Below are 288,358 nucleotides of genomic sequence, written 5' to 3'. Positions count from 1 at the left end.
GATGAAGAGGTACGAGTTTCTATGTGACACTCTGTCTCCTTTCTGATGGGAAGGGCTGGTGGTGATGGGTACTAGAACAATTTCCAAGCTTCGTGCAGCATTTTGATTGTTCAAGAGGCTGTACCAAGGGCACGTGTCAAGCTGGATACAACTGTGAGCAGGTCCTATAGATCCCACTTCCTAGATATCTTTCAAATCCATCCATTCTACCTTCATGACTTGATTCAGGCTATCATGGTCTGTCACTAGGATTACGACCTCCCAGTTGGCATCTGGCCTTCAATGCTGCCTCTGGTCAATCTGTCACTACATGGCAGGTGGAATAGCCCTTCCAAGGTGACATCCTGTTTACACTGGCTGCCTTGCTCTGATGGCTCCCTGTTGCTCTTGGTTAAAGACCAAAAGCCTTCATCTGGCCTCTAAGACCTGCCTGTTCTGGTCCAGCTTACCTCTTCAGTCTCCTCTCTCAGCAGCCTCCACCTGGTGCCCTTTCCTTCTGATGCTCTAGGGGCTCAGCCCTTTGAAGATGTTTTTCCTTCCGTCCGGATATCTGTTTCCCCTTTCCCCACCAACTCCCACTTAATAAGAATGCTTAGCTTATGCTAATAATAACCATCTTATTAATAGCTCATCTATACAGAGCACTTATTTGTATGCCAGATGCCATGCTACATGCTTCACAGGGAGTATTTCCTTTTATCCTTTAAATAATCCTTGCAAGTAGATGCTATGATTATCATTAACATTTTACAGATTTTACAGATCAGGAAGTTGGGGTTTGGGGAAAATAGCTGGATATAGAACCAGTAGGAGGTGGAGCCAGGATTTGAACCTGGGGAAGCAGAAACAGAGCCTGTGCCCTTAACTCTGTGCTGCGTGGCTCTGGTGAGCACTTCCTCCAGGCAGCCTTTGCCTGCCCTGACCCTCTAAGTCTGCCCAGGTGCCTCTTCTTGGTGCTTGCACAGCACAGAACTTTCTCTAGCATAGTCCTCAAAACCCTGTACTGAAATGGTTTTCTTTCCTCCTGGAGGGTAAGACCCATGAGTTTAGTGTCTATTTCATTCTTTCGTTTTAGTCAAGTAGGCATAGTTCTTGTCACATGGCAGGTGCTCAATAAAATGTTGGTTGAGTGGATGATTAAAAAGAAGATGTTGGTATTTAGGTCTTGATAAATTGTTAAATGCCTCTCCCACCCTGCCTTTCTGCCTTGTTCCTCAGATTACTCTCCACTACCATTTGTCTAGGAACTATTTCACCTAACATGTAACCATTTTGTATGTTGTTTGCTCTTTAAAATTTTCTTGACCTTCATTTGTTCATTTAGACCTGACTTCATACGTGTGTGTGTGTGTGTGTGTGTGTTTGTGTAAGTTTGTGAGTGTTTGGAGGGTGTAGGGAGAGGGGAGAGGAGAGAGGAAAGGGAGTGAGCATTCTGAGGTTAAAATCTAGTTGGCCCTGGTCCAGACCCTCCCTGGTGATAGTCCTGAGTTGGTCACTCTTCTTCAGCTGTCTCTGCATTAATTAGAAACCATTCCATCCTTACGACTCTGGCTGGTCAAGTCTGCATGCTACCAGTACTCACTCCTCCCCAGTCTAGGTTATCAGGGTCCCGGTGGCAGACATTGATGATCCATCTCTGCCCTCTTTTCCTTGGAACTGGAGAGTGTCTCACAAGTTGGTTTCAATACAGTCTTCCCTTCAACCTTTACTGGTGAATTAAAGTTGGCTCGGTCTGCACTGATTGGCTCTGGTCTCCCCTGGTAGAGTGTTTCCCCCTTAGGGCCAGACACTTGTGCCTTGTGTCGTGCTGGGGAGCCAGCGTGCACCCAGGAAATATGGTGGCCACTGAAGATGCAAGAGGATCCCACAGATGCACTTCAATGACGTTCGTCATCTGTACCAGCTCCTGTGTGCTTTGTAACTCTGTCCTTTTGGGATGTTCTTTCCAGAATCAAACAAAAGAAGTCAGGGAATTGGAGTTGGATGAATTAGTCTGAAAGTCATGTGAGCAAGAGTGATTTGAAAAATGTAACATACTAGTGGTAAAAGGAGCGCAGGAGCCAGAGATGATTTGGGTCCAAAGTCCAGATTATGCCATTTCCCTTGGGCAAATGCATGGAGCTATCTATTTTTCTAATTTTCCTGAATCATAAAAATGGGGATGAGAACAATGATTAGCTTCCAGACCATTAATGTGTGAACTCATGGTTGGAGGAACATGGCATTATAACTGGATTTATTTGGGTTTAAGCACTGCTTTCCTCTTCTACATGAACAAATCCCAGAAAAATGATCTTTCTCTCTGAATTCTCCTTTCTTGTCTATTAATTTGTACTAATAACAACTTCCACTTCAGAGCAGGCTATGAGTATTAAATGAGGAAACTTAGATAAATGTGCTATGATGATTACGCATTTATTATTATCACTAAGAATGGCGGTAATGACTTTCTTCAAAGTCCCACCTGGAAACTGTTCATACCTCTTTCCAGTTTAGGGTGTGTGTGTGACATGAATCAGCTTTTCTAATCATTTGTGATAGTTTCCTGGGTTTTTTGGATGCGGTATTATTAGCAGTAAAGGAATCGCAGTCTCAGGGAGATGACACCTTGCCCCATGGGCCAGTGGGCTCAATAACATTGCTAGCTCCACTCTGACTTACACTTGCTAAGCTTTGAGTGTAGGGGTAGTTACACAGCAGAGACCATGCTTAGAGACGTGATAGACTATGATGTGCTTGGTGTCCCCTGGAATGGTGCCGCACACACTTGCACAACTGGATGTGGTGGCTCTGGTACCTACCTGTCCATCTATAGACCTCTAGATTTTCTCCCACTGGAGTAGGAAGTAAACAAGAGATCCAGCTCTTCTGTTGGGGTTTTTGTACTGCTAGAAGCTATATTGGAGTGCTTTCTTCATCTGAGTCATCAGGAGACCCCCAAACCAAGGGAGCATGCAGAGGAAAGAGCCATACAAGAGGCTGAAATTTAGAAGCCAGCAGGTGAAACCAAGTATTTTCCTAAATGCAGGGGCCTGAAGCAGCCATCAAAGTTGAAAGGGGAAATAGGAAGTCCCAGAACAAGGAAAAGAACAAGTTCAAGTTAATAGAGTGCATAAAGAGGATTGAGCCAGTGCTCCTGAGTAGGCAATGTTGATCTCAGATTTGCTTTAATGTATAGGCTGAGGTATAACAGACCATGAACCTGCCAAGTTCAAGGGCCAGGGATTTGGTTTGGCTCTTTATAACAGAAACCATCAAGCAACAATTTATTTTAAAGATTTTATCTTCTCATATAAAAGAAGACCAAAGTAGGCATGATAAGGCTGGTATGGTGCCTTTATAGAATCACCTGAGAGCCAGCCTTCTTCTGTCTTTCTGCTCCAAGACTTCTATCTCACCTCATGGCCCAAGATGGCTGCTGGAGCACCGGCTATTACTAAGAGAGAGGATGGGAGGAAGGGCAAAAGAGACAACCTTCCTTGCTGAGTCAGCTCCTTTTTAGGCAAACTTCCTGGAAGTTTTGTTTAAAAAGCCCCCTGCACTTCTTCTAACTACCTTGGGCCAAAGTTAATCTTATGGCTACATCTAGCTGGAAAGGATGTCAGGAAATCTGGAATTTCAGCTGGGTACATTTTTTTGCCCAAAGTTGGGGTGTTGTTTCTAATGAGGAAGGGAAAATGGTTAAAGACAAATGACAGCCTCTGCCACAGGGCCCTTTTGCATATCTCTTCATGTGACTGTTTTTGTTGGAATTACCCTTCTTAAAAAGCAACAAGCAGGTGCATGTGATTGTATTATACATATAGTTACTGCTCAGTAAATGCCAACTGGGTTATTGAATTAGAAAGCTTGTTAAGCCATTACACTGATTGAAGGGCAGGGGAAAATATGAACTCCTCTTTTTGAAAACTTGGTGGCCACGGCCAGAACAAACATTCCCTGTAATGTCGACCTGGCTTGCAGAAAGCGCAAGTGTTCCAAAAACTCAGCGTGGGTCAGAACTTGATCTTTCCTTTGTTGCTGTTTCAAATGACAGTTCTTCATTAGTACATTGTGTAAAGTGGCTACTGGTGCCATAAGAAAGAGGTTTGTGACTCATGAAATTTACTTCTTAGCCAGAAACATATTAAGCTAAAGTAATGAGGCAATGACCTTTTTTTTTTCACCTATATTCCAAGGCATTACTCAAGGAAATTTGGCCTTGACATAGCAGACCAGCGTATATTGAATACTGCAAACATTTTAGGGTCACCCGACTAATGGAAAAGCCAGACCATCTGTGTTAGATCATTAGAAGTTCAGCTTTGTTGAGTTACGCTTTGAAGTGTCAATCATTACAGTAAAAAATTATTGAGCATACACTGTGCTATAATTTTGGGGAGAGGCAGCTACAAAGAGAAATGATCCTTGTTTCTTTTGTTGTTTTGCTTTCAGAGACCTTACCATTTAGTGTAGGAGATGAGATGTGGACGCGGAGGTAACAAGGTAGAATGTGAGGAGGGCTCTGATAGAGAAGCAGAGGGGCTCAGGTTGGGACGGGGCAGTGGCGGGAGGAGGGCGCTCCAGGGAAGGAGGAGGAGAGCTGCATCTCGAAGGATGAGGGTTTTGGACACATGGAGAGGATGGGTTAGACAATGGCAGAGCGACGGCTGTGAAGGGAACAGCGGAATAAAGTCAGGGAAAGAAGACAGCCCGGGGCATCTTCAGAGGCTGCAGAGGGATGACGCTCAGCAGATGTAAATGCATATGCTGGGAAAAGGGTCTCCTTGCACAGAAGCCTAGGGAAATGCTGGAGATTTTAATTCACTGTTAGCATATTGAAGGCTCTGTAGAGGCCCTTTCTTTAAAGGCAAATGTTCATATTTAACTTTGTTAAACAAGTAAACAAATTTACCCAAGTAGAAAGAACCTTTTTTACCCAGATGCAGTGTTGGAACTGTGGTTTAGCAGTGTTTCCAGGAAGAAGTGGGTTTGCTGGGTATCTAGCCAGTCTCTGCTTATACACATAGTGCTCAGACTGACATACTACTGGCCCAAGAGCAGGACGAGATTCTGAGATTCTGAGGTTCTGAGGCCAGAGTTCTCTCTTCTTCACCACTCTTCCACTGCTCATCTAAGAAGAAAGTAAAAAGTAATGGTCCTAAAAGTTTTTTTTTTTTGGCTCCTTTTTGCCCTAAAAGTATTTTGAATTATGTCCTCTCTTACATATTTCTCAAGTTATAAGTTTTTTAACTCAAATTTAAATAATTGCAAAGGATAAAATTTCTGTAATATTATAAATATTGAAAATTTTAATATCAAACAATATGTTACTCTTAAATTAATTCAAGGCATATAGATTCCATAATCATTTGATACCCGCTATTTTCTGATTAAAAAAACCACATGAATGGGCTTTTCCTTAAGAGCATGCATGAATTTCTATATATTACATCTTTTCACCTTAAGAAGCACATTTCCATTCTTCTTCCATCTCAGAATTTTCTCTTATTGTAACATAGTGTCATATTTGGAAGCCTTTTACTGATCAATCTATAAAACTTTTCTGCAACAAAAATATGTTTAAACATTTTAACAAAAAAATTATTTCCTCTGACTCTAAGACTCCAAGTTTCAAAACAAATTTCTTTTGGACTGAGTTATCATTCTAATTATTTTTAGTTCATAACTGATCAAAATAACATATGTGTGCATACTGTACATTTTAATAACTACTAGTCTTCAGAGTAAAATATTATTGGAGATGCTTCTCTTACTGATAAATATGGGGAGGTAACTATATTTCCCTTTTCATGGAGGCTCTGCAGACATCAGAATTTTCAGTTAGTCCTTTGTTGGGCACCTTCGGTTTGTTGCATCCTTTGTATGGCTGAAAAGTGAGTGTTTTTTATTTTGTTTGTTTTTCGGAATAGAAAGGAGGCTGGGAAAAGAGAACTGGCTTGCTGCTTCAGGATGCTTTCAACATGGATCAATTTTATAAAAAAAAATACACATTTGAAAATTGTGAATCTGGAAATTGTTTACCCTAAAACGATTTTATCTGTGCCCATGTAGGCCTTGGGAGGTCTTCATTCAAATATAGCCCAGTTTGAATGTATATATGCATGACTGGGATGTTGTGCTTGTACACCAGAAATTGACACATTGTAACTGATGGTACTTCAATTAAAAAAAAAAGCCCAGTTTGAAGACCACTGGTGTATGGGTAAGGAAAATGACCCCAATATCAGCATCCCTCATTTTGCTTCGAACTGGCTATATTCCCCTGAAGAAGTTAGCTATCCTCGAGAGACTCAGTTTCTCCTTGTTTCAAGGAACTCCGAGGCCCTTCCAGCACCCATATTCTGATTCCCAGGCGTTCTTCTGGGGGCGGACGTGATTGAATAACCGAGTATTCAATAAATATATCCATCATTGATTATATCCATCAGATCGTCTTTTCCAAGCAATTCGATTCTGTAGCAATCTCATCTAGACATATCAAATAGATTTATGAAATTAATCTCTGATCTTTGCAATGACCAGAAAGGAGCACAGAAGAAGGGAATAGAGCTTTTGGGCATTTCTTTTCTTTTCTGTTTTTGACTTGATTAGATATTTGGTTTCCACGGCTTGCATGACTAATTCCGTGCTTCAATGACTCCCTTATAACCTTAGCATGTAAAGATGGAAAAATTCCCCTGACATTTTCAGGAAACATTTATTACAGACTATTTTATATGTCTGGTCAGCACGGGCTAACTGATTTTTCACAAGAGCAGAATTTGGCAGAAAGCCTGGCCTCCTTTAGTCCCACTCTTGCCAAAAATCACTCTGGAGTCAGCCCTTCGGCCTTGTGATGTCCCATATAAGGTCAGATTGAGAAATGGCTTGGGTGGGAGTAATCCTTCACCTACAATGAGAAACACGATCCATGGAGAGATAGCGGACCTCTCCCCACCTGTGTTTCTGGGGATTGCAGGGTAAAGCCCGGGGGCTTTATCTTCCTGGAAAGGGAATGATGACAACTCACATATGGAAGATTAGGAAAAGCACAGAGAAGCCAGGCCACGGTCCATCCTATTAACTAGGAGGAAGGGCGATGTAGGAAGATGGTTACCCATTCTTCTCCTTCAAATCTCCCCAGATTCCATGGTTTACCTGGCCCAGTGGGGTACCTATCCCCTGCATTACCTCTGTCCCCCTCCAGTATGGTCATTTGATCTCCATCCTACTCAGCCCTATTCTGGCTCCCAGGGCAAATCCTGACAAGAGGCAGGATGTCCTTAAGTCACAGGAGGGGTTCAAACAGGGTGTGTCAGGATCAGATTTCAGTTTCAGATTTACTGCTCTGGCTGCAGCTGCGCGGAGGACGGTCAGCTTACGCTGTGGTGATAAAATTGTCATCCTGCTGGAGAAACCCGATGAGTTTTACATGTGTGTTGTCTGTTTCATGCAGTGAGCGGTGACAGCACCTCTGGCTGTTTGCAGAAGACTGTTGTCGTCATCTTTACTGGAGATGAGCAAACCAGTCCGAGTTCCCGAAAATGGATATTTTTAAGAGGGTCTCTTCTGAGTCGGCTTGGTGGGCCTTGAGCTGTGAACTCAGGGAGTCCAGGGTCTGATTGCTCACACCTCTGCTTGCTGTGTGACCTTGGGCAAGTTACTAAACTTCTCTTCGCTTAGTCCTTATCTGTAAAGTGGAGAGGATAATTGTGTCTACTACAGAGGACTCTCATGATGATTATGTTCCTGGCCCGTATAAATATTATGCTATCTCTTTTCTTTCCTGAACGAGTGCTGAGGAAAGGCAGCGAAAACTGTGGTTAGAAGGAGAGAAATTTGGCAAGTTCACATCTTGAAGCCCCAAACTCCAGTATCTCAGGGTATGCCTGTATTTGAAAATAGGGCTTCAGAGATGTGATTAAATTAAAAGGAGGCCAGGAGAGTGAGCTCTAATCCAATATGACTGGTGTCCTCATAAGAGAAAAAGTTTCAACACACAGAGAAACACCAAGGATGTACGCGCACAGAGAAAGGCCAGGTGAGGACACAGAGAGAAGGTGGCTGTCTGCAAGCCAAGGAGAGAGGTGCCAGAAACCAGTCTGCTGGCACCTTCATCTTGGATTTCCAGCTTCCAGAACTATGAGAAAAGGCATTTCTGTTGTTTAAACCCCTCTTCTGTGGTATTTTGTTGTGGCAGCCCAAGCAGACGGATCCACCTCTGGGGTTTGGTTTTCTCATCCGTTGAATAAAGAGCTGTTGTGGGTCTTTAAGAATCTTTCCAGTTCTAAGAGCCTTTGAGTCTAAGAAAGACACAGACTCCTTCTGAGAGCTGCCTGCACTCGGTAGCCTTCCTTTAGTTCCTTAGTCAGAGGATGACAGATCAGTCCTGGGGAAGAGCGGAGCCCTGGGGAGGGATTTGGAATCAGACGTAGGCATCCCATCAATGTTAAAGAATTGCCTTCTCTCACACGAAGGGGACTTGAAACTCCAGATGGAGCCCCGCGGGATCACAGTGGCATGCTTGTCTCCCTCGAGGACTGGCGGAATTCTGGGCCAGGATGTCCAGAAGGGAGATGGAACGTCAAGAATTTTCCCCTTGAAAAGAGTTCACTTGAGACTGGGGCTCCATCGAGGACGTTCAGCTCCCTCGGTGCTGGCCGCAGGCACCCTTCCAGGCGTGGCAGGATCACTGCCTTCTGTGTGACAGAGCTTCTTTAGCTGTTCTTGTTCTTGGCTTTTCTCTGGTCTCTGAGGGGAAGGTTGGAGGATGTGACTGGCTGCAGGACGCAGGACCAAGGTGGTTGAAGCTTCTGCAAAATTCACGGGTGCCCTGCTTGCCAGAAGAATCTGACCTAGCAGGCAGCTTCGCTGTCCTCTAAACAGGAGCCCTTGAAGGATGATGGTTACTATTTGAGCAGTTACTTTTGTTTCTCACTTCTTCCTTACAAATTGAGATCCATCAGAACATATTGAAGGGGCAAACTGTGCCTTGCTGGCCAGCCTTTCATAGTTAACCATCTGCCCAAATACTATGAATTCAACAAATATTTCCTAAGCAATTCACATTGCTTACAATTTGGGGGGGGGTGGAATATGAGGATGGGAATAAGACACAGACATTAATCCAACATTTGACTTGTGTGTGTGTGTGTGTGTGTGAGCACACGCACAGGTGTGTATGTGTGAAGTGTTTGAATAAAGTGGTTGTAAGGAATAGTTTCTCATTAATTGGGTGGTAATTGAATAGATGAATGAATGATGAGAGAGAAAACAATGAATGAATTGGACCTTTTATCCTTTAAGTTCCATTTCTGTCTCTGCATCTCTTTACTGGTGTATAGTCTTACTAGAACGTAACTCCCTCTGCCCATCCCTGCCATGTCAGTTTTCTGACAGCAGGTATTTTTGTTTGTATTAATCATGGGGCATCCCCAACCCCCAGAACCATACCTAGCGCACAGTAGGCACCCAACTAATATATATATGGAATGAACAGATGCACAACCTTAAGAGAATACATGGAGACCTCTGAGTCTCCTACATTTCTTCGGCACACATGTACTTGGTCTGTGTTGGGTTCTGAGGGTGCAGAGAGGATCAGGTTCAAGTCCCTGCCCCCCAGGAGCAGTTGACTGAGGGAGACACAAACAAGCATTCGATTCAATACGTTTTGATGACTTCTTTGATGGAGGAGAGCGAAGCGGGTACTGGAGCACAGAGAAGCCAGGACTGTAGCTTACCCAGAAGTGAGCTGAGCAGGAAGTAGCATGAGAGAAGACACCAAGCACAGAGATGTGAGAAGCCTGGGCTGCAGTGCGTTGGGCAAGGCTGGATGATGGGCTCTTTTATGGAGGGAGTGACAGGAGACGGGGCTGAAGCGGTAAATAGGAACAAGATCATGAAAGGTGGTCAGTGCCATGCTCAGAGGTGTGGACTGTAACTTGAGCGTAGCGAGGAGCCATGTAGGTGGGGAAGTGTCAAGGTGAGACATATTTTAGAAAGACCCTCTGTTGTCAGAGTGTGGAACGGCTTGCAGGGGGGTTGAAACAAGCAAGGAGACCACTGAGGGTGTTACTCCAGTAATCTAGGTGACAGATGGTCATCTCGGGCAAGCAGAGATATTCAAGAGGCAAAAAGACAGCCCATGGTAACTGATCAGTGAGGGAGGTTAAGAAAAGAAAGTCTAGCGGGGGAATCTCTGAGGATCTGCATCTGGGCGACTGGGATGCCAATAACGCAGACAGGGCAGAGGTGGGGAAGAGCACTGGCCAGTTGCAAACTGACATCCAGCTCAAGAGGGAAATCAGTATGACTGATGTGGGTTTGAAATTGTTAACATGAGGTGCTGGTTGAAACCTGAGGAAGACGAGCAGAGCCCTGAAGATACAACGTTGGGGGAAATTACACCATCTCACTGGGGAGGAACACTGGACACTGAGGGTGATCAGAGGGATGCGAGGAAAACGAGGAGAAAATGAGACCTCCTAAAATCAGACAGTGTCACCTCGTTACTCTGTAGCCAGCCTGGCCCTGCAGGATAAAACCGCGCCATTAGCATACCTGCAGCATGTTGGAAGCTTCCAGCTGAGAATTCATCTGTTTGTATTTCTTCCTTCCTAACAGAATCCTGATTTGCTTAGTGATCTACCGTCTTCTCATGGACTCAAGGGAGCTGCCCTGATTCTAGCTCCAGGGATGGATCCAAACTAGTGTTGCCTATCTGGCACATGACAGTCCCTGGTGACGGTCACTGATCCAGGGACCTATCATGCCCACTTGAAATGGTGGTTTCAGGCCCCAGACAAGAACCCCTATTCCATACTAAAGGGGAATAAGGAAGAATGTTATAATTCTATTAGCAGCCTCGGGATAAAGCTGACACTGTGGATGGCCGGGCAGCGAGGCAGAGGGAATTGAGATTTTTGATGATGCTGATAGATTGTACTATTATTATTATCGGCCCTATTTCCATTTAATAGTTTTTCATTGCCACCCTACCCAAGCCATACTGACCCACACTGCTAACTTTGGCGTTCGCCTGGTGACATGCTTGCACCAATGGCTGTGAGCGGATATGCCATTTGCCCTTGAAGTGTGACTGTGTAGGGTGGCTGGAGCTCTCTGGCCTCTACTCTCCAGCATGAATGAGAGAGGTGTGGTCCAGACAGTGGCAACTCCTACGGCCTGGGCTCCAGAATCAGACATGAAGTCTGAAGGGAGCTGGGAGTAACCGACCTGGGTCAAGCCCAGTTGACCATATTGTGGGAGTGAAATGAACATGTAAGTCACTGAAATTCTAAAGTTGCTTTATTGTACAGCAAATCCTAGTGAGAGCTTGTGGAAACAAGAGGCTGCTACGTGGCTGAATTCATCAACTCAGGGAGCATGTAATTCCAGAAAACTGGGTAAGGCTTCCTTATCATTGAAACCATTGTGACGCAGAATTTTCTGTTACTTGCAGCCAAAATCATCTGCCCCACATATTGAGCTATTCATGACTAACTTTCCCCAGTCCTCTCTCCCTAAGCATTTTAGGCTTTTGTTAGCATCATTTCCTCTCCCTGCAGACCATCTGCTTTACCTGACAAGCTTCTAGTCATTCTTTACAGTTTACATCAGTGCTGTCTCCCGTGTGAAATCTTCTTTAACGCTACTGGGAAAGGTTAGTTATTCCCGGAGCACTTCAGTCTTTCTTACTGTGACCTTCATCACATCACATTGTACCTGTTTACAAGTCTCTCCCCCACTAGACCATAAGCATAGCCTGTGGGTCTTATGCATTTCTGCATCTGTTGTGTCTAGCACAAGCCTGGCATGTAGTGCATGCTCAGGAAAACCGTGCTGAATAGGTGAGTAGTATTTCGAATGCATTCCTGTAAAGCATTAGTGGGAGGAGATCAAGTATTTGTCTTCTGTGTTTCCCTTGAGATGCAGGTCACTAATAGAGTTAGACCACACTGAGCAGTGTGATACAGAAGCATCAGTCCTCTAGATTTGAATGGAAAAGGGTAGAAATACTGAGAATCCAACACTATCTATTAATCTGACCAAGGCATTCCAGCAAGTCAACAGGCTCTGGGATATGGCAGCAATGTTATCTATTCAGTGACTCAAAGAATTTACCAATCCTCTGAGAGTGATTTTTGCAAAGACTATGAGACTTCTGGTTCATCTTGTCGGATACATTTGGCCACAAATGGCCTGAAAAATCCTGCATTAATATGTGCCATGTAAGTCTGATTTTTGTCATCTAGCCGCACAGTATAAACTCATATTTTTTGGCCCCTATATGTCCAGATGATGTGCTGGACATTTCAAATAAGAATCTCTCATAACACCAGATACCCATTTTACAGATAAGAAAACCAAGGCTAAGAAAGGGCAGATAACAAGCTTAAGGTCATACAACTTGTATGACACATTTGAGATTTGACCTGAGATTCTCTGACTCCAAGTCCCACTTTTTGCTTGTTTTCTGGCCTGTAAAATAGAGCTAATGCATCTGCCTTGATCACCTTCCAGGGTTGTGGTAAGGATTATATGAGATTGCATAAGTGAAAGTTCTTATTTAGATAGTATTAAAATCAGTGATACTTAGCTGGAGTTTGTTTTTAATGCCTTCACCTGAAGTATGGAGAAACAAGGACCTGTCTGGCATCCTAGGATGCTGGTGGGGAAATATATTTGGTGGGGAATGTAGGGCTGCCCACCCCCCTCTCACAGTCACAGTGAGGAAGGTGTTTAACCCGCCAAGGTCCATGCACTACCAGTGTCTTCACTGCTACGAATCTGCTGGAAATAATGGCTACAATTTAGTAAATGCCTGTGGGCCTGCTGCTTTTCCCACGTTATTTTTAATCCTGCAGTAAGATAGGTTTTGTCATTTTCTTTTAACAAGAAAAGACAGTGAAGTTCAGAGAGGTTAAGTAATTTTCCCAAGGTTACACAGGTGATGAGAGACAGAGTCAGCTCTGAAACACAGGTGTGTTGATTTTAAAGAACAAGTTCACCCTTCCTGGTCATTGTTCTTTATTCTGATAGTTCATGGATGTGGTTCTGGGTAATTCTTTTCCTCTGACATATTATTATGACTTAGCATCTTTAAAAAAAAAATCAGTGTCCTTCCTTAGGCGAAAATTCTGTGGTTTGCCAATCATTTTATAGACATTTAAAAACACAGTTTCAGCTGGTATGGATCAGAAGCTGAATTTAATTCTATGTGTGTCGGCTCTTTGTACTTATAGTCTGAGCACAGGTTGAACAAAAGCATTTAACGATTTGGAAATTAAATTGATGATAAGTCATTGCATCTTATTCTCCTCTGCCTCCATCCAATAAGGCTCAGTAATCAGAGATGTCACGGTGAAAAAGGCAGATGGACCTCGGGAGAGTGGCTAAGGAGGAGTCGGTTTACTATGGCCTTTGTATGGCCCACAAGAGCTAAAATGGTTTTTATATTTTCAAATGGTTGGGAAAAAATTCTGGAAACGTATTTTCCTCTTGTTATGTGCATACCCCTATAATATCTTGATTTTGCTTATGGGCCCATAAAACCTAAAATGTTCACCTTCTGTCCGCCTGCAGTAAAAGTTTGCTGACTCTTGACATAGCCCTTCTCCCCTCTGGGGTGAGGAAGGCCGGGCGAGCATCTCCTTAATTTCTGGAGTTTCTCTGTTCTTTTTCTTTCAGTTCATTGTCGCGGACCTTCCTGAGGGGGCTTTGTGCAGACACTGGGCGCTGGGGAGGTGGAAGTGAGTAAGGCCAGGCTCTTGCGGGCCCTGGGACCCTGTGCCTTTGCCTCTTTCTAGAGGAAGAGGGTTTTGTTCTGGAAGGAAAAGAGAATGTTTCGGGCGAACCATTCTGCAGTGATCAGAGTGGACCATTTGTGAGGACCTGGCTTCTAATTACAGGCCCATCGTGAGCCGTGTCTGAGCAGGGCTCCACGGTCGCACAAACTGAAGAAAGTTTCGTTTTTGTTGGGAAAAGAAAGCTTCCTCTTTTTTCCGGGGCAGAGAAATTACTGGGGGAAAGTCTGAGAGAAGCTCTTCTTTCTACATCAAGAATAAAAGGGAGTTTTTGTTTGAACAGGCTTCAAGCGGGACTCAGCGCTAACTCGGCACTTGGCTGGACAGCTGGGCTTCGTGGCTTCTGGCTCTGTTAAAACTTTCCCAGCGAACTCCTCCTGGCAGTCTGTCTTCTTCTCAAGGCCCAGACGTTTGACACTGGACAGAGGATGAGAGCTCAAAGGGAACATGCCCAGAGCATGCACTCCTCAGATCTGTGCTTCCGGCCGGAGTCAGACACCTCATTACCATCCAGCTGCGCGGTGCCCGCTTCCTTTAGCAGGTGGGTGGGCGGACCCCCTGCGCTCTGTGGCGCTGGTATCCACGACCCCCATAGGCTATCTGCTCCCTTGTCATTATTAGAGCTGCAAGGTCAAACTTCTTCACAGTAGTTTTGGAAAACCAAGTGCAGCCAGGCTGTTGCCTTTCACGTCTTACCTGGTGAAAAGGTTCCAAGTTCCCTTCCCGTGGGACCCCATTCCTGCGCCAGGGTTTCCTCCCTGGTCCTGCTGTGTCTTTGTGCCCTGGTGGTCCTCTGTGTGACTTCCTCTGCCGCTGCGATGAGCCCTGGGCACTTGGTCCCACCCGCTAAAGATTCCAGGCAATGTTGGGGAGGTTGTGGGGCGGGTTCTTTTGTTTCTCTTTACTTCCCAGGTTTGGAATTTCACAGGACAACAAATTTGCTCCCGGCAATGCACTTTTAACACATCTAAGAGTAAAGAACTGTCAACTGGGTGTCCCTGGCTTCTCTGAACTGAGGGTACAGAAACCAAGTCACTGTAACAGCAGGGACAGTATCATTTTCTGCTCTGACTCCCTTGGCCAGGAGGAGCCTCCAGGTCCCTGGAGAATTGACTCAGCTCTCTAGGAAGCTGGTGGTGGCTCCTGTGTGGTTAGAAGTTCAGGACTTCTGCCACGATGGCCATGCCACCGGCCCTCTTCCTGGTCTCCTGCTCTGGTCTGGGCCCTGGAGTCCTGCCGTGATGTCCCTAGCCTAGGTCTCAGAAGCTGAGTCCCTTCACCCCTGAGGCCACTGCTGGCTGGCCCTCAGCCCCTCAGCCTGCCGAGCCTCTAGGGCTAAAGCCGGGGTGCAGAAGCCTTGCCGTGGTCCCAGTGGTGTGGGGAGACTTCCTCTTCTCCACCCTTGGGTTGCTCCCCCTCACTTCTGTGTCAATGGAGAGCAGCCTTGTGTTGTGACTCAGTGAGATTAATAGTGGAAATGGCCATGTATGTCTCATGGCCCGGCTCCCTAAAGTCAGGGTCAAGTTCCTGGGGGTCTAGGTGGGAGCCCAACGCAGAGAAGGCTCCCGAGAAGCCTCAGAATCTCCTCCGGTGCTGGGGGGGCACTGATGTTGGACCAAGTTGCATGCCTGGCTCTCTTGCTGTAGATGGTGGGTCTCTTTTCAGGTTTCTCTGTCCCTCATGAAATAGACTCATGGCTGTCCTGTCCCCCACCCTCCCATCCACCATCCTGCAGGCATATCCAGACCTATGAGACAAGATCTTAGGCTCAACCTCGGGCCCTTGCCTCACACACAGCTCTGCCTTTTTACTTCCTATGGCAAACGACTGCCAGACCCCCTCTGCCGGTTCCTGGAGTGATGATGGTCCCATAACCAGGAAGCTAAGTTCATTCTGCTGAATGAGGCCACATGACGCACTTTTCAGTGATTACCAGTGTGTCTCCAAGACCAGTGTATTAATCAGATGAGGAGATGGAGGCCTAGAGAAATTAGATAGGTTCCCTTGTATTATATAGCTAATGCGTAGCAGAGCCAGGACTGGAATGCTTCTTTTTTTAATTTGAAGGCCCAAGCCCTCGGGTCACACATACAGTTCATGAGTCAGTAAAAGCACACACAATTTAGGATTTGATACAGCTCATTAAGTCACACTGTCGAGATACACCAAATTGTAATTTTCCTTGTATCTGTCTCTTATTCTCTAGGTTATCAGCAAGGACTGGGTCTTACTAATTTTTAAATCCTCAGAGGGAGGCAGTACAGAGGAGTTTGCTCAGAAAACTGTTGTTGAATGAGTGTTACCAAGGGTCCTTTGTGAGCCAGATGCATTCTGAATCTAATTAGGAGAAAGTGGGAAACCAGCTCCAGGAGGGAGGTTTGGGGGTCCAGGTGGAAGCTGTCAGACTCAAGGCAGCGCAGAGGATGAGGTGAGGAGCAGGCTGGAGGACTGGGGCTGCCCCGTGGTGAGCTTTGATATTCAATAATCCCGGCTTTGATTTCCATGTGTGAGGTTCAATTGCTGCCTTTGTGTACAGATTCGCCAGAAGGAGGGGAAGTTTTTTCCAGTGGGTTTTCTAGTGAAATCTGCACGGTGGGGACAGAAGTTAAGCCTACGGTTCCGGCTCCCTTTCCTGGACAAATTTCAGAGGAGATGTGTGCAGGAGTCAGGCGTTGCCGAAGCGGAAACGGGCCCGTGATTACTAGTGCCGGTCTGGGAGCAGGGAGGATTTGTGCTGGCAAGTACCAGGGGTCTGGGGCGGGGAGGGCTCGTTCCTTTGATTTCTTTCCAGATCTTGCAAGGTAGTCCGTGGACGTGAGCCCAGTGACAGCAGGTGGGGTGGGGAGGAAAATACACTCACTTTCCTGCTAGAAAGGCACCTGTGACTCGGTAATGCGGCAGAGCTGTCAAAAGGAAATTGGGAAATTAAGCCATTGCTTCTACTGTTCGGTGACAACATGAAGTTGTAAATTGTCTTCAACGCAGAAATGAAAAGAAAGACAAATTATGAGCACCACAGTACGGAGACAGATGCCACGTATCCAAGAAACCAGGGTTGCCTGTCCCTTACCCCTCTCCCCTGCGCCCGCCCGAGTCATCTTAGCAGTAATTGCAAGGATTTAGAGGGAGGTTGTTGCCTTGATATTTACTGAAGAAGTTTGCCTTCTGTTCATGTATGTCTTCTGTGCATTTATTATGTGGATCCACAGAATTGAGGATCATCAGATCCTTAGCCCTGCATATTTGGCTACTATGAGGTTAATTTATCATTGCACGTAACCGAGGCAGATCTCTTTGGGAGCTTAATTTATTCAGTGTCGCTTACCACGCTGATCAACTGCAGAGAACACTGGCAGGAACACTTGAAGGAGATTTAAGTCATACATGTGTTATTAATTAGCTGTGTGACTTTGAATACTTATCTCTCTATATCAAAAATGAGAGTCTTGGGGAAGTGCATGGAGGGGAAAGGTGAAAGGGTGATGAACATCTGACTTTTTTCTAAATTATGCTCATCTCCTGAATCTTAGTTACATCCAGAAACTGAGACTATAACCCTATTCCTAAAGTGGCTCCGTTAAAGATGGTGATCATCCAAAGAGGTGTTTGTTGTCTCAGAAAATGAACGTGAGAAGTCTCAGTTCTGAAGATTTTAAGTTATGGCCAGATCACTTCACAAAGCGAGTGTCTGAGGAACGTGTCTGCCTTGTAGATTGGATGCACAGTCATCCATGAGGCTGAGACAGGCGCATGTACAGCTGGAGGTCATTCCAAGGTTGAGGCCGGACGTCATCAGAGGAGAGTGCATGCAAATTGGCATCCTCGTGCATTCCCAGGGTGGGTGGAACTTGGTAAGATCCTGGTGAAAAGCAATCTGGCATCAGCTATAGAGAGCCATCAAAGTGCTCAGACCCATTGGCTCACTCTCACTTCTGGGAGTCTATCCCAAGATAATAATCAAAAAGAAGAAAAATTATTCCTGAAGGTATCATGGGAGTATTGTTTTCAAATGGTGAAGAACTGAAACTGTGTAGACCAGAAGTTGGTGAGCTTTTTCTGTAAAGAGATGGATGGTGGATGGTAATTTTCGTGAGTCTGTTTGTGTGTGAGTCAGGCAGTATATGCCTCTAACACTCAGCTTGGCTATTGTAGTGCAAAAGAAGCCTTGGACAATATATGAATAAATAGGTGTGGTTGGGTTCCAACAAAATTTTATTTATAGAAACTTGAATTCAAATTTCATATAATTTCTACATGTCATGAAATATTATTCTTTTAATTTCCTTTGTAACCATTTTAAAATGTAAAAAACATTTTAAACTTGTGGGCCTTATAAAAAGAGGGATGGATGAGATTTGACTCATGGGCTGTAGTTTGCTGACCTTTGGTCTAAACCTCGGAGACTAGTTTACTAAATTGCTATGTAGCCATGTAGAGAATGTTATATAGCCAGTAAAATGTAATTGAGAGAATGATATAATTATGTTATGTTTATAATATGTGAAAAGTGTAGGGCATAAAATGATAGATACACCCTAGACTATAAGAAATAAAAGTAGTGGTGGTTAGGAAGAAAAGAATAGAAATGCGTTTTTCTCTTTATCTAATTTTCTTTAAGATTTTTATGTGGTCTTTATTTTCTCCTTCTGGAACTCTGATTTAGATATTTGTTGGACGTTTTCATTCTGTTCTCCATGTTTCTTAACCTGTAGTTCCTCTTCCCCAATTCCGTCTCTTCCTGATCTGCATTCTAAGTAACGTCCTCACGTATGTCTTTTCAGTCGACTAACTTTTCATTGCATTTTCTTTATTGAGGGGAAACTCACATAGCATAAATGTAACCATTTTAAGGTGAAAAATGCAGTGGTATTTAATACATTCTTAATGTTGTGCATTCATTACCTCTATCTAGTTCCAAAACATTTCCATCATCCAAGAGAAACCCTATAACCATTATGCAGTTGCTCCCCATTTCTTCCCTCCCCAGACTGCTGGCAACCACCAGTCTATATTTTCCCTCTATAGATTTATCTAGTCTAGGTTTGTTTCATATAAATGGAGTCATCCAATATATCACCTTCTGTGTCTGACTTCTTTCACTTAGCATAATGTTTTCGAGGTTCATCCATGTTGTAGCATGTATCAGTGCATCATTTCTTTTTATGGCCAAATAATATTCCATTGGATGCATATAAACCACATTTTGCTTATCCATTCATCCAGTGATGGCCTAGTCATTGAATTGTAACTTCAATTATTTTAATTTCTAAGTGTTATTTGTAACTCTTAAATCTGCCTGTCAATTTTGATATATTCTTTACCATTTATGTATTCCATATATCAGTATTGAGAACCTATTACAGGCCAGTAATTTCCAGTCACTGAAAGATTACAACAGTATGCAAAGTAAATACAATAATATACAAAGACATACAAAATTTCTTGACCTCAAGGAGTCCCCCTTTTCATACAGAATTGATATTTATTTATTTTATATCCTATGAATAGTAATTCCATTATGTGAAGTCCTTGAGGGTGGGTGGGTCTAATTCTGCATGCTGCTAATATTGTTGATTCTGTCTCATGTGACTTTTTCTTCTCATGTTTTTATTTTTATTTCTATCTTTTATAATGAGATCGTGTATCATGGGACTTGTTCTATGGGGCCTGTGCTTACAGCGAATGTATCTTGAGATATTGTAGGCAACCAGGGATGGGCAGACGCCCTCAGAGCAAATCCCAGTTTTGGTGTTTATCTCTTGTAATTGTGTTTTCTTACTGTTTTTGACTTCTGATTTACTCCCGATGTTACCACCTATAAAACCACACTTCTAAAAGAGGATGCTTTCAAATAGTTTTCTAGAACTTTAAGGTGTTCTGTTTGGGGAGGAATATTTCTGTATGTCTAGTCTACAATATCCCTGAAAAACAAAAGTCCCATTGTCTTTCTGTTTTAAAATAAAGTTCATAGGGGGCATATTCCTTAACTTCAAGACTAGGTGCAGAGGTGCTTTGGCTGGATGGCTGGAGAGTGGCCTTTCCACACTGAACTCAGGTCTTAGAGCCCTGGGGAGGCCAGGATAAGATGCTGGGGGTAGACTCTCCTGGATCCATCCAGGGCCTGAGCGGCTGCTGACCAGATGGGAAGGAGCAGACATTCTCAGGCTATTAGAGAACTTGGTCAACACTGAAGAAGAAAATTGGGTTTTGGTTTTCATTTTCTTTTACTGTTTCAAACCCAGGGGCTTTTCATAAAATAGATTTGTTCTGAAAATGTGGTTGACATAACATTCAACATGATTGAAAGGCTTACCCTGTGAAAAGGGCTTTACATTCATGATCTCACTTACTTTTTACAATAATTCAAAAAATAAGGTTCAGAGAGATTTGCTCAAGATCTGTAGCTTATAAGTGGTAGATCATGGACTCACTGCTTAGGGTCCCAAGCTACTGTAATGATCCTCTAAGTTGATGAGCTGAAGTCTTTGATGGATAAAGGAGGTTCTGAGTTAATATCTCTCCAACTCAAGGCCATAGGCCAGTGATAGTTCTTGGTGGTCCTTTCCAGCTCTCTTGTAATTTTATGCATTTTATGCATTTAACCATTCATCAAATGATCATTTAATAAGTGCCAACACAGTAAGGCTTATGACCTAGTTCTTGTTTTATATGTAAAACTTTATCAAAAGTATTTATTTATGTAAATAAATATCACATTAAGAGTTAAATTTAATAACAGAGTTAGGCATTAGTCATGGAGTGGCAACAGGTTGAGTGTTCAAGGAAAACCTATGAAAGATGAAGAGACCCAGGAGCTGGAAGGGCATTTTAAGCAGCAGGAACAGTATGTGCGAAGGTGTAGAAATGTGAAACAGTCCTGTTCATTTGGTGAACCCAAGGAATTTTCCATAGCTGGAGCACAGGTGCCTATAAATAGTGTTGGGCAAGGAGGATAGAGAGATGTGTAGGGTTAGAATAAAGGTCTTGCATACTTTGCTAAGGTTGGATATGATACTTTAAGGTCAATTACTGTTGCCACAAATATGCTGTGTGACAATCACCATGCAACTTCAGCAGCATTCAACACGGACTGCTCGCATGTTTGGGATTGTTGGCTACGTGGCTGCTGTTGATAGTGAATGGACTCATTCTCATGTCTGGATATTGGCTGGATGTCGGCTAGTCTAGGATGACCTCAGCTGGGATGACTGGAGGGACTCAGCTCTGCTCCACATCTTCCGTCCCCTGGCAGGCTAGCCCAAGCATGGTCTCATGGAGATGCTAAAGCATGGGAGGGAGAAAGCCAGATCACTCAAGTGCTTTCTCAGCCTCCGCTTATACCACGTTTGTTAATATACTATTGGCCCAAGCTAGTTACAAGGCTCGCTGGAATTCACAGAGAGGGAAAGTAAACTGTACCTCTTCCATGGGAGGAACTACAATGTTATATGGCTAAGGATGTAACTGTAGGGAGGGGCAAAGAATTGGGGCCTTTGGTACCATCAGTTTACCGCAGACCACCTTCCTTAGAACTTCATGGGTGACAGTCAATAATACAGATACCTGAGACCAATACTGTTTGGCCCAAGTTAAAAAAAAATATATGCAGGTGCTAAATCAGAATGAGAGGGGTCTTGCCTGGGCACCTGCATTTTTTACAAGCTTGCAGATTGATTCTTTAGAAAGAATGAGGACTGCTACTGTAGACTTTTAAACACAGGAGAGACATAATTGGATTTGCCTTTAGGAAAGTTACTCTAGCTCCAGTGCAGATAATACACTGGGGTTGGATTTGGGGAGGCAAGTTGGAACATAAGAGGCCAGATATGAGCCAATATCATATTTTAGGCAGCTGAGGATTGTGTTCAGGTGATTGGTAAGGTGAGCCCGGGTATGAATTCTAGTCCAATTATTGGCAAGCTCTGTGGCCTTGGGAAGCTCTGGAAGCTCTGAGGTTCAGGCTCCTCAACTCTGTGAAGGGAATCATAGTAATCATCTTAACCAACTTGGTGCCCAGGGCTTCCTCCACCAGCAGCAGCAAGGGATCAGGTGAGGAGCATAGGGTGTCAAGGGAGTACATGGTAACCCCTACTTAGTGAGGCGGCCCCCCAGGCTCTCGAACCGCCCATATGATACAAGGCACAACAGATGCCATTTCACAATAGTTTATAATCAAAAAATCTATCTGATACCTTCCTTAAAAAAAAAGGAAGAAAATGGGGGCCAGCACTTCCTTTCAGGGTCGTCTCCGAGTCCCCAGCCAAACACCTAACCAAACCCGGGTCTTCTGCCTAAGTGTTCTCTCTTCTTCCTCAATCACTGATTTCCTGGTTACCAGGTTTTCTTGGAGTTTTTGATGGGGTCTGTTTTGGTGGGAGATGGGCGGGGGCTAGACAGGAGAACTGCTTGACCCAGGCCTTGCAGTTATGTGACCAAGGGCTTTAGTTTAGACTTTTCATAGTCCTTCCAAATTTACTAACGCGAGCAGCCCCACTGACAGGAATGAAAGAAGGCCTCCTCTGTAACTTTAACTCCACCACCTGGCTTCAGCCATTCTTCATTTTTCAATATCCTGGGATCTTACAGATGTGGCAATATCTGGGGCCTCTTTTGGTTTCCACTAGGGCCTGGGTTTGGAAGGTTATGCCTTGGCACCTTTTAGGTATCATTCATCTAGCTTGAATCTATGGCTAATGGGGCCTGGCCACTTGGGGGGCAAATCTGTGCCTAATCCCAGGCCATAGATCTTTAAATGAAATTGCCCATCATACTTGCTTGGCTAGGCCTTGAACTGAAACATTCATTATCCAGCAGAACAAAGAGGAGCCCTGGGGATATATGGGGCGGAGGAGGGTCCCCCTCAGAACCCCAGAGCTGTGTTGGGAGGAGGCTTCTGGAAGTAACCAGCCAGGCACTGCTGACAACAGAGGTGGTGGCAGCTGGAGGAGGGAGAGACTCCCTGGGCGGTTGCTGTGCCATCTGTTGGGAACAGTGCACTTCTTATGACCCAAGTCCTGGAAGTGTTGCAAGCAGGCAGGCTGATTAATTGTTTCCCTGGGGTCTCCCTAGCAGGGGATAGAAACTGATGCTCGGTGGGCGTGAAAGAAAGGCCAAAACTTTCAACTAGTAGGGAATTGGTTTCCTGGCCTAACTGCAGCCACATGTGAAGGTATAGAAAACATATGTGCCTCTGATAAAAGATCACATTTAAAAGGGAAGACTAGGATGAAACCAGCACAACAGCGTCCTGTTTCTCATCAAAAACCAAGCTCCACGTTTGCAAGTGCTCTGTGCTACTCAAGGGTGTTTAGAAGCGTTTCCAGTAGGGCTGGGCTGCGTTTCTATTTGCAGCTTTGGTGTGTTTCTATTACCTACTGTCCCTCTGTAGTGAAACCAGGCATTTATCACGGTGGTTCCCAAGCCTGGCAGCCTCGTTGGTCCAGAGGCTGGACCTTTTAATAAGCTCCTTTAGCTGATTCCTATGCAATGGGCATTGAACCTCTCTGGGAACTGAGAGATGGACAGCTACAGATTTGGAGTGAAGATGCATGAATTAGGGACTGTGCTGAGTTGCTGTAGCTGAGAGAATGTCACATGAATTTTTTTTTTCTTATAGACAAGCAAGGAAAGGTATAGGGAAGTAAAGAGATGATGGCAGGGAGCAATAAGAGATAGGTGTTTATAAGAGCTGAGGGTCGTTACAGAAGCAATAAACACACCAAGATCAGTAAGTCTTTGAAATAATAAACTACCAGTGGACACCCATCTCCATTAATGGACTCATCATCTGTGTAATCTCCCCAGCTGTTCACCTTGGGGATACCTACAACCCCTCCTTTGCTGCTTTTTTCTCTTTCCATTCCAAGTGAGCACCAGCTCTTGTTCATGGATTGCATTAGTCAAGACTGATTGCTTAGCTCACAGCCAGTTCTTCTTCCTCCCTTGTTGACACTCAGGGGTTTGCCTGGGGATGAGGAAGCTAGGGACTCAGTTGGACGATTGCAGTAGTTTCTTCAGTGCTCTTTGGCCAACACAGCCTCTCCTTTCATCTATCTTCTACCATGCCTTGGGAGTGATTGTCCTCAAAAAAATCTCATGAACTTATTTTTCTGCCTAGGAATATCCCCCTCTTTTTTTTTTTTCTTTTGTGAACAGGGCAAAATACAAACTCCTAAGAGTGGTTCTCAGTTTGGCTCTGAATTTTCTCTTCCAAAACAATCTCTGTGGTGAAATTAAAGATGGCGGCAAATTCTTTTGATGCTTCTTCCATAGTGAGATGGAGTCCGTGCGCCTTCCCTTTGTTTCTGGGTGGGCTTTGTGACGATTTGTACTGGTATAATATGGCGGAGGTGACACTTTGCCTGTTTCTGGCCCAGGGCTTAAGAAACTGTCTGCTTCCATTTCCTTTCTCGTAGAATGACTCCCGCTACCCCAACCCTTCAGGGAGCGCTGAGACACTCTGTAAGTAGTCCAGCTACCCTAGGTGTAGATGCTCTGTTGATGGTCTCAGCTGTGCTCAGCCTTTTTATCCACCCTTGCCAAAATGCCAGACATGTGAATGAAGTCATTTGGATTCTACAGACCAAACCATCCGCCAGCTGAATTTCAATGAGTGACCACATTTGGTGCCTTCTGGAGCATAGGAATCCCTAGCTGAGCCCCGCCCAAATTTCTGATCCACAAAATGGTCTAAATTTGGGGGGTAATCTGTTATGCAGCTGTAGATAATTAGAACAATTTCCTATCCATCTTCCCAAGTAACCTATACCCCAGTTACAAGGAATGATCGATCATCGGTGTCCTAAATACATTAAACTCTCATACCAGGAGTGTTCTTCTTTACCTTCCTTACTTGGCAAACTCCTACTCATCCTTCAGGTTGAGCTCAGATGTTGGCTCCCCTCTGAAGTCACTGTTAAACAAATGAATGGAAGAAATCCTTTCTGCTCCATCCTACATCTCCGTGGATTCTTGGCTACTACCTCTTTTAACGCAATGTGGCATCGTGATTATTTGAGTATTTATATTCTTTAATAATCTGATCATTCCTGGAGGGTAGGTGTTGTTAATCTTGGCTTATCCAGTGCTGAGCACAGTGTCTGGTACATACGTAGTGGGTACACAGTAAATGTTTGTTGAATGAAGGGAGGACTCAGTGAACAAATATAAAGATGAAAAGCATTTTCGTCTCCACATTCTTTGAAGGTTCAATCATGCCTTACTGGTTTCTTCACACATGAAACAGAAAAATAAACTCTTCGCTCTTCTTGTCTTTCGTGAAACCCGTGAGCTTTTGACAGCCTGGAGCATTAGATTGATCCGTCAGTATGTTGGAAAATAGTATCTCAACTCCCTAGAAGATGGAGGTGCTCCTGGTACACAGGACTGGTGGATGGAAGTTGATGTATTGACTTTCTCTGAGGTTTAAAGAGGCAACAGGATGTAATAAAAAGGGTTTTGGCTTGGGAGGAGGGATCGTTGCCAGGCATGGCCTCGGCTCTGTCACTGAGGGATTTGGCCAAGTTGCTTTATCTCTTTGGACCTCCGTTTTGTCTTGTGAAATGGGGGCCTCAGGCCAGATGACGTGTCAGTTACTGCTCAGGCCTGACATTCTGTAAATCAGGCACTAACTTGGACTGTTTCGCTCGTGTTATCTAGGGGAGAGCTGAATCCCTAATCTCTGCCTCCTCCTCCCTATCCCTTCGCTGACTCCTGACCCCTTGGTCCTTTGGTGGCAGTCACGGGGAGTTGTCTGCGTTAGAGGGTCTTTCTAGGGTAGAAGGCTCTGTGTGGGTGCAGGTCGGCTTTGTGGACCAGGGCTGCCCCTAGTTACTGACTGACTTCCCTACAAGTTGGTTTGAAGTGCTCTAGAAAGATCTTCCTTTGACTCCCCTCAACCCCTCCCAAGACATACCTCCACACTGGCTTGCCAAGGGTCTGAAATGCTAGTCTGAAATTTCCCCTGAAGGCACCGAAGGCCCTCAGTTCAACACAAACATAATTAAACCATTAGCAGCCATTAAACCCTCATTTGAATGAGCTCATTACATCAGATTCCTAACTGATTTCTCTAGAGCTTTCACGTCTATTATCCCATCTAAAGCTGCACAAAAATCCCCTTTAACTATATGGAAATTGAATAGCAGGAGGGAAAATCCAGTTTTCTGACCTTCCAGAATATCACACTGGTCTTTCAAGCAGGGTCCTGAGTAAATGATATTAAGGACAGGTAAGTTTTGATAGAACAAAGAAAAGAAATAGGAAGAATTTCCCCCTCCCCAAACTAACAAACTCCAGACCCTGGGCAACGGTTTAGAATAGCCGTGAATGGGGGACCAACATGAAGACACTCTCTGCCTACCCTGGGGGGGTCAGAAAGGGGCTTTAGAAAAGGTTAATGGAGCTGGATTTGGCCCATGTTTCTTGGGATGTGTTTGTGGAGCTTGCAGTCACTTTTCTGATCATTTTGTTTTTACTGGCTGTCCTGGAGTTGAGATGGTGTCCAGGAGCTCTCCTATCCAACCGGGCTGACTCGCTCGGTGTCCCGACAGAAAATTTAGGAACTGAGGTCGTCTCTCGTCTCATAATTGAACTTGTCCCGGGTTCTGGCACAGAAAGTGTGTATTTAAGTTTAGTCCCTACGTGTGGCAACGTAAAAGCTTGAACTCTTACAGCTCCTACACCAAATGAACTTAACAGAGGTGCCCTCAAATTTCATCACAATACTGAAATTTATGTAACATGAATTACCAGTATCGAATCATGAGGCTGAAAGGAACTTTTAAAAACTGTTAACAAAAATACAATTTTCAAGCAGTATGCTAGATGAAGACTGAATTATCTTTCTATTCCCTGTATAGATAATATAAAATAGAAGTGATCAGAGCTAAAAAAATCTAGAAAGAAACTATCATAGATGCATGCCAGGCAATTAATGAATAAAAGGCAGTGTGCTTTCTTTTTGGTGGATTTTGTGAAGTTTGTCATATTAGCTTTTTCAAACTTCTACTTTGTTGTAATTTCTCTCTTCACACTAATTAAATTTGTACTTCTTATTTGATTTTGTATAATAATCTTGCATTCTTTTTCTTAAGTGGGCTCCCCAAATTCTCTAAGCTGCAACTCCATGAAGCCTGATCTGCCCCTCCTGCCCGCCCCTCCCCAAACTGAGAGCTGTTTCTTTTCCCTGTGTAGGGATTAGGCAGGTGTGTGGCTGCCCTGTAGAAGCTGATTAGTGAAGGGTGAGGAGGAAGGTTGGGGGAACCAGGAACACTTACTGCAAGTCTTAAAAACATAGGCTGAAGACTTCTGTTTTTCAGTGGATGTGAAATTCACATAACACAAAAATAGTCATTTTAAAGTTACAATCCAGTGGCATTTAGTACATTCACAATGTTCTGCAGCCACCGCCACCACCATCTAGTTCCAAAACATTGTCATCGCTCCAAAGGAGACCTGTACCTATCAGGCAGGGATTCCTTATTCCTCAGCCCTATCTCAGCCCCTGGCAACCAAGCTAAATTTTGTTCCTACGGACTTACCTATTCTGGATATTCCATTTCAGTGGAAGCATCCAATGTGCGACCTTTTGTGTTTGGCTTCTTTCACTTAGCGTGTTTTTAAGCTTCAACCACATTGTAACATTATCAGTACCAAATTTGTTTTAAATGATACATTGGAGCATGTGCTCGTGTGTGCGCCTGCACATGTGTGCACACATTGGTGTATTTCAATAGAGCTCATTTGGAAACCATTTTCCAGTTCAGCTTAGTTTAAAACATTTGTTGAGTTCCTATCATGTGCCAGGTACCGAGCTAGTCACTGTTCTGTTTTCTTTATAACCATAGTTCTTGGATGAGAAAGAATGAACCCAAGGGCTCTTGCTTACATTCAGAAGCCTGTGCCAAACCCCGTGAACCCTAACACCATGGGCTCAGCCTCACAACCCACTCTAGCTCTCTGTGTGATTTTGCCCCAGTAACTTTTGCCGTCCTTTTACCAGTAACTGGGGGAAGTGCAGGGGGAGGATTTGGCTGGTGGAGGATGTAAAATTTACATCAGGATAACCACCCAGGGCTGAATTGACAGAGGGAAAGAAGGCAATAAAACATGGATTTCATGAATGCATCTGGAATTCCCTCTGACTCTCTGCTAGGATATCTCCCTGTGGGAGGGGTGGAGAATGGGCTCTGGTGGGCAGAGCGCTGCAGGGCCCCGTGCTAGTGTCCTCTCCTTGTGTTAACCTTTATGACCTTTGCAAATGAGCTTGGGATTTTTTTTAAGACAGCGAATAAATACATTAACATATGGTTATCATGGACTGAATGAATTTGTATGTTGAAGCCCTAATGCCCCCAGAGTGACTGTATTAGGAGAGGGGCTTTGGGAGATAAGTAATTGTGCTTAGATGAGGTCACAAAAGTGGAGCCCCCATCATAGAATTAGTTCCTTATAAGAAGAGAAAGAGACACCAGAGTTTCCTCTCTGCCAGGTGACATACAGCAAGAAGGCAGCCATCTGCAAGCCAGGAAGAGGGCGTTTGTCCAGAAGGGAAAGTGTGGCACCTAGCCTCTAGAACTGTGAGAGATAAATGTCAATTGTCTAAGCCCCCCAGGCTAGGGACTTTTGTTACCGCAGCCTCAGCTAACTAAGACATCTAGTAAGCAACAAGTGGTATCTGCTGATTGACAGCACTTTCATTTTCTCTTGGACTTCCTGCCCGTTGGCTTTCCCTTGAGCACCATCGGGGGGGAGGGGAGTAGCTGTGAAGACCAGTGGGCCAGTGGGAGTCAGAATCCATTGGGAACCGGGTTCGTCTTGCATCTGCCTTTGTCAGTTGTTTTTCCCATGGCAGAGAAGTGGCCAGTCCACTGAACCGTGAGCCCCTGTGTGTTGAGCTCTCTTGGTGAGCCGAGTCCTGTGCTTGGCACCAGCACTGCTTTGCTTAAGCCTCACAAGTACTCCGAGAGGATGCATTATTACCATCTTCGTTAAAGACGAGGAAATCAAGACTCAGGCAAGTGAAATGAGTTTCTAAGAGCACACAATTAGTAAGCAACAGAGCTGAAATTCAAACGCAAAGGCAGCCTTCCTCCAAGTGTGATGTTCTTGATTTATACCCCAGCAGGGGAATACAGTCTGCCCCTGGAACTGTCAGAGGTTAAAAGAAAATGTTCTTTTAATTTTGGAACATCTCAGAGCCACAGTTGTTACTGCATGCCGTGTGGGAGGGATTTCTGAACTTTTTCTTTTAAATTTAAGAGGCGTCTCCCTCTACAAGAAACAATAAAGTTTGGATTTAAAAGTCAATTAATGCACTGAGACAAGAAACCCCAACATCCAGCTGGAGAATAGAAAAGCTTGCCAGGCGATGCATTCATCTTGGAAGTAATCGCGTATTTTCCTTGGCTTTGGCTTTCTGGAAGGAGATCTTTGAAAAAAGGGCCTTTAATTTTACATCACTTTCAATCCGGTGGTGTGGACCAGGCCTTTGTGTGAGCCATGTGGGGGGACATTTATCTCAATAGAGAACGGAGAGTTGATGAGCCATAAATCCCCCCACTCAGCACCCCGTGTTGGGTTTTTCTTTCTTGTAGCTCTTATGGGAACATCCTCTTCCTTTTAACGAGTCCCTCAGACAGGCTGCAGCCAGCAGGGGCCTGGAGAGGCTCCTGGAGACCCGGAACCAGGCTGGGGAGGCAGCACCAGCCCTTCCTGCTGGGAAAATGTCCTGTTCTTTCTGGTCTTTCAGATCCTACCCTCTGTTCTGCAAATTACGCAAAGGGGACATTTGCTGGGTCCCCCACACTCCTAGCGCAGATCTTTGAAGCTGTGATGGGCATTCTGGCTCTTCTTAAATTGTATACACATTCTGGATCCCATGTCTTTCCCCTAGAGCTGGGGACTGGCCCTCTGTAAACTTGTACGATCATCAAAACTGGCTCCCAGTAGAAACTTCTCAGAGTTTATATCCTCTCTCCTAGCATATTTCCTTCCCTCCGTGCCTTCAAGTATCCTGTCCAGCCTCCTTTTGCTTGCTCTCCTTCTGTTTTTGGGAAGTAGGGAGAGGAAATTAGGTTTATTTATTTATTATTATTATTATTTGTTTTAATGGAGGCAGTGGGGATTGAACCCAGGACCTTGTCCATGCTAAGCACATGCTCTACCACTGAGCTATACCCTCTGTCCCTCTTATATTTGCTCTCATGCTTATACTTGCTCTCCCCTTACCAAGAGATCCTCTGCCAGGAAATTCTTCGTTCAAATTGAAATACATGAAGTTCAAACCACGTTTGCCAAAAAATTCCGTAATCTGGACCCTGCTTAACCCTTCAGCCTTGGCCTTGGTGCAATATCCATGTCATCCTCTGGACAGCTGGAATTGAACGCTGAGTGAGTCATTCTCCTCACCCTGTCACCTCAAGGCCTTTGCACATGTTGTTCCCTCTACCTAAGACCGTTTCTCCAGCCCTCCTTTGCTTGTGCCTGGCTGGCACTACTCAGCTCTCAGTGTCAGCAGGGATGGCCCTTCCTCAGGGAAAGCTTGTCTTGACCTCCCAAGATGAGGTTGGGTACTCACTGGCCTCTGCTCCTTGCACTCAACATTTTCTGCTTTCTTGTAAGTCTCTCTCACTACCTGTGAGCTCCTCAGAGAGAGGAATTTTACCACTGACCTAGTGTAGTGACCCATTAAATATTTCTGAATAAATGAACAATGCATGATGTGCAAGCGAGCACTATTTTTGTTTCTTTTACAAATCTGTGCTTCAACAGGCTTAATGCTTAGGTGACTTTTTAAAATAAAGGAAATCTAATTTTCTCTAGTTTGCATTCAGCTCTTCTCTATGTGTCTCACTTCTCCATCTCCATCTCCTTGTCCATCTCCTCCATCTCCTTCCATTTCCATCCCCTTACCATCCTCCATCTCCGTCTCCTTCTCTATCTTCTTCTCCATCTCCATCTATCTCTGTCTCTGTCTCTGTCTCCATCTCTATCTCTCTATCTCTGTCTCTATTTTTAGTCTCTGGGTAAAATAGAGAATGCACAGAAGGATTAGACAGCGTACATACCACAACCAGCATGTGGTTCCTTGCTAGGCCATTGAGAGCCACTCCTTCTGAAGACAAGAGACAAACTCTTGCTTTGAATCTGTTGCTTTCCACTCAAATAAGGAACTCTTCCTGCTTCACCAGCTTCTTCCTATAATAGGCGTGATTAACAATGGTTTGATGACTGACGGAATAAATACATTTGATTGAATAATGAACACTTACGTGATTAATCTCCTTCCAAGGCCTTCCCTTCAGATGCTACACCATCGCCTCACCTCAGCACTGCTTGCTGCAACACATCTGAAACTCATCTTTTGAAGTCACTTCAAACAGCCTGTTGGCTGGATCTAACAGTTTCTGGGGTGTCAGATGTCTTTCCTTGCCTGGTCCATTTTAATCTGAGGGTCAGCCAGAAGTCATGAGGTGACAATTAGGTGAAACCAAGAGTTGCAGTGCAGCCTGAATATTTTTACTTGCTAGACATTGTAAGGTGGTGAGTAAGATACTCAAATTTTATGCTGTTCAAAATTATTGCTAACACGAATAAAGCTATTGATGGGCTGGGGTCAATCAGCCAAGAGGTAACATATTTTTGAGGGCATTTTCCAGGAATAAGCCCTGTTCACTGAGGTTCTGCCTTTACCCTGGGGTCCTTATCATGGGCCTATTCACTGAACTTTTCAGTAGCAGCAATTAAGGAGTCATCAACCTAGGTCAACCTTGGCCAAGTTCTGTTGTCATATTGCTTATTTCTTAAGCACAGACTGCTGTACATGTGCCTGTTTCTAGAATTCAGCTGGGTCCTTGATCTTCTTCCTCTTTCCTTTATTGGAGCTTTGCCATATCAAGCCCTGATGTTGTTCCTTGGAGATTTAGTCAAAATTGATCCAAACCTCACCCAATGGTGAGTGGCCGTCTGGCGTTTTCATAATTTCTGTGATTTTCTTACTTCTTTTTGTCTTCAATGTCCTGCTTTTGTCTGGATGGGTTTTTTTTTGCCCCCTGTCATGCTTGATGTTGGTAGAAAATACTGCCTATCAACATTTTCCACAAAGAATACACACACATCAAGCCTTTTACAATGTATTTTGTGGGGGTGGGAGGATAGATTTTGTCTAAATATTTGGATAAAAGATATGTGTGGATTGCATGTGTTTATCATGGAGGGAGATTCACTGACCTTGGCCATGTGAATCCCTCTGTCTCTCTCTGTCTCCCTGTCACACCCTCTCTTTCTGCTCTTTCACATACTGCTGGTCCTTCATCTTTACGACACTATCTATTCCACAGCCTTTTGGGGATATTAGAGAAGATAAACTAGCAGCAGTAAACCCTAAATTTATAATGGCTCAAAGATGACAGAAAGTGACTTTCTGCTGATCTCAGGTCCAAGATTTGTGTTTCTGATCAAGGAGTGCCTTCTTCTCTTGTTCAATTTCTGATTCAGCATCTTATATTTCTTCCATCTCTTGGCTCAGCCATTTTCAACATAATGTTTCCAAGGTCACCATGTCTGTATGCATCTGCAGGTGGAAGGAGAAAGGAGTCTGGAAATGGTAAACATCACTCTGCTCATCTTCTACAGGTGAGAACTCAAGTCGGACAGTCACCACCGGGGAACTGGGAAGAGTTGTCTGGCTGGCTTTGTAGGAACAGAGTGTGGTAGGCAGACTCTAAGACAGTTCCAAGAGATCCTTGCCTTCGATTATCCATGCCCTGTGTAGTTCCCACCCTCAAGTCCCTCAAGCACTGGTGGACCTGGTGATTCACATATAATGAATATAATACAGTTAAGGTGATGGAATGTTACTTCCATGAGTAGGTTACAAAAGACCATGACTTCTGTTTTGCCAGCAGATTGGCTCTTGCTGGCTTTAATGAAGCAGTCTGCCATGCTGGGGAGGCTGACCTGATAAGAAACTGAGAGCAGCCTCTGGCCAACAGCCAGCAAGGAGCTGAGACCCTCGGTCCAGCAGCCTCTGAGGAACTGAATCCTGCCAACAATCACTGAATGAGCTTGGAAAACAAATCTTTTTTGGTTGAAACTTGAGATGCCTGCACCCAGCTGACAACTTCATTGCAGCCTTGTGAGAGACCCTGAAGTAGACAACCAGCTAAGCTGGGCCTGGACACCTGACCCACAGAAACTGTGATAATAAATGTGCATTGTTTTAAGCTGCTATGCTTTGGGGTCATTTGTTATGCAGCAGTAGGTAACTAATACAGAGAGAAACCTGGGTTATGAAGAGCTTGCTGGTCCCTCTCTAAAAACTTTTCTCACGAGGATAGACCCCACTCAGGCTGCCTTGCTCCTTTGGTGCAGGGTGAATATAGACACAATATGGCTTGGCCCCCCAGCTCAAGGTTTTCTCTTACCAACTGTATTAGTTTCGTATTGCTGCTATAACACGTTACCACACATGCAGTGACTTAAAACAACATGGATTCATTCTCTTACAGTTCTAGAGGTCAGAAGTCCAAAATAAGTCATATGGGGCTAAAGTTAAGGTACTGGTGAGGCAGGGTGCCTTCTAGAGGCTCTAGGCAGAATCTGTTTTCTTGTTTTTTCTAACTTCTAGAGGCACCTGTGTGTCTTGGCTTGTAGCCTCTTCCTCCATCTTCAACGCCAGCATCAGTGCATCCTCAAATCTTTCTCTGACTCTCCTGCCTCCTTCATTCACTTATCAGGACCCTTGTGATTACCTTGGGCCCACCCACTAATCCAGGATCATCCCCTTCTCTCAAGGTCCTTAATCACATCTGCAAATTCCCTTTTTGCCAGTGAGGTGACAGATTCACAGGTTCTGGGGATCAGGATGTAGACATCTTTGTGGGGGAGGGGTCATCATTGTGCCTACGATTTTCTGTCCCTTCCTGGTTTCCTACTACCTAATATACCACAGCAGTGATGAGCCAAGCACCGTCAGTTCCACGAGAGACCACGTGAGGACAGAGAAATTTCACTTCTTTTTCCTGAATCTGTTGGGTCTGTGTTCTTTGCCTTTGACTCAAACCTTTGATTTTACCTATTTTTCAGGTTAATCATCCTCTTCTTTTGGGGGAGCTCCATTCTTAAAGATGGTAAGAAGATGAACAAATTTTCTGGTGCTGGAAGCAAGACAGAGGGTGAGGATTTGACAAATGTAGCAAGTGAGGTGTCAGAAGACTGAACAACTTGTCCAACTAGGAGGTGGTTGAACTGAGCTCGAATTCTTCTTCTTGGCTCTGAAGCTCCTGGTTTTCCTTTTGCTCACCTGGAAGTTTACTTTTAAAGGCGGAAATAAGAATTACTATTTAAACAGAGACTAAAGGTCTACTCTGATATCAGGCTATTAAAAATGGTGAAGGTAGAAACAGGAAGACCTTTAAACAGACTAGTTAATAAAGAGCAAAACGTTTGAACCATCATTTCCCACTTAGAAGTCAAACAGATTTAATTGTGGAAAACTCATCAATATCAAACATATTTAACATAGGGTAATATTTGCCTCCTATACCAGTGTCTTTCAAATTTCAACTCCTCTTTTGATGAACACACACACGTCACAAGAACCCTGATGGAGGCCCTCTCTCTGCTTGAGAATCATGGCATCTTCTGTATGTTTCTGAGAAGCAAGAGGATATTGTCACACTTCACATTTTATATTCTGTACTTTGTATTATAGAAACACACTTCTTTTTCCAGCTGTAAAATTCTCTGTAAAATGCTATGACCAAACCAACTATAATTATTAGATACGCTTTTTTCAAACTACTTAGTAGAGAGTCCTTGCTCTTCCAGGGCTGACGTGTGTTTCTGCACAATTCAGCTGTGGTACAGTGTGGAGGTCCTGTGCTTGGCTCAAGGGTATATATTTTGAGGGTTGAGATAGTTTTGCTTTCAGGAAAATATAATTTACTGCTTCTGGAGTAAAAACAAAATTAATAAACGATATAGCACGCAAACCTATCTTGGCTTTGCACTGCTTAGCAGTGTTTTAGTGAGTTACATTCGAATGAATGAGAAACATATGGATGAAATGTCCCTTGTGGCTACTCCTGGATGCAGAGATGGAAGGGGGACGTGCAAATGCGCCGTATTTTTCTGAACACCGTACTTGAGAGCATAAGCCAGTGGGAGACTGGTTTTTCTCTTCTGTTCCTAAAAAGTGCATACTGACAAGGCTGGTGGCAGCTCTTGGGTGTCTGAATCTTTGGCAAGGAGGTGGGCACGCGAAGTAGGGATGGCAGTGGAATTCTCAAGGCACAATAGTAGTGAGTGTTGGGTTGGAATTGGGCCTTATTTTTTCCTTTGATATAGAATCATACTCAAGCTGTTCTGGGAAAGTAGATTTCCAATAAACCAGCAGGACAGAAGAATCGTCTCAGAATCAGGAGACAATAAGGGGAGAATCTGTAAGTGAGGGTTCTCATCAGGTGGAATGGTTGACCAGCTGATTCCACTACAGATTGGCAATCCAGGTGAAATCCAGTCTTACTGCCTTAGTGGTAGAGGAAGGCCCTGGGACTCTCTTCTTCAACCGAGGTAGATATGAAGGCTACCTTTCATTCAATTTTCTCTCCTTGCCACCTCACAACATGCCACTCAAGGCAGGTGCTCTTGCCTGACTGCAATAGATAAGGGAATTACAATTCAGAGGGTAAAAACCATCTACCCAGGGTTGCTTAGCTAGGCAATTTCACAGCAAGACCCTCGAAGTATTCCTTCTGGACCCCATTCCCACGATCTCTGCCCTACACCAGGCGAACTCACAGGTGACCCCGCTTCGCGCTCAAGATGCTATGACCAAACCAGCAGGAAACGCCCTTGTTTTCATCTCTGCGCTCCCTGAGCTCAGGGGGCAGGGCTGCCTCCTCCGTAGGTGGTCACACTGGTCTGTTTCTCCCTCTCCCCTCTCTTCACTGCGTGATGCGTCATCCAGTAATAGCAGTCGCAGTGAATAGGTCAGTGTTGAGACCCGCTTTAGTCCAGCAGGACAGATTTCAGGGCGAAAAGTCCGCGCACACAGGTGAACCGTAGGTACCTGGCTTAGACTAGGTCCCTCTTGGAATGATGGGAGCATCTGTCTGTCGTCTCTGTTTGGTTCCTACCTGTTTTGTCCCCAGCTGGTCACACTCACCTTCACAGACCCTGAAAGGTCCTTTTTGTGGGGTAAAAAATGTGACTTTCAGTTTCAGGTTGAAACAACCTGGTGGCACCTCACAGCTGGGAGCTTGCTTTTCAGACCGAGCGTCTGGTCAGAATCAGCAGACGCCGCCCCTGAGTTAGTGCCCTGGAGCTGAGGCTAGGCCCCGTGGTCTCCTTTGGTTCTGTGACATGTCTTCTACTCTCGGGTTTATCTTCTGTGACGCTTGCTGTTGCTTCTGTGGGACTTGTTAACGAACCTTCCCAGCTGGCATCACACCACCGGCTTCCCCTTAGTCACCTCTTCCGCGAGGTAGGCTTGGGGGTCTCAGTCTCTTCATCTGTAAGTGGGCATAGCCTACAGTGTTGTGGGAATAAGCAGAGCCAATATTTAAAATATCTGTCATCACTGGAATGATAAATAGACTCCCCCCCACCACCACTTTGCCACTCAAGAAAGCTGAAGTTAAAAAGTCGAGTCACTGGCACATGATGTGGTAGGTCCTGTGGTCCCCGCCCCTCCTGGGACACATCTGGCCACAGCTGTAGACATTTTTGGTTGTCACCACGGGGGGAAGGCACATCTGGTGGGGGGAGCCCAGGAACGCTGCTCCGCGTCCTACCGTGCACAGCACACAGCCCCTCCCAGCAAAGAATCGTTTAGTCCCCAATGTCAATAGTGCTGAAGCACAACCTTAGACATCGTTGGATTTCACCTCTCATGCTATTTATTATCTTCTCTCAATTCTCGGTGCAATTAGAAAGACGGTTGGGACAAAGTGGTCAGCAGGGGGCAGTCTAGGACTTCCCAGGAGCCTGTCACACTGTCCGGCTGAGGCACTATTTGGGAAATCAGGGTAATCTCACCCATGGTTGGTCAGTGCTGAATTCTGGCCTCTTCTACTGGTTTCCTCCTTGCCGAGGGCTGGGAGGGACTCTCCCACTGATGTGGGGGTGAGTCGGAGAGACCTGCGTTGCTGTGTTCAGTCTAATAAGAGGATGTTTCTACTGACAGCTACTGTCAAGGGTCAGAAAAAGTGAAGAAAGGATAGGAACAACTCGAGGTAGAAAAAGCCCGTGATCAGAGCCTCTCCTTTCTTTCCCTGGTAAGGGAGCTGGGTCTTCGAGGCGCCTGGTAGTGGAGCACATAGTGGTGGCAAACACTGCCCACAGTGGGCATTTTGGCTCATTCACAATAAGGAGATGGGGAGGTGGTGCAGAGAGGTCTTGAGGTCTTCCAATGCTTTCCTCCCAGGAGTCGTGACTCCTGAACAAGCCGTTCACGGGGAGGAAAATCTGGGCGAGTGTATTTTTGCAGGGGAGGACTTCCTGTGGCAAAAGGGGCCACACGTGCATCAGCGTCTTCTGTTCATTGTGCGAGGCCTCTGGCCATCTGGACCACCCAGGGGCCGTGTTTTCCTAAGGAGGGCAGGATGAAGGAGAGGGGATTGACCCCACAGCCCCAAGGTAATTACCAGATGGCAAAACGCTCTTTTCACTGGGTGATTCAGAACAACTGAGTCACTGCAGGAAAACGAATCTGATTCCGTCTTTAGCATCCAGCTTTTCCCCTTCTGAGAGGTGGGCAGCAGCGAAAGCTGCAGAGGGCTGCCTCTGAAGGGCTGAAAGAACTTGTTTCTGAGCCGCTGACCTGCTGACTGTGAGTGAGTCAGCACCCGCCCCCTCCTCTGTTGTGGTGGACAAGTCCGAGGTCCAGCGTGCACTCCCAGAGGGCCCGCAGCTCCGGGAGGTGCCGGGACCGGAGGAAGACAGGTCCTGGTGGAGGGAAGCTCGCCTGGGCCACCCACCAGCTGCGTGGCTGCGAACAAGTTACCCAGCTCTTCAGAACTTTGCAAAATGAGGATGCTAATTCCTACTTAGCGGGTTAAATAAAATTTCATAGGTGACGTGCCCAGGTCAACTTTCAATAGCTGTTAACTCCTCTTCCACTCTGACGCTCCGCTGGCCTGATCACAAACCATCCAACACCTCCCCGATGTGAAAGTTCACACAAGAGGGTATCAGAACAGGCGACTTCTAAAAATGAATGAACCCATTTGTATGCCAGAGTAAGTGTGTGCACGCGCGTGGGCCGCGATGCTCGCTCGGATGACCTCCAGCTCCTTGTCTGCCTTAAGTGAGGTCCACTGCCCTTCTGCCCACCCCGCTGCCCCGCCAGCCCAAACTGGGTTAAATGAAGGAAATAGGTAAGACAGTGCCTGGAATATCTCTTTGCTCCTAGGAACGTCTGAATAAAGGGTTGCTCACCTTCTTCTTTTTTTAAATGGAGGTACTGGGGATAGAGCCCAGGACCTTGTGCATGCTAAGCACGCGCTCTACCCCTAGGCTATTACCTCACCCTTCCTTCCCTCTTTAAATATTCTTTCCTTAAAGATTGTGTCTGGCTTGCAGGATCTAGGAATCCCTGCCATTCCTGCTCCTCTGTGTAAAAAAAAATAAGAAAGTAGGGCACGGAGCTAGGATTAGGGAGATTTGATTGCAAAGAGCAGATTGCAGCGCTAGTTCTCCTCCCCCGCCCCCACGCATCGCTCATTCCCAGCAGCGCAGCACGCGACCAGCAGAGGGCACCAAAGCACAAGACACCAGGGTCTCAGGGACGCGGCGCAGTCCCGCTCGGTGCTGTCCGTGGGGTCTGGCTGGTCCCTGATACCAGCTGCCTGGGGTTTAACCCTTTGCTTCGGCCTCCGAGTCCCTTCTTGCTGATACTGCACCTGATGGGTAAATCGTTTAGGTGTCAGAAGGAACATAGGCTTGAGAGCACGACAGAGGTTTGAATCCTGATGACCTTAGTTTCTCAATCTGTAAGCAGGAGGTAATGGTCAGTTGTGGAGTGCCTCTTACATGCGCGTCTCTGTTTTAAACTCTTCCTGGAGGAGAAGGTAACACTTGAGCTGAATCACAAAATGAACGAGAGTGAACTGATTCAGCCAATTACTCCTCAGAATGAATGGCGACATAAGGTTAGAGCTATTGCCTAAAGTCCATCAAACCCCCTCAATTATATTAAAAAAAATTGACATTATTAAACGAAGAAATTAAGCTCCCATAATTTCACTCCTCTGGTTTAAGCCTGTTGTTATTATTTTTGCATAGTATTATTGGCTGTCATGTATCTTCACACAAATTTCTATGTAATTGCAAGTGCAACACTCAGGGGATTTTGCGTTTTTAAAAAATTTAATCTTTCAGCATGTTAAATGCAGCATAGGTGAGGAAATTCATGGGCTCTGAGTCAGTCTGTCTTGACTCTGTCTCTTACAAGACCAGTGAACTGGACCGTGTTATATAACTTCTTTGTGCCTCAGTTTCCTCACCTACAGCTAATACAGCTAATTTTAATAACTACCTTATGGAGTTGTTGAATACAGCTGATAATATTAACTGACTTACAGAGCTGCTGTAAAATGTGAATAATACACGCAGAGCAGTGGCTTTCAACTGGGAGTGCTTTTGCCTCCCAGGGACATCCAGCAAGGTCAGGAGACATCTTTGGTTGTTACAGTGTGGGGTGGGAGGGTGCTACAGACACCCAGTGGTGGAGGCTGAGGCTGCTGCAAGGTTTCTTACAATGCACAGGACTGTCCCCCACAGCGAAGGATCATCTGGCCCAAAATGCCAGTAGCGCCAAGGCTGAGAAATCCTGCTGTCGACTTTGAGAACAGTGTCTGGCTCACAGGAAGAAATCACTAGATTCTAGTTCTCATTTCCTAACCTTCCGAAGTCTGTAAGCGGACATTCAAGGACAGGTGTGATTCTAGCCAGCCTTCCTGCCTGTCTCTCCCGTCCCTCCCCTACGCAAACCACAGACTCTAGCCGGATGGTCTACTCGCTGTCCCCTGACTGCGTTGCGCCCACCCGGAGCCTGGGTCTCTGTCCACCTGTCTGGGCTCCCTTTCTCCTCACTATGGCGATTCCCTTTGTTTCTTGCAGATCTGTCTTCTGGCCAAAGCCCCAGGGAGCTTCCTCATGCCTGGGAGCCTGTTCGGCCCTCTGTTGCAACCATTCCAGGGATGGTTTTTGCATTTCCTTCTGTGTGCAGGTGTTCCCCTGTGACGTCCTGGGCCACTTCGGACGGAGTTTACTCCAGGCCAGGTGCCGTGCACAGCCCTGAGCACACAGCACTTAACAGGGTCCAGTCCTATCTGTAAGGAGGGTTCACTGCGGCTTATGTGATCTAGTATACTGTCGGTGCTCATTAAGCACCTGATGGGGGCTGTCAGGTGCAATGGAATTAATTTCGGAATCCGGCCCACTTGGGAGGGGTTGAATCTAGACTCTGATCGCATTAGCCATGTGACTGTTCAAATGACTGATCATTAGATTCTCACCTTGATAACGGGTGTGATAAGAGATATTTCAGGGTGGAGTATGGGAACTGAAGACCCGGTCACGGCCTAGAATTGTTAACTCTTCTCCATCTTTCTTGATGGGTTTGGTTTACAACTGCCCATCTGTCTTCCTGTCCAAGGTCATTCCCTTGTCTGCCCCCTACCACCTCCGGGAGAGTCGCTCTCCAGGGTCCAGCCTCCTTCTAGTAAACATTCATTGCTGACTCAGGCTGCTGCCCAGCCCTTCTGTTGAGGTTGCTTGTCCCTGGTGTTGAGCCAGTGCTCCGGCTCGTAAGTGGAATTCCAGGAAAAGTGAAGCCCTCAGAGGAGCTACACTTGGCTGAGTCTGTGTGTTCCCTGCCCCTTCTCTTTTATGGATCCAGAGTACATTCTGCTTCTGAGGAGATTCCTTCTGGGTTGTTTCCACACAGTTGGGGGTGGAAAGAGCATCCCCGATTGGGGAGGTTCGTAATGTATAGAACAGATGACACGTGTTTTGACTTAGAGCATGTATCGTCTGCTTTGCTGAGTCAAAAAAAAAAAAAACAGGCAAATGTTTTTGGTTAAGCTTTTTACTAGGCTTTGCATTTGCAAGGCGTGGAGCCCAATGAGAGAGGACTGAAAGGGACAATACGGTGACAGCCAGAGGTGAGGATGCTTTTGTATCTGATTGTGGCGTGGTTTATTGGGTGGCTCCAGGCAAGTCACTCACCCTCTCTGGGTCTCTCAGAGGCAGTTTAGTATAGAAGTTGGAGTTAGGCTGACCTGTGTCTGCTGTGCGACTCTGGGCAAGTTACTTAACCTCTCTGAGTCTCAGTTCCCTCCTTTGTAAAATGGAGATGGCAGCAACATGAACAAAACAACAACAACAGAATTGTTTTGGGGATTAACTGAGATCAAGCTCAGAGAATTCTTAGCACAGCACAGTAGGCACTGGGAGGTCCCATCCATCCATTTCATCCTGCCTTGGAGATGCCTGCATGCTGACAGTTTCCTGTGTGTTTCTTCCTGAGAGTAATCTCTGTTGTTGGGAGGGTTCTCAGTTCATATGTGTGGTAGGCTGGCAGAGCCAAGGACTGAATGCCCCAGAAGTGATCCCAACCAGTGTGGGGCAGGGGTTGGTGGATAAGTATGCCAGCCTCCTCACCCCTCCATGGGATGATCCCAAGACGTCTCACTTTCTCATTCCCGTGCACTGTTTCCTGGGATCACATCCCAAATGACCTGAGCATCCATCAGACTCTGCTTCTGGGGAAACCATAAGCCAGGGATGCCTATGTTGTGTGCCTGCTGTTGGCGTTAAAATGTGAAAGCACTGTGAAAATGGCATAATCTCCACAGAAGTATTAATTCCATCTCTATAGTGGGAATATGCTTCTGTGATTGACAGATGCAGAGAAATTGCTATGTGATCTGCAACAGGCTGGCCGTGCAGGTGAGGCAGCTGTAGTGTGGGTCCCTTTATGATGGGCATTGCATGTGTGGAGGTCATGGCTGAGTTCCAAGCGTGCTTGGGATACGTGATTATTTTGACTTTTTTGATCAAAAAAATCCACGTACAATAGTCCATATAAATTTGGTTTTGCTATATGGAGGGCAAAATAGTCAGCAGCGGGTTATTTTCAGAACCTACGAAAGATGAGGGTGGGGACGAGGGCTGTTCCCATGGAATGTGGCTAATAATGAAGCCATAAGTTCTTCTCCCATTGAGAGCAGGTTCTATTCCTCCCCACATCCGCCCCAAGGCTTGGATCTGTGTTGGCCTTTCTGACTTGTAAGCAACAGAACGTGCAGAAGCAGTACTGTGTGACTTCAGGGGCCAGGTGAAGAGGAGGCACGCACCTTCTGAACAGGTCTTCTGGGATACCTGCCCTCGGTCGCTGCCTCTTGGGACCCTCAGAGTCCAGCCTCCAGGATGAGAAAAGCCACAGGCAGAGACCACATGGGGATGCTCTGGTGACAGTCCTAGCTGAGTTCTCAGCCTTCTGCCAGCGTCCACTGGCAGCCACAGGAGTGAGATATTTTGGGGCATCAGCCCTATTTAACTTTTATATGACTATAGCCCCAGTCACACTCTGACTGCAGTATAAAAGAGATGAGATCCCAGCCAGAAGCCCCAGAGGAGCTCTTCCTGGATTCTGGAGTCACGAGATCATAAACATGGTAAAGTGGTTGCTTTGAGCCCCTGAGTTTTGGGATAATTTGTCATGCAGCGTAGATAACCACATGGGGAAGAATGGATGTAAAGAGTGGAATAATAGCACAGGAACACTTGATTTATTTATTAAAGTAAAGCATATGTTTTTGACAATCCGACTGTGTGCGTGTGTGTGTGTGTGTGTGTGAGTGACAGAGAGAAAGAGGGGGAGAGAAATTTAAAGAGTACGAACGGTGGGGAGGGTATAGTGCAGTGGCAGAGCGCATGCTTGGCATGCAAAAGGTCCTGGGTTCAATCCTCAGCACCTCCATCAAAAATAAATAAACCTAATTGCCACCCTCCCCACCAAAATGAGTGTGAATAATTCCATTTTTCACTCTATCGATGCACGTGTGACATGAAGTGAGAGTGACATGGGTGGTAAGAGTCTTCTTTTTGGCGAGTTGGCCTCCCGTCTTCTCACGCTGGGGGTGATTCTGTCATTCAAAGGCGTGTGTTTTCACACATCGTGGTCCCTTACAGCAGCCTTTCATCTGGTGCTCAAAGAAGGACACAGTAATGGATTCTTAAATTAGAGGAAGCAGAGTGGCGTCATATTTCCTGGGACACAATATGGAGGATGTATGTCCTCTAGAGGGAACGAGGGAATTCCAGTATGGAATTTTAGCCTCCTGATCTGAGTTCGCAAGTAGCCCTTGGCTTAGATGGGGGCCGACTGGGTTCTATTTCTTTGTATCCACCACAGTATCAACACAGTGTCTTCACAGAGCACATGCTTGATAAATCTTGGTGGCAGATGACTTAAAAGGGCTCTAGGAAGGTCTCATTAAGCATATCCATGGTGACAGTGTTGGTTTGTTGCCAATATTCCCATGATTGTTAATTGCAATCGAGAATTTGAAGGTTCCTCCATTATAATGACTTTCCCTTGAACCAGGATCTTTCTATACTGGATAAAATTTTGACCACTGCCAGGAATGTCTACCAAAGATAGGGAAATGGTTTGGAAGGGTAGGACTGTGTAGAATTCAACTAAGATATTTACTGTCATCTTCTAAGTAAGGGCATGGATGCAGGCGTCATCTTGACTCCCATGGCGTGAGCCGTTTAGTTAGGCAGGCAGACAGTGAACAGGTGTTTTCAAATGTGTTGAGTCTTACCCAAAGTGTTGCAATGGGAATCCAGAGCAGGGGATTTGACTTGACCTAGGCAGTAAAGGAAAGCTGTCCTACAGCAGTAACCTGGAAGGATGAGATACTGGCTAGGTGACGGGAGACAGAGAAACGTGTTCCAGGCAGGGCACAGCACATGCACAGCCTACACCAAGAGATGACTGGTTTTTCTGCGAAGGCCCAGAGAGGAAGTTTTTTAAGTGTTTTAGGCCATATGGTCCCTGTTGTAACTATCCTGCCATTGTAGCATGAAAACAGTCATGGAAACCTTGAAAAAAAAAAAACGTGTGGCTGTGTGCCAATAAAACTTTATTTATAATGACAGGTGGTAGGCTAGTTTTGGTCTGAGGGCCATACTTAGTGAACGCCTGATGTAACCCTATGAAGCAAGTAATATCACTTCCATTTTACAGATGAGGCCTAAATGGCACAAAACTGGCGAGCAGCAGACCTGAATTTAAGTCCAGTTCACAAGGGCTCCAAAACCGCTGCTCTTTCAATCATGGTATGTGCCTCCTGTTTTTTTTTTTTTTTTTTTTTTTTGAGAGTCATGCTTTATTTGTTGGGAGGACTCGAGCCGGGATGACAGGTAGCTCTGAGGGGCTGCTCAGAAGAGGTAGGGGAGGAGCTAGGATATATAGGAACTTCACAACAAAGAACAGGTAGTTGGAACAACAAAAGATTACTTGTTATCTAAAGAAAACCAGGCATCTCAAGTTAAAGAATTTGGTGCTTTTCCATGTGTGGGAGGAAGCAAACATTTGGACTCATTGAATTCACTCCTTTGACAAGCACCTAGCTATCTAGGGGCAGTATCCTGTCCTTTATTCTTCTGAGTCCCCTCAGAGTTATGTGCCTCTGTTTCAAAGCATCTTTTCAAAGATTCTGTCAGAGCAGCAGAGCTGGGTCACTGTTGATCACCAAAATGCCTGGGACACTCTGCTCCCACGCTGACCATTGTGGCTTGGTTAGGAACGGCCAAATGGTCAGTGTCACGTACTCTTCAGGCTTTATACAGACTATTCAGTGTGTATTTACCTTGCAGACATATTATTTTCATTCACTGGTAGTGACTAATTTTAGTTCTCTTGTGGTTTGCTGCCTTATCAATAAATCACACAATCCAGCCATTATGCCTAGAGTTCTGAGAATCGAGTGTTTCCTCTGGCTGACACTGTTATGCAAACACTTTTGGAAGTCTTGGTATTTATGAGCATCTTGCTCCTTTGGTGGCTGCCTGGGGAAAGCCAGGATGTGCAGGGCTGCCACCGTGGGAATCCTTTGTTCCATGTTAATGGTCTCCTTTGGTGATGATCCCTGAGGATCCCTGAGAATGTAGGCATTCGGTCTCCTATGGCCAAGGTTAACTTGGTTTATAACATTTTAAAATTGATTTTTATTCATGTTTTGACAGTTTTCCTTAGGAGCACACAGCTTTTTGGATATTAAATTATAAATGTTTCAACATGCATCTCTAGGGTTGAGCGAGTGGGGAGCGTTCAGGTAGGGGTTCTCGGTGCTCTGCCAGGGCTTCCGGCTTCAGCTGGAGGGTGAACCTCATAACCACCAGTGTCACTCCGGCCCCAAATCCCTGGGGCCTGGACGGTGGTCCAGTCAGTTTTGAGGTGACCTAGGCACCCCTCTGTCTCTCTGAGTTCCTTCCTTTCTTCAACAAATATTTGTTTGACCCATGTATGTCTGGCACTGGGCAAGTTGATTGAACAAGAAGATAGATCCTTGTCCCTATGGAGTTTACAGTCTAGTAGGGGAGACTGATGCCAGATAATCATGCCAGTGGATACACATCTGCAAACTGAGATGAGCCCTTTGACATAAAGGAACATGGTGCTGGAAGGTAGCCTGTCTAGACTGGGCAGTCAGCGAAGGTTCCCTGGGGAGGAGATGCTTAGGCTGGGATCTGATGGATGAATAAGGGGAAAGAGTTAGATGGAGGTGGCATTCTTGAACATTCCAGAAAGAAGCAAGAGCATGAGCAACACCTAAAGGAGGCCTGTGGGCTCAACACACGTCTCCCTGCTTGCAGAGAGAGTCACCCCTCTCTGAGTGACCGCTGGAAGGTCTGTCTCCTTGCTCCTGCTCCTGGGCCTGAGCAAGGATGCTGCCAAAACGGATGAGGGTTTGCTGGCCCCTTCCATCCACTCATTATGTTATTGCTCAGACTCCCAGGCTGGATGGCATGACCCATGAGAAGTCTGTGGAACACTCTTCTGTCTGGTAAGGCCCTCTCCACTGATGAAGCGTTTCCTGAGAGCTTAGGTTGGGCATGGAGATGGGCTGAGGGGTATGGTACCCACAGGTCATTTCAGGGTGACCTCTGACAGACTGTTCGAGTCAACCCTTGGTTTGGAGGGGCTGGGAAGGATCTGGGGAAGACTGATAATTACACAGTTTTAAGGTGAGGGGTGGGAGGTCAGGATGGCTTAAACTCAATGAGCCAGAGAGGGTGACTGCACTGCACCCATGTTTTAGAGGGTGCTTTTGGTCCTTGGCAGGCGTTAGGGGAGGTGGGGAAATATTAAAGTCAGGTATGAAAGCTGGACTGTCGGAGCCTGCCGACAATCGATCAGGTCCAGAAAACCTGTGCTGCAGGACTGAGAAAGAAAGACAAGACTAAAAGGTGGGGTTGAGAGGGTCTCACTCTAGCCCGCAAGACGCTAGGTCAAGAGTGGACCACGAGTTTATTTCCAGCAGTAAATTTATATGATTTTAACCTATTAGCTCATACATTCCTGCATGTAGGCAAAGGTATTGTTTTAGGGTACATTAACAACGTGTACTAAAATCATTAACTTGTATATTGTTGCAGACTTTACTATTGTTTACAGTTCTCATAAAACTAAGATTAAAAGTTCCTGAAACCAAGATCATAAACTAGGGTATTGTTCCTCTAAGCTAACATCGTGACTCGTGTACTATTATCTCAGGTGATTGTTCTTCAGGCTAAGATCACTAACTTGCGTGCCGATTGTATCTCTCCTTCCAAAGGTCCTTAGTGACTTAATAGCTCAGGATGTTCCTTCAGGCCTTAATGCACCTGGCACATTCCTCAAAGGGGTGGCGGGACAGAGATTGTCCTTGAGAGATCAACCTCAGAGTCTGACGCCCTGCACTGTGGGAGTTTAGGCCCAACCTCTGTGCTCGGCAGTCCTCAGGTCATGAGTGGCCCCCCACACTGGACTTTAATTGTAGTCAGACGCTTCCTGGAAGAAAACATAGCTTCAGTAATCCACCTCTTCTTTTCAGTCCCTCTTGGCTCTATGCATCAGAGCTTATCAAAAATCTGTTCCCACCAAGGGTCCTGGAGCCACAATTCAGCTGCTCAGGCCCCACTAGCCGCCTCCTTGGGTGGAGTCGATGATCGCGTCATATGATTCTATGATGATTTTACCTGCAGCGGCCCCTTTTTCTGTGTTACATCTCTAAGGTGTCAAAGATGTGTGAATTCATATTTTCCATTCTTTCCCATCTGAATTACGGGTGTTGAGACATTGGATAGATTCTGCTCCTGTCTTTCTTTTCAGATGGGAGCTTTTCAACCTGTTGTTTTCTTTTTTAAAAAAAATACATGTGAAGCATCTTGCTCAATGCCTGGAGCATCGTCGGTGTTCAGTGAATTTCAATTTGCTTTACTCCTGGAGCTGGGCCAGCTCACATTCCTGTGTTTCACCAGTGGACCCTCTCCTGGGACGGTCATCACCTTCCCCACCCAGCTCACCTTCCCCACCCAGCTCACCCTCCCCAAGCATTGGCCCGTGCTCTCCACTGGACTCCTCACTAGACGAGTGGCCCACGTCACAAAGGCTACACCAGCATTAAAGCCTAGACATCTTTCAGACGGCAGGAACCTTAGACACCACACTGCTCAGCCTCCTTTATTTAGAGATAGGGAAACCGAGGCCTAAAGGAGACAAGGCGATGGCCCAGTGTGCACACACGGTGAGTGGCGGAGCCAGCCCACGTGTCCGTCTCTGTGCTGCTTCTGTTCCGTATGTAACCCTGTCCTGTCAGTTAGTCTGGCTGTTTGGTTTTCTCTTCAGTGGGTCGAGACGAGTCGGCTCTTCCTGCTGGTGACCCAGGTGTGTACATGAGCTGGTTTCATGGCCCACCCTCTCCCTTCTCCCCTTTCTTTCCCGTCCCTACTTCCCTCTCTCCTTCCTCCCTTTTCCTCCTCCTCCTCCTCCTTTTTTTTTTGTGCAGCAGTTTTTGGACATGACTCCAGAAGACACCACGCTTGTCACTGTGGCGAGGGGTAGGGAACGGACAGAGGAGAACACAATACAATCCCTGCCGCCCAGGAGCCTGAGGTTCCCCGCGGGGAGAAACAATCAGAGCAGCAGCACCATGAGTGACAGCAACAAAACAGGTCACAGCTGCTCCTGGAGACCCCGCGCTTCATGGTGTTGGTCTCTGAGCCAAGGGTGCTAGATGCTCACATTCATTTAAACTTGACCACAATCCTGCTGGGTGGGGTCTGTTTTCTCCCCACTTTACACATGAGGGATTTGAGATTAAGAAAAGTCAAAGAACTTTCTCAAGGTCAAGGTCACACAGAAAGGAAGTGGTGGCAAAAAGATACGTACAGGAGAGGATGAGGGAGGGAAGAGTGGGGTCTGTGTTGGGGCCACCCTGCAGGTGGGCAGGTGGACTCCCAGGCTCCAAGCCACTGCAGCCTCAGCTTAAAAAAAATAGAAAGAGAAGAAAAGTGAAGCTCCAGAGAGACTCCGTGGGGTTTGAGGAGAGCCTTCCTCTCCACCAGCCTTGTAGAGACGACTTAACGGTGATTCTTTGTCAGGCAGAATTGGGGATTTGTAGCGGTTTATAACGTCTGGTGACTGATTAAGGTGAATCGGAAGAAGGTTAATTAATCAGCGTAAGGAATTGGCCCGTGTGGGTTGGTGGCAGGTCCGTGGGAGGAGTGTGGACGCCTCCCAGGTCAGGGGCCACCATCCCCGTGACTCAGATCACCCCCTGGGGCGGGATGTAGGAGCCCCCCCTGGAGCTCCAGTCTCCTGGGGCAGACCCTGCCGCCATCAGGCAGACACAGCCATCAGCTTCCAGGATTCCTTCCGCTTCTCATGCCCTCCACTCCTCTTTCCTGTGGGACAGATCCCTGACCCTCCTCTGTGCTCTCCCTCTGGCCCAGCCAGCCAGGCCGTTCTGAGATGCTTGCTCTGGAAATGGAAGACACACAGCATCTTTTTCCAATAGAGTAAGGCTGTCTATACGTGAGCCAAAAAATGTGCATCTCGGGGCTTTACAGGATTAAATATGTTTTTGGCAAACACTCTAAATACAAGGAGAGGTTGGGATAAAGGCACGCTGACAAGCTTTCAGGTTTGCATCGTGCTCCCTTTCTGCGGAACGAGTGATCATTTCAAGATGGGTCATTTTGCTCAGTTCATCTTTAAGGAAACAAAGCTCACCATTTTTCATGAACAAGCAGGATGGGAAGCCACCATTACCGTCAAGGCACACTCACGCATGTTGGGAAGTGCCTTTCTCTCTTCCTTCCTTTGCTTTGCTCTGCGTGCTCACAGGCCATAAAGACGGCTGTTCCTGGTCTTCGTTCATTACATACAAGTAGGGTGAACACATTTTGGCATCCGTGCCCCGTTTCTGACCAAACATTCCTGTCCAGCCCTTTAATGCCACTGTGTGGTTTCTGCTGGGCTGCCTCTGGGTGGGGAAATCGGGAGATGTCGCGGGGGATGGGATGGATGGGGGTGGAAGGAGGGGCTGTTTTGTTTCCTTGGGTGGCGCTTCTCTTCGGGCAATTTGTCGGAAAGCCATTCTCTTCAAGTTCCCGTTGCAGGGTTTGACGTGATAAACAGGCCTCTCCTTCATGCAGAAGCAGCAAGATGTGACCAGGAAGCTCAGGGAAGTGAGTGGCCAGTGGCTGGGGTGGGGCTGTCCAGGCTGGGAGGTCATGGGCTACGTGGGTCAGCGCGCAGTCACCCTGCCCAGGGAACCCCACGGCGAGGTCCGGCCAAGTGCCCGAGACTGGTGGGGACTGAGCCCACGAGAGACGGTCCTGGGAGCAAAGAAGGCTTGGATAATTATCCTTGAAAAAACCAGAAACAAACTGATGATCATCCTTTCTTATGCACGTAGTACTTTTCCTCCTGGGTCTTTCTTGCTAGCATTTAAATACACACAGAATTCTCTCCCCTTTAAAAAAGTAAGCCTCCTTCCGTCCTCTGTTTTCCTCTGGTCCTGACTCTCTCTCTCCCTTCACAGTCAGACCTGTGGGAATGGTTCTCTAACTGGCTTTCGACAGTTTCCCACTCTCACTGCTGCTGCTGTACTCCAGTCGGCCTCTGCTCCTAACCATCAACCCTGGTTGGTCTGTCCAGGGTCATTTAGCCCAAGGGTTTTCCTCTGAGTTCTAAGCTACAGGACCCCTCAGCTCTATTACGTGCTGCTGCCCACACGTTCCTTTGGAAGCACTTCATCCTCTGCCATCCCTGTTGTCAAGCCCCCCTGCGTCCCCACCACCTTTGTGACAAATGCACAGTCTCCTTTCATGGCTCGTCTCGCAGTTACATCTTAAAGATGGGTGTTGTTTCAGCCTGCGCTTCGGTCCTTTTCCTTTTGTGCACACTTGCCTTGGCTGACCCCATCTCCTCTGATGGCTGCAGTGGCCAGCTCTCTGTTGCAGATTCACATTGCCCCTAACTCCTATTTCCCTGCTCAGACTCAGACCTGTATGTCTAACTTTCTTCTAGAAAACTTCATTGTCTCCAAAATGATGCTCGTGTTCTCACCCCAGCCATTCTGCTTTTCCCATATTATCTTTAGCAGTAAAAGCCATTCCTATTTTTCAGTTTCCCTAAGTAGAAATCTGAATCAATCTGTTGACTTCCCCCCTTCCACACACACACTCTCTCTTCAAGCCCTGTTACTTTTACTTTTTAGTGTCTCTAAAATCTAAACATTTCTCCTGACCTTTACTGCTCCTTCTCCAGGTGAGGCCATAATTATCTTCCTCTTGAACTAGGACTCCTGGTGGCTTACCTCTTCACAAGAAAATGATGGAAATCTTTCTAGATTGTAAGTCTGATAATGTTACCTACAGAATAAAGCTCAAGTTCCTTCTGATATTTCCAGTTTCACCCCTAACCACTCTGCCTTCCCCTGTACCGCTGAGTAGTTCTGAACATCCTTAATTTCCTTCCACAGGTTTCTGACTTCACTTTCAAAACTTCGAACATGCTGGTCCCAGGAATGTTTTGCCTTCCTCTCCCCTGGCTAATTCCTATCCATCCTTTGGTGTTACACTTGGGTGACTCTGCTTTACGGTCCTTTCCTCGGGGGAGCCTGGCCTGTACTCCCCAGGCTGGGCCAAGTTCCTCTCTTCTGGTCTCGTAGGGGACATCACTACCAGGATCTGGTCACATCTCCCTGAATCTGTGCCCTGAAGGGATGTCCTCTCACACTGGCTCTGCACTTGGTCACGCAACTTGCTTTGGCCAATGAGACAATAGCAAATGTCGTGCAAGTAGAGACTTGAAAAGTGCTTGCACTTTGGAGTTTGTTGTCTTGCTGTTCATACCACTGCTACACGATAGGTTTCACCAGTGTGTTGCATGATGTGAGAAACACAGCCCAGCCACCTCTGTCACCCCAGCTGACAGCTGTTTAACCATCTGTCCCGTGAGAGGCTATCTGAGGCCATGTTCTTTCTGCCTGGCACATTCTTTCCCCCACATTTCAGGTGAGGCGCTGCTCATCCCTCTGGGATCAGCCTAAATGTCACTTTCCTGGTGCCACCTTGCCTGATGCCCCATCCAAATCAGGTCCCCTGGCGTAAGCTCTCATCAGATGCTTTCCTTTCATCACACGTACTTCAACTTGCATTTATTGTATTTAATTGTGTGACTATTGGTTTAACCAGTGGTAAACTCCACAAGGGCAGCGAACATATCCTCAGCCCATAGCTCATTACAGACCCTCAGATGTTTGTTGAATGAATGAGTGAACGAGTAGTTAGTGCCCAGGGCAAGAGCCTTTGCTGTCGGAAGGTTGGAAAGGAGGTCGTGGGAGAGACAGTGAGCAATTCTGCACTTCACGCTGGAGTGGTTTCTGAAGTCACCCTGTTGTGTGTCTTGTCACTTGCCTGCATGTTTTCTGACTTTTACAGCCAGAGGTCACACCTAAGGTAAATGGTCACCAATTCTAGTTTTCATGATTTTCAGGACTCAGGGTCATCTGAGATGTAGGAAGACAGTCTAGTGTGGCAGAAAAGAGTGGGGGCAAAAGAATCAGGAGGCAGGGGTTGGGGTGTCCCATCTTGGACATCACCGACTGTGTGCCTCTGGGCAAATTTTCAACATCTCTGAACTACAGCTTCCTCATTTGTGAAATTATTGTTGCAGGGATTAAATGTAAACATGTAAACTGTGAAACCTAGTTCAGTAACGCATGCGTCTTGTCCATTGTCCTTCTCTCCCTTTGCTGTTTTTAGCTGATTTCTTCCTTTTTGGTTTTTCTTGGTAACCATAGGCTCATGATAAATTTTAGTGCTGTGATGGAATGAGGGCTCTGGAGGACTAATAATTTCCTGTTCCCCATCTTCTTCTCATTAATGGAAAGTTTAGTGTATAGCACGTAACCTGTGGGGAACAGATCTTGGTCTTCTTTGCTCTTTAATGTTTCTTAGCAGGAGTTCAGTCATTCAATTCTGACATGGATTTTCTACAGTCGGTGCATGTACTTGCTCCGTGCTAGCCCTATGGCATAAACTTACACGGTCCTGTTCTTGCTGGAGCTGACAAAGCCAAGGAGATTACATTCCATCTTTCCTGGCGGCAAACCTTTTAGTGCCAAAAGAGAATCAGAGAATGATACTTAAAATAAGAATTATGAGAAAAAAAAGTCAAATTTCAGAAAATTACCTGGCTCTTAGCCCGAGGCTTTTATGTTGGAATATAAATTGAATACTAAGTCCTATGTTTTTAAGTTTTCACTTCTCAGTGTCCTGTGTTCCTGAAACAACCACTTACCTGTCCAACAGTGACTTCAGTGGCCCCTGAATCCTGGGGCTGGAGCTATGAGCCGCCTTTGGGGAGATGGTGGTGATGAGTATTTAGTCCTGACGATTCTCTCCCAAGTTGTTTCTTGTTTGAATTAAACCTCTCCATGGGCAGGGAAGCCTTGGACAGTTAGCAAGCTGGATGGTGGAGACAGCATCAAGAGCTTGGGAAACCCATGGAGAAAGTAACTCTCTCTCTTCTCTGGACCTGGAAGTAGGTCAGGAAGGACATTTATGGCCGTGAGGGCATCCTCAGATCGTGGAGGGTGGGAGCCTTGAGACCTGCAAGACAGTGTGTCCTTTCCTGGTCTAGTGACTTTATGGTAAACGTTCCACTTATAGAACATTTTATCTGGAAGGTGCCGGTTAGATTCTGTGCACAGAAAGATGACGGCTATTTCTGCGATCACTTTGACTTCAGTATTCTTTCCACTCTTCGTACCTGTAATTGCTAGTATAAAGTTAGTCTTCCTGATTGATTTGAAGGCTCCCTGTGAGAGAGGAGGCCAGGCCTATTTGGTCCATAACTACACACCCAGCTTTTCGCACAGGGCAGGCAGAGGGGTGGTTGTCGAATTGCTGAGTGATTTAATGAATCTCCAGATTTTGCTGTGCACATCATCACCCTTACCGGGTGAGAATAATACTGAAATAAACATATAGAAGAAAGAAATAAAAGATGAAAAATAAATAAAAAATAAAGAATGATCCAATTATTTTTTTAAGGAAACAACTTTAGAACCTTTATTTAAATATGGTTATTTCCAGAGTTCATAGGAAAAGTAAAAAACAAAGCAGCAAAACACAAAAGTTAAACCCTTCTCAGATGAACCCCATGGAGACACATCCATATTAGTCCTTGGCTTTTTCTTCTCTGAGATAGCTTCTTCCTTCAAACCTTTAAGTCACAGATCTATACCCACCCTTTTAGGAGAAACCCATGTTCTACCACTGAGCTATACCCCACCCTAGAATCATCTTTTACATTTTTTTTTTCTCCACTAGGTAGGAAGCTCAGTGAGATGAGGGACACGCTTCTCTTGAACATCATTCTATCCCTAGTAGTTAGCTTGGCACATATTTGATACTCAAGAAATACTTAAGAAACTTTGTTGGTACAAAAGAAAGAGATTCATCCTTATCTTTCTGTCTTTGCAAAGTTGCCTTTGGAACTACGATCCTATGATTCTTTTCTGTCTAGCAAATTCTTCTCTCTTTTTGTGTTAGTCAAGACTCAGCACCTCCTTAGAGCTTTCTCTCATCATCCCAGAGACTTTAATTTTTCTAAAACTCTGTGCTATACTTCTTCTGCACCATTCATCCGTTATCTCACCTTGCCTTCAGAGTTGGTCCTGGGAAGGGATGCAATTTGCATATATCTTATCTCCCCTAGGAAAGACAATATAGTTCCTCACGGACAGGGAATGAGTTGTTTTGCTTTAGGCCCAGCACCATGCACAATGTTATTGCTCAAAAAATACTCGTTGAATGGTTTTATTCTAGACTTTGGTGAGTCAGTTCTTCAGGCACTGGTCTTGAGAATCTGTATTTTTTCATAAGCATCTCATCTGGTTATTGTGTCCCAATGAGTTCTGGAAACATCGGGCTAGAGATTTTGAGATCTGGGAATGTATTCCTGAGATGTAGGTGTGCAGATCACACCTACAAGGGAAAAATTGTGATCAGTTGCGTAGAGGAGGGGATATTCTGGGCAAGCAGAGAAGTCTCTTTGAGAATAGGGTCGGGGTCCATGGACTTTGGTTGGTGTTAGAAAAGAGGGCTTATTTTGGGCTTCCTACTGAGAAGTGACATGTTTTCCCATGATGGGCACTGAAGAAGCTTAGTCTGTATTCTTGTAGAACAGGGGAGCATATGAGGCTTTGGAGAACTAAACAAACACATTGAATATAATAATGGTAACATGAGGAAGAAACAGACAGTGTGATCAACCTGTTTGGGAAACTTCTAAAAGAATTACATCAAAGGAGAGTAATGGAAAGAGTGACAACATGGGGGAGAGAAGTGACGAAGACCGTAAAAAAGTGGCAGGAAGCTACCTATAAAGTAATGATGAGGTTCAGTCAGACCAATGGGGTCCCTCTGTGACATTAACAATGGGACAAGAGGAGGTGGTGAAGATCTTAGGGGGATGGTGGCAACGATGCAGACATGCCAAACAACAAGCGTCACAGAGTCTGCTTCTGGAAACCCCAGGAGCAGTTGCTGACATCACAAGGTGTAATGCTGATGTGCATAGATGAAGCCAGAGTCTTTTAAGTCTTTTAAGATCAGTGATAGTAGTTCTTCATTTATGGTAGTGCTAGTTTTCTTAGAAATTGATGTATTTCTAATACAATCATAAACAAATTAAAAATTTTAATTAAGTATTAGTACAGTTGGTTCACAGATATGAAACAATTATTGAGGTGGTAAAGAATATCTGAAATTTAGGGAATGCTGCACGATTTGCTAGGTAATCCACAAGCCCTTGATAACTTATCTGTTCTGTGTTCCATGATTGAAGACGGAGCCGCACACTTAATAGTAAAATTGTATTTGGCTCAGGTAAGGGGCTCAGTTTCTTTCTTTTTTTTTTAGAACCTTCATTGTGGTATAATTCCTGTATAGTAAACTATACATATTTCAGATGTACAATTTGATGAATTTTGATAGATGTGTACACCTGTGAAACCACCACCACAATCAAGACAGCTGACATTTCCATCACTCCTCAAGAGGCACAGATTTCATACTGCCGATTTATCCCTTCCCACCCTCTTTACCCCATGGTAACCATAAGTTTGTTCTCTATGTTTGTGAGTCTATTTCCATTTTGTGGTAAGTTCATTTGTGTCTTTTTTTTTTTTAGGTTCCACATATAAGTGATATCATATGATATTTATCTTTCTGGCTTACTTCACATAGAATGACAATCTCCAGGTCCATCCATGTTGCTGCAAATGGCATTATTTTATTCTTTTTTATGGCTGAGTAGTATTCCATTATATATATATATATATATATATATATATATATATATATATATATATATATCACAACTTCTTTATTCAGTCATCTGTCAATGGACATTTAGGTTGCTTCCATGTCTTGGCTATTGTAAACATTGCTGTGAACATTGGGGTGCAGGTGTCTTTGGAACTGGAGTTTTCTCTGGGTATATGCCCAGGATCCACACGTAATTCTTCATAGGGTCACATCATCCTACAGGGAAAATTGGCTCCTTTTCTGCTGGCTTTGGAGATTACTGAGACTTTTAAGGCTTTTCTAGACATGGAGAATTGTTGAGGGGTGATCGTTGTCTTCATGTGGTTTTTCTGTCTTTATGAAACCGAGATGGAGGAGAATAAGGATGGTGTGGCTTGTATGTGCTCGTACAGAGTAGGGGTAGGTTATTTTGACCTGTGTTGGTTCACTGAAGTTTTGGGTTTGTACTGCTGGATTTTGTAGTCTACTTTTTTTTCCTCAGCTCCCTAGCAGCCACACAATGGTGAATAGGCCATGATGTTTCATCTAAGTAAACTCAACTTCCTATAAAAGGCAACTAAATAGACACATTGCTGTCTGGTTTAACCTAAAAATAGTGATGCTAATAAAATTAATTTATGTATTTAAAAGGTGTCAGATGATCAAGTCATGTTTTAAAGAAATTCAAACACCTTGGGTGGAATGTTCTCCCTCCTTATTTTCCGTGTTATCAGTCTCAAGACTAAGCAAATATTTGCCCTGTTTTAGGTCTCTTGCAGGTTCCACGAATCTGAATTCTTCCTAGATTCCAAGTGACCTCAGGGACACAAATGCAGCCACACTTTGAGCTTGGAACTTGGGGCATCTGGGTGGTAGCAGCTTTTCTCATCCTTTTATTATGACTTTAAACATTCGTAGACAATTTCATAATGTAAATGGCATATTGGCATTCCCACGCCCCCACCTCTGCATTCTTACTTCCCCGTGACAAAGCCGAGTAGGAGGAGAGAAAGCTTTAGATGGGACTGTGTGCCTATTAGGCTTCGCTAGGAACTTCTGCGATTCCCTCCAAAGTTAGTGGTATTCCTGGTAAGTGGCATCTCAGTAGTTTTGAGTTTATAGCTTCCACCCTGATATTAAATTTGCAAAAAGTGCATCTCCTTAGTTATAACTGCAGTGGCTTTCAATCCCTTCCCTAACCGTCTTCTGATGATTTAAGTGGAGTCTATTCTTCTGCCTAGAACATTTAAAACATATTCAGATCTGAACTGGAAGGGCTTTACCACAGGACTTAAGTGATTCCTGCACAGTCCCCTGGGGATCCAGGTGGCTGGGAGGAGACAATCTTCTTACTGGCCCTGTTGGACATGGTGGAAGCCCAGCTGGGGAGCTGGTTTTGGGAATTCCCTGCAGAGAACTTAGAATTAGTGAAGCTAGCTTTAATTTTGAGTCTGTAAGAAGCAGACACCCCTTTCCTCTTCCCACTCATTGGCTGATTTCTGGAGGACAGATTCCTTTTCTTTCATGCTTCCCCCATTAGCCCGGAAACTGGTTCGAGAATCTTTACAGTGAAGGCAAGAGGGATTTTTTTTTTTTCCTTCTCACACAGAATAAATCACACAGATCTCTTACGTACAAAGTGGGAGAGGCAGGCATTCTTAGTGACAGAGTCCAAATCACCCATCACTCTTTTAAAAAAATATTTTTAATTACCTTTTATTAAAACATGTTTTGATTTACCCTGGATTTCATGATTAATCATTGGAGGAAGATATCTGCAATAATCTTTTTTTCCCCTAAGATTCTTGATTCCTGTATTTTATAGCTTTTGGTATAAAACAAATTCAGTACCATCCTTGTATAAAGAAATCAGGACTGGCTGGGAAGAGGAAACACATTTCTTACCCAGAAGCTCTGAGTAGCTCTGTGTTCTGACATGGGGTGAACAGAGATGCCCTGTTGGTCTCCAGGTTGAATACAGATTTTTGTGGGATTTCCAGAGGGCTTCCAAAAGCCAAGGTTGCCAACCATCACTCTTTGCTTTGGATTCCTAGAACAACTTTAAAAATATCATATTTTCTGATTAGAATTGAAAATATTTACTTCTTTTTTTACCCACTTGTTGAAAAAATTAAACAATAAAGATTTGTGGAGATAAATGGTGACGTCCTCCTCCCCTTTTCTGTCCCTTCCCCTTCAATGCCTCATCTTGTTATCCAGGACTACATCATCTTCATTGTGTACAGTATATTTTTTTCTACATTTGAGAAATGTTATCATCTCCATTCAAGTGGTTGTTGTGAACTTAGAGGTGGGAGATTCCTAGGCGGATGCTCTGCAAAAATGCCACTATCAAACTTTCCTTGGGGAAATTCATCAAACTAGAAACCAAATTTCTACTCCCTCAAGAGAGTTCTCACTCTAAAAAGAGGCCTTCAGATAGAGTCCTTTGTGGAAGCAAGTTTCTACTCCAATAGATGATTTTGTCTCTCCTGTGTTTTGCCAATCTTCCAATCTGGAAAGACCCTCCCTGGTAACATTTCTCAGCACTGAAAATTTCCCACTTCTTTAAGGCCCAGTGTATTAGTTACCCATTGCTGTGTAACAAATTACCCTAAAATGTAGCAGCCTAAACAGCAAGTATTTATTATCTCATAGTTTCTTTGGGTCGAGAATTTGGGAGTGGCTTAGCTGTGTTGTTCTGGCTCAGATTCTCTTATGAGGTTGTGGTCAAGATGCAGCAGGGGCTGCAATCATCTGAAGACTTGCCTGGGGCTGGAGAACTCCCTTCTGTGATGGTTCCCTCTCATGCTATTGGCAGGAGGCCTCAGTTCCTTGCCATGTGTCATCCCCAGAGGGCTGTTTGAATGTCCTTATGACATGGTAGTTGGCTTTCCCCAGAGTGAGTGAGCTAAGAGAAAGCAGCACAGAACCCTCCATGTCCTTTAGGACCAAGCCTTGGAAGTCACACTTCATCAAGTCATACATACAAGTCAGCCCTGCTCAAGGTGGGAGGGGGCTACAAAGGGCATAAAACCAGGAGGCAGGAATCATTGGTGGTCATCTTAGGGGCTGGTTACCATATCCAGCTCAGGTCCTATTTCTTCCATTCAACCTAATTATTAAATTCTCTTCTCTGGATTCCCTCTGTACTTTCTCTCTGAATTACTAACAGGGACCTATCAGATTCTGCCTTGAATTGTTCTTTGATTAGATGTTTTAGGCTCAAATGCTTTAGATTGTAATGTAGCTGGTGGGCAGAGCAGCTGCTTATGATTGCCTGGGGTGGAGAAAGTGGAGGGATGGAGACCGCGACCCTTTAGGTGTCCTGGGGTGAGTCCTTGCTCTACTGGCCGGCCCATGTGCTGAGCTGCATCCGCCTGGAGGAAGGGGTATGCTGTAGGGATTCACACAAAGGTGGGGTATGGGCTGGGAGAAAGCTCTAGCATGGGTCCTTAGCAAACATTTATAAGAGCAATATATAAATGAATGAAAAGTTTGTCCTGGCGGCTGGTAGAATTCTGTGAGGACTCAGTGGGATTCTGATACTACCTACTGGTTTTAGATTTCAGAGTAGCTCTTCTTCTGGAAATAATATCTAGTCTTGAAGCAAAAGAAGCTTCTGCTCACCTCTACCTGTGGGTGGATAAATGAGGTTGACTCTGGAGCTGGATTTTATTAATTTGGTGTCATTCCTGCCACGTTCTAAGGAGGTTCTGTGGGTTTTGAAGGTAGAAAGCTGCTCTGGGGAGGGGCTGCCCAGACTTGAGAAGAACAGAGGAAAAGTCATTTTCCTCCTAAGTACGGGTCTATGGAGGGAAGACAACCAGAGAGCAGACTCTTGGACAGAAGGGCACTTCTGTGGAAGTGCACTGCCAGAAACCTCAGGCTCCGTCCCTCCCTCTCCCTCTGAAGTCCAAGAGAGACAGCTGAAAAGGACACTTGGGGGAGGACCAGGCCGGGAAGGAGACTCCAGGGATGAGATTCCAGGGGCGCCTACAACAGCACGTGAGGCTTAATTGCTTGCAGGGCTGTTTTATTAATAAACAAGATGTGCACTGGCTACGTGTCAAATCACCTCAGTCTTGATTTGGCTTCAAGCTGAGCCTTTCTAGAATATATGTGTCCTGAGGGGATTGAAACTCTTAAACAATTGTGATTTTGGCGGTTTTAACTGAGCTGACACTGCAGTTCTTAAAACCCAGAGGCTGTCGCTCTCCGTGGTGAGCGGGTGCTGGCCAGCAGAGCCGCTCAAAGTAACCACAGGGAGCGGGAGGCGGGCAACAGAGGAGCTGCTGTGCTCAAGTACAGGAGGCTGTCAATCCTTGGGTGAATTGCTTCCTTCGTCCACCTCCCAGAGGTGAAATTTATCTATTAGCAATTCACTCCTTTCAATAAGCATCATAGTAGAAACCCCGGTGACATATTGGCTAAGAGCAGATGTCCTGGAGTCTGGGAGACCTAGGTTTGTGTTCTAGATCTACTGCTTTTCAGCCGTGTAGCTCAGGAGAAGTCTCTTATCTTCTTTAAGCCTTATTTTCCTCACCTGTAAAATGGGGCTAATAACTGCGCCCATATGTTTATGACCAGTTGGTGAGGGATATTTGTGGATACTGTGGTTTCTTATAAATTCTTTTCATGCATTGGTAGTAGGGATACGTTGTTTTTGTGAAATGAGTTTGGGAGTGTTCCCTCCTCTTGTATTTTCTGGAAGAGCGTGTATAAGTTTGGCTTTTTATTCTCCCTTTGTTAAATGTTTGATAGAATTTAGCAGCAGATGGATAGTGCAACCTTCCTTTCCTATTAAACAGCTGAGAAGTCAAGGAAAAGTGGGAAAGGAGATTGGATGGTGTCTCCTGATATCTGGGTCTGAGTCAGGAGTGCAGCAAAGGGATGACAAGACAGTAGAAGAGAGAAACTCCATGGAATTCCACCAGCGTGTAGAGAACCAAGATATAAGGGATGCTACCTACTGGCAGCGCCAGCCAAGGCAAGAGCAAATGAAAGCTGTTTCAGGTCCTGCTGGTTACTGGGTGTCAGTGGCACTGTCCTCGGCTCAGTCAGTGCACCCATGGGCTCACAAACAGGGATGCACAGCCCAGAAGAAAACCTGTATCTCCTCAGGGACAGCGTACCTAATTCATGTTAGAAACACTACAGGCACAGAGCAGGAGCAGGAGCCTTGACTTCCCAAATGAATGACTGATAGCACCTCCAGGTAGGAATGTTTCTCTTTTACTCACATGGCCGCAGCTTATTGAAAATACCCCCTACTCAGACTTCAAAGAGGACTGGGGGTCACCTCAGCTAGAATCAGGGACTGAACTTGAATTACAGATATGTGGGAAAATGGTTTCTTCCTGGGACTTGGAAGGCAGGAGATCTATGCCAGCCCAAAGGTGGAGGTTGGGAGCAGGTGAGGAGAGGAGGACTCCTTGCTTCCTGAAGCAAGTTGGTTATGCCAATAATTGATATTACAAAGAAATTAAGCTTGTAGACATTCTGGAAAAATAAAGGCGTGGACATTTTGAAAGAAAACCATGTGTCTGCAAAGTAATGAGGGCCCTGAATTAGGTAAAGGTGAGAGAGGGGGCTAAGGATAACCCCTGGGAATACATGCAAAGCAAAGAAAGGCAGTAGGAGAGTGAGGAGACTCCAGCAACAGGCGACGATGACAGATGACTCAGTCCAGATGCTCAGCAGAAGACGTGCACACTCAACTGCTTACAGACGCAGTCCCACTAGAAGTGCGACCAGAACCTGAAACTCAATTGCACGGTTAAGGAGTATTTACCCTTGACCTTCTCCGTTTCCTGTGGTTTCTGTCTTTATGAATGGTATTAGCATACTCTCGCGTAAGCCACAGATTTGGGTGTGACTGTCCATTTCTCCATTTCCCTCATCTTCTACATCCCAGTAGTCACCAAGTCCTGTTAATCCTAACATCTAAACGTTTTTATAATTCTACCCAGCTCTTCCAGCCTTCACTGAAATGATCTAGGTCAGGTTGCCATCAATTTATGCCTGGATTAGTTTTGCTCGCTTCGATCCATTCTCCACTTGATAGCTTTCTTGGGATTCCCTGAATATGTGTCTGATTGTGGCATTTCTCAGCTTAACACTCTTCAATGATTCCACATTGATTTAGGGGGTAAAGTCCAAACTCCTTAGAAAGGCTCACAAGTCCTTGATTATCTGTCTCATCTTCTCTCCCCAGCTTCATCTCTTTTACAATCTCTGTGGAAGTGTTTTGCTTGGAGGCCCAGATTCAAAACACCACCCCAGCTTGTAGCTTGCAATTCATGGAACAGGAAGGGAGGGTGTACAACAAAACCCAAGCTCCAATAAGCTTTACCCCCTCCCCCCAGGATCAGAGCATCTCAGAACTGGTGTTCAACAGACATCATTCCATCCAGTATGTGTCTCTCTCAGTTTGAGTCCTGATACCCAAAGGTCTCGGAGGCCTGGAGCCAGCCTGGAACTGGGCTGCTGGCTGGAGTCCAGTGACACCAGCAAGCCCTGGACAGAAGCCCAAACTACAACAGGCCAAAAGAAGGGAATGTATGAATGCGATACCCATCCCCTCCCTGTCTCCTCCCCGCTCTTCTGTCCACAGCGTCTGGCTCTCAGTATTCAGGCAGACCTGAACCGTTTGGTTACAGCTGCTCTTCTTCCATATGATTTCAACATTTCTGCCTTAAAGTTCCAAGAAGGAAATTCTAGGAGTAGGAAAAGGCATTTCAACTGGGTTTTATTATCTACCAAACACTCTTCACATACATTTCACTTCTGTGGTCCTTACAACACTCCTGTAGAGTCAGTTTTTTTGTTGTTGTTTTGTGGGTTTTTTTTAAAATTAAAATATAGTTGGTTTACATTGTTGTGTTAGTTTCTGGTGTACAGAATAGTGATCCAGTTGTATGTATATGTGTGTATATATATATATATACACACACACACACATATATATACATATACATATATATATATATATATTCCTTTTCAGATTCTTTTTCATGTAAAATTAATTCAGAATCTATGGAATATGGCTTGGGCTGCATTAATTTAAAACATTCCAGGTAATTCTGAGGCAGAGTGAGAGCTTTATTTTTTACTTATGGAGGCATCCCCAGGTTGTCTGCTGAGAGACCCCCTCATTAGTCACTTAGCCCTCCTAAATTCAGTTTTCTTTGGATGAAACTTTGTAGGGTGTTTATTGGACACATGTTAAAACTGCTTTGAAATCTCTACAGTAAAGTAAACATAATCACTCTCCATCCCCAAGTACACAGCCTGAGTATTGATCCTAAGCATTTCTCACCTGGACAAATGCCACCATTTGAATGCAAGATGCATGAAAGGATTTTTGTCTGCTTTGTTCTTTGTTGTAGCTCCAGTTCTTAGAACAGTGCCCCCTGTTCAGGACAAGCTCAGTATGTATTAATTGAATGGCTCAATGGCTACTGTCCTCTTAACCACCATCTTGAGTTTCCCTCCCACTTTTCTCAATAATGCCCTTGAAACAGGCATCCCCACCCCAACAGCTGAGAGAAATAAAAGTCCAAAGGAAGCTTCTCCCTCCATACAGTATCAGCATTGACCAGTGAGCTGAAGTTTCCTGCCTGTTGTCAGGGGAAGGAAGGAGGGGAATAGCTCCAGGAAGATGATCAAATGGAACTTTTACTAAATCACGAGCAACTAGAGGGATGTTTGGAGCCTTGTCTGGTTAACCCACCTCACTGAAAACAAAGTGCTGGAAAGTCAGTGAAAACCTAGGTACTGTTGAGACATCTCATAAAGACTGCGCCTGAGTCTGGTTGGAGAATTTCAGAGTTGCTAAAGCTCCATGAAATTCAAGTCTTAATTTCCAGTTTTCACTGGAAGCTGCTCTTAATCAATTAAGTATCTTTTTGGTGTAGTGTTCACAAACAGGTTTCACCCTGAGGGTCATTGATGGTGTGTCCTACTAGCTGCCTGGAGCCCTGTGCTGACAGGTTTAACATGGGCTCATCGAGAAAGTGTGCCATGATTGATTAATAATGTCTGGCACTGGTGAAGAAAGGGAGAGTGGTAGTGAGTGTCATGGGTACCTACAGGTACCTGTAGTGTTAGGTTGAGTGAATCATGAATCCACAGATGTAAGAATCCAGATAAGCCTGTAGCCTCTCTCCCCTGCTTCTTCCTTTGTCTTTCCAGAGTTTGGTAGTTCTATTATTATGCTTAATTAAAACATATTGGTTATCTTTTCAATTTTAAATGATATACTTACTGATGAACAGATGAGGATACTGAGACCAGAGTGACAAACAAGACCATTTGTTGGAGAAGAGATGGCCAGCCAGAGTGTCTGAGTCCAAAACCACTCTTCTTTCTATACTATCAAGCTGCCTCCTTGACACTCCTTGACTGGTTATCAAAGGCATTCATTCATTCATTCATTCATTCATTGTTCAAATACTGATTTGAGGAGCACTTTGTGCCGGGCACTGGGCTTCTCACCGGTTCTTTGGTGCGGGAGTAGACCTGTAGGAGGTGGCTCTTTCACTGCAGAGGAGGCATGGCATGCAGACAGTGACTGTTTCACGACCTTGGGAAATTTACTTCTCTCCAGACCTTTGCTTTTTCTTCTAGAAAATGAAGGTAATGATGAAACTCAAACCTACCAAACTTGTTGTAAGGCAGTTCATGGGTATTAGTGGTGAGCAGCTCTCCTAGTGTTGGTGGGTGAGAATGTTTTCATGGAACTTTCTGGACCACATGAAATCACCTATTCAGAAGTGCTAGTATTTCCCTTCAAGCACTGGTCACTATATTTATCTGTGTGCTAATTTGTTTAATGTCTGCTTCCCATTAGTCTGTGAACTCCATGGGAGCGGGAGCTGTGCTGTAGGGTTATTCATCATTATCTCCCCAGCACCTGCACTGTGCCTGGCACCTAGAGGGTGTTCAGGGAGTGACAGCTGGGTGGATCAATGCACTGTGACAAGCCTGATCCCGGAATCAGGTGGAATCTAGTGGATCTATGACCTCCTACTTACCTTGGTACATTAATTTCTTGACCTCTTTAAGGCCTGGGTTCTTCATCTGTGAAAGTGAATGAAATTGCTTCCTTAAGACAGTAAAAAGATCGCTGGTTGTCAGAGAGAAGGGAGGAGTGAAGAATAGGTGGAGCACAGGGGATTTTCAGGGCAGTAGAGCTGTTCTGTATGAGACTGTATGGGTGGATGCATGTCATCCAACGTTATTGTCAAAACTCAGAATGTACAACACAGAGACTGAAATCTATGGACTTGGGTTAAACATAATGTATCAATATTGGCTCATCAGTTGAAACAAATGTACTACACTAATGCAAGATGGGGGGATGAGGGTGGGCGATGGGAGGTAAACGGAAACCCTGGACCTTGTGCCCAATTTTTCCATAAGCTTAAAAATGCTAAAAGAAAGCTAAAGTCTATTAATTAAAAAAAAGAGTGCTTCCGTGGAGGATAGCTGTGAGTTTTAAATGCTTAGCGCAGAACCTATAAATTACACTGCAAACAAGAGCTCCCTCCCTGTAAGAATGTTTGTAGCTTTTAGGTAATATACAGTTATACAGTTTTTGTGGCTAATGCCAGAGTGTCTAAATTCTCTAAACCCACATGTCTAACCACTTCGAGGGGACTGCTAAGGGATCTTCACTGGAAAACAAAAATGACTTTTAGGTGTATTTCAAAATGAGCTGCAGAAAGTCTGACATTTATGGGAGTTCCCAACAGAAGTGTTTATTTCGTGTTTGTTGTGCGGTTGCTCCCAGGGCTTCACATGTCAAGGAAACCTCTCAGAATCTGAGTGACAGCCTGGCTCTACATCTCTGTGCCATGAAGATCACATGGGGCTTCAACTGACACAGTGGAAGCCAAACCAGCTCACAGCAGGAGACAGGCCAGTGCAGTCCTGGGTCTGCTTTGGGGTGTCTCTGAAGCCCAGGATCCTCTGAGAAGGTGTGTGATTGCTCTGCACGTCTTACTTGGAAGTGAGCCGGGAGCATATGTTTTCTTAGATTCTCTGTCCGTGCTACCCTACGACAGCTCTTTCTTGCCCCATTTTCCCACAAACCCACAGACCTCCCACTGGGAGTATTTTTATTTTTTTTTATTAAAAAATTTTTTTAAAGCTATAGGAAAGATAGATTGCTCATACTAAAGAAAAACCAGAAACCAAACCAACAAACAATAAAGGGACTAAATTAAGCCTAGAGAGTGGATTCAGTTTCCCCTGTGGTCATGAACTTTGTTTTCCAGTTTTTCTCAATCTGGTTTTAGGTTAAAATCATAGACTATTACAGCCAGAGAATCACCTTGTCCAATTCCCTGTTTCCAAAGCCAAGGTCTCAAAGCCCACAGAGTTGACACAAATTGTACAAGGCTACTCAGAGCTGGAACAGGAGGCACATTTCCTGCCCTTTGTCTTTTGAACTACCTGTTTCATAGCTAATCTTTTTCTAAAGTGAGCCTTTCCCTCTGATACCCTACGTTCCCCCTATAGACCTTAGGGAGGAACGAGAAAAGAATATGTGCCAGCAGACTATTAACCCCAGATGTATTCCTTAGATTTATCCTTCCAGTCCTCTCCTCTATTTTCCTCTGATTTATGGGGTAGTTTTGTTATAGTAAAGGGGCCTCTCTCTGGTCTATTTTAAGAGCAGTTTCTGCTGGAAACATTGGAGAATTGTGTGAATAAATTTAAGGTGGAAAGTGAGGAGTGGGCTGGTGATAATATTGGCCTTTGACTTTAGTGACAAGAGTGGGTCAAGGCAGTACACATTGGCTGTTAAGTGTGAGCCAAGGAGTCAGCCTGAGGGCTCCTCAGCTCAGCAAGAGCTGAGATCAGAGGGCAAACGGCAGGTGCTGGGGGCCCTTTTAAGATGCTTGGGGAATGAAGTTACTACAACAAGGGTTGGACCATTGAAAGACTGTCTACTGGACAGACTGGAAGTTGAGGGTGGGCTGCCTCAGCCGCTGGCTTCCTGAGGTCTCTGACACGTTCTAATATGGATCTGGCTCTCTCAGAACCACGCATTTCAACTTCACTGACGTCAGTGGTCTCCTCCTGCGGGATTAGCCTTAACTCACGCACAGACATTCCACTGGATGGTGGTCCGTCCTTCTCTTAGGATAGCTGACACCTGCCTCACATGCCCTTGGTATCTATGTCTCCTTGGCCTCCATGGGAGCCCTGAGTGCAGGGAGTGTGAAGGGAGAAGGGCTGGTTGGGATCCATGCCAAGAAAGACAGTGGTTCCTGAGTGACAGAATCTCCCAAGGGTCTCCAATCCTCTAACCTCTGAACTGCCTGCACGTGGTCAATACTCAGGGGGCGAGGGAAGGACAGGACTGGGATTGAGGAGGCTCCTGGGTGACCTCAGGTAGGTCTGTACATTCTGTAGGCAATGATTTTCTCATCTGTAACGAGGATAATGATGAAATGCCTTCCTATTTTCCTCGCGGTTCAGTAATTCAGGTTGTTGTGTTCAGATCTGATTCCAGGTCCCTCCTTTGTGCTTGTACAATGATCCCCTCTACCTGTTATATTCCTAAGGATGGACCCAACCCCGACAGTACCAGCCCTTCCATCTACTTCATTTCCATGAAGTAGTCAAGTAAAAGGATGTCTCCTGGTTGTTTTTCTTGTGAAGATGTGTCACTCTTCAGAGCCCTTACCTGCACAGCTGGCAGGTAGGTGGCCCATTAGAAAGCTCAGATTTGCCTTCATCAGGCCCCTTTGAAAAACCTTCCACAGATGCTTCACTGTTTATAATCTAGCATCTATGTTCCTTTGCTTGACATATATTGCCATCCCTGGTAAAATGCCTGATTACATCTCCAGCACCATCTCCCTCCATCTCAGCCTTGAAACTGATACTAATGCCTTATCATTGAACTTCCTCATTTTCTCACAGGTACCTTGAAGTTTCTCACTGTTTGCCTTTGCTTACACTGTGCTTCTAGCTGAAATGCTCTGCCTTTCTTTGATCTCCCATTCCTTCCTTCCAGGCAATACCCATTCAGAACACTAAGCCAAACACTAACCGTCTCATTACAAATGAGGGAGTGAATGGAACAAGCATCAGGTGTGGCACGGCAATGCTGCGATGTCTCCTCCAAACCTCTTAGAGCCCATGAATTCCGAGTGAGAAGGAGACTCAGAGTGGCTGTCCCGTCCTGAAGTAGCCTTGGTGGTGCCTAGCTACAGAGATTTGAATTCATGAGGTTGTGACCTCTTGTCTATTGCTTGTCTCATAGACATCATTGAGGTGTTCAGCCAGATTTAGCTTCATCTTTCATCTAATGGGTATGAGAAGACCTACAGCAAAGGGTAGCTGTGAGGATCAAAATAGATCCTGGGTGTGAAAATGCTATGCAAATGTTAATTGAGACCACTCTTTTGTGAGGTCAGCTAAGAATAAGAAAGTTTCTGGTGTATTGTAATCATGTGGGTAGTTAATAATTATTATATAAATCATTAATAAATGAATGAATGAATAAAGTAGGGCAGAACATGATAGAAAAATCTGGGACAGGGTACCACTCCATCACTACCACTACACTGACTGCTGCTATTAGCCAATGTTTATCAGGGGCTCTTTATGGACCAGGGAGTGTGCTGGGCACACAGATACATCACTAATATCTAAAAGAACCAATTTTGTAAATAGAACTATTCCTGCTTTACTGATTAAGGAACCAAAACAGAATATGTAACAGGTAGATTACATTATCCTCCCCAATTCTTCACCCTCCTGTAACTTTGTCATGTGACTTTTCACTTCCTCCCACCAAAGGAATAGGAGTATTTTGAAGCCTCTTAATTTTGGGTTTGCCTTTGCAACTGGCTCTGGTCAGTAGAATATGGCAGAGACAGAAGTGATGTTGTGCTGGTTGCCAAGCTCAGGCCTTGGAAGCCTTGTGTAAAGTTTTTGCTTGCCCTCTGGGGCTTTTAACGTTACCTTGAAAGCATGCCCAGGTGCTGGGAAATACAGTCTGCTTATCCAGGAGTAGAGTAGGAGACATGTGCAGCAAAGCCATCTCAGGGAAATCTCTCCTGGCCATCCTGGGAGTGTGCAAGCCATTGACACAGAAATCAGAAGGTCACCTGGTTTGAGCCCAGTTTAGAGGAGGCAACTCTTGGCTGATGCACAGACATTCAGGCAAAATCATTCCTTACTGTTGCGCCTCTGAGATTTTGCGGTCATTTCTCATGCAGCAAAAGCTAACAGATGCATTGTCCTACGACACAGAGTTAGGGGTTGACTAAGCCAGGATTTGAACCCAGATTTGTCTGAAATCAAAGCTTCATTATTAGGCCATGCTTGAAGCCCTTCGGGGGAGACCTGACCTGAGTGGTTGCTAAGAAAGGGTGAATGACAATCACTGCTACTTGTGGGACCCTGGCCATGTCAGCTTAGTGAGTTTTTGTAGCAAGCTGAAGTGGTAGGTGTTATCTCTGTGTTGTACACAAGGCTCGGAGAGGTTGTGTCATCTTCCTCGTGTTCACATGATATAAACTGGCAGAGCCAAGACGTGTATCCAGGTGTTTCCACCTCCAAAGCCAGTGCACCCTCTGCTCTTTGGGCAGGTCTGTTGGTGTACATGTGTACCTGTGTGTGTGTGTACGTGTGTCCGTACGTATGTTGGGAGGAACTTTGGGGGGTGGTATCCCCTACTCTGCTTTGTGTCTTTGCCTTATCTGACTGATTCAGCCACAAGGTGAGGATCCAGTTACCAAGACAGAGTATGCTCCATGGCCAAGAACACGGATGTGTTTGGAAATTTCTGCCAAGGGAGAAAGGAATGTTCCTTTTTTTTTTTTTTTTTTTTACTTTCACTACATTCATACTTTTATCAATGGCTATCATTGTTCGTGTTTTCAAAAGTCATCTCATTTTTCCTCTGTGACATTTTCTCCTTTTTCTTAACAAATTGGTAAGTGGGAAGGTACATTGCATCTTTGAAAAAGTTCTTTTCAAGAAGCATCAGCAACAATGCCCTCCCAGCTCATGTTGAAACTACTGTGAAAAAGTGGCACTCTGCCACCGGTGAGAATAGACCTTGTCGTTTACTCCAAAAGCTATTGTGGAACTTTGTCTCGTAGCTGCATCCCAAATCAGCAAGATTTACTTTCCTCTGTTTACTACGCAGTCACACCTCTTACTGCTTGGAGTTGTGTAGATGGTGAAAACCAGCTCTTAGTATTAGGGCAATGTAGGCGCATGACAAAGAGCCGTGAAGGAGGGTGGAAGAGCTCCATGGAAACAGGTCTCCACTGGGATCTGAATAATCTAAAGGCAATCGTGGCCCAAGCGGAAACCAGCATACGTGACAATCAGTGTCCACAATCGGGATCAGGAAAACAAGAGCCTCTGGGTCATTATGGGTGTGGTGGAGAGCACGCAGAATTTGGAGCTAAATTGGAACATAACTGCAGCTCTGCCATTTAGTGTACATGTGAACTTTTTCAAGTTGATTGGTTTCTTGACATCTCAGTTTCTTCATTTACAACAAGAAGAGCTAGTTTGGCATCTTTTAGCTTCAAGGGATAGATGGCAATGTGAACTAGCTTACAAAAAATGGAATCTGTCAGCTCACAGTACTGATGAATCTAGCTTTCATTCTGGCCACTTGCTAGTTTGGCTGGCTTCAGGTATGGCTGGATTCATGGGTTCAGACAGCATCTTCATAGTTCTTTTTATCTCCATTGTTCAGCTTTGCCTACCAATGCTTGTTCTCATTCTCAGATAGGCTTTTCCTGCAAGATGGCCCCCAGATTTTAAAATTCCTCAGAGCTCATGGAGTCGGAGGAACAGCAAGAGCCCTTCCCAGTGTGCCCAAGACCTATCTAGATGTGGGAATAGCTGCACTAGATGTCTTTTGTGTTTCCTTCTAGAGACACCCTTCAGAAGGAAGAGCCCTTCTCCACTCTGCTGTCTGCCTCGGGAGGTGGTTCTGCATGAACCATATCAAGGTCTTCCTTGTCTTCTGATTTCCAACTGGGTTTGGCCAATGTGGAGCCCTGGCAGAATACTGAAGAGAAGGAAGAGAGTGACTTTAGGGTATTTACTCCTCCTGCTCTCTTCCTGAGATGCTTCCATGGGCTGGCTGTGTCCCTCACTTAAAGGTTACACCTGCCGTCTAGTAGCTCTCTCACCTCCCTCTGTGCCCAGACTTTACTCTATGCCCCTTCAGGTCTAGGAGTGGTACCAGTCCTCATGGTGACTAGCCTTGGGGTACTGTTCCTTCTCATGTAGTTCCTCTACGTGCTTAATTTTGAAAATAGTCCTATTAAACCTAGAGGGTGCCTTCTGTTTTCTGTTGAAACTCTGATTGATACAGTGAGCAGTAAAAATGTGCAGAGACCACTGGTGGGAGTGAGGCATCCATGTCCAGATGCTTCTCTCCCTGGCACTTTCCCTAGCTTCGGGGTTCCTCTCTTTCCCTCTCCCTCTCACTCACTCTCACTCCTGTGGACAGCTTGCCTGTTTGTGTAAGGAGGTTAGTATTTCCGGCTTGGTGCCCACCTAGAGGCAGCAGTCGCAGTAATTGCAATCTTTTATATTTGTAACTTTGTTTTGAGATTAAGGAAGCACCTTTGCATGGAAGAACCCTGGAAGAACTCCTTGGCATAAGTGTTATAATTCATATGTTAGATACGTGAAAAGTATAATTCAAATAGATGAAGTGGATCACCTGGGTCACAGCTAATAGTGGTTGAACTAGACTCCAATCTTGGGTCTGTCTAATGTGCAGTGAATAAGGGGATATCATTTATTTTTAATTTTTAAGTTGAAGTATAGTCAATTTACAAGTGTAACATAGTTATATTAATTTCTGGTGTACAGCATAGTGATTCATTTATATATATACATATATATATCCCATCTTATACTCTTTTTCATTATGAGCTATTATAAGATATTGGATATAGTTCCCTGTGTTATACATTTGGACCTTGTTGTTTATCTATTTTTCATATAGTAGTTAGTATCTGCAAATCCCCAAGTATCAATTTATCCCTTCCCACCCCCTTTCCTCCCTGATAACCATAAGTTTGTTTTCTATGTCTGTGAGTCTGTTTCTGTTTTGTAAACATGTTCATTTGTGTCATTTTTTTTTTTAAGATTCCACATATAGGTGATATCATATGGTATTTTTCTTTCTCTTTCTGGCTTGCTTCACTTAGTATAACAATCTCCAAGGGGAGGTAATTAATTCATGGATTTGTGTGTCTTGATGAGGGGGGTGGGTTCTTGAGATAGATAAAAGAAAAAAAAATCATGATCATCTTTTACATGCAAAAAAAGCCAGACTTGGTGACAGGGTGTTGAGTGATGAGTGTGGAGAATCCTGGGTAGAACGAAATGGCTCTTCCTAAGAAAAGTGAGTGTTTAAGAAACCACGAGATGGGAAGGAGGCTGAAGGCTGTCTGTGGGGGAGATCAGGGCTGGAGGGAGAAGGGGAGAAATGGAGAGCTATACAGAGAAAGAGACAGAGACAGGGATGAACAGAGACAGAGGGAGACAAAAGGGCAGAAATTGAGATAGAATCTGAGAAAGAGAGCCACAGAGACAGACAGAAGAGACACAGAGAGACTCAGACAGAGAGAGGCAAGCCAAGCACACGGCGGCGGGGCGTCCGAGGGGAGATTTTGAGAAAAGAGACATGCCTCACAGGGATTTCTCCAAAGTGAATTATTGTCCTCTTGCCAACAAAATCTTTGGTAAAGTACCCATTTCTCACTCATGCCTCAAGGAATGGATTTTCTTTTAGGGACAAGGCAGAGCAGTGGTTGGAATGGGCGAGAAAGGATGTTGCCATCAGGGGACAGCTGCCTCTGGGCTATATTTGCAAATGCAAGCAGAAATGATTGTCATTGTCCCTGGAGTCTGAGGTTTGCTTCCAACAGCAGAGCGTCCCTGTGATGGGAACTCGAAGGGCTGGCCATTCATGAATAAACAGCCTGGATCAGAGCATCCATGTAAAGTCTTGAATGGAGGCTCGCCCAGGAAGGTGCTCACAGCTCCTCCTGCACCCTGCGCAGTGACAAGGCGTCTGCACTGAAGAAGGTGCTGTCTCAGGAGGTTTGTCCCCAGTGCCCCTGCAAAGCTGTTCCCTACAGCACACTTGCAGCATCCAAGACAGCTTTCCCTAAATGGATGAGGAGTGATTTATGTCCTCTGAGGCACTTGCAAAAGTGGTTTAGAGAATTCAGGGATTTTTTTTTTAAAAGTTTGCAATCTTTTTTCAATGGGGATATTACATTAAGTGGTAATAATAATAATATAAAAAAACAAAGCGAATGAACATCAGCTATAGCAGAAATGATGAATGGGAAATGGGAGGCTTCCAAGCTCACTTGTCTTATGACCAGGCAGGTGAGGAGTCCCTCTGGAGTCTCTCAGTGGAAGCTCCTAGGACTCCCCAAAGCACAGCTTTTAAAAATTTACCACCTGCATTCTTAGTTGATGCCTCTTGAGGAGATTCATAGAGTAAATTAACATAATCATGGGTTGGCTGTTTCTTTCAGCCAAAAACATCTTAAAATTGGTTGAACCAGTGTTTCTCTGCTTCTATTTATTTGAGCACTGTCTTAGCTCTGGTTGCTGTGAACAGAATACCTTAGACTGGGTGGCTTATATACAACAGAAATTTATTTCTCACCATTCCGTAGGCTGTGAAGTCCAAGATCAAGGTGCTGGCAGATGCAGTGAATGGTGAGAATCCTCTTCCTGGTTCATGGTCAGCTGTCTTTTCGCTGGGTCCTCACCTGGTGGAAGCCTTACTTCCTTTATAAAGGCACTAATCTCATTCGCGAGGGCTCCACTTTTGTGACCTAATCACCCCCCAAAGGCCCCACCTTCAAATACCTTCACTTTAAGGAATTAGACTTCAACATACGCATCTTTTTGGAGGGGTCGCAAACATTCAGTCTATAGCACTCACAGACCTGATTGTCTCTTCTGCCAGTGTTGTGTTTATTCACAAGTCAAGAGCAGTCTTCTGGGAGACCGGCTGGGGCAATGCTGGTCTGGATGACGCAGAGCTGCAGTGTCCAATATGGTGGCCGCCAGCCACGTGTGATAGTAGCACTTTCCTCCTCTCTATGGCGTCAGCGTGGCCTGCTGGTGGCACACCTCAGCCTGTGGAGACCAGGACTGAGGGGCTAAACCCACAGGGCCTGACACCCGGCCCTCTGCACCGTTCTGGGGAGGGTGCTCACCCGTGGGAACAGCATGACGGAGCTCTGGACTTATGCCAACCCGAGATCTCACTGCTGTGCCTCTGCTTCCCAGCTTCGAGGGGCCACAGGGTTATTTACATCTCTGAGCCTTTGTTTCCTCTTCTGTAAACAAGGACCAGTCACACTTATTTCCTTGGGGTCTTGTAAAGTTTAGAGGTGATGTGTGTGTGTGTGTGTGAAGTGTCTAGAACAGAGATTAAAAACAATCAGCCAAAACAAAACTTTTAGGAGAGCCTGACATTTCTTGTCAACCACAAAAAGCAGAAATAAGACCTGCATTCAGATTTGTGGGGACTTCAAACAAGGCCCGCCCACCCCATCGGAAGTTCTTCCAGAGACTCGCTGTAGCAACAGCCAAACAACCAGCAGTCCACTCACAAGAAGTCGTGCTCTGGGCCCTGTGGCAGGGCTCCTGCACAGAGGGCCTGTCTCCTGACGGCTGTGACAGTGGTACATGCTTTGAAAAGCACATCTCATCACCTTGTGGACACTCCTTTCCAAAGCTCACCCAGGGTAGACTGTTTTGTAATAAGACAACGAAATCCAAATTTGCTAGGTACTTTATTTGAGAGGTAGGGAGGGAAATGAAAGTTCTTCAATTAATTGTTCATCCTCGGCCATTTTATTGCCTCTAAACACTGCCTTTCCCTTAATAAAACCAGTACTGCAAGGAAGTGGCCGTGTGGATGCTGACAGGCTAAAAGTGAGTGCTGGCTGGAGTTCATGGTTAGGAAATAGGAGCTGTCGAGCTGGCTTTCCTGTGGGGAAGCTGATCCATCCCAGGAGCCGAGGATGGGCTGCTGTAGGCAGGCCTGATCTCACAAAACAGACATGGGGATTAGGAGGTGCCCCGAGGCTGTGGGTGCAGGAATGAGGTCAACCTGCTATCCTTTCAGCCCTCCTAGGAGGACGGGAGATACCCGGGGGACATGCACTGGGTGGCAGGCCAGACAGTGTCTGTTCTTACTGGTCAGGATGTCACTCTGGTCAGCAGCTCATGTTCTGAATACAGCCTCTACAAAGGGCACCTCTGAGTGGATATTGGGAAGAAATCCAATTCCTTCTATGTGGCTTTAGGGCGGCACTCTGAATATACTATTCAGCTGCACCCATCTGGCTAGTTTCCTTGAAATTTTCCTTGGAGGGAAGTAGCAAAAGTGGCTAGAGAGAAGAAAGCTTTGCCTGGGGACAATCATAAGAGTATTTTCATTTGGTAGGTCTGTGGTTCTCCAAGTTCAAAAAAAAAAAAAAAAGAAACATCATTTATTGAGGATGGCAGAGAATTTTACCTCCTAATATCTAATTTATCCTTTTCTTCCTCAGTAAAGAGCTTCTAAATTTCATCTTGGCTCATGACCACTTTGGAATAAGGAAACTCCCTTGCTGCTGTGTGGGATCAGCTAGGGTGCCAATGAGGAATACATGACACACTCAAATTGGATAACTGGCCAGAGCTTAATAAAGTGACTGTTTAAAAAGGGTGTGAGCAGGAGTCTTAGAAACCCAGAGAGAACTGTTTTCACCCCTAGGCCCAAGGGACAAGGGGAATTAGTGGTTAGCAAACATGGAGAGAGTCACTGGATGGAGGTGGTTGATTGACAGGAGCTGTGACCCTTGGGAGAGGCAGTGGCTGCTGGTGAGGAGAGGTAATGGGGGGCGTGGTCGGTCCCTGGCAGGAGGAGTGTTTATCACTGACATTGTTTAGAATTGCCTGTGCAAGGTGATAATAAAAAGTTGACTTGTAGTTGGTTTTATAATTACTTTTAAATTGTGTACAAACAACGTACCTTTTCTTGTTTGCAACCTGAAGTAGACACTCCCACTCATGCACGAGATAGAGAGAGAGGGCCAACCCCTGGTGACGTGGAAGGGAATAATCTGGGGAAGTAGATACCCCAGCCTCACCCTCCTCCACCTTGTCACCTCCTGAGTGTACCTCCATTGGCTGCACTCAGCAGAAGCCAGAGGCCAAGGGCGCCCACTGATGTCATCCGTTCAGATAAACCCGTCAAAACACTAACCAGTGTAGAAAAGTGGATGTGGTAGAGGAACCGACAGAAAATATCCAGCCCTGAGTAGAAGCTTTGAGTGGATTTGCAACTCTATGAGGTATCTTTATAAGCAGGAGGTGTGCCTGCTCCTCTCTTCTCCTTTTTCCTGCTGGTTTGAATTCAGATGTGATGGCTGGAACGGGAAAAGAAGCCTCAGAGCTCACAGTGAAAACACATGTTGCTGATAGCAGAACAATGAGACAGAAGGCACTCAGAAGGGCCTGACGCTCGTGGGGGCTCCACACAAGCCTGCATGCACAAGAGAAGGAAATACGCTTCTGTTTTGTTTAATCCACTGTCCTTTGGCCATTTGCTGCCAAACCTAATCCTACCTATTTGGATGAGTTCTTTCTATTGTAAAGAAGGTATTTGTTGACCCACCAAATAGTTATTTAAGATAAACTTCTGTCTGTTGAGTCTGGAGGAAATAGCATGAAGCCACTGCTGGCCCCTGATTTTGGTCTCTGATGGTAATATTTGCAGAACACAATGGTCTCATCTGTTATTTCCTCAAAGGAAAGATAAAGGATTTGAAGCCACTAACCTTTGAATTAGGAAGCCAGAGTCTGACCTGTGTGGGGCTTTGATACATTGCTATTTGACCACCTTACTTGCCTTTTAAGTTTTTTAAGATATTGGGATCTAAGGAAGAGGTAGCTATCATAGGAGCATTGAAATGATAGTAGAGTTTATAAAAATGAATTTCATAAATTTCTGCAAAACATAGACCCATAAAAGGTACTGATAAATACTACATGATAAATTGCTTTAACCTGTCACATAGAGGCAGGTTGCATCTGTAATCAACTGATTAAATTCTCCTTCCCTGAGCTCTGATGCCATCATGGTGATTTTCCAGTTTCCAGTGTTACTCTGTGTTTGGCTCACTGGTGTGGTTTGTTAGAGAGCACGTGGAGAGGGGCAGGGGAACCATAGGGAAAATGATCATCGTATAAGCCATAGAAACCCACGGTGAAGGATCTTAGGGGAATTATTTCCTTCTCCTCATCTGAGCATCTTTAAGGCTCCATTTCATAGCTGAGGAGAACGAGGCAAACATGAAATCTGAGTTCAGTAATGTTGCCTAGAACCAGGAACACCAACAGCCCATCTGTGTATTTCCCGCTATGACCAATCAGACTCCTGCGCATTCTAGAGACAGTCAGATGTGTATGGGCCATATGAGTATAGCCAGAAAAAAAACAAAACAAAACAAAACCCCAAAACCCACAAAAAAAAAAAAACCAACCCAAGAAAACCCTCAGTAAATTATTAAGAAAGAAATTATAGGTCTTTGGCTTTTCTCACTTGCCTCCACATTTTGGTGTCACTATCAGATAGCATACAGGCCTGAAATTGGTCAATTGTTCCTGCACCTCTTTTATTTCAGAAACATGAGAAATGTACTACTTTGAAAAACCACTATCAGGAGGCACGAAGCCATTTTCCTCAAGGTGGGATCTGTGCAACATTAGCAGTATCTTGCATTTTTGGGCTTGGGTATAAGGATGGGGCAGATCAGAATAAAAATGGGCCAACCCAGCAGGTTTGGGAGCTGTTTGCAAAATACCCCGTAAGATATTTTGGGTCTATAATAGATTTACATCATGAAGGAAGAGTAGGCAATCTACCTGATTAAGCTTTAGTCTCATCCATGGTTTTAATGATCAAACTAAGAAGAAACAGAGGGAAAAGCTAATTACAGGCCTTTGGGGGTTTGCTGACCCAGGCTGGAAAATACCCAAACCTCCCCCACTTCCTTAATTTAAACTGCATGTTCTCCTTATGTTACGAAGTTTAATGTAAAGTTTTCCAAAGTCAGGGAGGAGCCCAAATGAAGTTTAAATGAAGTTCATGTAAGCTTTAACCCTCTGCTGCTGTAACTGTCAGATCTCCACGGATGAGATCTGAGGTTTGTCCCACGTTGAAAAGGGGAGCTAGAGATGAATCCTGTCCGTATTTCCACCCCCTACAAAAATGGGGACTAGCGGCTTGTTTGTGAAGGCTTTTTTTTCATTTTAGAACTGGTTGAATACAGGTTAGTCTCAGCTGAATTTAAGCCTTACTTTTGTTTTTGAAAGCTTTAGCAGAATTCCATAGCACTTGGAGAGTCTTTGAAACAGTGAGATTCTATAAGAAATTAGTTGATAGATTGGGTCATTCATCCATCCTCTCATTCATTCATTAATTCACGGCACCAGGATATAGTGGTTAAAAGTATAACCTTTGTTCATCCATTGAATCACCTATTCAAATTTCAGACCCAAACTATGCTGAATACGGGTCTTTAAGGGTTAACAAAACTCTTTGAGCCTTTGTTTCTTTAGTGGTAAAATGGACATAATTATAATAATATCTACTTCTTTGTTTAGTTGATGGAGTAAAGTCCAAGCATAAAGTAAGGGCTCAATAAACAATAACTTAAAAGGTCACCCATCTATCCATTCATCCATCCATCTACCCATGCATCCTCAGATCTGTCAACTACTTCCTGAAAACCTATAAGGCTGGCTGTGATCTAGGCACTCGGGATACAGGGTGCTTGATGTCCATGTCTTACAGACTAGGTTTGTAGATAAGTAATTACAATACAGCGTGGTAAATGCTGTGACAAACATAAAGTAGAGAGAAAGTTTTTCTAACTCACTTGGGGAGTAGAGTGGGGACCTCGTCCCTCCTCCTAGAGGGACAATCTATTAACTATGTTCAGAGGATTACATAGAATTAGGGACAGAGACTTATTTTGGCTTAGCACGAGGGAGGTCTTTCTAGCAGAGATCTGGAACATGAAACAGGAGGCCACAGGAGGCACTGAATCCTGTCACAGGAAGAAGCATCAGGTAGAAGCCAGAAGATCAATTTGCAGAGATATTTACAGGGGGCCTCAAGCACTGAATAAGTGATCACACTAATGACTTTCAGTATCTTTCAGAATGCCGAGGATCTGTGATTCTTAAGTGAGCCGGAAGTGCTTAGATGAGCTTATCTGGGGTTGCTGAATCAGAATGAGACAGGATCATTCTGGGCAATGTAGCTCTGTTGGTAATGACCAGGATGGTGATATGTTCACTCTGTGAGATAACTACTTTGATTTTTATTTTCAGAAATAAAAATTGTTGTGGGCACTCAAATATATGCTGAGATTTCTCACTGAAGTCAGTATGGGTTGGGTACATTGGCATGTGGCCTTCTGTCAGGCAATGAAAGGTAATGCATTTCCCCTTTCCCTCTCTTCCCCCCCGCCCCATATATAAGCTGCTATCCAACTGAGAGAAAAACGTGATGGTCAAGAGTCACAATCAGCTACTTTCAAGCACTTGAAAACCTCTACATCCATTGCTTCCTTTACTGAATTCCTATTCGGTGTTTTTCCCTGGTTGTCAGATTCTGCAGCGTGCTCACTTTTACAAGTCGCTTCAAAAATTCTATAAGTAGAGTGAACTTTTTAAATACATAAATCAGAAGATGGGTATCCCCTGGCAGTTTCAGTCTATATTATTATTTATTTTTATCCCAGATCATCTCATGAAGGTGTCACATACTAGGAGGACAAATACTAGCAAAAATATAAAACAGAAATTGAAGATTACCCACTCCCCCAGCACCTTGTCAAGGGCATGGCAAGGTCACAAGTGTGTGTACTTCAAGGGATGTTGTAACCGAGATCATTGAACTTCAAATCCAGTTCTGTGCTTTCTGCAGCTAAGGTAAAAAGAGAAGCAAGATTATAAAATATTTTTTGTCTTCTCCCAGGGATTTCTGCCTTCTTCTTCTTTTTTTTTTTTTAAAAGATAACATTCTTTATTTTTTTAAATAGAGGTACTGGGTATTGAACACAGAACCTCATGCATACTAAGCATGCACTTTACCACTGAACTATACCCCCCACCCCCTCTCCCTGTTAAAAAGGCCAGCTCTTTTTGGCAAAACCAGGCTAAGGCCAGTAAACACTTAATTTCCTGGATATTGGCCACATACCCTCAACCAGATTTAAAGTTTTTTCAAGGGTAAGGGCCAGCCTTACCTTTTGAATCACAGGGTAGGTGACTAGCAAACGCACATTGAAGGATTAGTACGAAAAAGGCCCGATTCAGCGATGTCCCAGAAGTTAGAGTCAGGGTCTGACTTGAAACTAATTTAAAAGAAGATGAGTGAGGTTGGGGATGGGGTGGGGAGAAGGGCAGAGCAGTATGCTGGGCCTGAAACCCAGGGGTGTGTGACCCCAAAATGTGTATTTGTAACCACTTCTGAGCCGCGTGGTGTCCAGACAGTTTGGCTCATGTCAGTCAGGCAGGATGGAGAGGGTTTCAGAGCTTGGCTCTAGACCATGGCATTGTTTCCTTAATTTCAGTGCCAGTCTTTTTTTAGGACTTGGTGCCGAAAGTGTAAAATAAATCAAACCATCCACGGTCACTGTCCGTGAGGTTTATCTGACTACCTCGGTGTTTACTTCTTAATTTTTCTGAAGTCACAGCCATTTGAGAAGGCAGATGTTTCCTTCACAACGCCTTTCTTTTCTCTAAGCTTTCTTCTATGAAAGCGCCCATGTGGGCTCAACCAGCTTTTCTCCCTTGTGCCTTTGTTTGAATAGGCTTCTGGCTTTTGGGTGTGCCTGAAAGATTGAAGATTTTTTCCTTTTACATTAAACATGTATATACAACATAAAATGAAATAAAGATGGAGAATTAATATCCTGGTTTTGAGATGCAGTGACTAATTCATGTGACATCGACCTGCGGGGGGCTTCATGTAGCTAATCTTTAACAGGTGTGTTTGCTGCCAGACAACAACATCTTTCTCAGAAAGAGTCCAAAAAAAATGGTCCAGAACATCAGGGAAATAGACCTCAGGGGTCCAGCTGTCACCCAGTGGAGAAATGCTAGACCTTCACTGTCCAAGGTAGAAACCACTAGCTGCAGGTGGCTATTTAAATTTAAATGATAAAAATACAATTAAACAATTTCAGTTCCTCGGTGCCCCCAGCCACATTTTAAGCACTCAGTAGTCACAAGTGGCCTATTGGACAACATGAACCTAGAGCATTTCTGTCATTTGGAAAGCTCTGTTGGGTAGCTTGGACTGGATGGAAATATAAGGAATATGGTGGGAAGGAGACAGAATTAAGGTGGAATTCTAGCTCTGCCACTTTTTAGCTGGGTGGCCAGGACAAATGACTTAATCTCACTCTCTCTCAATACAGTTTTCTATAAAATGAAGAAACTTCTGCTTTGTGCATAGGATTTCAGTGAGCCATCTGCATGCTGCCCTTAGCACGCTGTCCCCTCTTTGGAGAGGTCTCCCCCAACCACCCTATCAAATGTGGCTGCCACCCCAAAATATACCACTTGGCTATCTTGATTATTTTGAGTTGTAGGCACTTGGAAAACAGCACATGCAGGGAGAGGCTTTCTCTGAGCTCTTCGGATCTGCCCAAAGACGGCACCTCCCCAAAGGAACTCACCTGCCATACATCTCCTCCCAGGAGGTTCATCAATCAGGGAAAGTTGACTAATCACAGGATAGCAGGCCAGAAGTTCACAACACGCCCAGAGAACCTTTGTCACAAACTATCACAACTCCCACCTGTTCTTCTAAGTTTCCACTCGTCTTTCCTGAGATCATTTACTCTCCCCCGAGAAGCCCTATTAAGATGGTAGTTAAGTCCGAATTCAGTCTCCCCGGGCAGTTACTCATTTTCCCTGGGTATCTCCCAGGCATACACGAGGAAGACATAGCTGTCTTTTATTTCAGGGGTTCTCCACTAGGAATTCAGAAGGTGAGAGGGAAGGTGATTTTTCCTCCCCAACACCATCCTATCATTTCCTTCACAGCTTTTATCTTTATCTGAAATGACTGTGTCCTCTCTCTCTTTTTCTCTACCATCTGTCTGTCGCTTTCTTTATTATCTTTTCTTACCATCCTCCAATATGCAAACACATTGTATGGTTTTTACCAAACACCAGCCAGTTCTCCAATTCTTTGACCCCCCAACTGGGTGTCCAACAATTTAATCCAGTTCTGATGCTAAGTACCTGGAGTTAGCACAGAGCCCACCAGTTAGGAGCTCAGTCCCACGAGCCTGCGTCCTTTCTGGATGCCAGCTTCAAATGGGGTGCCCAGGCTACCGACACTGCCTCCTGGCCAACTACGGATTTGAGAGTTCCTGTGACCCCCTCCTCAGGTTTGATAATTCATAAGAATGACTCACAGAACTCAGGAAAGTGCTTTACTGACAATTCCTGGCTTATGCTAACGGATACAAGTCAGGAACAGCCAAGTGGAAAAGATGCACAGGGCATGCCGGCCTGGCGATGTGTTCACCAAAACGGAAGCTCCCTTGGCTTCATTGTTTCAGAGTTTTCATTGAAGCTTAATTATGTAGGCGTGATTGCACTGCTGGCCTTTCGAGACTGAACTTAATCTCCAGCCCTGTGACCCTCCCCAGAGTCTGGGGGACTGGGGGACTAACCTTCTAATCACGTGCTTGGTTTTTATGTGACCAGCCCTGATCCCGAAGCTACTGAGATCCCCTGAAGTTATGAGTCACCTTAGCATGAACCCAGGTATGGTCAAAAGGGGCTCATTATGAATAAGAAAAGACACTTTGATCACTCTGGAAATTCCAAGGGTTTTAGGAACTCTGTGCCAGGTACCAGGGACAAAGACCAAACATATGTTTTTTTTTAATTGTAACAGGCACACAGACACGCATATATACACACCAGAATGTAAGTGTCATTAGGAGAGAGACCTTCTCTGCATTATGTATACAGTCCCTAGGACAGTCCCTAGGTGATCAATTAATTTGTGCTAAATTAATGAATAGCCAGCTCTCAATTATTTAATTGAGGGGTGATAAAGTGTAGTCATTAATGATCATGATGCTAATAATAATAATAATTTAGCAATAGCAGTCACCATTTACTGAGGATTTTCTACATGCCAGGCATTTACTAACTACTTCACATTATCACATTTAATCTTTACAGCAATCCTATGAAGCAAGTAATACTGTTCTTCTTCTCTGAGGAAATTATGCTTCAGAGACGTCTAAAAACTTGCGTAAGTAGTAGAGACATGATTCGAATCAACATCTAGACTTCTAATTATTTTATCTCATTGATTTATATTAGAAGAAAATATTTTTCTCTAATCAGGGATTTTTTTTTTCTTAAATGGAGTGGAACTTACAGCAGAATTCAGAAAACATTCTCTACCTTGGATTCAGTTCCCTCTAAGGTCCGAATTGTTAGGACTGCTGTTTTGACTTGCAATTAGGCTTGTGGGATTTAAAGCTAGGCTGCTGTTTGTATGTCTTGTTTTGCCTAAACAGGTCAGTGGATCAAGACATAATCAGCTTATAAATTAATTTTGTGACTCCCCAACTGTCTCTAGCTCTGTACTCTGGACATCTTCTAAATCTCTTTGTTTGTGAAATAAAGCTAAAGAGTCACATAAGCTGCAAATGGTGAACCCTCATGAGAAAGAGCAGTGGGTGTGCCAGCCTGCCAGTGATACAGGCAACGTCCCAGGAGATGCTAAGGAACTGGTCCAGAATGAGGGAGAAATCCGTGCCCTTCTAGTGCTGATAGGCTGGGCTGAGCTCCCTGTAAACCTCGTTTGGGAGCCACACCCTGGTCTGCACAAAGAACCGCAGACAAAATTGAAGACCATACATTGTGGCACCAGAGTTCGCTCAGAAGACTCTTGGAGAAGCACAGAAGGAGGAGCTGGGACTCATAATTGGCGGGCCGGCAAAGGCTGCTGCTAATTTCCTGTCAGTTGTGGCCTTGGAGTGCAGCTGGGGCCAGAGCAGGCAGGTCTGATGACTTCGGGGAGACAGGTCTTGGCAGAGACAGCGTGTTCTTTCTGAATCCCCTTGAGCTGTGCAGCCTCTGCTTGGAGAAGCACTGGAGTCTGGTGGGGAGGACTTTCCCTCCACGTTTCCTTGGACAGGTTGGGTAGGGAGCTGGAGAGGAGATGAGCATCTTCAGTGACAGAGAAAACCTTTTCATATGGAGTCAAGGCTATTCAAACCCATGTTGGTTGCCTTCTGTTCAATATCAAAGATAAAAATTACTTTTTTTCCCCAGAGAATTTTTACGGTTTAATTTTTCTCTTTAGAAATATAATAAAATGTCTTAGTTGGGGAATGCTATGTGCCAAGTACTATACAAAATGCTTTAAATATATTAATTAAATCTTCACAGGCCTATGAGGTAGTTACTATTATTCCCATTTCACAGATGAAAGAAGAGGCACAGAGAGGTTAAGTAACAATTCCCATTACTTTGAATGAGTAGCCACCTTTCAACAGAACATTTGCATTTATTTTCTAACTTGTTCATAAATAACCAAAGTAGGTAACAGTCTCTCTTGTTTTTCTTCTTTACTCTGCCTTGAATCCCAAATCAATCTGACTGACTTCTTCATAGAGATGATAAGATATTGGCATTTTGGGCTGGACTATTTTTCATTTCTTGGGATAGTCCACTGAAGGGTACCAGAAGATGTCACCGACTTGGTGTATGGATTACTTTGATCTAAAGGCCATTGAGAATGAGCAGATGCAGGGAAAAATTGTTTATCTCCCTCTAAGTGCCTAAATACAGAGCATGAATTTCCTCTTTTATAATGAAAATTTACAACTAGGGTCAACTAACTACTGTTGAAAGATAAACTAAGATATATCAAAAATTTTAAGTTGGAGCAATAATCAATTAGAATCAGTCAGTGACAAACTGGAAGCAGTGCTTCACTGACAGGAGCTGCAGGAAGGACTTAGAAAGGAGCTGGAAGCAAAGCAAGAGAGTTATTTAATTGGTTATATTTTAAGCAATTGCATTATTTGGCAATAGCCTAGCTGGCTGTTTGTAATTTGTTGTCCATAAATTTTGATTTCTTACCCTTAACAAATTTACAGGCTTAGATTTTGGTTTACTTTTGAGGGCTTCTAAGATAGTAGAACCACCTCTGTCTCATGGTCTCCTTGTTTAATTAATTTAACACTGCCATTATGCACAAGACACCTAGGGCTCACAAACAGGTCTTCACTTTTTTTTTAAATCAGAAGAAAGAAATGAACATAGTCCTACTGGGGTTATATTTATCTTTATAGCAATGTAGTCAGAAGATATAATTAATTTTCTTTTTGTGGAGGAAGGAGTCATGAATGGAGGAACTAAATCTTGGCTTTGTGAGCCACTGGACTGATGGCCACATAATCCCTAGATAGAATGTAGTACCATGAATATAACAGAAATATTCAGTTTGGTTGTATTCTGTCAAAACAGTCCAAATTCAGTGTGTTGGTTCAGAATTCAGTGCATGATGAGAGTTTCTTATAGTTTTTAAAAGTACTGCGCTACTTAAAAAATATAGTTATCTGTACTGGGAAAAAGTACCTTTATGATGCGGTTTGGAGGTCCTTAAGCCAAGTCCATCTTATTTGTTAAAACAGCACCTTCCAGCTAGTCATTAAAACAAAGTGCAAAAGCCAGCTGGTGTCTGAGACCATCTTCCAGGTGAGGGTCTCAGCCCCCTTCTCACCTCCTTTCTTCTCCCACCATTCATGCTCAGAACTACTAAATCCATTCCTTTGTTCCAAATTTTGACTCCATACCTACTTTTAACGTCCATTTCTGGTCTTTTACAGAATTTACATTCTTCCTAATTATATTTGATGATTGGACTTTGGAGACCATGTTTCATTTCTGGCTTAGCTCATCTCTCTGTCCTTGCAACTATCATGTCACAAATGAGTGCCTCCCATTCCAAGACTCTGGTTCTGTAACTGCACCCTGACCTTGGCTTTTGAATTGGAGTTTCCTCTTTTTGGACTATAGATCCTTAAAGGAGCCCCTTGGATGCTCCAAAGTTTTTCTAAATAGAGCTGGTACAGACTCTTGGTGCTTTTGGGTGCAGCCTGATGCATTGCCTTTGTTAAAGAGGATAGAGCCTGGTGGCTCATATCAGCATCCCACTAGGATTTGTGTGTGTGTGTCTGTGACAAGTGCTTTGACCAGAGTTTTATAAATTGTAGAAAAAAATTATAGCAGGATGATACATTTGCACATTGATTTCCTGAAAATAGATTCTTTTGATTTTATCATCCTTCTAGAAAACGTGTGTTTACATTGACATTTATGGTTACAGTCTTGAGACTCAGCCAAACCACAAGTCTAGATTTGGAGTAACAAGCACCGGGTTGCAGAGATGGGTCATCCTAATGGGAGTGTAAATCAAATACTGACACGGTGGCTGCTTGACTTGCACTCAATGAATGAGAAAAGTAACATGTTGTAGGTTGTTTTTCCTAAGGTTGATATTACCCCCTCTTTTCTTTCCCCTTAAATTTGATTCTTTTGGCTGGCAGCCCAGCTTAAACTGTTGTTAGGGACTCTCTGAGCCAGTGATTCTTAGCTCTGCACTCTGTTCTTCATCTGCAGGACATACTTATGCTTAAACTCTCCAGATTGTAGAATCATAAACGTGACCTGCACAGGAATTGGGGATTGTTCACAAGTGGGTGAGCAGGATTCTCATCTGAGTTTCATAGGTTCTTTCGGGGGAGACCATAGATTATCTTTGGAGAGCCTATAGAACTCTCATAACTCTATGAAAAATTAATATATATGTACTTTTGTCCTGTAGAGAAGCACATAACTTTCATCAGATTCTCAGCATGGCTTGCAGTGCCCCAAATCTTTGAAACAATTAGCATAAGATACAGAAGCAGGTGGTAGCAGCTCAGGGATTGAGGCCATAGACTGAAGCCACCTGGTCTCTCTGCCAGGCATCAAAGTCTGCAAATTTCTGCTCAACGGGGGCTTTCCTTACTTATTTTTGTCAACATCTACTTTCTAGCACAGTGGCTAGCCCTAGGACACAGTCACGGTAGGGTACATCAGTGAATGGATATATATCTTTGCAGAAGGAAAAAATTATACCCTGTGTGTAGTTAATGCAATGTCACTGCAATTTAAAAAGTATTAAAATGTGAAAAAATGTTGGTCTCAGAATTGTGAAAATATGAAAGCATAAGCTTAATTATTCCTTATCGAATAGATGAATGAATGGTAATTGGCATGAATAATCATAAACATAACTACCATTTATTAAATATTTATTAGGTGCCAGGCACTTCACCAAGCTCCCTAAATGCATTACCTCATTATTTTGGGATTTCAACACTGGGAAACAAGTGTTACTGTCTTAGTTTGATAAATGAGGAAATGGCGGCTTGGGAGAATTAAGAAATTTTAAAAGATTTTAGTACTAGTAAGAGGTGGAACAGATTTTAAACTCGGGTTTGTTTGAATATGTCTCATTATCTAAGGCTTTGGGAGGTAAAACCATATCAGCAATTTTATAAAGAGATCTCCATTCTCCTTTCTGCCTGAAGCTAGAATTTTTGATACTGGTTTTGGTGATGCCTTGGTTTCTTTCATATACTCCCTACTGCCCCCATTGGGTCAGTCATAGCATTGATTAGAACTTTACACTAAAAATGGCTACAGGTTTGGTAAGTACTAATTAAATGGAAGTGTAGTTGAAGGTGTTTTTCTAAGAGGAAAGGTGGTGGTTGCTTTGTAAAAAGATTAGAGAGAACCTCTATAAGGAATATGAATTAGCATTTATCACAAATTGTTACGAGTGAGTATATGTGTGTGAACATGTATGTGTCCATTTACTTCTTAGTATACAAGTGGGCATATTGGCAGTAGAAATAGATTGTCCTAAATATCTTGGATCTAGGGGAAAAAAAATCCTGGCACACAATGATTGCTAATACTTTTTTACCTTTTTTTTTTTTGATAACTGAAAGCAGAGTGATGGGCTTGTAATTTGAGGAAGAAACTGGGAAAAGAAATTTCATCATCATGGGCAAAAAAGCATTCCAGAAACAGCAGAAGTATTTTAAGATATAATTTAAGAGAGTGGAAAAAATCAAAGGATGGTCAGCATCCAGATACATGAGCGTTCATCACTCACTGGTATTTCCAGTAAGAGAGCAGGAGGTAAGTTCGGAGGTTCATAACCATTTGAGTTCACTCCAATTTTAGTGAGTTTCAGCCCCACACTTGATAAATATAAGCAGTTTCAGTGTCAGGACTCTTCAATCTTGCTTTGCCCTTACAGGAGCCTCTAATCTCAGTTGTGATGACAATGGCCAATAGAATTCCTTGGTGGATCCGTAGATTCTTCTGGTGTAATTCAGATTCTGTTCTCTTGAGTTATTATATTCACCCTGTTCAGACTGACACATTACTTGACTCTAATGTTCAGCATGTTTTTGGACCTTATGTTACTTCTTCCTGGGGAGTTGGCAAGAGGTCTGGTGAACATTAATTTTTAAATCCCGAAAAGAGATATTTAGTTTAATTGAAACCCCTTTGGAATGCCTTCAAATTGGAGCCATAATTTCTTAGGAACAATAGTGGTAGTCTGTCAAAATGCTTTTGGAAAAAGAGTGACCTCTCTTGGTTCATTTCAGAGGTTACCAAAAACTGCTGCTGACATTTTTAACATATGACAGTTCAGAAAGCATCTTTGGCTGTCCAAGGTAAAATAAAGAGGTTCTTTTGAATATTCTGCTTTTAGTGTGTATTTTGTGCTTTTATTATAAATATAGGAAACGGTTTTGTCTTTTCTTTGGATTCGCTCTTGATACTTTATTATAAAATAATGATAAAAAGGTGAGAAGGGACTAGTTCCAGAGGGTCAAGGGAAGAATATTCCAAAATGAGTACATAGTTACGTAAGGGATCTCAGAAGTACACAACCGTCGGCAGCCTTAAGTGAACAGGCCCTGGGCCCAGGCCAAAGTTCACAGTAGCGTGTACCTGCTAAGAGGCAAATGTACGCATGCGTTGGTGGTGGTACGGAAGCCTCGTGGACAAAGAAATGAACACTGCGCATGTGCGGGCAGAGTACCTAAAAGCAGGACAAGCGCGCCCCGCCCCGCGCGCCATCTTGTTGCGCTAGAAGGAAGTGCTGTTTAGATCCACGTCGGCTCCCGGCGCAGTTTGTTTTGCGGTTTGGCGGCTCCTCGCGCATTTTCCCGGTTCGGCAGCTCACCTCCTCGAATCCCTCTTCAGCCCCCGTCGGCTGACACATCTTTTAGGAACTGGAAGAAAACCTGCATGGCTGGAATACACAGAAGGAGGACAGGATGAGGTTAGAAAAGTAAGCACTGCAGAGCGTTGCGTGAATAGTACAAACACTGGTTTTATTCTCGTGTAACAGGACAGAGTAGTCTGGGGAGAAATGGTGGTTACTCGGACAAGGGAGGTGGCAGTGGAAATGAGGTAAATCAGTAGGTACAGGAAGTAGTTTGGGGGTAGAGTCCTTCATTTGGATTGTATTATTCATGGGGAGATCCCAAAGGGAATTCAGTAGGAGCGTAAACCTCCATTGAGTCCTGGCTTGCTCACTAATTATGGGTATCACCTGTGAAATAAAAGCCTTCACCCTCTCTGGTGTTCAGGTTTCCTCTCTGAGTTTAGTGTTGCGGGTAACTATGTTGTTAGTGAGAGAAGTGCAATAAGGGGGAATTAATTGGCTCATGGACTCCAAGTTGTGTGAAAAATACAATTTGAGAAGAATAGAGGCTTCATCAGAGCCTCAGAAACAATTAGATTCAGGAGCTCAGTGATGCCAGGTGGGATTCACTGACTTCCATTGTTTCTCTCTGGGTACTAGCTTTATATTCTGTTAAGGAAGCTCCCAAATTGTATACCTTAAAACTTCTGCCAGCAGGCAGAGACTTCTTTGAAGTCCTAAGTTCAAAATCCTAAGAAAAAGCTCCGTTTAAGGCCAAGCTTGGGATAAATCAAATGTGAGTAGACGTATGAGGTCACATAGGAATAGGGTAGCTTCCATGAAATAACTGGGAAGAAGAGGGGGGATTGGGACCTACGAGTCATTGTGAAGGAGTAACAGTGTTACAATTCTCATATTTAATCTGAGAGCATTCAGAAAATAATCACTGAGCATCTACTATGTGTCATGTGCTAAGTGCTTGAGATAGAAGATGTCTGCCGAAGTCTCTTCCAACAATGATGCTCTGCAAATCTGTGAGATTTTACAACAAAATGATAAAACAGCCAGTTGCTCTGGTATCTGTGAATTTTAAATAATTATCTTCAGGTTTACTGTCCTTTGTCAGTAGTGGAAATAAATGGTTTAAACTTTCTGGACAAAACAACGCTTTATGTTTCTAATTTATTATACCTTGCTTTTGTTTTTTTTTTTGGATCCATTTCCTACTGTGTTTTGAGTTTACTCAGTACTAACATTAACACTGCACGAAGGCTTTCTGTCTTGAGTATTTGAGGACGCGCACACATCAAAGTGTCTTGGCTTTCACCTTTCCCCGTGCCTGGAAAGTTCTTCTTCCTAAATGTTTTTTTCACGAAGTTTGCTTCCTTACAGCCTTTAGGCTTTTGCTTAAATGCCACTGTGGCAGTTAGAATAGTGGCCCTCAATGATGCTGTCCTATGGCTTGAACCTGGAATGTGTTAGTTTACGTGGCAAAGGGTAATTAAGGTTGCAGATGGGATTAAGGTTGTAATCAGCTCGCTTGTGTAGAGCAGGATTAGCCGGGGCTATCCAGGTGTAGTCAATGTAATTAGATACACTTAAAAGGAGGAAGACGGAAGCAGAAGAGGCTGAGTCAGAGGGAGAAGTGAGCGCAGGGTAACACTCAGAGGGATGTAGCTTTGCTGGTTTTGAAGCTGGAGAAAGGCAGCTATGGATTAAGGAATGTAATGGCTTCTAGAAACTGGAAAAGGTGAAGAAATGGATTCTCCTCCAGAGGCTCCAGAACGGTAAGATAATGCGTTTGTGTTGTATTTGTATTGTTTAAGCCAGTAAATTTGTGGTAGGATGTGGTCCCAGGTAGAATGGGGTCCCAGGTCAGGTACTCAGGGTTTTCAGGGTCACTCTTTTGTATATATGTGTTTTTATTGACGTATAGTCTGTTTACGATGTTCTGTCAGTTTCTGGTGCACAGCACAATGCTTCAGTCATACATGAACATACATGTATTTGTTTTCATATCCTTTCTCACCATCAGTGACTACAAGATATTGAATATAGTTCCCTATGCTATACAGTATAAACTTGTTTATTTTATATGTATTAGTTAGTATCTGCAAACCTCAAACTCCCAATTTATCCCTTCCTACCTGCTTCCCCCCCCCGGTAGCCCTAAGTTTGTTTTCCATGTCTGTGAGTCTGTTTCTGTTTTGTAAATAAGTTTCTTTTTTAAGATTCCACGTGTAAGTGATATCACATGGTATTCTTTCTCTTTCTGGCTTACTTCACTTAGAATGACAATTTACAGGTCCATTCACATTGCTGCAAATGACATTTTTTATGGCTAGATAGTATTCTGTTGTATAAATATACCACAACTTCTTTATCCAATCATCTGTCAATGGACATTTAGGTTGTTTCCATGTCTTGGCTATTGTATATAGTGCTGCTATGAACATTGGGGTGCATGTATCTTTTTGAATTAAAGTTCCCTCTGGATATATGCCCAGGAGTGGAATTGCTGAATCATATGATAAGTCTACTTTTAGTCTTTTGAGGGGTCTCCATACTGTTTTCCACAGTGGCTGCACCAAAGTACATTCCCACCAACAGTGTAGGAGGGTTCCCTTTTCTCTGCAGTCTCTCCAGCATTTGTCATTTGTGGACTTTAGAATGATGGGCCATTCTGACTGGTGTGAGGTGATACCTCATTGTAGTTTCGGTTTGCATTTCTCTGACAATTAGTGATATTGAGCATTTTTTCATGTGCCTATTGGCCATTCATAAGTCTTCACTGGATATTTGCTTGTTTAGGTCTTCTGCACATTTTTTGATTGGCTTTTTTTTTTCTTATTAAGTTGTATGAGCTGTTTATATATTCTGGAAATCAAGCCCTTGCCTGTCTCATCTTTTGCAAATGTTTTCTCCATTCTGTAGGTTGTCTTTTTTGCTTATGGTTTCCTTTGCTGTGCAAAAACTTATAATTTTAATTAGGTCCCATTTATTTTTGCTTTTATTTCTATTGCCTTGGTAGACTGCCCTAGGAGAACGTTGCTGAGATTTATGTCAGATAATGTTTTGCCTGTAAGAAGTTCATAATGTATTATCTTCTGTTTAAGTCTTAAGCCATTTTTAGTTTATTTTTGTGCATGGTGTGAGGGAGTAACTTTATTGAGTTATATACAGCTGCCCAGTTTTTCCAATACCATTTGCTGAAGAGATTGTCTTTACTCCATTGTATATTCTTGCCTCCTTTGTCAAAGATTAATTGACCAAAAGTTTGTGGGTTTATTTCTGGGCTCTCTGTTCTGTTCCATTGATCCATATGTCTGTTTTTGTACCAATATCATGCTGTTTTGATTACTGTAGCTCTATAGTATTATCTGAAATCTGAGAGGTTTGGGTTCACTCTTTATTGACGAATTTAAAACAGAAGAAAAATTAAAACTTGGGAAGGGGAAAGTAGGGTTATTCAAAAGATCAGCTATGCAGGTCTCCCAGGGCTTTCTAAAAAGGGGAACTTCATGGGCAGGGTGGCCTGGCTCTTATCTAGTTGGGTAGCTGACAATGTGTTTATTGAAGATGGATGTCTTTGAAGAGGATGTTTTGACAATCAAAAGCTGAACATCACACACTTACATTGCAATTGCAACTGACAAGCACTTTACAGGACACTTATCAATGTGTAGGGGGTTGCTGGTGCATAAGCAAATACTTGTGTGGAAATTACATACAAAGCTAAGTATGAAGCCACTTGAGACAATGGGAAGTGGCTGCACAAAGGGTTCGGAGACGGCTTCGGGTAAAGTCAGAGATCAATAGTGGATCAGGACGTTTACACAAAAGAAATTGCACTTCATATTTAGAGCTTCATCCTTGGCATGATTTTATTCAACTTTCTCTGCCTTCTCTAAGAATTACAAACTTTAGGAGGTCATAGGCCTGTATTGAAACAGTCTGAGAGAATCATGCAGTGAATTCAAGGTTAACCTCATATGCTAATCTTTTAAACCTACAGTGTCCTTCAGAATTTATAAAATGTTTTCACATACATCTCATTTAAGCATCATAAAGACTCTCTACAGAGTGTAGATCGGGTGTCTTTATCTTAATTTCATAAATAGTGAAACCATAAAGCCTAAATGATGAGAGCAGTGTAAATATTGGCACCATTCTCCAGTGTTTATGCCACACTTTCACACATTTTTGCCTTACTTCATCCTCTTCACAATTTTGAGGGATAGGTGGGGCAAGACTTGCCCTGAGTTTGCTGATGAAGAAATTAAGCCTGCGATTATTTGAAGTGACTATTTGGGAAGAAATGAAACTAGAATTCAAACTCAGATCGTCCTGTGTCACCTTCAGTCCCATGAGTTTATTTTCAACCTGTTGATTATCAAAAGCTGTGGGACATTCCTGAGAAGCCACTGGAGACAAAATTAAAAAGAGCTCAGGTTTTGGGAGCAGAATCCAACAGTCTTTGGTTCTTCCCCGTTCTGTGAGTCTCCAGGTCAGTCACTTAAACTCTCTAAGCCTTAGTTTCCTAGTATGCAAAATGGGAGTCATGTAGGGTTGTTGTAAAGATCATACAAAACAGTTGTATGTAGAACGTCCAGTGCAGCCACCGTCTGCTGTGCCTCCACCTGCTGCTCCCTGTCCCCCTGGGCCGGCAACCACTGATTTGCTTCCTGTCCCCATAGGTCAGACTGTATTTTCTAGAATTTTATATAAATGGAACTGTACAGTCAAACAAACAAACAACAACAAAACCACGTAGTGCAGTGCTTGATTCCCCAGTAGATGTTCAATGAAGAATTTCTACGATGCTGCTGATTAAATTCTAGTCTGCAGTTGAGTTTACAGAAATAGAGCTCAGGGGAGAGGTCTGGGCTGGATTTGGGTGACGTGGGGTCTAATATTTCTACTGAAAAAAGTTTAGTGAGCAGCCTGCTTGGTTAAGACCAGAAGCATTGAAGCCCCTAGCCTTTATATTGTCTCCTGGCTCCTTTGTTTCAGTCGATCATTTTGTTGGGCAGGAGGTTAAACCTGCCACCCAATGTTATCCAGGAGAGAGCAGTAAAATCAATGTGCTCTGGCATCAACAAGAAAAGGGAAGCTCTTTATTATATTTTGTGCATAGGGTGGTCTGAAGGAAGCTAAAAGCAGAACACAGTCAGGCCTCTGAAGAGTCCACTTTCCCGCCTCTGTTTTCTGCTGCTTTCTGTGCGCCTGCTGAGTTATTCTCTCCCCCTGAAGGCCCTGTTTCTCTTCTCCATTCCATGTGCTAGTTCCTCGGTCAACATCTTACTGTTCCAGGCCATCCATGGAAACTTGCTCCACACTCTCAGTTGAGAGTCTAAATTGCTGGGACATAAAACCTTGTTGTCTTGGCCTGGGTCAAGTGTCTTCCCCTGAGTGACTTCACTAAGCTACAGTCAAGAGGGAAGAGTTATACAGAAGAGATGTGACTGATGGAGGCCACTCCATGCATGGGATGGGGCCTAGAGGCTGGGCAGATACCCCAGAAGTTATTCACAAATTTCTTTCACACTATCTCTTGATTCTTAAGGCTCTAATCTAATCTGACCTCTTACAATGAAATAGATTATTAGGAGATTCTCTAATCTCAAGAGGACTGACTTTTTTCTGTTCATTTCTGGGTCTTGAGTGCATGATGTGTAGCAATAAGTATCATTTATTAAATGTTGTCAGGCCAGTGCTAAGCATTCAGTGCATCATCTTATTTAATCCTCATACAGCAGACCAGACGGCAGGTGTTATTTTCCGTTTTCTACATGAGACACAGAAGCACAGAAGTGTTACATACCTGAACCAGAGCCCACAGCTGCTAAGTGATAGACGTGGCATTCAGACCTAGTTCTGACTGGGCTCTCAAATGCCACATTGCTCCCTACCCTTTACTTTTAAGAGTGGCCCAATACACGCTTGTCAGCAGTTTGCTGTTGCCCTAAAATTTCAGACAACTCTAAGAACTGTCCAAATTATTGCTTTTGGAGAGAAATTTATTTACCTAAATACTATTTGAGAGGAATGAATCACTAACTTGCCTTTTAAAATATCTTCTGTGGCATCAAGAGGGTATTTATTGAAGTGATGGAGTGGTGCAGTCTAGACAAGGAAAGGTTGAAGGGTAGAATCTATTCATCTGCATATGAACCTCCCCCCCCTCCCCGTAATTCCTTAACATCAAGCATTAAACACACAGATACTCACAGTCCTGTACATCTAGGGCAAACCTCTGAAGTCCTTGGTTCCTTTTGTTCTGTCTGGGTTGATTAGAGGGAGCAGCCCTGGGGTCTTGGCACTTGGTGGGTGTGACTGTCAGACCCGGTGTTGGATGGCTTAGCTGACTTTTCCCTCTGAGGCAAGAATACACCATACAAAACACATCTGCAGATGTGTTATTTACTTAGTTTCTGGTTACAGCTGTCAGGAGAAGGCTCTGTAATGTGCTGCAGCTTCTACTATGATAGATGGGGTGGGATGAGGAGGAGGCAGGCAGCACCGAGCATTACTATGGCGTGGACTAAAATCCACTCATTGACTAATGTAACAAGCCAATAGCAATGTAATCAGAGAACTGGGATCTTAATGAGATGTCATTTTTGCCCAGAGTGTATGGATTTCTTCTTCTTCCTCCTCTTTTTTTTTTTTTTTTTTTTTGGTGAGGTTGGGTGAATTGTATGTTTAGTCAACCCACCTGAGTCTGTACTTTGCTCTTTTCATCCTGAGTCAAACTTGATGCTTTCTTTGACCTTTCTGATCTTGGCCATTAATGGAAAAGCTATTTTTTCTAAATTACAGCTGAGTATAAACGAGATACTGCAGACCTCCCTTAGTCGTGGTCTGTACTGGCAGGGACATGTGACTTACTGGTTTTCCCACATTCTTTGCCATCTTTGCTTAGTACAGAGTTCCAGTCGTTGATCAATATCGAGATGTGTGAGATACGGCCCATAGAGGGAGACAGAGGCTGTGTCAGTGATTCAGGAGACTGGAAAGATTCCGAAAACTGTTTTGTCCACTATTTTTTTGGTCAAGGCAGTTACTTTTCATGGTCAATATATCTGACAGCAAGTTCCACAGAGGCCAGCCATTCCTGATCACACAACCACGCGGGCATTTCACGATTTGATGGAGAAATTAAAATCGTTTCTCAGGACCTTTTGGCCTTCCGTTCTGTGAGTAGAAACCAAAGAAAACTGAGCAGCAGAACAATTCTTAGACCATAGCTGTTTTTCCTACAGGAAGACCAATTGTCTGTGGAATATAAAATTGTATTTCATTTTGAGGTTGGAGCTAGTCCTGTTCTACCATGTTCTGTGGATGCTCAGTTCCCTGGTCAATGATTTTCTTTGGATTCTAAGGATTTCACCCTTATTTCCTCTAAAGGACTCAGTATCTCTGAGAGGTGGAGAGAACCTGAAAGAGGATATAGGATAAAATCTTTCTGATAATCCACAGCCAGTTTTCTGGGTTCTAGTCTTTAACTAATTTAAAATGAATCAGCAACTCTAGGGATTGGATCATTGAATTTTCAAAGGAGGAAGCTCTACCTGGTATGAGAATGATCAGTTCTATTATCAGAACCAACACAGAGGTTTGACTCTCTTCTTCGCCCAGCCTGGTATAAATAGAGAGTACCCTGGGTACTCTGAAACACCCTTCCTATTCTGAGACAAGTAGGATGGAGTTCTTTGGGGAAAGAGAAGCCCCTTCTTCCAGCAGAAGGAGGATATGAGAACTAGTGATGTTTATTTTAGGCTTTTTGTGCCCTGGCAGTGAGTAGAGTTCCCGAGAGGAGGACAGGTGCTACTTCAAGATTTGCTGCTGGGTGCACCTCTGTGTATTTAGGAACCACTGAGCTGTAGGATCAGGGTATTAGAAGTGGGTAAGTGTTGCTGAAGGATTTGTGACTAAGCAATTCTAGTATCTCAAGACCTCAGAAGGAGCTGTGTTTGTCCTGGATAGATGGGAGGGTGCATAGGCTTGGAGACGATACCCAGACAAGCAGAAGGTAGCTGCTGGTACCAGCACAGCCTCATCTTCCTGGAATTTATTCCCTGTGGTGTGTTAGCAAATGTTGAACAATCGATTCTATTAAAAAAAAAAAGAGTTATTCTGGTTTCCCAATTTTTATAGTGTAAATAATCCCAATATTTATTCTGTGGCTGGTTTCGAGCTACCAACGAGACATCATTGATGGCAGAGTTGGAAAGAAATCTGCACACTCAACTCCTGTGAGCTGGTGCAGATAGGCTCCGGCCACCACTGCCCCTCACCCTCCTGCATCATTCTCCATGCTTATGTGCCCAGGGTCTGCTGGCACAAGGCATCTTGAACCCAGATAGTCATTCTTATTTCTGGACAACGGGTGCCTGACTTGAATCTTGTCCCTTTACTACTTCTGTGAGCTGAGTTAGAGAAATTTGGAAACCTTCAATTCCCTTCTTTGGGACAAACAGTAGTATGTTAGAGGCTGACAACAATATTTCTTCATAATGAGGAGTCATCTTCTTCTTGGGCCCAGTCTGGAAGACATTATTTCTACTTAAATGCCAGAGGCTATAAATTTGCCTCCCATCGTAGCAGAGACACACAGACAGGGCTTACTAGATATTGAAGCCGGAGAGACAGGGTTGAGCTTTAGTAGTGAATTAATAAAGCAGCCTATTCTGGAATTGTACATGACAGGTGCTAGACTTTTTGTAGAGCATATTGGAAGAAACCAAAACCTCATAAAAATACATTTGAGAACCACCCAATAGTTTTAATAAAGTATGGACTTTGAGTAATTGCAGTCTGAGAGGCTGATCGTTCTCTAAAAGTAACACCAAATTCTCTGATTTGAAGTGTAACCATCGCAACATAGGCTAGAAAGATGAAAACAAAGGAATTGGAGGGAGTCAGCTATGATTCTCCTAGAGCCTAGGAGATTTTGCTTCTAGTGCATCAGCTCTTTAGTGTGCATTACATATCACAGACAGAATTTGTTTAAAACATAGATTGACAGGTGCGGTAGACGCTGTCAGTGCACCGCATATATTCCCTGGGCAGCTCCTGTTCCTGTTCATCCCAGAGGCTCCATGCTACAAACACACACAACTCTCTCCCAGGACTGTCCCTCTGGTTGTAGAAACATACTCAGCCTGCTTGCATGGCAAGCTGGAAGTTCTGGAGAGTTAGCGCACCCTCAGTCAATCATGAATGGGGCTTGGAACATAAGTACCCCAGTTCCTTATCCTTCATATGATGCAACTTCGAGATATGTTCTGTACTAGTGGCTCTCAGAGTGTGTTCAGGGGACTTCTGGGGAACCCCCAAATTCTCTTAGGAGCTCTATGAGATCAGAACTACTTTTGAACTAATTCCAAGATATTATGCGCCTCTTTTCACTCAAGGGTGCAGTGAAGTTTCCTATAGGTGATCATGTCATTCCTCTGATAGCTAAGGGAATGTATGCTTGTGAATTCCTGTTTAAAAAATAGTTTTAACATCTAATATGGTAGGTATCAGTGGACAGAACTGAAAATCTCTTTGGAGTCCTCAGTGATTTTTTTTAAGGGTTCGAAGATGTTGTGAGACCAAAGTGTTTGAGAGCCATGGCTCTGCGTCATCTCCTATACCCACAGATTGAGCCCCACTTGTCCACAGCAGTGACCTGTTCACTAGCTTGTTTAGCGTGGGTTCCTTCCCGTCTCTGCCTGAATTTCCTTATGTTTCTGGTCTCGGGGTCTGCTGCAGGGGAGTCCAACCTAAGGCACTAGAGATTTTGGATGGTGCATCTTAATAAGCAACTTGGATGATCTGATTCAGATGGCACATGGACCTCACCTGGCTGAGGTTTTCACAAATTCCATAGAGACAGTGAGAAGGATATTGGACGCTTGCACTTGAACCACCGTAATGTATATAGTATACATAAATGCACAAACTTTCACACTCAGACATGATCACTTTAAGTGTTTAACTTTTAGTACCTGTACATTCAGATTTTAATTCTGTTTCATCTCCTGGCTCCCCACGGTTTTGTGAATCTCCATATCAATCTCTTTTTCTTTTAAATTCTTTAATTTATGGATAGTACAGTCAAGTACCTATATACTATATATTTGATATAGTTCTAGTTCTGTAGTGAGGATTGGGTCCATTTAAAATGTTTTGTTTTAATTGCTGGAGGTATGAAAATCTTAGTTAAGAGATGTCTCCAGTAGTGGAAAAGAGAGGTATTTGAATCAGGTAACCAGTGTCCAGACTGGCAGACGAGGTAAGCAGCATATGTTAGGGAAAGTTACCAGCGTTTCTAGTAATTTATGTCTGCATTGAAATGTTTATTTCCTTATATCAAGATTTAATATGCATCAAATGGAGCCACATGGGTAGTAAGTGATGCAGTGGGACATGGATTTGAGTCCCTAAACAGCTGTGTGACTAAGTCACTGGATTATAATGGAAATTACAAAAGAGAGCAATTGTAAAGCATAGCATAGTGAATCTCACAAAGTAAACGTTTCATAAATGTTGGCAATTATTACTACTACTACCCAGCTTTTAGAAGCCATGATTTTAGTCCTGAAGTATAAGTACTTACGGTATTATTAGAGAACAGCAGAAAAGAAGTCCATGTTTGAGACCAACGTAAGATAACACACAATTAGGGGCTCAAGGACAAGACACAGGCTCGGGGACTCATAAAAGCTCAGAAAAGAAGGGAATCGGAGAAACCTGTAGTGATGAGAAAAAATTCTACAGTGGCTGTGCGACTTGACGCGTTTGTCTCTGAAAACGAATGGTCCTCTGTTTCCAGACAAGCCTGTGTCAGCTCATACCTCACACAGCAGGCTGAACATGCTGTGTGTAAGACTGCCAAAGCTTTTGGGCCGCTTCCCAAGTCAGAATTAGGATGCTACGTGTCAGCTCACACTAAGGGCCTTTCCCCTCCTGTGACACAGTGATGCTTTTGGTTAGAAAACATCTTTTCTTTCAAAGGCATTTCATCACATTGACGTAGAAATCTTCCTGGGGAGAATTACAGTCACCACTCCTGTTCCTAGTTAGTGGTTGGTAAAATTGAGGTACCAAGTTTATCCATCCAATATGTCATTCCTTTCAACTTCCAAGAGGGCATCTTTATAGAAGAGCATTTCTCTCCATTCTTCATTTGTTTAAAAAAAAACCCCTAAAATGAATCCTATTATAAATTATATCTGTGTGTGTGTGTGTGTATATATGATATATTATATATGGCAATATATGTTAAGATTTTGTTTCCCCCTATTGTAGTAAATGGCTCCTTTGTGATAATTTATCATCAAATACATCCTATGATCATTATTAGTGACTGTTACTACTTTTCTATTACTTCATTTTATTGATTGATTGATTGTAAAATACCACTGTCTGTGTACCACGAAGAAGGAAGAGACAATGGTGCTAATTATACTGTGATGTAATGCTCTCCTAGCACTTTGTGTTGTGATTCATAGAGCTTTTTATGACTTAATTTAGATATAAGTTGTATCATATATCAATTTTTGTATACATTAGAAGGAAACCATAAAAATATCACTAAGGAATTCTTCAGTTGTCTTTACACTCCATATCCATGTCCTCTGAATCGTATTTAAAGCCATAATTGTTTTGTTTTGCCACTAGAATCCTCTGTACTAGCCAAGCTGCTCACACTTTCTCTTCAATTTTGATGTTGGCATTTTCCTATTTAATTGTTTTTTCCTTAGTTGAATTGCATGTTGGCAGTCAGATGTTTAACAGTTTCTGATCAAAGTCACTGTAACGTTTTGACAAGCTGATATATTTGGCAATATAATAGCAGCCCTGAGTGAAGCATAACTTGGTCCCACCAATACCTCATTGCTTTGACATTGCTTTAAACTATTTTGTGGAGTTTGGCAACTTTTCTTGGCTTACTTGGTCTGTGATAGGAAATCCTTTGGTATGTGTTACAGTAATCAAACATAACACAGCTCCATCTACTTGTGGGCATGCTATGCCAGAATATATGGAATTGTGGTTGTACCAGTCAGAGTGGGCTAGATTATGCCCCAATTTCCGTGGCTTAAAACCACAAGATTTATTTCTTGCTCATGCTATGTGTCCTTCTGGGTTGGCTGGGAGCTCTTCTTCACATGGTTCTTTCTCCAGAACTCATGCTGATGAAATAACCACTGTTGGGAACATTGCTGGTCATTGTGGCTGAAGGGGAAAAATAGAAATGATAAATTGTTCACTGCTCTTAAGGTTACCCGTACTACTGGTGCTCACATTTCTCTGGCCAGAGCATGTCATCTTGTCATACCCATCTTTGGGGGTTTGATGAAGTGTAATCACTAAAAAATATTTGGTAGACAGCAATAATGGCTACTGCCATTAAGCCTTCTGGGTACAAAATATTCTCTTGACTCTCTTTGCTACATGTGGAACATAACGCATTTCATCCTAAAAGGAATCAGCTCACAAGCTCAATTCATTTCCCTGCAGCCACTTGAAAGGCAGGATATCTGGGTCATGGAAGATGGTTTCTCCACTGGGGGAAGGTGTGCGGTGAGTTCTGTATCAGGTTTGAATGTGGGAAGGGTAGAACAGGAACACTATGACTGTCAGCACTTCTGTGCATAGAGAGGGAGAATGGGAGAGATGCAGTAGTCATTCTTCCAAAGCAATTTTGAAATCCCACTGGTTAGATATTGCAAAGGGCTCCTGGCTTGGTGAGGCGTGTTCCTTGATTAGCCCTGGGGATGGGGGAAATCTTCCAACTCGACTGTCCTCTATTAACTTTAACTTTAGATTCACCCTCTGGGAGTTTATTTTTTTCCATTCTTTTTGGCCACAGCTGAAGAAGACATTGGCAGATATGCCCTGCTTAGGGGCTGAATGCTGTCTTAGCCCAGTATCTGTATTTAGACTATTGGGAAACCCAAAGTTGGCCTTAAATCTCAAATAGTACAGTCACTTTTGATTCAAGCTGGTGGTTCTTTTGGCAATGTAATTTTCTCATAAGTAGAACTTCTTACTCAGTCTCAGTCAGCTTCATGTGCCGGTGGAATAGTTGTCTTACAAACATACTTCTTAGGTTGCTGTATCTTTTATCGTACTAAATTGTGGAGATGGCTGTTTTCCCTAAGACATTTTGTTTACTTGAAAAGATTTATCAGGTACTACTCTCCTAATCTGAAACAATTTAAATGGTGGTATGCGGGTAAACATTTTAACAGTTGTCTCTTTGGAAGGGGAAAAAGCCCTGATTTGTGGTGTATCTTAATTTAGGCTGCTATAACAAATTACCATATGTTGGGCGGCTTAAATAAACAACTATTTCTCACAGTTCTGGAGGCAGAAAGTCCAAGATCAGAGTGCCAGCATGGCTGGGTTCTTGGTGAATGCTCTTTCCTGGTTTACAGATTGCTGTCTTCTTATGTATCCTCCCATGTGAGGGAGAGATAGTTAGCTGACTGATCTCTTCTTATAAGGGCACTAATCCCACTCATGAGGGTTCCATCCTCATTACCTAATTTACCTTCTAAAAACCCCATCTCCAAATACCATCACATTGGGATTAGGGTTTCAACATATGGATCTGTGAGGACATAAACATTCAGTCCATAGCATAGCATTTGATGATTTCCAGGGTACAAATACTCCTACCATGGCCCATTTCAAGCCACCGATGTGACTGGTATAACCACTGATTATATAGTGTGTTCATTACAGAGAGATAGTAATAACTTTAAGAGCATAGATAATAGTAAAATGTTATAAAGTAACTAGAAAGTGGTGAGTTTTAAGTATTAGCTTTGTTTTTGACATAATTTATGTAATTTTAAATAATGGCTGTATTTAGCAGCCATCTTAAAATTTCTAAAAATTTAACCATTGTGCTAGTATGAGCCGGTTCAGCACACCATTGCCTTAATTCATTCAGATGTGGTAACAGTGAGTGTGATGGTCATATGCTTGATTATGTTCTTCCTATGAGACTGAATTTTGTCTGTCCATTATTGCTTCGCCTGTTTTATCAGTTTTGGGACTGAAAAGCAGTTGCCTCAGTAAGCCCTGGAATCAGCTGAGAGAAGAAGAACCTCCCAGCTTATGAACAGTACATTTCAGAGAGGTTTGTTACACATTGATATCTAACCCATACACTCTGAAATAACTTGTATATAGTTTAACTGGTCAGAACCAAGTGCAGACCTACATAGGCTGAAATGAAAGATTTATAAGCTCATGGAACCAAAGTAGCATTCAACAGCCATACTGTGAAAGTGGGGGCTTTGGAAACAGCTGGGCCTTTGGAATAATATAAACCAGCGACTTCACTATTGGAACTCTCTCTTATCTCTGCTCTCTGTATGTCAGTATTTTCTCTCTCACCAACTTTTCTCTGCTTTGTCAGTTTTAAGTTTTTCATCTTGGAGTGGTTGTGTAACACCAATGAAAATCCCAAGAAAGAACTATGGCTGATCTAACTTGGTGGTGCTGCCCATTCATTGACCAATAAACTACAATTGAGGGAGTGCCAGTAGGGAGGCAGGTAATTACGACTGGCCCCCAGGAGAGTTAGCAGTCTACCCTTAGGCTTATATAAGTTCGTACTTCACAGTCTAGATAATGGTGTTAAGGTTATGTAGTTATCCTGACAAAGCAAAGCCATGCATTACAGAGTGTCCTGCACATCTCTGTATGTTACTGTATGATAGAAGGAATTGTACATGGGTACCTGAGGTACATATCACCTTTACCAGTGACTTATTAATTTTATAATCCATCCATTCAAATGAATTTGACTCTCTGGACTCTTTGAGGTAAACAAAGAGAGGAAGAAAGAATTCAGAATGGAAAAATTAAAGACTTTAAGGCACAAGTGTTTTTTAAGCTGAACTTCAAAATACTTAATCTGTCCACTGAAACAGGGTGACTCTTTTAGGCTGCTAATCAATTTTGAGGTTATAGATTATATTTCAGTTTTCACATGAAGTTCTACAAGTGCACATTTTAAAACTCTAGAGTAAAATTTAAGCTTAACTCACTATCAGTGTTGCAATTGAACTATCTAAATGTGTGGGCCAGAAGTCAGGAGAAAGTGGAGGAGGAGATAAATGGTAAGATACAATTCCTGTTATAGAACTGAGAGCAAATGAATTGGTAAAAGTATCTTTTCCTGAGAGACTAATGGTTAGGTATGAGTAGTGAATTCTGTGATACCAAACATCTTTACCGGAAACTGAAAAGTTCAGTCCATTGCAAGGAGAGTCTCAGCTTTAAGATTCAGTAATTATGCCTAATTTCGCTCCTTTGCTGAACAGAGCTCTGGTGAAGAGCATGCCTGAAAGTAATGGAGAGAATGGGGCTGGCATGGAGATAAAATATTTCTTGTCCTGCGAATGTAGAGACTAGAAGTTGGTTTGTGAAGGAGTGCTAAGGTCAATATAAAAAATTCAAAGCCGGGTTACCTGACCAACAGTTGAGGAAGAGGGTCAACAAAGCAGGGTCAAAGGGGAAGAAGAGGCTGTTATGGACTGATCATTTATGTCCCCCCAAAGTTCATATGTTGAAATCCTAGTCCCTACTGTGCTGGTATTTGGAGATGGGACATTTGGGAAGTAATTAGGTCATGGTGGTGGAGCCCTCATGATGGGATTAGTGTCCTTTTAAGAAGAGGCATGAGAGAGCTAGCTGGCATGCTCTGTCTCTCTCTACATGTGAGGTCACAGCAGGAAGAAGGTCCTCTATAAGCCAGGAAGAGAGCCCTCACCAAGAACCACATCTGCCAGCACCTTCATCTTGGATTTCCCAGCCTCTGGAACTGTGAGAAATAAATATTTGTTGTCTAAGCCACTCAGTTTATGGTATTCTGTTATGGCAGCCTGAACTGACTAAGATAGGGGCTAATGTATCAGGAAAACTGAGTGAGCTGGGACAAAGCAGGCAAGCACAACCTGCAGAAATTCCATAGACAAGAATCTGCACCGTTAGTGGCTGGGCAGTATGGTCTGGGGCCATCTTGCTTGGGAGGGTGTGGCTTATTCCAGGGACTGTACAAGATCAATCATAATAACTGTACTTACTTGGCAATAAAAATTATATTTTTAATCTTTTATTTATATACATAGTATTAGGACGGGAATGATACTGAAATGCATAGCAAATGGTGAGGGTGTAGAGGCCTTAGTCAACCTAATTTGTTGGATTGGGTATCAGAATGAAGAAAAGATTTGTGTATAAAATGTTCCTGGGCAAAGCTGACCCTATTTAATTTACTGGCGTAATGGTTGGACCTGCCCCCAGTCATCCCTTCTTCCTCTCCCCAACCCCATCACCTGGCTTCCCATGGCTATTTGGTTAGAGCGAGTGGGAGAGGAAGGAGTTATGATTATAGGGGTAGGATTTAATTTTGGAGAAGAAACTATTCTGTATTGTTTACCTGTTTCCCAGGAGTGTTCTGAGGATTTTGTGTTGGGATAGTTGAGAATGTTATCCACAAAGTCCAAACGTTCATCATTTAAAATATTGCCTGCCTAGCCTTTCACTACCTTTAGGAAGGCACAGATGTTTAATGATGCTGGTTTGTATGTTTAAAATATAGATAAGATTTTACTTTTAATGACAAGTGATTCTGATTACAATTATTTCCTTATGCTACATAAATGTGCATTTTATACCTTTTAAGGTGAATATCACTGGACCTCTTAAGAGACATTCCCAACTTATGTGCTGTGCATTATTTTTTACAGTCAGTATTTGTTGAAAGTGCTGGTATATTCACTTGGTCTGAATTTCTCCCAAATACATTAAATGACCTTGTAGTAGGATTAATCACGATAAAATTGCTTTTTAAAAAAATCATATTTTGATTTGACTTGCCACTTTTTTTCTTCTTGATTCCTTCTACCCAATTCTTTTAATAGGAAACAAGATTCCTGGAGAAAACACTTCTTGGCATAGATACCCCGTCCTCCCCAACTGGTGGACTGCAGTGCTGCTATGATTGAATCTCCCAGTGGGATTGGGTATCTGAAGTCAGGTTGTTTTCAAAAGGTTGACATTGGGGCCCTGGCTATGATACTACAGACCCATTCAGTCTTTTATTATTCTTGCTCTGTAACCTGACATTGGTTCAGGAAGAGGAAATCCTTGGGCTTAATGAAGACAATGAGCCTAAGGTCAGGAGGGTAATGCTAAACAGACTGGAAGTAAAGGTAGCGTGGAAATACAGAGGAAGGTAAGACTAGAGTGGATTCAAAGATTAGACTCAAAGATGGAAACCAAATGCACCTGGAAGGCAAAATATACTTGAACCCTAAAATATACAGAGCCCTGGGGAGGCATAAAAATAAATCAAGCTTATTTAGTTTATTGCCTTTCCACTTCCCTGGTGGCTTGTCCAGCTGTGACCCCCAGTTTGGGCAGGTGCTTTGTGGGCCTGATTTTTAGGTGTTTATCATGGGGTGCCAGCTAGAGCAGCCGCTGGGAAAAGGACCCTCAATGCTTTCATTATACATCAGCTCCCAAACTTCACAGTTCCTGATATTAAACTGCTTTGATTGGAGATTACAGTGTTTCATTTAAATTTTAAATGACACATTGCAGTGTGCTCTTAGGTAATCCGTAATGTGCCTCTGGGCATAGCACTGTTTTTTTAATGTGGGTGTCTAAATTGCACAAGAGAGTGAGAATACTTTAGGTTAAAATGAGTAACTAGCCCCTTCTTTCCATTTGCTACATTGCCCCTTGGAGTCCTGGATATGGCTAATAAAATACCGTATGAAAGTTATTGATGATTCAGACTGGATTCTCCTTTGCAAAAGCCATTGAGCGTTGGCCATAAGTTTTCCCTGAAAGGTAATTGTTATTAATACCATTTTACAGATGAGGAAATCAAAGGTTGTTTCAATGAGACTCATAAATTCTTGTAGACTAGCATTGTGGTCAGAAGACTGAACTGTGGAGACAAACTGCTTGGATTTGACTCTTGGCTCCTTTGCTTATTATCTGTGTTGCTCTGAGCAAGTTATTTATCCTCTTCATGTTTGCACATTTGAAAACAGAAATAACACTAGTTTCTGTCTCATAGTGTTATTATAAGGAATGATGAGTTCATATTTTTAAAAGATTTAGAATGAGGCCTGGTATATGATAAGTGTGATGACATGTTTGTATAGATCCACAGTCTTATCTGAAACCCTGAGGGACAGATACGTTTTGGAATTCAGAATTCTTTAGATTTTAGAAAAGTGATATGAGGCAAAAGTTTATTTTACTTAGCAATTATCGCAGAGTCTGGGCACACTGTCATCAGCTGGATGGTCCTGCAGCCAAACGGATGGACAGTCATGCTAAGTGGGAAGACGTGTCTAACCAGGCATATATTAGCTTAGGCCAGGTTTAGTTACTAAGTCAGTTACAAAATCCTTTTGGTTTTCAGAGCCCTTCTATATTTTGAAATTATGGATGAAGGATGGTAGATCTGAAATAACATTGAATGGTAGATAAATTATTGCAATCTAGAAATTTCCAAGGTCCAGGCTGGAGTTTTGAGCCAACATTCTTTCTCTTCTTGTTTTGCAAAATGAAAACAGAACTTCAGTACTTTGGTCAAGGTCACACAATTGCTCATCAGTGGTTTGGTCAAGGTCATACAATTGCTCACATCAAATATGGGACCAGATCCTTGGCTCCCTGCTCTTCAGCAAATGCTCTGTACGAAACACAAAGGTTTTCAGAAGCATACTCCCCCGAACACTAATTCCATAGAATAAATGCTTAATCCAAGCAAAAAGGAATTCTGAGATTCTTGTTTTGGAAACTTGTTTTTTTTTTTCAGGACCTACATTTTTCTGGTGAGCGTTGGAAATCTACAGAAGAGAGAAATGTTACCCACCTCTCCTAAACTTACTTTCCCACACATTCCTTATTTTGAGAACATTTCTTGGAGCACACTTTGGGACATTTTGTTTTACATCATTCTAAGCAAGACCTTTGATTAGGTCCCCTTTGTTTGTCTTTGTTTTTTGGTGGGGAGGGAGGTAATTAGGTTTATTTATTTCTCTTTAGAGGAGGTACTGGGGATTGAACCCAGGACCTTGTGCATGCTAAGCATGCACTCTACCACTTGAGCTATACCTTCCTCCCCTAAGCAAGACCTTTAGTGATCCTTGCACTGAGTGGATACAGGCAAGATCATGATTACCATCATTATAAGGAGTGATAGTCATTTTTTCCTAGGGCATCATTTGAGGAGAGCTGCATGCTTCCTGAGCTCTTTGCTTCTGGATATGGTTAGCTTCATTAACAAGGCATCGCAATACCCACGGTTAAGGGATTCAGGAACCTCAGTGTAGCAACTTCCAAGAATGTGAAGTCCTAAGTGTTTATGGAAGACACTTACAAATCATGGTTTCCCCCCCTCCAAAGTATGTGGTTCATAAGTAAACAAAAAAGAAGTGAACCCATAAAAACTGACTTCATCCTGTCTCCCATCTTACGACTCCCATAGAGGAGCCCAGTTTCCTTATTCTTTGGCTATTGAAGAATTTCAGTTTCATCATTTTCACCACAAGGCAGTGAGGAGGGTTGCTGCTTACAACATCTGTGGATAAATCCTTGGGTTTGGATTGAAAGGGGCCTTCTGGTATGTATGCCCACGAGCCTTCTAAAGAAAACATGGTTTCTTTTAACGTCGATATTCCAGAATCGTTGCTCAGGCTCTTGGAGATGAGTTGTTCTTCTTGAAATAATACCAGTTCTTTTGGCTGTGCAATGAGGGGGGAACGTTATGTGCTTGAAGCATTTTGTTCTACTGAGGTACCGATGGGAAAACTTTTGGTTAGAAATTGGCTGTTATATTAGAATTTAATAATGCTCTGTATTCCTGTGAAATATTTTATTCCCTAAATATTTACTGTTTATATATTTCAGTTACAGTCAACTGGCTCTTCTTCCAAGTTTATGCTACCCTCTTTAATTAAAAAATTAAAAAAGCAACGTTTGTACATGTGGACTCCACCTATGGTGCCAGCAGCATAGTAAGTTTCATTAAAAGGACCCTTGAAAGGAGTGGGCTTACTTGGGTACACATAGAATCATTCAGGATCTTTCAAAGTGCCCAATGCCCAGGCTCACCTGGACAATTATGTCAATCTCTAGGGCTGGGATCCCAGCATCAGTATAAATATTTTTTTAAGTCTCCAAGTGATTATATGTGGCCAAGATTGAGAAATACAGTCTTACTGAAAATGGTCCATTTATCCCTCCTGATTCAGGTATCACTGGTTAACTGTGTCTCAGGGGTTGCAGTCTAGTCTAGGAGCTAAATCCAGCCTAAGGATCTGTTTTGTTTGGCCAACACAGAATAATGTTAAATATGCTTGAATTAGAAAGCTGGCAGGCAAGGTTTGTGCTCTCCCTTGCCCTAGTCTCCACAATCTCTGTTGTGTTACACCCAGTGTCTGCTCATGCCTATGACACCTGCCTGGCAACCATGGATGTTTGAATTTGTGACCCCTGAAATACGTAGAGGCAAGCTCTAGTTCACAACCATATTAAAACAATAAGATGCTCTGAGGGTGACTACACATACCCTGAAGGCTGAAAATTTTTACTGTTTATGAAATCCTAGGTTCCCACTTGTTCACTTTATGGGAGCGTTCCCTTTGGGGGCAGAGAAGTGTTCCCTGTAGTGCTGGGTAAACTGAAACCCCAGCTGGGGTCTGTCACATGTGGTCAGGGGCCGCAGATCCAGAGGGAAACTGACTCCTTCCCTGTGAGGAGACAAATAAAGGACAGAAGCTTTCTGGCTAGAATTCTGAATAAAGCCTAGGACAGAATTTCCACTGGCCTGTCCTCAGATCAGGGTAAGATAAAAGGGAAGGTGGGTTGTCTTGCATGTGATTTACAGGGATAGCAGAAGGGAGTCAGCATGTTGTGCAGAGAAAAAAGATTTAGAGGCCTTTCATTCTATTAATTCAACAAATTTTATTAAGCAGTTACTATGTACAGTCTCTGTGATCCAAACAATTGTAATCCCTAGGCAGAGAGAGATGATAAACCCACAGATACACATTATATCAAGTGGTAAGGATGTGATGAGGGTGGGATGTCATTTAAATAAGGTACCCAGGGAAGGCCTCTCTGATAAGAGGACCTTCTCTTTTTTTCCCAAGCATGAGCAGGGAAGCCACTGGAAGGTTTTGAGCAGTAGAAAAGAACAGTCTGATTGACCACATATAAAGCAGTGATAGTTCGTGGTATAGACATACTTACTGCAAAAGGGGTTGAGGAAAGGAATAAGGAATGTGGGTCAGAACCATGAGAACAAGGGTGTAAGAGGAAGGGAGAGAAATTTATTCTGTTCCTCCTGTACAGCCGTAGTAAGGAAACAGATTGGAAAATTTTCAAGAGTTTATTTGCCAAACATGGAATTTGTTGCTTGAAAAGTAGAGAAAACCACCCCTGAGCCTTTTGCATAAAACATTTATGGGGAAAAAGAAAGAGGGACAGATTTGAAGGGCTTCCAGGACGGACACAGCTATTCTGCTAGAATGATTGCCCTTGGTGGCTGCCGTCAGTTGGGTAAATCTGGTTTGGATCAGTCTGAAGTGCATATGCTTTAAAACCTCAGATCTACTTTCAAAAGGCTCTGCAGGTGTCTCTTGAAGGAAAGATGGCTCTGATGCTGCCTCCTCAAATTCCCGGGACCTGGGAGAGCATCTCACACTCAGTCAGTGCTCAGCTGGGAGCACTGATCTCAGGTCCAGTTGGGGTCCTCTTCCTTTGCATCCACGTGCTTGTGTGTCTTATGAATTCCTGTGTCTGACGGTGTGCCCCGCGTGTCCTCGAGATTCACTCAGGCTGGGCGCTTTTCTTTTGAAGCTGACGATATACTAATTGTAGAGAGGTTTCTTTCTGTTCACCTACAATTGAAGATCAATCTTTCCCTGTTTTCTGACTCGGCTAACTTCAGCACATTTCTGCTTTTCTGCGGATGGACACCCACTTGCTGAGCCACACGCCCATGCAGGGCAAGTACCCTGGGAGAACACCCTCCGAGCTTCAGCGCTCTGTGAAATTCCCTCTTTCCATGAATGCCTTCTGTGGTTTCTGCTACTATCATGGGAGAGTTTTTTTTTTTTTAAATCACTTTCATAGTGGAGATATAATTAATTTCAAGCAGAGAATAGCCTCAAATATTCTTACTCCTGGTTCAAAATGGTTTTGTCTTAATTAAAAAAAAAATTCTCCCAATCAGTGTCCTTTTTGCCTAGCTTCCAAGTTGGCAGTGGAGTTCCTTCTTCATGGCTTTGCAGATTTGAGATTTGGTACTTAAACCGTGGAAGGTGTGCTCATCTGTGAGGTTTGATGAGCTCCTCACTGCTGAGGTTTTTAGCTGGGGGTCACTCTTGGGGGTCATTGGAGCTATGACTCTCCACCACATCACACCGTCATAGTTCTGACTTCATTCCTTCCTCTCATCCTACCAACTCAGTCTGCGGTCACCTTAAGGGAATTCCCTTTAAAGGAGATTCATGCCCTGATGAGATTCTTTTTTGAATTTGTAATGTGTCATTTACCTAACACATTGTCCTGCATAGAATACACATGCTATTAATGTGCTTCAATTTCCCTAAATTCCTTCTGCATTGCTCCCCTCCTTCCCCTGAAGCTGCCTCTACTTTAGGTTAGAGCTTCATTACTTGTCATCTGGACTGACGCATCAGACCCCCTCCCTGGTTTTCTGCTTCTAATCTTCTATGGGTGAGATCTCACCACGAGGCTGTAAGTTCTTAGAAGACAGAGACTTAATTTTATTTCTATCTTTCCATTGCCTCACACAATGCCAGGCACATAGTAGGTTCTTAATGTTTTTAAAAGAAGAAATGAAGCTCACTCTGTAGAGTTGACTCTAAATCAGAATTTCCCAAAGTGGGGTTCTATCCTTAAAAAACATGCCCTGCTTAAAACAGAGAAGTTCCATGGTCAAGTAATTCTGGAAATCATCATAAACTTCCTCTCTACTGTAGGTAATTACAGTGCACGTTAGATTATCAAAAGCGACAGAAAAGACTCCAACTGCTTCATTTTGTTAACTCCATATCCCAAACATGTTTGACTGTGGATTTTATTTTAAAGTGAAGCACATATTGATATCTTATGCAACTAGTATTCTGTGGGTCACAGGCTGGGACATACTGTTCTGAATTTTCCAGTTCCAGAATAGCTGGAGAGTGAATACTGTCACTGATAGACTCACTTAATTCAGGCTTTTCTATAGCTTTCATCCTCCAGGTTCTAACTAATAAAGTCTGCCCATAAAGGTCTTACAGCAAATGGTGGCTGAAGTATTCTTTTTATTAACTGCCAGGCATGCCTCAAAAGTCTACACACTTATGACTTGGGGTAAACCGTGTTGAAGAACATGCCTTAGATTAGATGATAATATGGGACCTCCTGTTCCCTGCTGAATTAGGGAAAGTCAGCTCCATGGGGTGTCACAGGTGTAGATACAGAATGAAGGCTGCCTCCTTTCAACACCTTCCAACAATCTGTACTTTTAACTCCTTGGGCTGAGTAGCTAAATTTATGGTTAAGCTTCTTCTCAGGGGAAGGGCCTGCATGGAATGGCTGCTGTGACAGCCTCAGCTTCACTGGGGCTGTTAGCACGTCTATGGACCCCTGGTCTTCTATAGCCATTGGAAAGCTGAGCTTTTGCCTCCAGAAGGTTCTAAGATGCATTGTTAAAAAAAGAAAAAAGAATAAACTTCAAGTACACAATTGCAGATTATAGAAAAAGTAAATTCCCTATTCACTGTCCCACTTTTTGTACAAGTACTAAAAGACAGTATAAAAATACTCAGAAATAATTCAGGTTTAACAGGCAGGAGTAGTTGGAGAGACAGGCTCAGGTTGTGGGGCAGGTCTGACCCCTGTGAATGGGGAGAGGAAAGGAAGGGGGGTTGGGTAGGAAGTGTCTCAGACTACGGGGCAGCTCTGAGAAGGTGTCAGCCAGTATATTGGGGGGCAGAGATGACCTGCTAGGGGAGCCGCCTGCTGGGCAGGAACGACTGGCTGTAGTGCCCCGGCTGTGCTCAGTCATTGACAGTCTCCATGTGGGAACTGGCAGAAGCTCATCGTTAAGTTCACAAAACATAACTTCAGAGACTGAGGGATAGAAATGATAATGAACAATATGTATTGTTTTGAACTAGGGATAGCACATTACCTGGCATTTAATAGGCAGGTATTCAATAAATGCTCATTGGATAAATTTGAGAAAGCAGGTGTCATAGCTGGCTGGGGTCTCCTCTGAGTCTGGTCTCTCTTACTGACTGCTTCACTCAGGTTACTGAGGGCAGAGGAGGTCTGGGATTCAGAAAACCTTGTCTTCCCCCTTTCTCAGTACAAGAGATTTAAGTGAGTGTTGAAGGTGGGGGCTCTGGAATCAGATTGTCACAGTTTGAATCTTGGCATCACATTCACTATATCGTGTTTGGCAAAACTACTTAACTCCGTGAGCCTGAGTTCCCTCATCTTAAAATGAGGCTGTAATGTTGATCTCATAGGCCAGTTAAGGACTTCGTTTAGTGCCTGGTGAACACCAATCCTCAGTAAATGCCAACTATTATCATTATTACTATCAGCTATTCTTATTAGTAAAAGTGGTATTACTATTTCTTCATGGAGTTCCTGCTCGATTTAAAAAATCAGATCCTGGAGGGTAGGTCCCATTTTCCAATGAAAGTCTGAGTGTTAACTCTTCTCCCTCTCTAATATTTCTCTAGCACTCAGAAGTTCGCACAGTTCCTTTCAGTTCAGGAGAGTGCAGCCTAATTCTCTGAGTAGCAAACCTGATGCTGGTTGCCAGGGTGACCCTTTGTCCTCAGAGTGGCCAGTGTGCGCTCATCTCCCAGTCCTGTGCAGCATTTACTTGCCATCTGATATCACGATGATATCTTGTGGGTCAGGGAGTATGTAGATAGTGAAGTCTGGCTCTTCAAATCAACTGTCCATGATGTCTCTTTGATAATGTAAGGCATATTACCTCCCACATGGTGGAGGTATAAGAGATTGAAGCCTGGATATAGTTCTCTCAATGAGTTTTGGGTGAATTACTGAGAACAGTTTTAAAATTTGATTTGTTTGCCTTCAGTGTGCTTCTAATGCCTGTTCTTGGCCTCTTCCACCCCAGGAGGTTGGGACAATTGGAGGACTGAGGGTGAGTTTTTATTCAGATAACAGAAACACATTTTGTTAATAGAAGATGCCCAGTACTTAACATGTACCAGCCACTGTGCTTAGCTCAGTTATGTCTCTTGATTAATTAAGCACATTTAATTGTGTTCAGCTTAATTTAATCAATCTTGGAGGCAGGAACTATTATTACTCTTTTTTAATGAGAAAAGGGAATTTTAGAGAAGTCAGTCTATTGCTTGAGATCAGTGATATTAGGAGGTGGAGCCAAATACAAATCCAAGTATAAACAAAACAAAACCAAAAAACTTAGGGACATTTATTTCCTATTGCCTACATTTTGAATTTGCTAGGGTTTAGCTTTGAACCTTTGGATACACTTTTTGGGTAGGGACAATAATTAATTCTTGTTCTGACTACACTCTCTGTGTTTAGAACACATTAATAAAAAGGTACAGGAGTCCTAGAGATCAAGGTAAAAATCTTTGTAGTTGGTACAGCTGAATTGTAGCATGTTCCCTAAATTCACCAAGACAACAGGGCCTTCTAATATTGCTACCTCCTCATTCTAGACATTGAGTAAATCCAGCAAGTGGAGTTCGCTGCAAGCAGAATCACTACCTTATATTAGTCCAGAAGCTCCGCTAGAGTCGTCAAGAAAGAAAAGCCTCTCTAACATGAGCCCTAATCCGTGAGTTCTTTCTGGGGTGAGAGACCAGAACCAAGTGTACTAGTTGCATGAACAGGTAGATTCCAAAACAGATGGGAGAAGACTGCTGAGCTGGATGTGCAGATTTGTCTCATCAATCCTCTTCCCTTGGAGAAGAGAGAGTGAGGTATACAGATGGACAGGGGCTTTTCCTGACACTTTTTGAGGGGATGAAAGATCCTATTTTAAGGAATATAGACAGAATCCAACAATTTACGTAGATGAAATGAAGGTACCTTAATCTGTGTAATTTTTTGTACCTTAATCTGTGGTAATTTCTGAGATTTTGGGTAAAAGTTTCTAGAAAGACATGGTAAGTGTCTTTTATTTTTTTTTAGAATGAGCAGTCACTTAATCTTTGGTCAAAAGGATTGGCCAGATTACCTAAGAAAATGGCTCTCATGCAACTCAAAGAATAATATGATTGAGAAATTCTAAAGATATGAGTAGTTAATTCCAGAACACTCCATTCCCATGTGAAAATCTTCAATCTATTGAAGTACTGAAAGTTTGTGTATGTCTCATGATTATCCTGTATGTGATCAGTGAGTTCTGTCTTAGCCGTAAGTGACCTGTCTGGATTCCTCTCTGTTATTCATGAATTTCCTTCTTGATGTACCAAACCTGGTTTGACTTATTTTTCCTAGGAGAGAGGCTGATGATTCAACAATGTGTCCCTTTGTTGATATTGTGGTTCTGAGCTACTTTATAATCTTGAGTAAAATCCTGTTGATTTTACACTATGCCTTGTGGGAGCGTCTTTTTTCTTTCAAGTCTCTTGGGGGCAACTGGATTCCCTTTTGTGTTTTCTAATAAGAAAACAATCGGTAATATATCTGATTCTTTGCCAGAGTGTTTGCTCCATCTTAATGTTACTGCTTCTCAGTCTTAGCCTTGGATAACCAAGGGCAAGAACTGGTTATCCAGAGCAAATTGCAATGGAAAACAGTGATATCGACCTAAGTCTATCTAAAGTTCATTTATGTAGTTTTCTGTTTTGAACAGAGGCTAATAATCATGTACATGGATACATGTGGTCATGATTTTCAACACTGATTATGGCCAATCTGTCTCCCAGTCTTTTAGGTTAGACTCATACTGTCTTGCTCAGAGGTAACAACCATTCCCTCTGCCTGGAATGCCTTTTCTTCCTTCCCATCTCTGAATGTCTGAAATATATTTCTCTCTCAAAGTCTGTCTCAAATTACTGTGGGAAAATACTTGAATTGGCTTTGTCATCTACTGGACTTGGCTTATATCACAGCTCAACCACCCACAGGTTGTGTAATTTTAGTTTGGGGAAATTACTTACTTCTTTTAAACTCAATTTCCTTATATATAAACTGGGAATAATAATACCTGCCTTACAGAACATTTATAAGAGTCAAATTATGTAATGTAGGAACAATACTTGGCACTATGTCTGCTTCAGTGTAAGCCCTCAAATGTAAACCATTACTAATAAAAATGATTATTAGGTTCTTAGGTCAGTTTACAGTTTTTTATTGGTAAGTACTCATTAATGCCTAGTGACGGTTATAATCTTTTATTTATCTTCAAATGGGAAGTAATGACTTCTTCTCAACCCAGATACCCCTGAATATATCTTTCTCATTGTTATTACTTGTAAAATGCCATAGATGTCTGTGAATGGCTTGTGAGATACTTCAAAGGTCCAACTGTCTGCCCTACCTCCGTTTTCCATCATGCATAAGGTTTTGAAAATCTTCCTGTGGGTATGATCTACTAGGAACATGTTTATAAGCATCTTGTTCCTTGACTACAGTCTGAGATCACAGGCATTATCTAGGTGTAACTTGCACAAATAAAATAGGCTTGGTTTCTCACCATTCATTCAGTAAACATTTACTGACCATCTACTGTGTGTTTACAACATTGTGAGCTGAGAATTGCTGTCTTTTGTTCTGACATCAGAGTAACTGAAACTTGGATTCTAACAGATTTTAGCTGTACACTTAGAAACAAATACAATAATTAAAAACATCTCATTTTTAACCTTTTCATTTCCTTGTGTTAATCAGTGCTAGCATTATGCTGTAAGAGGAAAAACGTCTTTATAAAGTGCTGCAGGTACAGACTGTTTTCAAAAACAATACTTTTTACCCCATTTGCTTCCCAAACAAAAACCTATTTGACTTTGCCATTTTCTGCAGGTTATTGTAAGGTTTTATTTTTTCAACAGTGCAAACTCCTCTGTTCTCTATTGCCTATTTTCAATTCTGCATGTAATAGTAGCCAAATGAATCAAAGTCTCTCCACAGAAAACATCATATGGTCGTCCCTCTTAGCGTAGGGAAACTTCTGAAAATCCAATGAAAGTGTTACATTACTTAAGAGAGCCTGGGAATATTCTGCTTCTTTAGGCTAAGTCATCTGATTTCATCAGGCCTCTTGCTTCACTTCTTAATGGACTAGTCACACATTGCCCTAGTTGCTGGTGGCAATGACTCTAGGATGAATATGTCTTGGGGGACATTATGGTGAGTTATTGAATGGAAGCGTAGGGATTGTTCAGCCCATGAAAATAGACCACATCCCACTGCATGGGGGGAAATTTGGGTAGAGTTCTGCTTTTTCTCACAGAATCACTCTGATCTAATTTCCTTTGCAATTAAGTTTGTCTAAACCCAGAAAGACAATATGCTTTTGGCTGTCAGCATTAGTGTTGCCTTGATGATAATATACAGAACTAATTGCTAAGACAGCTTTTTTTTTAAAAAATTGCTTCAGTTTTGTCAGCTGAGTATATATGTAGGGTTATATGTCCAATGCTGTTTTTCTTATTTTCTGCAGCTGAAAATAACACATTTTGAAGTAGCCTGAGAGAGTATGTTTGAAGATTTCACTCCTATTTTGATATAGTAATTAAAGGAAGCTTTTATGGGAATAATACTTTTTCTCCCTACAAACAGACTCAGAATTAAATAAATGTATTCCAGTGAAAGAAAACATTGTTTATTTCAGGAATCATAAATTACAGTCTGTGTGATAAACATGTGGAACTGATTCTTGTCACTTAACACAGCTGAGAAAACAATTTAATGTCAACTTACTGACAAATTAAGCTGCTGTAACATCATTATTGTTTTAAGAAGCCATGTTGGGAGCAAAATATTTCAAAACTAAAATGTATGCAGTGCACTTTGTCAGTTTGTTAATTACTGAGTGATGAAAGGTAAATCATTGTACAACCAGGATATGGTCATTAGAGAGTGATGAGATTATAGGATTATGGATTGTTATAATGGATGGTAATTTGGCAGCCCCCTGGTTACCTAATAGGAGAACTGCAGCCCAGAGAGGACAAGGCATTCAAATTGTTCAGTTTTCCTTTTATATCCTCTTTCCTTTATCTTTGTCCCATCCTTTTCCTTTGTCTCTTCTAATTCCAGGTTGAAATTCTAGGGAACATGCATAATCAAGAATCTGTGTTGATGTAGAATGCTGGGTGCTTTCTTTGTCTATTCTTTCTACTCAGACATCTATTGAAAAAGATAGAGTTTGAATGTATGTGAAACAGAATTTTTTTTATGAATCATAATAGCAAATAAAATTAGCAATTATTTCCTATGGAGATAGCGATTCAGATATCTGTGATACTTTTTTGCATTTTTTAGTTGAAGTATAGTTGATTTACAATATTGTATTAGTTTCAGGTGTACAGCAAAGTGATTCAGTTTTATATATATATAAAATATATATTATATATAATAATGTTATATATAATAATATAATATATATATTCTTTTTCAGATTCTTTTCCATTATAGTTTATTACAAGATATTGAATACAGTTCCCTATGCTACACAGTAGGTCCTGTTGTTTATCTATTTTTATATATAGTAGTGTGTATGTGTTAATCCCAAACTCCTAATTTATCCCTCCCTCCCTTTCCTCTTTGGTAGCCATAGTTTGTTTTCTGTGTCTGTGAATCTATTTCTGGTTTGTAAATAACTTCATTGGTACCATTTTTTTAGATTCCACATATAAGTGATATCATATGAAATTTGTCTTTCTCTGTCTGGTTTACTTGACTTAATATGATAATCTTTAGGTTCATCCCTAGGTCCATCCATATTTGTGATAACTTTTTAAAAATGCTCCTTCCTATAGGGCTGTCCTTGTTCAGGAAAGAATTAATTAGAACTTGCTATTAGGGTTATATTTTTCTGAGCATGGACAAACTAAAAGATGGAGCTATCCTTCTCAATGATACTGTAGCACATATTTCTAAGCATTATTATGAGTATTATTGACAGACTGCTGAAGTCACAGGCATTTGTCACTAATGTGGACTCTTTGGGGTTCAGATCTTGAATGCTAAGGAAATAATTTACCAGTGTATCTTTCACTTATTTAGCAAATATCTGGGCATCTACTACATGCCAGAAACTGTTAGATATTGGTGATAATAATACCTGACTTTACTGAATGTCTGTTACATGCCAGGTAGCATTCTAAATGCTTTGCATGTCTTATATGCAGACATTTCACAGTAACTCCATGTGTTGTGTGCCATTCTTGTCTCCATTTTCCATGTGAGGTTACAAGGTACAGAATGGTTGGGTAACTCTCCCAAAGACACAAAGCTGAGAAGCAGACCAGTCTGGCTTCAGAGTCTGTGACCTTACCCTATATGTTGTCCTGTTTCTTCAAAAGATGGTTAAAAACAAACAAACAAAAACTAAAACTCAGGCCCTGTCTTCAGAGAACTTAGTGTTCGATGATGTAGATAAATGGATGATTTCAAAATGGGTCTTGGCTGATCAGAGACAACTCCCTGCAATGATATTTTAAAAGAACTCTGAAGTCTGGGTTGCCTTCCAGAGTTCTAACAGACTCAAATCACAGGCCCATAGAACTTTAGAAAACACTTTCTTATACTCCTTCAATGGCTAGATCAGGAAACTGAGGCTCAGATGAGTTATTTGTCTACAGAATAACAGAAGTTTAGTAAGAGCCCAGGGATCCAGGTACCAAGATCTTTTTTCATTATATCATGTATTTAGGCTGCAGTTAAAAAAATAAGTTAATGGTACTTGTGTCTTGACTAAAGATAAAATAGTCTCCTTTGTCCCATTCTATGGATCTTATTCTCCCATCCCATGACCTTCAAGCTAGATATAAAATGCCAGGTGTAGGTTAAGTGATCTTAAAAAACAAAGAGAAAGAAAAACTTACTGCTTACGGACAGTACTGAGTATAAATATATATGATGTATTTTCAGGTGAAATTCACATAAGTGGACCCATTCACTAGCATAGCTTGTTACATTAGAACCTTAACTTTATTATTTACTAGCTAGTAAACTTGAGGATGTTACCCTTTCCAGGATTTGATGTTCTCATGTATAAATTGGGAATGGTAATCACTTCAGCGTATCAGTGTTTTAAGCTCAATTGCATTGGATTTCCAATCTCTCACTTTGTAATCTCTCAAAGATCTCTTTTATGGACTGTCTGCTAATTGGGTCCTATAACTATTGTTCCTACCAAGACAAATTGAAAATTGAAGAATGTTTATTTGCATTGCTCACTAGGCTTTTACTTGAGGCCTGTGAATCTTTTAAGCCCATGAGTGGGTTTAGAGAATTCTTAAATGCCTAATATTGTGAATTTTTGTAGAAAGAGGGCTTATGATTTTCCTTGGTGTTCATGATCCCCACATTGTGAGAACGTATTCTACCAAGTGAGCCTGAAGCTACTTGTTTCTTAAGACTGATGCCTCTTCTCCCTGGTGATCTGCACCTCTTATTATTTCTCCACTTTGCTGAGTACACATTAGCGATGAGAGAGATCAGATGTTCTCTTCTGGGTTTCTCCTGAGAAAACAACCTGAAGGTTATAAATAGCCAGAAAAGCACTCTTACTACTAAATTGCCAATTAATGAAACAACCAGCCCACAGCCAGAAAGGCAGTTAGCAGACAATCAACCTAATTAATATAAGCCAGCAGAAATTGTGAGGTCTGTTGTAATGTCTCTTCTGACTTGTTTGAGTCCAGGGAGTCTGAAGAGGAGCTGATCTTTTGGACCAATAGACTTTAAAATTGAGAGCAGAAAAGTGGTGGAGGACTTGTGTGCATCATTTGTAAAAGAAGCAAGAATCAGATGGATCCTACTGTATAGGAAAGGAAAGGGCTGGCTGCTCACTGCAGCGTTTCATCAGTAGCTCTCTGTCAGAGGCAGAGAGGCTCACACAGAAAGTAGATCATCTGTGTTGTCCCGTAGCCTGACTGTGCAAATGGAAAGACTGACCTTCGGAAGCCTGAGAACTGAGAGTATTTGCAAATGAGCATAGAAAACAAAACAAAGATAGAAATCTCACCAGATAAATTAGTTCCATATATGTTTATAGTTGTAGTTATAGGTAGGGCTAAGGTGACCAGAAGCACTCCATCTTACCTATGGTCAGGACCTGTACATCCTGGATGAATGCCCGCCAGGAATTCTTGCCCATCTGCTTCCCTAAACTGGGAAGTTTCTTACCCAGAGCATCCTTCATCCCAGTGTCTTCTACCTCCTCCTTCGTCCTGTGACTTAAGAGTTCTTCTTAATGTATATTAACTTGGAGCTGCCATGGTCGTCCTCTCTAGAAGAGAAGGGGGATGGCTAATTTCTGCTTTTTAATCTAAAATGCTTCCAAATGGAAATCCATTTTTGGCTGGCATCTTCTTGTCTGTGTTTAAGCAACCTGACATCCTCTGGCCATTGAAGTAGTTGAAAAGGTTTGACCTAGGCACTGATGAAGAATTTCTGTGTCCAAGATCAAAACGTTACTTGCAGTTAAAAAATAAGTTGTACTTTGGTGATTAGATTGCCTAGAACAATGTCTAGTGACTTTTTTAAATATGCTAAACCTAAAAGTTCTTATAGATTGAAATCTAATGGTTGCTTTAAGCATTCTTGAACAGGAACTTAAAATAATTTTCCAACTACATAGTATGAAATTTTCAGATTTTGACAATTTCTCCCTAAACACAATTGCAGTTAAATTTAGGAAAGTAGTTGCAATGCTTAATGGTGAAGTCATGTGTCTCCTAATATTGTTGGGTAGCCTGAATAACTAGCTTCTAGAGTTGTTTAATCTTCACTAAACAACACATCTATTAGACGATTTTTGTTACAGAGACTAATCATTAAAGACTAGGGTAAGCCCTGCAGGAGAGCAGGAACAGTTTGGAATCTCCCACCCCTTGCTCGATTTCCTTTGACATTTCTTAATTTTCTTAAAGACAGGAAATGTTCACAGTATTTCTTCCTATAGACTTTTTAATCTTTAGCTCGGTGACTTCAAACATAAAAGCATCATTATATATATAGAGTTGTGGTTCTGATGCTGGGCTAATTTGGGTCTGATTGTACTCATTTCTTTGATCGTTTTCACTAATGCAAGCATGAGGAAAATGAGAATCAGGAACGTTGGGAGGCTGGGATTAGGCCACGCAACTAGTTCACGCTGCAATTAGGCAGCTTCCTGAATTAAACTTAACGTATTTTTGTGTGTGGTGTTTATCTGAACTTTTATGTTTTCCTATTTTATTTTTCCTATTGTGGTAAATAGAAAATTCTTCCTGGTTATTTTCTTAAGGTTGTATACATTCCTAAACTGATTTTTGATCTTTGCTCTCTGTTCAAAACTTCTGAACATTTAATAATACATTTGAACAAGAGCACTTTTTTAAAACAGAGAATTACAGTGGTGGCCTGACACAAACCAACGATGACTAGATTCATTTATTCATTTAAGGTAGTAATCTCGAGATTCAGAAGGCCCAGAGAAGGTCGAAAAATTTTCTTGGAATCATGGAAGGAGGGAGTGTATTAATATACTCAACATTATGCAGCAAGTTGGAGCAGAGATTAGAATCTGTGTCTCTTGACTCCTGGACCAGTGCTCTCTGCACACTGTTCAGCTCCTTCTTACCTTATGATCTCTGTCATCCTTGAGGTCTCCAGCCTGATCCTTAACACAGGATAATTTCACAGCCTAACAGTCTGTATGATGCTTTCTTTTCTATATCATTTCTTTCTACTGGGAAAGCCTGGGGATACATGAGTCAAATTAGGCTGCTTCATGATCACATCACTGGACTCCGAGTCTGACTTTTCCACTTGACTCATTTGGCATTTTTCACAATGACTATTTGTATAATGTTGATGATTCCTTATTTTCTTATTTTCTGTGCTTACGATATACTAGTCTTTGCTCAGATCCGTACACAGGAGACAGTCTAGGAAAACTGCATAGATTCATTAAGTATTTTTGCAAAACATATATATGGATCTTACTTGTAAATATATTCTTGTGCATCTGCTTCTGAGGGCAGCAGCATGTTGTTAATGATTTTTATGCCATTTCTTTATTTTCAGCTTCTGAAACTACGTTCTGTGATTTTCAGTCCAGAGCCGCTTACCTTCCTCGACTTTTTTCTTTCCTCTAGCATCATATTTACTTGATTTAACTTACTTGATTTTTCATCAGTTTTTCTTTAAGGAAATAGAAGATTTGTTTTCCCAATTTGGTTGACCTGTATATCATTTTCCTTTCGTGGTTTAGAAAAAATTCAGTTTCTCAGATGGCATTTTTGATATACGTCAGTCTTTTTTAGACGGAACAACATGGTTAAATAGAGTTAAATGACATTATTAGATTTTTGAAGGTGGAAGGTATGGATGTGGCCAAAGACTAGCTAGCTTTTCATCCAATATATTCCTTTTTTTCTCCTGGGAATACAATGAGATTACATTTTTCAGTGTCCCTTGCAGTTAACGTGGCCCTCTGAGTTCCAACCAATGGAGTGTGGGTAAAAGGGATGTGGATCACTGCCAGGCCTGGGTGTTAAACATTCGTGCATTCTATTCATTCTGCAAATATTTGTTGAGTGCCTGCTGTGGTCCAGGCCCTGGTAAATGAGGAGGGTGATGATATTGACAGAAGGATACCGACAGACAAGGTTAAAGAATATAAAGTTTCCTTAATGGTGAAGAATGTGGAAACTTATCTGCAACACACCTCATCTCATGAGAGAATTTGACAAATCATAGCGTATCTTTTTTTTTTTTTTGGAGCTATAATTTGCATGTAACATTGTGTAAGTTTAAGGTGATTATCCAGAACTATATTCTAAAGGTGAAGAGGGAAGGGAATGCAGAATGCTTCACCTTGTGGAGTTCTTTCCTGCTTTGTTCACGTTCCCTCCCTCCTGCCAGTGGGCATGGCGGGTGCCATCTAGAACTGAGCCTGTTACTGTAACAGCCTTTAGGATCCTGAGATGGCCCTGGGAGTTAAAGATAGCTGTTTTCAATCTGATAGTTTACACCAACTCACTTGCCAGTCAGCCAGCTCATTAGCCAACTGACCCATCAACCCGCCAATGAATAAAATAAATTAAACACCTGACTTAAATACTGAACTGATGTTTTCCCACCCAAGAAACTGCTGAACACATTAGTGCTGGAACATGAATTGTATGTCTTATCACAGCTGCTGAATATACCAGAACCAGCTTAAACTTTCCTTCCTTCTAATCAATACTTTATTCAAAACATCAAACTATTCTGATTTCAGAATTGCATTTTGTTATAATTTTCCTTTTTCTCATTCCATTCCCTACCCCAACAACCCGATCCTGGGTAGATTTAAAAGAAAAAATACCATTGTGGGGTGTGGGATATTGAAAAGAGCAGAATTTAGAAGACTGGAGTTTGAGTATTTGCTGCTCATTACATGTGTGATCTTGGTTACGTAGCTTAAACTGTTTTGTATTCCTTGTCTTCATTTGTATGTTAAGAATAATAAATCTTAGATTATGAGATAATACATGTGAAAGTATTTTGGTGGGTATTTGGTGCTTAGTAAACACATAACAAATGTTTATTTGATTCTAATTCAGTTAAATGAAGAAGATTGGGCAAGATTTGGGGGTGACAAGAATATTCCAAAGAATTCTTTCTTGCCTTGTGCCTGCTCAAAGGATGATGCATTTCAGTTATGACTAATTCCCTTCACCTCTGGAAGTCCAGCGAGTTTTACTTTAGCTCCTCTGACTTAGTTCAGGGATGACCGTACGAAAAAAAGTTCCCCAGAGAAAATCAAGAGGATTATTCTTCATGCTGATCTGTATCATACTGATTTGAAATACTGAGATCACAAAAGCACGAATGAGAGCTTCACTTTATGCATGCAACTCCAAATCATGTGAAACCCTTCAAATTCAAAATTTACTGAGACGCAGAAAATTTCCAACTTAAGAGATTTAATAGATTGTGAAGTGTATTTACTCCATTGCCCCCACTTGGCTGATAAACGGAAATACCTAGCATGCTTTGTGCTCTGTGAACTTTGGATAATATAAGTATTTAAGTAACATATCCTTTGAAAAATGCAGAACTCAAGTAGTGTTAGTCAAGGGAAAGAAAATTATTAGGGAATAAGAACGGAAATAGGAAAGAGGGGTCAGTGATTGGTCTGAAAACTGTAGAGGAGAGGAGGAGGCATTACTGAGGAAAAAGTATAAAGGTGTAAATGTAAATGTATTCTTAAAACATCTAATCTTGAATGAAGGTCCTTTTTTTGTGTGCTAGAATCCTGGATTTTTCTGATAACCAGAAATGTGGGGATTTTTTAACTCTAAGACTTTAAAAAATTCTTTAAAGAATTCCTAGTAAGATAATTCTAGTCTAGACTGAGAAGATAGCTGTGATTTAAAAGCAGAGAATGAAACGGTTTGGAGCTAGTGAGTATTAATAAATGATAACATACTAGCATTTATTTTCTAAAATGTGTATTTCTAAAATGTACACTTTATAGACTTAATCTCTTTTCATGACTACCACTGTCCTTGTGAATAGTTCTAGTTTTACATAGTGCATAGTCCCCTTTAATGTGCTGAGGATTTTGTATACATTTCCTATAAGTCTTTCAAAATTGCCCCAAAGTGGACATCATTATCCTTTTCTTGTAAAAGGTGAAACTCAGGCTCAGGTTGGGTGACCTGTTCACGGGCCACACCAATAGTAAGTGGCCAAGTAGGGATTCCAGTCCGTATTTGGATCCCTAGTCCATGCTCTTGTTATGTGCCTTTCTGCCCCAATTAGGACACTGCCTCCACTTGGAAGAAGCTAACCCCCATCCAGAGCCCAAGTAGGAAAATCAATAGTGCTTTGAGGATTAGCTTTATGAACCCAAGCCTAAACGTAAGAGCCACACGCAGGGACACCCAGAGTCATGAGTGTTATTCTGCAGTGGTCTCTAAACCATCTAGTGGGATACCTGGATAGCATCTCCTCTGAGTGCAATCCATTCACTATTTCCATCTTAAAGAGACAGGGGGACTGTCTGCCCCAGTCCATGGCACTCTGATTACGTGCTTGCCTGCAGTTAATTGGTACACCAACCTGCCAAAAGCCATCTCTCCTTTTTGTGCAGCAGATACAAATAGAAACATGTTTGAAAGCCTTAACTTTTTTTCTGTGTGAGTTCTTATTTCCAGTATCTATTTTGTCTGAAAATCTTTCACTTCCCCCAATTCTAAGGTCCACTAGGGGTTCATTGTACTACTGCAGCCTCCCTAATCGTCCATGGCACTGTCCTTGGGTAGGGTCTATAGATGAAGTCTGATGGGAGAAACACACCCTCAGGAGTATCTGAGGTGCAGTTGTTTGACCTGTTGGGAGGAGGATGCATGGTGAAGTGGAATTAAACTTGTGAGATGTTTGAAGAACATCTCAGTGGGCAGGAGCCTGCTGAGATGCTGAGCCGTGTCACTGAATTTTGGAGGGATTACACTGTGGAAGGAAGAATTAAACTGTGTTTGGCACTTTGCCCCATATTCCTCTCCAGATATGTCCAGACAGCTCAGGGACCTGGGACAGTGAAGGGACAAAACTGCTTTTTTTCTCACTTGGAGCCAGAAAAGTAGTTACCAGAAAGGGCATCCCCAGGAATGGCTAAAACTGAATTACTAGTCAAAGTAACAAAGTCTGAGCCATATCTAGGACACAAAGGTGGGCCACTGATGACAGGCAGAATGAGGACACGGGTGAGAGCACGGCTTGGAGCTTTGCTGCAGTTGTACTGGTTATATAGATTCTTTATCTAAACTCTAACTTAGAGTTTAGAGAAATTCTGAGAATCTCTAACAAGCATCCTATAAATAGGAATCATTTAGATAAGAATTTGAAACAAAAGGGGAACATTTTTATATCTGAATTCACAAGATAAGTTGTCCTTTCAGTAGGAAAGTCTCTTTAAGTGAAGTTAAAGCCCCAGGATGCACAACAAAGCAAAAATCCGTATATGATGCTGCGGCTGGCTCTTATCTTGCTTCCTCCCCTCTCTCTGCCAATGGAAATATGTCTTTCATGGTAAACTCTTGGAAAGTGGGGGCCTTAGCTGGACTATCTGCCGTGTGAATAAACTGGTAAGAAATGAAAATTCTGTTCCTGTGACCTGCAGGGAGAGAATTTGCTTCGGGTATTTTCTTTTACATTGTAGATGGATTTGAGGCTTATTATGGAAAGGGTGGGTGTGTGTCTGGGCATGTGTGTCTGCCATTTTCTCAGAACAACCTTATCTTTCTTTGCAATTCTTGTCTCTTGTGTTCATTTTGTTCTTTTTCTGCCGTAATACTTTCACTGTCTGTTACGTTACTTGCTTGTTAATGTTGTTTTCTTTTTTCCCTCCTACTGCCCTCTGCTGGAATGTAGGCTCCATGAGAGAAGAGATTTTTGCCTTTTTATTTTTTTTGGATTGCTGGCTGACAGCCCAGTGCCTAGAATAGTGCCAGACACATAGTAGATACTCAGTAAAATTTTGCTTAACAGATATGTGGTGGGATGGGTGAAATCCAAAATGAAATGGTGGGGCTTATGGAGAATAGGAAAGACATTAGTACCACCCTAATTTATATTTTATATTTATATTTTAAAGAGTATAAGACAAAAAACACTAAATGGAAAGCCAGCTGCCTAGATTCAGCGAAGAGCTATATTTTCTTCTTGAGCTGAGACTTGGATAATTTTAACACGTCATGTTTCACCCAGATTGATCAACAACATAGGACTCGCATTCTGGTATTGACGTCTCCCCATCCACAGAAATGACCCTTGTGTTATGTATGCATCCTCCATCCCTCTGCTTTGGCGCCATGGTAAACAACATCTTGGTAACATCTGATCCCAGTTCATTATAGGGCCCACGCTTTTGGTCTACTCTTGAATAGCCCATAACTTCTAACATGGCGGCTCCGTTTGGCTCATCGCGCATAGAACACAGGAAGCCATTGTAGATAGAAAAGTCAGAGACTTATTAAAACCCAGAGTCTGAAATTTCATCTTTTTCTACTCCCTAGTTAAAAAAAAAAACAAAACTGCATGTAGCTAATTGAAAGGCTGCTTTTTCAGGAAAGAGGTCTTTTCTCTAATCACTTCCAGGACTTGGTTGGATGTGGCTGCTGTTCTGGGATTCTGGTGAGTGAATACGTTCCGTGAGCCTGGGGGCCTACCGAAGCTGGGGCCCTAGAGGGGGAAAGCGATTCATACGGAGCTGTCAGCACATCTCTCTCTATGAATCGCTCTCTCCAGCCTATCAGGATTTCTTCATTTCGTATAATAGAAGACTCTCTGTAAGAATGGGGCCCATTCAGAGCAGGTTACTACAAACATAGATTTCCTTGTTAATACACGTTTGAGCCAAAGTATACTTCTCAGTAAACAGGACTGGGAAGAAATGGAACGGCTGAATCAGACTGCATTTGTTTTGTGGGCTTTTTGAATAGATGTGTATTAACTCGGCCAAAGTTACTTTTTCTATCCTGGCACTGAACATGGGTGGCAGGCATACTTGACATGGTGACCAGAACATATGAGTTTATTATGGAAATGAGGTAACGGTGCGTGTTGAGTAGGGAAGTAGGGAAAGGGATAGATTGATGTCAGGCCTGCCCCCCCACATTGAAGGGTCTCCCCAGAGCCCCTGAAAGAACAGGAACAGTACAGTAGGTGCAGAGATCCAGCCAGCTTTGTCTTTTGACCTTGGCTGCCACTTCAAGCGTGGGTTTTGTAAAGAATCAGGCTGACTCCCTCGCTCATCCATCACTGGCCCTGAAGACCATGTCTACACAACAGCAGGACAACTGAGTGATTCAGGCTGCAGCTACACCAGGGACTTCCAATCTGTTGTTTCTGTGGCTTCCAGGCGGTTACAAAATTTCACCCACTCGATTTTTCACAAATTAAGGTAAATAGATTTTTTTAAGAAACTGAAAAAAAAGAGATACTGTTTGAAGCTGAAACTTCAAAAGGAATAAGGATCACTCATCTCTGCAACGCCCAAATAAATAACAGGGATCTGAGGAGTTCATTCATCAGCTGGTTATTTGGCCTTCAATGGACCCGACAATGCTTTTGATGAGTTTATTATTGAATGATGCCCATTTTTCATGTGTCCTTGAGAAACACTGTATTTATTAAAAGTAAAGCTGGATTATTATGAGGAAGGGATACATATGAATCTTTTAATCAAGGAAACACAGGCCTTTCTTTTTCCTGCCTTCCATCCCTCCCTTTCTTCCTCCCTTCATTTCTTCCATTGCTGAGAGTAGAGTGAAGCTGTGTGCAAGTCACATGAATACAGTAGTACTTTGTAAGCCAGGGAGATACATAAATATTTAGATTTATGAGGGAACCTTTGTTTGTACCACTGAGACACTTAGGTAGGCCTTTGGATTTTCTGGTGGTAAAGAGGTAGGGTGAAACCTCACTTATTTCATCATAATTTGTTGTCCTTGGGTCATGAACCAAGGTTCATGGTCTTGGATGAACCCACAGTCTACAGTACTTGTTGCCTAATATCCTAATATCGCCGAAATCTTTGCCTAATTGTGTATGGATAAACAGCATCACTGTGGCAAATATTCTCTTCAGCTCTGATTCTCTGTACTTGGCAAATTACATTTCATTTGTCAGGCATAAAGTTTTAAAATCTGTATCCTGTAGTATTTCCAGCTTTACCAGGAAGTTGTATGGACTGTATTCAAATTAGAGTTAAATAGAAGTGATTTAGCTCACTGGCGAATTGGAATTCTGGAATTATATATTTCATATGTTGCTCTCATAGTAGCTGAGCAATCATTAGTAGTACTTCTTCATTTCTGTGAGTCAACGTCTTTTTCTGTATATTCAGGATAATAGCATTACATTATTGATAAAATTACTGTGGGGAATTTATGGAAAACCCTTGGTATAGTATATGGCACAAAAGTTAGTCCCCCAAAATGCTATTTTATGTTCAGGTATAGTTACAAAAGACTTAACAATACTTAAATAGGATAAACATTTCTTGTCTGTATTATGTAAAGCAAAAGTAATCTTTACCACAAATATCCTAGTTATCATGAGTTCTGGGTTAATAGAATCCAAATGAAAAAGATGTTTGGTTTATTTGGTTTTAAAGCAAAATTTATGTTTGGAGTTAAACAATTTGTGATAGAAACAACAGAAGTCAATATATCTGAAAAGTTAAAAAAATTATTGTTGCCATTCATCTAAGCTCAAAAGCAGATCTCCTCTCTGCTCTGCTTTAAAATCTGTATCCTGTAATATTTCCAACTTACGAGATGGTCCCATCCATTGCAAGACTTCATATATTAACAGAGATCTCAAAATCAGTCTCCAGTCTGGACTTTTCTTCAATATTGTACACTTCATATAACCAGTGGTATATTTGTCATTTCTTCTTGGGTGAATATCAAGCACCTCAAATTTAACACCTCTGAACCTGAATGTTTGATTTCCTTTGAAATCTTTTACTTCCTAATCTCCAACTCAGTCACTGAGTCGTCAACTCAAGACAGAAATCCAGAAGTCATTCTTGACTCTTCCCTTTCTTACTTCCATTCTTTATTTGTTCGATCAAGTTCTTTGATTCTGCCTACATAATCTTTCTTGAATCTCTCCGGTTTCCTTTATCTCTGCTACACTCACCCTGGTTCAGGATACGTTCTTCTTCCACCCAGACTTCTGTTAGCCTTTTAATAAACTTCTCTGCTCTCACTCTTGGCTCTCTTTAATCTGCTTTTCATACAGGCTAGACTGTTCCTTTATATTTGTAAATTGGATCATGCAAACTCCAAGTTTCAAATCACTTGACACCCAGGTCAGAGAATAAGGTCCCAAATCCTTACTGTGGCCCACGAGGCTCTGCATGAACTGGCCCTCGCTCAGTGCATTCCGGCCATATGTACCTTTCACTGGTTTTCCAACAAGTTAAGGCCAAGTTTCTTCTTGTCTTTAAACTTTTCCCAAAGCTTTGTCCTCTGCCTAGAGTGTTCTTCCCCCACAGCTTCATATGCCTATGTCCTTTTTTTAGGTCAGAGCTTAAATTATTGCAACTTTTCCAGACTATTTCATCTAAATAGATATCTGTTTCAGTGTTTTATTTCAGAACTGTGTTAAGTATGTTGCACTTATGCAGTTTGAATTTTGCAGCTTTCTCTTGTTTTATTTGATATTGTCTGTCTTCTTAATAGACTGTAAACCATGCGGGAAGAGTTTTATCTCTTCATAGATGACACCCCATACCTAGGAGAGTGCAGGGCTCATAGAAACTCAATACGTATGTGGAAAAAAATGACACAAAATTAATCATTGATTGCGGTCAAGAGAGACAGAGATTAATATTTAGGAGAATTGGATTCTAAGGTTTAAGCTTTCCATTAATAATTTTTATGACCTAGAGGTGGTCAAACTTTTGAGATTCTCAGGTAATTTTTTTCCCATAAAATTAAGAAATAGGATAGATAATGTATAGGGTTAGGGTCATTTTATATCTCATTATTATCTGACTTTGTCTTTTTGTCTTTCATTTTCTCTAAGGAGCTGAACAAAAAGCCTGGCAGTAGGTATATTAGGTATCCTAGGTTGAATCTCAAATGTTTTATTCTTGGAAAAATTATTGGTACAGGGGAGAGTTAGTGAAAAGCAGTATCTGCTGTTTTCGTGAATCTCAAAGAAAATTGCATGATCCAATGGCCCAGTGATGTAGTAGATTGTACAGTTATATTTCACTTTCCTGCCTTTAAACTACACATACACACAGAAATACTTCTGTCTCCTTAAATATAATTTCATCTTTAATAATTTGCAGGTTATTGCATAGTTTCTTTTCATCCAGATGTTTCAGACTCATCACTGTTGCTGGTTCACTGTGCTACCTCTGTCATCCTTTTAAAGCCTTCCTCATAGATACATCTTTTTGGTCCTCTATTTGTCATTGCATTTTGAAGCTTCTCCAGTTCCCATTCTCTTAGTCTTCCCTAAGTCCCAGTGGAACTTAAAGTTAGGAGGAGGCACTGTATTCTGTGACTCTTTTACTTAGCTCTGCAAACTGAGACTATTTGAATGATTCTAACTAATCACATACATTTCTGGTCCTTTTGCTAATTTCAAAAGAACATCTATCTAGAGATGCTGCTATCCATCCTTTATATAGGACAATTCATAGCTAATGTAATGGGTCTAGTATGAGATTATTGTGTGTCTACATGACATTCTTGCTTTGGTGTAGCAAGTGTGCCTCTGGCTCAACAAGAATTGAAACAGTTCTGAGAACAGCACCCATCATCTACTCAACTCAGGGAAGTGGAGCTCAGCCTTCTTTACAAAGCTTCAGTGGAGAAAAGCCTCCATTAATATCTAAACATAACTAAAAATTCTAGAACTGACAAAATGCAAGAGGTATAACAATATATAAACTCTTCTTTCCATACTATGTTATAGACTAATAACTATTATTATAAATTTTTTTGTAGTCTATATTCTTCAATTTAAATTCACATACAAGTGTCATTCAAGCTGTTTCTGTTAAAATTCTTAGGATTTAAAATATTTTCTCTTTAATGCATTTCAGTACTATCTATGTTTTAAAATGAGTCTGATATATTTTAAATGTCTTTAAAATGCAATTTTTTGTTATAAATTTAGAAAGCAGTCTGTCTTCATAGAAGTTTGTGTAATTAAATCAACACCTGTTTGCTGGCCACCAACCCTTTGCCAGGTGTGGGATGAGAAAGACTGATAAGGACTTTAAAGTTTAGTGGGAGGGATGGTGAATATGAACGAGCGCTCATTTTGGTCTGTGTGATGACTTGCAAGAGGGTCAAAGATTTTAGTTCAGTTCCCAGTACTCAAGAGAGAATATTCATTTCAAAGGAAGAATTCATCAGAAAGTGATAGGGAATCTTAGCATGAAGAAAAGAATGTTGTCAGGGAACTCTAATTAGATTAATGAAAAAAAGCTGACTTGTGTCAGATTCAGTTCCAAGTGCTTCATATGATTTAGTAACTAATTTTTTGCAACAACCCCATGATATGAGTAGTTGTTTAATCCATAATTTACGGGTCAGAAAACTAAGGAACAGAGAAGTAAATCAGGGTCACGTGGCTTATGAAGCTGGATTTCAACCCAGGCAGCCTGGCCCCCAGGCCTTGCTTTCACCTGCTCCCTACTTCCTCCCCTCTTCTTGCTCTCCTACTTTCTCTCTCTCCTCTCTTTCCATTGTAGAATGGAAGAGAAAATAAAGAAGATGAAGACATAACACATTTCATAGATCACAAGAAGACAGGAAGGCTAAAATAGGCCTTTTCTTGATTAACTCTGATGGGCCAAGCAGCAATTGCTGATGACAGTTTGGTGGAAGCTGAGAAAACCCCTAAGGAGAGTTGGGTTGAAATTGTTAGGTAAGCACGCGATCTTATACTGTGCATGCTTGTGGTGAGAGAGAAGAGAGTTGGGGCTGTCCATTGGCAGGGAACTCTCCCTCTCAGTATGAGAATATATGGAAAGGAGGTGTATGAAAGGCAATTTTAAAAAGCAAGAGATTCCTCCTGAGCTTCTATTATTAGTAATTATGATTTTTGAAGTAGAAGCATTGGCTAGCCATAAATAAGACTTAAACTTGGTTTTAACAAATAGCAAATAATAGCTAATATTTATTAAGCAATTATTATTGTAGGCATTATTGTAAATGCTTTTCCTGTTTTAACCCATTTAGTTATGAAGACAACTAAGAAAATCATGTACACTGTTTTATAGATGAGGAAACCAGTTCACAAGAGGCCAGGTCTCTCACCCAAGGTCATATGGTCACATGGCTGGGGCAGAGTGCTGATTTGAAGCCAAACTGTGTGGCTACAGAGCCCACGCTCGTAATCCAACACTTTCCACAACAAGGGCACCTGTATCTGATTGCCTGGCATACAGTAGACACTTGGTAAACATTAGTTTAATTACTGAATTACATGGATTCTTGCTGGTACTGTCTTCCATTGCAGATTCAATGTTGTTGTGGTTTTTTTTTTTTTTTGTAATTAGTGTAACTGTTAAATTAACATGAGACCTTCAATCCAGAATAGTAAAGTGGAGCAAAAAAAAAATACACAAAAACTTTCACAATTATAGCTTTAGCTTTTTCACAGCCTACCAGTCATTTCAAGCTGTTTTCCAAACATGCTGCTCTCACATGTCTGTGAAGGTGCTGGGGAGACTTTTTGCTAGAATATCTTGTATTACTCTATCTGATGAGTGCAGTTCACTGTTCATCTTTCAAAAGTTCCCATTTAATAGCCTCTTATGTGAAGTTTACATCCTTCTCCAGTCACCAACGATTTAATTCTCCCTCCTCCAAGCTGACAAGCTGGTAGCTGTCAGAAAAAAATTATACTGCCTTATCAACAAGGAAGACCTTTTTCAAGACTATTGCAGTAGAGGAGTGAGACTGAATGCAACACCACTGAAACAAAAGGTGGCAGCGTTTTTAATCACTGGAGTGAGCCAGTGAAAAAGTACTAGAGGAAGTTAGCAGGGAAGTGGGTCAATGTCAGTAGGCCATCTGCATTTGCTAATTGTTGCTTACTGAATTTAAGCTTCTGTCCGCTCACAGAAACTGGGAAATAGGGACACTGCTTTTCTCAGTGATTATATTTCAAAGGGATGGCTCCCAAATCCTTGAGAAAGACATTCCTGGGCTGTACAACTGGCAAGAGAACTGGGAGAAGACTTACATCTCAAAGAGGCCATGAAAGAATTGACAATGAAAAGACTTCTAAAGTAAATGCTCTAAGAAAAGGGAGGTCGGGGCCTACCGTCTAAAGTTTATTCAAGTGGAGGTGAACTTTAAGGCTTGGTCATAGCACAAACACTTCTCAAAGAAGTTTTCGCTGTATTATAACGAAATCTGTCATCTTGTAAAGCGTGAGCCTCTTGAATATAAGAAGTTTTGGCCTGGCTCATAGAAGTAACCATTCACCGGGCATTGGATGAACGAATGAAGACCACCAGGGATCCATAATAAAAGATCTCAGGTACCTGGCTTTTTTAGTTCTATTTTTTTGTCCCCAAATACCTTTTGGTATAGACTTTCAACTGGCATGAAACTGAAAGGAGAAAGAGTTTTCTCTTGTGTTATTTTTTCTCCAAAATAAATCAAATTGGAGGACTCTCGCTGAGAGAAAATGCTAGGAGCTGACTTTATTGCTGATGACAGCCATGTCAAAGCTGTCTTCTTCAATAAGTACCTCTTTTCTCCTCTCTCTGCTTCTTGGTAGAGTGTTCTTGTTAGGCCCCTCCACCATCTCTGGTACCGTTGGGCTGCCCCAGCCTCATCCATAAGCACCCACATGTGGTGTAGTCTCTGGCTGAGAGAGTGGTGTAAGGGAACCACTCCAGGTAAAGGGCCAAAAGACTAGAGACATGGGCTTTGGATCTGCTCTTATTTGTTAAAAGCAAATGTCCTGCACTTATCAGCAGTGTTGGCTCACAGACAGAATACACACTAGACTATTTCACACTAAAACTGCAATTTTCAGAATCTCTTGGAAAGTTAGAAGCCCCATTCCTGCTGGGAAATTGTTAGCTGCTGCTGGGAGGTGCTCTTGGGCCTAAGACGGGGAACTGCCTCCCTGTGTATCAGTCCCTCCTGCTCCCTGCTCACACCAGCCTCCTTCACCCAGTTTGTCACTGGCCTGGTCCAAGGTCAAACCAATTCTTTCCCTAGGACTCAATTCTTTCATCCATTAAGAGGGAATAATAGGAGTCTATGGGAAATTAAGGAGAACAAATGGGATTTTATTAACGATCCGTGCTATTTAGACACCCCACACCCAGTTCTTTTTTGTTGTTGATGTTACATAACATCCCTCCTGCACTTGCCTCTGCTTTTTCTCGTGCAGCTGTGCAGTGTCTCCCAGATCCATCTTTTAACACTGAGCTCCACTCAGATGCACTTTGTACTTCTTTGCCTCCTGTTGGTTCACAGTCAGAATACTTCAGGCTATGGTTAGGAGAGAAGATGCAAGATAGGATTTAAGGGAAGGGAAGAAAAAGAGAGGAAAAAAGAGAATAGAGTTAGATGGTATATGTCTTATAGTTGAGAATAAAGGCCATTCTGTTTATAAATGCTATGACTGTAGTTTCTGGAAGTCCATTTTGGTGATTTCCTTTTTAAGCAAGCACAGTTTACATACTTTGTCTTCAGTGACACTGCCATCTCTAACCCTGACCCTTGGAAACCAGATTGGCATCCACTTGTTGGAGGAAACAGTGGTGCCTCAGTCTTGGGCAGAGTTCAGAGAGGGACAGCAACAATTTTACAGCTCTCAGTTGGGAGACCCGTGCTTTGGAAGTTTTGACAATTGCCTCCATTTCACACATCACGCTGCTTGGACACATGAGAAACAGGTAGCTTCCTCACTGCAGTGAGGTAGGGAGAAAGCTGCCAAAACTGATCTGGCCTCTGATCATGGCTGGAGGGGCATTTGCTTTGGGGAGCAGATGAAAGAATAGAAATCTTCACCTCTAGACCAGTGTAAGCCAGAGGGAGTCGGGAGCATTCCCATCTCTTGGGAGGGGTGGAAGACTTCACCAACTTTGTTAACCAGTTATAAGTGTGTGACAGATTTTTTGGCACTCAGGGGAATGGAAATCCTATCTAGTTTATAAAAACAAACAGGGCGTAAAAAATGATGACCTTCCTCAGATTTACTTGGAAGGTAAAAAAAATTGAGAAGGCATTGTCATTTGTTGACCATAAGTATCTTTGGAGTTCTGCATCTCTGGATTTGAAACTCATCTCTAGTATTTGTTGGTTACATGATCTTGGGTAACTTACATAGCATCTTCATTCCATCCTTTAAAAAAATGGGGGGCATGTTGTTTCCTTTGAAGATTGATCTTAATTTTAGAGATAATGTTTGTAAAAATGTCAAGCATATTGATGACTCTAGATCTTGATATAGAGAAAATGCTCAAATTATAGTTTAAGGTGCAGATTTTCTGACCAAATGGGGTTGGGAGTAGGGATGTGAGAAGTATGGGAGTTAGGGAAGAAACAATAAAGCAGTTTTTAGTAATGTCAGAGGGACTGTAAGTTGTTGATGCTATATCAGCAAAGCCATAGTTAGTATTAAGGACATTTATCTTTTCATCAATGAATTGGGGACAGGTAAGCTTTCTCAGCAAACCATTTGTATATATTGAGGCTATTAAGGGTCATATACTGCTGCATTCCTGCCCTGGCTCACATAATTAGGGTATTACTCAGATTTGTCCTTTCTCTCACTCTTCTAAAATATTTTCTTGCCTCTTCAGTAGCTGACTCCTTCAGCTTTGTGGGGCTTTCTGCGCCTCATCATTTGAAACTCACAGTGATTTCCTAGAGGAAAGACTATTTTTCCATTTGCTGGTAATTTTCATCAGGTCCTCTGAAGATTCATTTTCTTTTCATTCTTTTTCTCTTTCCAATTCTAAGACAAAAGCCCCTCTTCCCACACGGAAAGAGTGCCCTGTAGCATCAAACCTCGAAACCGCTCAGTGACAGAACTGCATGTGTCCCTCCCTTGGCGTAATTTTCTTGGGTGACATCTTGATTGTGGTACCCTATGTTTAAAGTCCTTCTGCTGAGGTCCCCAGTGCCCATTAGTATAAATTCCAAACTTTTTCATTTCAGGGTCTTAAGGATGCTTCATAATTTGTCTGGTTTAATTTTTAGACCTTACGTTTCACTGCTTTCTTCCTTGGGCACAAAGCTCAGTTTTCATTCTGAATTTTTCAGTTCTTCCAGTGTAGCAGCTATCACTGGCCTCTGAAATGCTCTGCGTGTATTTTAATCCCTTTTTGGATTTTTAAACTCCTAGTCATATAAGATTGATTCTTGTTATCATGGTAATTATGTTCTACGAAGTCCCAGCCAACACTGCATGACCAAATATTGATTTATTTGTAGGGGAAACACACATGCACATGTACACAAATATATACCTCACATAGATTGTAATTTTCTATCCTAAAAGCAGCTCATCCTGGTGGACTCTCTCTTCTTTATTTTACAAAAGAGAAAATGAAGTTCAGAAGTGTTGAGTGACTTGTGGGAGGTTGCCCCACAAACAGGGGCCAGAGATGGGACTCAAACCCAGTCTAACTGGCTGGTGTCAGAGCATCTTGCACTGCCCCACACAGCCCTCTGAAGTCTCCCCCTTCTCCTTGTCTCTGAGCCCTGAAGCGAGGAGGCAGAGCACCATCTTGTTCCCGGTCAGCTGGGAACGTGCGAGTCTGGGCACTCAAAATTTTCACTGCTCTGCACACGTCTGTGAACGAGCTGGAAAGAATTGCAAGTATTGATTTTGGGTTACAAATAAATTTTAGTGATAGATGGCTTTGCAAATGCAGAATCCACTAATAATGAGGACTGACTGTACCCGTCTCAGCTGCCACCCTCACTCAGACTGAGTCAGATGTTCCTGCTGGTTGCTCTGAACTTCCTTGATCATAGCCATTATCACCCAGTATTAAAATTGCCTGTTTATCTCCCTACCCTGAGAATATATAATCTAAATAGGAACTTTTCTTTATTGGCCATTATTCTGTTTCTAAGTGTGATTCCAGTGCTTGACACATGAAAGCTCAGAAGACATTTGTTGACTGAATTAATGGAAAGAAACTGCAAAGCGTCCCACACTGCCATGCTTATGCAACCAACTTCACCATGAGGATTTAGTTAGTCTCTGGTTAGGGTCTTCGCAGCAAAGGAAAATGAGCAAGTGCTCTGAAGATGATGCCTTGGTCAGTTTTCTGACAGTTCTTGTGAAAGACCATGGTAATGCAGAAACTTTGAAATTCTGGGTATTCCCTCTGTTGCTTCAACACACTAGGGAAGTCTCTAACACATGTCAGAGGAGTCCTTATATCAAAGAGTTCAAGTACTGCCTTGCGTTAGAGGAGATTTTCCTTCTGCCCAACACACCCGTAAAATAACAGCTGTACCACAAGTTTGAAAGGGAGGCTGACAAGTTCAATATCCAGGTCTTGTCTTTGAATACAGAGAAATCATCCAATGGCACGAATGATGACATATTAATCACTGAAGAAGTCTGACAAGGTCATAATTGGAATGATCTGGTGACTAATTTTAACCAAGCCATTCTGCTCTCAAAAGGATCATGACTACCCTAGAGTAAGAACAAGTATATTGCAAAAGGAGGAAAAAACCTTATAAAATGGGGAAAAAATGTTAAAATCCATTAAAAAAATTTACATCACACCTGGTAGAAAATGAACCGGCCCATGATTGGTATGATAATGACTAACACTGAGCAAGCCTGACAGATATTTCTCTTGGATCTCTTTTTTTATGGGTGGTGTCAAGGCTTCCAGGGAAAGTTTGCCCTGGCCACACATCAAGTCACTATGGGAGCCATGGACTGAACCCTCAGCCTCTGGGCTTTGGGCTGATACCTTCTATGTTAGGCTGCCCTTCTAATCCCAGCCATGTTTATCTTGACCATAAAGCTTGGCAAGATGTTCTTGTCCAAATGTAATTAAACTCTGTGGTCATTCCAAAACTTTTACCAAAGTATGATTTTCTTATTCCAATATTAAATTTCTTTCTGGGTTCCCACTTTCATAATTATCCATCCATCCATCCATCAGATGAATGTCTCAAAAATTAAATTTTTTTGTTAATTTGAGTAACTTAGTTACAAAAATCAAAACAGAAGTTAATTCTGACAACTGATTTAATCTTTCTAGGCAAGAGAGCTGTTGTATATAGGTTTAAGGCTGTTTGGGAAAGAAATACTGCTGGCCAACAATAACCATCAATGATGGACAGTTAAACTGCCTCTGGTGACAAGCCTTTTCAAGGTGTACCTCAATTGGAAATCATTTGCATTGATCTTACTCCTCTTTCCCATGATAGTCTATGCTAAGATTGTTCATGTGAAATGTTCTTTCTTTGAATTAATTATTACTAATACATTATTAGTAAATTGGCTTTTCAGTTTTGTCTCCAAAGAAGCAAGGCCAAATCCAAATATTCAGAATGTCAGTTAGTTTGAAACCTAATAACTTGGCAAGTATGTTCTTCAACAAGAGTGATAATTTCATTGACTTCTTTATTTTAAAATTAATTAATTAATTTTACATTTTTTATTGAGTTACATCCTATGTTCATGTATAACTGAAAAATTGTACTCTACAGTGGAATTTGACACAACATTGTAAAATGACTATAACTCATTGACTTCTTTAAATTGATTTTGTCCTCAGGTTTCAAAAAATATTTTTATTTATTCTTAAATATAATTGTTATCAAAACCATTTATTTATTTTGTGTAAAATATTTATGGCTAGTCCAAGATAAACTGCATCTTCCAAATACTTTGGTCTTTCTTCTTATTTTGTCTGTTTTCCCTCTGAGTTTCAGTATATCTTCTTAATTTTTTCACCTTCCTGCTCTTTTCAGCTTCCCTTTTCTTTTACCTGTCATCTATGATACAAGCAATTAAGAAAATTCTCTTAATATCCTGAAGTTAATTCTCAGAATGAATCCAAGCATTTAAATGACTTTATATACCCAGAGGGTATATTGTTAATAGCTATCAATTAAAAAAATTTTGTGATGGAATGCTTATATGAAATACAACCAACAGAGGGAAGGTGGCATTTTCCCTGAAGAGAAATATAATCTTAGTATATTAGTCAAAAAAACAAAAATTAAAAAAGAAGGAAAGAAAATCAGGGGACTGATCTGATAGAATGCTGCTATTTTTAACTTTTGTATTAGTATCCTTTTGCTAGGTTTCATGCTTTACACACAGGAATTATTGGAAAGAGCTTGAAGACCTGTTTAAGTAGTAATTAAATTTTTTGTGATCTATCAATAATTTCTGAATATTATTGACAGTATTTGGAATTTTATAGAAGAAAAGCTAATTATTTTATGATACTTCACATTGGTTCATCATTGGAATCAACTGCCAAAGTATTTACAAGAATTTAGTGTTTTTTTTTTTCTTGGCATGGTCATATGCATAAATTTGGTTATGTTAACCTCTGTCAAACTCAAATTTTCTAATAAAATATGAAATATATGACCTGCCTACTAAAAAGAAAGATTTTGGAAGTTGTGATGGTATTTGAAGAGTTATTTAAGTCTAAAATAAGGATTACGAGTGCTGAGTTTAATATTCTTACCTTATCTGGTGTCACATAGGTAATAATCAGAATTATGTGCATTCAGCACAATAAACTACAATGCAAAAGAACCTTTAATTCCTTAAGGACAAATTCAAACTCAAAGGTAAAGATTCTTATTAAAATTATGACCTAGAAGATGAAATCACAAACTTTCATGATGTGTTCAAGACTTAACTGAGGATAATATTCTAGTTTGCTTGACCTTGAATTTGGAGCCTGGAACCTGCATGGTGGTTTCTGTGTGTAACGGTTCTTATAACTGTTCAACTGACTCAGTTGTGAAACAGCCATTCTGATGTGCAGAGACTAAAAATACTGATCCTGAAATGTGCATGTCTGAATCTCTGGTGATTATAATGGACAAGTTATTTGATTGTATCCAATGTTACTGCTTGCTGTTCCCCTGGAAAGTACACATAATATCTCTTAATAGTGGCAATGTGACTATTTTAACTCCCCATCCATTCTCATTCTGGGATACAAAGAAATAATATGGCAACAGGCCACCCACCTCCAGTTCTCATGAGGTAGCTGAATGTGAAGAGGAAATGGAGTCTTTTTGCCTCATGGAACAAGGAAGAATTCTAATTCCTTTATTAATTCAACAGTTTTTGAATACACACATTGATATAGACATGAGCTACCCATGGGTTTATGTTTCTGTCAATTCCTTTCCCATTTGGAACTCAGGTCTGACTTAAGAATTCTCTAGTAAGTTATGGGAAAACATGTTAAACCCATTGTTCCTACTGACTTTTCAGTTAGTTTTGCTAAATGGTAACAGAATTATTTTCTTATTCCAACAACTCACTTTCCATCCAGCAACCAGATTGTTTTTTTTTTGAAAACACAAGACTGGTTACAAAATGCTCCTGGTTAAATGTTTCCAATTACACTTAGAATTAGAAAAAAAATAATCTTTACATTCTTCTACAAAGCCTTAAGGTGATCTCTCTAACATCATTTGGTACTAATCACTTCCTGGGCCACTCAGTTCCAACCAGTTCCTCAAATAGCCCTCTTCCAGATGCAGGAACCTCGCGCAAGCTGTTTTTCCACCTGAACACTGCGCCACGTCTTCATCTCAGCATAGGTCTTTGCATGAAGATCATGTTTTCAACTTTTATGATCTTAACTTGTGTTTTCTCTCATAGTGTTCCCTATATTTGTTGTAGTATTTACTGTAATCCTGAATCATACTTGCCTATTTACTTTTTTGTCTGTGTCTAAGACTAGGTTTAAAAAAAATTCATAGGTTTTATACATAGAACATACTCAGTAAGCAGTAAGAACAAACAGCTTCCGTGCATGAGTGAGTTAAGAGCATAGACTTCTGCAGAGTTGTAAGAAAAAGATAGACATTCTTCCCAAGAACTTTTCCACCCAACCATGAGACATTGGAGTGGCAAATTATGAGTGAATGGATGTACTATTTATCAGGATGGATCCTCTTTTTGAAGGGATGGTTAAACTGCTTAGATAGTACCAAGAGAACTCATTAAAGCCTGCCAAATGAGCAAGAAGTTTTCCTGCCACAGCCTGAAAGAGGGCAGTACATAGACCTGGACTATAGATACAGAGAACGTTGGTCTTCAAATATGAAAGCAGACCCTGAGAAATGGATTCTTGAAGAAAAAGTCTGGCGGTTGAAGACCAGCTCATTTCAGATAGGGAGATGTGGAATTGTATAGACCTGATTTATTGGTCCAATTCCAAAACCTGCTCCTTTCTTATTGTAGTGAGGAAAGGACTTCAGTTTTATAGTCTGGTTACTTGAAATTTCATTCATCCACCACTGTATTCAGTGCAACCATCAGTGTATATCCATCAATGTATTGAGCATCTACTAACATGCCAGACTCCGTGCTAAGTAATGTGACTATAGTAGTGAATAAAATTACTTTCATAAAGCCAAGAGTTAAGTTAAATCATTAAACATGTCATAGTAAAGAGTGATGGATATAAAGAAAGGGAAATTTGCTGATATAAGGAATATTGGCGTATGAGAGTTCATCTTAATTGAGGAGTTAACATTATGGTAACATAACAGCAAGTGCCTGGTATCACATACTGTCCCAGCGCACTTTACATACGTTATCTCATTTAAGGCTATAACAGCCTACAAATATGGTGCTAGTTTTAGTGGCAAACCTAGGTTTTGTGTTGTTTGGGAGCTTGTTTTCTAGGGTCACTTAATTTTATTTGTAAAAATAAATTTTTACTAAGAGAGGAAGGAATGCCTTTAACTCCTAATTTTAAGGGCATCTGTATAGAGGTTGAAATAATTAGACTTTAGTCAGTAAGCTCATAGTTAATGGCTTAATTACAGCTTATTTGATGTAAATCAATCTCATATGACCATATTTATGTTTTTAAGCAACAGAGCATAGGTTTCTACAATGAATATTTTAACAAGTTTCCTATAATATTTTTTTCGCCTTAGGCTGAAGGTTTACAAGTCCTTGAAACTATGAAACTTCTCTACGCTCTAGGACGTTGACACCAGTGACAAGGTACAGAACAACTATAGATTTTATTTATCTGGTGCGTAAATATATTATCTGCCTGTAAGTTGTGACGTCCAGCTCAGGGTTTTGTCACCTCCAGCACCTGAACCTTCTAATTATTTTGATGGTTTCTGGCTTCTAGTTTCAATTATAAATTATAAAATTTAACTCATCCAGGGTTGAGTTGAAGACTATGAGACTTAAACCTACCTTATCCACATTAACAGATGAGAAAGTTCAGACACAGTAAAGTACAGACTCTGTCTCACGGCAAAATTAAGCTTATTTGGAGCTCAGGCTCTTTCCTCTGTGATGCACTGCCTCATGCTTTTGTTGTTTGTTTGTTTTGGTACACTGGTGAGGATTTTCCACTTTTCAATTTTGAGAATAATTATCTGACTTAGTGGGTTTCCTTTTAGAGAGTTTTCAAGCATTCCCCTTCTAGATTCCTCTTCACTTGTGGTCTTTCTGCCTCCTTCTCTCTTAAGCAGTATTTTTAAAACATTAAATTTGACCACCAAAGAGTCCTCTGCCAATGTACAGTTGTATGCAGTCTTTCCTGGTAAGTTTCTGGTCTTGTGTGATGACATTTTCCATCATAGGTATATTCTTGTTAAGGCTGGCCAATTCTACAATTTCTTGCTCTGTGATTAGACTTGAAAACGTATGTGACCATAGTGGTTCAGGATCTTGGCTAAACTACTGAGCCAAAAGGTGTTTCTTAGCAGACGGTTACTTTGAAGTTTGTGCATGCAGTTCAGGGTTCCATTTCTAGGTACCCCCTAAAGTTTGCAAGTTAATCTTCAGCAACAACAGGTTTGTATGTTTTGGAAGTTTCTCGAGGACCATAACTTTTAAATTTGCTCTTGCTTTTATAGATTGGACAGTTGTTATTGTGATTATTTATTTATTTATTTATGCGTGCTATTTTTAGGTACTGTTAAAAGTCTTGTTAAGGATTTTCCTTTTTGGTAATGATATTTATAAATCTTAGAAAATAATTCTTCTCCTTCTTAGTTTCTCCCAAATAAATTTTAAATTCTGTGGCATGGTTTATGGAGTTCAGATCTGTTTCTAACATAGGCAAATATACTCCTTAAATGCCCCTCCTATGTTGTTCCACGTTTACAGTGAAGATGTTTAGATTATCTTTGCTGTAGCACATCAAGCCACAGTCCAGGAACTACTGAGAAAAAAGTTGAGCCTTGCTGTGAATTAGATGAATTGAAAAATGGAACAACCCATAGGTGTTTGGCCCATCTAGTCCTGCTCCAGGGCACCAGGCTGCACAAGCAGAGGGCTGGCTGCATTTCAGCATTTGAATAGTCCACAGACTACACATCTCTCTATGGCTATCCTGGAATGGAGTCTGGGTCTGAATTTTGCTCACCTGCTGAGTACAACTTAGATGCTTCCCAAGCGAAGTATGTAAGTTCTATGTTCAATCGACCAGTGTGTGCGTCAGTGGATAGATCGGCTGAGGTCCTAATTTTTTCTGATGCTTCACAGTAAGCACGTAGAAGTGTGACGGGGAAAGACGGCTGCCTGGGATGTTCCATTTTGAGGTATGACTATTTGGTGTTTCAGAAACTATGACACAGTCCCTAAGAATCTTTCATTTCACATGAAATGATCAGACATCAAATTTGTACTAAGAAGTGAAGACAGAACTATCAAGCTCTGGATTGTTCACAACCTTCCTAGGGCTGAGAGCATGCTGTCTTCATCCTTATAACCCCGTAGACTAGCCTGGGGTCTAGTACATGGTAGATGCTTGAAGAACATTCGCTGAATAAATAGATGTTCAAGCGTTTCTAATATAAGCCCGATGGGTCAATTCTCCTGTCTGCATAGTTGCACCCCGCAAACCTGTTTCAAATCCATAAGTCATTAAAAAAGGAAAGTTTTACTGAAGTTATTGTGGGGGAACAGGGAAGCACAGAGTCCAAAATCAATCTCTCTCAATTCGATCCTCTTCCATGACTGTTACCCATCTTTGCTCTTTCTCTGAGTTCTCATCCTGCTGCTGCTTGCTGCCTTTCCTAAAATTGCCAGTTGTGTGTAGGCGAGTCAGCCTTGAATTAAACTTGCAAACCTTGCCCAGTAAAACACGAACTTAATTATTAACCAAACAGTAACTCCTTGTTTTTCCTGAAGTATGCTCTTTGGTGGCAAGAGCAGAGGTAGAAATCTCATCCCTTCACCTCAAGTGTACAATTTGTGTGTCCAGTAGAGTCTCTTCCAAAGGAGACCTTCTGCTGCTAAAACCACAAGGCTTAAATATATTATTCCAATTATTTGCATTTTTTCTTCTTCGACCTCTTGGAGGTAGACTAAGGGGTCTAGCATGGGAAAGAATTTGATTCTTAATTGTTCATTTGAATCAGAACAATTTTAGGTGTCAGTGCAGCTTCTTCATCCCTATAGAAGGTGAGCGATCGTGTTCCAATGCTGTCACAAAATACTGATGTTGACCTTAGTCACTCTAAAATGCCACGTTCCTCTTCTATAAAATGGAACTCTTTAGAGTTAAATCAAAGTCAGTGGTTTTCAATCTCAGCTGCACATGGGATTCAGCAGGGAGTTTTACAAAATATGATGCCTGTTTTGACTGTGCAGGGTAATTGCCAGGCACCTAGATTTTTCAAAAGCTCCCCCAAGTAATCACTAATATGCAGTCAAGGTTGAGAATTACCAACCTAAGAGCTACATTGGTAATTAAATTAATATATATGAAAACACTCAAACTGAAAGAGGTTATGCGAATATAAGGAATTCCTTCTAGTCTTTTTATTAAAATAAAACAAAACCCACAAGACATTCATGCCTGCAGGTAGGGTGACCAACTTGTCCCGGTTTGCCTAGACTTACCTTGTCTTAACACTGGCAATCCTATGTCTTGAGAACCGCTCCATTTTGGTCAAACCTAGATGGTTAGTTACGCTAACTGCAGGCCTTATTAGCTGTGAGGTTTATCGAGTTCAAGGAACCATTAAATAATCCCTTTTCTGTTTCTTAAAATACTGGATATTCAGTTGAGCTATAAGTCAAAAGACTGGAACTCCAGGTTGAATGCACATCTATTCTCTCTGCCCCTGGAAAAGCCTTCCTATTTTGTTTTCCCTGTAGTCCATGCCTTTAGTCTCTCAATCTAAAATGTCTTTATTCTCCATCTTCATTTACTTACTGTTCAAGTATTTAGGGTTTGGTGATTCTCTGGCCTAAAAGAAAAAAAAATAATAAAGCAGCCATTAACATTTGCATTGAAAATTCCCTTGGTGGTGATTTTTTTTCCTTAGAAAATGTGAAGTTTATACAAATGTTTAGAATTCAAATAGTGAGCATGCTTATGCTCAGTGTATGTCGTGGATCAAAGATGAATTTATGTAGGTCAGTGTATCCTAGGCAGAATAACGGTTTGATTTAGAAAACTTGCCCTGATCAGTAAAATAAAGTGATCGGTCCAGGAATCATTAGGACTCTACTTTGCTGCCTGGCCCTAAGGAAGAATTAAGTCAGTGAGAGCCTTTCTCCCAAGGAGTCGAGTGCGTGTGTTGTGTGTACATATGTGTGTGCATTGTGTGTGGTGTGTGTCCTTGTGTGTATACGTGTGTGGGGTGTGTATGTAGGATGTGGGGGTGTGTATGTATGTGTTGGGTGTGTGTATGTGTGTGTGGGGCGTGGAGGGGTATGTGGTATGTGTGTGTTGACGGTGTAAGCAGGTGGGCATGGCTTTTCCTTCTCTTGCACCTTTCATATCTCGCACAAGAGTCTTCCATGACCTGAATGTAACTAACTCCTCCTGGCAAGGGGGTCAGGGATATGTGTTCTCCAGGTTCTCAGCCCCCGTGGTACAACAGAGAGCAAAAAAGGATGGAGATAGTATTAGCAGACAGCATCTGGCAAGTTATCACGTTGATTTCAACTTTTTAACTAGAGAAGACAGCCAACTCCATATGAGGTGATTAGGAAAGAGCTCTCAATGGAATCTGACCGAGTGCTGATACTCTGGGACCACGTAACAGTGTATTCCTTGGCTCCTCTTACCGTCCAGGGAATACACTGAGGAGGTCACCACTCATTTCAGTACTTGGCATGTAGCATGCACTCAGTGTTTGGTGGTTGTCATTGCTGTTAGAGCAGCGTGAATGGCAGTTAGCTCTTGGCAGCATAGTGGGGCAGCCAGGCTGAGTCACTCAGGAAAGTGAGGCATTGGCTACAGAAATCACTGTCACTACCACATGCAAAAGAGGGAGTGCAAAAGGGGAGAGCTGATTGGAAAAACCACATGTTAAGTTTTGGTCTTTTCACGTCACACCCTACACCTCATTGCCCAGCCCACTGTCAGACGTATTTATGAGTTTCTGGTTGGAGATTTTTTTCTCTCTCCTCTTCTCTCTCTCTCTCTGAGTAATGTTTCCAGTTCTTTCAGTAGATGCTTGCTAAGCACTTGCCGTATGGAAAGCACTGTGCTGGGAACCAGGGAAATAGAAATATATAAATAGAAAAGATAACTTTTAACTTTATGGGTTTATAATGAAATAGAAGTGTGTGTGTGTGTGTGTGTGTGTGTGTGTGTGCGCGCGCGCGTGTGTTTGGGTATACAGTGGCTCTTATGCCCTAGGTAATGGGGTAGAGTTACAGTAATATTTTTCCTCTTTTTGGGATTTTGTTTACTTAGTAGGAACATTAAGATAGATATGAAAGACAGATGTGGGAGCATTTGGATATTAAGGAATTTATAAACCAAAGAGATGCATTCCTGCTGGAGTTACTCCTAAAAGTTTTGAAGAGTCAAAAGGAAAGAAAGTAATTTAAAAAATAATGGGACATATCCCAAGGACTCAGGTATCAACTAGAAGGGATTCCTGTTGGCCAAATCTGGGGCTATTTGAGCATAAAATAATTGACAGTAGTGAATTATCAATCATTGAAAAAATAATATCATCCTGATAATAAGTATAGATAAATAGAAAGAAAGATGGGTGGGTGGAGAGGGGAGAAGGAGCTCTTGCTCACAATGGAATGCTGAGTGCTAACTGGTAAATGTAGAGCATGGTTTGATTAACTTATTTTGCAACCATCAGTGTAAAGACTTTTAGGGAAGACTTATCAATGAATGTTTAATCTAGGCAGAATTTTTGTAAGAAGCAGTGTGTGGTGCATGGTGAAGTGTTTCTCTTCTGCTTGTTAGTTACAAAGGGAAACAATAGAACATACAGTGGTTGTCACATTTTACATTCCCATTAGCAATGTATGAGTTGCTTTACCTCGCTGTCTTTTTGGATTTTGGCTGTTCTAGTGGATATGGAGTGGCATCTGATCGTACTTTTAATTTGCATTTCCCTGATGACAAATGATCTTTCCAGTTACTCCAATGTGGCCAGAGGCAGAGTCTTTAGTATCTTTCAGTCCATAAAGGGCTCCATCCCTAGCCTGGTCCCTTTGTGAGCCAAACGGAGGGTATACCTTTCAACATACCTCTTGTTCTCTTGGTTGTGTGTTTGAGTATCATCTTTTGCTGAACTGTGGAAGACTAATTTCAGAAACCATACCAGGGACTTAAGGCCAAGCAATTGGAAGTAGAAATTTTAGGTTATTAATGATCAACTATGGAAACTCTTCTTTGTTTCCATATATCCTTTGCCCATTTCTAAAAGTACACTCCAGGATCTCTTGGGGGAGCTGAAGAAATAAATGATAATGATGATTAAAGACTGCAGTCTCCTGAGTGCTCATCAAATTTGAACCTTACAAAAATATTGTAACAATCATCTGACTGCTGTTTCTCGAATATCATCTTATAAATGTGTCCCAGTAACCCCAATATGAAAATAATTACTGTCCTTTTATAGATGATGAAGCGAACCAGACAGCTTAGTTACCCTGAGTCACATTGTGAATGGGGGAAAAGAACGTGGACCCCATCTGCTGGCTCTTGCTTCCTGCCATACCACAGTGTCCTGCTTTAAAAATGAAAATGCTTAAGATGAATTTACTGTCACGTTAATACTGGAGAGGTTTTCTTTCTAGATTATCCCAGATCACTGCTCCTCTTTTTATCCCATTGTATTTTAGATTATTTCACCATCAAGTAACACCTACTTCTGGGACAGAGAGAGGAAAGGGAGATGAAATAAATACACACTGATCAATTTATTTTTGCTCCAGCTAGGTAAACGTGGTGGGAGAGTGGCTTAGAGTCAATCGGTTCTTTCCCTCCCGTCCTTTCTCCCTCCCACCATCCCTCCCTCTCCTTTTTCCTGCTAATTCTGAAGGAGTGCCTGTTCCATGCTAACTGTAAGGGTCTGAGATGAGCAACTTACATTCTATCTGTAAAATGAGGATGCTGATTCCTGCCTTACAGAGTTGCTGTGAAACAGAATGAGGCTTCTTAGTCCTCTACCTTTCCTGTTGCAGTTCATGCTCACGGGGCACCTCAAGGGTTAAGTGACTTAGGCTCCTATTCCTGTTCTTAAGTAGCTTCCAGTGCAGCACAGAATTTTCTATTGATCTTGGTTTGTTGCATTTGCCATTGTCTTTAATATTTTCAAGTTGACAGGACCACAAAACCTGGTTGACTTGGCCATTTGGGCTAATAACTTTGATAAAAAAAAAAGAATACCTAAATCTGGGATAAAGTGGGAAATGATTCCTCGTCTCCCAGGTTTGGGTCTTTGTCTTCTTCCCTGAAAACCGATAAACAAGATACTCTCAGCAAAATCAGGAGAATTATCTGTCTGCATGTGAACAATCATCCATCGAAGTTAATCAACAAGGAAATAAAATGCTAGGAAATTTAAAGCCTTTCATTTCATTTTCTTTCAATTCTTTTTGGTATGCACCAACTGTGTTGGCTATAAAGAAGTTTTATATCTTCAGCTTCAAAGGCATCTACTCTTCAAACTTACTCAATGAGGAAAACCCAGTCTCTGAGAGGTCTGTGGAAAAACCGAGGCTGCCAATGCGATAAGCACCCTGCTGACACAATATGATTTTGTGTCTTTTTTTTTTTCCCCCGCTTGCATCTGTAGGCAGGGGATAAGTGCCTGCTAATTAATCCAATCTCAGTCCTGACACAGTCACGCTCATGAGAGTATCTATTCCCCTCTTAGGGGGAATGGAGAGATTCAGAAACACACATGCATTAGCCTGGTAAGCCCTCAGGCAACTTTGCTGCCAGAATGTGTTGCCAAGAGACTGTAAGTAGTCAGGCCTTTCTGACTCATTATAAAATGTGCTCCCCTGATAGATAAAAGCCAGGGTGGGGGGATTTGGGGGAGTACTAATGAGAGACGCAAGTGACTAGAATGCCTGTCCAGATGTGAGAAGCTAGCCATCTTTGCAGAAGGGCTCAAGGGCCGTTAGGGAAGAGAAAGCCTGACAAGTGTACCTTGTGGCCGGGAAGAGAGACAGATATCAAGGAACTGTGCCGTCTGTTGGCTGCATAGACCCAGAAGTTGAAGAGCTTGTGTGACTAACAGGGTCCTGTGCCAGTGGGTGGAGGGAGAAATGAGTTTTGATGAAATGGTTGTCTCTTTTCTTAGACAGTGATTTCAATAGGAAAAAAAAAAAAAAAGAAAGAAAAACAACAGATTTGTATATAGTCCATGAGTCTCCATCCCTTCTTTGCCAAGGATCTAAAACATAATTTATTTCTGCCCGAAGTGATCTTTAATACTTGTAATATGTTTAATTGCTTTCAGCATGTTCCGGCAGGGAAAGGAGTATGGTGGTGAGATCCAGTGAAGCCCCTTCTAGTAACAAGTCTTTTTAAGTTAACACGTTTTTGTCCATGGTGGGATTTTAGCCATCCCTTGTTTGTGAATGTATTCGTTCAAAAATCGTTAGGATGCTATCTTCTTCTCCATTTCCTGGTAACAGTTGGGGGAACATTCTGCTTCTTTTCCCGTTATGATAGATGCCCTTGATTCCTTGCTTGGTGGATGGTTAAGGGCTTGAGACAGGGCAGACAGAAATAGTTAAGAGCGCAGACTTTGAACTCAGAAATATCCAGTTTTCAAATTCCAGCGCCATCATTTAGTAGCTGTGAGATCAGTTTTTCGCCTGGCTAGGGGGGATCACAGTAGTATTTACCGATGTGACGGTTCTAAGGCTTAGATAGCATATTACATAAAAAGCGATACAGCGACCGACAGAGTTTTAAATCCTCAGGAATGTTAGCTATTGCTTTATAATCATTATTATCTTCATTATTGTTGTTGTCTGTGAGTACATCCCCCAAATAAATGTACTTGTAGTAATAGTCTCATGTAATTTTCAGAGTTAAACTTTGTGTTAAGCGAGAGAGAATACATTATGAAGGAAATGAAATAGGTAAAATAGGTAATAAGGTGGATGAGGAAAGGGATGGAGAAAGGAAGGGGAGGAGCCAGGGATGCTGTTTTAAATGACCTTATATCTTAAGTTGGGAAGCAGAGTTAACATCTCACCCCCCAAAAAATCTTTGTATTTTTTTTAATCATAATGGAAATAATTGTTTTAATATTGTAGTCTTCAGATCACAGTACTCCGTAAAATTCAATATATAATGCCTCATCATTTTCTGACGCGTCCGCACATAGGAATGTTTATGATACTTCTTGTCAGAGTTTTCCATAAATGCTTTGAAAATGATTTTCTCATTCTCAGAATTACGGAATGTGGAAATTTACAACTGCAAATGGTCATAATGCTATTAGTGTAAATCTTACAATTTACAGATGGAGGAACTAGGGATAAAGGAGGTAAAATAACGTACTAAACTTCATAGAGGGGATACGGATTAGAATCAGGTCTCCCAGCTATCTAGGCAAGGGACTTACCCACCTACCCCATCTTCTAATACTTAGTAAAAGTCATCTAAAAAAGCAATGCATAATTAATAATGAACAGAAATTTATATTTTTGGTTGGTTTTTATAATTTTCCTGGATACAAATGATCACTCTAGGTCAGTTCTCTTTTTACAAGTTTAAAAAAAATTGTGGCAAAATAGACATAATGTTTATCATTTTAACTACTTGTAAATGTATAAATCAGTGGCATTAAATACATTCACAATGATTTATACCCATCATCACTGTTACACCCCAAACTTTTGATCATTCCAAACAAAAACTCTGTATCCATTAAATAGCAGCTCCCTCCCCCCGCCCCCCCCCCCCCCATGGTCCCTGGTAACCTCTGTCCTGCTTTCGGTCTTTGAATTTGCCTGTTCCAGATACCACATATAAGTGGAATCATACAATATCTGTCTTGGCTTATTTCACTAAACCTAATGTGTTCAAAGTCCATCCACGTATCAAAATTCATTCCTTTTTATGACTGAATTTTCAATACATAAATATTTAAAACTGTGTATATATAAATAAAACATATATATTAAATTTTATTTATTCATCTTTTGGTTATATGGTTGTTTTCATTCTGGTTATTGTGAATAATACTGCTGTTAACACTGTGTACAGATATTTGAATCCCTGCTTCCAATTCTTTTGGATGCATACCTAAAAGCAGAATTGCTGGACCAGGTAGTATTTCTATATTTAACTTTTTGAGAAACTGTCAAACTGTTTTCCCCAACGGCTACCCTATTTCACATTCCTACTAGTAATGCATGAGGGTTCCAATTTCTTTACATCCTTGCTAACATTTGCTGTTTTCTTTTTCTTTTTTTTTTTTTAATTATAGCCATCCTAAGTAGGTATGAATAGATCCGTTCTTGACAAGGTGATGACTTTGCCCTCCAGGGGACATTTCACAATGTCTGGAGACATTTTGGGTTGTTATATTTTAGGGGGAGGAGTTTGCTACTGGCATTTGGTGGGAAAAGAGCCAGAGATGCTACTAAACAGCCTACACTGCTTAGCCCTTCTCTCCACAACAGAGAATACGCCAGAAATGCTGGGACTGAGATACTTTGTTTTAGATCCATGTGCAGTGTGCAGAGCCAGGCTTCTGATACTCAGTTCTTCTATACTCTTTGCCGTTGAAAGAACATTATGATGTGGAACAGACTCCTTGACACTAGATGGCACAAAGAGATGAGTTTTTCTGAAACTATAAAATGCAGGACACTGCTCGGGACAAGATACTACTTTGAAATTGGGACAGCACACTGGCGGAATCATCAGAACTGTTCCTAGAAATCACTCAGTCACAATGATGACACTGCCACTTTTGATCCTGCTTCAAAGCGTTTCTTTACACTGAACTTACCGGAAGTCCCCTGGGAATTACCACAGTATTCTCCAAAGCTGCTTGAAACATGGAACCTATATAAAAAATACAGTCCATTAATGAATCGTTTTGAAACCACTCATTAGAGACTGATTGAACATCTGGGCCAACATAACTCTTTATTAAGGAAAATTTGATTATAAATTTGAAAGACGTTCTGTCTTCAGTACAAGGAATGTTACTGAGAGCGCTTACTATGTGCTAAGAGCTGTGCTAAACTCAGGGAGAATATAATGCTTAAACAGTGTCTCAGTTTAATACAGAATACATCCATGTTTCTCTTAAATCAAAAGTATGGATCTGGTATAAACTTACGATGTAACATGCAACAAAGTCATATTTTTAATAGTTAATGACAAGTAGAAATGTTCATTACATAATATTAATTGAAACAATTGTTTACAAAAGTAGTGTGAATGGTATAAACCCAGTGGTGCTTTAAGAATCATGCCATATAATGTATGTATATGAAGGAAAGGCAAAATACATCTAAATGTTAATGATTAACTGGGAAATTACAAGGGTTTTTTCCTAAATATTTTCTTCATTAGAAAATATTTCCCACATGCATTAGGTTTATAATGCATAATAAAAATTGTTACTAAAAATAAAGTTAGCATGTCTTAGATGATTATCAAGTCACCCCACACTCACTAAGTAAATCAGGGTCTACTCTGAGCCCTTTTCCATTGGAGGATGGGGAAAGACGATGGAAGATTCAGGAATGCACACCATTGGTCTCTTCTGTTTGGATGATTCATAGACATCTGCTAGGAAAGAATGATAAACTCTGAGACTGAAGTAAGGGCTGTGCTTCACAACTTTCAGATGCATAGGAATCACCTGGCAGTCTTGTTAAAATGCATGTCCCGATTCAGCAGTTCTGGGCCAGAGACTGAGGCTGAAGTTTCCACCAGGCTTCCTGGGGTCACTGAGGCTGCCATTCCATAGACCACGCTTCAAGCAGCAAGGAGTTTGGAGACCATTCTTGACTCTGCCACTTACTAACTTTTTGAACTACGGTGAGTAATGACAAGATGTAGAGTGCATTTGTGTTCACATTAAAATCTCTACAGAACTTTACAAACTCAGAGTCAGTGCTCATCTTCAGTTTTAGAGAGACAGACGTGTTAAGTGACTGGTCAGTATCACACCGCTAGTGACTGGCCAAGCCAGACCTCCAGGTTCTGGCTTAGCATTCATACTGTCGTAACATGCTGCTTCTCTCTACTTGCTCGCCCTCATCAGTGGAATGGTATGGCCCAAGCAGTGCTGTTAGCACACACAGGACGGTATGTCCAACAACTGAGAATCTGCATATTGGTAAGCTGGAGAATCACAAACATGAATATCTGCAATTTCCTACATAATTTGGAGATTACACCTGGGTAAGAATTGAATATTTAACGAAAAATGAATAATTAAATGCATTCCCAGGTTGTATGGGAGGAATACAAGTCTTTTCAGTGGAAACCAGTTGCTGAGCCAGCAAATGCAAACTCAGGCACTTGATTCCCAGCCCTTCTCAGGGTTCAGTGGATTCCCTCCCTTCTTGTGGTGCAGCACTGGCCCGGGAGCAGCTGGGATCTCCTTCATGCACGTCTGGTTTGTGGTCTGGGCTGGTGAATGTTTAACCTGCACCTTTGAAGCTGAAGCCCACACTGCATTCTTCATTTCACAAACCAGTTTGCTTGATGTGGTGAAACTTGACCCAGCTCTTCCATGCAATGTGCTGTTGTATCTGGACATGGGAACGGATGCATTTGCCTGGACATTCCTTAGAGATCAAGATGGTGCAGAGGGTTAGAGTGTCTTTGGCAAGGGCAAGGCCTGATTCGCTTATGTCTGATGGAACAGTTTACATTTGGCTTAGTCATAAGCAATCTCAATTTGTGAATTCATCCTTGTTTCTAATAGAAATTTCCACACTCGTGTGTGTGTGTGTGTTTGGAGCCAGTGTGGATAGGATAGGGTAGAAACAAATTGCCAGAAAAAGATGTAGATGCATCATCTCAGGCCTCACTGAAAAGAAGAGAGATAAACAGTGGCAAGGAAACTTAATTTACTGACATATACTAAACTTCTCAATGGGAAATTTTCACTTCCTAGAGTGTTCTATAGATTGGCCCTGAGGATCGATTCATTAATACCAGGAATTCTATGCATTTGACAGGCTAATAATGGTGTTTTCTTAAAGCTGTTGGTGTGAGAGCTACTTTGTAATGATTTTGCCAGGACAATCTTATATTGAACAAACTAAATTTGGAGAATGCTCCAAGGCATTTATCTTTGAGTAGCATCAGGGTATCTTAGAGGCCTAAGTACAGCTGGGCAAGTATTATTGAGTGCTAAGCATTGCGGAGAATATAGAAAGAGGAAGGAAAATAAACTGAATATGTGCCTCACACCATGCTAGCTGCTTTCCTATACATCATTTAATCCTAGGAAGTTGGTGCTTACTTCTCTTTTCAGAGAAATATGGGACTTGGTATCATTGAAAAGTTGCTTTATGACCACAAAGTTATTTAGCAGTAGGGATGGTATTTAAATCCAGAACTGTCTCACTGCAAAAATCTTCTACTACCATTATCTGATCTTACAAAGTACTTCAGTTGAATGTGACAAATAATCCTAGTATATAATGGAAGTACTGTCCTGACTCCCACCATCATCCAAGAACTGGTCTTTCTGGATGGATTTAAGTGTGATATGTCAGGTCACACGGAAGATTATAAGAAAGAACTTCCATTATGTGTCTCTTAAGGATATGAATCATTTCTTACAGTGTCCTTTGTAGCAAGATTTTCACATCTGATCATAGAGTGGCTGTCTCTCCAGTAGGTAATTGTTTCATTCTCATTTCATGGACAGGTCTCCCATTTTGGAAAATGGTAGGCCATGCATCTGACTGTCAGAAAGCTCAGAACCCAGAGCATGAGGGCCACACTGATATTCATTTTTAATCTCATTCTTGACTTTAATGTCCCTATTCCTGGTTTTCCTTCTACTCTCAGACTATATTAATTTTAAGTTTATACTTTCATTTATTATATATGGCTTTTTAAGCCATCTTGAAACACTTACGAAGTAAGATGAAATATAATCAATAAAAGTTATCTATAATCCATTTGTGACTATAAAAATTTTAAGTGCTACCCTCTGCCATAACTATATCTGCAATAGGATTTCAGGTGGAAGGGAGTCAGACCAATGTGGATTGCAGCTGAGGACAAAATTAACCCTTCTACCTCAGGAGTAGTCTTCTAGGGCCAGTAGCTCCTAGAAAAGCATCCTCTCAGAATGACAAATAGCAGAATAAATGGCAGGTAAATCCTAGTGAGTGCTCTTATTTGTCATAGGTTCCACACTTGTCACTTCAACCAACTTTCTGAAATCCCTTCTAGGAGGTGACTATGGTGGTTCTCCTACTAGGGCTCAGTGAAGTTGTGGCTTGCCTGAAGTCGTATATTTAGGGGTGAAATGCAGGAACTCTGACACCAAATCTAATTTACATTGTTGGGTCATTTTTTCTACCTCATGGAAGAGGAGATCCAATAAATATATAATGCAAAGTCTTCTCTGACCAGTAGGTAGAGCTTCTTGACTTGCAGACAACCATTTTCTTCTCTTTACCCACTTACTTCTGAATCTTCTCTTAATTCTTTTTTGAACTCCTCCTCTACCTCTTCCTCCCTCCTTTTCTATTTTTTCACCCTTCTTTCTTGCTTCACATTGACTTTATTGCCATGCTGCCCATTCTCTACAACTGTAATGGTTTCACCAGACTTCAAAGCACTGGGGGGTGTCTGTGGGGTGTCCTGGTTGTTCTGGTTGTTTGAGGCAAGTTTCCTAGAAATTAATTCCCCTGCCCAGCATCTTCAAGTTGAAGGAGATATGTATCTGGCCCTTCTCTCCTGATTTCTCAAGTCTGGGCCTTTTTTGTGTGTAGGAGAGTGGCCTTTTTAGCATGAGAATCACAGTAGCCTTATTTTGTTCCTTTTCTACGACCCATGCATCATTACATGTATGCATCATATTGAAAGATTGATTAAGCTAATGTCCCTGATAAGACTACCAACCTTTTGCATAAAAGCATCTTCACTATGGTATATTTATATTATTATATATTTATAAATATACATATTTGTTGACTGTCTCTCACTAATATTATGCAAGCTTCATAAGAACTCTAGCTCATAGAGTAGATTTTGACATATAATAGATCCTCAGTCATATTTATTAAATGACTTAGCTGAATGATGGTCCAGAATTCACTCAAGATTCAATCAAGGAGTAGAAACACTTTTGGGTACTCTATGTAGGAAGGACTTTAATATGGATGATTGGATACTTGTAAAATAATGAAAAGGATTATAAAAACAGGTTCCAGGCTTCCAGAACCACACAGATCTGATCTTAGAGCCTTGATACTCAAAAGTGTGGTCTGAGGACCAGCAGCATTGGATCACCTGGGAGCTTGTGTACTTCAGGCCTCACCCTAGATGAACTCAAATGGAATCTGATTTTAATAAAATCTCCCGGTGACTTGTGTGCATCACATGAAACACTCCTGAGACTGAAACTCAAGCTATGCCATATCTGATGCCCATTTGCTGCAGTTTTTCTTCCCACCAAAACCTAGAGAATGTCCACTCAAAGATTCAGTCCAGAAAAAGGAAGTCAGCACAGAAGTAGCTTCTACTGCCATCACTGCATTTTTAGAAAATTGTGGTAGAAAACATATAACATAAAATTTACCATCTTGATCATTTTTAAGTGTATAGTACAGTAATGCATACTGTATGTACATTGTTCTGAAAAGATCTCTAGAACTTTTTCATCTTAAAAAACTGAAATTCTGTATCCACTGAACAACTCCCTTTTCTCCATCCCCTGGAAACCACCATTCTACTTTCTGTTTCTAAGAGTCTGACTGCTTTAGATACCTCATATTAGTGGAGTCATGTAGTATTTGTCTTCTTGTGACTGGCTTACTTCACTTAGCATAACATTCTCAAGTTTTATTAATGTTGTAGCACATGGCAGGATATTTTTCAAGGCTAAATAATATTCCACTGTATGTATATACTACATTTTCTTTATCCATTCATCCACTGGTAGACATTTAGGCTGCTTCCATCTCTCGGCTATTGTAAATAATGCTGCAGTGAACATCGGTGTGCAAATAGCTCTTGGAGATCCAATTTTCAATTCTTTTGGATATCTATACCTGGAAATAGGATTGCTGGATCATACAGTAGTTCTATTTTTAAATTTTTGAAGAGCCCTCCAGACTGTTTTCCATAGCACCTAAACCATTTTATACTTCCACTGACAGTGGACGAGTGTTCCAATTTTTTCACATTCTTTCTGACACTTGTGATTTTTTCTGTTCTTTTGATAACAAACATTCTAATGGGTGTGGAGTTAGATCTCATTGTGGTTTTGATGCGCATTTCCCTGATGATTACTGATGTTGACCATCTTTTCATATGCTTTGTGGCCATTTATGTATCTTTGGAGAAAAGTCGATTCAAGTCCTTTGCCAATTAAAAAAATCAGATTATTATTTTTGGTATTGTGGGATTGTCAGAGTTCTTTAATATATTCTGGATATTAATCTCTTATCTGTGTGGTTTGGAAACATCTTGCCCTATTCATAAGCTGCCTTTTCACTCTGTTCTTTCACTGTGCAGAGTTTTGTAGTTTGATGTAGTTCCATTTGTCTGTTTTATATTGCTGCATTTTTTATGTCATATCCAAGAAATCATTACCCCAAGCTCAATGTTATAAAGATTTTGCCCTGTAGTTCCTATGTTACAGTTCCGGGTCTTACGATTAGGTCTTCAATCCATTTTGAGTTAATTTTTGTATGGGATATAAAGTAAGGGTCCAACTTCATTGTTTTGCATGTGGATATTCAGTTTTCAATACCGTTTATTGAAGAGACTATGCTTACTCCATTGTGTATTCTTGGTATCCTTGTGGACCATACGTGTGAGGATTTATTTCTGGGCACTCTATTTTGTTCAGTTGGTCTGCATGCCAGTACCATACTATTTTGACTAATGAAGCTTTACAATACATTTTGAAATCAGAAAATATGAAACCTCCAGTTCTGTTTTTCTTTCTCAAGATCATTTTGAGTATTTGAAGACCTTTGAAATTCCATATAAGTTTTAGGATTTTTTTTTCAATTTCTGCAAAAACTGGGCCATTGGGATTTCAACAGGGATTGTATTGAATCCATAGATTGCTTTGGGTAGTAAGGACATTTTACTATATGAAATCTTCTAATCCATAAACATGAAATGCCTCTCCATTTATTTGTATTCTCTTGAATTTCTTTCATCAGTGTTTCACAGTTGTCAGTGTTCAAGTCTTTCACCTTAGCTAAGTTTATTCCTAAGTATTTTTTTTCTTTTTTATGATGCTCTGCCACTGCTTTTTGACCTGTACCAAGCTGGAGAATGTATTCTACAACACTGCTCAGAGAACACTTGTATTTTTATGACCCTCTTAGATGGCAACAGTAGTCAGCAGCTGCAGGAAAATTTCTGCACCTCATTTCCAGTGTCCAAATCTCATAGAATCTATTTCTAATACAAAACTTTAGCTGCAAGGAAGTCTGGGAAATACAGTTTTTGGCTTTCCATCTTCTCTAATAGAATGAGTCTAGAAAAGAGGTTGAGTGTGCCAATCTAAAAGTAGCTAGCCCATGAATAAAATAAGGATATATTGAACAGAAAAGGGCATATAGCCAATATTTTATAATAACTTTAACTGGAGTATAAGCTATAAAATGTTTGAATCACTGTGTGGTGTACCCGAAACTAATATATTAGAAATGAACTATACCTCAATAAAATTTTAAAAAAGAAAAAAACAGCTGGCCTAGAGTATGAGCAGTATTGGTGGCCTTTCCAGTCCCCTTACACTGGTTCTCCATACCCATCACCCCACTTCTGTGTATTTACTGCTAAGATAGAACCTTCAGCTATCTTTAGAAGATTATCCTTGAGCTGTTGGGCCCAACCACCTCTGCAGTCTTGCCTGGAAATTTATCTACTGCCTGTTTTTCTGCCCAGCATCAGTGGCTTGTACCCATGACAGACGAGTGCAGCGCTAAAGCAGCCTGACTGAAGCTGGGACTTATCCTGGATTCCCACCCTTTCTTTGCTTCTTCTCCCTTCCCTGTCCTGCTTTCCTTGATCCTCTACGTAGCAGTCTCTCCAGGAGCACTTCCTTCATCAATACTTGGCACAGGTACCCTGACCTTAGGCTCTGCTTCCAAGTATCTGACCTAAGGCAGTGTGAGCAGCTAGCTTGGGGGTAGTAGCTAAGAGAGATTTACATTCAGATTTGTAACTACTTCCCCCACCTACTGCATTATTAAAACTCCTATTTCGTGATCCATATAACCCCTTCCTTCAGGCATGAATTCAGTATTTCAGTTAGAATAACAAACAGACATATTTTGTAAATTCATGCTAGCTGGCTGTAAGTTTATTATTTTCCGGATGTCTAAAGAAAAAAGTGCCTCCAAATTTTTTCTATTGCTTTGGAATTTTCTTCCTTTAAAAAAATCCTTTTTTTTAATTTTGCCTACTATTTTTTCCTTAAATGTTAAATAAATTTAAACAACAACCACAATGTCATTAATACAACTGATTGTTCTTTATTTCCTTCTGGATCATATTGTCAGTAGAAGACTTGAAGTTCCAGTTTATTTGTCCAGTGATTTTCATTTCTTGCACAGAAGTCATACGATAATCTGAAATGGTTTTTATGAACTGTGATATAACTAATATTTTAAAGGTGTTTATTCATGTGGTTATTTCGTTCCTGTAGCCCCTCTGCTTCATGCTCAGAGCTAGATAACGTGGAGAACTCAAAGAATTAGAAGGTGTTGTCTCTACCTTCAAGAAATATATATCTATTTAAACTCTTGAACTGTCAGGTCAGTCCAGAGGCTGTCTTGGCATCCAAGTTTTTAGCTTAACTGTATTGTATATAAGAAACTAGAATAATATATGGGCATGGGTCAATTTCCATTTAGTTATCTCACTTAAATTTTTTCTTCTTTTGGACTCAATTCTCATTCTAATGAAATTGTTGCTGTTTTTTTCTCATCTCTAGACTTCCAAAAGAATAGTTAATAATCACTGCCTCTGCTTCCTAATCTTGATGGAGGAAGAACAGATGTGGGACATGAGAAGGGCTGCATCCCAGGCTTTGGTTGCCCCTGGGACGTGCCACGCCAACTGTGGGTCCTTGGCTTCATGCAGGAAAGAATTCAAGAGCGAGCCACAGTTGAGTAAAGGTAGATTTATTCAGAGATTCATTGCAAGACAAGAGAAAGGCCACGAGGTGCGGGGATTGGGTGCTCAGATTAAAAGTAGGTACACATTCCATAGACAGAATGTGGGCTGTCTCCAAGGAGAGAGACGCATGGCCAGTTTTTATGGGCTTGGTGGCTTCATACGCTAATAAGTGGAAGGACCAGTATAACTAGCCTGGGGAAGGAGCTGGGATTCCCAGGAAGTTGGCCATTTCCCACTCTTTGGCCTTTTATGGCTAGCCTTGGGACTGCCATGGTGCCTGTGGGCGTGTTATTCACCATGTTAATATATTACAGTGAGCGTATAATGAAGCTCAAGATCTGCTAGAAGTCAAATCTCCCATCATCCTGAGCCTCAAGACCTACTGGGGGTTGAATCTTTCACCATTTTGATGTTAACTGCTATAGCATTCCTTGAATGGCTGTGCCTTGCCCCCTTCCTGTCTCAATCTCATTTACTTTTTTCCCTTCCAGTCTCTCTTTCCCCTCCCCAACTGTGCTGAGTGTGCTCTAGCATAGGTCTCCAATCCAGTGGATAGTTCCCATCTTCATCTTTCTATATGTTTTCTGTAACTTTTTAAATTCTTGAAAGTCTTCTCCCTTAGCATTTGTAATATCATTAGTTTCCTCCGTTTTAAATTATTATTTACAACTCCCTGTCTACTCTTGAAGCAATCAGACTTCGTCAGAGTTTGTTTTTTTGTTTGTTTGTTTTTTTTTTCACATTACATCCCATGCTCCTTTTCCTGATTTGGTCCGTTTCTATGTTGTAAAATGTAGTTTAATCCTAGTAATTCAACCTTACATGCTCTGGATATCCAGAGAGCTTTGCTATGGAGCAAATCAAATGTACTCTGAAAAATTCCAATGATCCGTCATCTGTGAGTGACTTGTTGGTAGCAAACATTGATAGTGAATATTCATGTAGTGTATTGGCAGACTGCTGCTGTTTGTAAATAGTTACACATCAAAGACTGAAAAGACATTCAAATAACCATGACTTGTCAGCATGTCAGCAAAAAGAAAAATTCACATAGTAGACAGCATTGTTGTCTGGCTAAACTTGAATCAGAAGTAGTATGAAATTTGATGGTAAAAGATAGAAATTCTTTTCAAATAAGAATGATGGAATGTCCTGAAAGAACATGATCTGAGGAAACTCAAGCTAGTACTTCATTTACATATGGCTTTCATTTCCATGGCTTAATTTAATCCTTAGAGCCACCTTATAGTTAAGACCCTGTTATTAACACTCTGGGTTGCAAATGACAGAAAATTCAAAATGGACTAGGTTTTAAATTGAGAAAATGTATTAGCTTACGTAACTGAGTCTTGGTGTGGCAGTGGAATCAGGGAGGTTCCCCTCTTCTTTCCTCTGCTCTGCTTTGATCTCTGTTGGCATCATCCTCAGGTGGCTTTTTATCGCATAGCGGCAGAGATGCCTGCATTCTGTTGCTCAGTAACCCAGAAAAAGCAGCACTTTACTGCTAGCTTCTGGGTGTGATTTTTCTAGCTTTAGCCTATGTCTCATATTACCTTTGGAACTGGGGAAAGGAACCAACTTTATCTGAATCTGTTAGGGCGATAGGGAAGGAATGGACCCCAAATACAAAATACTGTGTGTGTGTGTGTGTGTGTGTGTGTGTGTGTGTGTGTTACTGTCAGATTTTATTATTATTTTATGAATGAAGAGACTCAGAGTCTTTGTTACCTGCCTGAGGTGATGTGTCTACTAAGAGGACTTTATGAGGAACAGATGTTACTCCAGTGTCAATGAATTATAGATACTTAAAGCTGAAAGTAACCTAAAACTATAATGTACAACCTTTTCCCATGGTTCTCAAAGTCTTACTTGTTGTGCCTTAGGGGTTGCGTGGGTATTCCAAAAGAGGTGGGAAATCCCTCCTATTCAAGTGAAGAAACTTGGTTGATCTGTTTCACTTTCTGGGATACAAAAGATTCTATAAGAGGAAACATTTCTTGTATTAGAAAGAGTTTCCAAACAATCGCTCTGACTCACTCTTTTGTTATACAGAAATTACTTTCCCAGTGTTATAATCAACCCCAAAAGTGCTCAATAATCATTTCAACTCATCTCTCACAGTGTAAATCAATAGCACAAACTGAACTTTATTCAGTGATCCTTGGAGTAAATATTCTGAATGTAGACATTCAAATTTGTCCATTTCTCAGTTGATTTCAAGTATCTAAAGATGTTCTCAGCCTTTTCCCATCAACCTGCAGGGTATGACCCACTTAGTGGAAGTAATCCTAATGTAGGTGCGCATTCAATGGCAAGGGTAGATATAGAGAGAAACTCTTTTCTGATGTAAAATCTCTCCAAGTTATTAGAAAATTCTGAAGATTTCTCTTTCCTCTCCACATGGAGTATAATTTGAAGAGAAGTTCTTAACTTTTTGGCATCAGAGGTTGTAAACTCAGACTCTTCAGGGGCCTGTTCACCAGGTTGGGCATGATGTCTACCTGGATGATTTACATTCTGTCTGCAGGGGCAGCCTCTTCTGAGCTTCAGCTGACAGTTGCCACACAGAAGTGATCATTTAGATTTTTTGTGTGCCCCAAATTGATGCAGGAAAAACGGCTGTGGGGCGTGAGGAGGGCTGTGTCCCAGGCTTCGGTTGAGCCCCTGGGACATGTCCTGCCAAGTGTGGGTCCTTGGCTTCACATAGGAAAGAATTCAAGAGCAAGCCACAGTTGAGTAAAGGTAGATTTATTCAGAGAGATACACTGAAAGGCAAAAGAAAGGCCACAAGGTGTGGGGATTGGGTGCTTAGATTAGAGTAAAAGTAGGTACACACTCCATAGACAGATTGCAGGTCCATCTCCAAAGGGGGAGAGAGAGAGGCTGCAGCCGTGAGGCATCATGTTGCCAGTTTTTATGGACTCAGTGGCTTTATATGCTAATAAGTATGAGAACCAGTATAACTAGCCTGGAGAAGGGGCTGGGATTCCCAGGAAGTTGGCCATTTCCCACTCTTTGGCCTTTTGTGGCTAGCCTTGGGACGGCCATGGTGCCTGTGGGCGTGTTATTCACCATGTTAATATATTACAATGAGCGTATAATGAAGCTCAAGATCTGCTAGAAGTCAAATCTCCCATCATCTTGAGCCTCAAGACCTACTGGGGGTTGAATCTTTCACCATTTTGATGTTAATGTCTGTAGCATTCCTTGAATGGCTTTGCCCTGCCCTCTTCCTGTCTCAAAACTAAATTTTTATGTGGATTTCTAAATGTTAGAAATTCCTATTTTTTTTTTCTTTTTCTAACATTGTGCCTGCTAAAAACATGTCAGGAGTCTAAATAGGCTCATGGTTACCCATGTGTGGCCTCTGTTTTACCTTCTTAGTGAATGATGAGCGATCATACTATTACCAGCTTTGTTGAGGAAGGCTGCTTTTGCTTTCCTTTAATATCTGATCCAAACTTCATAGAATGTACAGATGCAATCAGCATACGCTCTATGCAGCAGATAGGTCGAAGAGAAAATATTTAGAGGACATAAACTGAAATAGGGAGTGATTTATAAATTCATTTTTTATTTTAAGCTATTGAATGTTGTGTTTGGCTGAACTGCTATACTTTTTGGAGCCTGTCTTACCTGTATTTGGATGTGTTGGCCCCGCCCCTGTTAATCAAACCATTCTCTGTGGAAGAATGAGCTTATTTCTGGAAGAAGTGCCTAAAAAGAAAATACTCCACCTTCAGTATAAGAGTTCTTGCTTTCAAAATGTATTGCGTGTTTGGCTAACCCACCAGTTTGCATCTTTGCTCCTCGTTTTGGCAAGTTCTTGTCTAAGTGCGTAATGAATCGTACCTCCTCCTCATCCTCTACCACTATTGCTCTACTACCCCCCAAAAGAAAGACAGACTCCAAGGAGGCAGCAGAGGCATGTTTGTAATGAGTTGTAATGACAGGACAGAATTAGAAATTGACAAACGGAATCCATGTATAGTTAATACCAGGGAAGGAAAAAGTGAAAGTCCTGGGAGGTGATCTGGAGACTTGTGTAAGCTAGTCCCATTGCTTGTATTATTATTATTTTTTTTTGGACTTGAATATGTCTCTGAGAACCATTGCTTTCCCCAGAAATGCCCTGAATAGACTGGGAGTGACAGGGCTTCATGAAGGAGAATCAATGAACTGGTGAAAGTGATGGTTCTCTTACCTTCTCTCCACCGTGAACAGTAATCAGCTTGTGTTCTAAGAGTCTGCAGTGAGTAGTAGTTAATGTCCGTAGAGTTTTGTGTCAGAAATGGGTGTGGTTCTTAATCTGGTTGCTTCTGTGTGATTTAGGCCAGTTTACTTACCTCCTCAGTCTCAGAGGCCTCCCTGTAAAACCAGAATCATATTAGCACTTCTCTCACAGCGAATGTGAGTTCCTGGCACAGGCAAAGTTCTCAGTAGTTGGCAAGTGATCTGTGAGAAAAAGAATTCCTCTACGAGGAGCCATGCGAACGTTGGCAGGACCCCCTGCCACACACCCAGCTTTGGCAAGAAAACCCTTTTTGTTGAGAAGTCACTAATTCACTCAGTCGAATCCTTCCTTTAGAAAACATGTTAAACACCTGCTGAATGCAAGAAAATGAGCTATTTGTGTATTACTAGTAATGGGTATTATCTATTTATATGTTTTTACCAGCACAGTAGGCGGCCAGCAAATGCTTATTCAATGGGTGGCAGGGATATTTAAGGCCAGTAATGGCCTGGCACCTCTTTCCAGAGGCATGAGCAGTAGGTAGCCCCCACTTCTCATCAGCAGGGTTGCTACTATTGGCAGCTGTTGAATAAACACGTTAGTTTGGGCTCAGGGCTTTGACTTTAGAGGAAGCAGCAAACGTCAAGCTGTCCTTGGTGTAGATGGTTTTAATGAGCAGATGGACGCTGAAATAGGAGTTGGGGATTTATGCAGTAATTCCCTGCCCAAACTTTTGTGATACGAACAACTGGTAAACCTAAAATGAGGACTGTTTTCCTGCCGTAAATCCCACAGGCCTGGAATCATTAGTTTCAGGTTCTGTCTGAATTAGACTCAGTAGGGTTGAACGTCACTGAGGACTTGGGTTCTGATGAGGGTGCGCCTTTCCCTAATTCCCAAACTTCTTAAGAAAAACGGTCAGTCTCCTTTTAAATCCCCAGAAGCTCAAGATAATATCCTCACTTGTCAAACTTTTATTTTCATGAATTTCATATTGTCTCCAGAAATATTTATCTTTGACAAGTGATTGCTCAGTTACATTTATTTAGACAGACGTTTTGTTTTGTTTTGTTTTGTTTTCAGAAGAATCTAGGATTAAAGCCTGAATTCTCAGGTTTTTCTAGCCAGAGGCCATTTCTGGACAGTTAAATCCTTAATGGTCAGAGATTCTCATTGCGAAGCTAATGAAGCAATACCTAGTGTTTACTCTCTAGCTTCAAAATTTAAACCAAAGAACCTGCCTGATTGCAAACAACCTTGCCAGACACAGACGAAGGGAGAGTGTTCATTAAAATGGCTGACTTTCCAACAGGCTTTCGCTCACCTTGCTTAACAGGGAAGGCTACTTTGATTCTCTACAAGGTGGCCATAAAAGCAGCAGAGGCCAATGTTTCTGGTAGGTTTTTACTAGAGCAGGGGTCGGTACACTATGGCCCACGAGCCAAATCTGACCCACTGCCTCTTTTTAGCATGACCCAAAACTAAGAATCTTTAGTAAATTTTCAGATGGTTGGAAAAAAAATCAAAAGAAGAACATTTCATGATGCCTGAAAATTACAGGAAATTCAAATTTCAGCATCTGTAAGTAGTTTTATAGGCACACAGCCATGCTCATTAATTTGTTTGCATATGGCTGTTTTCATGCCATAGTGGCAGCATAGTTGTGGCGCAAATCACATGGCTTGCAAAGCGTAAAATACTATCTGACCATTACAGAAAATGTTTGCTGTTTCCTGGGCTAGGTGAATCTTAGGTGTGAGTTGAGGGAAGCTTGGGTTGTCCATGACTCTACCTCCTGCTCAGAGGAAGGAAATCAGTGGAACCCATCCAAACAGACCTGAAGGATGGGGCGGAGTAGAAGGCAGAGGAACTGGCATCAGAGAGACGTAAGTTTGAGTTTTGAGGCCTCCATTGTGTAGTAGGATGAACTTAGGCAAAGTGCTAAGGCTAAATCTCTGGTTCTCAGTTTCTTCTATTGTGAAATTAAGTTGATAATTCTTCATTATCAAAGGGTTGCTTAGAAGCTGACTTATATACACCTACCTGTGTGCTTTATATGTATAAATACAGATAGATAGATAAAGATGTGCCTCTGTCTTATCCAGCAAACTTGTCACATAATAAATAGGTGCTCAGGAAAGGTAGTTCTCTTTTCTTTTTCCTAAAAGTCTTCAGAAAAAGCTTTATATCCTTTCTTGGTAATGACATCTGCTTACTTTTATGTTGAGGAATCTATGCTTAGTGCCTTTTGAAAATCACTGTCATGTAGATTCTCAAATAAAAACCGAGAAGCTGTTCAGGATCAACAACAGTCCTCTGAGGGGTGGAGGATTTTTTTTTTTTATTAAATATCTCACATTCCATGCTGACCCTTCCTCTTTGCGTAGGATAAGCAAGCAAAGTTCTTTTATCTTCCTCTTGGCAGCTATTTTCCCCAGTTTTAGTAATTTTAACTTTCTTTGGACCTTATCCCGGTTGTTTATTCCAACCCATTCTGCTGTATTGAGTGATTATTAAAAACTTTTTTGGAATTCAGTCCAGTTACCAAATCTCAAGTCAATTCATGTTGCTTAGGGTAGGAATCCCCAGTCATCACCAAAGGAGGATCAAAAATATGTTAGCCCCAAATCTTGGCTCTCCAAGAAAGAGCAGATAGACGTGTGCATTTTCCCACTAGCTCTGCACACTGGTCAGAAGTTCTAGATGTGACTTTAGAGCTGGGGTCCTGTGTGTTTTAAGAATTCAGTATTACAGTGATGGCCATCCAGCTGGTGCATTCACGATTACTATCAGTAGATCTGACCTAAAGTTGTTTGAATGTGTCATAATTGTACAGTGTGGGCAAACTCTATGCGGTCAAGAGGTCTTATTTGTTAATACAAACAATTGCACAATTTAATGTTGCAGAACAAATGTTCTGCACTTACTTTGGACTCTTATTTTTTAAGCCCAATCTTGCCCCAAGTTCTCAGACACAAAAAGTAGAAAGATTCTTGTTCCATTATTTATGTGTAATGAACTTCTGGTCCAGACTCAACTTTTATTAAACATCTAACATAGACCTGGAATGCAGTTGTCACTTTTCTATGCATTATATTAGTTAATCTTCATGTACTGTGAAAGATATTGTTTGTTCCATTTCCCTGTATATTTTCCCTTTATTGTTGAGTCTATATTTATTCCCTCCTTTCTTGTTTCCTTTGGATTAAGTGTCGAATTATTTCTCTCCTATTATTTCCTCTCCATTTTTTGAAATGTATGTGCTCTGTGTGCATTTTTTCAGTGCTCACCCCAGCTGTTTTACCATGCCAACAATATTTAACAAAGCAATCGATTTTCCACACAAAAAATTAGAATTAAAAACACTTGATGATTAGTAATTTGGAAGGGTTGTGATAAGAGATAAATTGTTTCATGTTGTTCTTCCACATATATTTTAATAAGATCATTGAAAGGATAAATGCATATGTTTACCAATATTTTCTTTCATTCCATCTTGTCTCTCAGACCTCCTATTTCGTATCATTTTCTTCCTGCCAGAAGCACAATCCTTTTTAATTACTTCTTCGAATGACTGTTGGTGGTAAATACTCTCAACTTGCATTGATCTGAAAATTTTCACTTATCACAAAAGTAATGTTCATTATAGAAAATTTGGAAAATCATGCACAATAATACATATTATCACATGTAGCCAATTTTCATTTTGCACGTCTCTAATATGCACAGATATCAATTATCATGGTTTCATTAAATAACACCCAGTATCCCATCAACATGGTTCAAACTTCAGTTACCATGTTGTATTAACTGTGAACCATTGCATAAAATATGAACTTTACTGCTAGATATACATTCCACACATGATTATGTAAATAACCATTGCTACCTGTGATCAGTGACCAGTCATGTCACTTCTTCCAGAGTCTGTCAGTGATTGCTCCCAGCACATCTGTTGTTCAGTTCATTTACAGAGAGTCTTTTGGCAGTAAACTCATGCAGCATTGACAGAAATAGATAACCGAAAGAGGGAGTTGGCCAGCAAAGATGAAGTGTAACAAAGAGACAAAAAATTGACAAGGCTGCAAGTGAAATTTGAACCAACTGTAAAAATGGAGTTTTGGAAGAAACAGCTGTGTGTGAGAATGTTAACAGTGTCACTGAGACTGTACATATACAGGAGCGTGGTGAAGATCATCTTGCCAACAGAAATGAAGAAAGTAGTTGTGATAAAAGATATCCCAGAGGAAGTGATGCTGGCAGAAAACAACACATTAAAGCAACTCTTGGAGATAGTGCATGGTGTTAAAAGCACAAAGGATAAAGTGTTAGAAGCTGATCCAAACTTAGAAATGAATATTACAATTTGGCAACACATAACAAAGATGTTCCATATTGTACATTATACAATGAGATGAAGGCAAGCACTGCTCAAACTAATCTTGATTTGTTTTTACCAGAAATAAAATACTTTTTCAATATTTCTAATGTTTTAAATTACAGTATGTTAAATGAATATTAGTTTTATTATGTTCCTTTTCCCAATATATTTATAACTGACAGTAAAAAAAGTATTTAATGTTTTGACAAAAAGTTTTAAAGATCATGGAATTGTGATTTTTCCAGTGATTATTAACAAGTGCTCTGCAAGATTTCAGTCATTTTTATGGTCCTGCATTATTATGCAAAGCTAGGACTGCCTGTGTATTTATCATACTTACTTATAAATACAGTATTGTGACAATCACAATGCTCAAAATAAGCACTGTCAATTTTTTATTTACAGCCTCTGGCATTTTTACTTTTTTTGGGAAATATTCTTACTTTGACTTTTAATAGTTTTGCTGAATTTTGACTTCTTGGTGTACAGTTGTTTTCTTTCAACTCATTAAAGATACTATTCCATTATCTCTTTGATTCCATTGTTGCTCAAAAGAAGTCAGCTATCAATGTAATAACCAGTAGATTTTAGGTGATTTGTACTCTGGCTGTTTAAAATACCTCTTTTTCTTTAGAGCTCTCCAGTTTTACTATAATGCAGGTAGGATATGTGTGTGTGTGTGTGTGTGTGTATGTGTTTTATGTAGTCATATTCATTAACTTTTTAATATATATTTATACATGTATATATATTTTTTTCTTCATCACTTCAGTCAAATTATGGGCATTCAATTTTCCAAGGGCAACTATACTATCAAAGCCAGAAGTTAATTCTCAAAATTTTCAATTAGAAGTACCTTAATATAATTTATTGTTTAGGGGTTGTGGTTTATATTGTCCACTGTAATATCTGTTGTCTTTTGTAATTCAAAAGCCAGATATAATTTCTCTCATATTCATAATTCTCTCAATAGCCATATATTTAAGACAAAATAACATAGACTTAAGTTTGTAAGCAAAGAGAAATTTCTTTTAGTCCACATGTGATCACAGAGACATTTTGATAACTATATAGTTTGTGCTATTAGGACATGACAAATAAAAATAATAAATACAGAACTGCAGCAAAATAAGTGTATAAATCCCCAGATTAAAGTATTTGACTTTATGCCCTTTATGGTTCTCTACCATAAACATTCTGTCGTGGCTGTGAAATTTCAAAACTATTACAATGATCTGATGAAGGATAAGAATGAGAGGATGTTTCAAACAATTTTAATGTAACTACAGAGTAGCTTTTACAGAAACAGTTATACTCTTGAAGTTAGGGAGGTTGAGTCATAGACTATTTTCCCTGTGAACTGGTTTATATTTCTAAAGGGAAAATGAACAATCAGAAGAAATGAAATGCAATGCAATGGCATTTGGTTCATCTAAGATGTATCTCCTCTTCTCTGGGCTTCAAAGCTAGGCCATGTCTAGAATGCATGCTGTGGGAAAGCTTGACTGTCAGGAAAAATCTTACAGTAAGATGAGTTATGCCATAGAGTCAAATGAGCATGGATTTTAGCATCAAACAGAACTGGTTTTAAAGTTTTGGATTTCCACTTGCTAAATATGCAACCTTGAATGAGTTAAATAACCTGATACATGTTATCTTACTTTCAAACTCTACTTTTCTGATTAGTGTGGAGATACTAGCACCTACCTCCTAAAGTTGTTGTGATTGATTGAATAAAAAGAAAGTGTGAAATACTTAGCAAAATACCCCCCAAATAGTAAGCATAAAGTAAATGGTGTTTTCCTTTCTGAAATGATGGATGAGACATGTTTTCCCCCACCCTGATACTTTCAGAAGCTAAACAGTGGAGAATATGCTCATACGCTTTTTATTTCAAGATTATTTGGCTGCATTTATTTATTGCATAACATTTCTTTTTAAAGCAAATATGTCATTTTCCAATGCCAAGGTTAGATTTTATGATTCCTGGATGGTCTTTGAGGTCTTTCCTAATTCTAATTTTATGAGTCTATAAATCAAACATGCCATTTTAATTTTAACCCCAGCTCATGTGTCATTCAAAGTAAGTATGTCACTGAACCATAATAACATATGAGAGTTACAAAAAGTCTTTCTGATTTTCTTTAGCATCTCATTTTATACATGAGTAAGCTGGGGTCTAATGAGGTAAATTGCCAGGAGTAAGGCACATATTGGTTAGTGGCAAAGTCCAGACTGGAATTCAATGCCATTTTACATTGTTCCTGAGTACCAGGTTTAAATAGCTTTTGGAAATGTAGGATTATTTGATGTTAAAAAAATTTGTACACTCAAAGAATTGGTTAATGACAATATTGTTGAAGATAGACATGTATCTGGAAAAAAAATGTGAGCTAGAGTTTGGCTTCACTCTCATAAATTATCTCTTCACTGTGTTTACCATCTGATTGTGCTGTTTCTATGTCTTATTCAAGGTGCATGGTTCAAGCAGAAAAGTAGCCTGACAAACTAATTTACCATGAAGATTTAATTACTTAACATGTTTTTCTTTGAGAATTCCTCAATAGCAAATTGCTTAACCACATAGCTTTTCTGGCAGGTGTTCAGATATTGGAAGTTACAGCCTCTTATATCTAGTTTAAATATAGGCCTGGAAAGATGTTCTTTTGTTACCACTATCAACACAAATATTTCTGGGCTTCAGTAAATTAGTAGAAAGCTTGAGGATATACCCAAGTATAGGAATGTTCTAGCTGAAAGCAGAATTCACAAATACTGAGGTTTCAGTATCAGACCAGAACCATGTGTAACCAGAGGTCACCGAAAGAGAGGGACCACTGGCATTTTCCCTGGGTTAATCAAGGCATGAGGCCCAATGAAACATGCATACTTAGAGTAACATATGCATTCTCTGCCCTGACTAGGGAATGAATAGAAGGTGATAATTGTGGCTGTGCAAAGGAACAGAGAAGGAACAGACCTAAAATGACAAAAAATAAGACAAGTTGCTCTGTCAGATAATAGGGAAATATGTACCACACCTTTCTCAAATGAGGAAAATAGAAGGAAAAAAACCCTAGAAGGTTAGTATGTAAATTTTATTATTCTTCCATAATCTAAATAGTATTTTTGATAGTATTTTGCTTTATTGCATTCTTCAATTTGAAAAATAAAAAATTTGATATATAGAAAATGATGAAAATAACCCACTTGCCATAATCTCATCACCATTTAGATATCACAAAATATTCATTTAAAATTTCTTCTGCTTTTTTATAATTGGAGGTTTTACATTTACTTCTGTATTTCAATTTGATTTTGGTGTCTGTAGTAAGTGACAAATCTTAGATGATGAAATACCCATTGCAGGGCATTTGTAGGACACAGGGCTGTTGAAGGCTATCTCTTGCCTTGCCTGCTGGTTAGCAGAAAGAGTCATGTGGTGTAGAACTATGTGCCATGATTTGTGCTAGGTGCTTTTTATTATGTAATTTGAGTCTTGTATCAGCCCTGCAAAGTAGGCATTATCATTCTCACTTTAAAGATGAGAAGACTAAAGCAGAATCAAGATGGCAAAGTAGGAAGGTCCTGAGCTCACCTCCTTCCATGGACACATCCAAACTACAGCTTTTTAGAACAACTCTCTCTGATAATGACCTGATTATTAGCAGAACATCTCTTCTACAATTAAGGATATAAAGAAAAAATCACATTGAGATAGGTAGAAGGAGCAGAGATTGTGGTCTATTCAGGATCTACACTCCTGGCCGGTGACCCCAAAGTTGGAGGGGGTATCACAGACTTGGGGTCTTCCCTAAGGAGCAAGGTGTTTGAGCCCCACATTGGGCACCTCAGCTGTGGAGACCAGTGCCAGGAAAAAGAGCCCCCTTAATGGGTTTTGAAAACCCAGCAGGGCTTATGATCAGGATCGGACAGTTTCATAGGGGAATTTTACCAAACATTTAAAGAAGAGTTATTACCTATCCTTCTCAAACTATTCCAAAGAACTGAGGAGAGGGAGCATTTCCAAACTCATTCTATGAGGTCAGCATTACTCTGATATAGAAACCAGACTAAGACACTACAAAAAAAAAAAAAAAAGAAAGAAAGAAAATTACAGGCCAATATCCCCAATGAACATAGGTGCAAAAATCCTCACCAGTATATTAGCAAACTGAATTCAGCAATGCATTGAAAAATTCATAATGGGATTTATTCCGGGCATGCAAGGATAGTTCAATATTGCAAATCAATCAATATGATACACCACATTAACAAAGTGAATAATAAAAACTGCATGAAACTCTCAAGTGAGGAAAAAATTCAACTTCCATTTATGATAAAAACTCTCAACAAAGTGGGTGTACAGGCAGCATAACATAATCAAGGCCATTTATGACAAGCCCACAGCTAACTTCATACTCAATGGTGAAAAGCTAAACTTTTCCTCTAAGATCAGAAACAAGTCAAAAATGCCCATTCTTGCTACCTTTATTCAACACTGTACTGGAAGTCCTAGCCAAAACCAGGATATTGTCAAGAAAAAGAAATAAAAGGCATCCAAATTGGAAAGGAAGATATAAAACTATCACTATTTATAGATGACCTGATACTATACGTAGAAAGCCCTAAAGACTCCACCAAAAACCTATTAGAACTAATAAGTGAATTTAGTAAAGTTGCAAAAAAGATGCAAAATTAGAAAAAGTACAAAATTTTAAGAAGCTGCAAAATTAATACACAGAAATCAGTTGCATTTCTATACACTAATATTGAACTATCAGAAAGAGAAATCAAGAAAACCCATTTACAGTTGCATTGAAATGTATAAAATACATAGGAATAAATTTAACCAAGGAGGTTGAAGACTTGTACTTTAAAAACTAAGGCCTTAATGGAAGAAACTGAAGATGACACAAGTAAATGTAAGGATACACCATGCTCATGGATTGGAAGAATTGATATTGTTAAAAATGTTCATTCTACCAAAAGAAATCTACAGACTCAATGTAATCCTTATAAAAATACCCATGACATTTTCACAGAATTAGAACAAATAATCCTGAAATTGGTATGGAGACATAAGATCCCAAATAGCCAAAACAGTCTTGAGAAAGAACAAAGTAGGAGTTACCACACTCCCTGGCTTCAAACTATACTGTAGATTGTAGCAATCAAAACAGTATGGTACTGAGACAAAAACAGACTCATAGGTCAGTGGATCAGAAGAGAGAGCCCATAAATAAACCAACATGCATTTGGCCAATAAAACTATGACTTAGGCAGGAATATGCAATGGAGAACAGACCGTCTCTTCAATTAGTAGTGTTGAAAAAATTGGACAGCTCCATGCAAAAGAGTTAAACTGGACTACTTTCTCACACCATATACAAAAATAAACTTAGTATGGATGAAAGACTTAAATGTAAGACCTGAAACCATAAGACAATTAAAAGAAAACATAAACAGTACAGTCTTTGACATTAATCTTAGCAATATGTTTTTGGATCTGTCTCTTCAGACAAGGGCAACAAGCACACAAATAAACTGAATCACTCAAACAAAAAAGCTTTTGTATAGTGAAGGAAACCATCAGCAAGACGGAAAGGCAAACTACTGAATATGAGAAAATATTTGCAAATGGTGTGTCCAATAGGAGTCAATATGCAAAATATATAAAGAACTCATACAACAACTCAATATCAAAAAAAGACCCAATTAACGTCTTGTAAAATAGCTTATAATAAAAAGACTATGAAAAGGAATATATATATGTGTGTATAACTAAATCACTATGCTGTATACCAGAAATTAACACAACTTTGTAAACTGACTATACTTCAATAAAAAAAAAAATGGGCAGAGGACCTGAATAAGCATTTTTCCAAAGACTACATACAGATGGCTAACAGACTCATGAGAAGATGCTCAACATCATTCATCATCAGGGAAATGCAAATCAAACCCACTTTGAGATATTACCTCACACGTGTCAGAATGGCTATCATCAAAAGACAACAAATAAGGAAGTCGGTGAGGATGTGGAGAAAAGGAAACCCTCATGCAGTGTTGGTGAGAATGTAAACTGGTGCAGCAACTATGGAAAACAGGATGGAGTTTCCTCAAAAAATAGAAAAGTAGAACTACTATACATATGATCCAGCAGTTCTACTCCTGGATATTTATCCAAAGGAAAAAAAAACCCCACTAATTTGAAAAGACATTGGTGCCCCCAAATTTATTGTAGCATCATTTACAATACCCAAGATATGGAGGCAACCTGAAAGTCCATGGGCAGATGAATGGACAAAGATACAGTATACACACATATGATAGAGTATTACTCAGCCTTAAAAATGAATGCAATCTTGCCATTTGCAATAGCGTGGATGGACCTAGTGGGTATTATGTTTAGTGAAATAAGTTAGAGAAAGACAAATACTGTATGTTTTTGCTTATATGTGAAATCTGTAAAACAAAACAAAGTAACAAATATAAAAACAGAAGCAGACTCACAGAGACACAGAGAACAAACTAGTAGTTTCCAAAAAGGAGGGGACATGGAGGGACAAAGGAGGAGAATAGGTGAAGAGGATTAAGAGGGACAAACTACCAGTTATAGAATAAGTCACAAGGCTGTAATGTACAGCCCAGGGAATGTAGTTAATAATATTTCAATAACTTTGTATCCTGCATCATGTAGAAAATATTGAATCAGTGTTAACACTCCTGACACAAATATGATAGTATAAGTTAACTATAATTCAAAGAAAAATAAAGAGGCTGAGAGCCTTGAAGTGACTTATCTAAGCTCCTATAGCTATGTGAGTACTATGCCTGTATGAGCTGTGAGCTCTTCTTCATCACAGTGTACAAAGACAGACTGCTGATTCCACAACATGCCTGGAGCTTTGTGTACAGAGCTGTGAATGGATATCAAATTTGGAAATCCTCAAGGGTGCACTGACGAATAACTTCAGATTCTGGGATATTTGGAAAATCATCACTACCTACAAGTCTGTTTGGAGTATAATGCTCTATATTTGGAGTCGCCCATTTTTGAACAAGTGTATCAGTCTGGATGGTGAGACTTCAGGCTCACAGACAGAAACAAGCTCTCCACGGGACAGTAAAACCCATCAGCCAAACGCTGTGGACAGTAGTTCCCCTGGAGAAAAACCATCCAAGCAGTCTCATAGAAACTGCTGATTGTTAACATGTTCCTATTTTGCTGAAGAATGGGACATCCTTATGCCCAACTTGAATCTGTCAGATGCTCCATATTCATACTGCATCATGGGGTTATTAACGTTTACTATGACTCTGTTGTTTCATCTTATCAGATGTTTAAAGCTGGAGTGTAATTCAGTGAGTGAACAGGTATTTTCAAAGCTAGAAATCTGATTTTGTTCCTCATAAGCATCTTTTGGTCAATTTTATGACTATCCTAGAATTTTTAGCCATGTTGGAGTGGCTATGCATTTGGCACATGCTAGATGATTGATTAAAATTAGATTTCAACTTACCAATCAATGGAGCTGCAAAGTTGGGTGATACCGAGTTTTGTTTTTTTTTTTAAACTCAGAGTGAGCAGAAATAGCTAACTGGGAAAATCAATTTTTACAGAGTTTTTCTCCCTCTTTCCCTCAACCCAGATTTTTACCTCATCTGCTAATGATTGCTCTTCTGAATGGAGAGAGAAAGCAGGAAATAGTGATTCTCTGGCCGTCCAGATACAAAACTATTTGATGTTGACACGAGGATTTCATTTTGAAAGTATTTTAGACCTATAGGTTCACCCAGACCTTAAAAAAACTCAGCGTCAGTGGAGTGATGGGTTGTCAACCCATCAACAAATAAGCATTCTCAGTGAGAATGGTGAGATTAAGAGAAATTTTGTCTTTTATTTTTCTCTTGCTCGTTCATGAGTGATGTGTTATGCATAGTTTCAAGACACTGCACGTAATTTTTGAAAAGCTATGTGCATTTTCTTAGCTGCTTCTACATGTTGATTTAATTTTGAGAAGAAAACACGGAAGCCTATTCTGTTGCTCCATCAGCAATTTGATCAACATTTAAAATAACTGATAACTGCATTTTATCTTCCTATCTCGATAGCTTCCTCTGAAGTGTGTATTTTATTAGGAGAACTATGAGAGTCCCTTAAATTTAATGTCTTTCTTGTGAAAGGTTTTTATATTAGCCTGTAACCAGGGCATCTTGTCCCAGTTATTAATATATTATTCTTTAATACTGTTGTTTCGCATCCTTACATCATTATTAAAATAAGCCTCGAGTGAATCTCTTAATTTTTTTAGTCACTTCCCCAGAAACCATACTAATTATTCATTTTAGAATTTTCTGAGACAAATATCATTTTCTTGGGAGATATTATGGAGTAACAGTTTTCAGATATGAGTCTTGTATAATGCCATTTTAAAAGACAAAAATACTATTCTCAGACTTCTATTGATAGAATTTTTTTCACAGTAATATTATGTGAACATGAGTTATAGAAATCTAATTATGAGCTCTTTATGCTTACAGTTCCCATGTAGCTATAAAATCAAACAGCACATTTATAAATTTTAAAAATCATAAATCCAACGAAATTAAAACCAACAATATAATGATGCATGATTTTCATCGTTTGGAGAAAGTGCAGACCTCCAAGAACAAACCCATGCATGCTTGGAAGTAAAGGTAGAAACCCTGGTCCAAGGTAAAGGCCTTAGATACTGGGATCAACTTAACTCGGGTTTGGAGCCCACTTTTGTGCTCGTGAACTTGGGTGACTTCTCTGGAACTCAGGGTTCTCATCTTTGGAATCATTTTAAAATGTCTTTTTGTCAAAAAATTGTTTTTCCGCATTAAATTTAGTCACATGCTCCATGGTCAGCTCATTTTTTTTTTTTTTCAAGAAGATGAGAGCTTGTTCCTCTGTCTTCTTTTCTACGTGGAAACTTTTGGTAAAGGAATCTTTTAGTCTCTCTCCCTTTCCAATTCTCTCTCCTTACCAGGGGAACAACAATAATAGCTGATTTGTGAGACTGGGAAAAAGCCTCGGCTTCCTTTAATTTCTCTCTCTTTCCTCATTTGTCTGCCTGCAGAGGCAGCCCGTCATTCTCCTGCCTTTCCCAGATAAACCTGCCAGGGATAGATCAGTGGTCTGACTTCGAGAGAAAGATCTAGTGGCTATTTCTACTTCTCTCTGTCCCTCATCACTGAAGCTTGAGGTCTTCATGCCAGATGAGTGCAGGGGAGGTGGTGATTTGGGGAGAGCTAACTCCACAAACCCAAGCTCCCTTGTGCCTGGGCTATCCCAGTAATGATCCCAGATACGATGGATTCAGGGACCTTAGGAAATTTAGCAGAAGAGCCGGGTTGAACCCCTTCTCCAGTACAGATTTATTGATGATAAAGCGAAAAATCTCATTTCCGTTTGTCTGACTCCTATGTCTCTTTCAGCCCTTTCTGAATTTGGTAGTGGGGAAGATAGTTGTGATGATCACTCCCAAACTCTGTGATGTACCTCTTCTATTTTTATACTAAAAACATGTTTATGGCTTTCATTTGCTGGTAGAAATGATCTATACTCCCCCGTTCGTACTTTCAAATTTAGTATTTCTTCTTTAACCCACTGAGCGTGTCATTACTGGAATGTGAGCTTTGTGAGAACAGGAATGGAGTGGACACGTCCATGGCTATATCCCCAAGACCTAGCATAGTGCCTGCTGCCAAGTAGGTGCTCAACAAATCTTTGCTGATGAATGAATGCAAGTATTAAGTATACATTTATTTATATGATATTTAAAATTCTCTGTTCTAGGGCCCTGAATATCTTTCTAGGCACCTCTCCTCTCTCCAATTTTTTAAAATCAAGATGCAATCAAAGGTCTGAAACTCATTGCATTTTAAGATAATAATGCTTAAATAATTCTTCACTTACTTAAAGCTTCATTTGAAAAAAAAAAACCTTTTAGAAATAATTGTCTTCTGGATGTTGTAGAGCTGTCAGCTAGCTGCATGCCTGTGATTGTGTGATAGTATTTTCCCACGCTGAGCAGTGTTCATTCCACTGCAGCATTAAGTATAAAAACGTTCCCTGCAGGCATCTGCATTTCTTTGAAGAAGGATAGTGCTTCTTCAAAGAAGAAGGAAAAGACTTACTGATGATACACCCTCTTTCTTTTTTGTATTCATGTGGACGATAAAATGAGACTTTCTAGTCAAATAATTTGAACCATATTTAAAATTTTAAACTGGAGCTAAACTAAATACAATAGCACTATTAAAAAGGTCAGCAGTGTTACAGTTTAATTTTAAGTCAGTCATTGTGGTTACCATTGTGAGGATAATTATCTTAGCATGGCTCAGATCTTATGATTAGAAAAGTACAGCCTTTGCACATTTGTAGAGACATATACAATATAGCTGTTGTGTGTGCGGTGTGTGTGTGTGCGTGCCCATTGTGAAACACATGTCTATGAATAAAAGATGTTTCTTGAAGCTGTATATCTCCATTCTGGGGGGCTATTAATCTTTTTTGATGTAGGTTTATTTCCATTTAAAGGTTTGCTGTATTACTTTGATCAGTTACATTTTGCTGAAGTACTGAAATTTCTGTAATGGTTCATTCAACATAACAGTATTTTAAGACTGGCTTTGTCTCTGAAAACCAGCATGTATGATGACGGTATCTATAATCATGTTAAAATGGAAGTCAGTTTTAAATGCAGAATCGTCTAGACTTCGACTTTATTTATGCCTGGAAAAATGAAGGAAGAAATAAATATTTTTGCACATTTTTACCTCTTTCTACCATATAGCTCAGTGGTAACTGATTTACTTAACACATCTGGACATTTCCATGGGTCTTATAGAATAGTCTTTGTTGGTATCCTGACTTGTCATTTTTACATTTTTTCTGGAAGAGATTGAGTTACTCCTCTTCTTGAATGTGTCTTTCCCAGATTTAAGACATTTTCTTTCTCAGACCTAATACGCTTAATTGTTGTTTTCATGATCATAGGGGGTGTTTAGCAAATGACCACTTATTTAGAGAGTTGGTTTGTATCTTTTCAAATCAATTAATGCTTCCATCTAGTAACTTATTTGTCTGGAGGGGAAAACACAGACATCCCTAGACATACCCCTTGCCCATGTTTGTGTCCATACACATAAACACAAATTTGCAGTGGCTGTTAAAATCTATTCTAATGTCCCAGCCATCCTTCATTGTAGTGATAGAAATTTTGTCCAAGGACATGGCACCATTTAGTATTTAGGAAATACTAAATAGGAGATTGATTATTGTCCTTCTAGTATCAATTCCCTCTTTCCTCGTGTGTTCTCTTGTGACAACAAGCACTTTTAAATGTCCCTTCCTTTACCCTTCAGTCATATGGATAAAAATATTCTATGAGTCTATTTCTTCTGTACCCAGGAGGGTAGGGGCCCTGAGGCAGATGGTGGCTATGAACAATAGGGGATGGTGCAAGCCCCCAGATCTTCCCAGTTTGTAGGTTCCCAGGAATGGCCGATACTAGTGACTTTGCTGTGCTAATCCAGGCTTTTTCACATCTGAGTCCTTGAATCTGCCTTATAGGAAAATCAAGTGCAGAGACAGAGAGGGAGAATAAAAGCAAAGGGCTGCAAAACTTAAAAAAAAAAATCCTCCTGGACAAATGGAAAGAAAGCATCTTTATTTTTGTCATTGAGCTAATGATAGCATTTCAGCCTTTGATTATACCCTAAAGATCATCTGTTCTGACCGTTCTTTCAGTGCTTCAGTCCCACTTACCATGTCCCTACACAGTGGCTCCTTAGCTTCTGATCACTCCAGACGTATGGCTAGTTGTTTTAGGTTTCCAACTAATTGATGCAATTCAAGGGATAGGAAGAACATTGGCTTTGAAGTTGGAAGACTTGAAATCTTATATTCATAGAGGAGAGAACATTTAGATGAGCCAGGAAGAGATCTGCATTCCAGTTCCAGTGTTGCTACGTACTGGTTGAATTACCCAAATAGATTGATTTTAAATTGAATGAATTCGGGGAGATGGAAATTGATAAGAAACTATAATGTTTTGTTTCTTTTCTCTCTCTTTTTGAGTCTGAGTTTGTTCCCCTGTGCATATAATGGGCGTTACTGGGTGAAAGTGAAGCAGGAAGTCATGGGCCTGCCTGGGAGGAGGGACGTGCAGTGGTGAGGGGTCACAGAGTGATACAGATAAAGGGGTGTTTAGAGATTCACTGCCATTTTGTAGATCTCTGAACACCTTTGTTCATTCCTGAGAATAAAGACCTACAATGATACAGTCCTTTCCCATGTCACAGAGCTGGCTAGTGTTAGGTTCAGGACAAGAATTCAGCTCTCTTCATGGCCAGGTCCTGTGCTCTGTTAATAGAACAGAGGTGAAGTGTAGGTAACATGGCACACTGTCATTATCTTCACCACTTTGCCTCCTGGAAATCACTGTGAGTCAATCTCCTTTTTTCTAAGCCTGGACATACTTTGCAGGTATGGTCAATGATGCAACAAAACTAGGAAGCTATAGCTGATTAGTGCTAACAAATAATCCCTATCCTATACTGTAGCATTTCTGTAGATGCTAGCAACATGTCCCCAGTGGGCAGGACCAGCTATCCTTATTTACAGTAGCAGGTCTAGGTGGGTCCAAAGCAGGGTCCCTAGGGGAATAACTTTTAATGGGAAATCATGTAGTTAGTTGGCTTAGCAGCCACAGAAGAATGTATTTCTGGCCACCCACGCTACTTGGGAGTCTTAAAATTGACACAGGCATTTGGACAAGTATTTGCAGCTATCAGCATTCACTGCTAACATGGGCACCATTCCATCCTGGATTTCCCCAGAGTTATTACAGATCATGAGAATCTGGCCCATTAGGCAATAACACAGTCATAGAGTTGAGACATCATTATGGAAGGCTAGCATCCGAGGTTGAGAGCATCATGAATCATGCTGTGTAGAGCTGACTGCACAAAAGGAGCCTTTTCAGAGGCAACTTGGGTGAATAGATGGTGGGTTGTCACAGGAATCTCACCCTGGCTTGCTCCTCTCAGGGCATTTGCAGGGCTTGTCTCCCATCTGTGTGTCCGTCTGATGCCACATCCCCTGTTACGCTTATGGGGACACCAAGTGGGGAGCAGATGGGAATTGCAAAGCTAGTACTTCACTTCCCTCCACACTCACCCCTTATCTGTCTGGAAACTACACAACTACTTCTGAGGCAAGCTCCACCTATCAGTATATTGAGTTTGGTGTTAGACTCATTTCTTCTGTCAAATGGGGACATAAGGTTTCTTCATTAAAGTATATATTGCTCAGAAATGATCAAAGCAGAAGATCAATTCTACTTCTTCAAAACCCATTTATTTTATGTGACCACTTCCATGTCTTATTACTCCCTTGTAATTTTTATCAGATAAAATAATTTCACACAGTGGAATGCAGAGGCCTTGAGAACAGACTCTGGTGAATTCTGACAAACGTGTGCGTATATCCAACACACCTATTAAGATATAAAGCATTATTATCACCCTAGAAAGTTTCTTAGGCTCTTCCTCTTGTCAGTCTGCTCCCCACCAGAGGTAAGCACTTTTCCTGATTTCTATCACTAATAATTCATATTCATGTTCATATAAATGGAACCACGCAGTATGTATGCTTCTGTATCTGAATATTTTGCTCAGTATATTGTTTCTGAGATTTATTTTAAAATAAAGTCTGCGTTTTACATTGTATAGTTTCTGTTATCTTTATGTACACATTATTGCTATTAAGATGTCAGTAAATGTTTCATTCCAGATACCTTGTTTTTTAGGCTTTGAATTTCTGTTCGGTTTTCTTTTATGTGTTTCATTTGCTTGCTGAGATTTTCCATCTCTTTATCTATTAAGTACATCTCTCGTTTTTTATCTTTGAGTATGTTTATAATAGCATTTAAAATTTTTTGTCTGTCAGTTCTAATGTCTGTGTCAAATAAGTATTGATTTTACTCCCTCCAAATTATGACAACAAATTTCCTAAACTTTTGCAATGTCTAAGTGGTTTTAAAATTATCTGGTAGATATTGTAATTGCTGCATTATTGGAAGACTGGACTTTCCTTTAGAGATTTTGTGTTTTATCTTGGCATGTAGTTTATTTGCTAATAAATTGGTGGTTTTTAGGCTTTCCTGGGGTAGGTCTACAGTTGCCCTTTCTATAAAACCAGAATAACTCTCATTTTAAAGTTCAGGGTGGAGGGTATAGCTCAAGTGGTAGAGCGCATGCTTAGCATGCACAGGGTCCTGGGTTCAGTCCCCAGGATCTCCTCTAAAAATAAATAAACTTAGTTACCCCCCGTCACCACCACAATAAAATAATTAAATAATACAATAATAAATTAAAGTGCAGCCTTTCTGGAATTCAACTGAAAACCTGGGATAGTCCAAAAAGTTTCTCCAACTCTGATTGTTGGACTCCAAAAGTTTCTAGCCTTGTGAAGCTTTGTGAGTATCTATTTAGCTCACTGCCCCTTCCCCCAGTAGCTATCTATATGTGTGTGTATATACATACATATCAAAATAATACCCATTTTATACATATGAAACTTCGGTATTATTTTGATTTACAAATTATGGATGTAAGAGTAATTCTCCATTGATTTATAAAAAAGTTAGCATAGCCCTTGGTATCATCTTTGGAATTCAAAATGTTGTATATGTTCTATGTGGATCATGACTTGGGTCTCTGTGTGGCAAAAGATTATGAAAACATCCAGAGAAGAAATTGTGAAATTATCTGATGTGGAGGTTGGCTAATCTAGAGAAGATGGCATTGAATGAATGAGGATTTTTATTCCTAGAGTGTGACAAGATGTTTGCCATTTCTAATAGCAGTTTCTCGGGTATGAAGACTTTGTTGCCACCTAAAAAAACAGACTTTCATACTTGATACTAACCTTGTAAAGGAGAGATGGGATATGCTGCTTTTGATGTCATTTCCTCACATCTCCACTTACCGTTGTCAAAATGGGCAGTCCCATGACTCTTCTCTTGCTTTACCACTCCAGAATATTATATACATTGGATATTAAATAAGCTATGGTGAAGAATCAGACAGATTATGAGGGCTGCAAATAATGCACACCATGTATTAAACCCAAAGCCTGGTCCTCTGTACTCAAAATACCAGGCAATTTCTTCTTTTGTTCTTAATTTGAATAGAATATTTTTATTTACTACAGGTTATATATATTAATGATAATATTTAACATTTGAAATGATGGTTGGCTACTCCTTCACATCTGTTTGCTTTTTACACCTGTGAGATAAGCAGATTAGACAAGGAAAATGACTTGGTGGTCAGATATACTTGTGTTCAATCCTGGCCAATCCACTTATTATTTATGTGACTTTGGGTAGGTTTCTTAATTCTCTGCCTCAGTTTCTGCATATGTCTAATGAGGATGATAATGCTACTTACCTTGTAGAATTGAATGAGACGCTATGCATACAGCACTTAGCACAGTGATACACAGAAAATTGGTATATAGAAAGTGATTAAAAAAAAGTTAGCCATTGCGTTATTATGATTATTTTCCCTGTTAGCATGTGATAAATACAATGTCATAAAGTTTATCTCAGGGGGAGGGTAGAGCTCAGTGGTAGAGCCCATGCTCAGCATGCATGAGGTCCTGGGTTCAATCCCCAGTACCTCCTCCATTCAAATAAATAAGTAATCTAATTACCCTCCCAAATATAAAATAAATAAAAATTTAAAAAATAAAATAAAGTTTATCTTAAAGCCCAACAATAAATGAATAGTGGCATTAGATTTATATCTAAGTTTTTTAACCCTAAGTCAAATGGCTATTTCTATTAAATACTGAATTTTGTCTAAAGTAACATTAAAATTTATTTGAAAAAGAGAAGTTATGTGAGATTCTTATGGGTCTTCCGAGAAGATGACTAAATTCTCCACTAGGAGCTAGCTTTGATGATGGAAAAAGTCCCCTGCCAAACTTTTAGATTCTTTTCTTCTTTCTGCAGAGTGTGTGTGGTCTCTGGCAATGGACAGGTTCAGAGAAATAATCTGAGCTGATGCCAAGTGGACTTGAATGGACACATCAGTCTTGTTGGGTTGCAGTACTTATTAACACTTTCTCCAGCTTCCTCAAGAATGAACCATATGTGCCTATTTCTACCCCCCCTCCATGGTGTCTTGAACTACTTCTTTCCTATTTAGCAGAAAATGTATGTTTAAATACTTGAACCCCAGATCAAGATTGGAGAAGGCTTTCTCCTCTGCTTCATTGCTGTCTGAAATATCAGGGGCTTCTTTCTCCAGGCTATGTGTTCTCTCTCATGGAAGTTGTTACCAAGTCAGATCTTTTTATCCTTTGAGACATTTCACTTATTGAGTGCTGCCCAACTATACTTAGTGTCATTTCCTAGGTTCAGTTTTTGAGGAAAAGGGGATAGTTCCTTTTTTGTGATTATGGTGTTGGATGCTGGACACTAATGAGGGGCTTCAGATGGACCTCATAGCTCCCTTCCTTTACAGCTTTCAAAGGATTTTTTTCCTTTATAAAAATTGTTATTCTTATTTTTTATTACAGTGTAGTCCATTTACAATGTTAGTTTCAGGTGTACAGCAAAGTGATTCAGTTATGCATATAAATACATACCTATGTATTTTTTCAGTTTCTTTACCATTATGGCTCATTACAAGAAATTGAACATAGTTCCCTGTGGTACACAGTCGGTTCTTGCTACTTACCCACTTCTCATATAGTAATGTGTATCTGTCAATTCCAAACTTCCAATCTGTCCTCCCCCTCGCTCCCCCTTGGTAACCACAGCTTGTTTTCTATGTCTGTGACAGAGAAAGACAAGTATCATAGGATGTCACTCACATGTGGAATCTTAAAAAAAAACCAACAAAAATCCAAAGGTTTTGGGGTCTGATTTCCTTGAGTAAAAAAGTAAACGACATTTTACAAACTCTTTGCACATTTCCCTTTTCGCCCCCCCCCCCCCCCTTTTCTGGAGTCTTTTTTTTTTTTTATTCAAAGAATGAACCTTCTTTTCCCCACTTCTTCTGCCCATATAATCCATCTGTCCACTTGCTTCCCTGTATTACATGACTCTGGACAGTCACTGTTCTTTTGTGGGCATCAGGCGGAAGAATGGAGGTAACTGACAACTTTGTTGCCTGATTTACCTCTTCCCCAGTAGGTGCTTCTCTGTCTTCCGGGCCAATTGTTAGCCCTATCAGTAAAACTCAGAACCTTGTGATAAATATATTTTTACATCTTTTAAGAATTATTCAGGTGGTCAAACTAAGAGTATTGAGTCAACTTTCAGAGAGTGAATTTTTCCCTTTTTCTTTAAAGACTTGTAGGGAGTGGGTGAATGGACGATTTGTATTACAACTTGCCAAAAATAAACTCTTTGGGACATCAGCATTGGGCTGGATTTTAATGTTATAACTGCCGTATTTTTATCTGGTTTCACGTATTGCATAGTCACCTGCATTCAGTTTTGTGGAGTAGTGATTTTTTTTTTGTCCTCAGTGTTATAAAATTCACCTGTCTTTGATTTCAATATTTGGCTTCATGAAAGGCTCAATCATTGTAAAGCCAAGAGAATCAAAAGCTAGTTTTGTGGAAGAATTCAGTGTCTCCCATAAATTTTGAGAACAGCTTCACAAGTCACTGTGGTATACTGGTGACACATTAATAGCTTTTAAGTAGTGTAGTTCCTCTTGAAATAAAAGCTTGCCAATGCTATTATTAAAATCACAGGCAACTGAGATGTTTCTCTGCTAGAGAAGAAATGGTAAAAACATGAGTTAATAATAAAAGCAGTATCAGTGGCATGCAGGGTTCCCCAACTCATGGCTCAAAGTGTCTCTATAAATCTTCAATATTTGTGTATCTGCTGACTTTACTCTACTTTGTCTTCGCTATTTGCTGATGTCCGTAGAGAGGAAGGCAATGTTTCTTAGGTCCATACTGTGATTTCTATGTCACTGCACGTTTATTTTTCTATGTCCATCTTTACCTATACCATGCAGTGCTCTCATTCATTAATTTATAAAGTAAGGAGAATTTCTTACAACTAGGGGATCACATAATTTTTATTGTCCAAATTGGGATCCTTTTGAGAATGAAAGGGGGCACTATTAATTATTTCCAGATAACACGTGTAAACTGTGAGACTACATGGGCAAAGTATGGCAGCAGTTACCCTGTTTAAACAGAGTAATTTAAAGTTCTGGTGCTAGACTTATATTTGCTAACCAAAGTATAGGCTATATAGAAAGGTTTTTGACTTATTGCTAATATACAAACCTAAAAATGCATGGTTTGTGGTAGGTTTTGTATGTTACAGCCTTGCTCTATCTACTTATGATTTTCATGGCAAGTCAATGGAGTAAAGTGGGTCACGTGTTCATAAACTTTAAAAAGCCCCTGAGCATCTGGCCCACCATTTATGGCTGCATATATAGAGCCTGCAGTTACAACAGGAGACTATCTTTAACCAAAGTCCATAGAAAGACTCTGATATGGAGAATTACATGGAGAAATTTTATTATGGAATTCTGTTCGGTTCAGCATCTGTGGGAAAGTGAAGAAAGGAAGATTAGGCAAAGAAACTGAACTGTGATGCAGTTGCAAAAATGACCTCAGCTGATCCATTGGGAGCTCTGGAACTTGGGTGGTCCTTCAGACTTGTCCTGAACTGAAACAAAGGATCCGGACCTTTGAATTTATCTCTAATCAGTTATTGGACGTGGGCTGTGTCTGGAGTTGGGTTCTGATGTTGGGTGAGATAAATCCCTGTGGTCTCTAGGTCAGTTCCTAGAGATGGGCTCAGCTCTGAGCTGTCAATAACCAGTATTTACAGAAATAGGGGAGGGGGTGAATGCCTCTATCCTGGTGGGGGAGTCTAGACAGTGCACTCCAGCATCTAACTGAAACTCAACTTGTATTTAGATCACCACTCAAACACTAAATCACATTACCCTCATGTGTAATTTAAAAAACAAGATAAAACACCACTTTCTATTGTAGATAAAGTTTTTTAAATGTTGAAGACATGAGGAAACAAAAGAAAGGCTACCTTCCATCATCTAATTGATTAGAACTAGCTATGGAAGCTCAGGGATCACTTCAGGTACTATATGCCTGATATATCAAAGTCTGGCTACACTTGCCTGGTAAACATAATTGGTGAAATTTATCTGATCAATTTTGTAGTAATTGCTGTGTCTAGGACTTCCAAAATTATGTTGAATAAAAGTGGCAAGAGTGGGCATCCTTGTCTTGTTCTTGATTTTAGAGGAAATGCTTTCAGTTTTTCACTGTTAAGTATGATGTTAGCTGTGGGTTTGTCATAAATGGCCTTTGTTATGTTGAGGTATGTCTCTTCTGTGCCCACTTTCTGGAGAGTTCTTAATCATGAATGGATGTTAAATATTTTCAAAAGCTTTTTCTGCATCTGCGTCTGCATCTCCATTGAGATGATCATATGGTTTTAAGTCTTCAATTTGTTAATGTGGTGTATCACATTAATTGATTTGCAGATAATGAAAAATCCTTTCATCCTTGGGTTTAATACCACTTGATCATGGTTTATGATCTTTTTATTGTATTGTTAGATTCTGTTTCCTAGTATTTTGTTAAGGATCTTTGCATCTGTGTTCATCAGTGATATTGGCCTGTATTTTTTTTTTTTTTTTTGGTTTGGTTGTCTGGTTTTGGAATCAGGGTGATACTGGCTTTATAGAATGAATTTGGAAGTGTTCCTTCCTCTGCAGTTTTTTAGAATAGTTTCAGAAGGAGAAGTGTTAACTCCTGTCTAAATGTTTAGTAGAATTCACCTGTGGAGCCATCGGTCTTGGAGTTCTGTTTGGTGGGAATTTTTAAATTACTGATTCAACTTCATTACTGGTAATTTGTCTGTTCATATTTTGTTTCTTTCTGGTTCAGTCTTGGGAGATTGTACCTTTCTAAGAATTTGTCCATTTCTTCTAGGTTATTCATTTTATTGGTGTATAGTTTCTCCATAGTAGTCTCTTATAATCCTTTGTATTTCTGTGGTGTCGGTTGTAACTTTTTTCATTTCTGATTTTATTGATTCGAGCCCTATCCACTTTTTTTTCTTGATGAATCTGGATAAAGGTTTATCAATTTTGTTCATCTTTTTGAAGAACCAGCTTTAGTTTCATTGATCTTTCCTATTGTTTTTTAAGTCTCTATTTCATTTATTTCTGCTCTGATCTTTATGATTTGTTTTTCTTCTACTGACTAGATTTTGTTTGTTCTTCTTTCTCTAGTTGCTTTAAGGTTTGGAGCAACTTTAAGGTTAGGTTTGGAGCACCTCAGTATATAAGGGAAATATTAACAGACAGAAAAGAAGAAATTGACAGTAGTACAGTAATAGTGGGGAACTTTTAACACCTGACTTCTATCACTGGAGAGATTATCCAGACAGAAAATCAATAAGGAAACACAGGCCTTAAATGACACACTAGATCAGATGGCCTTAATTGATATTTATAGAACATTCCGTATGAAAGCAGCATAATACATAGTCTTTTCAAGTGTACACGGAACATTCTCCAGGATAGATTACGTGCTGGGCCACAACACAAGCCTCAGTAGCATTTTCCCCCAGATTTTCTTACAGCTGGGGCAGGGGCAAGGGGACTAGACTCAGACAATGAATTGAACTGGCTCTGGGTTTTAAATTGGAAGCTGGTATAGATAGAGAATCTTCCTTTCATCAATGCTGATTATTTTCTAAGGGAAACAGTTATATCAGTGGTAGCATTTATTTCTCCTATATTTTTTTTTGAGTTTCATGTATCTCCCCAACTACATGGGATATTTTGTGATAATAATAAAGTTCATTAAATTATACTGAGTTTTTAGCTATTTTCTCTTAGCTAATAATCAGTCTTTTAGATCTAGAAGAGATTATGCAATTCCTGTAACTCATAAAGTTTTAGAGCAAGCAGAGTGTATAGAGGTTATTTATTCACTGATTCTTAACTAGGATCCCACTGAAGTTCTCCTGAATTAAAGTCTCCGGAGAAGGGTATTTGTCACAGTTTGGTTAATAAAACAAACCATTTAAATGTTTCTGAAAGAAGAAACTTGATGATGTAATATGTGAAAAATCACACAGCACAAAGAGAGGCACCCAGAGATGAATTAGCAGGAGCAGGGATCACTACTTTCCTCTAAGGCTATGGGGACAGATAGAGGAGGTGGTAATAATACTGTCCAGAGCCTAGGACTGTCCAGGTAGCTAGAACCTTGGTGTAGGTATTCCTATACCTACCTGGGAGTGGGAATGAAAAAATCAAGGGCTGCCAGCAGGAATTAGAGCCATGGAAGCAACATGGTGTTTTCAATGATGCCGTCCAGGGATGTTTATGAGATGTAGGCTGACTGTGATCTACCTTGTCTACTCTATGGATGGGTCCTGAGTCTGAACTTTAAATCAAGTATTAGGATGACAATTCCTGAGTTTCCACCTGTGTTTCCAGATCCAGCTTTAGGAGCAATAAAGCTGCAAGGGCGGGGGATGATACTATGGCTTCTTCCTTCTTCTTACTCACCAAACTCTTACCAGAATTTCCCACTGGCCAAACCTGACCACAAGGCAGCTGGCAAAGAGGCCCAGGAAACGTAGCTTCCAGTGGTCAACCCCAGAGTAAAGGAATGGCAGAAACAGAATGAGAGCAAACAGGCAAATGATCAGACAGTATCTTGGAGCATATGTACGGCCAAGTTCAGGTGATTCTGAGAGTACATGACCCAGTACAGAACTACTCCTTCATTGTTTAGATACGGAACCACGTTCCAGGTAAGAAGTGACTTTCCTGAGCCCCCACAGCTGCTCGTGGATTGACGCGCTGCAAGTCTTCTGGGTGCTCTGTGTCTTTGGTAAATAAGCATGGGGTGGCTGTCAGCACCAAGTGGGACTAACCAGAGATCCTGGCTTAATGACCTGGCTGGTCCTTGTACTCTAATCCTATCATCAGATTCATTAAATATTTTCTCTTAAAAGAATGATTTTTAAATTATCATTGATATACTGTATTACATTAGTTTCAGGTGTGTGAAATGATGATTCATTCATTTTACAGATTATACTCTATTAAAAATTATTATAAGATAATGGCTGTAATCATATTTATATAATATGAGACAAGTTAAATTTGGATATTTTAAATCAAAAATTTTTCTTTGTGTGCCTGTTGCTATCTCCTTTTCTGGTCTTCTGGTTACATAAATTCTTTACGTATTTACATAGGTGGGTGATGAATGAAACAAAATAGGAAGGAGAAGGCCAAGAATAAGGAAATGATGTTGGTATGGGTTTGGCTTGTAAGGTATTCCCAAAATGCCATGAGTGAAGTAGCACATTGAGGTCAGTGACATTATGATTGGTGGCATGCAGAGAATTAGATTACATACATAATATCACAGGTGGGACAGAATATTCTAGATGAACGAACAGGCAATCAAAAGCAGGTTCCCACAGAGTTCAACTTGCCATGGAGGAGGGTTGACAAGATCAAGGTGTGTTATTGAAATGAGGGCCAAGTCCACTGACTTTCAGAGTAAGAATCTACTCTCGGCAGCGAATTGAAGGGCTAAACAGGAAGTGAGGCAGAAAGGCAAGTACGTAAGGGAAGAACAGGAATGACAGGAAGGTTATGGCTTAGTGGATGTGGAATGACACAGAGTTTCCCCAAGCTTAACACATATACACTAAGGACAGCGTTATAAATTTCAGATCCACAAGCTGAATGCTCCTGATAGAGATGAGTTCAAGACCAGGATGGGGTTGAGCCTACAGGTGAAGGATGGGGCTGACTACTGCCGGCTGGGTCTGAGAAGGCAGGGCTGATGTCCCATTTCTGCTTATTATCATCAAGTGGACTTGAGGTGCAATCTCATTCATGTGGTCTTCAGTCTCTGAATTTGAGTTCTCTGATTTAGCTTCTGACCTCACTGCTTCCCAGGGCCTCCAGACTATCTGTTATTTTCTTCCTTGGTCTTTTAATCTCAAGAGGTTCCACAGGACACCCACTGTCTTTGATCTGCCAGCATGACAGAATCAGCCTTCCTTGATCATCACAGCTAGTGGAAATCCCTTAAGAAGGCTTTTTTTTTTGTGACTATGTTTTTTACTTTTAAAATTATGAAAATAATTCATGTTCATTTGTAATTCTGAGATAATTTCATATTGTTTAATGTAAAAACATGAGCCTGCCATTCTCTTTCTTCAGTTCTGCTCTCTGTTCATACAAATTTTTAGCTACCTGGGGTTCTATAAGATTCTGAATGAAGAGAAATTACTTGATAAGCCCCTGTTCTCAAAGGATGTATGTATTCCTTTTGCCTAAGGAAAAGATCATTCTGACCTCAGGCTCTGAGATAACTTGAAATGTTTGGGTCTCAGATTTTTGACACATGACTTTTCTTTGAGAGGGTAAATTAAAGGATATGTTACTGAGGGGAAAATGCAGGCAAATAGTCAGAGGTTTCTTGCTTGGATGCTGCCAAACATTTGTATATATGAAGACCTTGGAAATGAATTTTACCTTAAAAACTTTAATAAGAATTTCTCCTTAGCAGAATTCTTATGTTAAAGTTGCAGTGGATCTAGACACCTACCTTTGAAATGATTGGAAAAAGGTGCTAATAGGAAACAAAGAAATATGCTTGAGATGGAAAATAAAATGGGAGTGAATTTTCAAAACACATAGATGATTGATGTCAAGTAGGAAAGATCCCTGGTAACTGTATTTTCAATATTTCCCTAAATGGTTTGACATCATACAGGTTTGCTGCAGCCCTGCCTGAAGGTACAGGGTTAGATTGTCTAATCAGCTCTCAACCTTTGTGACTGGGAGTCTGATACACTTTCTTCATTTTGTCATGTGTACTTTGGAAGAGAATTTTGCTTTGCCTCCCCATCTCAGGTGTGAAAATTATTTTTGATCAAACAACTCCTGATATTTAATTTTAAAAAATCCTATTATAAATCTGTTCAGCTGCCTGAATCACAAAGTGACTGGCCACTTAATTCTAGGTTTTTATTCTTAAAGCAAAGGTTATAAGTTTTCAGGTATGTTTTCTATGTCATCAATATACATTTGACAGCGTATATTTACAATCTGAGTCTTTTTGGTCCTCTTCATTTCATCTCTTCATTTCCCTAATATTTTCAAATGGAAACATTTCACCTTTAGACAGTAGCTAATTTGTGAAGGTGGCAGGTGAATCTTGATTATTTAGTGAGTTGGTGAGGGCCGATATTGGCTGCTCTACTTGTGGTGGGTGTGAGAGTGGGTTAAAACTTCCATTGTGCTTGCCAGATCTAGATAAGGGTCATTCACTAGAGAAGGATGGGAGTCTTCTCTGCAGGACAGTGGGAATTCAGAGCATGGATGGAAGAACATCTAGATGATTTATTTATAGCTCTTCTGGACAGAGACACGTTGCGTCGATCAGTAGAATACCACGGAAGAGCAAAGAGACTTTTTGCTTTTTTTTGTTTTGTTTTATTTTGAGAACAGATGGTTGAAGCTACAAATAAATACCAGCAAACATTCTTTACTATTGATTTAATTGTGAGTGAAAATAAAACTTGACAGTAGGAATGACCCAGAAACATTTTGTGGTTTCACTGTCCCTGGAGTTTGGGACAAGGCTACGGGGTTACCGTCAATCTGTGCCTTGAGATGCTCAATGTTGGGAACCACGAAACACATACATTTTTAAAGTTTCTTGGGACCCGTGAACCCAAGATTCCTGATAAAGGAGCTTCTTGGTGCTTTGGAGATGAGAGAATTCTGGGCAGTCATTTATCTTGCCATTTAACCATAACACTGGATGACAAGATACCTTGTATGTGTGCACATGCATGCACACATGTACACATGCAGTGTACCCATTGTCAGAATTCCAATTCAGACATGTTTCTGTATTGTACAACTTCTAATGTACTATCTAATTCTAAAAGTTACAATACTTACATTATCTTCTGAGACAGGTAGAACAGATATGTATCTTGACTCCACCACATACTAGTGACATGAACTTGGGAACAGGAATAACCATCAAAATGGATTATTGTGAAAATTAAACAATGGATTTAAACTATAGTGAAATACCTGGCATACAGTAAATGCTCAATAAGTGTTTGCTATTTAAAAATTATTTTTTATAACTCAAGTTCTTGTTATCTGAATTCTCCCAACTATCTCACCTATGAACTTAGAATAATAATGGCTTTGTACACACTGAGGGTGCATGGAATATTTGATCATCTCTTTCTATACCATGTCTTATTTTTTATTTCTTAATAATTTGGTGGATATAGGACTTGTCTGTACAGGAAGCTTAAAATATCACTTTGGGATGGGAAAATAACTTATGTGTTTTTGTTATTCTTTAAGCTTTTTAACAGTGTTAGGTAAGTGGTAGACACTGAATTTTCACTGACTTGCTGGTGGGCAGGCACGTTTTTCCTCTGTCCCCCCCATAGCTACCAGCATCACCTGTAGATTTTGGATTTGACATTAAAGGGGAAGGTGCGGAACCTTCGGGTGTTAGAGCACATAAGTGAGTTATCCGTAATCAAAGTCGCAGTAATGCTCTAGATGGTAAACAGTTATTGCCACGTACAAAATATGCAGCCATTGACTTGAAATGTGGGAGTGCTTTTCGTCTATTTGGTGCCAGTGCATCAGTTTGACTGCTGCTGTTTTACAACGTGTGACCTAGTTGGTTTCCACTGTGCAGCAAGGATGAGCGTCTGAGGAAGTCAGTGTGTTCTTCATTCGTGGGACTTCCACCACTGGTCGCATACTTCCTGGTAGGATTGGTCACCAGGAAGCGTGGGACCTGGAAGTCATAGGAAGTTAACAGAGGCTTAGAAGACCCATTGATAATCAAGAGACAAGGTAGTTTAAAGAGAAAAACCAAATTTGACCTTGAGGGGAATCAGTTAAACGATCTGAAGCTCTTTTCATGTTGATGCAGTGTGAATGTGATCTACTCTTTGGAAAACCTAAATTCTTCTGATGATTATTCCGAAAAATGACCCTAATGGTTATTATGATCCCAGTAACCTTGCTGATCCATGAGGTTATTTCATGATCCACCGTCATACTGTGACCCTGTTCAGGACTTATGTGGATGAATCTACCTTGGTTTCTAAGCTCGTTCCAGAGTTCCTCCTCCTGAGGCAATCATGTTACTATAATAATGTGTGTTTAAATCTGTGCATAGACTGTACGATGATGTAAGATTTTATCATTTTAGTTGGACATCAAAGAATATAAATCAAAATTTTTGAGCTCTATCTTGATTATTATCAGTTCTGTAAAATAACCAGATTACGTAGAAGCCATTGCTTTCTTGGAAGTGAAAAAAATGTTGGTGTTCCTTGGGGAGTAGAGAAATTTCCTCTGAAGTTTATGTCAATTCTGTGAGAAAAGTACTATAAATTGCAAAGTAGTTTATAATACATTGTAGTTTGGCAAAAAGGGGATTTCTAATTATCTTCCTGGCATTTGAAAAATGAAGATTAATTAAGATGGGAATTTACCCCCTTATGTAGAAGGAAGAAACCTCACATTGAGTTGATAGAAGGGAGAGAAGATGCCTGTATTTATCTCAACATAAAGTCATTATATTCAGAATTAGATTTTGAGCCAGTTTGTGGGTGTATGACAGGGAGGGAAGCCATTCAACAAAGAGAAAAGAGCAAGGGGTAGGGGGACAGACGACAGAGATTTAGACATAGAAACAGATGGAGAGGGAGGTGATGAAATAAACAAGTAGATACAGGGAAAGAGGCAGAATAAGAGATAATGATATAAGTACAAACAAAGACACAGTGAATGAACTGAGAGGGCAGGACTCTCCCAAAACATTACGGTGAAACCCCCCAGGAGATTTCCAGTTTCACAAAAGCATATGGTTCCTTGAGCCAGGAGCTTGGATACTTGGACACACATCTCCTTTTGAAACACATGCACATGTGACACAACACACATTTCTTCAATGTGTATGTAAATGCATTTTTTAAAAAACCTGACATTATATGAGTTTAGAAAGGTGTGAATTCTGGTGAAAGACTCCATACTGATGGGCTCTGCAGTTTTGTAAGAAAGCCTGTGAAATGTTTTGCACATGTTAGCTTCAGGGCATGACTCATCTGCTTTCTACCCAACACTGTGCTCTGCGCTTGCTTCACTGCCCTCACCCCCCAGTTCCCTCTACAGATCAGGGATTCGTTGTGTTTCCTCTCTGATATCTCTGTGATGTGCATGCTCTATGATACGCAGCCCACACCTCTCTTTCATGAAATCATAAAATAATGTGAAGAACAATACCTTAAGGAGTTTGTGTTTTAAAGTTCGTCTCCTGTGTATCACTGTTCTCTTATTTACCTGTGTTGCTTAATACTTAGATTCAGACATGCAAGAACTATCACATCTGTTTATTGTGTTGGCTAAAATCTAATTTTTCATTGACTCCCTTTTTTTTAGCAATAGGCATTGTGGTGACGGTGGGATTTTTAAAACCTTGGGAGCAAGGCAGCATATGAGTATAGAATAAGAGGAGGAGGACAGGGCATAGGAAGGTAAAATGGGGAGACAGTATGTCACTCAGTTTTATGAAACCAAGGACTGCTACCGTTAGTAAAGGCTCAAAGGAAAAATGGGAGAAAGTCTCATTTTCTTTGTGTTTTGAAAAGCTGCTTCCTGGATTATGTCTTACATCACTTTTTTTTAACCATTATGCTTTATTCTCGTTTCAAATGTGTTTATTCCTCTTAAGGAACTGAGAAGAGTGCGACAGGGGAGAAAGCAGTGTCACTCTGAGGGTCTGCTGTTGAACTGGTTACTGCAGTGGACCACTGGGGCTGCCTGAGACACAGGAAAGGATTTGTCCACTTGTGTCCATTCCTCACTGGTTAGAGGTGGCTTCATGGGGTAACTTTCTCACTCTTGTGGGTTTACCAAAGTGCCTGAATGGCTGTACAGTTTCCTGCAGGAGTGGCTTAATGGCAGCAGTAGAACTGTACTGGCAGAAAGCATGAAGTATTCAGTGCAGCTGTTGGGTTCCATCTGCCCGGGATCGGTTGCCATAGCAACACTGGAGTAGAAAAGGGCTGAAGGGGTTGAGAAACAGGGCATAAGAGGACTCTGATAGACACAGCGTGAGTGCAGGTTCATTTATATTTCACATGTACATGTAACCAGTGGGAATTTCCTCCAAATTCTAGAGTAGTTTGACATCCTGAGTGTTACTGCAGATTTTTGTCTTTCTGTATTTATGAGTATTGTATTGGAACATGGAAAGAAGCTGCATCAGAGGTTTTTGGTTTATTTTTAAGCCAGATGTGTTGCTAATACATCTGCCTGTTGGAATTGATTTTATAATAACTTGAGTTTAAAATAAAATTCACAAAGAGCAAAGAAAATAGAAAAATGTGAGTGATAAGAATTTAAAATCAGCAATTTTAAAATCAGCAGATAAGTTACGGAAAAGCCAGAAGTTTACAATAATAATTTTAAAAAGTGAAAATCTAGCAAACAGTATTCTAAGCAGCATATGTGGAAGTTTCCTGAATTAAGAATGTGTATTTTTAAAGCTACTCAGAGTGAATAGACAGGCACTGTCTCCCCTCCAACAAATTTCTTCTTTAAAAGGCCTAATAATGAGAATTTTACAGAAGGAAATATAATGAATGAAGAAGTGATGGAGAAAGTGTGAAGATTAAAGGAAATGGTAAAATAAAACTTTCAGTGCGAGAGAACCAACAAAGACTTCAGTATTGATAAACCCTAAAGTGATGTGAAATGTTAAATTCCACAATTATTTACATTTGCAATGAAATCAGAAAACAATGTGGGAATAAAAAAAAAAGTCTGAATTGGGTATGAGGAAAAATGCGAGGAAAGAAAAGGACACAGTGGTGCTCTTGCTCACACAGAGGCTGTAGTGTCCTAAGCTATCAGTTTTCATATCAAGTCCCTGGCAAGAATCAAAGATCTCCTTTCTTTTGCCTCTTTACCTCATGCATGGCCTTTGAGGACATTAGTAATTGTTTTAATAATACTAACATTTATTTCCCTGTGTTAGGTATTCAGCAAATGCTTTAGCTTGAGTTTCATTATTTAATTCTCACAAAGACTTCAGGAGGTAGATTTTATTATTTCTGTTATTGTAGATTTGTTTAATGAGGCTTAGCGAGGAGAGTTAAATTGCCCAAGGTTAGAGCTAGTGATAGCCAAATTGGAGGTCAGCCCAGTTCTGACCTTACTGAGAGTGTTCCTAACCACTTAGCTCCCGCTGGTGAAGGGGACATGAAGAGCCGTCCTGATCTAGAGAGGTCACTGACTTCATATTGAAATTCTCTAGGCTTAATGGCCACAATGTTTTGAATATAACTCCAGGCCAGGTCTTCTGACAATGGCTTTCTTCTGACTTGTGTATATACATGTATAAAGATAGATACAATGTTATAAACTTTAAATAATATTTTTCTCTCATTAATGTTTATTATTATATAATAGCACAGTTATTAAAATTGATACAATTATACAAAATCAGGCTCCTGGTAGAAAAATCTGGATTCTGTCTTTATGTACACTTATTCTACCATCTATCTCTGTTATCCATCTATCCATCCATCCATCCATCCATCCATCCATCTATATCATCATCATCTGTCTACCTAGCTAACATGGTTCATGAGTGCATAGGTCTGTGTGTGGATGAGTAGTAGGAATATAAATGATTTTTCTCAGGACATTGATGCTGTTAAACAGACTGGGAAGGTCATAATGAATGTCGTATACACATCTTTATTCTAAGTCTTCTGACAACTGAGATGATTTGCAATGACAATGACCCTCATGTGGAAGTGGTTTAAAGAGTGTGCTTTTCCACATTAGTCTTGGCCCTAGTTTCTCTCCAGCAGTTACTGTGGTTATCAGGATGCTAAGGAAATAAATGAGTACCTTGTGGCAGGGTCTTTTGTGGCCCTGGGAGATGAGACTGAGAAAATAAGTTCTGGTGCAACAAATGATTATAGCATGTAGAGTAGGTGATAGTCTGATGAATTTTAGTAATAACCACAGCCAGTTCTATTGAGGCTTAATCCAAACTTCATAGTCAATGAATGGGATAGAATTTTCTTAGTGTGGCATTCAAAGATACATCAGTCCTACAATTAAAAATAATGAAATACAGTATGAATCTTCACTATACCTTATATGATTAAAAACACCAATAGTGAGGGTTGTACTCATAATGCAAAACGAAATTCTTTACTTCATGTTTCCCAGCTTTCTATAAACACAGTAGTGTCCCCCCATCATGAGTCTAATCTCTGACTTCAGACTTCCTGAAACATGCTTTTCTCTAAGCTTTACATTCCCTTTTTTCTTCCTTTCATTCTTACCCCCCTCCTACTCCAGGTAGTTACTCTGTTCATTCCAGAATAAACCCTTAACCTGTCATCCCCATTTCTACTATTAAAATCACAAAAAATGTGAGATCAGTAGTTTTCAAGATAGATAGAGGATCTCAAAGGCCCTTCTATTTTAGTAGTGGAAGTGTAGGGTCAGGGAAAGTAACAAGCATTTGAAACTTACATAATTGATTTATTCCTATTACAAATACTTACTTGAATAATCCTCCCACCCCCCCCCATTTAATTTCAGAGATAAATGTAAACTACTGAAGGATTTTAAGGACAAGAATGGTGAGAAATGTAGGATCAGATTTACATTTTGGCTGCTGATTGGATAATAGATGGGAAAGGAAAGAGTAGTGAGATTTAAAGTAAGGAGATTTAGAATGACATTCTCCAGGGACATCCATGTTGCTGCAAATGGCATTATGTTGTTGTTTTTTGTGGCTGAATAGTATTCCATTGTTTAAATATACCACATCTTCTCTATCCAGTCATCTGTCGATGTCTTTCTAAGTGAAGTAAGCCAGAAACAGAAAGAAAAATACCATATGAGATCGCTCATATGTGGAATCTAAAAAAAAAAAAAGAACATAAATACAAAACAGAAACAGACACATAGGCATAGAATACAAACTTGTGGTTGCCAAGGGGGAGGAGGTGGAAAGGGACAGACTGGGAGTTCAAAATTTGTAGGTACTGACAGGCATATGTAGAATAGATAAACAAGATTATACTGTATAGCACAGGGAAATATATACAAGATCTTATGGTAGCTCACAGCAAAAAAGATTGTGACAATGAATATATGTATGTTCATGTATAACTGAAAAATTGTGCTCTACACTGGAAACTGACACAACATTGTAAAATGACTATAACTCAATAAATAAATGTTAAAAAAAATAAGGAGATTTAAAGCAAGGGAAATACTTAGGAAATTACCATGATAATCCCTGGAGGGGAGGATGGTGTTCTGAACTGTGGGCAAGGACTACAAAACACAAGTGGGCAGATTCAGGAAATACAAAGGAAGTGGTATCAACAAAGCTTCACGATTGACTGGATGTGGCAGGTGAGGAGGAGGAAGTTACTGCTGATGCACGAGAGAAAGGAATCATGTAGGTAAGTTAAATTCAGTGCTGCCTTGGACAGATTTGAGCTCCAGAGTCAAGGCTTAATCCTTCCATTTTGTTGCTTGGCCCCTCTGCTCTCCTAGTCTGTCCTCTGAAGATGAGACAAAATGGCTGAATAGTTACAGGGAAACACATCAATTTATGAACAGGACCAAGGTTATGTAGACAAAATTTGTTTGCTTGCTTCACTTACCTTTCTTCAGTTTTGAAATAACCTGGCTCCCTTAAGAAACACCTTGAAAGATATGAGTTATCAAATACCATTTGACAAAAAGAGTGATTATGACAATTAGAAAACAAAAATATGGACCAAACCACGAAGCCAGAGATCCCTGATGGGTTTTTTGGGTTTTTTTGTTTTTTGTTTTTTGTCTCCTCTGAACAATACCATGGCTCTTTTCACTCTCAGGGAAGAAAGGTGGTTTCTAAATCCCACACTATCATTCTTCTTGTAGGCAGAATGGTTTGGAGAAGAGATGAGTGATACTCACCTCTACCTCTCCAGTTTTCCTCATCTATGAGCCTTTCAAGAACTTTCCCACACAGATTGTTAGAAGTCTGCACTTGGTGGGTCAAGGGGCATAGAAGTCAGACTGTTTATATGAGGTTGTTTAGGTGAAAAATCAAGAGAAATAAATTTTCTTGACTTTTAACGCTGGTGCTGATACCTAATAGCATTATTGCCCTGATCAAATGTCTACCTATCTGAGCCATTTTTTTTTACTTCTTCCTCAGTGATTGTTGTGAGAATTAAATGAGAGAATTAACAGTAAATGCATCCCATTGTCTGGTAGTCTCAAAGGACCAAGAAACTGATCTGTAGCCTGGACTTCTCTGCCCAGGCTTGAGCAATTGTTCCTCTTCCCAGCTTTCCTCTCTGTTGGCAAGTAGGTGGTTTAAGACTGTGGTTGGTGTGGGAACTGTTTTGAGGGGAGGGGGAATGAAGGTGGATATCTGAATTTCTACTTCTTTGCCTATTGGTTATTTCTCTGATGGCTCCTTTAACCTTTGTCCCAAGTTTTGCTGGAAACCCTTGAATTTTCAATCTGGAGGCAATGGGAAGCCATTGTCAAATGTAAAAGTTGAGTGTCCCAATCAGTAGCTAAGTCAGGGAATGACTTAATGGTTATTTTGTCTTCATATCTCCTCGTCGTGGCAGATATGAACTTGTTTTGGGAGTTTTGGCTAGCTCTCCATTTGCTCATCAGTGGTGATTAACTCATGGTCAGAAGCCTACATAATTTTATTCAATGAACCTAAACTTAATTTAGGGCAGAAAATTTTACTGTAACAACCCTGAAACATGATTACTCATAGCTTACCCTTTGTTGGAGAGTTCATAATTATTACTGCTTATATGACTTACACTGTGGTGATAGTACTACATGCTGCTTATATGTTATGAATTAATTTATTACACAAAGATTTGCAAAATATTGATAATATACATAGTACTGGGAATAGAGGGATGAGCAAAATCAAAATAAAATTTCAATAGAAATATTTTAATGGAAGATACAGATAATAATCAAGAAAGCAAAGAAATCAAGTTTGCAAACATGCATATGTACATACATATATGTGTATGTATAGAATTATGAATTCAAATTGCTATGAAGAAAACAATGGAGTAAGAGGTGAAAGATGGTAAATATCTAATTGTCATGGAAATTAATTTTATTTGGTCGTGACATTTAATAATATTTACTTTTTATAAGAATCTTATGGATAGGGATTAATGACATCATTTTACAGATGAGTAAATTAAGACTCAGATTTATGTAGATTTCTGTGGTCAAATTTTAATAATACTAGATCTGTGATTAACTCCAAGTGCTAGCTTGGTCACAAAGTCCCTGCTTTTAACACTGTTTTTTTCTCATGATATACTTATATGTACTTTCCTGAGCATTTAAATCTTCCTCTCTTCTCTTATGTACATATAACCAAATGAGTAATAGTTGGTTAGAGTCGGTTGGTCAAGCCAAAGGTTGCTATATATTGGCCATTGCTGGGTGCCATTGTGTACCAAAACATCACCGTGAAGTGGATCCCAGGAAGAAAGATGCTCTATGGACAGCATTTCTGAATTGCATTAAAGGGTTATAAATCTCAAACCAATGGCAAGTTTTCTTTTTGGGTTTTGGAAAATGTTCCCCTCCTTTGTCCTTTCTTTGCAGCTCCTTAAATTAATCACAGTAACTTGTCTCCTGTCACTTCTCTTGACCTCCAGATTTTGGTCCCTCTTGGAATATGAGAAGTTTAGGTAAGAACAACACTAGGAGATCAGCAAGTGAAGGAGAGTAAAAGATAATGGTACAGTTGTGCAGATAAAGATGCTGAGATTCAAAGAGACTGTTAGGAAGAACAGTTAGTAAATGGTAGAGCTTGGAAATATAGATTCAATCTGCAGAGTAGATTTTTGTGCAGAATTAGATTCTGGATCCAGAATGGAAATCTAAGAATCACTCATTTATGAGATTCCTAATGCTCCTTCTTCTTGTCACTCCCTACTCTCCAAGGAAGTCTCTCTAGTTTAATGGGGACAAAAAGTAAAACTTGGGTTGAGAGCAAGACAGGGAAGGAGGGAATTTTTTCTTCTTTCATAATAGCATAACCAACAGTTATCAGTTAAGGCTTCTCTCAAACCAAACAGAATTATAAAGCATTGGTTGGCAGAGAGCCAGAGGAAAGGAGTTCCTTTGGGAAACAGTTCCTATCGGAGGCTGAGGATAAATAGGGAAGATAACCTCCTCTTTATCTAGGGAAATGAAAACAACTAAAGAATAGTTAATATCCAAGATCTTTAAAGAAATTGTAACTGAAATCTTTAGATAAACTTTATGTTCCAGTTGTCCCTTATCAAGATAGTTTCAGGTTCAATTAAATTTATTGCAACTCCTCTCTCTGCATCTGTGCTAGGTGCCTTCATGCAAACTATAATGTTTAAACCTTACGTGCTCATTGAGATAGCCATGATAAGCCCTATTTGGCTTATGGGTGACTAAGGCTCAGAAAGCTTATATAAACTTTCACAAGGGAAGAAGAAAATTTATATATTTTAGTCAACTAGTACAAGTTCTTGCAGGGAGAGACCTATTTTAGTCGAGAATATGACTTTTTAAGACCCTTTGGAGTGGTTACTGAACCTTCAGGATGTGAATATGGGTGGAATCCTGCATAGACTGTGGGAAAATATCGTCAACTTAAGGGAGCCAGAAGGAGTGAATGTAAGGGAGATATGGAAGCATAAAGAAATACAGAGGTATTCCCAGTGATTCCTTTTTCCTACCCAGGTTTTAGAAAACTTGTCAAATTTTTAAAAAGCTTGGGGTAAATGTACTTTATTTTTAGTGGAAGTACCACACTTTGCCTTACTTAGTGATGATTTTTAAGAGGTAAAATCATGACTCATAAAAATTGAACTTGTGTCAAAGATTTTATGATTTATTAATGAGAGAACAAATAAAATATTATAAGCAGTTCAAAGGAATATTCAAAGAACACATGCTTATAAAAGCAGCCAGTAATGTCAAAATTATTTTATGAATAGATGCAAAACTGGCTTCTTCCAGTGGAGAAGGGGGAATCAGTTGCACCTCCACTGGTCAAAAGGCATTTGTGTTTCAATGGATAGGAATCGTTTATATGTATTACTATCATTTTACCATAACTTTCAGAGTTGTAAAATAACTCAAAGTCAAAAAAGACACAGAAACCCCAGAAGGGTTATACTAGATAGGACACTCCGTGGTCACTTTGCCCATTTCAAAGTCTTCCACAATTTTCCCTGACAGCCTTCACACAGGAACAAGCTTGAAGCTGGGATGCTGAATTGGAGAGAAACCTGAGGAACTAAGCAACTGGGAATCAATAAATGTTATGGGGAGGGTTTTGGACTTTGACAAAGGGTAGAATTCAGGTTCAGGCCAAATTTAACTCAGCTGACATCTGGTTTACATTTTATGGTCCTTAGAATGGTAAGTAGGAAATTGAGATGGAAGCCCCAATTTTTCTGCCTCCAAGTCCGCTGCAATTTTCACTTCACTATGCTACACCAAAACATTCTAAATAAGAGTTCTCTTTTAGTGAGGTTAAATGAATGTTGAGTAATACCAAAATGAAAATTTTCTGCTTAGACACAAAGCAGTGAAAACTGAAAGACTATGGTGGTTTTCATGAGCCCACTTGAGTAGGCAAATTGTGAATTTGGATTGTGTCCTCCGAAAAGATTTGTTCAAGTCCTAATTTCCAATACTGTGAATGTAACCTTATTGGAAATGGGGTCTTTGCAGAAGTGATTAAGTTAAAATAAAGTCCTACTGGATTAGTGTGGCCCCTAACATGAGAGAGAGGTTCTGGGCATAGAGATGTGGAGTCAGAGACACACACACAGAGAAGATGACCATGTGAAAGTGGAGACAGTAACTGGAGTGATGCAGCTACAAGCCAAGAACACCAAAGATTGCTGGCAACCACTAGAAGCTAGGGAGGTAGGAGAAGGGTTCTCCTCAGAGCCTCCAGAGAGTTCATGGCCCTGCTTACACTTGACTTTGGACTTCTGGACTTCCATAACTGTGAGATAATAAATTTTAAGCTATACTGCTTGTGGTATTTTGTTATAGCAGACCTAGGAAACATGCAGTAGAGAAGGTGGTATCCTCTATTGTTTTCCAAAAATGGTTTTAAAATGCTTATAGTGATAACATACAATACAGAAAGGGTAAACCAATTTGAAGGAGGTGATAAGAATGACACATACCGAAATAAAACAAAATACACTTAGATAGGTGGGTTTAAATATGGGATAAGGAAGATATTATCATTTGTCTCCTCACTTCTTTCCTTCCTCCCTCCCTCCCCCCCTTCATTCTTTCCTTCCTGCCTCCTTCTGTCCCTTTCTTCCTTCCTTCCTTCCTTCCTTCCTTCCTTCTAGATGAGAAACCTATAACAAAGTCCAAGAGGAAAGATTCCCTAATTAACTGATCAATTTTCTGTTTTCAGCTCATTAGGTTTGAGAAGAATAGAGGCCATGATGGTGGCCTATGTGGCTTCAAAGGAAATACTTTGAGTACAAAACTAAGCACTTCATATGTTCAGTAGTAAATTTCCTTGGTGGTATATAATCAGTGGTTGAACAGTTTGTTAGGGATACTGCATTGCAGCTGGGTCCTATGTTTAAGACACCTCTGAAACCAGGGAACTAATCAGGTTTCCTCTGATTTAGATGCTCCTTGGTACATTGCTCTTCTCAGAGCACATTCATCATAGGTTTCAGATAATCTGTTTGCATATTGGGCAGCTTAATTTAAAAGTAAGAGGTGGTCAGTCAGATTCTACCTTACCTTAATGTAACTGAATTTGGGAAACAAGATTCCTGGTTTCTCTTGAAAAATCAGAAGTTCTGGCAAAACATGTAGGACAGCATTTGCTGGAGGTAGTAAGCAATGTCTGTCCCTTTAGATGGAACTTTAACTGTCCTGGTTACCTCTATCATCACATTTCGCTAGTAACTTATAATGCATTATATTATCTAGCTGGTCTGTTTCATATAACTTAATATGTAGAGTGGGTCCATGTCTCAGTTAGTCTTCTGTCATTCTCATAAAATCTCAATAGAGAACCTATTCAGTTAAGTCAGATGTAAGAAAAGACCATGGTTGAAATTTTAATGTAAGATCTAGTTCTCAAGTTGGAGAGTGGAGGAAATACAAGATTACTTGAAGGTGATCTGTTGCCATCTGGGAGGGCTGCACGTGTACTGGTGGGTGCTCGATGCATATTTTTATTGATTTGAACTCTACATTTGTAGTGTCCACACAACCTCTTCATAGTTTTGTGCCCTCACACCCCTATCATTTGCATTCTCTCCGTTTAACATTTGTGATATCTGTGTAACCAGCTAGTTAGCATGTCTATTCTGATGAACAGTGATAAAGATAATACCCTCTGAGGTCTTTTTTTAAACAAAGCTATAGCGTGAAAGATCTCAGAAAGGCTGAATTGATGTCTTGGGTAAATTACATGAAGAAGGGATTCCAAGAACACTTGCTCCTGGAGAAGTTTTATTTCTTCCAGATCATCTGGAACTCAAACAAAGTGAAACCAGCAATTTTATCCAGGTTTCAACAGAGCCTGATTGCTCTGTTTAGTCATAAACCAGAACAATGAAGTATACAAAACTCTTTTATGACTTATTTATTCACTGGTTCAAGCCATCTGTTTGATATTATGTGTCTGAATTTTGAGAAGGCAATAAAAGCCAAGCAAAATTGAGGAAATTAATCCACCTTAAGAAAATGACTTTGCTAAAACGTTGCAGAATAATGTTCAGCTCTGGGTAAGTTACATTCCCTGCCCATAGTAGGCACACATTCTCTGCTAGTCACTGTCCTTTGTTGAGAATAGGTAGGTTGGCATTGTCTGAAGTAGCCATGCACTGTGATTATTTTAGACAGTTTTAGCAGCGTCTTGGTCTTCCAAAATTGATATTGAGAGAGAGCTGGCCTATTTCAGTGTACATAAGAAAAATCATTGATTGGAGCTATGATGTGGAAAGCAAAACTATTATGTTTTGATTTGATGACGGCATTTATTATTTTCCAGGGATTGTCTCTGCTTGTGTTGGAAACATGATGTTCCCTACCATTATAATTAATTATCATGTCCAGCACAGGCCAGATCCCTACCTTAAGACCACCTGGCAGTCCAGGGGTGAATCCTTTCTCTCTGTGGCTTTATACCTAACAGAGGAGTGAGCTCTACTTCTTTGGGTTTCCAAATAAGATGAGAACAGAGCAGCTCATCTTGATCCTGGTCCCACAGATGAAACATTGCTGGGTTGCTGGTATTGAACTGTTTATTTTTATGGATTTCCTTTCCATCCTGCTTTCCCTTTTTTGTGTGTATGGTTGGATTTTGGATATTAATTCCAGGTTCCTCATTGGATTTTGCATCCTATCCCTTCATCATATCATAAAATGGCTCTCTTGGAATTAATGTTGGCTTTGTGTCTTGAATCCTTTCATTTTTCTTCTTCTACCTCAGTATGATATTTCTTTAGCTTGCTTTTTGAGGCAGAAATTCTTAAGCTCAGTCTCTGATCTTTCCTGTTGATCATGAAAACATCCTCATTCTTCAGTCTGGTTCTTGATCATAGATTTCAAGTCTGTCTTATTAAATGTCTGGATGCCATATATGTGCAGGGTCTCAGTTTAGGTCTCCTGCCATTATTGCCCTGCACTGCTCAGTAGCTACGTACATTGAAAAATCTTGAGCTGTGTTGATAGAGCTGGTGGTGAAGAATCATGGGAAGATCCTATGCCAGGGAATTAGAATTTGCCACTAATTATAATTAGTTATGTAATATTGGGAAAGATATTACATCTCTTTCTGCTATGCCATTTATAAACTGAAGGAGAATGACAGTCACTGATTTTCAGACTTGTTTTTAGGTTATGCTATGCTTAAAGAAAAACCTTAAAGGAAAATTAATAAAGTAGATTAAAATGGAGCTGCTTTGCTCAAAATGGTGGTATGGGTTCAAAATTTTGCCTCTTTGTTGCTGCCTTTGCATCAGCAGCCATTCCCTGACTGTCCCAATGGGTCATCTTGGGCCCCACGTAGAATAAATTGAAAACCTAGGCTATCTCAGCATTCGTCCACATTCTATAAAATCTGTGGTTTCAGGTGAAGCTTCAAGTGAAGCTTTGTAGAATACGGTCAGGTGGGAATCATCAAACTGGATATGAAGTTTATCAGATAAGTTCAGAATACAGAATGAAGAAAAGGCATGAAGTGAAGGGTAGTGAAGAAAAGGTGAGAATGGTGCAATGGCTCAGCTTTTCTGCTTTTCCTCAATATTTAGGGGCTATTTTTGAAACAACTTTTTACTATAAAATCTGTGGAACAAAGTTGAAAAATTATCCATATTGCTTCTTCAGAATCCTTCTGCTTCCTTGCATGTTTCTTCTTATACATAAGAACTCCCCTCCCTTAATTTGCTTTCTGACTATAGTCATCTCCTCATCCTTCTCCCCTCCTGTGTACACAGGTACACATCATCCTGCATTACAATCCATTTCCCTTTGTTCTCGTACATTGTGCTCTATTACTAATGGTGCAAGTACCGAAACAGCAAAGGATCAGAGGCTGGGAGTGCGTCTGTGATAAAAAGAACTGTTTATGAGTGAAGCTGGAAGAACAGGAGGAGGAGTTGTTTCACAGTCAAACAAGAGAGGTTAGACTGGTGGGTGTGTGAGAGCAGATTGATGAGAGAAGTAATGAGCTTGAGCAGAAAGGCGAAGTTACAGATCAGAACAAGGGAAGTGGACCAATCAAGGCAGCAAATGTGGATAAAAGACCAGGTGATGCAAATGTTAGCTTGTGGAAATTAAGAGCCAGACATAAAGCAGGCAGTCATGGGATTGTGCAATTACTAACTCTCCAGGTTCAATCTTACAGATGTACGTTGTGATTATTTTAGTAGCAGCTGGTTGGACTCCCAATTTATTGGTGATAGAACCATATACAGAGCCAGTTTTCCTTCAGATACAAAGATAGTAATTTTGTGTGCCCAGTTGTTCTGTGTGTTAATGGCTGTGGCAGATTTGCTTTGGAAACATTTTCCAGCTTTGTTGACGTTGTATTTATTTACATATATTTATTTAAATGTTTAAGTTGTGCAACATGATGATTTGATGCACATACACACATTGTGAAAGGGTTCGCCCCATCAAGTCAATTAACACATGCTTTAGGAACATTCTGAGTTTAGGAATAAATTCTTAGAGACTGGAGGACTTAACTTTTAATATTTTTATCTTAAGGACTTTGACAGGAAAATAGGAGCAAGAGTTAAGGCTAGGTGGGATGGTGAGAGAGCCAACAATCTCTTCCTATAGGAAATCACTTGTCTTGAGTAAATGTAACGGCCACATTTTCCCCAATGCAATAAAATTATTTGAATTGCCTTAAGTGTTCTCAAGGTTTCAGTGAGGTCCCTGTCTTAACTCTATGTGGTCTTATTAGGCAATCTCTTCCACTAGTATGGCTTCAGTTACCACCTTTAGCCTGATGACCCCCAAGTTGAACATATACCTACCCTGTTTCCTAAATTATAATCTATAACACTAATAGGAATTTAAAAATTCAAAAGAGGTATCTTTTCATATAAACAGTTTCTTTCTTTGCTATTCATTGCTAGTAATGGCCTATATGGTTGCTCAGACAAAAACTTACGCTCCTCATTTATTCATTGATTTGAATTAGTTATTGATTGGCTACTATGTGTTCAAACGCTCAGGATATGCCAGAACAAAATAGATATGGGACTTGGTGCAGAATGCTTACAGCCTCGTGGAGGCTACAGGAAAAGTGTTCCAGTAGGAAAAGTTCCATGTGCTATATACTAATGCAAAGAGGAATGGAAAAGTGTGTTCCAACCGTAGGGAAGATACTATGCAAAAGCCTCGAGGCAAGAAAAATCTCAACAGTTCTGAGGAACAGAATATAATCCACCATGTTTGGGTTGTATACTTTGAGGGGCATCAGGAAAGGCAAGAGGTAATCCTGGAAAAGAAAGCAAGGCTAGACAATGTTATCACAAAAGAAGAAGTGCTCTCAAAATACTAAAATTGTGGCAATAATCCTGTCTCCCTTCTCTGATGAGAAAACTGAGCAATTAACAATTTAAATAACTTGTTTAAGATCTACACTAGTGAGTGCTTCAAAAGCTTTTGGCCCGTATTCATTTTTTGGAAGGTGGTATTATGTTGTGAATATTTGTTGAAATACTGTAAAAAACCTTTTGTGCATGAGGAGAAAGTAGATGTATTGTAATAAAGAGAGCACTTAAATCCATGGGACGGGAAAAGGTCACCAGGGATGAAGATGATAAATACCAAAGACTGATCTCTGTAATGTGAATAGCCTGATAAGGAGCCACAAAAGAGGAAAACAAGGTGCAAAATGACTTTTCAGTTCATCATTTGTTATTTGAGCTGGTGGTGTCTAGAAGTATGCTTTGGTGCCACTTAATTTGGTTTGGTTGTTTGGAACATCTTTTTGGAATGAGAAGAAGAGAACAAAATGAGTTATAAGAGCAAATCCATTTGGGCTTCTTTCCAGTCCCTTCACCTAAAGGGCCACAAGTCCATGCTGACTTTCAAATAGAGGTTTATACCACTGACCTACTACAGATTTATCCCAGTTTAATAAAAGTAAAAACCACAGAAAGGGTTCCTTAAAGTAGTAGCATTCACAGGAGCTTGATGCCACAGAGTATGCTAGGTAGGCTGCACACGTACACACACCCACACACACGCACACCTCTTAGTGGAAGGGTTTTCAGCATTTCTCTGTTGAGTATGATGTTAGCAGCAGACGTTTTGCTTGTGGCTTTTACTATACAGAAATAATTTCTTTCTATTCCATTGAAGCTTGGGTTCCAATGATCCTGGTGACACCAGGTACAGTGCAGCATCTGAATTCAGATGACAAAAAACAATAGCATGTGACTTATCCTTCAAAGATCTAGTCAGGAAGAAAGGGACACAAATTTCAAACACACTAATAAATCAACTATATATTTTGATGAGTATTATAAACAGAGAAAGGATTGGTTTGTATAAAGCAGCAATTAGGGGTCCAGGCTCTTGATTCATAATCTGGATCTGAATACTGATTGTGTCATTCTTTGATAGTGGGTCCCTCGGCAACCTACCTAACCATTCTAGGGTTTAAATTTCTTTAAATCTAAAATAAGGTTATTAAAGTACTACTAACTTAGGTTCTTTATAGGGATTAAATATCAAAATGTATTTTTTCAATAATGGAGCTATACACAAAATCTGTTGAAAGTGTACATTACAAGAGATTGGTAGACCAGAATTAAAATGACAAATGTTCACCATGTTTGAAAGACATTTTAAACATTCTACGTCTTTATTGAAATTTAATTCACCAATTTAAAGTGTAGAGTTCAGTGGCCTTTAGTATATTCAGAGTTGTGTAACCATTGTCCCAATGTACTTTTTAACATTTTCATGGCCTCCAAGAGAACCCTGTATTCATCTGCAGGGATTGCCAGTCCTCTTTGCCGCTGTCCTGGCTCCAGGCAAACACTGCTCAACTTTTGACTCTTCATATATCTGCCTCTCCTAGACCTATCACATAAATAGTCAAAAATATGTGGTGTGTGGCTGGCTTCTTTTACCTTCATGGCTTCTCTTAGCATCATGTTTTCAAGGTGCATTCGTGTTGTGGCATGCTTCAGTACTCCATTCTTTTTAATGCAGAATAAAGTTGTATAAATATAGCATATTTTATTTTTTTCAGTCATAAATTGATAGGCATTTGAGTCTTTTCCGCTTTTTGGTTAATATGAATTTTGCTGCTATAAGCATATATGTCTGCACTTTTGTGTGGGTGAATGTTTTTAATGCTCTTGGGTATATACTGTTAAAAACAAGAGAGTAGGGCCCAAATGGAATCACTTATGCCAAGCCTCATGTCACCAAACTGAGACTTAATTACAATTCTGGCTCTCCCAGAGATGGAACCTTAAACCAGTCAACCTAGTCAACCGGGGATCGATCACCTGATCAGCACTAGTTAAGTAATTTGCCTGATAGACCAAAACCATCCCCTAAAAGAAAGTGACTTTGCAAGAACCGACCTGCTTTTTTCACTAGTATAACTTTCTTATTGCTGCTTTCTTCTACCTGAAAAAGTCTTTCATTTTTTATAGCTCCCCAGAGTGACTTTTTATCTGCTAGAATGGAGGTTGCTTAATTTAAACTGATTTTTGCTCAAATAAATTCTTTAATATTTTAATATGCCTCCGTTTATGCTATAACAGTTCTGGTGTCAGAAAAGGGAATGAAAGAAGACCCCCAGTGGCCCCCAGGAGCAACAAGCAACCAGGCGAAGGTACCTGTTGAGCCCGTGAGCTTGCAGCTTTCTTGCTGCCTCTGGAGGTCATAGGGAAGTCCCCCTCAGACCCTAGCCCTTTCAGACTCATGGATTTGTCACAATGCTAGTAATTTTGTGGTTCTGCCATTACAAACTTCTGTCTGATTTCCAGTGCCTCAGTTTCTCAGAAGCAAACTGAGCCATCTCTTTGTCTTGTCAGGTTTCTTCACCCTCTGGTTAACAACTCCAAACCTGGGGAAACTTGGATCTAGGCTCTGTTCAAAGAAAGTGATACAAGGCAAGGGTAACCAGAATAAAACCACCTGTGTGGGTTATACATCCGTACAGTTTACTGGCTTCCATGGCTATTACCTTTCCAGTCCTGCATCACAGGCTCAAATGGGAATTACCGGGAGGCATTTATGACTTAAAATTAAGTTCTTTTGGCAGATCCCTACTGCCCTGGCTAGGAGGGTGAGGAGTAGGTGCAAATGAGGCTATCTATGATCCTTAACTTTTGAAGATATTAGAGATTCTGCTGCTAAAGTAATAGCTGCCCAATGAAAAATCCCTGGACTCTCTGGCTGCAGTTGTTCTTGACAGTAGAATAGCCCCAGTCATTTCTTAGCTGGGCAAGGAGGTTCTGTGCTGTGGCCAACACTACTTGCTACACTTGAACTGACACTTCTGGGAGAGTTGAGATTCAACCAAAATAGGTAAGATGAATGAAAAAGCCATTTGGCTTAAAAAGAGGACTCCTTTCAATGAGGTCTTTCTTTACCTTATTTGCTTCTGATTGGTTTGGGTCTTGAGGACCATGGCTCTGAAGTGCACTCCAGCTATTGGGAATTGCCCTGCTTACCATAAACATAGAAGCCTCCCTGGTGTGCTGCATTCTCTCAAAAGCTTTCAATGCATGTTTGCATCACTAACCACCAAACAAATTCTCTAAGATTAGAATGTCAGAAAAGGAACAAAGAGAGTAAGCAACTTTAAAAAATGTGAACCTGGTATCATGATCTGTGAAGACCACATAGAGATTTGGCAAACAGATGTACAAACCCCTGTGAGAATGCCAGAGTGGTAGCTGGGAGTAGCGTTAATGCCTTAAATTTTAATCATATCTCCCAGGCTGAAAATCTGATTGAAAGGGAGGAATTGATCTTTTGCTCAAACAACTCTTTTAGAATTTTTAATATGCCCAGTTTGTCTTTTAACACCACCTAGGAGTGGAATTACTGTGTCGTATAATTCCAGGTTTTGTATTTTGTGGAACTACCAAACTATGTTCCAGATAAGAGACTGTACCATTTTTAAATTTCACGAGCAGTGTATGAGAATTCTACTTTCTTCACAGTCTTACCAACACTTATGACTGTAAGATTGTTTGGTTTGATTACATCCATTCTAGTGTGTGAAAGGTAGTACATCACTGTGATTTTGACTTGCATTTTCCTCATGACTAACAATGTTGAATATCTTTTCATATAACTATTTGGCCAACTCTAGATCATCCAGAAACGTTGTTCAGTTTGTTTACTGGGTTATTTGTCTTTTTATTGCTGCGTTGTAAGAGTTCTAGAAAAAGGTATCCTGAATATAAGTCCTTTATCAAATATATGACTTGCCAATACTTTTTTCCCATCACGTGGGTTGTCTTTTCACTTTCTTGATGTTGTCATTTGAAGCAGAAATGTTTTGAATTTTGATGAAATCTTATTTATCTGTTTTATATTTGGCTGCTTGTGCTCTTGGTATCGTATTTTAGAGACCACTGTCAAATCCACGGTTATGAAGATAGACTATATTTTCTTCTAAGAGGTTTATAGTTCTTTTTGTTTGTTTGTTTTTGTCTCTTACATTTACGTCTTCGATCTATTCTGAGTGAATTTTTGTGTCTTGTAAGAGGTAAGGTTAAATTTCATCCTTCTGCAAGTGGATATTGCACGCAGTTTTCCCAGCACCATTTTTGGAAAAGAAAAAAAAAACCCCACTGTTTTCCCCATTGGATAGTCTTAGCATCCTTGTCAAATTCAGCCATTAATGTAAGCATTTATTTCTGGACTGTTAATTGTATCCATTGATCTATATGTCTGTCCTTAATGTCATATCACATTGTCCTGATTACTGTAGCTTTGTAGTAAGTTTTGAAATTGGGATGTGTGACCCTATCAACTTCATTCTTTTTCAAGTATATTTTGGCTATTGTGGGTCCCTTGTATTTCCATATGAATCCTAGGATAAATGGCCAAAAGGCTGTTGAGATTTTGACTGAGATCCCATTGAATGTGTAGACCAATTTGAAAATGTTGCTGCCTTAACAATACTAAGCCTTCTGATCATGAAAATGATATTTTGAAATATCTCACATTTCATTTAAATATTGTCAAAATCTGCCCTAGCAGTGTGGCCTGGATATCTGCTTACCGCTCTTCCTATATGTAAGGAACACAGTCTGTTCTTTCACTCTTTTCCAGGTGCCAGTATCTTGTATTAGATGTGTTGTAGTCTGTTTCTAAGATACTTTTCCCTATTCTTTTTCTGTGTAGAACTTTTTGGACATTTGTGATAGGAATGGAAATCTGAGAAAGGGCAAATTGGCTTTCAATTAACCATTCCCTGTTTTAATAATTAAACTTCTTGTTTATTTGAGTAACAGTGTCTGAAGAGTGATGTCCTTTGATTAACAGCCATCTGATGCTGGTTCCCTTTTGCAGGGAGTGACGGTGTGAAGACCCTCTAGAGCATCCTTCCTAATATGCTCTTTTCTGGGATGGGATACCTGGCGACTTTTGGACTACTTTCCTCCCACATCCATCTAGCCAGCAGGGGTCTGCCTGATTCTCTTAAATCCTGTGCTTGGTAGCAACCTTCTTCATCAGGAAATTAGCAAGCTTTCTCAAGCCCAGCTACATTTTGCCGTGCTCTTTTGGCACAGGGGGAGTTCTCTCATCTTTTATTTATGTAGTGGATTCCATAGGCCCCTCACTTCTGCATTCTGTCTCTGCCTTGGCATCATTCTCCCATTAATTTATCTTGTGATTAGAGTTCCAGATACAGATCAGCAAGTATGTCTCCTAAGCAGATGTCCAAACAGGAAAGCGATTACACCCCAGATCTTTAGGAAGGGTTCTCCTGGAGATGTTTTCCTTTGGTTTCAAGGAAAGAAATCACGCTTGTCACTTTTACCTGGTGCAGGGAGGGAATCACGTCTCAGCAAGAGTATTACATTCACAAAGCTATAGCTGCTCACTTCCAAGACTTGAAACTTCATTCTTCTCTAGGTATATTTTTTCAGGTTTGTAGTTGTGGGCAGCATTGGAGTGATTAGAGGGCACTAACTGGGAGGTGCTAAGCAGCCTCCCAGGTGCCCAGGAGGGGTTTTAACATGGTGAGTTAGAACCATTTAATCCACAACTTCGGCCCTCATTCATCAGGTTTTCTGGGAAAAAGGAAAAGAGCATTCAAAAATCTCATTAATTATATTTTGAGTGACTAAAAATGTGGAGTTATCTCACTTAGTGGAAAGTGAAATTAATATTAGAAATTAATATTAGAAAATTAGAATGATTTAGATTCATATTCATATGTAATAAAATTACTGTGATAAACTTGAATTCATCACCTACTTCTGTATCCATGGCCTTTGACCTGTGACTTTGCAATTTCTCTTATTGAAGAGGCAGAGATCTTTTCCCTGCTTTCTGGTTTTGCGTTTTCTCATATGATTTACCTTGACCAATAGAATTTGAGCAAATGGGAGCCATGTATAGACAGGAAAGACCCTGCTGCTCCTGCTCCTCTGCCATGTCCACGGGTTCATGTACGAGCTAACCTGCTGGAGTTTAATACATCACGTACCCCCAGAGTTCTCTTATTAAATGTGTTTCATTTTTGCCAAAATGAATACTCAGAGATCATTGACTCAGTTGGAGAAATGCTTCTTTTTTTAAAGATTGAAACATGTCACTGATTGAGTTTGAACTGAATTCCAACCTTCTGTTTTCTAAAGCTTCATTACCTTGGACAGGTGCTCTGTAAAAATCTCATCTTGTCCGGGTAGAGATCATGGAGCCTGGGCTACAGCAGTGGTGGTAGGAGAGAAAAATTTACAATTTGAAGTATATCTACACGAAAAAGCAGAGAGCAGAGAAGGAGAAACTTGACATTGCTCTATTTCCAGCTCTGTTCCCATCCTGAGAGCCAGCTGGCACTCTTGTTTGGTTAATTTCCATGAGAGTGCCTGGACAACATTGTATGTTCTCTCTTATTACGTAAATTAGCTTCAAGAATATAAATATAAATAAACCAATGAGGTAAAACTTTATTTCACTTATTTCACTTTCAGTTGGTGTGCATGGGCGCCAGAGGTAAAGCTTTCACTGATCCAAATTGTACTGGATGTTCTGTTTTCAGCCTGGACACAAGATTTTAATTTATGTCCTTTCCCCACGTGTATTTCTGAGTATGTTCAACAGAAGGTGTGTGAAGATAGGCTTCTATCTTCTGTTTTTATTATATCAGGACAGGGAGTTACAGTTACCACAAGAATATTGCCTTGAGAACTCAGAGGAGAAAACAGAGCTTGACACAGAAAAGTGAAGAGGTTGGACACTGTCCTTGCACCTCCAGGTTTGGTAGGGTTTAAACGGTATAAGGGACAGCTAAATAAGGGAGTAGAACTCTAGTTCAATAGCTTGTATTTGCTGAAGGCTGTGTGATCACAGGCCTGTGAGTTTATTGCTGAATCTCAGTGGCGTATTTTCCCCCTGTGTTTTGGGCATGATAACTCTCCAGACCACATCACCTTCAAATGATGCAGTAGAGTCAGATGGGTATATTAACATCGTCTAATTGTTATACCCCTTGGTAACCGGACAAATGGATGTGGTTTCAAAGCCAAGAACTATAGCCTTATACCTTTGACTTATACTTTATACTCTATGGACCTCTCATATATTGACTTATCCTTTATATTATGCGGACTTCTCATTTATTTAAAAAAAAAAAAGAATAGGAATCACCCTTGACAAGATTTTTAACTGAACGTGCTTGAGCCATTCAAGTGTTATAATTAAGAGTGGAGTCTCAGGACTCAGACTGCCTGGGTTAAAATTTTAGATCTGACACTCACCATTTAGCACTCTTGTGCCTAAGATTACTAATCTTTGCGGTAGAGTTACCTTATATCTTTGTTTCTCAGGGCAACCTCAGTTTATTACTGTTACCATGACATAATTATTAAAAAAACCCACCAATTTTCTACATAATATGATATTAACTGTCTGAGTTGTAAGGATTATAAACAATATATACAAAACATTTGAAAATTATCTGGCACATAGAAGTTCTCAACAAAACTTAGCTACTAGTGTTCTGCCAGCGATGTCTCTGTTCATAACATTCTGCCAGCTGTAACTACATCTGTCTTCAACAGAAGTGGAAATAAAACTGAACTTAAGAAAAGTCCCTCTTTTATAGTCACATGGCTAATAAACGCTGTAACTGGAGCACATTCATTTCTGTATCATTTAAAGCCCTTTTTCAAGCCTTAGATTATTCAAAATATATGCCAAGGTCCTTCCAGGATACAATTTAATTACTATAAAATGTTCATTCAAGAAAGAATGGGAAGTTGCTAATGAATTCACAGAAAAGCTTATTCAAAGGAGAAAGAAAAAGGGTTAAGTAAACAGAAATTTGCTCTCTGTCAGGCACCTTGAACAGACGCCTTCAAAAAACTAACCTCTCGGAGTCCCAAGATAACCCTGAGAAGTTGGTAAAATAGTTCTGTAATTCTATAGCTGCTATTCTCAGAACCACAAAGGTTTTAGAAATTCACAGATTTTAAAAGGTAATAAATACATGTACCATATATTCCAGTAGGATCTGAGATAATACCTTATAATCAATTATTTTAATATTTAATCAGAGAAATGTATTACTCTTCACATTAAATGGGATTAATATTTTATTTCATTATAATCCATTATTTTAATTCTGGCATCTCTTTCTGGCTACTGGGGCTCCTTCTGAATCATTTTTGTCATGATGATGGAATTTAAATCATAAGATAATGTATCTAGTTAAGGATTAGTCCCAAGTCATGAGTAAGTTTGATTCACTTTCTCATCCATGCCACCATCATCTCTCCTCTAGACTTCTCTAGCAGTCTCTTCATTTGCTTAAATCTGTCATTATGACCTTTTATAAGTTCAGATATAATGACTTGCCTTGCTCAAACTTTTTAATGGTTTTCATAGCTTTTAGAAAAACAACCTATGTCTTTAACTTTGTTTACAAGATCCTGCATCATATGACCCCTTCCTATATTCAAATCTCATTTACTTCCCACCCTCTGTTTTATTGCCATTTGAGTACAGGAGATTTCCTTCATTCCCACCACACAATCTTACCTTCCTTTTACTTTTATATCTATGTGATATATGCTCTCTTCTTTAAAAAAAAAAAATGAAAACCAGCTTTCTTAATCTCATTTAATGACATTCTTGATTCAGGTCTCAGTTTAAAGGGCTTTTCTTTCTAAATGCCTTCCTCGGTCTCTGGTACATCGTTCTTTGTATTATGTACTCCTTTCTAGCACATATCACACTTTGTGTGATAATATTCGAATAAGTTGTACTAACAGAAAACTTTTTTGCAATGACTAAGTTTGCATATCTTTTGAGTTCCCTTTTTAAGTGGAGAGTATTTAATATTCTAAGGGGTAACATCTCTGCTTTTAGCAAGTTAGTCACTTTCATCTTTTTTCCACTTTATGGATATATTCTCAGTAAACTTAATTAATTCTCCCTCTCTCATTTTTTCCTGTCATTTTGCTCATGAGGGAGTTTGGTTCAGGAAGTTCTATGTTATACCAAGGCTTCAGGGTTAGAGAATGTGGAGGACTGTGTCTGGTCAGTTGTTTTGGGTTCTTGGTGTCCTTTTTTTTTTTTTTTTTAGTCTTCTTTAACATTTTGTATTGATTTATAATCATTTTACAATGTTATGTCAAATTCCAGTGTAGAGCACAAGTTTTCAGTTATACATGAACATATATATATATATTCATTGTTACATTTCTTTCTCTGTGAGTTACCATAAGATCTTGTGTATAATTCCCTGTGCTGTACAGTATAATCTTGTTTATCTATTCTACAATTTTGAAATCCCGTCTATCCCTTCCCACCCTCCGCCCATCTTGGTGTCCTTTGACCAAGATACTATCCATTCCTGTAAGTCTAATCACTGCCTTTAATTGTAACATTCTAACATTCAATCACAGCAACATCCCAGCTGTGAAGACCTCACAGGAATTCTCAGTGAGTTCTTCAGACTTGCTAATATTAAACTCTTACAAGCTCCTCCTGCCACTCAAGGGCCACACCGTTTTCCACAAGTGCGGGTTTTGAACTTTCCTTTGTCCTGTCCTTCTGCAATACAGCATCACCCTGCACTGACACGTTATAATTACATTGTCAAAAGTGAAAAGCAAAGAACAGATTTTAAGAACAGCAAGAGAAAAGAGAGACGCTACATAAAAGGGAACCCCCCCCCCCCACGACTGTGGGCAGATTGCTCAACAGAAACTTTTCAGGGCAGAAGAAAATGAGATTGAGCTATTTAAATTATTAAATGAAAATAAGCGTCAACCAAGAATCTTAAACCCAGTGAAGCTGTCCTTCAGAATTACAGGAGGGATAAAGACTTTCTGGAACAAATGAAAACTGAGGGAGTTCATTACCACCTACCTACCCTATAAAAAAATGATAAAGGGAATTCATTGAGTGGAAATAAAAAACACTAATTAACATTATAAAAACACAAAAAAGTAGTATAAATCTCACTGGTATTGGTAAATATGTAGTCATAGTTTCTTCAATATGGTAATAATAATGGTGCATAATTCACAAATCTAATTAAGAAATAGAAAAAAAACCTCCATAAATACAATAATCTGTTATTAGTTACACAAAATTTTTAAAAATGTGAATTGTAACAGCAGTAACAAAATGTGAGAAGTAAAAGTGTAAAATGTACAAATTCTACTGAAGTTGTTATTAGCTTAAAATAAGGTAAGTTTAAGATACTTTATGTATCATGTAGCCTAGTCCTCAAATTTCTGAATAGTGGATGAAAGAATATACACATTTTCTAAGAAAATACAAAAACACTCACAAGAATAAAATGCACATAGTCTAAAGGAAAGATATACATTTCCTCCTATTCTCAGGAATTCTGAGATATTGTGAAAGAAGAAACACAAAATTTAATTGTGTAGGTAGTTGAATTACTTCTTAGTTGAATTGATAGTCTTACCAAGATTCCCATGATAAGTAAGGGCATTGATCAGAACAGAATGAAATCCTGAAACTTGGAATGGGGACATCTGGTGGACCTACATGAAACTGATCATCTCAAACCTCTAAGTCAATATATTAGCATCTTTTGCCAGTGGAAGGTTGTAATTGGCATCTGAGGAAACTCGCCTTCAGTTTTTGAAAACTCTGTGAAAACAGTATTAGGGTATGTGCTGTGAAAGGGGAATGTCCATTCACCCCAAGACCAATCAGAACTGTCCCCCTTTCCACTGGACTCATATGTAAAATCAAAACTCAGTATGCTTCACGACTATAGGCATACACTACGACCCAGGAGAAGATAACATAGTTAAAAGAATTTCAAGAGTTTGCTAATGTATACCTGCAGAAGAATATGTGTGGGGTGGATTCTAAAGCAGAAAGACCAATGAAGGTGAAATATAACACACAATTGGACCAAATTCAACCATATGAGTGTACTTAATAGAGACTCCAGATTTTATGATTTGGCTCTTCAGCTGGAGGTAGCTCTAAATTTTAATTGTTTGACTGAAACTTAGATAAAATTTAATTTATTGAGGTTGAGATGCCAGAGCTTCCCTGGCATGATGTAAAGAAAGGGGATCCAGAGGATTAGGGATTAGAACACATGCCTGGATTTATTGTCTATATATTACACACTCATCCACCACAATTACATTTCATAAGAAGGTTTGTAAGATATTACCTTTACTAACACATTGAAAAATACATTTGTGATGGAGCAACATATATCCTTTAAACTTCTGGCTGTTCTCCTTTTCAGGGCAGTGATGACTGTAGAGGATGTGGCTGTTGTGTTGGAGTCCCTGACTTCAACAGGGTGATAGGGTCCCAGAGGAGCAGAAGCCAAGTCGTAGCACTTAGTTATCAAAGACTAGCTTGGCAAATTTACCATGAAAGGAAGCAAGAACACAGTGAGAATGTCCTGGCCCATGCAGACCTTTGGCAGTGCTGAATTAAATACTGTGTCTTTAGGGATGAAATATAAAAGAGACCTACTGGTCCATGTCTCAGTCTATGTAAGGACAAAGATTTCAGAGTGGTTGGAACTTGGAAGTTATGTTTGATCAGAAGAGGAATGAAGGTATTTTCCGGGGTTATGAAAGCGTTCACTGTCTCGATTAGTGTGTTGGTTACATGTTGTGTACATTTCTCAAAACTTGTCAAGGTGTACACTTAGGATACAAGCACTTTATGCTAGTTGTATCTCAATAAAATAAATCATGAAGTGTTACATCTCTAATAAAATTATGTAATAACCGTCCATCATTCCTACTGCACAGTACTGGTATATTTTTCCGAGTCACACCCCCACTTAACCCAACCTTGCTGCTCTCATCTCGTAACTCTTACCCCATTGGAAAACTGCGGTTTACTTCAATCACAATTGCTTATTTTCCAGTTCTCTCAACGTGCCAAGAAACTCCCAAGTCAGGGTTTTTTCATTTACTCTTTGTTCTATCTGCAATATTCTGCCCCTAATGTTGATAACATTAAAGATGATAATAATAATAATAATACCTGATATTGAGTTAATGTCATAAGCTTCATGCTTTAGTAGGTATGTGCTATTATTGTTGTCTTTTTATAGATATGGAAGATGTAGCATGAGGTATTAGTTAAACTTCCCGAAGTTTTCCAGCTAGTGAGTGACAGAGCCAGGATTCAAAAGCAGGCAATTTGGCTCTAGAGAAAAATATCTAACCAGATATAGATGTTGCTACCTACCCCCATTCATTCAAGTCTCTGCTCAAATGTTACTTTGTCCAATAGGCATTCTAAATCTGAGTCCCATTGTGCCCTAATGCTCTCTGTTTTCTTCTTATGACATATTTATCATAAACTGTGTTGACACCTAACACACTGTGTTTATGTACTTGCTCATCTACCACTTCTGCTAGGATTTGAGCTGTATGAGAGCTGTGACCTCAGCTATTGTGTTTACAGCTAGATCCACAGTGCCTACGACAGTACCTGGACAACTGTATACATAATTTGTGAACACTGAATTTATTTTATGAAACAGCCCTATATGGTCAATATTACATCAATTTTACAGGAAAATAAATTTTAAAATAACAGAGTTCTGCTTGATGTCACACAATGATAAATTCATGCTTATCTTGGGAGTACTATGAAAATGGTCTTATGTAATACAAAACACTCTACTCTTAAGCTTTTCCAAATATGATTTGTTAATATAATTGTATCTGTCTTCTTTATTGATCTAAGTCTATCAAATTACTCCATGATGGTCTCTGACCTATGGAAATTCATATGACTTTAATTTTCTCATGTTTCTATAAAACAATTTTCTCCTATCCTTTAGCTCTTGATTTTTTCAGCTTTTTTTTTTTTTTTGTATTCTGATATTTCCAGAGTCACCTATTTTGTCACCCTAAGAAAATGTTAAGTCTGTCAAGGCTGGCACACGGTATAGTGCTGGCATAATATAAGAACATTCCATAAAGATTAGGTACTTTACACAGAAAACAAACTGTAGAAAATGTAACCAATCATTCTGAGCACAGTGGGATTGGCAACGATCTCCAGTACTTTGGAACCATGTCTACACATGGCAAGTTCTTCCTTCACTGTGAAAGTCCAGACCTCTGAAGAGAAAAGAGCAGAAGTACATTTATTCATAAATATGTTGGATAATGACTAAAAGCAAAGACTACTGCCATTAGTTTTTACCATTCCTTTCTGTGGAATCCTTTTAATGCTTCCCTTCATCCTATAGCCTCCAAATTTCCTCAGTCTTCCCTTATGGAAGTCAGTCACTTTGGAATGTGAAGAGAAGAACATAAAAGCATATCACGCAGGGGCGCGGTGGCTTAGCACTCTCTAGTGAGACTGCACTAGCATGTCTTACTAAAACCACGCTAGGAACTATGAGAAGTTTGAAAAATAAGTTTGTTAGGTTTTCACATCACAGTTTTCCTTGAATCAATCAATGGTTCATAAGGACAATTGGAATTTTACGTTAGGAGACTCTGGGTCCTATTTAAATACTCTATTTTAGCAGGCAGTCATCCTGTTTAGGTTTAAAACCCAGGCCCTGTCCTATTTTTGTGGCCTGGAGTTTCAAAGCTAATTTGCTTTCAGAGCCCTTGCAGTGCTATTTTGGCCAGCGTGCTTTGTCTTGTTACCGTCACTCCCACTGGTCCATGCTGCTGCCACCTACAGGGTATGGAGGGGCTTCTGCAGGAATGCCACCTCATGCTTCCAGTGAGGGAAGGAGGTCTTCACCTCGTGGGACCAGGCACTGGTTGTGATAGGGTCCACTTGCCAGAAGGGTTAGACCTGTAAATCAAACACTTTGAATAGAAATTGTGAGAAGTGAAAAATGCATGTTTTTAGAAACTGTCTTGCATTTCTGCAGTTTGAGTATTAATTACCATTTCTTTCCAGATTACAGTGGAAGATTAATTATATTTTAAATAGAATGAATCAATCACCTTAATTTTTTAAATAGAAGATTCAGTAAGCAGTAAAGAAATTTCTCTTTGAATTTTGTTGGTTTTTTTTTTTCATATTAGGATATATAGAAGATGGAAGACTAAATTTACAAGATAGATAGTCTAGGTCCTAAAAGGGTAATCAAAATAAAGAATAAAATTTCACTTGCCATTATAAAACAAAATAGACAAAACAGGACACAGAGATAACCAACTGTAGTGTGTGCCAGTCTCACAGATCATGCAGTCTAGTCATCAGTACCTGGCTGTAACCAAAGTTAATGACAGTGCCATCACGATCGTGGGCCAACGATTGTTTTAAGTCCACTCTAAAACATAAATGAAAATGAAGAGCTTCAATAACCAATCACATAGAAGGTTGAAAACATTGACCCCCATCTAGTTGTAGGGTTGTGTTGGACATAAATAAGCAAAGCTTACAGATTCTGATTGAATTGTTGGAAAATGTTTTCAGAGATACTGGTAGAAGAATCTTAATAAACAATAAACTGGGAGTGGTTGGGGCATTGTAGGTCCTCAGCAGTTCAAAGAGCAAAGTTCAACGTTGTATCAGAGCCTTCCAGTCAAATCTAGGGGAAAAACTGTTGAGTTGATAAAGTGAATTCAAAAGAGACACAAGTACAGTAACAATTTCTGTCACTGTTGAACTTGGAAGTCTTCTCAGAGCTTCCAGGTGGCTGAGCACCTCTTCACCATGTACTTCCACAGTACCTTGTTGTCTTAGTCCATTTGGGTTTCTGAAACAAAAGGCCACCCACTGGGCAGATTATAAACATCAGAAATTGATTTATCATGGTTCTGGAGACTGGTGATTCAAGGTGAGAGTGCCAAGCATAGTCAGTTGAGGGACCTTTTCTGTCTGGCAAATGTATCCTATAGCCTTACAAGGCGGAAGGGGCCAAGGATCTCTCTGGAGCCTCTTTCTAAGGACAGTAATCCCATTCACAAGTGCTTCACCCTCATGGTATAAGCACCTTCCAAAGGTCCCACCTCATAATATCATCATCTTGGGTTAAGTTTCAGCATACGCATTTTGGGAGACACCAATATTCAGACAACAGCACTTGTAATGTAGTACATATCACTTGATGTAGAAATGAAAATATTCTAACAACTGTCCATTTGCTTCACTAAGTGTGATCTATTTATAGTCAGGAAGCTATTATTCATCCTAGTATTTTCAATATATGGCCTCGTATCATGTGCCTCAAGCATATTGAAAAATATTTGCTGTCCTGGTTTATTGAAGAAAAATTCTTTATTCTTCTGTTGTTGGAAATATGATCCTTGACTTTGCTCCCTAGCCTGTGTTTTAATTTATCTTATATTCAACTGGACAATGCCTTCCCACTTTTTAAAGATTTCAGTATCACCCTGTGCTACACCCGGGATGCAGTCATAACCTACTCTTTCCCTGGACTCAAAGAAAAACTTGTCCCATTTTTGTTCAGTTTTGTTTCCTCTATACTCACTGTAGTAATCCCAAATCTCAGTGTGGTGCACAGAGATCCCTAACTGTCTCCTTTATATAATGTCCATGTTCTACTTAAGCTCTTATTTCATATACTTCCCATTTTCTTTGCTTGCTTCAGCACATCACTGTCACTCATCCATAGCCTATTTCATGTCACGCAGAAATGAGTTATCTTCTATTGTACTCCTCTGCCACAGAATTAAATTCAAACCCCTCAGCCTAACATTCACAATTTATTAATACCTTGGCTTTAAATATTGAGCTTTTATCATAAACTCATATGCACTTCTGGTTCTAATTACTTTACATCATCTTTTCTTTCTTTTCTACCTTGACCACACCAGTTTCTTTGCTTTTATTGAAACTTGTCCTGCTGCCTGAGATTAAGTAGACTCTTGAATTCTCTTACCTCTCATGTTCTTTGGAAAACCTTCCCCCCTGAGTCTTCCCACTGCTGCTTCCTCTGAAAAAAAAAATGTTTCTTTGTCTAAAACTCCATTACTTTGTCTAAACCTCCATATATTCTAGTTTCTCAGTAAGTTTCTTTTGTGCTTTCTCAAATTCAGAAGGATCCTAACAAAGGTATTTTTATTTAGAAAATGACTGTTTCTGTATATATTTTATATTCTGAAGTCAGACTCATCTGCCAGAAAAACAGTCCCTGAGTGACCAAGCATAACTACTGGCATGGAAATGAACTGAGACAATAATTTAAGCAACTGAGAATCACATACTTAGTCACACTGTAAAGAAATAATAGGAAACAACAGGGGTTGCAAAGCACCTAAAATATCAAAAATAGATTTTAAGAAACTTAGTCAATTAGGGAAGGGAAGGCAAAATGTATTTGAATAATAATTTGTTTTATTGTTTTAAACATTATAAAATCTTTTCAATTTCGGTTATCTTCCATATACCAGATTCTCTGTTAGGAATTTGAGATTTTGCAGTATTAAAAATAGACAACATCTCTGCCCTCAAGCTGCTTAGAATGCAGTACAAAGTGTGTTTTTAAAAGTATTTGCTTATTATTGTATTATTTAATTATTTCTTTTGGCAGGATGTGGGGGGAGGTAATTAGATTCACTTATTTTTTGAAGGAGGTGCTGGGGATTGAACCCAGGACCTTGTGCATGCTAAGCATTCACTCTACCACTTGAGCTATATACCCTCCCTGCTAGAATATAGTACAGATGACAATGATTTGCAAACACCAACATGAAGAAGGCTGGGAGTGATCATGTCGTGTTCTGCTAACGCAGTACCAGGGAAAATAAACAGTTTTTCTTTCTTTCTTTTTTTGGTAGAGTATGATGTTTAGTCTGAAAAGAAAACGACTATTAGAGGAAAGCTGGGGAAAATATTGATTATTGGCTGGGAGAAAGCATTATTGCCAAAAAGAGCAACTTTCACACAGATCTTCAGTCAGGGAGGATAATATCATTTTCAAACAATGAAGAAAAAAAGTGTCAATGCTTGTGAAGAGTAAGTGTGGAATGTAAAAGCCAAATCATTTGGGAGATTTCAGACCTTAGTTTCAGACTTTGCACTTTATTCTAATTACTCTGAAAAGCTTTGAAGAGGTTGAAGTCCACATTTCCTTTGTAGAATTTTCAGATAGAACATGATGAAATAAATTGGTCAGAGAATTAATAATGAATGATGGGGACCAGTTAGAAGACAGTATTTAAGGTGAAGGATGTTGGAAGATCTGACTATACTGAACCCAATGGAGAGCAAACATTTATGGTTATCCATTTATTACAGTGCTAAGTTATAGAATAATTTGAACCATATTGGATTTTTTAAAAAGAGAAGTAAGGTTTATTATATTTTCAAAATACAAACTGCCTGCCAAGTTTTTGATGAATAGAGAATATAAAGTACCTAGCACTGAGAGGGAGATAACTTGAGAACCAAGATAAAAAAGAAAGATCACATGAAAAAATTATTTTAAGAGCATTCACACTTCTAAGCTGTGATGTGAAATAGGCGCTTTTATATGTTTTTCTCATTTATTTTTAATTTATTTTTGTTTCTCTAATATTTGATATTGTTATTGTTGTATAGTATAGATATGTAAGTGTAAATGCATGGATTATAAAAAATGAAGACGTGATTACACAAATAAATGAATTAATAGTAAATAAACGAACCAGAAATTAAATGCAATGCTATAAACGTTCCAACTTAAACAAGATGTTCGAGAAGGAAATTTAAATAAGAGTCCCGTGGTTCTGGTTTAGTCAAACCTATTTGTATTAAACAGAAACGTATTGTATTAAACTTAGAACACATTTTAACTGGGATGTCAAAGAACTTAAAATGTTCCCAGATAAAGGAAATCATGGTGATCCAAAAAGCTCCTAGTCTGAGTAGTCAGAAATGTTTTACTTTTTAAAAAAGCATTAGTTGTGTTTATTCTTTAGCTTGTCCACAAACATACATCTATAGGAAGATTTCTCCACTTGCTCCTATGATGTAAAAAGCTAGAAGAAAAACTGCTTCCCATTTAACAACATATACTGTTTAATCTTCAAAATCACAACATTTCTTGATTTGATCCAAAAGCTGAGGTCACAGTGAAACCAAATAATCCAAAACTGAAGGGAAGATGGGAACCTCTAGGGGAGGATTGAACAAGAGGACTTGCTCGTCTGCAGCAGCTGCTGGATTTTGGATGATGTTCCAGACAGTAGGAAGAATTGAGCTAAAATTTTTAGCAGAATTTTTATGGCTGCTTGTGGACTGGTGTGAGAGAGTGGGAACCCTGAGCTGCAAAGACTCAAAGGGGATTCCTGCCCACTCAAAGTCTCTTTTCCTGGACCTCACCGAGTGTCCCCAAGAAAAAATTGGGGCAAAGCTAGAGAACCGAGGGAGCCTTCCTTTGGTCAGGCCTGGTGAACAGTGTTGCTGCAGGAAGGGAGAAGCCCTTGCACCTCTTGTATCATTCTGAGGCAGATGGAGGAAGAACAGCTAATTTCCTTCACTCTCAGGACAAGGATGAAGATGCCCTGCAGCTAAAGGAAGGGAGCAGAAAACGTATGTCCAGAGCAGGGGTAGGGATATGTCCAGGACCCAGATCATTACTGGAAGGGGTCACGGAGAAGCCCTCACACTGAAATGCAGGGTTCCAGTCATCCATCCTTTGCTTCTCAACTCCAAATCCCTCCTTCCTTGTCCTGTGTGATACAAATTTTTTTTCCTTGAAAGAAGCCTGGAGAGAGAAGGGGCTCTCTTCCTGGTTCTGATATGCTTTGCTGCTCTTTTGTTCCAGTGATGAGGGGCTGGTGTGTGGACCCTTGATGGGGCTCACCCCAGTGAGTGTCAGTGGCCTTCTACAGGGGTCTCCACCAAGAGCTTCATGTATAGCAATGCCCCCACAGGCACCTTTTTTGATCCTTTTGTGGGAGCCCCAGGCAGCTTCCCAGAAAGTTTTGCAACATCCTCCCCTCTGCTAAAATCTTCTCAGTGACTTTCTGGGAAGTCCAGCTGGTGCCCAGCCAAATTCTCTGCGCGTTCTTCAATACACCTGGATGATAGCTTGACAGCTTCCTGGTGAGTTTCTTGCCCACCCACCTCACCCTGCTGATAATGCATTTTGGGGAAAAAGAAAAAGTCATTGCCTGCCACTCCTGGCCCATGGTTCTCTGTCTACTATCCTCACATCACCAGTGTTGCAGGGGTAGGTTTTTAGCCTGTCAGTCCAGTTTGTAGCTTTCAACCTTCCTGCCTTCAGCCTACCAACTGTGGATCAGCTCTGACCAGCACAATTCAACAAATGTTTATGCTGGAACCCCATATTCTCCAACAAAATCTGAATCCCAGGCTTGGGGAGGATTATACCATTTAGCGTCTGTGTCTTCTGGTGTATTCTCTCTCAGCAGTAGATGATTCTTTAGAGTTTTCTTTTATTCCCTCTTAGTAGTCAATTCCTTGAAAATAGTTCATATTCTTTCTTATTACTGTGTAGCTTCCGTCTCCTCACTGGACTTTGATACAGAATTGTTACTGTAAGTGGTCCCAAGAGATAGATTCACAGAGACGAGATTTGGGATTAATTTGATCTTGCTTTTGGGACTGAGCCCAAGGGATCTACTGAACCATTTATTAATGTTTTATCTCTCAGCTCCAAATTCATCAAATTGCCCTGATTGTGATACTGGAACATTAAAAAAGAAAAGTTTTAACAGCAGAGGGCACTGGAGGGACACTCTAGGAGAATGAGGCTTTACATCCTGGTTCTGAAGTGTTTTCTTTCTTTCTGCTGCTGAGAAGTTGGGCTTGTATGCCTGACACCAAGGAGAGCAGACTCTTAGTGAATTTCAGCAGCACTCTCCCAGTTGATTTTACAGCCCGGTTACTTTTCTTGGTGGGTCAGCAGCGCCACTGCTGGGTAGCTTCCCAGCATGATCTGCAGCCCCATCAGGCTTCCTCTTGTTCCACACAATGGAGAGTTCCAAAGATGCCCCCCTGACTTCCCTGACACAAGTCCAGTGGCTGTCCCCAAGAGCAGTATCTGGGCAAGTTCCACACGATCTCCATCCAATTTCCTGGCACGTGGCATGTTTAGCAGCAACCCATGTAGACAGAGTCCACTGAATTTCATGGATAGTCTAGCAGTCTTCACTATGTTGGGTAGTGTTCTTACAACATGATCAGTTTCCTGATTCTGCAAGCTCCCTAGCCAGCTTCCCAGAGTGTTTACTAAACCCTCCTTCCTCCTCAGCTCACTACTTCCCAGTGGCTTTCTGTTGAATATAGCTTGTGCTCTATGTAGCTTTCCAGCATCTTCAATAGCACCCCCACAAACAGCTTAACAGCAAATTTCTTCAGCTCCCTAGAAAGGGATTTCCTGCTCACCAAGTGTAACCTTCTGGTGCTCTAGTGGGGAATTTCCTATATGCCATTCCCAGCTCATACTTCTTGCCCACAAACCTCACCCCACAAGCACGCCAGTGCTAAATGTGGAAAATCTCTTGCCTGGGAGTAACTCAAGAGACCTCTCCACTCTTCAGTGGGCTTCAGTCATGCCCTATTCATGTATAACTGAAACACTATGCTATTTACCAGAAATTGACACAGCATTGTGAACTGACTGTACTTCAACTAAAATCAATCAATCAATCAATCTGAAAACAAAAACAAAACAAAACAAAAAAAACAGTGACAAGATTCCTGCCTTGGGAAGCATGCATACATTAATGTTTTGTTTTACTCTTGAATACTCCAATCAACCCAAGAATATTCTTTTAAGGTCTCTTTCTCTCTCAATAATATTTAATTCCTTTATTCACAGTTAATCATTCCTTATATTAAAAATTCCTGTTTCATATTAATCTCATGAGGTCTCTGTCTACTGCCTGGACCTGACTAATGCATTCAAAAGACAAGTACTATACCATATGCTATCACTCATATGTGGGATCTAAATAAACAAACAAAAAAGAAAACGACACTAATGAACTGATCTACAAAATAGAAATAGACTCACAGGCATAGTAAACAGACCTATAATAACTGTGGGGAAAGGGGGTGAAAAGGAATAAATTGGGGGTTTTAGAATTGCTAATATTAACTATTATATATAAAATAGATAAAATATTTTTTTCTGTAGCAAGGGAACTATATTCAATACCTTGTAGTAACCTATAATGAAAAAGAATATGAAAATGAATATATGTATGTGTATGTATGACTAAAACATCATGCTATACACCAGACATTGACATGTTGTAACTGACTATACTTCAATAAAGAAAGAAAAGGTGAGTACCTAACTAAAATTGATGTTGAACCAAAGAAACATAGAATGCCTCTCTCTTGCCCCGCTGCCTCAGCCAGCATGTATCAAGTAACAAAGAATAGCAGATAAACGCAAAGAAATGAAGAATGTGGGGAATGGCATAGAGAATATAAAATAATTTTTCCTAAGAGCAATATTGTATTGCTCTTAAATGTGACTGTCTGAAAAATAGCAACATTTGTCTGTTTGTAGTATATATAAAAGTAAACTGTAATACAAAATTAGTACAATGAATAGGAGGAATGAATTGGGAGTACATTGAGGTCCTTAAATTACAGCATAATTGGCATAATGTTTGAATATAGGCCACAATTAGTTAAATGCATATATTGTAAATTCAAGAACATCTATCAAGGGAACATATTAATTATAAAAGAGTTCTAACTAATAAGCTAATCGTAGATATGAAATGAAGCAATAAAAGGATACTCAATCCAAAAGAAGCAAAAAAAGTAAAAGAAACAAAGAACAGATGAAATGAATAGAAAACAGCTGGGAAGATTTTAATTCAATCATATCAAAAATCACATTAAATCTCAATGATCTAAACCATGGGTTAGCAAATTACAGCCCAAGGGCCAGATCCAGCCATGCCCATTTGTCTGCATATTGATTATGGCTGCTTTTACACTACACTGACAGAATTGATTAGTTATGACAGAGACCTAATGTCCTGGAAATATGAAAATATTTATAATCTGATCTTTTACAGAAATGTATGCCCACCTCTGTTCTAAGCATATCAATGAAAAAAAAAACTGAGGGGATTATTTAATTTAAATTTAAAAGGCAAGAGCCAACTACATGCAGTGTACAGGAAAGTCACTTTCAATATGCAAATGTATCTAGGTTCAAAATAAAATAATTGAGAATCCCCGCCCCTTCCCCAAAAGTAGTTGGAGTCATCATCCCATTTGTTAGCATATAAAGTTACCCAGCACCCCATGACCACTCTCCCTTCTGAGTGAGATGGACCACACTCAGACTGTTTATGGAGTGTGTATCTACTCAGCTCCCAACCCCCACACCTCATGGCCTTTCTCTTGCCTTCTGTAACAGCCTGCACTCTGTCTGTGGAGTATATATCTCTCTGAGTAAATCTACCTTTACTCAAAAAACTAAGTTAAGTAAAAGAATTGAAAAAGATATACTAGACAAGAACAATACAATTTTTTAAAAAGAATCATAGTGGTATATATATATATTTTTATATATACAAACACACTAATTTTGACCATTCATAGTAGAAGCAACAAAGTATATAATATCTTAGGCCATGCAAATGTCTTAATAAATTAAAGAGGGTTGAAATAATAAAAAGTATGTTCTCTGACTAGAGTGAAAGTAAACTAGAAATCATGAACAAAAAGATACGTGGAAAATGGCCAAATACCTTGGATTTACACTCTACATTTTAAAATAAACCATGGATCAAATGGCTAAACACAGAAGGATACAAAAATATTTTGAATTAAAGGACAATTGAAATGCAGCACATAAAATTTATGGAATAACATGAAAGTGGTGTTTTGGGGAAGCTTACAGCTTTAAATTTATCAAATTCATGATTTAAATTTCCATTTTAAGAAACTAGGAAAAAAAAACCCAAATATATCCCAAAGAATCAGAAAAAATGCGATAAAAATCAGTGCCCAAATGGAGAATAAGTGCCAAAAATAAATTGGTTTTCAATATACTATCAGTACATAGTTGAAACCTGCAATTTAAAAAACCACAAAAGCATCAAAATGATGAATACTTAACGTTTAAATGTCACTAAATAAATGGAATTCCCTGAACTATGAAAAGTACAAAATATTGATGATAAAATTTATAAAAGACCCCAATAAATGGAGAAATATACTATGTTCATGGATCAAAGGACGCCATCTATAACTATTTATTGTTTGTCCAGAACTCTTGCAGCTACTGAAAACATCATGGATCTGACAGTCTAAATGGAGAGAGGTTAATAGATAGAAGATAGATGATAGGTAGGTAGATAGATAATATGTGTGTGCATGTGTGTATAATTTCAGATAGCAGTAAGTGACATGGAGAAAAATAATCACGTAAATATCTGATTCTATGATGACTAATGCTAATTTCAGAAAGCACCATTTTTAAAAATTGGGTTATAGTCAGTTTACAATGTTGTGTCAATTTCTGGCATACAGCACAATTTTTCAGTCATACCTGAATATACATATATTTCATTTTCATACTTTTTCACCATAAGCTACTGCAAGATCTTGAATATATTTCCCTGTGCTATACAGTATAAACAGTATAAATCTATTCTATATATACCTGTCAGTATCTATAAACCTTAAACTCCCAGTCTGTCCCTTCCCACCCCCCGCCCCTGGCAACCACAAGTTTGTATTCCATGTCTGTGAGTCTGCAGAAAGCACCTTTTTATCTGTTACTTATATATAAGAATGGTGACAGGCTCTAGATACAAGTAAGGAAGGATGTTCTGCCCTTATTCATTGGTACATTAAGTTCCTATCATCAAAGGACCGGTGTAATCAATACATTTCCTAGAATGGAACTAGTAAATGTACTCTTAAATTAGATCTATAATTTCTAAAAGAGAAAAAGAGAAAATCTTCATGGTTGAAAGGATGTGTCCACTTGTCTAAACCATCTTCTTCATAGTATTTCACATTTTTGGCAAGGACTTTAGGTAAATATATTAAATACCTATATTTAAGTCTATGTTTATGGATGCTTCTTAGAGTTTATTTTACAAGGAATGGAGTAAGACACAAAAATAAAAAAAATCTAATCATTTGTATGAACTTACATGCATGAAGGTTTTTTTTAAATCTACATGCAGATGGAGAAATTTGTGTTTTCACACAAGAGTGGTCTGTCGGGTCTGTATAGAGATCAGAGAGATGAAGAAAGGAGGTGTGGAGTGCCCGTCTGTCCTGTCCTTGTCTTCTGGACAGGTTTTGAGTTTCTAGAGGAAGAGGAGGGTTTATGAGATTCAAATCACAAGTGGAAGTGAGTCACAGAATTGGTGAGAGGGCCATTCTTCCTCATTCCACCACAACCCCGCATGCATCTCTGGAGCACAGAAGATAGGGGCAGAGAAGGGAGGTGGCAATAGCTTCGAACTGTTGGTTCCATTGTAACAGCAGGAACACCTGTGGCTTCCAGGTGAATGGTGTTCTCATAAAGGACTAAGGCAGGCTGCCAGCCTGAAGTGAGTTTTGATCAGTTAGTATTTGGAAACAGCTCTGAAGAGGTCATCCAGGAGACCCTTTAATAAAAGCAAATATAATCATGGCAGGCCCTGTCTTTCATTATGCAATGGCTTTCTATTGCTATTAGCAATAGTGAGCACCATGGTATACATTCTCCTAGTATCCCCACTTTTGACCTTACTGATCATTAAATAATTAATTGTGCGATTAATTGTTTGATATTAGTCTCCTTTACTAGGATGCAGTGTCCTGTAAGGATAGACACCGTGACTTGTCTTTTTCATCGTGTTATCCCCAGAAACCATCACAGAGCCTAGCCCACTGGCTGTGGGAATGAGGGACTGAGTGACTGTTCTTCCTGAATTTAAGCAGACTGAGTTTCCAAGGAAGCAGCAGATGTATATTCTCTATAAAAGGATATTGACCCAGTCGTGGTGGAAAAGATTGACTTTGTGTAGAAAACTCAGAGATCTGAAAAGGGAGGAAGTCTGCGTATGAAGCACAGGTGAGCTTCGAGTTTCTCATGCCCGGCTTGGCGGCTTGGGGCTGACTGTCTGGCTGCAACCAGCAAGCCTGTGGTCTGCCTTGCAGAGGTGGTCATTCAGTCCGACTGCTGGAGGGGTTCCTGAAGTGGGTTTCTTCAGCTGTCACCGCACAGGATTTCCCTGGCTTCCTCCTTTGACTGCTTCAGTTCCGGAAGCTTCTTTATAGGAGCACCGTGGCTGTCTTTCAGCAACTCGAGTGATAAGATAACATTGGATTTTTACCCTTAATTTCAAAGTTCCTCGACATTTATCTTCCCTCTGTTGGTGCTTTCAACCCCTGCTATCTTCCTGCTATTACATGTTTGCTAATCCCGTCTGATAGTTCCCGTCCTGTCGGACACCACAGCCTCCACACAGACTCTTATCTGTCTCAGCTCCTTCCACCATCATATCTTTTGCTACTGCACGTTTTGAAAAACCATATGTTCCAGAGCATCAGGAAGTGCTGTCAGATTTTATGAAATATTGTGAATAACATAATTGAATCCTCCTTGCTCACATCCGTTTTCTCTTTAGATTTTCATACATCCTTATCCCAGGTGTTCCTGTGGGGCGTAGCGTCTTTTTATAAGAATAATTACAGAATTTAAAGAATAATTTATACAAATAACTAATTATGATTTATTAAAGACACACTATAAAATGGGCATTATTCTGTGCACTTTGAATGTATTGTCTATAATTCTTACAATGGTCTTACAAAGTAAGAGTTATTATCCCATTTTCCAAATAGAGAACAGCCAGATACGGTGGGTTCCTTTTGACAGAGTTCATTCACATCTTACACTTTTGGGAAGCAAAGTGTCATGTCTGAGGGGCTCCTGGAGACAAATGCTAGTGTTTCCTCACTCTCTGCACCTCTCAAAAATGTGAGAGCAATTGAACTCTCCATCCTTGTCACACAGGGCAAGGGTGGATAATTCACAGTTTTACTTTTAGGTACCCTGGAAAATACAAGAAAAAATTGTCAGAGTTTTCTGTATCAAAATAACTAAAAGATAAGTCCCCCAATTTCCCTAGCTTAACTTCAAAGAGGATTTTGGTCATGACTGAGAACACAGTTGGGCTTCACTTCACGGCTGTTGTCGTTGGAAGTAAAAGCAGCAATAAACTTGTACTGATGTCAAGCCTTTGAAACTACAGTGCAGCTTTATTCATGTCTCAGCTTGAGCTGCCCTTCTTCAGATTTTTCTCTACACTGCCACCTGAAAGAAATTTCCAAACAGAAATATCATGTTATCTTTATGTAAAAATCCTTCTGTGGTTCTCATTTACCTTGGTCAAGCACAGAGTTTTTACTATGACATAACAGGATGCTTCAGAATTTGTATCCCACTGGTTCTCCACACAATTAACAAACACCCCCTTCGCCATCTGCTGCCTTCTGTGTCCCAGCCATGTGAGTGAGATTTAGTTGCTTCTGTATTTCCTGTTATGTTTGCATACACTGTTCTCTTCATTCCCATCTCTCTCCATTTTTGTCCTCAGGAGCAACTATTACTGATGGAACCGCATCATCTTTCTTGTGTGTTAGGGACAGAAAGCAGTTAAGATCCTCCGCCTATGATGTTCTCCATAGTGATAGTGATGGCGCTATTAACATTCTATAGCAACTGTATGTTTACCTGACCATCTCTCTTTGCTATGTTAAACCTCCCTCTTATACACGTTGGTATCTCAGTGCCTGGCACATAGTTGCTTATAAATTGTTAGTAAGCGAATGTGTGAGTATTGGAATGTTTTCCAGAAAGATGGCATGCCCAATATTCTTCTTTCTTTCCTTTTAAAAGATACGTATCTTCACGATTAAAAAGTTCCATCATTTAAGCTTTTGTTTCCTCAAAGGAAAGACACTGTTGAAAAACAAAATGATCTTTATCAGTACAGGGCTCCCAACTCAGTCTTGCTACAATTAACCTGATTAACTTTAAAATATTTTTTAAGTGTTCCAAACGCCAACACAAATACCAGAGAATGGAACAAGAAGCAACCTAGGGTAACTATGTCAAAAATGACAAACCAGAGGCATTTTGAGAGATGAGTGGATTTGTAGAACTTGGTTTGTGCCCCATTAGGGAAAAAAACTCGTATGATCACAAGTATCATTTAAGGTTCTGTTTTCAGCAGTTTATGAAATTCAGCTCTGGAAGAGAATCTCAAAGGACACATTCTCAACCAAGATCTGCAAATTGCACGGTCTCTTTTGAAGGCTCCTTTTTACTTGCTTGGGGGACCCTTTACTACAGTGATTTCTCGTTTCCAGTAATGCACTCACTGCTTCAGCTATTTCCTCTTTATGTTAATGCCAAGTCTGCTTGACGATGGCTGACATAGCATCTCTCTGAAATACCAGGCAGGTCACAGAGAAGGCTATTTCTTAAAACAACAGTCATTCTAAAGCCACAGAAGGGTTTGTGGCATCCACAGTCCTACCCTTGTCTTCCTAGCAGTACTTGGCGTTTGTATCGGAAGCCTGCACGAGTTGAGTCTGGGAATCTCGGAGGGTCACTGTGGGCACTAATGAAGACAGCCAACATTGTCATCTGGTTGTTTCTGAAAAAGGAGGGAAAATCCATACGTTTTGAATTCAACATTTGAATGAATTGAGAAATGAATAGAAAGAAGTTTCAGTGAGACCAACTCTCATTCCCAGTTTGCCCATAAGGCCCTTTCATTTCCTAGTAGCAGTTTGTGTTATGTCCTTGAATTTGAGGTATAATTAGAATAGTTTTTACAGTTTAATGAACCAGAATTTGAATTTTTTTAAACAGTAGGTAAATCATTTACCTATAAGAGTCTGGAAAATGCCATCTTTCAGAAGTTGAATAATATAGCCAACATTTATTAAAAGCCTACTACATATCTGGTAAAGTAAAAACAGGGCACAGAAATATGAATTTCTTTTTCACTGCTCTTAAGCAACTCAAAGTTAAGCAGAATAATGAGAAACACATTTATAATGAACTGTAAAAATAATCCCTGAAAGTATAGTCTTGAGGAACACATTTATAAACCAATAATTATTATTGAAAAATAAATACTCTGTGATACCCTTTATATACAAGTCTAGGAAATGCAAATTCACACATACACTGGGCTTGTATATGAAAGACATCGCATAGGATGTCTGCCTTTTTGACTGGCATCTTCCACTTGGAATAATTATTTTTGAGATCCATCCATTAGTATCACGTATCAATAATTCTTCCTATTTTTTATTTCTGGGGTATATTCTATTCTATGATTTTTTTACCACAATATGCTTAATGATTCACCTGTTGAAGGACATTTAGGTTCTGGATAGTACAGGTAGAGCTACTATAAATACTTAAGTACCAGTTTTTCTCTGTACATCTCTCCTTTTGCTTGAGTAAATATTAAGAGTGGGATGATTGGAGCATATGGTAGATTCACATTTGACATTTAAGAAACTACTAAGTTGTTTTACAAAGTGTTTGTTTTATATACATATTTTATATGTATATCTGTATATATACACGTACGTATATATATATATATTTATATACTTATATAAACTTGCATGTTTATATAAATATGTAACTTTTATAAGTTTACTTACTTATAAAAACATATCCTTATAAATATGCAAGTTTAAATATATATATATCCAAGTTTGTACTCATATATATACTTATGAGTACATATATTTTTTGCAGACAGAGTGACAGAGATTTTAAGGAATAGGCTCATGCTATTGCAGGGGCTGGCAAGTCTGAAATCTGTAGGTCAGGTGAGCATCCTGAAAACTTAAGCAACGTTTTCTATATTGCCGTTTTGAGATAGAGTTCCTTCTTCAGGAAACCACAGGTCTTTGCTCTTAAGATCTTCAATGGATTGGATAAAGCCCATGCACATTGTCGAAAGTAACTGCCTTTGTTTAAAGTCAACTGGTTGTAAATGTTAATCACATCTGAAAATACCTTCAAAGTAACACCTTAGACTCATGTTGGACCAAACAGCTGGGCACCATAGCCTATCCAAGTTGACACATAAAATTTACAGTCATATAATACAATCATTTACACACACACACACACGAGTACTGTTATCCCCTCCGCAAGGGGAACAATTTAGAACCACATTTAGTAACCGACTCCAGCTTTAAGTAGAGGATTTTGAAGTGATTTTCATGCTTCTCAGTTAGGTCAAATGTAGCTCCTGGTCATCCTGCATCCTACAGTTAAGTAAAACAGAGCCACTGAAAAACCTTTCAAAATGCAGAGATCCAGGGAGAACACCATTAAAACTTCAAGGATGGGCAAAGAAAATAGTGAGTTTGGGTGTATAGAAGACATCACATGCTACCTCCTTAAGGTAGGCAGGTGTCTGTCCTCTGATAACGTTGTGAGTTCCCTGGCTGCACAGTCTGGCAGCATGTAGTTACACCCCACCCAACCCGGGATAAGTGTATTTATCTCTGACCATTCAATGACATAACCCAGGGCATTTTAAGTGAACATAATAGGGTGCAGGAAACCATCTATTTCAATTGTCTAGATTATTTAGTCCTAGGAACTGCTTTACAGCTAAAAAAAAAAAACCTTACTCTGTTGTATAAAATTATTTGCAGTTTCTCAGATATGAATGCAGCACCCTACTCGACAGCTATTCAATTTGATGGTAATAAACACTGTGAATTAGAAACTACTTACAAAAATGTTATAAATCCATAATTGCTGAATATAAATCACATGCTTGTTTCTTTTTCTGAGTAATAGTCTTCCATCCTTTCTGTCTTTTCCTATAGCCCTCAGAGTAATGACAACCATTCTTGTTGGACCTGGTGACAATAAAATAATAGGCAGAGGTGATCAAGGCACAGCTCAACATTTTCCTATCATAGGGGTGCATCCCATAAAATGGAAACAAAAAATGTGTTATTACCTCTTCCTTGTGGAGTCAAGAGCAGGAGATAGTGGAGGAGTGGAGTAAAAAAATCAGCATAACACATTTTTATGAAAATTCGTGATCCAAAAATTTATCTCACTGCATTTGTTGCCTAAGTGTCTGTTTGCACATCACCTTAGCGAAAAATGTTTTTTGTTGTTGTTGTTAAACTCCGGGAGACCAATACTTATATGATCCTCTATACCCTAGGATGGTCGACATCAGATAGGAAACGGCCTCTCTTAAAAAAAAAAAGACCTGCATGTAATATAATCTTTCCAATGTCAGACATGGTACGTCAGATGGAAGTTGGTTCTTTTCTAGCAGGATCGACTGAAGACCACGAGAAACAGCTAACGTATCCCAATGTCCTGACACTTTTCTACCAAGCTTTTTACCCTTCTAGATTTGGTGTGCACATGGACTAAAATCCAGGTACAAGTTTAACCATCTCTTTTCCTAATGTGTAACCAGTGGAGCTCCCTCTTACTTCTCCCCTCGAAGAGTCTCCAATTTGTCTGATCTCAGTTCATTCCTTGTTTTGGAGTATGTTACTCTCAACTGTAAAGTCCTGGTCTCAATTTCTATACATTTTGTTAATTATTTGATTTGAAAGTCAATAGAAATCTAACTCAAGCTAGCTAAAATAAGATAATTTATTAGCTCTTTTATCTTTGACGTTCAGGAATAGAGAAACTTTTGGGGCCGGTTGGGTTCAAGATGAAAATAATACTGTGAACTTTCTCTTGCTCTGCTTCCTTCTAAGGACTGGCATAATGCCAACTCATAGTAGGTGATTCAGACACAGATAGTGTATAAAACAAATTTGAAGAAAAAGTGGTCTGAATCATAGTATGTTTTAGAAGGGACCCTGTGAGCCAAGTCAATGAGTCAACAAGCAGGCTGAAAATTCTTTTGCAGAAGTTGTAAGGGGAGGTAGAGTAGGAGAGTGGAAAGGAGGGTGGCACAAATAAAGGATAGGAAGACAGAAAAAGAAACTTCACTTGTTTCTGCTATTTTACATAAAAAGTTCTATGTCTTTGTATCTCTGTAAGTGGTGTCTTCTAATGAAAAAGGCAGAGACTGGCCCTTTCTCTGATTAACATTAGAGATACTTCATCAGTAAACAAAGATTGACGTTTGAAGTTGGGCTTCTTCCTTTCCCAATGACAGTTCCTTAATCTGAGTTACAGTGAAATTAAAATGTTAATAAAACTTGGAGGAAGGAACTCATTCATAGACTGTGTAATTTGGGGCCCATAGAGCAATAAGTGCGTGAAAGAGAAAGGTTGAAGAAGCAAAAATTTTAACATCATGTTGGATGGATTTTGTTTTTTAAATCACTTATTTCCTATTTTCATTTACTTGACTGCTTTGCGTTTTTCGCCACCGTAAATAAAGCGTTCATGCATGTACTTGAATGTATATTTCAGCACATCTTTAAGTGTTCCCTCGGAACAGGTTCCTGAGCATCGATTTACTGAATCAAAGTATGTAAATGTTTTTATGCCAAAAGTAAAAGTGGTAAAGAGCATCAATAGGTAACACACAAACTCACACAAAATTTGCTAAGAAGCATTTTACACAGATGTCCATTCATGATCAATCAACAAAGTGTAAATACACCCCAATATTATGTTACATACGTATAGAATATGTAACAAATGTATACTGTATATATATACACAAGTATATGTATATATATATTGTATATGTATCTGTATAATTTGTGTGTGTGTGTTTGTGTGTGCACACTATTTGTGCTCTTTATCAGTTTTATTTTTTTGGCATTAAAATTTTCTCAACACATTCTCAATATTATTGCAAGCAATTTGCCACTGGCTCAAGAGCTTTAAAACATTTTTCATTTTGATTTGTAAGCTTTATTAATAAGTAAATGATATCCCCTTTTTAATGAAGTTTTTTTGTTATGTCTTGGAGAAAGAAAAGATTTTAAACATATATGATTCCTGCCAATACCCTGAAATTCCTATCTCACCACCCTGAACTACGTACATTTCTTGTGATTTACCATATTCTCTCTTATTTCGAGTAAAAGAGAAAGACAGGGAGAGAAGAGAAATACACTAAATTTTTAAAATAATTATTTCTGGGTAGTTGGGTTTTGGGTAATTTTAATTTTCTTCTTTATCACTTTCTGTTTTTTTTTTTAATTTAGAATCAATAAAAGTCAGTAAGATAAACAATAAAAAAAAATCCAAACACTCAGAAAGCAGGGATTGGTGGCTGAGTCTAGTTCACCCAGGACCATTCTCTGACAGAGGCACAACAGGGTGCTCTGTATTGACGTGCCCCCAGGGATGCTGAGAAATGGCAGGAAAGACTGTGTATTTCTCTGAGCCATTTGTTGATGTACTTATTGAGCCTCCCTCAGGTAAAAATTGCATGTTATAGAAGTCATGCCTGGAGTCCCCAGGAATAACAGTCGAGCTGATTGCATGTGAAATTAACCTGACCCCACGGCTTAGAGTTGAAAGCCAAGCATTATAAAGGTGCTAGATGGTGATGGAAAGCAGTTGTAACTTTTCTCCTGGTGACACTTTAGTGGCTTTGGATAGTATACACAATTCTGGCTAGAAAAGTATATTTTATGGTCAATATCTTTTCCTTTGATGATTGTTTTATCTTTCTCCATTAAGAAAAACATAGCAGAGCTCCACTCTCTTCGTGACACTCAGGGTTTTACAGGCAGTGGTCTGGAAAAGCAGCATCTGGGTTGGGTTCCAATAGCTCCCATCTGCTGCTGCCTGATATTTCCCAAGAAGTCCCTGGGGGTGGAGTAAATAGTGAGTGTTTCAGTCGTCAGTGAACGGGGAACAACAGCACTGATGAGCAAGACTATGAAAGACTGAGTCACTGGGATGGGGCTCGACACAATGAGCCGAGATTTTCTTTTTCTTTTTCTTTTTCTTTTTTTTTGAAGGAGAAATAATCTTTCATTGTACTTGAGAGTAATAAAGATTTGATTTGATCGTGTAGAGAATACTTTCTTGTCTTTACTGCTTTTATTAAAATGACAAGACATGGTGTGTTTAGCTTGGATGCTGCAGTAGTTTGCAGCCTGAGCACTAAGTATCGTCTGGCACAGGGAAGGATTTGGAGGTTTCGAGATAGGTCATGTCCGATTTACAAATGTAATGAGTTATGAGAGAACATAATTAATAAAGCAAAAAAAAAGCAATCAGGAGATATGCTAAAAGGAGTACAGTGCCTCTGACAGTCACATAGCACCTCATTCAGTTAGTTCTGTTAGAGACGCATGACTGACTCAGAACATAAAGGTTTAAATAGGGCAAGGAGGACCCGGAAAGAAAAATGACAAAATTATTAAAAACATGTAAACCACTCAGAAAGCCTAAAAGGATTGATCTCAGGTATTTACTGGGGTGCTAGACCTACCTGGGTGTCAGCTCTCACCTGGGAAGGAAGGTGTTGAGAGGAATGGCGGAATTTTCTTAAGTGGAAATCTGCCTCATTTTAGAGAAAGATTTCTTCCTTTTTTTTTTTTAAACTGTCAAACCTTTCCCCTCATCTATTCTATTTAGCTCAATACTCCGAGAATTCTCTTCTGAACATTGAGTTTCCCCGTGTTCTCTCTCCTTTTTCCCCTCTTCTCTCTTTTCTCTCCCCCACACCTTTCTTCTCTCACTTCATTTCTCTCTTTTCTATGTTTTCAATTTCCTCTCTAGTGGTTCTTTTCTTCTAGGGAAGAAACACCTCGTTCTAAAGTCATAATCATTAAAAAAATCTTTCTTGAAACTTTATGCCTCTCTCCTTCTGTTATATTATCTCTATCCTTGACTTTCAAGTTAGACCTTGTAAAAATTTACCCTTTATTAACTGTTTTAACTCACTCTTTACAGGATAGCCATGATCCAGAAAGGCAGAATGACCGGGGCGTATTTAATGACAAAATCATTTTGTGTCTGTGGTCGGGCCCGTAGCATCCAGCTGCCCCGGACAGAGCCCGAGTGAGTGGCGCCACAGGAACTGGCTTCAGGGCCCCAATATCAGGTCACCCCTGCAGCTCCCGGAACGGGGCGAGGGTCTCCCCTGGTGTGAGAATGGCTACCCCTCGATATGAGCCAGTGGCTGAGATTGGTGCTGGTGCCTATGGGACGGTGTACAAGGCCTGTGATCCCCACAGAGACCACTTTGTGGCCCTCAAGAGCATGAGAGTTCCCAGTGGAGGAGGAGCTGGAGGGGGCCTGCCCATCAGCACAGTTCATGAGGCGGCCTTACTGCAGCGCCTGGAGGCCTTTGAGCATCCCAGTGTTGTACGGCTGATGGTCATCTGTGCCACAGCCTGAACTGACCAGGAGACCAAAGTGACCCTGGTATTTGAGCATGTGGACCAAAACCTAAGGACATATCTGGACAAGGCACCCCCACCAGGCTTGCCAGTGGAGACCATCAAGGATCTGATGCACCAGTTTCTAAGAGGCCTAGATTTCCTTCATGCCAACGGCATTGTTCACCGAGACCTGAAGCCAGAGAACATTCTGGTGACAAGTGGTGGGACAGTCGAGCTGGCTGACTTTGGCCTGGCCAGAATCTACAGCTACCAGATGGCACTTACACCTGTGGTGGTTACACTCTGGTACCGTGCTCCGCAAGTTCTTCTGCAGTCTGTGTATGCAGCACCTGTGGACATGTGGAGCGTTGGCTGTATCTTTGCAGAGATGCTTCGTTGAAAGCCTCTGTTCTGTGGAAACTCTGAAGCTGACGAGTTAGGCAAAATCTTTGACCTGATTGGGCTGCCCCTAGAGGATGACTGGCCCCGAGATGTGTCTCTGCCCTGAGGAGCCTTTTCCCCCAGAGGGCGGCGCCCAGTGCAGTCAGTGGTTCCTGAGATGGAGGAGTCTGAAGCACAGCTGCTGCTGGAGATGCTGACTTTGAACCCACACAGGCGAATCTCTGCCTTCCGAGCCCTGCAGCACTCTCATCTGCGTAAGGCAGAAGGTAGCCCAGAGTGAGCACAGAAATGGTCGCAACAGAACCAGGAAGAGAAGCCGACATTTCCCTTTGAACACTTGAGTGGAGAGCTGCGCACCGAGAACGCGACCTCTGCCTTCATGTCTGAGGCTGTGGAGACTCCTCCTCCAACTTTTTACCAAGAATGTTTTGCTGCCTTAACGACATTCCCTTCCCACCCCTCCTTTCGAGGCTTATCCCTCTCCTGCCCCCCATTTCCTTACACCAAGGGGTATATCCCCTTTTCTCCCATTTTACATGGGAAAAAACAAAACAAAGAAATATGGTCTTTTTTTTTTAATGACAAAATCATTTCTAACTCAATTATGTAAAAGGGAAGAACCAAGTTCACCAGAAACCTTCTCCAAATCTTCTCTCCAATATAAAATTTAACCCCATCAGAATAAGTCTATTTGAGAACACAGTGAAACCTAGCGAGGTTCTATATGCTGCAAATCAAATATAAAGCCACCAGATCTTGGTATATTTAATTCAGTTCTTTCATTTTTGACTTCATTTAATCCCCAGCTTCCCTTGTATATGCTTGGTCAAAACAATCATCTTATATTCACTCTTCAAGTTTTTATATAATAACTTGTTTATCTTGAAATTCAAGTAACATTCACAAAGATGTCAGATACAGATCTTTTTTAATGTTGTGAAGTACTGTCCACTGGATAGTTCTACTTACACATTCTCAGAAATATTATCCTTGTTCATTTCCTCTGGTGTCTTCTCTTCCTTTCTGATTTTTAGTAGCGTAATTCCTTGATTTCAGCTGGGTGTATCACTGGTCAGATGAAAATAGTTCTCAGGATTCTTTGCAGCTAGATGTGGCAAATGAATACATTTGAACCAGGGGATATGAGCAGAAGTGCTATTTTCAATTTCCTGGTCATCTCTTTAAATGACTGGCTATTGGCTTCTTTTATATTCCATGATGCTGGACCATTGACATGGGGCTGATAAAGTGGTGGTTTCAATTATGCAGACAAGGACAAAATCCAAAGGAGTGATGGAGCAACATAAATAGAATTAACTTGGAACCCTGGACAAACTTATAGGGCAGAGCTGCTGGCCCACCATGGATCCCTGCTGATTCTGAACTGTTACATGAGTGACAAATAAAACTTCTATTTTGTGTGAGTAATTATTGCAGTGTCTTTTTGTTTTATAGCATCATATTCTGCACACTAATACATTTTGCTCTCACTAGTTTATTAATCTCCCTGTAGGTCACCAGACTACTGCCTAAATCAGTAGAACTCTGTAGTAGTAAAATGACTGGTTTTAGTGACATAGGAATGTGTATAGAAGTAACCGTGTTTAGAATTGGATGGAGAGAGATTCAGCTAGACATACCTGGTGGTGAATGACAAAAGCCATGAATATAGTTTTCTTCAGAAAAAGATCAACCCTGCTCAACTCACTGGTTTCATGTGTTGCGAGCTATTGGAATATCTTGCGATCTGCTTGGAAGTGAAGATTCTCTTTTGACCAGAAGTAACATAATCTCTTAGCCTCGGGAGTTCACAGGCTACTGAGTTGAGCTCCTAATCGGCTTCCCCTCTGTTAGCATAATAAAAGAAATGTCCTCCAGATTTCTAACATTGAGAGGGATTTATCTTCTAGCTAGGATCTACCTCTCTTTTCCTTCTCATGAAGAGTAGATGAGAGCCAGGAATAAAAATAAGCAGTAAGAAGTAAGTATGTAATGCATACACTTACCAGAAAGTCTCTATCTTCAAAGAATGGGATCACGTTCAGTGACCACAGCTGAATGCTTTTAGTCTGAGGCAGTTCCACAGCTAGGTCAGTACGCAGTGGAAAGTCCACAGACTCTGTCAGTATATCCCAGAACTTTATAACCAACATAACCAAATTAGAGTTTCTTCCCCATAAAATTTGCTCCTGTTTTTATTTTCCTCTTTGTGATGTTGAACCATGTTATAAACCAAGTGTCAACTTTGAAGATCTCCTAAGTATTTCTCTTATCAGCCTGCACATGGTGACATGAAAGCTATTGCGTTAGTTCATCCCTGATGACCATCAAGTTCATCCTTGGGGTCATCAGGGGTGACCCCATTAGGTCATGATGACCTAATGCAATAGGGTTTTTATTGGTCCCTGCCAAAAATCTTACCTTAGCCCACTCCAGTCATCTACCACAGTTCTGAAAATATTGTATTCCTACAGTCAAAACTGTTTATTAGTTTTCTCTCGCCTCATCCCTTACACAGCTGCTCATGCTTCTTCCTAATTGGGCTACTGCCTTCCTCTGTAGTCGGTTTTCTCATCACATCATCCCTGCACTCTTGCCGCTAATCACACCAACTACATGCTGTGTATTGCCTTATCATCGGTACTCTTTCTTCTTGAATCCACTTTTCCAACTTCAACTGGCAAAAATCATGTCAAAAGTTGCCTCCGTGAAACATTTTCCAGACACCATCCCACCTCCCACACTTCCCACTTCTACTGAGATGGTAGAATTGAGCAGTACTGTCTTTTTTCCTCTTTTCTGTACTTTATGCTGATTTCTGACATGTTACCTACAATATTAAAATGCTTTTGAACATTTCTTAACAAAGTGCATTCAGCACCTGAAATAAACACCTGGCACATGACAGGTACTCAGGAAATATTTGCTGAATGCAGAAGTACATTAATGAGAAAAGGCCATGAAATTACTGTTTTAGCCTATGTGAAATTTATTCTCGGAGGGATACTGATTTCAGCCATAAAAATGTTTTAATATTAGACAGCATTTAATTTTATGAGCAAAATTAATATTCTGAGACCTTGATTTGCTGAGAGGTCCATTGCCCAAAGGATCACTTGGCCAAACAACCAGTTCATTTAATTCAGGTTTACTCAAATGTATATTGTAGTTTGCTTCTAAAGTCCATAGCAATTGAGGTGAGATAGATTGGCAAGGCTAAGGTGAGAGGTGTGGGTCTCTTATCTGAGGACATATATGCCTTCAAATCCTCCTCCTGCCAAGTAGCCTGCCTTCTTTATTCATACGAAAACTTCTCTGAGATTGACAAGCCAGATGGTGTTTTGCATCGAATCTCCTGTCTATGTTTCTGCCAGCAGAGGGGCCCCTCGCTCTGCACCTTTTTCAAGATCCAGCAGCAGGGAGCTGAGCAAAGACTGGTGAAGATTTCTTAATTAGGTGTTTTGACAGCAAAATAAAAACCAGCCTAATGACTCTTTGCAGAAATCTTCAAAAACCATTGAAGCCATCCAGATTAACATTAAACACAGCAAGTTTTATAAAGATATATATAAAATGAACAAATTTTTTTGTGAGGAAATATAAAAATATGAAAAAGTTTTAATCAGAATTTGTACAGAATCCTAAAAAAATGCTGAAGTGTTGGAAAAATTGCAAACAACTTTAAAAAAAGATTTAAAAGAAAGCAATATAAAATGACATCACATGTGAAATGAAATTTTAGTTACAGTCAAAAGAAAATAAAATTGAAGAGAAGATCTAAGTCATCCAGTAATCTTCGGGTTTGACAAATTGAACAGCCCTTTAAAAATGTTTTTTACAAGCTGATATTGATTAAATATATTCAAGAACATTCTTATAGTAGGTTTAAATATTTGAGGATATGAATCATCATCAAAGTAGATTTTATGTATGAATGTGGATTAATACATGTGTCAAGTTAGATTTTCAACAAAATGATGCTTTGAGGAATTTAACTTTTGGAAGTTTGGCCTTTTTATCTCATGGAAAAACTAGAATCCGCCAAGCTACATGGTGTGTATGCTGATGGCCAACCCAGGGGAGAGACAATAATATTTCCTGATTACAATTCTACCTCCCTTTTCTAGTATAATGCATTGTCCATGTTGCTCCTCACAGCCACAGAACATAAGACAGTTTTTAGATAAAATAAACAATTCATAAATAATCACCACAGAAGACCCTCAAAATAAGGTGAAGTTGAGCAGCATGTGAAACAGAAACAGAACTCACAAGTTATATGTGTCAGATTTACTTACACTATATAAATAAATCAATAAATATTAGTTATTTCAAGAGGGTGACTTTCCCGAGGCCATGCAAATGCTATGTTTCATTGTTAATTTTCCCCCCTTCATCTCTCTTTGCTCTACCTCTATTTCATCTAGGGTTTTCTTAGGCCTAATTTGGGTGGTACACATTTTCTCATCTTCCATACTTAACCTAAAATCCAGAGCAATTCTGCTAATCACAAATTGGTTCTGGGTTCAAAGTGTGCTCTATTCCAATGAAGTTTTGAATGTTCGAAAGCTGCTCCTCTCCCATTTCATGCTGTATTACCATTAATGTTCCTCATCTTGAAATCGAGCAGAGGTAAGGAACAATAATGCTACTTAAATTCATTTTATCATTATGTACCAACTCGTTGGTAAGTGCTTGAAATGTCCTATCAGGGCAGTGAGTCATATAGAGTTCCCAAAAGAATCAGCAGTCAAAGGGAATGCTAAGGTCACACGAAAGCCTCAGTTTTCAGACCACGATGGTCTAAACCCACAGGAATTTCTACCACATCTTAGGCAGAGCTGAATGATCTCCTCTCTGGTTTCCAGTGTTGGGCAATGCTAGTCTTTGTAGAATCTCTAAAGGGCAGGCTAATATCTGAATCATGGTTGACGAGGTTGAAGCTCAAAACTACTTTTCACCATTAAAAAAATTAGCCCAGGAACCCATTCCAACCAAAGGAAACAGTCCTGGTAGTAGGCGATGCTATACGTTACTGGAATGTTGTTGAAATAATGATGGAGAGATGGAAATTTGTGGAAAGTGCTGTATGCTGATTCTGCAATGATCTCTTCCTTCGGAGAGATATTTAAAGAAACCTAAGCTTTGTCCGGTTTTTAGTATCAGTTTCTGCAGTTCTTCCTGCCACTTACAGACAATGATAAAATGCATGGGAACCTGATTTTGTTCTATGTCTCTAAGCGATATTGGGATGCTAAGGGGAGTAGCACGTACATGAGTGATGCAGCCCAGGTGCAAAAGTCCTACTTAGCTGTCGAGGCAACTAGTTGGAGAATTCTGAGCTTGTTAGGTTGAATTAGTCTGGTATGTCACATTCATTTCACGTATTGTGAAATTTAAACTAAGGAAATATAAGTGTTTCAGAGAGAGAAAGAAATGTTAATTTTTGCTTTTCTATTATGTGTTAAAAGTTGACCTGATTACTTTTAACATTTATTTAACATTAACATCATCCTAGAAAGGTAGTGTTATTATTTTTTTCATTTGAAAGACACAAAATAAAGAATTAGGAAATTTAAAGAACTTGTTCAAGGTCACATGGCTTACAAATGTCAGGGCCACATTTGATATTCAGATCTGTTTGATTTAATGGTCACCTTATTATAACACAAGAAGCTTGACAGAGTTAACACTCCTCTTTATGGGCCCACCAAGTGCTTTAAAGAATCTGCTGAACCTTTTATTCAAAGTGTATTGCTTGTAAGAGTGAATAAAAATAGTATATATTCCATAATTCAATATTTCAAATATTTATTTTCATGAAATCAGTCTTCTAAGATAGTGACTGATTCACTACATGCAAAATAGTTATACTAATAAAATGTCATTTTCACCTCACATTTCGGGCTTCTGTATAATATTATATTAAAGGCTATCATAGACTGGACAAAGGAAGAGAGAGGGAAAGAAAAAAAGAAAAGGAGGAAGGAAGAGAGGAAGGAAGGGAGAAGAAAAAGAAGAAAGGAGAAAAAATATTTCAAATTCAGGATTTCTGAGACATACTTGGCTGATGTGTGACAGTATAATCGAGAATAAGGATTTGATTTCCTGATTTTCTGTCCTGCGATCATTCGTTTGTAACATACAGCTTCCTTCAATTACTGAACTCCAGAAATTATGAATTGATCCTCATTTTCTAATTCATTCTTTCTCTAATTTAACATTTAATTCTTCTCTAAAATTAATGTATTCCAAAAAATGATCCATTACAACAGTTATTACTATACCATAGCTACCAAATCCAAAATAAAGTCTAAAAAATTTTTTGAGACAGAAAACTAGATTTTCAGAAGGCAGAGACAAATCAATCCACAGGACAATTTTGGATTTTAATCATGTAAGATTGCAATTGCAGAAATAAAGGAGATGAGCTTGACTGAGACTATTCAGGCATCAAATAGTAGAGGAAGACTTGACTAACCTCCCTATGATTAGAATTGTTCCCTGAGAATCTGGTAATCCAAGGGGTTTGTCCAAGAGTTTCAGGCAATTTGTGAACAAAGCAGTTGTATCAAACGGGTATTTATCTGTATTTGTGTTTGTGTGTGTGTGTGCGCGCGCGCATGCGTGCGAGCACGCTCCTGTGCATACAGATATACGTATTTTTTAGAAGAAGAGGGCCCGTAGTTTCAAAGAAATTCATGTTAATTGTTTTTACAGACTTCAGTTCAGAAACACAAGTGTGCTCTAAGGCTTGTTCCCTAGATTCTGTGATTTGCGAATGCCCATTTTCTGCCAGAGAAAAATACAAATGTTGATATTATTGAGGGTGATGTGTGTCTTAGTGAAGAACACTAAAGCTTTGATATGCCTGCTGGAAACTCTGAAAGAGCATGAAAGAGATGAATTAAATGGAAAAAAGCATATATCCTGAGTTAAGTCTAAAATTTGTGGGGACAGATGGTTGGCTTGATTCAAGCTTGTGTGTGCCCGGAAGCAGTCCATTTAGTTCATAATGGTTATCATTTTTGACTTAATTACTCATGCTTTCAAGGGTAAGTCTTACCTTCATTTCAATGGATATTATTAAATTCATGAATATATTCTTTAGCCCCTCCCCCAAATTACCAGTATAACACATCTTTGCTAATCCTTTCTTTAAGTAGATAAGCGGTAAAAAGATATCCTACCTCTGAAATAGGAAGGACTTTCATTCTACCACTTTGACAGAGGGTTTATCCTCTTGTTGCAAAAGACTTTACTGAAACTAGATTTCTCAGTAGCCATTCCTTCCTTCCTAGGATTCTGGGTTCTCAGGCTAAGATGTTGTTTATTGTTTCTTTTGAGATCCCTCTGGATATCATTGCTGTTAATACCTCCATTTCTCAAAGCACATACAAAGGAAGGTTTTTTTTTTTTAACTTTTAGATGGAATAGTATTTAATTGCAATTTTAAACATTTTCCTTAGTGCTTGACCAAGACCTTATATTACTAGTTCAGGAAGACAGTTGTAAACTATTTTAATCTTATTTTGTTAAACATCGATCTTGTTCAGTGGAGTTAGGGACACTCAGAGTACCTTTAATTTTCTTCCAGTCTACTAATAAGATTTGGATTTTTTCCATTCTGTTGATAAGATACTGAATGTTATTGCTGGTAAGTTAAAATAATAAACCCATATTTATGTGAATTTGGACAATACATACATACTTTATTTTATAGTCAATGGAATGTATCAATATTGGTGACATTTTAGTCACTTTAGCAGAATGTCTGGAAAGCCCAAAGGGAAATTTAGGTGAGAGCCATTTCAGAGGTGTCGTTCATAACAAGTCACAAAGTCCATCACCTACCTTACCTACCAGTTGGCTAGCCACTTTTGAAGGAAAATGTATATACTTGTAAAGGACGTTTAATGGTTCTTGTCCCCAAACACTCCTAAGAATATAATCTTTTTATTTTACCTGGATGGCAAGTCAGATAAAAATGATGGTCTTAGTAATATTGAGGAAGGGGGCAGAATAGCCATTAAAGTAGGCAAGAAGCAATGTGTATCATCACATAAGGGCCAAACCTGGATGGCAGATACTAAAGAATAAATGGGAAGTGAGGGAGTGAAGATAGTAGGTATTGAGTCACCCATAGACTGAAACGCCCACGGGCTTCAGAGACCGCTTCTCACCTGGATTTTGAATATTTGTATTCTCCTTGTTTCTATAGGTGCCTCTCTGTACTTTGCTCAAAGAAGATTTCCAAAATATATAATCTATAGGTTGTTTTCTTATAACAATAGTTTACTTAAGGATGAAAGTATCCCCCACCTCCTGAGTGATTTCAAGGTACAGTCATTCCTCTGATGACTGTTGTGCTGACTCACTGTGAACTCCAGAGGGGGAATTACGCTCCAAATGTACTGTCAGTTTCCGTCTGCTTTTTCCATGAGGACATTCAGAGTTTGAGTTCATGTCATGTGTGGCCGATGATGGGATCCTTGGAGGGCTCTGCTGTACAACACTTCCTGGGGCAGGCGCTATTAATTATGGTGCACAAATACGTCAAATTGTATGTGGTCATTTTGTAACAAAGAATAAATGGTAGGACCTAAACTAAAACCACGAATTATTCAATACATTTTATTTCTGAGTCTCATCAGAGACATGATTTTTTCCCAGCAATCTTGCTTCCAATGGCAATTGAGATCAGGGCAAATGCCTAAATTTGGCAAAAGGCAAAACTGTCATTAGTCCCATAAAAGCTCATATTGGATACATGTGTGCAAATAGATGCAAATTGCCACTTGATGACATTTTCTTAAGTCACCAAGTCTGTATTTGAGTCATGAAATGAAATATTAGTTATTTCTCTAGCACCCGAAAGAAACAAATGGTCCACATAAGCATTAGAAATGACCCAAATGAAAAAAATAAAATTGAAAACATTTTAATTACTCTTTAAAAAAAATATATATTATCTCACTTTCTATGGGTAAGGAATTTAATTATTCTTTCTAATACTTGCTTGGGTAATTTTTCACAGGCTGTTTAAGTATAATCATTCCTATGTGGAAAACAGGACTATGTACTAAATGTACCATGTAGACCAAGTTCTAAATGTGTCAGGAAGTGATAATGGAATAGTATTTGAAATTTGAAAAGCCACAGTCCTGCCCTGCTGTATTCTATAGTAAGAGAAAAAAAAGAAATAAATAAAGATATGATAAATCTATAGTTGGATGAGTTCCATAAAGCATAAATTCAGTGAGATCTTAGATGAAGGTGAAAAAAGGCAAATGAGGGATGCATGACAAGCTTGAAATTATATATTATGGAAGGTGAATGGAGTTATAAAGGAATGGAAAGATTATGGCTTAATTGGATGAAGATTATGATAACATGTTAAGAAATAGGGGCTCTATTCTACAATCTAAAGATTCTTTAATTTGGACTCTAGAGTGGAATAGACAGTTGCTTTGAGTATGAAAAAAACATAAGTTAAATTGATTTCTTATGAACACTTGTATGATTCATTTTCTACCTATAAAAACAGTGATTACAGATATAAAGGTATTCCACAATTTCTAAGCAAGATTGCAATCAAGTCAGGCTTGACCTTTCTGTTTATGCTTTCTTGGAGTGATATTTCCCTACTCTTTACGTAGATATTTCTTCAATAGTCTTGCAACTTTAGAAACTCCTCATTATCCATGTAGAAATATAGCAGCTACAGAGATTAGAGAACAGGTACTCAAGGACCAAGTCCCAAAATGAATTTTAAAAGCCACAGGGAGATTAGAAATAGAACTGGGCATCAGTTAAGCTTCTTTATCTTTATTTTGGCAGGAGAAGAGGAATTCTGGGTGGTAGGAGTCTGGAAGTCTAGGAGAGATTAAAAGATGGTGTTTTCCCTCTTAATCTCCCTGCTCAGTAAGCACCAGCTATCTTATGTACTGGCACTGAGATTTCCAAGGCGCCACTTCTGAATAGGAATCACATTGCGGAGGCTTAGCTAAACCATGCTCAGAAATGGTGCCCTGTCCTGAATATTTCACTCAGTTCCTATGTGATCACAGTAGGCTAGTTATTTATAAAGTAAAAAAAAAACACTGTATCATAAACAGAGCTATGTTTTTCAGTCTGTTCCTGAGACCACCTGATTCAGACTAGAGCAGTGGTTCTTAAATTTTGGCTCTCGATCCTGCTCCAGACAATGAACCTGCATTTTTGACTATCATATTATACTACTGTAGGTGTAATTTGCAGTATTATGCTTTGAGAAACACTGCCCCCAAAATCATTTAAAGTATTTTTTTCGGAGAGAATATAAGTTCCCAACTGCACTTTGTTTTCACCAGGTCTTAGACTTGTCCCAAGATTCTAACCATTCAGGAAATATACCCCTGACCTATATTAATACATCTCTCCTGTAAGGAATAAGTACTATTTTTTAAAAGGTAACTCTTACTTTTTCACTTTAAAATCAGTATGTGAGATCACCTCATTAATTTCAGGAAACTATAAACATAATATAGTTTCATAATAATTACCTTTACATTTATTTAATTATATAATAATTATAATTACCATGATAATATAATATTTATAAGAAATACTATCTACAAAGGCATGGGAAAATTTATGTATATATTTTGCATTGATACCACTGTTGCCACTCTGAGTAAGTCACTTAAATTATCTGACGCCTAATTTACTAGGGTAAAATGAGATATTTGAGTATCACTTCCTGAAAAACTCACATCTTTATTGCTTTCTGTTTGTTTTGTTTGTTTTTAAAACATATTTCTCAAAGTGAATACTTACAATTCACTTATTTCATGTCTATGTCTCATTATTTAAAAAAAGTTTGCCAATGACTCTCAGCTCTGGCTGCCCATTAAAATCACACGAGGACTTCTTTATTTTTATTGAGTTATGATGAACATACAATATTGTATTAGTTTCAGGTGTACAACATAGTGATTCAATAATTTTATACAGTATAAAATGATCTCCACAGTAAGTCCAGGTACTGTCTGTTGACACAGAGTTGTTCCAATATTATTGACTGTAATGTCTATGTGTACATTACATCCCTGTGACCTGTTTGTTTTATAGCTAGAAGTTTGGACCTTTAATCTCCTTCACCTTTTTCATCTGTCCCCTGACCCAACCTCTGCTCTGGCAACTACCAGTTTGTTCTTTGTATCTGTGAGTCTATTTCTGTTTTGTTCGCTCGTTTGGTTTTTTAGATTCCACATATAAGTGAAGAATTCTTAAAAAATACCTAAACTTGGACTCCACACCAAACCAACTGAGTCAGAATCCCTAGAGATAAGATCATTGTTTCATATTTCTTTTGAAACTGTCTAAGTAATTCCAGTGAACAACTTGAGTTGAGAATTACTGGCATGGATTATTAGCAAGACAACTGTTGCTTCTAAGAGTAAAACTTACCTTCTCAATTAAACTTTGCTTACATTTCTATCCTAGCTGAGGTGTGCTTTCAGCTTACCTTTTCTTCAGTTGCATAAATCTTTCTTTTATTTGTGTCACAAATAAAAAGAAAATATCTAAGTCAGTATTTCATAAATGGCAAGTTATAGATCTATGACAAAATTTTCAAAATTATGCCATGAGGACAGAAAAAACTAGTATAAAGTTGTCATTTTTCCAGTTTACATATTTTTTCTTTATTCTGAGATAAGCATTTGTTTTTACTATTTAGTGTAAATATTTTCTTGAAGAAATTGACAGTGAAGTTACATGATTGTTTGATGCCTTCTTAATGGTTTAATTTGGCATAATAAATTTTGGCACCCCTGTGTCAGTCTTCATTTAGTTTGTGAAACGTCCTGATCAGTTAAAGTGTGGAAAGCATTGAGTTAAATAACTGAGCCCCTAAATAATTGAGCATTTGAAGTTTTTCTTTTGAGAACTTTATAAACTTTTTCTATCCTCTGATTTGGATTCTTTTTGTCTATTGTTCTGATGAGAAAGTAGACATTTAAGAGATTTAGTGTTTGCCCTAACATTATACACACAGTTCATACATTGCAAAGGTCCCATCTAAACCCAAGCAGTTTGGCTCTATCTTCAGAATCCTTTACCACTTTCCTGTTACCACCAACACTGCCAGGTTTGAAAGGCCAAAGCTAAACAGTAGGGCTAAAACAAGGTAGATAGTCAAGGAAGTAAAGATTAGCTGTCAGAGCCTGTTCTTGGAGAAGCCATGTGGTCAGAAATCTAGATAGAGAATAGTGAAAGCGAAGATAATTTGGTGCAAAAATTCTTGGATAACTGTGTTATAGTAAAGGTCAGCAGGAATAAGAAAATAAACAAATGGGAATATAGGCTTGAGTTTTAGTGAGTTTCCATAGATCTCGTTTTTCTTCTTGGTTATGGAAGATTCAAAACTTCATGCAACCCAGCAGGACACTGAATTTTGCTGTAAAGACATAGCTTATCATCACATCCAGGCACAGTTGGTCCTTGCCAAATGGTCCTAACCTGAAGATTTGCTCTTCTCCTGGTGGTGCTACTGTCACTTTGATATGTTACTCACCTAATAAATCCAGGCATCATTTCCCTGTGTGCAAGTTTATCAAAGGTTTTACAGCAAGATGCATACTTGGGTCTGTGTGTTTCAAAGACAGAGATAAAAGGGTTTTACATTTGCAGGGCTTGCCTATATCTTATACTTAGTGACATCCAAGCCAACTGATTTCAATATTAGTGATTTAAGCTTCACTTAAGAGCAGGGCAGAGGGCTGGTAGGAAACAAACTCATGAGAAAACTGGCTCCAGGAATGGGGTCTGGCAGGCTATACCTTGTAGACTCTAATTTAGACTGAAAAGACGAAAGGAAGTAGAGCAAAGTATGAGGCAATCTTTCTGCCAGGAAGGGAGCCCATCTGAACATTTGAGAAAAAGATGTTTCATTGTCCTCTAATTTTTGCACATTTTCTTTAAATGTATGTCATTATTTTTTCTTCTTATTACCTTGAAAGTTAACACATTCTATTGACATAGGTACCCATAGATGGGAAAAATAAAAATGTATTTAAATTAGTATTAAGCTTTACAAAATTTATATATAGTTTACTAAAAGTTGTTTTATTCTCCTAAACAATACAAAAATATTAGAATACTTTAATGAGGGTTGTATTTTCTCCTGAGTTCAATACTATCACAGTTGAGTGATTTAAGTTCATCTTATAAACTGCAAGTCCAAAAATTAAATATTATTGTCATTATATTTATGATTGTTTTTGTTGTTTTGTTTAATAGCTTGATTTTTCTTGAGTTAGTACTCCAGTTTAGTAAACTTTTACAGCTTTGATAAATCTGAATTCTTAATTTCCTCTCATGATGTGTCCTAATGGAGAGCAGTTTTCTTGTCTCATATTGTAGATATTTTTTCCACTTTGTTAAGGTTTCTCTTTTTACTGTTGCAAAATCACCTGTCTCATTCTTACCTAGTAACAATTTGTTTTTCATGTTTGCCTGCTTTCTGACAAATCTCTTTAAAGGTATCTTTATTTTTATTATTCTTACTCTCTGGGACCCCTTTAATCTAAGTGATCTGCTAGCCATATTTTTAGGTTGTGAAGGATGAATGGGGTTTCTCTCTTTACAAGAGGCATGAGATCAGGCACGTGGGTAAGAAACATCAGGGAGAAGTTTTCTTCTCTATTTCTTCTACTATCCACGGACCTACATACATTCACATCTTCTGAGAATAAGCATTTACTTTGTTTTTGTTTGTGTTTTTCCTGGTCAACAACAATGTTTCCATTGTTAACAACAATGACTAAGATAAAACATTAATACTTAATAATTAGTATTTTGCCATAGAGTGTGACATTTGTCTAAGCATAATTTAAAATCCAGAATTCATAGAGAAAAATATTGATAAATTCCATTTATATATAAAACAAATGGTTGAAAGGCCAAAAGGAAAAAAATAATAAGGGGCTAAAGTGAGAGTGAGAGGAGCTAGAAAGAGTTGGAGAAGGTTAGAAAGTGAATAAACAAGTAGAAGGAAGGAAAGAGTTGAAAAAGAGAGGGAGAAAAAAAATGATGGACAAGAAAAAAGGAAGAAGGAAGAGAGGAAAGAAGGAAGAAAGATGGGAAGGAGACAGGAAGGGTGAGGGGGAGCAAAGGAAGGAAAGACATAAACGTCAAAAGACAAATTGAGGAAACTGTAACAAGTATACGGTTTTGGTAATTTCCCAAATGAGGACATGTTATCACCTTTAGACTGTAAGCTCCATGGAATTATGAATTACATTTTGTATTATATATCATTGTATCATCAATATTTGTATGTATCATACCACATCGTTTGTACCATTTGAAACCAAAAAGAAAAATCAATAGATTTAAAATAAATCAAATAATCCCAAAGCAAAAGAACGAACAAGGGAAAATAACAGACACTTCCAATAAACTCTTGAAAAATTTTACTAAAATTTATGTTTATAATTGTACAAACAAAAATGGTACATGAGAAATATATTTCATTTTTCGCATGAGAGATTAGAGAAACAATCATTCTTAAATTTGATGTAATCAAGTTTAGCAATATTATCCTTGATGGCTTGTATTGTTAGTGTCTTCCCCAAATATTGCCCTCCCTCAAGGTCATGAAGATAGCCTTCTACATTTTTATAAATGATTTGCTCTTCTGTCTTTCACATATATAGGTCTATTCTTTTGTATAAGGTGTGGTGGAGGTCTAATACTATTTTTTGCTGTATGTGTTACCAGTTGTTTCAGCTTTGTTGATTGTAAACACTATCCTTGACCCCTCCTTTGAAATGCCAGCTTCGAAGTCCATACATGTGTGGAGGTGTCTCCAGGCCAGGGATTTTGTGACTTAGATGAGCCTGTCTACTTCCACTTTTTCTGTGTGTGAGTTGAATGGAGGAGCCAAGGATAAAAGGAAGTCTGGATTCCTGAATCAACACATGAAGATAGCCCCGGCAGAGCGGAAGCACCTACATTAGTGTTTCCTTAACACAAAGTTAATAAAGTTATCAGCTTCTCTTCAGCTGAAGAAATCTTAAAAATGTAAAAGTTAAGCCACAAATTGGGTGAAAATATTTCATAACTCAAAGGATGTTTACCAAGCACTTACTTCATACCGGACCCTTTTCTAGGTATTCTAGGTGCATCAGTGAATAAATAGAAGGAAAATACAGTTTTTTTGTGGAGCTTAAATCATCTCTGTCTTTGTCTCTGTCTCTCTCTCTCTCTTTTCAAAAACTGACAAATAGTCTCTAATGAGTACAGAGAATTCCTACAAATCAATAATTAAAAGACAAAAAAAAAAAAAAAAGAAAAGAGAAAAATAAGGAATGTAGATGTGTGGGCAATTACAGAAGAGAAAAGCCAGATCATTTAATAGGCATGTGAAAAGCAACTTAACCACACTTACACTTAGAGAAATGCACGTTAAAATTAAAAGAAGATGCTCCTTTATGATAATCACATTGAGGAAAAAGTTTAATATTTTTGTAGTCTCTCCCCTCCTCTCTTTCCTAACTACATCATCTAAACTCAGTTCTCTTTTGCCTAGACTGTGGTAGTGTTACTTTCTCCTTGATTCTGTTTATTTTTCCGTCTTAAACCAACTTTAGGTAGAGGAAAACATAAATCCAATCATGCTAACTCTATAACCACACCTTTGGATTTTTTTTTAATGGCTCCACATCTTACAAAATGCAGTCTAAACTTCTTAACACATACTCTCCCTGATCTGTCCCATGCCTTCCCCCCAATCTGCTTTTACCCTTTACAAATTTACACTACTGTATTACTGACAGTGTTGTTAATACTACAGCAGTGTTATTGTGCTAGAATAATAATATCTATTTTCCTCCTAACCTAATTTACTGTATGTCTTTCACTCTACTATTCATGGTCCAGTAACTTATTTCTCCTTCCAATTGAGATCAGGAGCCATCTCCTCTAGGGTTTCTTGATTACTCTGGCTGACTGAAATATTTATCTTCTTTGTTCTCATAGTATGATGAGATCATTTTTCTTAACATGTATCAGGTTATTTTAAAATAACCTACTTCAAAAACACTGTATCATTGTGGACAAAGAAAAGGCTACGTTTTGTTCCTTTGCATAGCCTTAACGTTTAGGACTAGAGTCAGGAAATACTTTCTGTATTTAGGCTTTGCAGACACAACTCTGCTGTTGTGTAGAGAAAAGAAAAAAGAATATGAAAACGAATATATGTATTTCCTATATAACTGAAGTGTTGTATACCAGAAATTTACACAACATTGTAAACTGCTTATACTTAAAGAAAAAAAAAATACATATATAAAACAAAACAAAAACAATAAAAAAAAAAGAAAACAACCGTAGATAACATACACATAAACAAGTGTGGCTGTGTTCCAATAAACATTATTTAAAATAACAGGTTATGGGTCAGATTTGCTCCATGGACCATAATTTGCTGATTTCTTATTTTCACAAATGTCCAGCAAAAAGTAGATGGTACGTAACAGCCAACATTCTGCAAAACCCTGCCAAAGACTCAATCCATGCTCTTACAGCTCCTTCCTTTTACGCAAGTCAGGTTCAAACTGGCCTTCATTTGCTTGGAAACTATCTGCTTCAAATTCCTCCCACATCGTTTCTCTCCATCACCAGGGGAATCCAGGCTCTTGTTCTAATAAGGAGTTGGTGACAAAGTAGCATTAACATGGCCCGTGAGAAGCTGACTTTCTCTTGAAGTCAGATCTGTTTCCTCTCTCCTCCTCTGTACTTCCTTGACTCACGTATATCCAGCTTCCTTCTGCATACAACTCAGGCCCCAGACAGCATGTGATTTTTGGACGGATGCTAAATGAGCATGGGTGCCAAGACTTCAGAAGGTAAGTTCAGCTGCTGTTCCTGAGCAAGGCATGCTGCAGAACTTTCTGTTCAGAAGCAGGAAGCGTGGGGGCTCCAGGGTAATTTGGCCATGTTTCCCAAATGCGACACTCGCAGAAAGGAGAATTTCCCACCCTCTAATGTTTTTTACTTTCTGGTTCTTTCTGACTTGACCCTTCATCTTTTCTCTTCCCCTAAATGCTTACTCGTTTTGTTCTCCTCATGACATTATGAAATGCAGTGGCTTTATGATAGTGAAATGCAATGGAATTTCAGAAAGCCTGGGATATTTGAGACCCCATCTTAATAATGTCCCAGGGATAGGGGCACCAATGGGCTCAGGTGTCTCCTTTAAACACAACAATCTATTTTAGGTGAAAATAGTAGGGTTTCCTGTCCTTACAAGCCTATCTCTATTGCACTTGCCAAGATGAATGAATCAAAAATTGGCAGCTCCTGGTTCAAAGTCCCCCAAAGCCAAATCTCTATAAGGAAGACAGTGGGAAATGAGAACTTTGGTTATTTATCTTTCGTGCTTTACTGAACAACCCTGGGGAAAAGTTGCTTTTGGTTTGTTTTTATCTTTGCTTTTGCTTTGCTCTTGGTTTTTAAGAGAATGGGGAGAAATATTTTCTCAGCTTCCCTTAATTGGTTCTCACACCTTCCTTTCTAGTTTGTGGGGTTTTTTATTTATAGTTTTGCATTTGGCCAATTGCATAAAATACAGTGATCCAAGATTCAAAACATCAACCTTTTTGCAGTTAGAATCACTCATTGATTTTAGCTGAATGTGTGCATTTCCACAGTTGTTAAATGTTCAAAGTGCCTCCTTCGTGGAAAATAGGCAGTTTATTTTATCCAACAGGTTATAACTGAAGCAGTTTTCTTAAAGTCTATTAGGGGAAGCCTTAGCCCTGCATTTAAACTTTCCCTTGATTTAGTCAGACTCATCTGAATTATCCAGGATAAGCTCACTCACTTAAAGTCAACTGATGAGGGCTTTAATTATGTCTGTAAAATCGCTTCTCAGCAACACCTGTATTAGCGTTTGATTGAACAACTGGAAACTTTAGCTCAACGAAGCTGACACATCCAGAAAGCTGTCACAATTGTAAACCTCAATGATTATTTTCACCATTGTCTTCTAACTCTTTTCTTTCTTTTGTTTTCCTTTCTTCCCTCTCTTCTTTTTTCTCCCTTCATTCTTCCCATGGAGTCTTCACCTGTATCCACAAATATTGCCATTTCTCCTCCTTTCTGGAGACCTGGTAGGTTTCACTTCCTGGCTCTTAGAGAGCTGCATTGGATCCTGTGTCCAGTTCTGGCCAATGAAATATGAGGGTGGCAGTAGTGAGAAATCATCCAGCCCTACTATGATGGACACAAACTATGGCTTATGTAGGTTACAGTCAAGATGGGAAGATAACCCATAAACCCATGAATTATTGACCAACAAGACTGATTAATTCATAATGTGTTCCAGAATACAGAGTTCAGAAAAAGGAGGTAGCCTGGTGAGCTCAAATATAAGTGCAGCTTAGCTGGGCAACGGCATATCACACATAAAACAGGGTGGGGGGTGGGGGAAGCGCGGGCATTGTGAAACTCACCTCATGTCAGTTCCTCTTACCAATTTTCCCCAGTTTTAAGTGTGTTCATTTCTTCACATTTTCTGTGCACCTTGTTTGTTCTAGACACCATTCTAAGATCCTTGCCCTCATAGAGATTATGAAATAAAAGAATAAATGTGTAATTATATGTTGTGGTAAGTATTAAGGAACAGGTTGCTGAGATGGTCAAAACTTTTCCAACCGGTTTTAGTTGAGAGGTTCATAGAAGGCCTTATGAAAGGATGACGTGAAAGCCACAACCTGAGCAAGAGATGGAGTCTGCCATAGGAGGAGTCAAAGGGAGAGGACAGACACAGGGGCCGTGAAGTGGGGACACTGAAACCTGGAAAGCCAGTGGGAATGAAACATAGAACAGCAGGGCACAGGGAGACTTCGGTTATCCCAGATTTACTTAGAATTGTGTAGGCTGCAATAGCCAAGGTAAAGACTTTAATTTTTAAATGCAAAAGGTACCTGTGTGACTTAATGCAAGGTGATTCTGTCTGTGAACCTCAATTTCCACATGTTTAAAATAAAAATACTTCCCCCAAATCAATCTAAGAATTAAATAATACAAGACGTGTAAAAATCTTAGCAGTCTTGGGTTATTTGAAACAAACAAACAAATGAAACCTCAGTACCTGGACGTCATTATTTTCTTTAGTAAACATGATCTTTTAAAAATAATTTTAGGGTAACTTAAATGAGCCTGCTGACCTACTCTGTGTGGAAAAATCTTAGGGCTTTTTTTTTTTTTTTTTTGGCTTCATGCAATTAAGTTTGGTGGTCAGGTATTATCTCAGGCTATAACCAACTTAAGAGAGAAAAGGTTTTACAAATGCTTCAGTACTAAAATGTTACTTTTATGATTTTAATTTTTACTTTTTTTTCCAGTCACTGTGACACTACATACAAGAAATTGAACCAATAAGCTGAGTTTTCCATGTCCTTTATTTCAACTGACATTCAGTGATTTACAGATCCAATAGACTGCACATTATGGTTGGTAAAGCAGGTTACCTAAATTTTATGGGTGACTGAGGTTCATTGACCAAAGATGGGAAAGATATGAAAGGGTGTAGAATGAAAATTGTATTCGAAACTACTTTGGGCAACAAAGAGAAAAAAGGGTGAAAAGGAAAAGCATTATGCAAATATATGACCATTTAAAGACATTGTGGTTTGTAGGAAAATATTAGAGAATGAAAACAGACATACTTGCAAATTTTCTGTTTCTGAAAGTTCATTTGTATTGTATTTTATCACTGTATCTCCATAGAATACTGCTATTATTTTTCAATAAGATTTTGCTGCAAATCCACTGTGGAATTTGGCAGCTGACATCTAAACCCACTCAGCCCTAGTTTCATTATATGTAAAATGAGAAATTTGGATGAAATAATCTCTAATGTCATAAAAAATTAGGTCTCTCATTTCTTTAGTTCCCAGAGAGATATGTTATGCTGCAGTTTAATTTGTGAAGTAATTTGACAGCCAATTCTCTTTGATGATACCGTATTGTTGGGGGAGTTAAGACAGAGATGACAATCTTAAGTCATGGCTGCAAAGGCCAAAATTCTCCATGATAAAATGCAGTGATTTCTTCTTCTTGTCCTCTTGCTCATCCTTTTCCTCCTTCCTTTTCTTCTTCTTCCTCTATTTTTCCTTCATTGTCATCACTACCACTTACAAAATTCTAATAAAAAATGTTCCATTGCATAGGAAAAACTCTAGCATTAATCCATATCCTTTAAAACATACCATCTAAAACCAATAGCAAGACATACTTCACTGTCTTTAATATTGGTTAGCAGATCTAGATCTAGCTTTACTGAGACTCAAGAAATATCTGACTGGTCCACCAAGAAATAACTTCCATCAATCCTACTTTACTCACTACTCACCAGCTCTGTTCAGACATAACTTCCTACAAAAAAAGCCTTTATCACGCCCACAACACCAATCTTATTAGATGCTCCTTTAGGAGACCTTACTAGAAAAGCTGAATATCGTGTATATCTTAATCACCACTGTATCCCCCTAATAAAATTTGAAGCACAGGGTAGTTTCTCAGTCAATATCTGAATGGACAGATGCTTTACAAACAGAAATGACTGCGTGCAGATACACTGAAGGTACATAACACGGAGCCCCAAATATCACTTCATTTAATAAATGAAATGAACTGAAATGAAATGTAAAAAGTTAGAAATAATAATTTTAGATTGTAGAGCCTGCTGGAATCAAGGTGGTGTCTAGTCTTTCATGCTGCTACTTACACTATGTCCTTACCTCCACTTGCTTCCCTTTTTATGTAAATATTCTTTTTAAAGAACTTAATCAGATGACCTATGCCCAGATGCCCTAATGCTTCTCAAGCACTAAATGGAACACTTACTTCATTCTGTACTGAACCTCCTTGGTATATTATTTGCCCTTGAATGATTCTCCCTAAAATATTATAGCTAGTATATAAACTCCCCCAGGGCATTTAAGAATATATAATATTTTCTATTATAATGATTATTTCTCTTATTTGTCCTAGCTTTTGAATGAATGAGTAAATATTTCATTTTTGTACCTCTCTAGTAGCCCATTTCAAATACAAACTAAGTTTCTTAGAGAAGGTACTAGACTTCTTTATGCTCTTTAAACTTGGGAAGTTTGTACAAATAATTTGGGGAATTGAATTGAAAGTAAGAATTTTTTTTTAATTTTAAATTTCTCTAGAATATACTTTGAATAAGAAGTTTTAATTCTGTTGTTTGCCACCAAGAGTCACTCATGGCCCAACCTTATTTGATTCCAAAGGACAGAAACACACGTTAATCAAGTCAGTGTGGCCTAATAGACATCCCTACAAAATTTCCCAGTCCAATGTCCTGCAGCAATTAACATGTTCCTCACCTTAACACCTGCCACGTTTATACTTTTCATTGCAGTGAAGTAGGTACATGTTTCTTCTCCCCTGTTAACTATTAATTTTGCTTTCCTTGTCAGTATTTATCATGGTACCTGATGCACTGCTGGCACTCAGTAAGTACTTATAGAATAAATATATTATTCCTGATAAACCATAGCTCAGATTCTCTTCCACCTCTAATTTAATAAGTATAATACATGTTCTTGCAAAGAAAAGCATTTCTAAAATTTGGGAAAGGACACAGATCTAACATTTTACTCATTTTGCCAAATTTAAGGTGGTGTGCTAAAGAGGGGTATTACAATCTTACCAATACATTCTAGCCTTTTCTCAAATTACAGAGCATTGCCTTATGACACAAAGTCTCTTGTTTATATGGCTTTATTAAGGTTATCAACATTTTATGTAGTATCTTCCTAAGTGTAAGCACAGTTCTATACTAGAAAATTTCTTATTATGAATTGTAATAAAGAAAAATGGTTTCAGTTTTGATGAAGTATATGTCTTTGATGGAAGACATTTTATGTCCCCCAAAATCTGTGAGTTCAAAACTCAGCAAAGTTTACTTTAAATTAGTATATATAAACACCCCAGCCCTCAGAATCCAGTGGTTACTAACCATACAACATCATTTTCAGCAAGACTTGGCTGGAGGTTACTTTGAGTCTGTAGCTTCTGCTTGAATAGAGATGAGAGTGTCTTCTGGCATTCCTGCAACAAAAATGTCTTCTTTAAACCCCTAATACCAGGAATTTGGGAAGATGGGAGTAGACCATAATTCAGATGTTGGGACTAATAAAAGAGATCATCTTAAAATGTAAAATCTGAATCAGTTGGTGATAGGCAATGAGTGAATGTGGTTGTCAGTTGGATTTATAATTGATTTCTGTGTATTGATATTAGACCCATCACCATTGTGTTAATTACTCTATTTATCAGGATAACTAGGCTTTGTATATTAGGAGACATGTACACACACACACACACACATCTTTATATATATATAATCCTGTTCTTTACCATCTCTCCACATGAGAATCCTAGATTTTGAGGCATGGGAACAGATAAGGAACAGCCCACTCTTTTTCTTCACACATCCTATAATACATGCACTCTGTTTTACTCAGTGTGGCCTGGTTGTTTTCTAGGGTCTTCTTGTCTTTGGAGATACAGAGAGTAGTGTTCTGAACAACTGGTTAAAAACATTGTAAAACCTAAATCTGACTTAAAGATCTATGAATTTCATGAGGGGAGAAGAGTTGTTCACTTGGTTACCCTGCTTATTATTTACAAGGGCTAAAACAATGTCTCAGAGAATTTCTTGAGTTTTCTAAAGATGAATTCACATCACAGCAACAAAAAACCACAAATAAATATTACTTGCATGTTATGTTTAAAATTACCTTCAACCAACCCATCAGAAAAAACTTTTCACAGATGGTTTCCAAAATTCTTTCTTTTTTTGTTGTTGTTATTTTTTACTTTTCTGTTCTCTTCTCAAAAGCTCTGTTGAAGTATAATTGATATACAAAGAACTGCACATATTTAATGTGAACAAGGTGATGGCTACACATATGTCAACATCCAGTGCCGTCACCAAAAAGAGAAATAGATTAGACAAATCCAAACTTCCCAAAGTTTCCTTGTGTCTCTTGATTTGATTTGTGTTTTTTTTTTTGGAGGGAGGTGCAGTAAGAATACTTAACATGAGCGCTTCCCTCCTAACAAATTTTGAGGTGCACAATACTGTATTGTTAACTATGGACTCATATTGTACATGATCTCCAGAATATATTCATCTTGCACAACTGGAACTTTACACCTTTGAACAGAAACTTCCCTTTTCTCCTAACCCCCAGTTCCTGGAAATCACAACTACATTGTCCTCCTTATGTCCAAACCCATCACAGTGCACACTAGAACAAAACGTCCTCCCTTTTACCAGGATCCACCTCCACTAGAAAGTAAGAGTGTTTGACAATTTTTCTTTCAATTGTGCTAAGCTCCTATCACTCACCTATAAAGTAGGGACAATAGGACTTACCCTGTTGTGTTCGGCATAAATCAGATATGATCATGTTTGTATAAAATACTGAGGTGAGGGGCTGGGACTGAAACATGTTGGAGATGTCTTTCCTCAAATAGATCTCAGAAAACTTTAAGTTACAGCCTCAGGTGTGTAAACACAATTTCCAGGACCTCTTATCCCCCCAGTCAAGTATGGGTAGTTATTTATAAGCCTCGCTTCACGAGGTTTCGTCTTCAGCTGCAGAGGATAGAGGGGGCTTCTGTTGTCCAGGGTCTCCTGCATGTTTACCAATGGACAGCTAGTGTTTCACAGCTTCATCATAGTTTTGACTATTGGCTCCCAAAGTCTTTTGGGAACGTCTTGCCTGAAAGATGCTATACAAATATAAGATCCAAATCCACATTCTTCTCCTCTGCCTGTGAAAGCCCACAGAGTTGGTGGCGGCATCGGGTTACCTGCCCTCCAGTGAAGGTAACTAGCAATCCGGATGTGCCCAGATTCATGCAGAGTGTGTACTTCCTCGTGGCTAATTCATGCTCACTGTAGCTGAAAGGATCCCTGCTCTGGACAGCTTCCTTTGCGCCGAGGCCCTCGGGCTGAGGAGCCAGCCTGACATTTTGTTTTCTTTGTCTACACCAAATGAAAGCTTGCTAACTTAGATCAGACTGTGACCACTCTATTTCTGAAAGAATCTATTCATTACTCCCTGAGCCGGTGTTAATGTGGGAATTTCCCAGGAGGTAGAGCAAAAAGAAGCACTGATTCTTTTCTTTCCCTGCACAGCCTTGGATCTGGCCCTTACTAGGATGTGCCTGTGGTGAAGTCACTGAACTTTTGAGGGCCCCGATTTCCTCCTCGTCATTTTAAAATTAGAGCAAAATCGCTCATCAAACCAACGTGGCAGAGTTGGAACATGCTTTGTAATGTACCAAAGTATAGGAATATAAAGTGTAGTTTTGCCAACCAGAATTTCTAAAACAACAAAACCAGTATGTTTCTATAGATTAAGCCAGCAGATTTGAGAAAAACAGGGTTCTTGAGAAAAAAATAAGCTCTAGACTCTGAGTTTTTTAAAAAAATTGTCAATCTTAGAAGATGTTCTTCTGGGTACAGTGGGTACACAATATGAATCACATTCATTACTTGATTCCTATTTTAATTCTCTTCCCTCCCAAGCCCATTCTCATTCTTTTCTTTTATTTAGAATTGAAGGAATTAGATGCTATTTTTGCTTACCAATGATTTTAACAAGTCAGAATGTCCAGTGTTGTCCACAAAATGCATACTCTGAAACACAACTGTTAGGGGTGCAAAGTGATGCAATCTGCTGGCAAGCAAATTCGTCCATACACATTAATACTCCTGTGAAGTTCATCGTCTTTGATGTAGTAATTCCACTTCAAGAGCATCATTCAAAGACCACAACTGAAGATAGCTTAAAAGATTCAGCTAGTAAGAAAATGATCACAGTGTTGTCTGGAATAGAGCAAGAGAGACAGAGGAACTATCGACATGTTGAGAATTTCAAGATCGGTTTAAGTTACGCAGTGGCATACAAAACAATGATAATGATTACGACAAATATTTATGAAGGAGGAAATAGCAAGTGAACCAGGAGCTTTTTGGTAGCCAAGGAGAAGCCCAGGAATTATGAAAAAGTGATTTCAGTTAAAATGAGAAAGCTTTGTGAATTCACCTTGAATTGTGTGTGTGTGTGGAGACGGGGGAGGGTGAAAATGTTGCCTTATGTCAGAGCCATTACTTTGCAGGACAAATATGGTTAGATTGTGTTAAGTGGATGGAATGAATTTCTTCATCATGTTAACTAGATAGGTACAGGGCAATGAGTCCTTAATGGTTATAAGGTATATGAATTCAGAAACCTCAAGAAAATTTGAAACACTGCCCAGAATGGGAATTTCCAACTGACTGTCCCCAAGTGGACACTGAGTGACACGGGACGTAACTTTACCACATTCCCGCCAGCAAATCAGCAGAAAATGGGCAGAAGAAGTTGTTTACATTCAGAGAATTCCAGTAGGTCTTGAGATTGAAAATCTGAAAAATGGATAGTAAGGAGGAAACTGGAGAATTATTCTTCTGGAAGAAAATGCGGCACATTCCAGAGGGGAGTGTATTGTACAAAGATACCAAATGGGAAAGACAATACTAGAAGGCTGTGGGTCGTGATGAGTAAGGGGCAAGACTTAGGAATCAACAAAGCTCCCATCTGACCCTCCTCTAAGATTGAGACAACGAGCCTTTTTACTTTCTGGGTATAAGGTAATAAGATAGTTGGTATATTTGGTCCAGAGACAGAAAGGAAAACAGTATTCAAAATGGATTAGATGTTAATCAGAAACTCCTCCATAATTCCATGATGGACATCAGAAACATTTTCATTGTCAACCAAAATATTTATACCTGGTATTTCTAATTGATGATATAGGTGATTTTATTATCACCGGTTCTCATTTCGTCGTCGTCTTCTGGATTTTTGTTGTTGTTGTTGTTGTTTGGTTTTTTTGCTTAAATTTTCTCTGCTGAACATGTGTAATCTTATAATAAGAAAAAAAAATGTTGCACATTGATGATCGATTGTACTTGACGGTGATTTTCCCAGTCAAGGCTGTGAGATGGAAAGACAACGTGGAAAGGGAAGTCAGTGTCCTGGGTGACAGTGAAGAGTAAGGCAGGAATACGGATTGCACCCTGGGGCCCTGCAGTGATACTGGTGGTGACGGTTTGTTTAAAATGGTTGTATCCATGAGATACGTGAGTGAACTAGGACTTGAGGATGGAACCCATACTCCTCAAGTTTAAAAAGTCTGCTTTTTACAGGATCTGCAATTGATCTCAAAACACTGACCTCAGTCTTTAATGCCCCTCTCTCATAGGCTGTATTTGGTCTCTCATAATCTGACAGCGAATCCTTGGGACCTTGCATGTTGGATGTCCCGCCAGCTACGAGCAGTGTGCTACGAGCCAGGACTCTTCCTCCAGGGTGAGTTTTATAGCAGAAGGCTGCAGAGCCTGAGAAGAAGTATTACCCGTTGCTCCCATGAACAGATCCGTGTTGTCCAAACCTCATTACCCACTTGGAGCCACAAGAATGCCCTGATAGAAAGTCTAACAAACTGTCTGATTCCGTCCCAGGGAAGGGTTCCCACTGTGTTTAACTCAAGCACCTGGCTCCTGTTTGGCTCAATGCTGCCTTTTTATTCCTTTGTGGGACCGACAGGTGTTGTGTGTGGTGGAAAAGGAGGGTGGATTACTTGGAAGTATTTGGTTTCAGACCCATTCACAACCCTTTATTTTAGCCTAATATAAGAAACCTGGCCTGGTGAAGATGTTAATGTTTAAGTGGTCTCCACTTTTTCCTCTGGATTTGTGGAGTTGTGAGAGGTGGGAGCGAGCTGGGCTGCTTGTGCGAGGAAAAGAGAAAACTTGAGTTGACGTTCCTATTTCTTAGGAAGGTGGTAAGAAGAATGTGGCTCTACATCCCATGTGAAGTGAAAATCAGCCATCCTGCTGGACTACCCGTATCTAAGGTAACAGCACAGACCAATATAGCAGACTTCCTATTTTTTTTTTTTTGGAATGGATGCTTTAAAATTCTATTGTTCAGGTTTGGGATTTGATTTTCAAAATGATTTTCAAGTTCACCATATGTGTCTTTACCTTTCTGAGCCTCTTACCTGAATAAGTGACAAGCAAATATATTAAAAAAAAAAACTAACAGGATTGTTCTAAGGAGTAGGTGAAAGAATCTCTGTTAGCTTGTGACTGTGGCTTCATCTGAGTTCTCTTATTTGTGCTCCTGACCCCCGTATGAGCCTGAAGCTTGCTTTTTAGAAAGGACCATGATTCTTAATGTTGTTTTAATCAAAAACAAGTAACATGCAGCATGTGTGACCCCTTCCAGGCTTTGTCTTGTTCACTGTTTCTTTCTTCCTGTTTGATTAGAAGCTGTTTGAGAACAGGGATCATTTTCTGTTTTAGTCTCGGTATGTAGTAAAACCCAGAGTAAATACATGTTTAATAAGTGGCCAAATGCGTTTGGATGCAATGTGATAAATACAATATATGCGAAGTAGAAAGTGCTCCAAAAAACCCAAGGGAGGAATAATTAACTAGGTGTCACAGAGTGAGAGCTTGCTCATGTATCATTTTGGGTCTGTTTTAACTCTTGTGATGACAAAGGAGGTGCCCTCCTTTCCCAAGGACTCGTAGGAAGAAATGTGGCAAGTGTGATGAAGTGTTCAGGGTAGACAGGGCCCTGCTGTCACCCTGGGCTGTTTTCAGTGTCCAGGAAGCAGCAGGAGCTCGCCTTCCGATTGGAAAAAAGTGCCTCAGGAACAAGAGAGGTACTGTGGTTCCAGATAAGCATGGAGCAAAGTGTATGAGTGGAACTAAAGAGTAACATGGAAAATAAAAAGCAAATGGGAAAGTACAAAGGAAGAGAGTAGTAAATGGTGTATTTTTTATATTATTATAATGAAAATTTTGAATTTTGCACCTACACACGTACACACACACGCACACCCACACACACACCCCAGCAAGGTCAAAAAGAAGAAAATGTTCTTGAACTTTTCACTCTATGGTCTATGAAATGCAATTTTCTTAGTGAATATATGTTAGGGAATCCTACTCCGGGAAATGGTGGCTAGAGGAGGTTTCCACTTCGAAGTTTATAATGTAGCATTGTTGACTAGAATCACCACAAAAAAGAAATGGTGATTATGTATGTGGTGTGACAGAGGTGTTAGCTAATACGACAGTGGGCATTAGATACCATATATTATACATTATATTACAATATGTGAACATTTCAGAGCAGCACATTGTACGTCTTAAGCCTTTGCAATGTTATGAAATATATCTGAATAGATTTCCTTTTTTTTAAAGAAAGAGTATTCTACATGATACTTTTAAGGAAAGTTCCCATAATACTACTGACTGGCTCTGAAAGCTTAGATGAGGCAGTTAGACTAAATCCCAGCCCTGTGAGAAAAACAGAAACGAGGTAGCAGATATCAGTGTTATATTCTGTAAAACACTGTAAAAAATCAAACTCCTACTGCTTTCCAAACTGAGTGCCGTACAAAGAAAGTATATAGGACAGATGTAAGTGGGCAGAACGTTATTTTTCAATCCTGCACTTACGAGAAGGTGACTCAGAAAAATAAATTCAATAATGCCAAATATAAGGAGATAGAGCCAGAACTAGAGTACAGAGGACGAATGTATCCAGCAGAATTGGTTGCTTTGGAAACCATGAACAAAAGAAAACATACAGTATATGATACGGGTCAAATTCTGTTTTAAACAAATTGCATTATAAGCAGGGACTGTACAAATGGCTGCATGTTCTTTGTTGTTGTCTTCGGATTTGATTGCAGTAAATTTGGCCAACAAGCCTTATCCTATTGTAGTGATTTTTGCCAAAATAACCAAACTCCTGAAACAATAGAAACTTTTTTTTTATCATGTACTTAATTTTAGGAGGAAAAAAATGTGTATGTGTGCTACAAAATAGGCTGTCAAGGAATTATTTAATCACAATAAAATTTGCCTCGCAAATCCAGGTGACAGCCTTCTTCTGAAGCAGAAATCTTGCACAGTGAGGTTTCTGATCAGAAAATCGGAGTATGGCCTCTGGGCATGGCTAACTTTTGTTTCTTCAGAGCATGGTGGTCTCAGGGTAGTCAGACTTCTTACATAAAAATAGCTTCCCCAGAACAAGGGTTCCAGGAGATTAATGTATAAATTGCAAGGTATCATAGAACATCATTTCAGAAATTCTACTACAATCTATTTGTCAGAAGAGAATCAAGGGGCCAGTCCAGATGGAAAAGAGAGAGACTGCACTAGGGTATAAATACAGGAGGGGTGGTTTACTGCTAACCGTGTTCAGAAGCCACCCACTGCAGTGCCCACGGCACTTTATTAAACTGCTTTTTACAGATTACAGAAACGCTTCTCTTTTCTTTTTCATTTATAATACCGTTTTCAATTCAGAAATGTTTCAAAAGTCTGTTGCTATAATACCTCATGTTGGAGATGTTTAACTGCTCTCAATTTCCTCTTGATTTTGGCACTCTTGTTCATTAATTAATTTATGGACACAACAAACCGCTTATGAGTATCTTATTATTTTGATCTGGGGCTACGAAGATGAATATGCAAATATCTCTGCTCCCATGGTGTGCCCAGTAGAATGAAAAGATCAACATGTTAATAAATCATTAGACTTATTGTTCTATTGACAGTATTGTCAGCTGTATGTCAGAAGTGATTTGAATGAAGGGGTGAGATTTCTAGGTGGTTGAACGTAAAATGTGAAAGTTATATCTCAGGAGCTTGGATTTTGGAAAAGTGTAAATTGAGGGCCAGCAAAATGTTGAAGGGCTGTCACTGTGGTCTTGCCCTGTTAATCCTGAAGTTCTCTGTAGAGTTGCTGTACTAGTGGAAAAGCAAGAATAATTTCTGATGGACAGTGGTGAATGGGGTTCTGTTTGTGTATCTTATGACTTGAAACTCAACCAAGACAGAAAGCAATGGTGTCAAAACACTAAAGTGAAAGAAGCATGAAGACATGTGGAATTCATGGGAAGCCCCTTCAAATGCGTCAGAACCCGAAACTAAAACGTGGGCCGTTTTCACCAGATATGACGACATCTGCAAACATTAGGAGTGCTCTCTGCCAATCACTGCAGTACAATATGGTGGAGGATATTTAGAGTTTGAGGGCACAAAGGAGAGAGTGCCTGAGACAGTTTTGTCACCTTACCTCAAGGACACATCTTCTATGTCCATCTTATGCATATTAACCATCCACAAAATAGTTCTAGTTTATATTTGTTTCTCAATAAATTCTGCTATGTCTTGTCATAAAACCAGATAAACTAGGGTACTCCCAAGTATGTCAGTCCAGCTGCTCCTGGGGCAATGAGTAACAAGTTTATCCAAGACCCTTTCCTGTTCTTGCGTTTTTGGTCTGTACAAGGACACTCTGTTTTAGTTTGGTTTTCTTTGGTTTTCCTTCTTTGTTCCTAATCCTTCGTCCCATTTTCCTCATATAACTACTCAAATTATAAACATAATATATTATAACGTGTATGTGTGTGTGTATATACATATGTAATAATTTCAGTACTTTTTATCTGTATAGCTTTTGATATGCATAAATAGTATTGTGATATATATTTTTCACTATACGTTTTAGATTTATTCCTGTATGTACGTCTGATATCTCCAACCACTGCACATTTGCCAGTTAGTACAATCCCAGTCTACCTCCAGGTCCTCACAATTGAGCTAGTGCTATGGTGAACATGTTTGTTCATTTCCTGTCAAAGATTTGTATCTCTGATTTGGGAGTTTGATACTGGACTTGAGGGCTTCTGAATATTGATTTACACTAAATTTTGTGAGATTGTCAATTTTATTGCTAAAATTTATATTGCTACCAGCAGTGCAGGGGATTACTTGTCTTCCCAAATCCCTTGCCAATACGTGGTGGCAGCCAGCATCTGAATTTTTGCCCTTTGGATGTTAGGAAATGATATTTTACTGGTATATCCCCTCCTTCCCAGCACAGAAGCTGGAATTCAGTGGATACTCATAAATGTGTATTGTACCATGTGAACAATTTAACGATACCTGTGATTGAAACATAAAACACTTCAATCTGAAATAAATTACTTCTGTGGATTTTTTTAATATGAATTTAGTAAGCTTAAAGGATTTCAATACTCTGGAAAGTTACATCTTTTTGAGCCAACTCTTTGGAGCTCTCTGGCAGACATATTGAGTTTAGCAGAGGTCAGTTGCTATTTGGATCCAATATTTTATATGCTGTTGACTTTAACAGCTTAACATTTCTGCTAGGATTTTTTCTCCCAATACATGAAATAGCTAAGATTTTGTCTAATACTTACGGCAGCATAAATTTTGCGTTTGTAGCAGACACACTGTTTTGGTTGCCTCCCAAACCCATGCCCCACTTTTCTGAGAATTGACTCTTCCTTTACTCACAGAAGCACAGCCATCCAGGAGGGTTGTTGTCTACAATCAGTGATGTTGTCCCTCTGGCTCTTGCTAATTGGACTAGGTATGGACACGTAATCTAAGCGGAGTACCTCGGTGATGGCCAAAGGTCTATAGTCAGACTTCATGCTTTGTACATTAAAGGGTATTCCTTAGCCATAGGGAAGCTCCAGAATTCCCCCTGCTATCAATAGCTGACGCAGACTAACAGAAGGGGAAGTGTTGAAGTTTATCTCGGCAGCGTGTGGGTTTCATGGGGAACCTTTTCAATCTTGTTCCAATTCGGAGAGAGAAACCATTTCTGAGCACGTGCAGGGCCATCAATATGCAGCACTTTCTGCTGCATACAGCTTCCCAGAGGACAAACTTAGCATACCTGTGTCCTTAACAATTGCCCTCCTATCCATGCTAAATATTAAGAAGTCTTATGTATGACATTGTTAAGAGGATATGCTGATCAACGGGTAATTTAGGCAGTAGTCCGAGGATCGTGCACAAGGAGAGCCATTAATGGTTGTGGGTAACTTGGGAAGGCTGGGTCAAAAAAATTTTAGCTCGGAGTATCCTCCAGATGAATTAAATTAATTAGATTCTGCCCTAGGAATATAGAATGTACACATATGTTTTAATTAGTCTCCATAAACAGTATAGCTTTGGTGGGAGACATACAAATTAAGGAGCTACAGGATGTCCTAGTTCATTGGAGGATATGAAAAAGAGAAAACGAGGTTTACAGAAAAGAAACCCATAATTAGTATATAGACATAAACGCATGGGCAGTGGCAGATGTCTTGGCCAGTTGTCAGAGGGCCTAGGAGAAAAAGTGGAAGATCAGGAAAAAGGAGGCCTGGAGTAGAGGCATTGGACGTTACCCATGGAAGTAGTCACATGTGTGGAGGTCTCTGTATCACAAGTTAATGCCACCAGTGAGCAAGTACAATTGTACAGAGACAATCATGTAGATACACTGATGGAACCTGCTGATGACTAAAACTGCCATCCTCTGTCATCGGCCACCCTTGTGCTGGTGCAACAGGCATATGAAAGGAAGAGCTATTTGGAACTAGGTAGAGGTTATGCATGTGGCCCCAAACATGAGCGCCCATTCACAAAAGGTTGATCTAGCTATTGTCCCTGACAAGTACCCAAACTGTCAGCAGCAGAAACCAATGCAGAGCCTCCAAGAGTGCATCATTCCTTCAAGAGACCAACCCCCAATTTGAGGGCAAGTTAACTACATTGGGTTTCTTCCACTACGGAAGGAGCAATGATTCACTCCATTGACTGGAATAGGTACAAGATTGTCTTTACCTCCCTTAGTTTATTTTGCTATCCTCAGTGCCTCAGCTGACGTTACTTCAGGGCTTGTGGAGTATTTGAACCACCAGTGTCAGATCTCACATGCTTTTGTAATAGACCGTGGAATCCATTTTACAACAAAAAGGAGAGATAATGAGCACCTGACAATGGGATCATTGCCCAGCTTCTCCCTCCACCCAGTTATGCTCCCTTCATTTTCCTAGATTCAATCCTGTGAACACTCCCTAATAAACTTCCTGCACATTAATCTCCATCTCAGAGTTCACTTCCCCAGGAACCAGATCTACAGTGGTAGTCATTACTGAGTTATATTTAAGTGCTTTTAAAAAACATGTTAAAAATCTCCAGCCTGCTAGAGATTCCTTGCTTTGAGATAACACTATCAAAATATCTACTATTTCAAAAAAAACCCTATGTAGATAAGTTATGGGATTTTCCTCTATAAAACTATCTCAAAGAATTCTCTTAACATTTTGTTATCTTTTGAAATCAACTGTTGATATCTATATAAAATATCAAAGGAAGAGTGGAAAAAGATGAAAAATTTATTGAAATGTGTGCTAATCATACTCTTGGTGGTGTATCATATACAATTTAAGTAACAGTCGCATGAAGTAGATATTCAGCTCATATATTTCTTTTTCCATTATGTAGGTATCTTAGAGGTGAAGGCCAAGAAAATGCTTGAGCTTTAAGCCTGTAACTTACATGGGCTCTTTCTAAGATTCTTGTAGATAGCACTTTGTGCTTGGTTGTATCTGTAAGTTTTTCAAAGGTTTTTAAAATTAGTTTTCTAAAAGAAAGACTCAAAATTTATGTAAGTTTCAGGCCTTACAAAACCTGGATCTGCCTCTGGTGCTATTCATTGCTTTGGGGTTTTTTCATTTTGGCCCTGTGTTCAGTGCAAATTGGGCATTGGCTCTCAGTGAGAGCCAGCATTAATTTTACTCCATTGATTTTTCCTGTAATTTGATCAAAGTTTTGGGTGAAAGCTTAGTTTCTTTCATTGGGTTTGGATGGCTATTCCCCCAGGACTTCCATTATTTTTCAGGACAGAAATGCCAGTCTTCCTCGTTATCAAGATTTCTAGGTTTTCAGCCATGCTATAGCAAGTTGATATGAATGTGAAGAAAATTGGCCCACACAACAAAGAAGTGTTTCCAGTAACTTTCCCCTGACCTTAGGAGTGTGAGAGCAAGACTTTAAAGTGATTCTCTGAGCGCTCATCTTACCCTATGTAAGAAGCCATAGTTTTCAGCCAAATCTCTCTTCCAACCCTGTTTTCTCTTGGAAGATTTATTTTCTGAGCCAACAGTTCCCCCGTCACTTATCAATGGGACATGTAGTGATTTTCACTTAAAGGTGAAGCATTGACTGTAACAGTAATGATGAAAGCTGATTTGAAATCTCTAAATAAAATAAATGAATTTTTTATATGTTACCAAAATTAATAATAATTCACATCAGATTCTTTTAAAGCAGCTATATACATTGGGACCAGCTTCCTGTTCTTGAGCAAGATATGATGATGAATATAATGAAGAATATTACTGAATTTGTAAAATGAATTTTTATTAGTTTCAGTTACAATTAGCATTGGCCTTTGATTTTCCAGGTTTTGAACACATGATATAAAATAGCTGGCTTGACAGAATTTCTCATTGTTTTATACACGTTCATTTTTAAAACATATCAATAGGACTTAAATAACTAGTTTAAATACTTTTATTTTTTTCTTTCTTTTCCGGGGGACGTTTGGGAGAATGTTACCTCTGAGTCCTTAATCATGGATCCTGTTCATCTCCAGACCCTCTCCAATTTTCATCAAAATCTATGATCATCTCATGCTAGGGTTGGGCTTAACCTCACCGTTTGTACCTGCAGCTTACACTTTTAAAGGTCATCTTCAGCAAGATGGATCATAGCTTCCTGACCTGGCATCCACTGACCCTTGGTCCAAGAACAGACATCAAGGTCTCAGTAAAACCCCCTCAAACTGAATGCAAAACCACATATATCTGTGCATTTTTCTTAAGTGTTCATGAAACAGTTAATAATCTTCTATGAAAATATTTTGTGTTAATTGAATACTTCAGCAATATGGAGATAACCCACTAACTCTTTTGACACCATAATGCTTTGGTGTTGGTTCCTAAATTTAGACATAGTTTATTGATTCAGAGAAAAACTATTTTCTCTTAAGCATATTTTTGTTGAAATTCAAAAATTGATTGTAATGGTTAGACTCAGAGGTTGTGCCCCCATGAGGTGGGTAGAGACGTGTTCTCTCACTGGGGAATACATTTCTCACCATGAATTTATCCCTTTAATCCACTCTAAATCAGGGAGTCTTAGTTTTCTGTTTTCAGACTTTAGAAAGCATAGAGTATGTGGAAAGATGACTGTGGCAGAGGTTAGGAAAACACACAACAACAGTGAATCTCACTGGAAAATACATTTTCTGTCTTGAAGCAACATCGTCTTTATTACACTCGGCACAGAGGCAGGCATTATTTTCGGACAGGGTCATTGTACGATCTTATCTCATACTCAGATCTCAATAATATATTAATGACAAGAAATCCAAATACTTACTAAGACAAAACAAACTGCATGATGGAACAGTGGAAAATGGATATTATATGAGAAAGCAAAAGTGCAATACGTTCTTCTCGGTCAAATTAGAGAAAATCAGGTTAATTCAGGGAGATAAGCCTGTAGACTAAGACTAAATATTTTTAAGATATCCATTCTCTCCAACTTAATTTATAGATGTAATATAATCCCATTTAAAATTCCAATAGGATGCTTTAGCTGAATGGATTCTAATTACTTTTAATTCAATAAAGATAAAATAACATGACACACAATTGTTTCCCTGAGATGGAAGGGCTTCAAACTTATTCTTCTAGTTTTTTTTTTTTAAGTACATCATCTTTATGCTTTGCTGAGTACTTTCTATATGTTGCACCTCTTCTACAAAGCTTCTGGTAATTTCTCTCAAATGGGAGTAATTGTTCTTCCATTCTTTGATCCCATCAGAAATGTATCTGTACCTTTCAGTAATGTATTACTTCCTACCAAAGTTCTATTTCTGTGCATTTTACCTCTCTGTTCTGCTGCAGACTCCGTAATGGCAGTGTCTGTATTTCTAATGGAACTTCTATCATCTGTTCCAAGTGGGCTGTTGTCTCCTGAGAGCACTGGCTTTTCATGAAGAATGTCCCCCTTCAGTTTACTTTCTAAGCTCCAGGCCTGCAACAGATCTTCTGTTAGAACTTGTGCTTTCATTATGAGCATAAAAGTCTTCCAAAAACCAGTGCCCAAAGAATGATTTTCGGTTGACGTCCAGTGCCAAAAGGCAGAGGTGTGGTTTTCAGAGCATTCCCCCAGCTCCCTTGCCTTGCAAAACTCTGCTGCCTTCCCGTTAAAGAGTTGGCTGTGCCAAGCAGGCAGAGCTTTCCCCACCCTACCCCCCAACATAGTGGGGAGAACGTGTTTCACTCCTTTGGATGTTATGCTTCATGTCTTGCAGGGAGACAAGCCCAAATGATATCAGTTTTCAGCAAGTCTCTTGCTTCCATGAGGAAGCAGAGACTCCTAACTTGTTGCTTCTCCCAGATGATGCCAGAAGTATATCCATGGTGGGATGTCCCAGGGTGTGCTCTGTGGACTGGCGCACTCAGTGTGGTGAGGAACAACGTGTGCTCGCGCCTTGGTGACGGCTTCCTCCTCCCATGTTCTCATTTCTTCAACCCTATTCTTCTGTGGCCTCCCAAATTTGCTTGGCAGTTATATGCAGTGGGTACGTCTAGCAGCGGCTGATTAAAAAAAAAGAATCTAAAAGCTGCTGATTTAGACAGAGAAGAAACTTGTCCACATTTGACAAAATCCAGTTATTGGAAGTTTAATGTAAAAATGAAGTTTTTTTCAGAATTGAAACTGGAGAAAAATACAATGACAAGTTAAATTCAAATTAATTGTCATTAGCTAATAAATTAATTCCTTCATTTATTTAAAGGATTTTTACTGAGCCAACTCCATGCATAGGGTTACAGAGAACTCCCTATCTTATCAGTTGCAATATCTTTGCAAGACAATCCCTGGTGATGGACAATCAATTAGTCGAGGGGGCTATTTCAGTCCTATTTCAACAATTAAAGTCATTATCGAAACTGAGAAATAAAGGTGTGAGAGCTCAACATGTTCTCTAGTATTGTTAAGACTTTTCTTATGTTGTTCAGTTTAACATAGTTGTAGTGTGTAGCTGAATTAAATAGAATGCTCATTTTGCTAATAAATATCGGAATAATCTACTACTATTATGTTTAGTAGAAGAGGACAGTTTTTTACTGATGATTCAGAGTGATGGGTTTTAAATTCTGTTTGGCACCTAAACCTTTCCCCAACACACAAAAGAAAATCATATTAAATGCCAATTTTTATCAACTGAATTATATTAAATGACAATATTTATACATTAATTATTTAAATATTTGTAAGTTGAATTGCATTAAATACCAATATTTATAAATTGATTGTGGGGACTAAAGCTAGACCTACGTATTTTTTTTATCATCTTGCAATCTACTCAACATAGGACGTATGTTACCCATGTAAACGTTAGGATTCTACACAGAATCACACCACAGGTCCCTAAAGTTTTCAAATCAGTTTTATAGCTGTGAATCTACAAAGTAAAATAATGACTCTCAAATTATACAAACGGTAGCATTACTCTAAAACGTATTCAAAAGGAAGGAGGGTGGCATCAAGGTACCATTTTTACCTCTATTTTACAGCTAAGTAAACCTGGGGTTAGAGATTTTAAGTAGCTTCCCCAAGGTCACACATCTAGTGTCAGACATAAAATCTGATCTGCTGATTTTACCTAATTCCTTGGCAGTAATATTGTATCATATGTTGTAACAACTTCTCCATCCAGAGTCTCTCTGCTAGACTCTTCAATTTCCATAGTAGGATGTCAGTATTCCCAATAGTATATGATTAAATGTAAAAATCCACTATAGTTCAGAGCTAAAAAAATTTACTGTAATATCATGCTGTGATAGGGGATCTAGATTCAAACTGTTACTGACCATTTCTAGGAAAAAACTGAAATAAAAGACTGGATATTTTTGGAAGATCATATGAAGACCATGCAGTCTATTTACTCTGGTAGATCTTCTACCATTTAACTGTGTACCAAACAAGAGTAGGAGAAATCTGAGGTTGTGATAAACAAATATTTGCACCTGAACACTTTGGAGAAAATGTGTCATTAATTAAAATCATACTTACAGTGAGACAGTTTAATGGAATTTTGTGTTTGTTTGGCTATACTATAAGTATATTGAGTTTGAGACTAAGGTATGATATACATGTGGACATTTCCAGAATTTTTTGGAGTTAACATATTTGAAATTAAAGAAAGCAGGTCAGAGCTCTGAATAGGGATTGGTTAGTTATATGGAGGCAATAGTTGAAGTTATCAGGACAGAACTTTCAGGACAAAAGAAAAAGAAAAAAAAAGAAGCTAAAAACTACACTTTCAAAACTCCTCTGCCAAGGATGATGTGAGACAGAGATCTCCGTTCTACTGTAGTTTCTGTTAACAAGCAATTGTAGGAAGTGTGACTGTTTAGAAGCAGTTTAGTTATCGGATTCGATTCTCTGGTAGCTTGAGCCTAGTTTCATGGGTAGGAATGGGATTGGTCATGGTGGAAATGGCAGGGGCGGGAGCAGCATCCTGACCGCTGAGTCACATGGTGATGATGTGCTCTTGGATTCAGTAGTATAGCGGTGCACTTTCTAGCTTCCAGCCCTCCAGTCCATCAAGCAATTTTGTAAGAAACTCATTCCCAATATTTATACCATACTGCTTGAAATACGTAGAGTGGTTTGTTTCCATGCTGGATTCTTATTAATGCAGTGGTCAGAAGGACCACGTGTGGCAAACGTGAATCAAAAATAACAAAGAGTGACATATATCCATTCCTTTTTAAAAATTACGAGTTACCTAAATGTTATTGATCAAACAGCTGTGGGAGCATGGTGAGAATGGATGAAATGATGGTGGTGGTGATGATGATGATAATGGTGATATTAACACTTATTGAGTGCTTACTGTGTGACAAGCACTCTTCTAATGATGTGTTTCAATTCAATTCATCCCACAGTTACTCTTTGAAGTATGGGTATCGTATCCCTGTTTAACGCTTGCAGAAACGGAGGCATCAAGATTTCATATTCAGGGCCCAATATCACACAGTGATAAAGAATGGAGGATGTAATTGGCAATCCAGCAATCTGGCACCCAGTTTTGTTGCTTTTAATCACTATGCTATTCTGCTTCAAAATATTAAGAGTGCAAAATTTAAAAGAACAGAAAAGTATGACTAAGTAAAAAAGATGAGAACAGGCACAAGAGTTGTGTATAATGACAGTGGGGGGAAAAAGGCAAAAACTTGAGCCATTCCTTAGAAGAGCAGCAGAGCAGTAACTTTGTTTTGAGGTTGATGTCATTTATGAAGCGTAGTAAGAATGTGTGCATGTTTCACTGTAATCAAAGCAAGAGAGGAGAAGATAACATCGGGTACAGAAGAGGAAAAGAGGCAGTATGTGAGAGTCAAAGCTGACTCATGGCAGAGAAGTGCAGACTCCTCTAAAGAGGATGAACAAGACAGCGAACCATCCGTGTGAATACAAACATGTATCAAATCATAGAAAACAAAAGAAAAAACGAATTCATACCTGCTGGACCTAATAAATGGAGGTAATGGGCTACTGAGAACTTATTTTTTCTACTCTTATGAAAACCCTCCTAAAACATACCATCCACTTTCTATCCTTAGTTGGCAGAGTCTGGCGACTGAAAGTGACTGTTGTACCCCGAAAGTGGCAGGATGGGTCACACGTTGAACTTAAAGCTCTTCAGACAGGCCTGCAGCCACTGGATTTAAAGCCATAAGAAACTGAATTTATAGGAGTCTGGGTAGACCATTCAGGATTATTTTCAAATATATTTGTCTGATTCTTGCATTGCCATTCTCCCCTGATGGGTTCAATGGATAACAGGAACAATCACTTTCTCTGAAGTATTTACAAAATGGACATTGCCAATTAGATTTCCTTGATGGAAATTGTACAGTAAGTCAAATCGCAGACAACTGAAAATGATATGCCAAGATCAACCAGCCAGACTGTGATCAGATATTAGTGGATTGCCCTCAAGCCACATGCATTCTTCAGATGCCTAAATGAGAGAGCACGGGTAGAAGGCAGAAAGGAAAACCAGTCTTCATTTTCTAGATTCTTTCATTGTGTATTCAATGTATGCCCACACCTGTTCATTTAATGTAGTGAAACAGCTACTCTGTGCCAGTTCTGCTCTAAGTGGCTGAAATACACTAAATGTTCTAAGTCTGAAACCTGGGCATGACTTGCCCTGAAAAGTTACCAGCACTGATGTGGTGATGATGATAGTAGTTACACATAAAGGCAATGATTATGTAAGACAGTGTCTCAAAAATGTCGACCTGAGGTGCAGCCAATACAGTTTTACAGGATCTATAAATTTGCCTCCTCATTTCAATTTAAATGTCTCAGTCAGAAACTTGAAGCTGACGTAACAATGTCTGGCAGATAGCGTTGTTTTGAAATTCATATTTCATAAGAGTCCCAGTAGCAGATTCTAATTACTTGCAAACAGTGCCATTTTTGGAGTTTAAATAACACAAACCAGAACAGAAAGAAGACAAGTTACTCATTAGATTTTGAAGGTCTGTAGAACCCAGAGCACCCACTTGAGGTTACATGTAAATCAGAGCGAACCCACGATGGTTAACGGTGAAGATGTGCGTAGGGAGAAGTCCAGCAATACTCGAGTATTACAAAGCAACATTTTATGCTGCGCACAGGCTGGTCTGCAAGGCCCGCACACAAATTCATGTGGAGTGGCAAATGAACGACATCTTACATGTGTGGATCTCAGCTCTTCCCAACCCAGAGTATTTTTTCTTCCTTTTTCCCAGTTTAATTGAAATATAATTGACGTATAATGCTGTATAAGTTTAAGGTGTACAACATAATGTTTGATAAGAGTTTGTATTGCAGAATGATCACCACAATAGTTTTAGTGAGCAAGCAGCACTTCACATAGTTACACATTTTGTTTCCTTGTGATGAGAACTTCTAAGATCTACTCTTTCAGCAATT

At 40.1% G+C, this 288,358-nt stretch overlaps 1 pseudogene; it reads left to right on the top strand.

Moving 5' to 3' along the window:
- The first annotated feature begins 88,956 nt into the window (after positions 1-88,956).
- On the top strand, positions 88,957-248,739 carry LOC140689294 (cyclin-dependent kinase 4 pseudogene; annotated as a pseudogene).
- Positions 248,740-288,358: the final 39,619 nt, after the last annotated feature.

Source organism: Vicugna pacos, chromosome 25 (genome assembly GCF_048564905.1).
Source record: "Vicugna pacos chromosome 25, VicPac4, whole genome shotgun sequence".
Taxonomy (NCBI): Eukaryota; Metazoa; Chordata; class Mammalia; order Artiodactyla; family Camelidae; genus Vicugna; species Vicugna pacos.
The sequence above is the reverse complement of the archived record's forward strand: the minus strand, read 5'-3'. Positions and strand labels throughout refer to the sequence as shown.